The 268,247-nt window shown below is 36.7% G+C and overlaps 4 protein-coding genes and 1 long non-coding RNA gene across 7 annotated transcripts in view; 1 reads left to right on the top strand and 4 right to left on the bottom strand.

The window, feature by feature from the left end:
* pcbp4 (poly(rC) binding protein 4) overlaps positions 1-18,866 on the top strand; it is a 143,806-nt gene extending 124,940 nt beyond the window's left edge. For all 3 annotated transcript variants that reach the window (XM_080792145.1, XM_080792143.1, XM_080792144.1), the window contains 2 exons: positions 6,576-6,745; positions 14,707-18,866. In XM_080792145.1, the coding sequence (XP_080648271.1) occupies positions 6,576-6,745; positions 14,707-15,235 (699 nt within the window). In that variant the 3' untranslated portion in view covers positions 15,236-18,866. The remainder of the gene's footprint in view (positions 1-6,575; positions 6,746-14,706) is intronic.
* Positions 18,867-21,734: 2,868 nt separating this feature from the next.
* LOC308336161 lies at positions 21,735-23,456 on the bottom strand. Its single transcript, XR_013966126.1, has 3 exons — positions 23,336-23,456; positions 22,724-23,079; positions 21,735-22,532 (listed from the first exon to the last, which is right to left on the bottom strand). It is a non-coding gene; the product is annotated as an uncharacterized lncRNA (long non-coding RNA).
* Positions 23,457-23,480: 24 nt separating this feature from the next.
* LOC308333966 (uncharacterized protein) lies at positions 23,481-33,666 on the bottom strand. Its single transcript, XM_080790508.1, has 10 exons — positions 33,351-33,666; positions 30,713-30,845; positions 30,206-30,277; positions 29,746-29,817; positions 29,531-29,650; positions 29,303-29,371; positions 29,107-29,154; positions 28,913-28,984; positions 24,245-28,641; positions 23,481-24,063 (listed from the first exon to the last, which is right to left on the bottom strand). The coding sequence occupies exons 2-10, from the start codon at positions 30,804-30,806 to the stop codon at positions 24,052-24,054; spliced, it is 4,956 nt and encodes a 1,651-aa protein (XP_080646634.1). The 5' UTR covers positions 30,807-30,845; positions 33,351-33,666; the 3' UTR covers positions 23,481-24,051.
* An 18,467-nt stretch (positions 33,667-52,133) lies between these two features.
* Positions 52,134-52,560, bottom strand: LOC308324146 (large ribosomal subunit protein eL28-like; the record flags this gene model as incomplete). Its single annotated transcript, XM_080776098.1, has 1 exon — positions 52,134-52,560. Exon 1 carries the CDS (start codon positions 52,548-52,550, stop codon positions 52,134-52,136), a length of 417 nt encoding a protein of 138 aa, XP_080632224.1. The 5' UTR covers positions 52,551-52,560.
* Positions 52,561-124,673: 72,113 nt separating this feature from the next.
* On the bottom strand, positions 124,674-252,046 carry LOC308333959 (integrin alpha-7-like; the record flags this gene model as incomplete). The annotated part of the gene is made up of 7 exons (XM_080790498.1): positions 124,674-125,267; positions 128,892-129,017; positions 129,519-129,617; positions 132,087-132,200; positions 133,135-133,263; positions 249,457-249,648; positions 251,948-252,046. The coding sequence occupies 7 exons, from the start codon at positions 252,044-252,046 to the stop codon at positions 125,112-125,114; spliced, it is 915 nt and encodes a 304-aa protein (XP_080646624.1). The 3' UTR covers positions 124,674-125,111.
* Between the last annotated feature and the right edge of the window lie 16,201 nt (positions 252,047-268,247).

Below are 268,247 nucleotides of genomic sequence, written 5' to 3'. Positions count from 1 at the left end.
ACATCTACAAGCTCACAATGCGTCGCAGATGGAAAAAGGAGGGAACCTGTACTTGCTTGATACCTGTACTGTATCTTCTGATTAATGGGGACAATATAATACAACAGTGTGTCTGATGGCGGTAAAGGGAACACGCTACATCCTACCGGGGAAACTGCCCCTCGCAGGTGAAAAGAAGTGGCCTACTCGCTCTTCATGGATTGAAGGAAGCATGAGCTCAGTTCGGCACTCTCTCCAGGTCGGCAGAGGGAGCGTATAGCTCAGGCAATTGGTATAAAAATGGGATACAAAATCGTGGGATACAAATTTAAATGTAAAAGTGTGTGTGTGTGCGTGTGTGTGTGACATCAGGGTTTTAGCAGAGCAGCTTAATGATATCCTATAGCTCTTCTCTCTCCCTCTCTCTCTCTCCTCTCAACATTTTACTCTCTATTTCTCCCCTTCACTCGCAAACTCTTTCCTTCTTTTTCATCCTCCTCATTTTCTCTCCTCTCTGACACGCTCCCCCCCCCCCCCCCACTCTGCCTTTTTCATCCTCCTCATTTTCTCTCCTCTCTGACACGCCCCCCCCCCCCCCACCACCCCTTTCACAAACATTCCCTTCTCATCTCTCTACCTCCCCCTCTACTCCCTCTCTACTTTCAATAAGCCTTTTCAAATTACAAGGGCAGCAGGGAGTAACCCAAAAATAGCCCTCGCTCCATCCTCTCCTCTCCTCTATGCCCCTCTCCTCTCTCGCCGCTAATATCCTCCTCTCCGGTGGTGGAAAAAGTACTCACAGGTTTTACTTAAGTAAAAGTGTCAATATAGAAATACTAATAAGTAGAAGTCCGGAATTCAAAATGCACTTGAGTAAAAGTACATATTGGCATCAAAATGTACTCATTAAGTAAAAGTACTCATTATGCATAATGTAACGTTTCACACTTTCCAATCTTTTGGGTCATTTCAAAATTGGTTCAAATGACCAAAATTAATATCTACAAATTAGCTAGTAAAATAAATGTAGAGGAGTGAAAGTACAATACTTGAATACGAGATGTAGTGGAGAAGAAGTAAGTAAGTATTGGAAATTGGAAAAACTCCAATAACGCAAAAGTACTTCGAAATGTTACTTAAGTACAGTACTTATACCTTCCACCACTGCTCCACTCAGCTATATCATCCTCTCCGTTATCCTCCAATTCCTCTCCTCTCTCCTCCTCCATTCTCGTCTCCTCTCCCTATTATTCTCCTCTGTATTATCCTCTCCTCAACCCCGTCCTCTATTCCGGTCGCCTCTCCTTTCCAGCTTCAAACAGATTGTACAGATTGTATAGCCAGCAGTCATTACACAAAGGCTCTCACAGGGGGGACAGTCATTACATAAAGGCTCTCACGGGGGGACAGCACGCTGCATGTTTCCTGCATGATGACCTTGCATCTCAGAAAACTTTTAAGCCAAATGAGAAAAACAAACAGCGTCCCGTCCCGTCTCCATTGACTCTCATGCACCGATACACTCATCAGCCGTTCATCTCCAACGCTCTGCTTCACACCCAGGCCTGCACCGAGCCCTTTGAATCCTGTCAGCCAACGCACCATGACAGTTATGAAGATGAAAAATGCAGCGATATATGGTTTTAAAAGGACACGCAGGCACAATGGGAGAGGGTTATAATTATTTCCTGCGTCTTTTGGGACATGGGACACGAGAGGCCGTTTATGAGACCATAAGTGAGGTCAAACAATGGTTAAAGGTTATTTTTCACACAAATAGCCCTGAGCTGGCTGCTGTCAGCTGGCACTTTGTCTTATGTCTCTACTCTCTACTGTTGTATAGTTACCCAGAACACACACACACACACACACACACACACACCCACACACACACACACGCGCACATGTACACACACAGTCACACATGCATGCACAGCCGTGTGAGCATATGAGGTCATGTACCACTGCCCACTCGACTCACCTCTATCCACAAACATATGCCTAGTGGCATACACACACGCGCACTGCGCACGCACACACAGACACACACACACACAGCTCTTAAATTATCAGTTGCAGCTCCATGAATAGCCGTGAACAGCACTCTGTCTGCATTCACACTGTACTGGTAGATGACATGCATTGACAGGAATGTTTGTGGCGCACTCTCAAATCCTCAGCATTCATTTAACTCTGAGGGCCCTACAGTATGTTGTGCATGTTATTTCCAGGTCTTGGACGGTACGCAATTAAGTAATAAAGCCACCATCTTATGCGCAGTCGTTATTTTGCAATCCGCACTGAACTAAGACTTAAGGCTCACCATCATATTAAGCTCCTGGGGGAGTGTTTATTTGTTAATTAAGGGTGCTATCCGGTATCTGCTGTTTTACACCTTGACACCTAGACTCAGCGCATAGCGCTAAGACGTCCTCAGGACCACGTCTTAAAACTGGCTTATGGCCAGCCTAATTAACAGTGGAGTGTGCCTTCTGCCTCCACTATTCATATGTTTAATTCGTCATTTTAATGCCAATAGATAAATCTGTGATATCCTGACAATCCTATAGTATTAGACACTCAGTCCTGATGGTGGCGGTAACGTCACCATTATGCCGATTTTGACCAAATAGAGCAAATCTGGCGATGTCACTTCCGGTTAAAGGAAAAAAATAACATCCGGTACTAGCTTTGGACTGTGCAGCAATATCAGACCGCGCACGTGCGTGATCGACCGTGCACGCGTGGATTTCGGCCGGTTTTGGGTAGATTGCATCGGCCGTTAGCCAAACAAGCTAAACGTTGCTACATTTTGTTATAATAAGCTCCCGATTACAGGGGATTAAACAATTACATCAATTAGGTCAATGGCCATAAGGGATTTATTGATTCATTACGTCAATTACGTCAATAGCCATAAGGACACTCGAAGTTTAAAGGGATAGCTCACCCCCAAAATGACTTTTTTTCCCCTTTCAATTACTCATCCCATGGAGACTTGAATTCATGGAGATGTGTTTTTTCTTCAAGTTAAACATATCTGATCTACAAGTTCACAACGCATTGCAGCCTGACATATTGTGAAATTGGAGATCAGATATTTTCAGAGAAACTTGCGGCGGTGGCTCAGGGGTAGAGTTGCTGGATGGTAACCGCAAGGTTGCCAGTTCGAACCCTGCAGGCTCCCCCAGAGTTAGTGTCGAAGTGTCCTTGAGCAAGACACTGAACCCCTAATTGCTCCTGGTGTGCTGGTTGGTGCCTTGCAGGGTTTCCACCGCCATCGGTGTATGAATGTGTGTGTGAATGTAATGCACAATCTATGTAAAGCGCCTTGGATAAAGGCGCTATATAAATGCACCATTTACCAAACTCAAGCTCTTGCAGATATGAAATGGGACATGAAGGACCATTTTGTAAATGTGTTTCCAAATATCCACTGTGAAGAATAATTTACTCTCTCTCTCTCTCTAAATTGTACTTTACTTGAGTATTTCCAATGTCCAGTACTTTTACATCTACACCACTACAGCTCAGAGTCAAATATTGTACTTTTACTCCTCAGCCCTGGGCGCCTGCTGGCCTAGTGGTCCAGGCGCATGCCACATATAGGCTTTGGCCTGACAGTGTGTTGCGTGTTCCAGTCCTGTTCGTGACGACCTTTGCTGCATGTTTTTCCCCTTCTCTACCTCGTTCCTGTCTATCTTCAATCGAATCTTAGAAAAAATAACCACTACAGCCCTATATTATACACTCCCTACCACTTTGTCTGTTCCTCTCAGGTTTTTTGCCTGAAAGGTACCTTGATGGGTGGGGTTTAGCCTTAAGGGGTGTGTTTTTTTTCACCCACTGTGTAATACAGTAAATGGACAGTAGGACAGAGGCCAGAGCAACTATACATTCCAGCTTGCAAATTGAAATGTAACCAAGTAATTTGCACTGCATTTTTAGGGATTTATACAGTTTAACTGAGTGGCCATTTGTAGTAGCCGATCTAAGCTCACAATGCATCGCGATGCATTTTGAATTCCCGACTTTTACTTGTTAACAAAGTATTTCTAGTATTCTTGTATTGATACTTTTACATAAGTATAACAGTACTTTTCCCACCAAATATGGACATTGAGACTGAGAGCAATGACGACGAGTATCAGCATTCCCCTGCACTCCTCTGACCCCTGTCTCCAGACCGACACGCACGCACAGTCGCACAAGCACACACACACACACACACACACACACACACACACACACACACACACACACACACACACACACACACACACACACACATCAACACATCTGAGGCCCCATCTGTCAGCCATTTCCTGGCATGGACACCCTCATCCCTGACTGAATCTTTTATAGGAGGAATTGACTCCCATGTTGATGAGTATTGCCCGAGGCAATAAGGTGCAGTTGGATGTGTGAAGATTTTTGATAGATCATTTAGGATAGTCTAAGCCAGCGGTACGTGTGGGGCTTGTCATCTTTTAGACAAGAGGACGATGCCAACCGGATCGGCTTCAGAGGAAAGTTATTCTACAGTCGCCCACGCAAAGAGTTCGCTGTAGAGCAGCAGTTCCCAAACTTTTCAGGTCGAGAGACCTGAAAGAAGAGGTTAGACATTTCCCCAAACTAGTGAAAATAACAGATCTACAAGCGCAGAGTGACGCGGCCCACAGCCGCGAGCTCCAGCCCTGCTAGCCACATCAGAGAAGCACAGACACACACACACGTTCCAAGCCCCGCCCTCGTCTAAAGCCCAGGCGTCTCATTCGCTACGATAAACGACTGTCCACTTGGCCGGAATGCATGCCAGACGTGTCCCGAGGCGGAGGAACCCTCTGAGTCATGTTAACACTCAAATAGATCTGGCCACTGTTCCGCCCACGGCCCCCTCCCCTTTTCACTCTTCACTAAATATCTTCGCCAGAAATAGCGGACCTAAGAGCCAACAATGCACAGCAATGCGGCCCGTTGTGAGCTTGTGGATCTGCTATTTCGAACAAATGTTTGCCACGGAATAGGGTTCATGCGGGTAATGGCCAGCCGGCCAGGTATAGCTGATCACACCCATGCTTACCGGTATACCAATGTTTAATATCATTTTTAAATATTAAAGTACTGAGTAACAACCCTCACTACCATCACACACACACACGCGCGCGCGAGAACGGTGGTGACGCAAGTCCACACATATCCTTACAAATCCTGAGGCATGCACACAAATACACACACAAAGGACACAGACTCACACACAGGTACACATCCATGCACGTACACACACAAGTGCATAATGCATGTACGCACGCGTACACAAATACACACAAAGTCCTTCTAGTCTGTGGAAGGCAGATGAGTCAATAGTTCAGCACCTGTTGCCATTCCACACACACACACACACACACACACACACACACACACACACACACACACACACACACACACACACACACACACACACACACAACATGCTGACATACAGTACAGTCAGTGATTGATAGGCAGATAGGCGTAGGTTGCGTGTCTAAAACGTTTGATTGAAGTTTAATTTATCCAGAAAACATAGCCATGAAAATGTACCCATGAATCAGCCTATAATAATCCTGTACCACATGTTGGCCTTGAATTGTTTCATAGATGCCCCCTGTTCTCCATTGTCCCCATTGTCCCCACATGTCCCACAGCTAAAGCTAGTTGTCCCTAGGCTCCTGATACTCACACATGCACTGTTTGTCACCCTGGAGCTGCCGTTCATACGGAACCCAGCGCTAGTCCCCATCGCTGGGTAGCAGATCATCAGTGGTATAAAATTACTCTGTTACAAGTAAAAGCTCACAATTAGCTTGTAGATCGGCTATTTTGAAATGGCTGAAATTAAGTGGTAGATGTTGGTTATGTTTTGGAAATATAATTAAAATCGACAAAGTAACTAGTAACTAAAGTTTTCAAATAAAAAGATGTAGTGGAGTAGATTTGGATCCGAGATGTGGTGGAGTAGAAGTAAAAGTATTGATAACTGGAAATCCAGCATCAAGTCAAAGTACCTCCAAATGTAACTTAAGTACAGTACTTCAGTAAATACACTTAGTTACTTTGGCGCACGAGTCCCATTCCTAAAGAAGAGGCTAGTGGAGATGGACAGATGATCAGCCGACAAGGGAAACAAACAGTTTTGGCAGAGAGATACTGTAGATGTCGAGGCGGTTGTTATTCCCAACCATGCAGCCAATGTTGGCTTGTAGGTTTATGATCCGTCTGCTGTGATGCACAAAGTTTTTTATACTTGACTTTCCTTGGAAGTGCTTGGAGTTGGAGTTGTCCATTTTTCTTTTTGTTCACTGTCACTGTTGACCTCTCTACTTCTCTCTCTCTCTGTCTCTTTCTCTCTTTCTCTCTCACCCTCTCACCAGTCTCTGCATTTCTATTTCTGTCTTTCTCTTTTGCTCCTCTCTCTCTATGGAGAGAGGAGCAATAGAGAAAGACAGAAATAGAAATTGCATTGAGGGATATCTCTCTGTGCACGCCCATATACATGTATGCTTTATCACTTTCCTTTCTCTCTCTCCTCCTGCTTTTTTTTACTCTCCCCGCAGCTGATCGGATCCATCATTGGACGCCAGGGCACCAAGATAAATGAGATCCGGCAGGTGTCAGGGGCCCAGATAAAGATTGGCAGCCAGATAGACAGCACCAGTGACCGCCACGTTACCATCACTGGCACGCCCATTGCCATCAACCTGGCACAGTACCTAATGACTTCATGGTAAGTATCCAAACAGATTACAAGTGGAAATCAATTCCCTTTGGTTACATGATACATATCTTAACGGATGAACTAATACAGTACAAGTTGTCTAAATTACCCATATTTCACCATCAGTAAGTTACCCATGATTATTATAGCCTTAAAATGTATGCCACGTAACTTATCAAAGCTTAATACAAATGTGCACATGTATGCAGCACAATAGTATACAGCAGGGGTCCTCAACTAGAAATGCTGAAGGTCCACTAATAATTGTTGAAAAAGACAAAGGTCCGATCCCATGAGCGGGCCACGCAGCGGCCAGCGGAGAGCGGGGCTCTATGCCTGTTTAGTACAGTCACACCAAAGCAAGCTTATACTCAACCAACCAATACTGGGGTGCAGAGTATGGAAATAAAATGTTTTACAAATATTCCCCTCCAAACATTCACAGCAAATGAGAGGCACAAAGAACACTTTTTTTATTTTGTCAAGATTTGCCTGCTTAATAATAAGAGAAATAGCCCCATTAAGAGAAATAGCACATTGGTTACCAAGACTAACAGTCTCTAGTTGTCTTTTTTCTTAATTAAAATCAGACCCATCTGAAGTGAGTGGTACTGTACTGTACTGTACTGTACTGTACTGTACTGTACTGTACTGTACTGTACTGTACTGTACTGTACTGTACTGTACTGTACTGTACTGTACTGTACTGTACTGTACTGTACTGTACTGTACTGTACTGTACTGTACTGTACTGTACTGTACTGTACTCTGCTGCCTGTGTGTGCCTGTGCAACAGTGACACTTGTGCTCGGACACAGACACACACACACACACACACACACACACACACACACACACACACACACACACACACACACACACACACACACACAGCTGTCTATAGGAGTGGTTGCACCACTAAAAAACGAAATGAATACTCCATAAACTCCCCCTTTGCCTCATGCCCTCATAATACCTCACAAACACCAACTGACCATTATCGCTGGTATCATCATAATACCTCACAAACACCACCAACTGACCATTATCACTGGTGTCAGTGGACTTGTCCACTGCTGGGGAAATGCATTCTGCATTTTGTATTCCCCACAAAGCTGTTTGGACAAATCACCATCCAGTAATTCAGTACTTCTGGTTGCTGTGGAATCTGAGAGTGGGATTGGCTTTATTTTAGCTGTAATTTCCTCCTTTTCTGAACATTTTCTGGTCTACAGAGAGGTGATTCAACCTCTCTGTGCCCAGGGTCCACAGAGAGGTGATTCAACCTCTCTGTGCCAGGGTCCACAGAGAGGTGATTCAACCTCTCTGTGCCCAGGGTCCACAGAGAGGTGATTCAACCTCTCTGTGCCAGGGTCCACAGAGAGGTGATTCAACCTCTCTGTGCCCAGGGTCCACAGAGAGGTGATTCAACCTCTCTGTGCCCAGGGTCCACAGAGAGGTGATTCAACCTCTCTGTGCCAGGGTCCACAGAGAGGTGATTCAACCTCTCTGTGCCCAGGGTCCACAGAGAGGTGATTCAACCTCTCTGTGCCAGGGTCCACAGAGAGGTGATTCAACCTCTCTGTGCCCAGGGTCCACAGAGAGGTGATTCAACCTCTCTGTGCCCAGGGTCCACAGAGAGGTGATTCAACCTCTCTGTGCCAGGGTCCACAGAGAGGTGATTCAACCTCTCTGTGCCCAGGGTCCACAGAGAGGTGATTCAACCTCTCTGTGCCCAGGGTCCACAGAGAGGTGATTCAACCTCTCTGTGCCCAGGGTCCACAGAGAGGTGATTCAACCTCTCTGTGCCCAGGGTCCACAGAGAGGTGATTCAACCTCTCTGTGCCCAGGGTCCACAGAGAGGTGATTCAACCTCTCTGTGCCCAGGGTCCACAGAGAGGTGATTCAACCTCTCTGTGCCCAGGGTCCACAGAGAGGTGATTCCGGTCGTGGACTGGACTCCGGTCCGCCTTTTGAGGACCCCTGGTATACAGCAATAACTGTGACCATTCTTTCACCATGAAAAGCACACCCATTTAGTAACTATTGGCTCAGTATAGCTTCAAATGTTATGATTGATTAGTGTCCAAAAGGTTTGATATACTCTAAACTACCCAGTTACTCAGCTATATAGCATTAAACTAGTACTATTGAAACCAGCAAGAAGTACTTACATGTCTATTTATTAGATTAAGACATTATTAAATTGACACTCTTTGGCAGAATTGAGCAGCCAATTTGGGGGTTGAAAAGGCCCCTTCGAGCACATTACTGACGTTCACCTGTATGATCTTGGCATATTGTAATACAAATGGAACCACTTTTCAGATGGCCACTTCTACCTTCTGCCAGCCGGAACAAGTACATTCTGATTTATACTCTGATTTATACTTTATACAATAGCCACATAGAACATGCTCACAATGCATTGCATATAAATGAGGGCTTACACATCAAAGAATAAAGCTCACATGACATAACACATTTGATGGTACCTAAATAGAAAAGTAGGCATTTCAAGATAGTTTATTTTCACGGATCTAAATAGATATTCAGCTTTGCATCAATTGTTTAGGCCGGGGATAGCTCTGGTCCATAGCTCTAATGCCGTTGGTCATTTAGAGCTATGTTACCGATGACTTCCGGGGCTCGTATAAATGCAGACCAGCCTCTCACCTCGTAAATTAAAAAAAAGTTTTTGCTTCTCACCAATACAAAGGCGGGTTGTGTCATTAGAAAGCCTACTTTGCTTAGTGGAAGGACTCTGAGCCCCCCACCACACGTATAAAAGGTACTTTTTGGCCAGAAAGGGATTTTTTTTCACCGGAGGAAAAATATTCTGTATGAGGGTTTTCTCTTGGCAATATCGGTAGAGGGCGCAGTGGAGTAACTATAATAATCCCTTTTTCAGGAGCGTGTGCTCCTGAAAACTATTTGGGTGGATGACAGGGTACTAGCAATGACCATTTGAATCAGATTTATATCTCTCAATGATTTTGCAGCGCTTGGTAATGAGAGACGGGCAAGTCTCTCATTACCAAGCGCTGCAAAATCATTTGACGCACTTGAAAGGTCAGTGCAAAAACGAGGTCGAAGTTCAATTTTTTGGACCTGTTAGCTCAGAGGCCTGCTTTGAGAGCTGTACATCAATGGTTCTCAAAGCCGGGTCCGCGGACCCCCATGGGTCCTTGGAGGGGGTGGTTAGGGTCAACTGGGTCCCCAGCGAATTTAGTTAATGTAGCATTGAAATCAGTTGAACCACTTTAATCGTATATACACCAGCTATTTGATGATCTACATACAAGCTCACAACGCGATGCGAGCCCTTGTTAGCTTGTAGATCTGCTAGTATTCATGAATCTAAACATCTTGTAGGCGGGGGTCCCTGGCACAAAATATTTTCAAATGGGGGTCCGTGGCCAAATACATAATTAATTTCGGGGGTCCTTGACATAAAAAAAGGGGAAAAAAAGAAAGAAAAAAAAACATTTGAGAAGCACTTCTGTACATCACTGAGGGGTAGGAGATACAGTGAGACGATCTCCACATACTGTAGGAAAACAGTGGCTCTGGCAGTGCTGAGGGATACTCGTCAAGGGAACTTCAAACTAAACTGTTGTTTTGCTGAAGCAAGAGAGCAGCAGTTACAGTAGTAGTAGTAGTATTCCAATGTGTAGAAAATGCTCCTTGGCTGAAATACAATTACGATTATTAAAATATCAAATATTCAGCTTTTCATTTTAGGTCGATACTCAGGAGTGCAAGTTTATCTCCTCTTGCGCTGCCCTTTTAATCATCTTCTTTATGTGAGTAATAATATGCGAGGTATGGAAGCCTGCCACAGAGTTTTATAACTAAACGGTATGAGCCATGAATATGCAAAGTCACGATTTGACTTGGGATGAAATTGATATTTTACGTACCACGGCGTCTAGCCAATAACAGGCATAGAATCTCTCTCTCACACGCACGCACACACACACACACACACACGCACACACACACACACACACACACACACACACACACACACACACACACACACACACACACACACACACACAAACGTACGCACACGCACACACAGTATACAGCAAGGCTTGTTCACATACAGTACATAAAAAACATACAGTATACATTCAAACAATTACATACATTGGCAGACATACAGGCAAACATACAGTACAGGTAGTCATACACATGAAACACATGAATGTGCGTGCATGCGACGGTGTGTGTGTGTGTGTGTGTGCGCGCGTGTGTGCGTGCGTGCGTGCGTGCGTGCGTGCGTGCGTGCGTGCGTGCGTGCGTGTGTCAGCGTCTGAAAGGAAATGAATGATCCAGTAGGTCAGCTGTATTCATAGGTAAATGTCAGAGCAGAAGGTGAGACCGTGTCACTGACATATCCATGACAAATACCTCTATCCATTACTGTTTTAATCAGCTGACAGACAGAGCAGACAGTTGCGCTGCAAAACCTAGTCCATTTATGTCCCATCCATCCCAACTCTCTTCTTGAGTTGTCTGCAACAGCCACATTTGGTTGAAAGTGAAAAAAAGGGTGTCAGTAATTTAAATGAAATAAAAATGAAGGGCTCCAAGCAGTGCTAGTATCACAAGGCTTTTCACGAAAATAGCTCTATATCTACAAACCCACAATGTGTCGCAACGCTTGTAAATTGGCTGTGTTTAGTGAAGAGATTTTGTGTAGAGGGGAAAAAGGAAGGCCTAGTTTCAATTTCTTGAAAGGCCCGAATTACAAAGCAATAAACTTCTCAAAACATACCAGAGGAGCAAATAATGGGGAATTACATACAGTTCATACAGTATATGTACTGTAATGTGTCAAAGAAACCCCCACGGGTAAATTTCATTCTCCTCCATGTTTGGCATGGAAGCACGCCGTAGATATGAATGATAGTTCTCAAAAGTGTGGCAATATGTCACGTTCACTTTTAGTATACAGTATAATGGTACTGATAGATAGTTGTCTAGGCTGTGTCCAGTATTTATTCATGAACTTGTGGGTCACGTGTAAAGACAATACATTATATTATATACATGGAAATATCACTTCAGCTTGCCTTTGAAGCTGTGTTGCAAGTGAGTGTAAGTAGAGTGCATAAAAAAACACTTTAGTGAAGTAATGAAATGAAAGCACTTCAAAGTGGATGGCCCTGGAACGTTGAACTAATTAGCAGCATAAGCTTCAGTAGCACTGTCAACCAGATACTGGTTCAGCATGAACCAAAAAACTTCAGACGTCATTTGTGCGTGCGTGAGTGCGTGCATAAGTGCATGCATATGTGTGTACATGTGGCTATGCACATGTACAAGTGTGTTTGTGTGAATACATCTGTACAGTATATGCATAATGTGTGTGTGTGCGTGCGTGCGTGTGTTAATGCATGTCTGTGATACTGACACCTGTGTGTGTTACAAACACAGCTGTGCTGTTAGTCATTACCCACAATTCAAGTCAAATTGGCATGTGGCTAGACGGTGGGTTAGGACAGCACAAATGTAATGTTACCTCGTACACAATTGGTACAAACGTTGACATTCGGGTCACGGGTGACACAGGCCTACTGTAATGCTCTGATCAGTGCTTGTAGATGCTACTGCTAGTACGATTGACAGCATCACTAGAACAGTTAGGTTACAGAATAAAGACTGAAAGCATGTACTATACTGTACATATTAGAATCCATTTGTCTCCACAATATATCACTAGAACCTGGTAAAAAACCTGGGGGAAAAATAACTATTACACCCATTTCAAGCCCTTCATCTGCACTTACAGTATAGCAGGACTGCTATTATTGTATGTTTCCATTGGAGAATTATTTTTGTGTTTCAATATTTTTTATTAAACCATTCTGGGCAGGAACCCCCTTCTGTAACAGTGTAGCAGAATTATTTTGGTTTTCATGGTGATACTGTATATAGGTATATATAGATACTGTATATAGGAACTTTAAAGTTAGTTCCATTGATCCAAGCCAGAACACAATCAACAAATTGATCATTTAATTAAAACATGCTCTGATTTTCAAGTGGAACCTCCTTTGCATGCTGTTGCATCTCTGATGTATGACAGATATGAAGGGTGGGAAATCACTCTGAGCTCAAGCTGGTTTACTTTTAAATGCAGCTGATTAATGAATGTCTTGGCACCTGCCGACCTCCTCTCCCCAGTCAGGGAAGCTGTTAGAAGCGCGTGCTTCCCCCAGGGGTCTCACAAAGGTCGGAGCAATCAGAAACGACACATAACGCCACATGAACCCTAGTGTCACTATTCTGGGCATGTCATATAGGTAGGGTTTTCACTATTACAGTTGAAGTTGACGATGAATTGTCACTCAAATAATTGCAATTAGCGATTTAATTGTGTTTTAGCATTGAACATTGGAATGTTTAAATCTGTATTTGCTTGTTAGGCTTCATAATCACAAATTGCACAGGGCAAATATGACAAATAACTTAAATATACAAATACATTACTGACACATTTAATTTTAACAAAAAGGCGTTCCAATAAATGTACAATGTTTTGTAAAAACAGCTTGAATTTTTTTTGAAAATGTATGGAAAAACAAATACAAATAATTGACATTAGGCGATCATGAAATAATTGTGACAGGTCTAGTCATAGGCGAACATTCAGTGGAAATAGGCAAAAACATTTGGCCCAACAAACTGGCCAAACTAGACACTGTGATACGTTGTATATTTTAAATACAGACTATATACAGAGTATATAAGTCAGATTCATGAAATCCCACCTGAACTATACAGTTATATACTTCTATCCTGCTATGTTCGGCAACTAGATTTTGGTGCCGTGACATACAAATAATGTATTTTCTCCTGGAAGTTCTGTGTTTGATTTGAACTATTAAAGGGATATTTCACTTTCCAAAAAACATTTGGTAATTTTTTCGTCTACTCAGGCTTTTGTGAACACCCCAGACAGTTTCTAAGTTGCTTGATTCAGTAATTTAATTAGATATTTGATATTCATTTTAGCTGCAAACCCATTATAACTTCAAACTCAAACAATTTTTTTTAACCATGATAGATTCATCGAAAACACCGACCTTATTTCTGTTGTCCTTCTAATACGCGAGGGGGCCGTGGTTTTTCATTTGCTGTTTTAATTTATTTTTAATAATTATTTTTGATTTTTGGAGTGGCGCTGGAGGAGGTTATTTTCCAAAAGAATTATTAAAAATGAATTAAAACAGTAACTGATGAACAACGGCTCCCTCACGTATTAGGAGGGCAGTATCAGTCAACAGAAAATTCGATTAATCTATCATGGCTAAAATAGAGTTTGAGGTTACAATGGGTTTGTATAGGAAGCCGGGGCAGATACAATGAATATCAAATATCTAAATACTGAATCAAGTAACTTAAACCCAGTCTGGGGTGTTCACATACGCCTGAGTAGACGCTAAAATGACCAAAAGTTTTTGGTAAAGTGAAATATCCCTTTTAAGTCTCATCTCAAAGCGGAGCGTCATCTCCTAACGTCTTCTGTCACGGTTTTGTTCCTTCCTCCCCGAAGCCCCCTCCCGAGCCATCATCCCAACTTATAGCACACCCCCCCCATCTGTACAGCAGATCCCCCGACAATAATCTGTTGCAACCTCCAGCGAAACACACCTCTCTTATGATTTTGTTTTTGAACTCCCCGCTATGATTTATGTTTCTATTATTATTATTATTATTATTATTATTATTATTATTATTTTATTACTCTCCAAATATCCTCCTTTTCATTTGTTTACTTTGGGTTTTTGCCGTTTTGGTTCACGTCTTGATTTCTTTCTTTAACATGTCTTTTATTTAACCTTCTAACCCTTCTCCATCCGAACCTCCCCCTTACCCCTCTCCCTCCACCTCCCCCCTTCCCTGTCCACCTCCCTCCCTCCCTCCGTCCCTCCCTCCGTCCCTCCGTCCTCCAGTCTAGAGACAGCCAAATCCACCGCCCAGTCCACCTCCATGCTGTCTCCCGTTGACCTGACCATGAGCTTCTCCCAGCCCGTCCCCGCTGTCTCCTCCTCCTCCTCCTCCTCTTCCTCCTCCTCCTGCTGCTCCTCCTCCACACCCTCCTCTGTCTCCTCCGCGGCCCTGGCAGCGATGGGCGCGGCCGCGGGGCTGCCCCACTCCCATCATGCCGCCGGGCCCATGCTGGGCGCCCATCCCTCCTACGCCGCCCTGCCCCTGTCGAGCCTGCTGGGAATGAAGTCCTTCCCGTACCTGGCGCTCGCCACCGGCCCCCCCGCCGGCCCGGGCTCCGCGGCGGCCATGGCCGCGGCCGTGGCAGGCATGGGCGGTCCCATGGTGTCGGGGGCCACGCAGCCCACCATGGTTCCTGTGACGTCGCACGCCCACGCAGCGGCCGCCGCCGCCGCCCTGGCGTCCTACACGGCCAAGATCTCCTCGGCCAACGGCATGAAGAAGCCGGAGAGGCAGAAGTTTGCGCCGTACTGAGGAGGAGAGAGGGAGAGAGGAAGAGGAATGACGTGCGGGGTGAAATGAGTGTTGACGTGTGTGTGTGTGTGTGTGTGTGTGTGTGTGTGTGTGTGTGTGTGTGTGTGTGTGTGTGTGTGGCTGTGTGCGTGCGTGCGTGTGTGCGTGTGTGCGTGCGTGCGTGTGTGTGTGTGCGTGCGTGCGTGCGTGTGTTTGTCACTTGTGGTAAAGTTTGATAGGAATTGAGGCTAGTTTTAAGAGATGGACAGGGCAGTGCTTTTTATTCCTTCCACTTTGACTTTATTTCTCACTCTCACTGAAGCCTCCATCGCACACAGCATAGCAACCTAATTGTACGAGCTGTACAATAGGTCTGTACTTACTGTAAAGAGGTAAGAGCTGTACAAACTGTACAGAGCTACAGCGTGTACCTCTGCAAGTTTTGGCACGCTATTGTGTCATGTGACGAGGTATGAATCAGGCATTTTGCTCTGTTATTCAATTTCTCTCTCTCTCTCTCTCTCTCTCTCTCTCTCTCTCTCTCTCTCTCTCTCACTTAGAACACGGCAATGGGATTTCCGCCAGGCCTGTGATATTTAGCTCCACAGTCTTTCAGTGTCGTTTATGTAGCAGCATCACAGAGATGTTAGCATTAGCAACTTATTACTTTGTAGCTCTGCCCTGAAAGAGTGACCACTTGTGAGGCATTGGTAGCAATGACGATACTGTTGTTTAAGGTTATTGGGCCAGAAAAGCCTCTAAAAAGCCATAGAGACTATTCAGCTTTTTCCCCCTCCTTGTGTATTTTATGCTCTCTCTTTTTCTTTCTTGTTCCGTACTCCCAATCCTATAATTGTGTACTGAATATATATGAAATATTCCCTCAGAGAGTTTGTATCACTGATCACTAACACTGAGCTGAATGACTCAGCTTTTATATACAATGTCTAAATCCTGTGTATGACCATTTCCTGTATACAATTTCCTTTCTTCTTCTTAATTTTATTTTTCTTTGTTTTCAGTATGTTGTAAAAAGTTATTTGTTTTCTTTTTTAAGAAAAAAGTAGATTTAGAATGATTTCCTTTTTGTGTTAACAAGTTTTTACTTGCTTTTTGTTCACGGTTCATTTGAAATGTGTTGTTTAAATTATTTTTTAACTTATTATGACAAGTATTACGTACAGTATCAAGTTTTGACAGATTTATTTTCCTCCATCGCTCCGATGGCTGCGGATAAATACAAAAAAAAAACCTACCATATTGTTCTTTTTGTCTCTGTAATGCTGATGTCGACTTTGACTCAGACACAAAACTATTGCGTTCCGTCCGACCACAAACGTGGGAATAATTTCCTAAAAAGAAAAAGAAAAAAAAAATGTATCACTATATCATTGATGATAATACTAATATCCTGATGTTTCTGTTTTCCTTTTAGCTAGAGTACTAGTGTTTTCACTTGTCAGTTCAGCTAGACATCATGCCATACACTTTCTTCCTGGGGACTTGTGTCATTCAAAATGTCTGCCCATGTACTAGAAACCGTCACAAGGTAGTATACATGATAAAGTCCTCAGTGTTAATCTACCTCTCTTAGTGTGTATACGAATGTTACGGGTTAATTTGGTTACATTCGTACACACTCAGAGTTACAAATGGATAGATGAACGCTGATGACTTTACTGTGGGATTGTACTGTGTGATGTAACTCTCTGTGGTAGAGCTCTGCCTCTGTGCATGGAGATGAAGCGAGACGCATTTCTCCCACCCAGCTGGTGCTCAGCAGGCTAAATTGGCCTTCACAGAGTCATAGACTAATGCTGCATGTTTGCTTGGCCTCACTAATGCACACTAATATACACAGAAATACGACATACAAACACACACAGACAGACAGATGTGCCCACACACACACACACACACACACACGCACGCACGCACGCACGCACACACACACACACACACACACACACACACACACACACACAGGGGCCTTGGTCATTGCACTGACTCCACTAGAAGTGTGAAGGAAAAGCAATACAAAAAACGATGAGCATATTGATGAGGAACTACAGTGGCAGGCAGACACGTGTAGGCCTACTTATCAGCTGTAACAAATACATAAATACAGTAATTATTAACTCAATGGGTTGTCAATGCATATAAGTATCTGTTTGTTTCCTTTGTTATTTTTGTTCTTTTTTCGATTTTAACAAAAAAAAATGTGGTACTATATTATACAAGCTCACTTATTTTTATAAACTTTAATCTTGTCAATAATGATGATGATGAACTAAACTAGAACTGTGGACACTCGCTTGGTCACTCATACACTGTCCTCCCCACCACCGTTCCATCGCACCGTTTTGTTTTCACGCACCGTTTTCCTATCCTATTTTTATTTATTTATTCGATTGTAGCACGCCAGACCCCCCCCACCCCCACCCCACTCCGACCATTTGCATGAGTCTGACTTGAATCTTTGTCTATGCAAATACATCTCAGTGTCGTGTGACTTGTGAGGCTGGCTGAAATGAAAAGGGCTACAAGTGACTTAGTTATAGGAGCCCAACTGACATCTCTTTCACCCTGACGATCAATTTTCAATTTGTATCCATGGTTGTCTAGTGCATGTTAGGAGACCCCTGCTTATGGGTCCATTAGGTTGCAATTGTAGGCTCTCAAGAGTTCAATTAACATTAACATTGAGTTTGTAGATTGGCTATTTTCAAAGTACAAATACCTTAAAATTGTACTTAAGTACAGTACTTAAGTAAATGTGTGTTTCTTTCCACATGTGCTCCAGGGTTACTGCCATGCATTATTATGGCAAAAAAACACCCCAACAGATTAAAGCATTGGAGGATAGTAGCATCAGCAGCTATAACTACTCTGAATACAATATTGTACAATATATATTATATACAATGTTGTACAACAACACAAAATTCCTACAAACAACTAGTTTTAAGAATTGTACCTTTAACATGAAGGATATTTGAGCGTGTTATTCATTTCTGCACACTAATCTAGCGTTTAAAAAAAACTTGTGGTGATAACAGAGCGTATGGCATCTGGCTAGGGATATGGTGGGCAGTAAATGAAAGGAAAAGGGAGCTCGTACCCTCGTTAAGTCTGGACATGCACGATTTTGGAGGACGCTATAGTCTGGAGTAGAACAGTATTCACTGCTTGTTTGATGTCGCATATAGAACAGAAAACTCTTCAGGGTGAATTTGTTGTAAAAAGCTGTCTCTTGTTGACTGTGGAGGCAGTGAGATAGTGGTTTTGAGGCACGTTGTGCAAGACTTACACAGTACTATGTCACAAAGCTCTCATTCCGACGCCTACTCAGAAAACACTTGCATGCACACACACACACACACACACACACACACGTGCGCCAAACACTGAATCAACGGTGGAATTGAAATGAGTATGATGATGAATATTGTATTGCACTTGAACATGAAAACTCCATAATGACAAAATATTCTACTGACTATGAAGTACTACCATAATTATCTTTTAGGTTGTCCGTCTTCACGGAGACGGGCTGGTTTGCTCTTTGTATCTCAACCTGATGTGTTTTTGTGATTCTCTCTGTTTTTCTGTCCATACATGCCATTCTAATAAATGAAAGCCACGCTGAAGAATGAAATTCTTGGACTCCTGTTGCTTTATCCTATAGCCCAGTGATACTCAACCTCAGGCCCGCGGGCCACATCAGGCCCGCGGGACCATTATGACTGGCCCACCAATGAAAATCGAAAAAAAAGAAAAAAAATCTGGAAAATGAAATAAAAATAAATAAATCTGAATGAAGTTATCTTTAATTACATTATTATAAGTAATACTATTAGAGTTGTACTATTACTCGAACGAAAATAAAAGCTTGGGGGGGGGGGAGATGCAATGCAAATGAAAGACATATACTGTGTATCCCTATTCCCTGACATAATTTTATAGCTAAACGAACAGAATTCTATTTTATTTTAATGATGAAACCCAGCTGCCATTAATAGTTGGAAATGGAAATTGCGGAAATGGAAATTGCGGAAATTGTGGAAATGGAAATTGCGGAAATTGCGGAAATGCGAAAATGGAAATTGCGGAAATGGTAATTGCGGAAATGGTGGAAATGAAATTGCGGAAATGGAAATTGATGAAATTGCGGAAATGGAAATTGCGGAAATTGCGGAAATGGAAATTGCGGAAATGGTAATTGCTCTTCACTTATAGCTATCTATTTTCAGGTAGATTGTTTTATTTTACTCAGTCAGCCATATCACTACTCATTTTTTTTCATGAAAAAGGTCATAGCTGGGTAATCTATTTTCAGGCAAATTGTGTTTATTGTATTTTATTTTACTCCGCCATAACAATTTATTTTCTGTTAACCAACTTGCTGGCTGGCAGGCAGGCAGACAGCTACTCATAGACAGGCAGACAGACAGACAGCTACTCATGGAGAATTGGACAGGCAGGCAGTCAGACAGCTACTCATAGACAGGCAGACAGACAGCTACTCATGGAGAATTGGACAGGCAGGCAGACAGCTACTCATGGACAATTGGACAGGCAGGAAGGCAGACAGCTACTCATAGACAGACAGACAGCTACTCATAGACAATTGGGCAGGCAGGCAGACAGCTACTCATAGACAGACAGACAGCTACTCATGGACAATTGGACAGGCAGGAAGGCAGACAGCTACTCATAGACAGGCAGACAGACAGCTACTCATGGACAATTAGGCAGGCAGGCAGACAGCTCATAGACAGGCAGACAGACAGCTACTCATGGACAATTAGGCAGGCAGGCAGACAGCTACTCAGACAGGCAGACAGACAGCTACTCATGGACAATTGGACAGGCAGGCAGGCAGACAGACAGCTACTCATAGACAGGCAGGCAGACAGCTACTCATAGACAGGCAGACAGTAAGACAGCTACTCATTGACAGACAGACAAATAACTACTCATGGACAGACAGACAGACAGACAGACAGACAGACAGACAGACAGACAGACAGGCAGGCAGGCAGGCAGGCAGGCAGGCAAAGAGCTACTCATGTTATGTTATTATGTTATTATAACAGCTACTCATGCAATAATTTGTGCAGTTATGGAAACAGCTCTTTGTGTTTATGCAAGAAAATGTAACACATTTATTTATTTACATATTGTGTGCATGCACATTGTACTTTGATACATTTTGCGAAAATAAAGCAATTGAAAGAGAGAAGTTATCAAGTATCATTAATGTCGTAATTTTATCTACTGGCCCCTGGCCCCTTGCCATTTTTGTAATGTGGCCCACAGGTAAATCTATTTGAGTATCCCTGCTATAGCCTACTTATTATGCTTATATTTGTTTTGGAATTTTGGACTACCTCCAAATAGACTCGCATGTATCATTGTTGTAACATTGTATCTACCTGTATATTGATGACTGACTTCTTTCCTCTTCTGTTTTTGAGTGGTGCAACCACTCCAAGGAACAGCAATGTCCGTCCGTCCTCACCTATGTGACTATGAGTACCAGTAGGGGCAAAAGTGACGCTGTTGTGCCAGAAACGGAGAGAGAGAGATAGTGTTGCACTGTTGCCTGCTAATTACAGAGAGAGAGAGAGAGAGAGAGAGAGAGAGAGAGAGAGAGAGAGAGAGAGAGAGAGAGAGAGAGAGAGAGAGAGAGAGTGTGGCAGGGGGAGAGGGGACTAGGGGAGTTGCACCACTCAGTTCACACAGGTGTGATTTTTTGTTTCCTATGACTAATGCTGTTTATGCTGCTGCATGTCCAAGGATCCTTACAAAAAAGTATTACTCTTAAGCCAAATCCACACCAATGCAATTCAGACCGCTGACATTTCTTTCTGCAAAATATTGCAATGTGGTACTCAAGGGCACCAACCAGCACATCAGGAGCAATTACGGGTTCAGTGTCTTGCTCAAGGACACTTTGACACTAACTCTGGGGGAGCCCGGGTTCGAACTGGCGACCTTGCGGTTACCATCTGGCCCCCTGAGCCGGCAAATTGAGAAAGTGAGTTTTAATTGATTGATTGAAATATGTATTAACAGTTTGCAGAATTACAGTACATTTCAAGCACAAACTCAATACAAAGACTGTTAACTGTGAGTGGACGACCCAATTAAGCATTACACTTGTTTACAAGAGGGTCCACCATGTTCAATTCATCAAAACATTTAGAGACTCTCAAAACATTTAGAGACTTACAAATAGACACTTCTAGTCAAAGAACAGAACAGGAATTCATCATAAAGGAGATAAAAAGGGAAAATAAACATATAGGCCTACAGTGAGGGGAAAGGGTGGGGGGGGGGTAACGTCTGTTTAACGTCTGTTTGGATACTAGAATTTCGCGGGCCTTCGGCCCGCTCATCCTAGCGGCGCGCAGCGCAAATTGGAGGAAGGAAATTGTGGGAGGTAGACAAAGTCACAACATTTAAAATGTTGGTCTCAGTGTATTTTTTATGGAGTCTGAGTGTATTTGTAGGAAAGAATTGTCATGGCTGGTTCTTGCCTTGACAAACATTCGGAGCAGGAGACGTGCGAAAGATGAACAATATATGATTTATTAAATAATAGGCCTATATAAGGAACTAAAAAGAACTGCAGTACTTAACATAACAAATTATATGGAATGTGTAGTCAGTGAGTCAGTGGTGTAGGTGTAGTGTATGGATGTGTGATACATGGTGTGGTGCATGTGTGGATGGAAAGAACAATCAAACATAAAGGAACGGAGGCATGGAGGCTAATGAAGGGAGTGGAGGCAGCAGGTCTGGCTCCTCTGGATCTCTCTTCTCAACTGGGATGAGTGTGGTATTTATGGCCTCTGGGAGACACCGGGCCCAGGTGCTCTCCCATCAGCCATCGGGCCAATGCCCTACCCAGGCTCACCTACAGGATGAAAGTTAGGCAATAGGCAGGCACATCCACTACTCAGTATGTGTGTGGGGTATCACACTCCCCCCCCCCCCCCCTTAAAGTCGTGGTCCCAATAGGAACCATGACTGTCCATTTATCCTACATACATTTACTATACATGAAATGAATTAACATGTTACATTTTACAATTAAGTGCACTATATTCATCAAATGTATACCTATGGTTAATTAACGAAAATGTCCCACTAATCAAAAGATTTTACATTTTACAATGAAGTGCACTATATCATTTTTAACATGTTGTTAAAGGAACAATTATATTGGGCAGCTGATCCAGAGGAGGGCGTGGAGGAGTGGGGTGATGTGGAAGGGGTGTTTCTGGTTCCAGAGATTGTCATGGTTGAGCTTGTAGAAAAGGAGACAGAAAAGTTTGTCAGTAGAGCCTGCATAATGGGAGAAACATGTCCACCAGGGCAGACGTGAAACAAAGGATAGTGATTTGTTTGATCATAATCATGTTCAGGTTAGCATCAGTTTTATATTATTCAGAATTGACATGTGTAGAAATGACATATGTAGCAATGCAACAGCCTTACGTGAATGGGGATTGTAGGGCCAGGAAGCACAGCGCGAAGCAAGGCTTGAAAAACCACATTGGTAGTATGATGTTCCGGCTGTCTTTCTTTCTGCTTTATGGCATAGGTGAGAGCTTCTGTGGGAGCAAAGGTTGACAAAGTCAAAACATGTAAAATGTTGGTCTCAGTGTATTTTTAATGGAGTCTGAGTGTATTTGTAGGAAAGAATGTAAATGTTAACAGTGAACGCAGTTGTTGTGGAAAGGCCAACTTAGTAAAGGAACACTTATATTGGCCAGCTGATCCAGAGGAGGGCGTGGAGGAGTGGGGTGATGTGGAAGGGGTGTTTCTGGTTCCAGAGATTGTCATGGTTGAGCCTGTAGAAAAGGAGACACAGATAAGGGATGACTCAAGCACAAAATGTGAGTGTTAATGTTAACAGTGAATAGTAAAAGAAGCTGCAGTTTTGGTCAGTAGAGCCTGCATAATGGGAGAAACATGTCCACCAGGGCAGACGTGAAACAAAGGATAGTGATTTGTTTGATCCTAATGATCTTCAGGTTAGCAGCAGTTTTATATTATTCAGAAATGACATGTGTAGAAATGACATATGTAGCAATGCAACAGCCTTACCTCAATGGGGATTGTAGGGCCAGGAAGCACAGCGCGAAGCAAGGCTTGAAAAACCACATTGGTAGTATGATGTTCTGGCTGTCCTTCTTTCTGCTTTATGGCATACGTGAGAGTTTCTGGGTTAGCCGTCCTTGAGCTGGCAACATAAAGCTGTCCGTGAGTGAAGACAGGGGACGAAAGCCAGACCCCCACTCTTGTAAGTGTGTGTCCTTGGGATTTGTTGATGGTGGTGGCAAAAGCGGTGCGGACTGGAAACTGCCGTCTGGCCCACACAAAGTAGGAATGTTAATGTTGAGGATCAGCAATGAACTTGATTCTAGGGATCAGGACTTCCTTTTGTGTGGCTGCAATTTTGCATAGCAGCAGTTTGTAATCAACATGTTAAATTGTACAATTAAGTGCACTATATTCATCAAATGTATACCTGAGGTTAATTAACGAAACTGTTCTACTAACCAAAATATTTTACATTTTACAATCAAGTGCACTATGTCATTTTTAACATGTTAGATACACTACTACAATACTTCAAAGTGTAAAACACCCTTAGAGCCCTGGCCTTGCAACACCTGGACCCTCCTCCCCCCCCAACAGTGAACACAGTTGTTGTGGAAAGGCCAACTTAGTAAAGGAACAATTATATTGGGCAGCTGATCCAGAGGAGGGCGTGGAGGAGTGGGGTGATGTGGAAGGGGTGTTTCTGGTTCCAGAGATTGTCATGGTTGAGCCTGTAGAAAAGGAGACACAGAAAAGTTTTGGTCAGTAGAGCCTGCATAATGGGAGAAACATGTCCACCAGGGCAGACGTGAAACAAAGGATAGTGATTTGTTTGATCATAATGATCTTCAGGTTAGCAGCAGTTTTATATTATGTGTAGAAATGACATATGTAGCAATGCAACAGCCTTACCTCAATGGGGATTGTAGGGCCAGGAAGCACAGCGCGAAGCAAGGCTTGAAAAACCACATTGGTAGTATGATGTTCTGGCTGTCCTTCTTTTTGCTTTATGGCATAGGTGAGAGCTTCTGGGTTACCCGTCCTTGAGCTGGCAACATAAAGCTGTCCGTGAGTGAAGACAGGGGACGAAAGCCAGACCCCCACTCTTGTAAGTGTCTGTCCTTGGGATTTGTTGATGGTGGTGGCAAAAGCGGTGCGGACTGGAAACTGCCGTCTGGCCCACTCAAAGTAGGAATGTTGAGTATCAGAAATGAACTTGATTCTAGGGATCAGGACTTCCTTTTGTGTGGCTGCAATTTTGCACAGCAGCAGTTTGTTGTTGAGGGTTCTCAGGAAAAACAGTTTGGTGCCATTGCAGAGTCCGTCTTTGGGGCTGATGTTGCGGAGTAGCATCAAGGGCATTCCAGGCTTGAGGGTGATGAGGTGCCTGGGAAATCCACTGGGGCAGAGGGTGTTGAGATATTCCACGTTGAACCGCCGTCTGTCTTGGTCGTTCTCCAGGGTATCGGCACTGCTCAGGTTGGTTGACAGACCTGGTATCCAGGTTTCCATTAGGTCGTTGATGGTGTCCACGTCCTTGTTGGTAGGGGCAAGCACTGATCGGCCATCCAGCCAGCCGGTAGTAGTGAAGTTGTTGGGCATATTGGGAAATATTGTTTGGCAAAACATTTTCATGGAGCGCTCCTCTGCTGTGTGGTCATTCTCTGTGTTGCTTTGAATGTGGAAATACCTGTCATCTGGGATGTGGATGAAGTTGTTTGCATCGTTGGCTGTACCATCACCAATGCTGAGAGTCCATTGGTCAAAGTCCTTCAGGTGTTGGTTTTCACTGGCCCTGACCCGCATGTTCTCTGTGAGGCTGGAGACTTGGAAGTGTTGCCAGAGGCCTGAATTATTGAGGCAGCTGTTGACGATTTGGGCAGGATTAGCCCCTTGAACCACTGGAAGACACTGGCGGAAGTCGCCGGCCAAGATGAGGATTTTCCCACCAAATGGACAGTCTGGCTTGTTCATCAGGTCTCTCAGAGTGTAGTCAAGTCCCTCCAGCAGGAAGCGGTGCAGCATGGTTGCTTCATCAATGAGCAGGAGGCGTGCCCGTCGCACCAGCCTGGCTAGGCTGCTTTGAGCTGTGATGTGGAAGGGTGTGTGTTCTGTTGGGTGGAGAGGTGCTTTCATCCGTGAATGGAATGTTCTGCCTAGGTGTAGGAGTTGTGCAGCAATGCCAGTAGTTGCCATGGCAAGGGCAATACAGCCACCGGGTTCCAGACTGCGCACAGCGTCCAGCAGTGCATTGAGCAGGAAGGTCTTACCACAACCGCCACGTGCTGATATGAAGAGTTGTAAGCTGGCCTGTTGCTGGACTGCCGTCATGACAGTGTTGTAAATCTGTTGTTGAGCAGCAGTGAATTGTGGAATGGTTGCCTGTACGTTGGCTTTCAGCTGGGCCACATCATAGTCCAGCTCCTCACGGATAAGCGTCTCTTCGATATTGACCAGCCCATGGACAGTGGCCTTTTCCTCATCTGTCATTTTATCCAGGTGGAAGTCTTGGAGGTCATGTTGATGTGACTGGAGGCGGACTTGCAGATCCAGTCTCACCATGGTTTTGAGTTGCTGGTCAGTGAAGGTTGTTGCACTCTGCTCTGCTCTCCGCTTGAAGTCATCTGTCCAGTCTGGCCAGAAGTCATTAAACAGGCTTGCAGGGTTGGCTGGTTGGCAGAAGATGAGGATGATGACGAATAGGGCACGAATCTGGGGGCAGAGGTGAGTGGCAGCAGCCTCGGTAAGGACAGTGGACCACTCTTGGTCATCATCCAACAGGCCAAGCTCCCTGCACACTGCCTGGTAGGTGTCAAGGCGGCTGCCGTTGACTGAGTAGAGGTCCTCAAAACTTATTTTCCCTTTGGAGTGGTCATTGTGGAGGAGCAGTCTCAGGTAGAACACATCTCCAGCTAGGGGGCTGATGGTGTGGACACGGCCAATGGAGAAAGCATTGTTTTTTCTGAGTTGCCACGTGTTGTTTTTGTAGGTGTATTTGTGAGGCATGTCAACATAGCGCTGCATGTTTGTGGGGTTGTAATCTGGACCCTTGTCTGCCTTTTGTTGAGCATTCAGTTTGAAGAAAGCAGTCAACTCTGTCTGTCTGCCCTGCTCCACCACATTCTCCTCATCACCCTCGGTGAAAACGACGTATTGCTCGTGTTCCAGATGCAAGCGGAGGACTTGAACAGGAGGCTTGTTGGCGGATATGGGGAATGCGAAGAGTTTCCAGCTGGCCTCACTTGACCCAACAGAACGCATGTCTTCATAGTCACTAATCTCATCACGGGCAGCCTGGGCGCCCTCCAGCCCAACACAAACCATTGCACGGTCCGGCCCCTTGGTCACATATTTGTAGAGATATTTGGCAGCAAGTGCAGAGTTGCATACTTCTACATTGATGTGGCAGTTGTATCGGAGGCTGAGGTAGGGGTTGTAAGGCACTACCCAACTGTTGTTGATGTGGTTCTCTTTTTTTTTTGTAGTTCGGCCACCATCATCTGGAGAGCGACGGCGGTAGATAGGATAGGTTTTTTCGCCACCCACTGATGTTTGGTGCTGGAAGTGTTTGGGGAAGTTTTTCTTGCAGGCTTTGCTGTTGGAGTTGTCTATCTTCTCCATGCAGGGACTGTTGGGATGCTCTTGTCCACAGGGACCGTGGATCATGTTAGTAAGTACAATGTCCCACAGTGGCTGGCGCTTTGCTTTTTCTTGGGCAGAGATCCCATTTTCATGGGGGTCAGGGGGAAGTTCTGCAGAGACAATTTGATCCACTTGGGCTGGTGTGTTGGGTTTGTCCTGCTGTGCAAGAATGAGGAGAATGTGCGTGTGCGGCAAACCTCTTTTCTGAAATTCTGTGACCCAAAGGTTGCCAATGGCTTGGCCAAATATGTGTTTATTGACGAGGTCATCCATGAGCTGATCTTTCTTTAGTTTGAATACCCGGGCCACCAGGTCAGGTCGGTCTTGGGCTGTCTGGCCAGGGGTGAGGCCAGCTACGATCTCTGGCCAGTGAGGATTGCAGGTGACTGTGATGAAAAGGTCTGGCTTTCGCATGTGGCGGACTATGGCCATAGCGTCCTGGAACTTGCTGTGGTACCAGCGTGGACTGCCATGGAAAGAGCTAGCAAGGATGACTCTACCCACAGCATGTCCCTGCTCATTGTGGTGGACAGAGTGAGATGGAGCACTCTGTTCTCGTCTCCGCGCAGCCACAACCTGTTGTAGTTGTTTGTAGCTGTCAGCCCGTAATGTCTTCTGGTTCATGCGTTGCCAAGTCAGCCTCTGGTTCTCGCATGTTATCCAGGCATTGAGGATCCATTCTTGAAACAGTCTGCCTGCCTGGAAAAGGTAGTCGCTCGCAGTGTGACGAATGTTCATGTGATAGGCAAAGAACTCACGGGCTGTGAGCCTTTTTTCATTGTCCACATGCTTGAGAGCACAGTGCCAGCCAGATGTCCCATCAATGAAGAGGAGGGTGAAGTGGAGGGGCATGGCTTTGGGATGGTGGTCTGATATGATTTTCAGACCTCCACCACGTAAGTTGATGACCAGATCATGTGCCTGTTCGTTGGTGACAATTTGAAGTTCTTGGAGATTGGAGGGGGCATTGTAAACACCGGAATGTCCTCCCTGTGGCCTGGCTTCAGCACTTATGACAATAGTGCCTCGCTGTAATTGTTCTTCTGGGGTTTCAAGGATTTGCTTGAAATCTTGGACAAATATATTGTGCAGGTGAATAACTTGCTGCACAGTGTGTAGCAGCTGCTTCATTGTTTCCTTGTCAGCAGTGGATGTTCTGGCGGGGAGAGTCATGTTTGCAAATCTGGTGGTGATTTCCAGACTTGGGTCGAGGACATAAAGTTGGGCAAAGACAGCACCAGCACCAGGTTCTGGTTGGAGTGGCCCGATGCGCTGGAGTACCTTGCCTTGGAAAATGACAGTGGGAGTGAAGCATGTGAATGTTTTCTCTTTGACAGCTATACTGGAGAGGCAGACAGCGTTGTTGATGACACGGCTGTGTTTCCGAAACAGTTTTGCCTGAGGGTTATCGTCAAACCACAGTTTACTGATGGCCTGTGGGGGCGTAGGGAAGGCTGGTAGGTGAATCTTTCCATTCAAGCAGCAGATACTGGAGGTCTCATTTTTGAATGTGAATGCTCCACAGTGGTCACACACGCAGTTGAGTTGGCCAATACTCTGTGGTGTGTCGGAGAGTTGGTTGATAGTTAGTTGGCCGCTGAGAATCTGTGCAGTGCAAGTTGCAATTTTGGTAGCAACTTGTCGTCTTGCTGGCTGATGGGAACTGCCTGTGAAGGTAGATGGAAAGTATGGTGTGAAGTTCAGTTCATGAGTCATGCAATAAGTAGAATGTGGTCAGTAGTTCAATTCATGAGTCATGCAATAAGTAGAATGTGGTCAGTAAGTGAATGTGATGTTTTTGTTGAGGCAGGCAATGGAAATGTGTGGAGGCATTAAATTGAACTGTGTGTATGTGTTGTGTAGTGGGACAATGTGATAGAACTTTGCATTAGATTTATTGAGGTGAAAGTGTAGATGTGAGTGTACTGCGTTGGTTACCTGTGGTTTCTGCTGTGGCCATTGGCTGTGTTGTAGCCATGCGCTGCTGTTGCTTGTCTAGCTTATGCTGAGCTGAGAAATGAAGATGGGAGTGTATGTTACTATATTATACTATCTTCAGTACATGTCGGTATAACATACACACATATGCGTAATGCATTGAGGCAGAGGGCAACATATATCTGAGGCCTTACCTCTGGTCCGTCTCAGTCTGTCACGTGTTTTCTCCCGCCTGCGCTGAGCTGGGTATGGTCAGTAGTGTGTGTGTGGACACAGAGGTACAAAATGTTATCGACATGTTATGCAGAGATATGTAGATAGATGCACATACAGTGTGTCAGGATGCTCGGTACCAAGCAGTAAGGTTATATGAATAACAGAAGTCAGTACCTCTGGCCTCAGCCACGTCCAATGAAGGTGTTGGGGCCATTTGTGGAGGAGTGCTGCCCTGGTGTTGAGCTGTGAAGTGATGTATAGAGATATAGTATGAGTCATGTTGAGCACAGGGTGTGTACCCAATTAATGTAGGTTTATGATGAAGATACTGCAGTATCTGTGGAGAAAAAAATGCAGTGTATAGCATTGTGCTGTGCACAGTGTAGTTTTGAGCAAGTGTACCTGATACATCTTGTGCTGCAGCTGCTGGAACCAAGTGTTGTGTTGGGGCTGTTGGCGTGTGAGTGGCGAGGGAGGGTCCATGTAGTAGTTCAGCTGCTTGATGCATTTGTTTGCGTGTAGCTGTTGGCGATTGTAGTTTGGCACAGTATGTGAGTGTAGTGGACACAATGCATTACGGGTAAATTTGAGTGCAACATATGATGTGAATGCATTACCTCTGGTGTCATGCAGGTGCAAAATAGGGGTGTGGACCAGTTGTGGTGTAGTGGCGTCATCATGGCGTTCTGCTGTGAAGTGAGACAATAATCATCAGCAGTTGTCAACATAGTAACTTGTGCTGCTATGGCATGGTGCTGTGTGATGTGTCCCTGCCACCACACAGTAAATATAAAGGTGTCAGCGTAATGTGATGTGAGAGTGAGGGATGTGATGTGAGAGAGGGATGTGATGTAGTGGAGTGGTAAAAAGAAAGAAGTATGAGCTTTTGGTGGGGGGCGTGTGCAAGGAGGGTGTGTTTGTCATTGTGTTGTGGGCGCCATCACTGCAGTTGTCTGTGTGGTGAAGTCAGGGGGCGGGGACATGAAGAGTAAGTTGCTTTTTTGCACAGTATGTGAGTGTAGTGGACACAATGCATAAGTGTAAATGTGAGTGCAACATATGATGTGAATGCATTACCTCTGGTGTCATGCAGGTGCAAAGTAGGGGTGTGGAGCAGTTGTGGTGTAGTGGCGTCATCATGTTGTTCTGCTGTGAAGTGAGACAATAATCATCAGCAGTTGTCAACATACTAACTTGTGCTGCTATGGCATGGTAGTGTGTGATGTGTCCCTGCCACCACACAGTAAATAGAAAGGTGTCAGCGTAATGTGATGTGAGAGTGAGGGATGTGAGAGAGAGGGATATAATGTAGTGGAGTGGTAAAAATAAAGAAGTATTAAGTTTTGGTGGGGGGCGTGTGCAAGGAGGGTGTGTTTGTCATTGTGTTGTGGGTGCCATCACTGCAGTTGTCTGTGTGGTGAAGTCAGGGGGCGGGGACATAAAGAGTAAGTTGGTTACTTGTGGTGTGATGTTTGTAAATGGTGGTACACACACAGGGAAGGAGTATGTGTGTACAGTATGCACAGACGCACACATGTATTGTTCAGTGTGTGTGTTGATGTAAGGTTGTTAGAGCACATGTACCTTGTGCGTGGCGTTGTGCCGCAGCTGTGAGCAAGCGTTGCCGGGTGGCCTTTGGCGTTCGGTATGCAAGGGATGATCTTCGTTTCTTCGGCATAGTGTTGTAGGTAGCTGTAGTGTTTGAAGGAAGTGTTTTCTGCATTGATGACATAAAATCAGAATTGTTATTATGGTATTAGGCTAATGATGGCATTTGTGGCAACAGCTGAATTGTTAGCAGGCCTTATTTTCAGCATTGACAACATAAATACATGCAAGCAGCTGTTATTTTCAGCATTGACATTGTCAATACAGAATTGTATAGTAATCACTTGGAGACACACACACACACACACACACACACACACACACACACACACACACACACCAGTGGTGTAGGTTGACTCTTGGAAAACACACGCAAGTTGTAGGCTAACACAGACGCACATACACGCATGTACTAATCACGCATGTTGTAGTTGCATTTGTCCAAAACAAACTTCAATTGAAATAAAATGAATGTTTTTTCATTTTCAGGTCATTAACGCATTTGTATAGTTATGATATTAATAATAGCATTAGCAGCTGTTATTTTCAGCATTGAAATTGTAAATCCAGAATGGTGTAGTAATCACTCTGACACACACACACACACACACACACACACACACACACACACACCAGTGGTGTAGGTTGACTCTTGGAAAACACACGCAAGTTGTAGGCTAACACAGACGCACACACACGCATGTGCCAATTACGCATGTTGTAGTTGCATTCGTCCAAAGCAAACTTCAATTGAAATTAAATAAATGGTTTGTCATTGTCAGGTCATTAACGCTTTTCATGAGACAAAAAAAATGAGAAATGCAATTGCATTGACATGTAATCTACCGATAATGACCTATATGTCCAGAGTTCTTAAATTAACATTGTTGGATTTTAACAGAAAGACAATGCCATAAATCAGTGAAAGTAAGTGACAGACTCAACAGTAGCACACAGCATGCAAGGCAGCGATGCATGCATGCAAACATGTTTCTCCAGCTGAGATGTAGGCCCCATTTGGAATGTCCGTTGTACAATGGGGTAATACATGATTTGGCCTATATTGGCCTCGCTCTGCGCACAATGGTATTATAGAAGTGTTATCGTCCCGTGTTGAACGCACACACGTATGGCATACAGCGTTCCTGAATATTTTAGCATTGTGGGAGTGTCCATATGTTATTTATTTTTGCTGTGCGCAATTTGCTATTAAGCCCCTTGACCTGCGCATAACGATTAGACGTGGGTCTATCCAGCTCATAAACGCAAGAAGCAGATAAAGCACTGTTTGATTTTACAGTTGAGCGGCTCTGGGACGCTGCTGGAGGAGTGTTGGCAAGTCTGTTTATTATAAGTGGTTGTTTGATCTGTGAAGTTGCTTGTAAATATTGGTAGTTGTGGTTGCCTTTCTTGTTTGTGAAGGTTTCTCCTAATGTTGTTTAAAGCAGTGATCCTCACACAGCACATTCCCATGTGAAGGATACCCAGATGAATGCATTTGCCCAACTAAGGACGGCTAATAAAATTTTTTACTAAAAAATGTCCAGGATTACTTTTGAAAATAGCAGATGTACCAGCTCACAATGAGTCACATTCATTCATTAAAACTATGAACTGTGACTGCAGGATATGGCAGACTCACTATGTAGAAAATAATAACATGGCACTTCATTTGAAATAGGTTACAGACCCCAGTTATATGCGGGTTTTTTTTGTTTGTTTTGTTATTAGACCTATTTACTTGTTTCTATGAGACATGGCAACAGCGCAGGAAAAAGCATCCACGTCTTTCATTTGTCAACCTTAAAAGAAAATAAAGACATCTCCACAATCCTTGGGAAGTTAGCTTTCATACGCTGTATCACACTTGATCCAAGTGTTGTTCAATAAAATGTCTGGCGTACTTCTGCAAACCATTGCTATTGTTCCACAGGCAGGAAGCCTGAGAGACAGTAGTTCCAAATGTTTGGGTCTGGCGTACTTCTGCAAACCATTTCTATTGTTCCACAGGCAGGAAGCCTGAGAGACATTTTTGGGTCACCACAGTGTGTAAAACTACTCCAGTGTGTTGTCTGTTATTATGAAGAACCCAACTGTCCAAAGCAAATAAATGTTAAATTTTGAAATAGGTTCCAGACCCCTGTTATATGCGGTTATTGTGGGTTTTTTGTATAGACCTATTTACTGGTTTCTATGAGACATGGCAACAGCGCGGCGGAAAAAGCATCCGTTTCTGAAATGTTGAGATTAGAAACGACCATAATTATTTCATTTCTCAACCTTTAAAAAAAATAGAAACATCTCCACAATCCTTGGGAAGTGAGCTTTCATACGCTGTATCACACTCGATCCAAGTCTTCTTAAATAAAATGTCTGGCGTACTTCACAGGCAGGGAGCCTGAGAGACAGTATAGTTCCACATGTTTGGGTCACCACAGTGTGTAAAACTACTCCAGTGTGTTGTCTGTTATTAATATTATTATGAAGAACCCAACTGTCCAAAGCAAATAAATGTTAAATGCAATTGCATTGACATGTAATCTACCGGTTACAGTTCCAGACGAAGCAAACGTTGTAGATACACACAGACGCACAAACACGCATGTTATGTTACCTGCAATGGTGGAAGACGACGTCGTGTCCAAGTGGCAGGTAAAGAGTAAAAGGGCCGTAGTGAGAAGTATCGTGTCCAAATGAGTTGTTCCCCTTGGTACCGCGGCAAAAGTGGCGTCAATGCGATGGTTAAAATATCCAATGCGGTTGTTGTGAAAGTGCGTGCAATGAGCAATGTGTTCCCCTTGGTACCGCGGCAAAAGTGGCGTCAATGCGATCGTTAAAAATTCCAATGCGATTGTTGTGAAAGTTCAGAAGTGTCGTGTCCAAGTGAGTTGTTGTTGGTACATGAATGGAACAGTTGTGTGTGTGTGTGGTTGTTGTGCTTGTTGGGGAGCCAATGGGAAGCCTGGCTCCAGGTTGCCAGGTTAGCGAATTCTAAGCGAGTTGTAGTGTGTGTAATTGCATTGTTCCAAAGCAAACGTCAATTGAAGTGAAATAAATGGTTGTTCATTTTCAGGTCATGTACGCTTTTCATGAGACAGAAATAAAGGTGAAATGCAAGGTATTTTTGCGTCTTCCGCTTTAGATGACCTGAGATTACTTGAGTGATTGACATAAAAAAGGGCCTGTCAGCTCAAACACACAATGCAATACTTGTTGTTGCTTACAATCATCAGTAGCAAAGTCAAATACCAACAAAAATAAAAGCCTACGATTTGCATTTTTCCCCCTCTATTTCCCATGCATGTGCGTTTATATGAAAGGCCCGTCAATTACATTTTGTCACTATTTGCAGCAATGGGATGATAGTTTTATTTGGTGGGTATGTTAAGCAGAATCATGAATAGGCCTATGAAATTGATACAAAAGGAGAAGAGAGAGAGAGAGAGAGCAATGTGTTTGTGTCTCAAACTTTGTCTAATATTGTTTTAGAGCAGTGGTTCTCAAACATTGTCATGGCAAGAGCAAAGGACCCCCAATATTGTTTCAATCTACAAAAAGAATCCCAAAATCGCTGATAAGTTAAATTACATTACTTACTAATCGCTTATTTGGCAACACTGGCCAGCTTTTTGTTGCAGCTCCGTGGCTGGGAGTTGGGAACTTTCTGTTACAGTTAAATCAATATAAAAGTACCACAGAACTGAAAAGTGTCGCGACTGTGACCGCAAGTTAGAGACGTGTGTGGCTATAATGACGCACAGCTGTTATGTAATCGCGCATCTAGAAATTCTAAGCGTGTGTGTGTGTGTGTGTGTGTGTGTGTGTGTATATATATATACATTCCGTCGGTAATTCCCTGTAGGCTTCACGTGAATAATGTTGTGTGCGCGCGTGCGGAGAAATAGTTATTTAATGAATCGCATGTTGGTGTGTGTGTGTGTGTGTGTGTGGGGGGGGGGGGGGCAGTTGGCTGTGTGGCGGAAATAGGCAAAGTGTTCGGTGTAAGGGTGCTATTTTGGCACAGTCCGATTAATGACAATGAACAATGTTGATGTAACTAAGGGAATCGTCGAGTCATTTATTGTGTAAAGAAAGAGATTTAGATGGAATAAGCGAAATAGCGATCGTATAATCTCTCCTGTTCCTTCTTTCTCTCATCAATGTCCTGCGCGAGATCAGATTCTGTGCTGCGCAACCATGCCGTTATCCACGCGTCCATCCGATTGCTTTAATGTAAATGTCCCATCCACTGAGCAAAGGCGATATAAGCGCCTTATTCATTCACACACACACACACACACACACACACACACACACACACACACACACACACACACACACACGCACACACGCACATGCACGCACGCACACACACGGTCGCCTGCAGACCCAGCTCCCAGCGAGTGCTGCTGCTGCAAGCAGTGAGTGTAGAGTAGGCGTGGCGCAGCATTAGAAGGGCGCAGCAAATACGACATTGAGGGGTAGAAACCATCCCGGGCGACGGAGCCCAGGAGGAACAGAGCTGGTGACGTAAGAGGCATGGTGTTGCCAGGTTTGCGAATTGTAAGCGAGTTGTAGTGTATGTAAGTAGCGTGGTTTAAAGGGCTTGTTTGTGGCTGGTTGGGCTTGTTTGTGACCGTGTTGGGGCAGCAGTGATTCCGTGTTCCGTGTAGGAATGTTTCATAAAAGTATTATTTGCAGAGTAAATAAGACACTTGAAGGGCTAAAAAACAGGCTATGTCAGTTCGGGGAGCGTGCCGAATTTATTTTGCATATAGAGATGTGTGGTAAAAGTGTGGTTCGGTCGGAGATAGAGCATGAAGAATGAGCATGGGTACGACTTTTCACTTGTATAGTAGATATGGGCTGGGTAGTTTTGTGCACACAATACAGATTGAGCTATTGATGTCGGTTAATTGTAGCCTGTTTCATTCCTTCATGTTTGTATTTTTATTACAGTTGGTTCACTATATATATATTTTTTGTATTTCAGAATCATTACTTTCATATAGGCAGAGTTCTATGCAGAGATGGCACGGAAAAGTTGTCCCAGTCAAAATTTACATTTATGAGGAGAGTGGACGGGTGCTCGCATATTGTATGTCAACCACGTTGCAGCCTGTCAGAGACCTCTGTTACAATTAATTCCCCTACATGATTATTATTTAATATATAAAACAATAAACAGGGAAAGACCGTTCATACCATCGGAGCCAATCATCAAAAGGTCCCACGAAATGCCCACATTCCGACCGGGTAAATATTGGACTGGACGGGCTGCAGGTTATCCAAGTCAAAACCAAGGACAGCTTATTTTCAAACCATTCCATTGTGTTTGTTGTAGCATTGTAGTCATAGTTATTAGTCAGCCTTGGCAGTTGCTAGCTTTGAAGGGAAGTGATACATGTAATTATGAGCGAGTTGGTCCGCTTATTAAAAGGGGGCCACTTTGATTGTTGTTTAAAATGAGGAGTAGAGCCACTATATCCAAGCCGTGTAATTACTGCCTCTATCTGACTCGCCTGTCTTCATCTGTTTGCTTCATTGGAGAAGGTCGGATGTGTGTGTGTGTGTGTGTGTGTGTGTGTGTGTGTGTGTGTGTGTGTGTATACCCTCTACACACACAGCGTGTGACATCGGAAGTTATGTGGGATTGTATTGTTTTGTAGGTGTTTCCCCAGATTTCAGCAGGCAGCTGTATTAAAGAGTTATAGTGTTTTGAGTGATTTTTTATTAATAATGTATTTCATTTTATATAGAATTGCAATGGTTTTTGATATTTTGGTTTTTAAGTTGTCTATATGGACACTATGGTTTGTTGTCAATAATAATTCCTAGAAGTTTTATGTGAGTTGCTTGTTCTATTTCCTTGTTGTTTATAGTTATTTTGACTTGACGTAATTTGTTTATTATCGAAGACGATGCATTTTGTTTTGCTCTGCTGCCGACGCTATTTCCGGTTACCTTTACGCACGAATTTTAATTTCCCCGGTCAGCCTGTGTGTGTTGTTGTTATCAACATGGCTCAGAAGAGAATGAGTGGTTTCTTTGGTGGGTCCAAGGCCAAATCAACTAATCAAGTCTAGTTCATGCACCAGCAGTGTTCAGCAGGGGACGAGTGCTAACGTTGAAGAGGACATTGTCGTGGAGTTGTCGTCGTCGGACGAGGAGGACAATAATAAAAACAACAGCAGCATGCAGCAGCAGTGTTCAGCCGGGGCCGAGCTCGAGTCTATACCTGCACGCCCGGTGTATCCTGTATCGGGCGGCCACGGCCCCTGCACCTGCAGCCATGAGCCAGGCGACTACCGTTATACCCTCACGTAATGACATTCTTGACACGTAACACACGTTGAATATACAGTAAATGCTAGCCCAAAATTTGGTTTTTGGGCTAAGTAAATGCCATGATGAGGGAATTGACCACCCCGGAGCGCAAGATCACATTTGGGGTTTAAGGTAAAGCATTTACTATTTAACTATATCATTTCTCTAATAGTCACTATTGCAGTGAGAAATAATATAGTAGCCTATGTACTAATTACTATGGCCGCTGTGTCAACTGAACTGCTGAATGCTGCTACAATTTAATGTTGCATGTTTAATTTGATGAAGATACAACACCCGGGTCGCCGAGCCCAAGCGCGCAGCGCTGTCAGCACGTGTAGCCTAATGATGCATTTTGTCAGTTTGTTCATATAACTTGCGTGTGGACTGTGGAGAGGGAAAATGTGTGAAAACGCGCGTTCACGCGGCACATGCACGCGCATTTTTGCACGCTAACGTGCTCGCACCCCCTACCAGACGCTCAGCCCCTGCTAGTGTAAAGTACTTCCCACGGGCCTGCCTCGACTACCTGCATGAGGTGCGCAAGGTCTGGCCGACTGGCCCGCATTACAGACTGGTGTCATCAGCAAATAGTAGGCTACACAGTGGAGGTTTTGTAGGGCCTTACAAATGTCATTTATGTATAAGATAAATAGCTTTGGGCCAAGGACAGAACCTTGGGGAACTCCAAAGGTTACTGGTAGGGTGTTGGAGTCTAAACCATTTAAATGTACACATTGATTTCTTCCCACAAGGTAGCTTTGGAGCCAGGCTAGGGCGACTCCTCTGATTCCATATCTATATCATTTTTTAAGCAGTATCTCATGGTTGAACTTGATAGTATCAAAAGCTTTCTGTGGGTCTATGAAGACACCCACCATGTATTCTTTGCTGTCTATTGCTTAAGTTCTGAGATGTTTTCAACTAGCTCTGTTATTGCCATTGAGGTGGATCTGTTAGTCCTGAACCCTACTACTGATGCTCAATTGCTCACTTAACTGGTGATGTTTATCTATGAAATTGTCAAGCCTTTCCACAAAAGCCTTTTCTATTAATTTGTAAAACTGGGATAGCAGAGAGTAAATGGGCACTGAAGGCATGAAGGGTAGAGCTGCATTTATATATCTTGAATGCTAGTCCCATTTTCAGTTGCTTGACTCTGTCTTCTACACCAACCAATGCTATCAAATTGCATTGCACAGAGGTGGGTCATAGGCCCTTAGGCCTAGCAAAAGTCGGATTAGTTTGTTTTGGGAGGTCTGGAGCTTATTCTTTTTTTGTGACATTGATATGTTGGAGAACCAGGAGGTGCAGGCATAGTCAAATAAGGGCTGAATAAGGGCTCCAGCTAATGTCCTGACCGAGTGCCTTCTTGTTAACTAAGGAGGAGATTCTGCCCAAGAATCTTGTTCTTTGATTTACTCTTTTGATCGCTCTTGTTGCCATGCCTTCACCCGTCAGTTTATTATCCAGGATACAGCCCAGATATGTAACCTCTTCTTTGCTAGAGATTACTATGTAATCAACACTGACCTTGAAATCCTTTACATTTACCCTATTAAGGGAATGGTTGGACCCAAAAAGAATGGATTCTGTTTTACCAAGATGCAATGAGAGTTTATGTGTAAGCCAAGTTCGGATATTGGTTAGTTCTGAGCTGAGTGCCTCCTCAACTTGTGTTTTGTCTTCTCCCAAAATCAGGAATGCTGAGTCGTCTGCAAACAGGAACAATTTACAATTACAGGCAGCACTCATGTCGTTAATGTATAATAGGAATATTAGCGGCCCTAGTATGCTTTCTTGAGGCACCCCACAGTTCACTGAGTGTTATGACTCGGGTGTGGTGTGACCTGCAGCAAGGAGAGGCAAAGCAGAGTTAAGCCCACTGCCCGCCCGGGCAGATTTTATTCACAAACTCGGGGGGAGAGAATAAAGAGAGAATAAAGCACAGTAACGGCGTGACGTTTAACTGTCTAACTGTCTAACTCTAAGCACCGAGGGCCTATGCCTGGCTGTCTAACTTTACCAACCGTAGACTGGGGAAGAACTGGCGCCGAGCTGCAGACAGGCCTGGCTCTTGTAGGCTCACTAGAATTTCGCCGGCCTTCGGCCGGCGAATCCTAGTTACATTGCAGCGCAATATGGGAAGAAGGAAACTGCGGGAGTTGACAGAGTCCACTTCATGTTTCAGCTGTGTTTTTAAACTCAGTAGTGTGCCCTGCACATGTAGTAACGGATGGGTTATAAATTATTATAATAACAGAAAGTGTTTTTTATTTCTCATAAATACGCAAACATGGTGAAACAACTACAGTCACAGAGAGCAGTGCCAAGGTAGCTGCTGCCTGCTAACGATGCAAACAACAGCCTTGCCTGTCGTGTGTGTGTGTGTGTGTGTGTGGGGGGGGGGGGGATAGCACTAATTTTCGACATTTTACTGTGTCATAAATATTTACATCTGTAGCCTATATTGTGATTACATTTGACCGTACATTTGACTCTTGTGTTATATTCTTGTGAAATATTCAGTAAAGTATTGTGGTGAAATATTCACCCCAAGTTGATAAGATATGCAGAGAATATAATACCAAGAACCCCCAGTTTGAAATGCATTAGGCCACAGACCCCCATTTGATACCATTTGCTCTCTGGGAAAATCAGGGTCCATTTGGTTCCATTTGTATGCTCTTGGAGTATGATGACTGTGCTAACAGTATTATGATAAAATATGTCTCAGTTTGAAGATTCAAAAAAACATATTTCATATGTGTGAGCTTGTAAAGTAGAACGTTCAACCTAGAGACAGTGTTGCCAAGTCTGATCATTATAAGCTACTTTGGACTTGTTTATCTATTGCAAATGTAACACTGAAACAGCGTCCACGTTCGGTTTAATAACTCCCGACCTGTTTTATCAGAAAAATAACTTGAAGTGGTTTATGGTAGCTGACATGTGTAGGTCCGTTGCCTGAAAATATCACATGTGTAGCTAAACGGATCTCTGAGTTAAAAAATTAAATGTGCAAAATGTTACATCCTTGGCGGCTCTCCCCTATTAGTTTACTCACAGCACAGCACCGTCACTCCTGTCAGTTATTTCGTCCTAATAACTTGAAGTGGTTTATGGTAGCTGACATGTGTAGGCCCGTTGCCTGAAAATATTACATGTGTAGCTAAACGGATCTCTGAGTAAAAAAATGAAACGTGCAAAATATGTTCTAAATTTGTATTGTATTGTGTAGTGTATTCTAAAATTAGTTTAGGGTTGTATAACATGGTACAACTCAATCAATCAAACGTTTGTTTAATCAATGTATTGCCCCATTGAAGAAAAAGAAATGGCCCAACTGGTACACCCGATACTATTTAATATTTCCCTTATGTTTGATACATTTTCTTGTCACATCCATGGTATGAAAACAATGCTAAGGAGTTGCTTCAATGAAATATAATTGCTTTAAGCTGAAAACGATATGTTTAATGGTGTTTTGTAGCGTTGTTACATTTATCATGCATGCCGTTACAATTAATCCGATATGCGCAGCAAATGTAACACTGAAACAGCGTCCACGTTCGGTTTAATAACTCCCGACCTGTTGTGTGTAAGTCGCGTGGTTAAAAGGCCGTGTGTTTCTGTGGTAAGCAACGAATGTTAGGTCTGCGCACACTGTACGTTGCTATGGCAAGTGGCTGCCTGTCATCAAATGGTGCTAACGTTAGCATGTGTGCTATCAGGCAAAAGCTGAGAGATGTGAAACTACTACTGGGGAAAATGTCATACAAAACGCAACACCTAAATTTGGAATGTTATTGTGACCTATTGAGCACAAACAGACCATCATGATTTGCTTGCTGGACCTATAATTAATTTATTTGCATTAAATGTCCACTCTCCCATGCACACTGTACGTTGCTACGGCAAGTGGCAGCCTGTCATCAAATGCTGCTAACGTTAGCATGTGTGCTATCAGGCAAAAGCTGAGATAGATATGAAACTACTACTGGGGAAAATGTCATTCAAAACACAACACCTAATTTCGGAATGTTATTGTGACCTATTGAGCACAAACAGACCATCATGATTTGCTTGCTGGACCTATAATTAATTTATTTGCATTAAATGTCCACTCGCCCATCAAAAAGATGCGACAGAGTGTGAGCTCGACGGACAGAACAGAGCTGGTGACGTAAGAGGCAGGGTGTTGCCAGGTTAGCGAAATCTAAGCGAGTTGTAGTGTGTGTAATTGCATTGGTCCAAAGCAAACGTCAATTGAAGTAAAATAAAAGGTTTTTAATTTTCAGGTCATGTACGCTTTTCATGAGACAGAAATAAATGTGAAATGCAATGTATAGGCTATTGTAAAATGCCAGGGTGATATAATACCCAGTCCTGTGTGATTGTAAGCGAGTTGCAATGTATGTAAGTGGCGTGGTTTTTTCTGGGCGTGTTGGGCTTGTTTGTGTCCCTGTGTGGCAAACAGCAGTTTCTTGGGGAGCCGGGACTGTGTGTGTGTGTGTGTGTATATATACACTCCGTCGGTAATTCCCTGTAGGCTATACCCACATATTGGTAGGCTATCTCAATATTGGCGTGACGCATTTCACGTGAATAATGTTGTGTGCGCGCGTGCGGAGAAATGGAGTTATTTAATGAGTCGCATGTTGGTGTGTGTGTGTGTGTGTGTGTGTGTGTGTGTGTGCACGTCAGGCGTGCGTGTGCGTGCAGGCGTATGTATACATGTGTACTGGGTCTGGGCAGTTGGCTGTCTGGCGAAAATAGGCAAAGTGCTCGGTGTAATGGGGATATTTCGGCCCAATCCAATGAATGGCAAAGAACAATGTTGATGTAACTAAGGGAATCGTCGAGTCATTTATTTTGTAAATAAAGAGATTTAGATGGAAGAAGCAAAATAGCGATCGTATAATCTGTCCTCTTCCTTCTTTCTCTCATCAATGTCCTGCGCGAGATCAGATTCTGTGCTGCGCGAGATGTGTTTCTCTGTGGGGGCGGGCCTGGGAAGAGAGGGAAGCCTGGCTCCAGGTTGCCAGGTTAGCGAATTGTAAGCGAGTTGTAGTGTGTGTAATTGCATTGGTCCAAAGCAAACGTCAATTGAAGTAAAATAAATGGTTGTTAATTTTCAGGTGATGTACGCTTTTCATGAGACAGAAATAAATGTGGAATGCAATGTATAGGCTATTGTAAAATCCCAGGGTGATATAAGACCCAATCCTGTGTGATTGTAAGCGAGTTGTAATGTATGTAAGTGGCGTGGTTGTTTTCTGGGCGTGTTGGGCTTGTTTGTGTCCCTGTGTTTGGCAACAGCATAGGCAGCATTGATTCCGTGTTGCGTGTAGGAAAGGCTCGGGGATGTGGGTGTTTGGGTGTTTGTCCCGAGAATGTGTGTATTAAAGAAATGCATTGGCGGCGTGAGTGTGGAAGTGAGGCATTATTAGTGCCAATGCCGAGATTATTCTTTGTGGGCTGGTGCTGAGTTTTGTCGAACGACGTTTTTTGAGGAGATAGGCCAGGACCACTGCGAAGGCCTACGAAGGGTAAGTGTGTGACGTCACTGGCGTGTGAGTGTGTGTGGGTGTAGTGTGTAAGATGGTGTTGTGGGTGTTGCAATAGCGACGTAGCGGTTGTGGCTTTGGGTTTTTTTCTTCTGTATGGGTACGACTTCTCACTTGTATAAATAGATAGAGGTGATTGCAGACTGGGGAGGTTGTAACTGGGAGACAGGTGCTGTGGAGTGCTCTAGAGCCCTCTGGTGGCGCTGAAGTGGCCAGAACACCCACAGCATACAGATGTGAAGTCGATGGGGGGCGAGACGTAACAGGCTAACAGCCTATACTATTCGTTTAGGGGGACTTTGGGGCCGTCTGGGGGGGACACTATACTACTAGTATACTACAGTACCAGTATACACTTGGGGGGACACTGGTATTATACTACTAGTATACTACAGTATACTACTAGTATACCAGTATAGTACCAGTATACACTGGGGGATTACTGGGGGACTGCACTTCCTTGGTGATACAACTCCAAGTTGCCCCTCTCTATACCCTCTCCCCTGTTCTCTCCCCCTCTCTCTCACGTCTCTCTACCTCCATTCTCACTTATATAGGCTCATGTGGCATAAACATTATGCAAAACTCAGCCAATCACAATGCAAAGTGACACACTTTCGAAATTGTATACAGTAGAATAGTAGATGGATATTATTGTCCACTTCACATCACCACAACTCCTATAGCCCTGTAGAGGCGCACGCACACACGTACACGCGCAGTCGCACACGCACACCTCAGACAGCTGTAGTATCATTCATCACCAGCTCAGCAGCCGCACCCTTTGCCAGCCGGCGTTACAAATCTTGTGTATTGTTCAGTCGACCCTCCATGCTGCGAGGAAGCCCTCTCCATGAATGCTTCCTCACTCCTCAGACACGTCCTCAAGCCTCAAACGTTCTGCCCTCCCAAGCACCCTAGCGCACATCACATGGAGGGACCTGGTTAGGGAAAACACTGAATGCTTACTTATGCTTAATATATAATGCAACCCAGTATGCCTATTCTGGGGGGAACATTTGCACACACACAAAAAAAGGTTTTGGTAAAGGAATTTGATGTAGACGGAAAAAAAGCGGTCGAAGTACAGTTTCAACTCAGGTATGTTTTAGTGTAAAGTATAGAGACTCGGAGGGAGCATACAAGGGAATGAGACTTATATTGGAACGGAGTCCAGGGAGAGACAGGGCTTTGTGTAGAACAATGGGCCGGCTTTATTCTCTTGACAGGATTGGTGGGGTATTTTTAGGCAAGTGGTGCGAGTTCAAGCGTGCAAAGTCAGGAGGATTCTTTTATAATAGCTTTAAGCCTGCCTATAGTGACGTGCTGTGTTGCGCTGTGTGTGTATTGAGAGTTTGTGTATCAGTGTATGTGTCTGTGTGTGTCCATGCATGTTTTTGTGTGTGATGATTTGTATTTCCCAGTCTGCCTGGCTGCCCTTTTGCTTGTCAGCCTGGGTGCCTATCTGTCTATCTGTACGTGTTTGTGTGTGCGTGCGTGCGTTCGTGAGTGTCTAATTATGTGCCTGACTGTATACCTACTATACCTATAGATGCAAGTCTGTTTGCCTCCCGGAGTCCCGTCCTGTCAGTCAGTCTGTTTACCTATATCTACAGTTATTCCATTGCTACTATGGTGTGTGTGTGTGTGTGTGTGTGTGTGTGTGTGTGTGTGTGTGTGTGTGTGTGTGTGTGTGTGTGTGTGTGTGTGTGTGTGTGTGTGTGTGTGTGTGTGTGTGTGTGTGTGTGTGTGTGTGTGTGTGTGTGTGTGTGTGTGTGTGTGTGTGTGTGTGTGTGTGTGTGTGTGTGTGTGTGTGTGTGTGTTCGTTCTACATACCATCTCAGAGCTGGGTTGTTAGAGACTGGTTGTTAGAGGGTTCCAACAACTTGGGATTCCCAAAAAGGAGGCAAAAGGCTGGCAAAGTATTGTGGCATCTCCGCTATAATTGGCAGCCGTCATATATGGTGGAGACTGGAGACGCTGTTACTTATACCCATAGAGTAGTGAGTGACTATTGTACCATGAAAACACATGCTGTAACCCTACTGCACCTATACTATTTGTGTCCTTGTCTCCTTTGTGTGGACATAAATAAATGGTTAAATTGTGTGTGTGCGCGTGTGCGTGCGTGCGTGTGCTGCTTCAGTCCAGAGATAATGAAGAAAGAACCGTGACACAGAGTTTTTTCTTAATATTCCTACAAACTCCTGACAGTCCTGTCTGACAACGCTTATAATAAAGAGAAGAACCGTTTAAAGGTGCAACAGACATGGAATTCTACTTATTTTTCCTATATTATCATTCTTAGCGTCCGTTCTCATGAAAATGTTGACTATACAACCTTTGAGTAAGATTTAAATTAAATGTTGTGTTTTTTTGCTAGAGTTAATCATTTCTCTATTATGCAGAATTATTTGGTTCTGTGATGGTCAGAATGAATGATGGGTAATGAAGGCTAGATGGAGGAAGAGAGGGATGTTGGAAGGATGCTGTCAGAGCAGGAAAAGAACAAACTCAGTGATTATATTGTGATGGTCAGCATCATGGTTAGTCGTGGTCATTATCACGTCAGTATCATGGTCATTATCATGTCAATATAAGGGTCAGTATAATGTCAGTATTATGGTCAGTATCATGTCAGTATTATGGTCAGTATCACGTCAGTATCATGGTCATTATCATGTCATTATCATGTCAATATAAGGGTCAGTATCATGTCAGTTTCAGGTCAGTTTCAGGTCAGTATAATGGTCAGTATCATGGTCAGTATAATGGTCAGTATAATGTCAGTAGGCTATGGTCAGTATCATGTCAATACCACACCACAGTATCATGTCAGTATTATGGTCAGTATCATGTCAGTATCATGGTCAGTCAGTATCATGGACAGTATCACAGTCACTATCATCGTTGGTATCATGGATAGAGATTGATGACCCGAGAACCACCATAGGCAGCTAATTGTCATTCAAAGAAAAGGTCACGCATAAATGAGTTTTCTGACATACTGTATAAGCCAGCTCCAGATTCTATTTGCCCAAACTGTTAAATTGTCACGCTGTCTCCATAGTTGCAGAACCACCGTGGTCTCACTGTGAGACCAAGCAGACACATCTGGTCAGCTTTACTTGAAGGGTTTTATTAAGTTACAGCCCTGCCAGCTGCTAAACAGACCCCCACGCCATCACCCCAGCTCTCTGCCTACAGCTGATGCTTTGTACAAATCCCAAACCCCACAGATGCAAGTACACACAATAAAATGGACCCGTACAAATGGATAAAGTAGAGTATTCCACTGTATACTATGAAACCAGTAATCCTGGTCTCTAAACTGCCTCCCCCTGGCCAGCCAGGGCGCCTGATGGAGGGGAAAGGAACTGGTTGGAATAACGTGTTCCTTCCACACGCTACGTCCAACCAGGGAAACTCCCCCCTGTCAAGTGGAGGAGCAACTTGGACACTCAGGCATGAAGGAAGCATGAGTTCAAGTCCGTTGCTCTCCCCATGTCCCCCATATATGGGGACTAGGTTGGCGGAGGGTGTGTAGAGCCCAGGATCACATTAGATGATTGACACAGGGGTGAAAAATGGGTTACAAAATCGTGGGATAAAACATAATAAAAAAAAAAAAAAAACTGTGGTTTCTACAAACAAAGCAATTAGGTGGAATGTGTTAGCAACTCAAACATCATAATTATGAACAAACTCAGAACATATATCATACACATACAAGCAGTAGAACATAACAATAGACCATATGGAATGACAATATACATACTGGTATAAACAGCACAGTCAATGCAGATACAAAGAACAAGGGCTTACATTATTCAAGGACGCACGGCTGCAGAGAAGTGTGGTGCTGTAGGGTACTCAATGAGAGCTGCAGAGAAGTGGGGTTCTGTAGGGTACTCAATGAGAGCTGCAGAGAAGTGTGGTTCTGTAGGGTACTCAATGAGAGCTGCAGAGAAGTGTGGTTCTGTAGGGTACTCAATGAGAGCTGCAGAGAAGTGTGGTTCTGTAGGGTACTCAATGAGAGCTGCAGAGAAGTGGGGTTCTGTAGGGTACTCAATGAGAGCTGCAGAGAAGTGTGGTTCTGTAGGGTACTCAATGAGAGCTGCAGAGAAGTGTAGTTCTGTAGGGTACTCAATGAGAGCTGCAGAGAAGTGGGGTTCTGTAGGGTACTCAATGAGAGCTGCACAGAAGTGCGGTTCTGTAGGGTACTCAATGAGAGCTGCAGAGAAGTGTGGTTCTGTAGGGTACTCAATGAGAGCTGCAGAGAAGTGTGGTTCTGTAGGGTACTCAATGAGAGCTGCAGAGAAGTGGGGTTCTGTAGGGTGCTCAATGAGAGCTGCAGAGAAGTGTGGTTCTGTATGGTACTCAATTAGAGCTGCAGAGAAGTGTGGTTCTGTAGGGTACTCAATGAGAGCTGCAGAGAAGTGGGGTTCTGTAGGGTACTCAATGAGAGCTGCACAGAAGTGTGGTTCTGTATGGTACTCAATTAGAGCTGCAGAGAAGTGGGGTTCTGTAGGGTACTCAATGAGAGCTGCAGAGAAGTGTGGTTCTGTAGGGTACTCAATGAGAGCTGCAGAGAAGTGTGGTTCTGTAGGGTACTCAATGAGAGCTGCAGAGAAGTGGGGTTCTGTAGGGTACTCAATGAGAGCTGCAGATAAGTGTGGTTCTGTAGGGTACTCAATGAGAGCTGCAGAGAAGTGGGGTTCTGTAGGGTACTCAATGAGAGCTGCAGAGAAGTGTGGTTCTGTAGGGTACTCAATGAGAGCTGCAGAGAAGTGTGGTTCTGTAGGGTACTCAATGAGAGCTGCAGAGAAGTGGGGTTCTGTAGGGTACTCAATGAGAGCTGCAGGTTCTGCATAGCATGCTGCCTGTGTGAAGGCTGGAGACTGTGAGTTGCTGGTTATATATGGCACCCCTAAACTGTGATTGGCTAGTGAGTTGAGTGGTGTGATGGCAAACAGGTGTCTCATTATGGATGCAGCGAATAGGGAATGTCCACCAGAGACTGCCATTCAGACAGCATGAGATAATTCACAACATACCTGTTTTGGACATAAGCTTTCCACACAACATTGTCAGTACACATCATGTAATCAATTATCAGTGTGTCACAATCTAACGCACATGACTGTGTTACCACCATATGGAGCTGATTAACAAAGAATCGAGATGTAACTCCATTCATCACTGAAGCTAAGAAGAGACGAGAGGCAACCATGTGTCAAGCTAGAGAAGTGCAAATCCCAGGAAGGGAAGAAAGCAAAGCAGCGCAGGATGAAATAATGACAGTGGGAGGATGATGAATGGAGCTATGAGCAAAATGACACGGGAAGAAGTGGGGAAGCAGAAAGAGATGAACCATCTCATGCTAATCTACCGAATAGCACTCTGTGAGGACGTCTATATGCATGAAGGATGAACTGATGGCAGAGATACGTCTGGGAGATACCCGCAGCGGTGGGGGAAAGTACTCAAAGGTTTTACTTAAGTAAAAGTATCAATACAGCCATGTAGACATACTGTACTCTGTTACAAAAGTACAAAGGTATTGGTATCAAAATGTAGTTAAAGTACAAAAGTAAAAGTAATCAGAATCTTTATTGTCACATCACATTACAAGTCACATGGGTGAAATTCTTGTTTGTGCAGGCTCATCATTGCAGTTAAAAGAAGAAAGTGCATAGTATGTATAATCTACATGGTACAATATGTAAAAATAATTAAATAAAGTGATGTAGCCTACTGTATGTGTATATACAGTATATAAAGTAGTCTCTACTAAAAGGAGACCAATGTACAAGTAGCAGAATGTACAAGTTTTTACACAAAGTGTTGCGATGGAACGCATTGTGAGCTTGTACTGTAACGGCTATTTTCAAATGGCCGAAATGTAGGCCTACTATGCCTACATAATGTTTTGTAATAATAATCAAAATCTACATTTATTAACTATACATTATAAAATAATTGTAAGGGGGTAAAAGTATAATATTTGCCTCTGAGCTGTAGTGGAGTAGAAGTACAAGTATAAAAAATGGGAAATACTCCAGTGAAGTAAAAGTACAGTACTTAAGTACTATTACTTAGTTACTTTACACCACTGGAGATACCCCATAGTCCGACCTGCAGACCCGCAGATCTCACTATCCCATGGCACACCACGACATTACAAAATAACTGTTTCTAAAATTTAAAATCTGTCCTTTCCTCTGTCAAGCTACTACATAATAAATTACGTCCAACAGCAAAGGGAGGGAGCAGGGAGAGAGAGAAAGACAGCAGAGAGAGAGAGAGATTAGAGCAGCAAAACATTGCACGGCACTAACATCTCAGTCACATTTCAGTGAAGCGACACTACGTAATTCCTATAGTCGCTATGCGCTATGCTATTCATCTACCCTCTTTTATCTATCTGGTTCATTCAATGGGACCTATAGTGCCTACTCCTCCCATGGTTTTTAGTTCCCTAATGGATTTCATTGGAGCTCCTATGATTCCACATTAATAATTCATCAGGCCTCCGTTTCCTGCATATACCGCTGTACAAGGTGCACCACCAGCTACTGCTGCTGATGTCGGTTTACTGCAAACAGACAGTGTGTCTGGCGCACGCACGCACGCACGCACGCACGCACGCACGCACGCACGCACGCACGCACGCACGCACGCACGCACGCACGCACGCACGCACACACACACACACACACACGCACACACACACCTTCATTGTTACAGCTGTGTGTGTGTGTGTGTGTGTCTGCGCGTGTGTGTGTTTCAGAGCTCCAGCTCAACCTTGACATCCATCGTAGCCCTGTAAGGTTCCAGCAGAGGACACACTTCCTCGGACAGCTGCTGGGGGGCGAAGGTTTTGGGGTCCAGGACGGCATCCAGCTGTCCCAGGATGGGGCTGAAGTAGGGGTCCGCTTGGACCCTGGCCAGGAGGTCGTTATCCCCTCCTTCCCGTTTAACCAGCGCTCCCGCCAGCTGAGACAGCGCCCAGACCTTCTGGGTCTCGGGCTGGGCGGGGTCGGCCAACAGCGCCCCCAGGTGGCGGGCCAAACTACAGCAGCACTCTGCACGCATGGGGTTCCTCTTGTAGGGCATGGCGCTGGATCCAATCTGCTCTTTCTCAAAGGGCTCCTCGATCTCTTTCAGGTTGGCCAGCAGGCGGAAGTCGGTGCAGATCTTATGGACGGTGGCTACCAGGCTGGCCAGAGTGGACAGAGAATCAACGTCCACCTTACGGCTGTACGTCTGTCCCGTCACCAGGTATGATTTCTTGAAGCCGGCCCGAAAATGAAGGCCTGGCCCTCATCAAAGCCTGTACTCTCAAAAGAATGTCCCCGCTACCACCCTTAGATCTCTATATATGGAGCTGACCTGTTCTGACATCTAACCTCATCAAACCCTTATACACTCAAGACATGCTCCTTATATGGCCAGTACAGAATTCATTCCATGTTGATCTGACCACCCCATGCCAAAGCGCCAGCACTCGCCCAGCAGTCTGCAGTCAACGAGGCGGATGTGTGCACCCTGACGTCACGCTGACGTCACGCTGACGTCACGCTGTCTACCGTTTACGTGGCACCAGAAAAAAACGGAAGGTCTACACACACACACACACACACACACACGCACGCTATGAGAACTTATTTCCATTTCCTGGATTGCATTTCTGTTAAAGGGCCACTTCACCCCTTTTGCAACCAGATTTTAAAGATGTTTGGGAGACAAGAAACACTTTCCTGGGGTTTTTATGTGGGTAATATGTGTTTTTAGATATTTTAGTATTTCAAAGTGGCCATGATGTCATGGACACTGGGCTCACTTCCTTCCTTCCATATATAAACATGTAGGCCTATAATAGTAATAATAATAAGCATAATTACCTATCCCCCAAAACAAGAAATGACTATAACTTTGCTTTACTTAACTTAGAAAGGTGATCTAAGAGTCTAAGGGCCGATTCATACTCCTATTTTAGAGCCGAATAAAAGTCGGTTCGGCTCTGTAGAGCCTTCAATGTGACGTCATTTGAGGTTCGGGGGGGCGGGTACCGTCCTAAAGTCGTCTCTTCGGTGCTACTGAAAATTTCTGACGAGCCAAAATCATTTCGGCACGACAGCGCCGAAACAGCGGTAAAATAGGTGTATGAATCGGCCCTAAGTCTATGTTTGTGATGTACTCTACAATGAATGAATTATTTACGTGTCTGACTGCCTTTTGCAGCCCATCCCTTATGGGATTATTCAGGCACAATTTACAGTACAATATATTTCCTGACACCAAAATAATAAACAAAAGTAAATAAGTAACATAAGTAAACACAATCAAGAGTACTGTACATTAAAGTAGTCCATTTTGTCGAGATAGAGACTAAAGTGGAAGGCGAGAGAGAGAGAGAGAGAGAGCAGTGGTGTAAAGTAACAAAGTACAATTACTTCGCTACTGTACTTAAGTACACGTTTTGAGAATTTGTACTTTTATTGAGTATTTCTCTTTTTCTGTACTTTTACTTTGTTACATGTACAAGTAAAAAATCTTTCTTTTAATCCGCTACATTAAAATTGGACACCTTTCGTTACTCGCTACACATATTTCCGATTTCACAATCCCCGCATTTTCCGCATAAAGTTTATAACGGCATCGCTCACTCACATTCACTCTCTCTCTCTCTCTCTCTCTCTCAATCTCTGCTACAAATTCATCTGTTACCATGATACCATCATGCATAATTTGCATAAGCCGTGAAAGAAATGAGGTCAAAATAAGGACATTTCACATTTAGGCACATTTGCAATAAATTATGAAATAATTAGGTTGAAACTCATAAATAGCTATATGTTTTGCTTTACATTTATTGAGAAGGATCTTACAGTCCAAGTCTGTTTAGATGTCCATAAAATAATGTCTTGTTATAATCAACTCAATTCATGTAACCTTGATGACTTTAATCCTGGCGCAAGTCTTGAAGGAATCAAGCATGTCTGGTCTGGCTACTTTCGTGTGCACAACTGAAGCTGAGGGCTTAGCAGTCACTAGGCCTACTTATTTGCGCTCAACACACATGGTAAAAATCCACACAGGTGCAGAATGTCTTTTGTCTTTTTTTTTTCTTTTTGTATTTTCCAAACGAAAAGCTTTTATTCAGTTTAACACAAATCAAATTGCCCATTATGCACTCTTTGTAGGGCATTAAGCAACTAGTCGACTATTCAACTAGTCAACTAGTAAAATCCACTAGTTGACCTTGTTGGCACTAGTTTTTTTTTCTTTTCGATTTTGTAGGCCTCAAGATCAGGTAGATTATAGTTATAGTCACCAATGTACACAGTGTTTAAATGTACAAATATTTATTTCAAAAAAAAAAAATATATATATATATATATATATATATATATATATATATATATATTAATTTTTTTACATAATAGGTAGTTAAACAACTAGTCGACTAGTAAAAATGACTAGAAGTGAATGCCCTAGCTCTTTGTAGCCCTGGTGCGCTTCTTCTTCTTCTTCCCCACAACGGGCTTCTGGCTCTTCAGGATGGCACTGGCCCGACGCAGAGCAGCCATGCGCAGGTCCTCCCTGTACTTGTTGTTGCTGACGACATGCCTGACGCTGCACAGGGCGGCGCGGGGGTTCTTGTTGATCGCGATCTTCTCATATTGCTTTCCCGGTTTGCGCAGACCTGCGCGTTTCTTCAACACGATGACGATGCCCTCGCCATCGGCTGCAGGCTGCACGCCAACGGTCTGCTCGCGCACCAGTCCATTGAAGCGGAAGGAGTTCTTGGACTTCAAGTTGTTGGCCTCAGTGCTGTAGGTCTGTCCGTTCCTCTTGAGCAGGTAGCTGGAGCAGTTCCTGATCACCATCCACTGCAGATGAGCCGACATCTTGGACGAAACCTTTTCCGAAACCACAAACCGAGTGGAGCCAATTCTCGTGGCCCAGTGTCGCCCGGCCGTTATTATGATTTAAAACCGATTGTCAAACCGGTTTGAGTCCCGCGGTTGTGTGAAGAGAAGGCAAGTAGAAGGCAAGTCTTCAAAGTCTATTTAGTCTTGCGAACACTGGCAGAGACGACAAAGAAAGACATTTTTATTTTGAATTCACTTTTATAGTGTTGGCTGATGTCACGCCACTGTCGATCAGGCCCAAATATAGTCTATCATGTTCAGTTCGGTTAGATTCATATAAGGACTGTCTAACATGTGAGAGTCATGTCAGTATCTCCATGTATGGAGTTTCCTAGATTCCAGAAGCTCTCGGAAGCTCCAATACGAATAAAACATGATCATAAAACATGATACAAGACCTAAAAACACTCAATAGACAGGGAAGACACAGGGAAGAATATCAGTCAAGAAATCTCTTGCACTTTTACCTAAATAAGCAATATTTCAAGAGAGGGTATGCTTTACCGTCATTAACACATTTTATCCCTAGGCCGTATATACTTCTCTTAATGGCACAGGGGAGAGACTATAGGAACGTGAGGAGTGTGTCAACGACAACAGTTCCTGCAGCAACGCAGGCGTGCCATTAAGACGCACGTGGGTGAAATCACCCCTCAGCTGCTTCTGACAGACATACTAGGGGTTGGAACATGCATCCAGCAAGACCAACCCAATAGTCACTTTGAGTGGCACCACACAAAGCCAAAACGGAACCCTCACCAACCTTAATCCAGTCGTTTTAACGGACCCCTCACCAACCTTAATCTGGTCGTTTTAACGGACCCCTCACCAACCTTAATCTGGTCGTTTTAACGAACCCCTCACCAACCTTAATCTGGTCGTTTTAACGGACCCCTCACCAACCTTAATCTGGTCGTTTTAACGAACCCCTCACCAACCTTAATCCGGTCGTTTTAACGGACCCCTCACCAACCTTAATCCGGTCGTTTTAACGGACCCCTCACCAACCTTAATCTGGTCGTTTTAACGAACCCCTCACCAACCTTAATCTGGTCGTTTTAACGAACCCCTCACCAACCTTAATCCGGTCGTTTTAACGGACCCCTCACCAACCTTAATCTGGTCGTTTTAACGAACCCCTCACCAACCTTAATCCGGTCGTTTTAACGGACCCCTCACCAACCTTAATCCGGTCGTTTTAACGGACCCCTCACCAACCTTAATCTAGTCGTTTTAACGGACCCCTCACCAACCTTAATCCTGAACATGTCCTGAGAAGAGACATTGTGCTGAAAGTAACCGTGTATTTGGACGTTGTGGCCGGCGGTGTCATCACATCATTGTCCTTTTTTGCAGCTTGAAGTTCAGCCTTCCATTCAGCCAGAGTTGTGGTGGCTGTGGCCTGGCAGTATAGGCCTACCGATAGTTATTGTGGCTTGCAGGGTCCCGCTAGCCTGAGGTAGCCACCGGAAGGAGAGGTTGGGAGATAGCCACCGGAAGGAGAGGTTGGGAGATAGCCACCGGAAGGAGAGTTTGGGAGATAGCCACCGGAAGGAGAGGTTGGGAGATAGGCACAGGAACGGGAGGTTGGGAGATAGGCACAGGAACGGGAGGTTGGGAGATAGGCACAGGAACGGGAGGTTGGGAGGCAGAGAGTAGAGATTGTGGAGCAACTAAGATTGTATGAGGCACATATGTTGTGGAAGCTGCAGCTCTTATTTGGTCCAGCTACCTGAACCAGAAACTGGGTGGGATAGAGGAGAGGTTGAGCTGGCAAGAGAGGTCGCTGCACACGTGGTTGAGGTTGGACAGCTGGTGTGGGTCAGTGGGTGTCGGGATAGTGTCCTCAAGGGCTGCAAGGAAAGGTGGCCTAACACTGGCACATGGTGCCACTGACCCCTTTCTCCTTTTCCCCAGGGCTGTCCCTGTAGTGTCAGGGGGGTCCCTGTAGTGTCAGGGGGGGTCCCTGTAGTCCCTGTAGTGTCAGGGGGGAGAGCAAACGCACGTGGAGTTTCCACAGCACTAGTCGGCATACATGGTCTTTCCTCTGAACTGCAGGAGGCAGGCTCTCTGGTCTCACAACTGGGTTTGTTGCCCTTGTTCCAGCACACTCCTGTCCAGTCTATCTTGTCGTTACTTGTACCTGAAAATATTGATAGTATCATTTTTTTGTGTAATATGTAAGTCGCGTCGCCACCTCCTAAAATCTTTAAATAGCTTCCTTGAGGTATCCCTTTTCACAGGCCTTTTATCATGTCCTTCCCCACACTGCGATTTATATATATTACTACACAGAAAATAGCAAGGAAAGTCATTTGTTGCCTCACTATAGGCCCTGCAAAGGACCTGCGAAGGTATATTGAGCAACATTAGTGCTAGTACAAGAAATGATATAATAGCACGATGCAACATTGTCATTCTTGTTCAACATAACATAGTAGCCTACTGTAACTGTACGCACCGTTTTGTATACCCCACAGAAGGCCTGTAGTCCTGAAACTCCCTTTGAGTTTCTGGGAACTTTGCACCTTTTTTGTCATATTCTGACAAACACTCCCATATAGGCTACAGACTTTGTCCACCTCCTCTCTGGACAGGGCATCGTTGTCTTTTAATTGGAGTATAAAGAACGCTGCAAGTTCTGGACCTCTTGGAAGCCCACAATATGGTCAGGTCCAACACAGTCCTACATCAAACAAAATAGTGTTAATGAAGTTTAAACAAAGAACAAAAAGTAAACCTACATCATGAGCGGTGGAGGCTGATGCTGTTGATGGCTGTCCGCTGGCTGTGTCTTGCTGGGTAGCTGAGAGAGAGAGAGAGAGAGAGAGAGACAAAACATTAATGAAAATATAATGTTAACATTATAATGCTATGGGGAACACAAGACACACCGACACAAGTTTAGTGTGAGTTCTGTGGACCAACACTAGGGGGCAGCAGACCACATGCCTAGGCTGCTGAAGTCAGTATCATGGCCAGTGGTGGAAAAAGTATCAATACTGCAATATAGATGTAATACTTTGTTACAAGTAAAAATCCGGAATTCAAAATGTGCATGAAAGTACATAAATGCTGTATGTCTCATTTAAAGTTTTGACATGTATAATATACAGATCTTTTTTTAAATAGCTGATCTACAAGCCTGCAATGCATCGCAATGCGACTCAGGGGTCAAAACAGGTTGAGCTTGTAGATCGGCTATTTTTGCCACGACAGTATAGGCTATATGCAATGTGGCCCCTCTGGAGTGATTGTGGAAATATAGTGGCCCTCTCCATATAGCATCAAAGTTATAAAATAATAAAATAATACAGACTATACTATAGGCTTTGAAGTAAAATAAATTATGAATCATTGCTAATATAACAGTGTACACTTTCAATGGAAAGAAAAAAGGCATACAGTTTGCTTACGGTGTTTCTAATTCACTGTTACACAGAAGAAGAAAAAAATCACTCTGCAAATGATCATCACAATCAGAAATAAAACGCTCATTTAAAAGTTTCCAAATCCCTACAATAGGCTATTTGTTTTTAAACGTCATAATTTGTCTTAAGGTGGACTGAGAAGCTACTTTAATAGTTTAGTAGTCACAGATTTGATCAATTTACTTTACTATATGTGTGCGCATCTGTACGTGTTAATACAGCAAACATTATGCAAAACATGCAAAAACTACAAACGTGCAAACATCACTCAAAAGTACAAAATGGTACTATAAGTGCGTACATTACTCAAATGTATTAAAAGGTCAAGATGTGCAATGTAAGTGCAAACGTTACTCAAAAGTATAATATGGTACAACATGCAGTAAGTATACCTACCAGTGCTTCTTTTGCCTCTGCAACGCCATGCCTTCACTTGCATGTGAATTATTTTGTTTTGACGGTACTTGTACTGTTCTACATTTTTAATAAAATATGAATTTAATCAATCAATCAAACCCATTAATTATAACACAGATATGCTATTATAACTATTGCTATTCATGTCAACATGCTCTCTGAGTCTCAATAATAAGTATAACTGCTGTTTAATCTAGCAGAAGAGGCAATTAATTGAACACAGTTTGGCACATTTTTAACATCCCAGATCGATTGAAATGTGAATCTACTGTGCTGACTACAGCAAAAACTTGACTTACAGGAAAAAAAAAGTTAGCCTCGTTTCTCATCATTTTGGACCATGGGCTATAGCCCATATCGTACGGCATACTATAGCGCGCCATTTTTCATCATTTTTGAGGATTTGAAAAAAATGACGAAATTACAAAAACGATGGGTTATAGCCCATGTTTTTTTAAATTTTGAAAAAAAAAGTTAGCCCGTTTCTCATCATTTTGGACCATGGGCTATAGCCCATATCGTACGGCATACTATAGCGCGCCATTTTTCATCATTTTTGAGTATTTGAAAAAAATGACGAAATGACAAAAACGATGGGTTATAGCCCATGTTTTTTTAAATTTTGGAAAAAAAAGTTAGCCTCGTTTCTGATCATTTTGGACCGTGGGCTATAGCCCATATCGTACGGCATACTATATCGCGCCGTTTTTCATCATTTTTGAGGATTTGAAAAAAATGACGAAATGACAAAAACGATGGGTTATAGCCCATGTTTTTTGAAATTTTGAAAAAAAAAGTTAGCCTCGTTTCTCATCATTTTGGACCGTGGGCTATAGCCCATATCGTACAGCATACTATAGCGCGCCGTTTTTCATCATTTTCGAAGATTTGAAAAAAATGACGAAATGACAAAAACGATGGGTTATAGCCCATGTTTTTTGAAATTTTGAAAAAAAAAGTTAGCCTCGTTTCTCATCATTTTGGACCGTGGGCTATAGCCCATATCGTACGGCATACTATAGCGCGCCGTTTTTCATCATTTTTGAGGATTTGAAAAAAATGACAAAATGACAAAAACGATGGGTTATATCCCATGTTTTTTGAAATTTTGAAAAAAAAAGTTAGCCTCGTTTCTCATCATTTTGGACCATGGGCTATAGCCCATATCGTACGGCATACTATAGCGCGCCATTTTTCATCATTTTTGAGGATTTGAAAAAAATGACGAAATGACAAAAACGATGGGTTATAGCCCATGTTTTTTGAAATTTTGAAAAAAAAAGTTAGCCTCGTTTCTCATCATTTTGGACCATGGGCTATAGCCCATATCGTACGGCATACTATAGCGCGCCATTTTTCATCATTTTTGAGGATTTGAAAAAAATGACGAAATGACAAAAACGATGGGTTATAGCCCATGTTTTTTGAAATTTTGAAAAAAAAAGTTAGCCTCGTTTCTCATCATTTTGGACCGTGGGCTATAGCCCATATCGTACAGCATACTATAGCGCGCCGTTTTTCATCATTTTTGAAGATTTGAAAAAAATGACGAAAAGACAAAAACGATGGGTTATAGCCCATGTTTTTTGAAATTTTGAAAAAAAAAGTTAGCCTCGTTTCTCATCATTTTGGACCATGGGCTATAGCCCATATCATACGGCATACTATAGCACGCCGTTTCTCATCATTTTGGAGGATTTGAAAAAAAAAAAAAAATTAAAAAACGATGGGTTATAGCCCATGTTTTTTGAAATTTTGAAAAAAAAAGTTAGCCTCGTTTCTCATCATTTTGGACCGTGGGCTATAGCCCATATCGTACGGCATACTATAGCGCGCCGTTTTTCATCATTTTTGAGGATTTGAAAAAAATGACAAAATGACAAAAACGATGGGTTATAGCCCATGTTTTTTGAAATTTTGAAAAAAAAGGTTAGCCTCGTTTCTCATCATTTTGGACCATGGGCTATAGCCCATATCATACGGCATACTATAGCACGCCGTTTCTCATCATTTTGGAGGATTTGAAAAAAAATAAAAAAATAAAAAACGATGGGTTATAGCCCATGTTTTTTGAAATTTTGGAAAAAAAAGTTAGCCTCGTTTCTCATCATTTTGGACAATGGGCTATAGCCCATATCGTACGGCATACTATAGCACGCCGTTTCTCATCATTTTGGAGGATTTGAAAAAAAAAACCAAAAAAAAAAACGATGGGTTATAGCCCATGTTTTTTGAAATTTTGAAAAAAAAAGTTAGCCTCGTTTCTCATCATTTTGGACCATGGGCTATAGCCCATATCGTACGGCATACTATAGCACGCCGTTTTTCATCATTTTGGAGGATTTGAAAAAAATGAAAAAATAAAAAAAACGATGGGTTATAGCCCATGTTTTTTGAAATTTTGAAAGAAAAAGTTAGCCTCGTTTCTCATCATTTTGGACCATGGGCTATAGCCCATATCGTACGGCATACTATAGCACGCCGTTTTTCATCATTTTGGAGGATTTGAAAAAAATTAAAAAAATAAAAAAAACGATGGGTTATAGCCCATGTTTTTTTTTCATTTTGAAAAAAAAAGTTAGCCTCGTTTCTCATCATTTTGGACCATGGGCTATAGCCCATATCGTACGGCATACTATAGCACGCCGTTTTTCATCATTTTGGAGGATTTAAAAAAAATGAAAAAATAAAAAAACGATGGGTTATAGCCCATGTTTTTTGAAATTTTGAAAAAATAAGTTAGCCTCGTTTCTCATCATTTTGGACCCTGGGCTATAGCCCATATCGTACGGCATACTATAGCGCGCCATTTTTCATCATTTTTGAGGATTTGAAAAAAATTACGAAATGACAAAAACGATGGGTTATAGCCCATGTTTTTTGAAATTTTGAAAAAAAAAGTTAGCCTCGTTTCTCATCATTTTGGACCGTGGGCTATAGCCCATATCGTACGGCATACTATAGCGCGCCGTTTTTCATCATTTTTGAGGATTTGAAAAAAATGACAAAATGACAAAAACGATGGGTTATAGCCCATGTTTTTTGAAATTTTGAAAAAAAAAGTTAGCCTCGTTTCTCATCATTTTGGACCATGGGCTATAGCCCATATCACACGGCATACTATAGCACGCCGTTTCTCATCATTTTGGAGGATTTGAAAAAAAAAAAAAACAAAAAAAAACGATGGGTTATAGCCCATGTTTTTTGAAATTTTGAAAAAAAAGTTAGCCTCGTTTCTCATTATTTTGGACCATGGGCTATAGCCCATATCGTACGGCATACTATAGCACGCCGTTTTTCATCATTTTGGAGGATTTGAAAAAAATAAAAAAATAAAAAAAACGATGGGTTATAGCCCATGTTTTTTTTCATTTTGAAAAAAAAAGTTAGCCTCGTTTCTCATCATTTTGGACCATGGGCTATAGCCCATATCGTACGGCATACTATAGCGCGCCGTTTTTCATCATTTTTGAGGATTTGAAAAAAAATACGAAATGACAAAAACGATGGGTTATAGCCCATGTTTTTTGAAATTTTGAAAAAAAACGTTAGCCTCGTTTCTCATCATTTTGGACCATGGGCTATAGCCCATATCGTACGGCATACTATAGCACGCCGTTTTTCATCATTTTGGAGGATTTTAAAAAAATGACGAAATGAAAAAACGATGGGTTATAGCCCATGTTTTTTGAAATTTTGAAAAAAAAAGTTAGCCTCGTTTCTCATCATTTTGGACCGTGGGCTATAGCCCATATCGTACGGCATACTATAGCGCACCGTTTTTCATCATTTTTGAGGATTTGAAAAAAATGACGAAATGACAAAAACGATGGGTTATAGCCCATGTTTTTTTTTCATTTTGAAAAAAAAAGTTAGCCTCGTTTCTCATCATTTTGGACCAGAGGCTATAGCCCATATCGTACGGCATACTATAGCACGCCGTTTTTCATCATTTTGGAGGATTTTAAAAAAATGAAAAAATAAAAAAACGATGGGTTATATCCCATGTTTTTTGAAATTTTGAAAAAATAAGTTAGCCTCGTTTCTCATCATTTTGGACCGTGGGCTATAGCCCATATCGTACGGCATACTATAGCGCGCCGTTTTTCATCATTTTTGAGGATTTGAAAAAAATTACGAAATGACAAAAACGATGGGTTATAGCCCATGTTTTTTGAAATTTTGAAAAAAAAAGTTAGCCTCGTTTCTCATCATTTTGGACCGTGGGCTATAGCCCATATCGTACGGCATACTATAGCGCGCCGTTTTTCATCATTTTTGAGGATTTAAAAAAAATGACAAAATGACAAAAACGATGGGTTATAGCCCATGTTTTTTGAAATTTTGAAAAAAAAAGTTAGCCTCGTTTCTCATCATTTTGGACCGTGGGCTATAGCCCATATCGTACGGCATACTATAGCGCGCCGTTTTTCATCATTTTTGAGGATTTGAAAAAAATGACGAAATGACAAAAACGATGGGTTATAGCCCATGTTTTTTTTCATTTTGAAAAAAAAAGTTAGCCTCGTTTCTTATCATTTTGGACCATGGGCTATAGCCCATATCGTACGGCATACTATAGCACGCCGTTTTTCATAATTTTGGAGGATTTAAAAAAATGAAAAAATAAAAAAACGATGGGTTATAGCCCATGTTTTTTGAAATTTTGAAAAAATAAGTTAGCCTCGTTTCTCATCATTTTGGACCGTGGGCTATAGCCCATATCGTACGGCATACTATAGCGCGCCGTTTTTCATCATTTTTGAGGATTTGAAAAAAATTACGAAATGACAAAAACGATGGGTTATAGCCCATGTTTTTTGAAATTTTGAAAAAAAAAGTTAGCCTCGTTTCTCATCATTTTGGACCGTGGGCTATAGCCCATATCGTACGGCATACTATAGCGCGCCGTTTTTCATCATTTTTGAGGATTTGAAAAAAATGACAAAATGACAAAAACGATGGGTTATAGCCCATGTTTTTTGAAATTTTGAAAAAAAAAGTTAGCCTCGTTTCTCATCATTTTGGACCATGGGCTATAGCCCATATCACACGGCATACTATAGCACGCCGTTTCTCATCATTTTGAAAGATTTGAAAAAAAAAAAAGAAAAAAAAAACGATGGGTTTTAGCCCATGTGTTTTGAAATTTTGAAAAAAAAAGTTAGCCTCGTTTCTCATCATTTTGGACCATGGGCTATAGCCCATATCGTACGGCATACTATAGCACGCCGTTTTTCATCATTTTGGAGGATTTGAAAAAAATGAAAAAATAAAAAAACGATGGGTTATAGCCCATGTTTTTTGAAATTTTGAAAGAAAAAGTTAGCCTCATTTCTCATCATTTTGGACCATGGGCTATAGCCCATATCGTACGGCATACTATAGCACGCCGTTTTTAATCATTTTGGAGGATTTGAAAAAAAAAAAAAAAAAAAAAAAACGATGGGTTATAGCCCATGTTTTTTTTTCATTTTGAAAAAAAAAGTTAGCCTCGTTTCTCATCATTTTGGACCATGGGCTATAGCCCATATCGTACGGCATACTATAGCACGCCGTTTTTCATCATTTTGGAGGATTTAAAAAAAATGAAAAAATAAAAAAACGATGGGTTATAGCCCATGTTTTTTGAAATTTTGAAAAAATAAGTTAGCCTCGTTTCTCATCATTTTGGACCGTGGGCTATAGCCCATATCGTACGGCATACTATAGCGCGCCGTTTTTCATCATTTTTGAGGATTTGAAAAAAATTACGAAATGACAAAAACGATCGGTTATAGCCCATGTTTTTTGAAATTTTGAAAAAAAAAGTTAGCCTCGTTTCTCATCATTTTGGACCGTGGGCTATAGCCCATATCGTACGGCATACTATAGCGCGCCGTTTTTCATCATTTTTGAGGATTTGAAAAAAATGACAAAATGACAAAAACGATGGGTTATAGCCCATGTTTTTTTTCATTTTGAAAAAAAAAGTTAGCCTCGTTTCTCATCATTTTGGACCATGGGCTATAGCCCATATCGTACGGCATACTATAGCACGCCGTTTTTCATCATTTTGGAGGATTTAAAAAAAATGAAAAAAAAAAAAAACGATGGGTTATAGCCCATGTTTTTTGAAATTTTGAAAAAATAAGTTAGCCTCGTTTCTCATCATTTTGGACCGTGGGCTATAGCCCATATCGTACGGCATGCTATAGCGCGCCGTTTTTCATCATTTTTGAGGATTTGAAAAAAATTACGAAATGACAAAAACGATGGGTTATAGCCCATGTTTTTTGAAACTTTGAAAAAAAAAGTTAGCCTCGTTTCTCATCATTTTGGACCGTGGGCTATAGCCCATATCGTACGGCATACTATAGCGCGCCGTTTTTCATCATTTTTGAGGATTTGAAAAAAATGACAAAATGACAAAAACGATGGGTTATAGCCCATGTTTTTTAAAATTTTGAAAGAAAAAGTTAGCCTCGTTTCTCATCATTTTGGACCATGGGCTATAGCCCATATCGTACGGCATACTATAGCACGCCGTTTTTCATCATTTTGGAGGATTTGAAAAAAATAAAAAAATAAAAAAACGATGGGTTATAGCCCATGTTTTTTTTCATTTTGAAAAAAAAAGTTAGCCTCGTTTCTCATCATTTTGGACCATGGGCTATAGCCCATATCGTACGGCATACTATAGCACGCCGTTTTTCATCATTTTGGAGGATTTAAAAAAAATGAAAAAATAAAAAAACGATGGGTTATAGCCCATGTTTTTTGAAATTTTGAAAAAATAAGTTAGCCTCGTTTCTCATCATTTTGGACCGTGGGCTATAGCCCATATCGTACGGCATACTATAGCGCGCCGTTTTTCATCATTTTTGAGGATTTGAAAAAAATTACGAAATGACAAAAACGATGGGTTATAGCCCATGTTTTTTGAAATTTTGAAAAAAAAAGTTAGCCTCGTTTCTCATCATTTTGGACCGTGGGCTATAGCCCATATCGTACGGCATACTATAGCGCGCCGTTTTTCATCATTTTTGAGGATTTGAAAAAAATTACGAAATGACAAAAACGATGGGTTATAGCCCATGTTTTTTGAAATTTTGAAAAAAAAAGTTAGCCTCGTTTCTCATCATTTTGGACCATGGGCTATAGCCCATATCGTACGGCATACTATAGCACGCCGTTTTTCATCATTTTGGAGGATTTAAAAAAAATGAAAAAATGAAAAAACGATGGGTTATAGCCCATGTTTTTTGAAATTTTGAAAAAAAAAGTTAGCCTCGTTTCTCATCATTTTGGACTGTGGGCTATAGCCCATATCGTACGGCATACTATAGCGCGCCGTTTTTCATCATTTTTGAGGATTTGAAAAAAATGACGAAATGACAAAAACGATGGGTTATAGCCCATGTTTTTTTTTCATTTTGAAAAAAAAAGTTAGCCTCGTTTCTCATCATTTTGGACCATGGGCTATAGCCCATATCGTACGGCATACTATAGCACGCCGTTTTTCATCATTTTGGAGGATTTAAAAAAAATGAAAAAATAAAAAAACGATGGGTTATAGCCCATGTTTTTTGAAATTTTGAAAAAATAAGTTAGCCTCGTTTCTCATCATTTTGGACCGTGGGCTATAGCCCATATCGTACGGCATACTATAGCACGCCGTTTTTCATCATTTTGGAGGATTTGAAAAAAATGAAAAAATAAAAAAACGATTGGTTATAGCCCATGTTTTTTGAAATTTTGAAAGAAAAAGTTAGCCTCGTTTCTCATCATTTTGGACCATGGGCTATAGCCCATATCGTACGGCATACTATAGCACGCCGTTTTTCATCATTTTGGAGGATTTGAAAAAAATTAAAAAAACGATGGGTTATAGCCCATGTTTTTTTTCATTTTGAAAAAAAAAGTTAGCCTCGTTTCTCATCATTTTGGACCATGGGCTATAGCCCATATCGTACGGCATACTATAGCACGCCGTTTTTCATCATTTTGGAGGATTTAAAAAAAATGAAAAAATAAAAAAACGAGGGGTTATAGCCCATGTTTTTTGAAATTTTGAAAAAATAAGTTAGCCTCGTTTCTCATCATTTTGGACCGTGGGCTATAGCCCATATCGTACGGCATACTATAGCGCGCCGTTTTTCATCATTTTTGAGGATTTGAAAAAAATTACGAAATGACAAAAACGATGGGTTAAAGCCCATGTTTTTTGAAATTTTGAAAAAAAAAGTTAGTCTCGTTTCTCATCATTTTGGACCGTGGGCTATAGCCCATATCGTACGGCATACTATAGCGCGCCGTTTTTCATCATTTTTGAGGATTTGAAAAAAATGACAAAATGACAAAAACGATGGGTTATAGCCCATGTTTTTTGAAATTTTGAAAAAAAAAGTTAGCCTCGTTTCTCATCATTTTGGACCATGGGCTATAGCCCATATCACACGGCATACTATAGCACGCCGTTTCTCATCATTTTGGAGGATTTGAAAAAAAACGAAAAAAACAAAAAACGATGGGTTATAGCCCATGTTTTTTGAAATTTTGAAAAAAAAAGTTAGCCTCGTTTCTCATTATTTTGGACCATGGGCTATAGCCCATATCGTACGGCATACTATAGCACGCCGTTTTTCATCATTTTGGAGGATTTGAAAAAAATAAAAAAATAAAAAAACGATGGGTTATAGCCCATGTTTTTTTTCATTTTGAAAAAAAAAGTTAGCCTCGTTTCTCATCATTTTGGACCATGGGCTATAGCCCATATCGTACGGCATACTATAGCGCGCCGTTTTTCATCATTTTTGAGGATTTGAAAAAAATTACGAAATGACAAAAACGATGGGTTATAGCCCATGTTTTTTGAAATTTTGAAAAAAAAAGTTAGCCTCGTTTCTCATCATTTTGGACCATGGGCTATAGCCCATATCGTACGGCATACTATAGCACGCCGTTTTTCATCATTTTGGAGGATTTTGAAAAAATGAAAAAACGATGGGTTATAGCCCATGTTTTTTGAAATTTTGAAAAAATAAGTTAGCCTCGTTTCTCATCATTTTGGACCGTGGGCTATAGCCCATATCGTACGGCATACTATAGCGCGCCGTTTTTCATCATTTTTGAGGATTTGAAAAAAATGACGAAATGACAAAAACGATGGGTTATAGCCCATGTTTTTTTTCATTTTGAAAAAAAAAGTTAGCCTCGTTTCTCATCATTTTGGACCATGGGCTATAGCCCATATCGTACGGCATACTATAGCACGCCGTTTTTCATCATTTTGGAGGATTTAAAAAAAATGAAAAAATAAAAAAACGATGGGTTATAGCCCATGTTTTTTGAAATTTTGAAAAAATAAGTTAGCCTCGTTTCTCATCATTTTGGACCGTGGGCTATAGCCCATATCGTACGGCATACTATAGCGCGCCGTTTTTCATCATTTTTGAGGATTTGAAAAAAATTACGAAATGACAAAAACGATGGGTTATAGCCCATGTTTTTTGAAATTTTGAAAAAAAAAGTTAGCCTCGTTTCTCATCATTTTGGACCGTGGGCTATAGCCCATATCGTACGGCATACTATAGCGCGCCGTTTTTCATCATTTTTGAGGATTTGAAAAAAATGACAAAATGACAAAAACGATGGGTTATAGCCCATGTTTTTTTAAATTTTGAAAAAAAAAGTTAGCCTCGTTTCTCATCATTTTGGACCGTGGGCTATAGCCCATATCGTACGGCATACTATAGCGCGCCGTTTTTCATCATTTTTGAGGATTTGAAAAAAATGACGAAATGACAAAAACGATGGGTTATAGCCCATGTTTTTTTTCATTTTGAAAAAAAAAGTTAGCCTCGTTTCTCATCATTTTTGACCATGGGCTATAGCCCATATCGTACGGCATACTATAGCACGCCGTTTTTCATCATTTTGGAGGATTTAAAAAAAATGAAAAAATAAAAAAACGATGGGTTATAGCCCATGTTTTTTAAAATTTTGAAAAAATAAGTTAGCCTCGTTTCTCATCATTTTGGACCGTGGGCTATAGCCCATATCGTACGGCATACTATAGCGCGCCGTTTTTCATCATTTTTGAGGATTTGAAAAAAATTACGAAATGACAAAAACGATGGGTTATAGCCCATGTTTTTTGAAATTTTGAAAAAAAAAGTTAGCCTCGTTTCTCATCATTTTGGACCGTGGGCTATAGCCCATATCGTACGGCATACTATAGCGCGCCGTTTTTCATCATTTTTGAGGATTTGAAAAAAATGACAAAATGACAAAAACGATGGGTTATAGCCCATGTTTTTTGAAACTTTGAAAAAAAAAGTTAGCCTCGTTTCTCATCATTTTGGACCATGGGCTATAGCCCATATCACACGGCATACTATAGCACGCCGTTTCTCATCATTTTGGAGGATTTGAAAAAAAAAAAAAAAAAAAAAAACGATGGGTTTTAGCCCATGTTTTTTGAAATTTTGAAAAAAAAAGTTAGCCTCGTTTCTCATCATTTTGGACCATGGGCTATAGCCCATATCGTACGGCATACTATAGCACGCCGTTTTTCATCATTTTGGAGGATTTGAAAAAAATGAAAAAATAAAAAAACGATGGGTTATAGCCCATGTTTTTTAAAATTTTGAAAGAAAAAGTTAGCCTCGTTTCTCATCATTTTGGACCATGGGCTATAGCCCATATCGTACGGCATACTATAGCACGCCGTTTTTCATCATTTTGGAGGATTTGAAAAAAAAAAAAAAAAAAAAAAAACGATGGGTTATAGCCCATGTTTTTTTTCATTTTGAAAAAAAAAGTTAGCCTCGTTTCTCATCATTTTGGACCATGGGCTATAGCCCATATCGTACGGCATACTATAGCGCGCCGTTTTTCATCATTTTTGAGGATTTGAATTTTTTTTTGAAATGACAAAAACGATGGGTTATAGCCCATGTTTTTTTTCATTTTGAAAAAAAAAGTTAGCCTCGTTTCTCATCATTTTGGACCATGGGCTATAGCCCATATCGTACGGCATACTATAGCGCGCCGTTTTTCATCATTTTTGAGGATTTTAAAAAAATTACGAAATGACAAAAACGATGGGTTATAGCCCATGTTTTTTGAAATTTTGAAAAAAAAAGTTAGCCTCGTTTCTCATCATTTTGGACCATGGGCTATAGCCCATATCGTACGGCATACTATAGCACGCCGTTTTTCATCATTTTGGAGGATTTAAAAAAAATGAAAAAATGAAAAAACGATGGGTTATAGCCCATGTTTTTTGAAATTTTGAAAAAAAAAGTTAGCCTCGTTTCTCATCATTTTGGACCGTGGGCTATAGCCCATATCGTACGGCATACAATAGCACGCTGTTTCTCATCATTTTTGAGGATTTGAAAAAAATTACGAAATGACAAAAACGATGGGTTATAGCCCATGTTTTTTGAAATTTTGAAAAAAAAAGTTAGCCTCGTTTCTCATCATTTTGGACCGTGGGCTATAGCCCATATCGTACGGCATACTATAGCGCGCCGTTTTTCATCATTTTTGAGGATTTGAAAAAAATGACAAAATGACAAAAACGATGGGTTATAGCCCATGTTTTTTGAAACTTTGAAAAAAAAAGTTAGCCTCGTTTCTCATCATTTTGGACCATGGGCTATAGCCCATATCACACGGCATACTATAGCACGCCGTTTCTCATCATTTTGGAGGATTTGAAAAAAAAAAAAAAAAAAAAAAACGATGGGTTTTAGCCCATGTTTTTTGAAATTTTGAAAAAAAAAGTTAGCCTCGTTTCTCATCATTTTGGACCATGGGCTATAGCCCATATCGTACGGCATACTATAGCACGCCGTTTTTCATCATTTTGGAGGATTTGAAAAAAATGAAAAAATAAAAAAACGATGGGTTATAGCCCATGTTTTTTAAAATTTTGAAAGAAAAAGTTAGCCTCGTTTCTCATCATTTTGGACCATGGGCTATAGCCCATATCGTACGGCATACTATAGCACGCCGTTTTTCATCATTTTGGAGGATTTGAAAAAAAAAAAAAAAACGATGGGTTATAGCCCATGTTTTTTTTTCATTTTGAAAAAAAAAGTTAGCCTCGTTTCTCATCATTTTGGACCATGGGCTATAGCCCATATCGTACGGCATACTATAGCGCGCCGTTTTTCATCATTTTTGAGGATTTGATTTTTTTTTTGAAATGACAAAAACGATGGGTTATAGCCCATGTTTTTTTTCATTTTGAAAAAAAAAGTTAGCCTCGTTTCTCATCATTTTGGACCATGGGCTATAGCCCATATCGTACGGCATACTATAGCGCGCCGTTTTTCATCATTTTTGAGGATTTTAAAAAAATTACGAAATGACAAAAACGATGGGTTATAGCCCATGTTTTTTTTCATTTTGAAAAAAAAAGTTAGCCTCGTTTCTCATCATTTTGGACCATGGGCTATAGCCCATATCGTACGGCATACTATAGCACGCCGTTTTTCATCATTTTGGAGGATTTAAAAAAAATGAAAAAATGAAAAAACGATGGGTTATAGCCCATGTTTTTTGAAATTTTGAAAAAAAAAGTTAGCCTCGTTTCTCATCATTTTGGACCATGGGCTATAGCCCATATCGTACGGCATACTATAGCGCGCCGTTTTTCATCATTTTTGAGGATTTGAAAAAAATTACGAAATGACAAAAACGATGGGTTATAGCCCATGTTTTTTGAAATTTTGAAAAAAAAAGTTAGCCTCGTTTCTCATCATTTTGGACCATGGGCTATAGCCCATATCGTACGGCATACTATAGCACGCCGTTTTTCATCATTTTGGAGGATTTTGAAAAAATGAAAAAACGATGGGTTATAGCCCATGTTTTTTGAAATTTTGAAAAAATAAGTTAGCCTCGTTTCTCATCATTTTGGACCGTGGGCTATAGCCCATATCGTACGGCATACTATAGCGCGCCGTTTTTCATCATTTTTGAGGATTTGAAAAAAATGACGAAATGACAAAAACGATGGGTTATAGCCCATGTTTTTTTTCATTTTGAAAAAAAAAGTTAGCCTCGTTTCTCATCATTTTGGACCATGGGCTATAGCCCATATCGTACGGCATACTATAGCACGCCGTTTTTCATCATTTTGGAGGATTTAAAAAAAATGAAAAAATAAAAAAACGATGGGTTATAGCCCATGTTTTTTGAAATTTTGAAAAAATAAGTTAGCCTCGTTTCTCATCATTTTGGACCGTGGGCTATAGCCCATATCGTACGGCATACTATAGCGCGCCGTTTTTCATCATTTTTGAGGATTTGAAAAAAATTACGAAATGACAAAAACGATGGGTTATAGCCCATGTTTTTTGAAATTTTGAAAAAAAAAGTTAGCCTCGTTTCTCATCATTTTGGACCGTGGGCTATAGCCCATATCGTACGGCATACTATAGCGCGCCGTTTTTCATCATTTTTGAGGATTTGAAAAAAATGACAAAATGACAAAAACGATGGGTTATAGCCCATGTTTTTTTAAATTTTGAAAAAAAAAGTTAGCCTCGTTTCTCATCATTTTGGACCGTGGGCTATAGCCCATATCGTACGGCATACTATAGCGCGCCGTTTTTCATCATTTTTGAGGATTTGAAAAAAATGACGAAATGACAAAAACGATGGGTTATAGCCCATGTTTTTTTTCATTTTGAAAAAAAAAGTTAGCCTCGTTTCTCATCATTTTTGACCATGGGCTATAGCCCATATCGTACGGCATACTATAGCACGCCGTTTTTCATCATTTTGGAGGATTTAAAAAAAATGAAAAAATAAAAAAACGATGGGTTATAGCCCATGTTTTTTAAAATTTTGAAAAAATAAGTTAGCCTCGTTTCTCATCATTTTGGACCGTGGGCTATAGCCCATATCGTACGGCATACTATAGCGCGCCGTTTTTCATCATTTTTGAGGATTTGAAAAAAATTACGAAATGACAAAAACGATGGGTTATAGCCCATGTTTTTTGAAATTTTGAAAAAAAAAGTTAGCCTCGTTTCTCATCATTTTGGACCGTGGGCTATAGCCCATATCGTACGGCATACTATAGCGCGCCGTTTTTCATCATTTTTGAGGATTTGAAAAAAATGACAAAATGACAAAAACGATGGGTTATAGCCCATGTTTTTTGAAACTTTGAAAAAAAAAGTTAGCCTCGTTTCTCATCATTTTGGACCATGGGCTATAGCCCATATCACACGGCATACTATAGCACGCCGTTTCTCATCATTTTGGAGGATTTGAAAAAAAAAAAAAAAAAAAAAAACGATGGGTTTTAGCCCATGTTTTTTGAAATTTTGAAAAAAAAAGTTAGCCTCGTTTCTCATCATTTTGGACCATGGGCTATAGCCCATATCGTACGGCATACTATAGCACGCCGTTTTTCATCATTTTGGAGGATTTGAAAAAAATGAAAAAATAAAAAAACGATGGGTTATAGCCCATGTTTTTTAAAATTTTGAAAGAAAAAGTTAGCCTCGTTTCTCATCATTTTGGACCATGGGCTATAGCCCATATCGTACGGCATACTATAGCACGCCGTTTTTCATCATTTTGGAGGATTTGAAAAAAAAAAAAAAAAAAAAAAAACGATGGGTTATAGCCCATGTTTTTTTTCATTTTGAAAAAAAAAGTTAGCCTCGTTTCTCATCATTTTGGACCATGGGCTATAGCCCATATCGTACGGCATACTATAGCGCGCCGTTTTTCATCATTTTTGAGGATTTTAAAAAAATTACGAAATGACAAAAACGATGGGTTATAGCCCATGTTTTTTGAAATTTTGAAAAAAAAAGTTAGCCTCGTTTCTCATCATTTTGGACCATGGGCTATAGCCCATATCGTACGGCATACTATAGCACGCCGTTTTTCATCATTTTGGAGGATTTAAAAAAAATGAAAAAATGAAAAAACGATGGGTTATAGCCCATGTTTTTTGAAATTTTGAAAAAAAAAGTTAGCCTCGTTTCTCATCATTTTGGACCGTGGGCTATAGCCCATATCGTACGGCATACAATAGCACGCTGTTTCTCATCATTTTTGAGGATTTGAAAAAAATTACGAAATGACAAAAACGATGGGTTATAGCCCATGTTTTTTGAAATTTTGAAAAAAAAAGTTAGCCTCGTTTCTCATCATTTTGGACCGTGGGCTATAGCCCATATCGTACGGCATACTATAGCGCGCCGTTTTTCATCATTTTTGAGGATTTGAAAAAAATGACAAAATGACAAAAACGATGGGTTATAGCCCATGTTTTTTGAAACTTTGAAAAAAAAAGTTAGCCTCGTTTCTCATCATTTTGGACCATGGGCTATAGCCCATATCACACGGCATACTATAGCACGCCGTTTCTCATCATTTTGGAGGATTTGAAAAAAAAAAAAAAAAAAAAAAACGATGGGTTTTAGCCCATGTTTTTTGAAATTTTGAAAAAAAAAGTTAGCCTCGTTTCTCATCATTTTGGACCATGGGCTATAGCCCATATCGTACGGCATACTATAGCACGCCGTTTTTCATCATTTTGGAGGATTTGAAAAAAATGAAAAAATAAAAAAACGATGGGTTATAGCCCATGTTTTTTAAAATTTTGAAAGAAAAAGTTAGCCTCGTTTCTCATCATTTTGGACCATGGGCTATAGCCCATATCGTACGGCATACTATAGCACGCCGTTTTTCATCATTTTGGAGGATTTGAAAAAAAAAAAAAAAACGATGGGTTATAGCCCATGTTTTTTTTCATTATGAAAAAAAAAGTTAGCCTCGTTTCTCATCATTTTGGACCATGGGCTATAGCCCATATCGTACGGCATACTATAGCGCGCCGTTTTTCATCATTTTTGAGGATTTGAATTTTTTTTTGAAATGACAAAAACGATGGGTTATAGCCCATGTTTTTTTTCATTTTGAAAAAAAAAGTTAGCCTCGTTTCTCATCATTTTGGACCATGGGCTATAGCCCATATCGTACGGCATACTATAGCGCGCCGTTTTTCATCATTTTTGAGGATTTTAAAAAAATTACGAAATGACAAAAACGATGGGTTATAGCCCATGTTTTTTTTCATTTTGAAAAAAAAAGTTAGCCTCGTTTCTCATCATTTTGGACCATGGGCTATAGCCCATATCGTACGGCATACTATAGCACGCCGTTTTTCATCATTTTGGAGGATTTAAAAAAAATGAAAAAATGAAAAAACGATGGGTTATAGCCCATGTTTTTTGAAATTTTGAAAAAAAAAGTTAGCCTCGTTTCTCATCATTTTGGACCGTGGGCTATAGCCCATATCGTACGGCATACAATAGCACGCTGTTTCTCATCATTTTGGAGGATTTGAAAAAAATTACGAAATGACAAAAACGATGGGTTATAGCCCATGTTTTTTGAAATTTTGAAAAAAAAAAGTTAGCCTCGTTTCTCATCATTTTGGACCGTGGGCTATAGCCCATATCGTACGGCATACTATAGCGCGCCGTTTTTCATCATTTTTGAGGATTTGAAAAAAATGACAAAATGACAAAAACGATGGGTTATAGCCCATGTTTTTTGAAACTTTGAAAAAAAAAGTTAGCCTCGTTTCTCATCATTTTGGACCATGGGCTATAGCCCATATCACACGGCATACTATAGCACGCCGTTTCTCATCATTTTGGAGGATTTGAAAAAAATGACGAAATGACAAAAACGATGGGTTATAGCCCATGTTTTTTGAAATTTTGAAAAAAAAAGTTAGCCTCGTTTCTCATCATTTTGGACCATGGGCTATAGCCCATATCACACGGCATACAATAGCACGCCGTTTCTCATCATTTTGGAGGATTTGAAAAAAATTACGAAATGACAAAAACGATGGGTTATAGCCCATGTTTTTTGAAATTTTGAAAAAAAAAGTTAGCCTCGTTTCTCATCATTTTGGACCATGGGCTATAGCCCATATCGTACGGCATACTATAGCGCGCCGTTTTTCATCATTTTTGAGGATTTGAAAAAAATGACAAAATGACAAAAACGATGGGTTATAGCCCATGTTTTTTGAAACTTTGAAAAAAAAAGTTAGCCTCGTTTCTCATCATTTTGGACCATGGGCTATAGCCCATATCACACGGCATACTATAGCACGCCGTTTCTCATCATTTTGGAGGATTTGAAAAAAAAAAAAAAAAAAAAAAACGATGGGTTTTAGCCCATGTTTTTTGAAATTTTGAAAAAAAAAGTTAGCCTCGTTTCTCATCATTTTGGACCATGGGCTATAGCCCATATCGTACGGCATACTATAGCACGCCGTTTTTCATCATTTTGGAGGATTTGAAAAAAATGAAAAAATAAAAAAAACGATGGGTTATAGCCCATGTTTTTTAAAATTTTGAAAGAAAAAGTTAGCCTCGTTTCTCATCATTTTGGACCATGGGCTATAGCCCATATCGTACGGCATACTATAGCACGCCGTTTTTCATCATTTTGGAGGATTTGAAAAAAATAAAAAAAACGATGGGTTATAGCCCATGTTTTTTTTCATTTTGAAAAAAAAAGTTAGCCTCGTTTCATCATTTTGGACCATGGGCTATAGCCCATATCGTACGGCATACTATAGCACGCCGTTTTTCATCATTTTGGAGGATTTAAAAAAAATGAAAAAATAAAAAAACGATGGGTTATATCCCATGTTTTTTGAAATTTTGAAAAAATAAGTTAGCCTCGTTTCTCATCATTTTGGACCGTGGGCTATAGCCCATATCGTACGGCATACTATAGCGCGCCGTTTTTCATCATTTTTGAGGATTTGAAAAAAATTACGAAATGACAAAAACGATGGGTTATAGCCCATGTTTTTTGAAATTTTGAAAAAAAAAGTTAGCCTCGTTTCTCATCATTTTGGACCGTGGGCTATAGCCCATATCGTACGGCATACTATAGCGCGCCGTTTTTCATCATTTTTGAGGATTTAAAAAAAATGACAAAATGACAAAAACGATGGGTTATAGCCCATGTTTTTTTCATTTTGAAAAAAAAAGTTAGCCTCGTTTCTCATCATTTTGGACCGTGGGCTATAGCCCATATCGTACGGCATACTATAGCACGCCGTTTTTCATAATTTTGGAGGATTTAAAAAAAATGAAAAAATAAAAAAACGATGGGTTATAGCCCATGTTTTTTGAAATTTTGAAAAAATAAGTTAGCCTCGTTTCTCATCATTTTGGACCGTGGGCTATAGCCCATATCGTACGGCATACTATAGCGCGCCGTTTTTCATCATTTTTGAGGATTTGAAAAAAATTACGAAATGACAAAAACGATGGGTTATAGCCCATGTTTTTTGAAATTTTGAAAAAAAAAGTTAGCCTCGTTTCTCATCATTTTGGACCGTGGGCTATAGCCCATATCGTACGGCATACTATAGCGCGCCGTTTTTCATCATTTTTGAGGATTTGAAAAAAATGACAAAATGACAAAAACGATGGGTTATAGCCCATGTTTTTTGAAATTTTGAAAAAAAAAGTTAGCCTCGTTTCTCATCATTTTGGACCATGGGCTATAGCCCATATCACACGGCATACTATAGCACGCCGTTTCTCATCATTTTGAAAGATTTAAAAAAAAAAAAAGAAAAAAAAAACGATGGGTTTTAGCCCATGTGTTTTGAAATTTTGAAAAAAAAAGTTAGCCTCGTTTCTCATCATTTTGGACCATGGGCTATAGCCCATATCGTACGGCATACTATAGCACGCCGTTTTTCATCATTTTGGAGGATTTGAAAAAAATGAAAAAATAAAAAAACGATGGGTTATAGCCCATGTTTTTTGAAATTTTGAAAGAAAAAGTTAGCCTCATTTCTCATCATTTTGGACCATGGGCTATAGCCCATATCGTACGGCATACTATAGCACGCCGTTTTTAATCATTTTGGAGGATTTGAAAAAAAAAAAAAAAAAACGATGGGTTATAGCCCATGTTTTTTTTTCATTTTGAAAAAAAAAGTTAGCCTCGTTTCTCATCATTTTGGACCATGGGCTATAGCCCATATCGTACGGCATACTATAGCACGCCGTTTTTCATCATTTTGGAGGATTTAAAAAAAATGAAAAAATAAAAAAACGATGGGTTATAGCCCATGTTTTTTGAAATTTTGAAAAAATAAGTTAGCCTCGTTTCTCATCATTTTGGACCGTGGGCTATAGCCCATATCGTACGGCATACTATAGCGCGCCGTTTTTCATCATTTTTGAGGATTTGAAAAAAATTACGAAATGACAAAAACGATCGGTTATAGCCCATGTTTTTTGAAATTTTGAAAAAAAAAGTTAGCCTCGTTTCTCATCATTTTGGACCGTGGGCTATAGCCCATATCGTACGGCATACTATAGCGCGCCGTTTTTCATCATTTTTGAGGATTTGAAAAAAATGACAAAATGACAAAAACGATGGGTTATAGCCCATGTTTTTTTTCATTTTGAAAAAAAAAGTTAGCCTCGTTTCTCATCATTTTGGACCATGGGCTATAGCCCATATCGTACGGCATACTATAGCACGCCGTTTTTCATCATTTTGGAGGATTTAAAAAAAATGAAAAAATAAAAAAACGATGGGTTATAGCCCATGTTTTTTGAAATTTTGAAAAAATAAGTTAGCCTCGTTTCTCATCATTTTGGACCGTGGGCTATAGCCCATATCGTACGGCATGCTATAGCGCGCCGTTTTTCATCATTTTTGAGGATTTGAAAAAAATTACGAAATGACAAAAACGATGGGTTATAGCCCATGTTTTTTGAAACTTTGAAAAAAAAAGTTAGCCTCGTTTCTCATCATTTTGGACCGTGGGCTATAGCCCATATCGTACGGCATACTATAGCGCGCCGTTTTTCATCATTTTTGAGGATTTGAAAAAAATGACAAAATGACAAAAACGATGGGTTATAGCCCATGTTTTTTAAAATTTTGAAAGAAAAAGTTAGCCTCGTTTCTCATCATTTTGGACCATGGGCTATAGCCCATATCGTACGGCATACTATAGCACGCCGTTTTTCATCATTTTGGAGGATTTGAAAAAAATAAAAAAATAAAAAAAACGATGGGTTATAGCCCATGTTTTTTTTCATTTTGAAAAAAAAAGTTAGCCTCGTTTCTCATCATTTTGGACCATGGGCTATAGCCCATATCGTACGGCATACTATAGCACGCCGTTTTTCATCATTTTGGAGGATTTAAAAAAAATGAAAAAATAAAAAAACGATGGGTTATAGCCCATGTTTTTTGAAATTTTGAAAAAATAAGTTAGCCTCGTTTCTCATCATTTTGGACCGTGGGCTATAGCCCATATCGTACGGCATACTATAGCGCGCCGTTTTTCATCATTTTTGAGGATTTGAAAAAAATTACGAAATGACAAAAACGATGGGTTATAGCCCATGTTTTTTGAAATTTTGAAAAAAAAAGTTAGCCTCGTTTCTCATCATTTTGGACCGTGGGCTATAGCCCATATCGTACGGCATACTATAGCGCGCCGTTTTTCATCATTTTTGAGGATTTGAAAAAAATTACGAAATGACAAAAACGATGGGTTATAGCCCATGTTTTTTGAAATTTTGAAAAAAAAAGTTAGCCTCGTTTCTCATCATTTTGGACCATGGGCTATAGCCCATATCGTACGGCATACTATAGCACGCCGTTTTTCATCATTTTGGAGGATTTAAAAAAAATGAAAAAATGAAAAAACGATGGGTTATAGCCCATGTTTTTTGAAATTTTGAAAAAAAAAGTTAGCCTCGTTTCTCATCATTTTGGACTGTGGGCTATAGCCCATATCGTACGGCATACTATAGCGCGCCGTTTTTCATCATTTTTGAGGATTTGAAAAAAATGACGAAATGACAAAAACGATGGGTTATAGCCCATGTTTTTTTTTCATTTTGAAAAGAAAAGTTAGCCTCGTTTCTCATCATTTTGGACCATGGGCTATAGCCCATATCGTACGGCATACTATAGCACGCCGTTTTTCATCATTTTGGAGGATTTAAAAAAAATGAAAAAATAAAAAAACGATGGGTTATAGCCCATGTTTTTTGAAATTTTGAAAAAATAAGTTAGCCTCGTTTCTCATCATTTTGGACCGTGGGCTATAGCCCATATCGTACGGCATACTATAGCACGCCGTTTTTCATCATTTTGGAGGATTTGAAAAAAATGAAAAAATAAAAAAACGATTGGTTATAGCCCATGTTTTTTGAAATTTTGAAAGAAAAAGTTAGCCTCGTTTCTCATCATTTTGGACCATGGGCTATAGCCCATATCGTACGGCATACTATAGCACGCCGTTTTTCATCATTTTGGAGGATTTGAAAAAAATTAAAAAAACGATGGGTTATAGCCCATGTTTTTTTTCATTTTGAAAAAAAAAGTTAGCCTCGTTTCTCATCATTTTGGACCATGGGCTATAGCCCATATCGTACGGCATACTATAGCACGCCGTTTTTCATCATTTTGGAGGATTTAAAAAAAATGAAAAAATAAAAAAACGAGGGGTTATAGCCCATGTTTTTTGAAATTTTGAAAAAATAAGTTAGCCTCGTTTCTCATCATTTTGGACCGTGGGCTATAGCCCATATCGTACGGCATACTATAGCGCGCCGTTTTTCATCATTTTTGAGGATTTGAAAAAAATTACGAAATGACAAAAACGATGGGTTATAGCCCATGTTTTTTGAAATTTTGAAAAAAAAAGTTAGTCTCGTTTCTCATCATTTTGGACCGTGGGCTATAGCCCATATCGTACGGCATACTATAGCGCGCCGTTTTTCATCATTTTTGAGGATTTGAAAAAAATGACAAAATGACAAAAACGATGGGTTATAGCCCATGTTTTTTGAAATTTTGAAAAAAAAAGTTAGCCTCGTTTCTCATCATTTTGGACCATGGGCTATAGCCCATATCACACGGCATACTATAGCACGCCGTTTCTCATCATTTTGGAGGATTTGAAAAAAAACGAAAAAAACAAAAAACGATGGGTTATAGCCCATGTTTTTTGAAATTTTGAAAAAAAAAGTTAGCCTCGTTTCTCATTATTTTGGACCATGGGCTATAGCCCATATCGTACGGCATACTATAGCACGCCGTTTTTCATCATTTTGGAGGATTTGAAAAAAATAAAAAAATAAAAAAACGATGGGTTATAGCCCATGTTTTTTTTCATTTTGAAAAAAAAAGTTAGCCTCGTTTCTCATCATTTTGGACCATGGGCTATAGCCCATATCGTACGGCATACTATAGCGCGCCGTTTTTCATCATTTTTGAGGATTTGAAAAAAATTACGAAATGACAAAAACGATGGGTTATAGCCCATGTTTTTTGAAATTTTGAAAAAAAAAGTTAGCCTCGTTTCTCATCATTTTGGACCATGGGCTATAGCCCATATCGTACGGCATACTATAGCACGCCGTTTTTCATCATTTTGGAGGATTTTGAAAAAATGAAAAAACGATGGGTTATAGCCCATGTTTTTTGAAATTTTGAAAAAATAAGTTAGCCTCGTTTCTCATCATTTTGGACCGTGGGCTATAGCCCATATCGTACGGCATACTATAGCGCGCCGTTTTTCATCATTTTTGAGGATTTGAAAAAAATGACGAAATGACAAAAACGATGGGTTATAGCCCATGTTTTTTTTCATTTTGAAAAAAAAAGTTAGCCTCGTTTCTCATCATTTTGGACCATGGGCTATAGCCCATATCGTACGGCATACTATAGCACGCCGTTTTTCATCATTTTGGAGGATTTAAAAAAAATGAAAAAATAAAAAAACGATGGGTTATAGCCCATGTTTTTTGAAATTTTGAAAAAATAAGTTAGCCTCGTTTCTCATCATTTTGGACCGTGGGCTATAGCCCATATCGTACGGCATACTATAGCGCGCCGTTTTTCATCATTTTTGAGGATTTGAAAAAAATTACGAAATGACAAAAACGATGGGTTATAGCCCATGTTTTTTGAAATTTTGAAAAAAAAAGTTAGCCTCGTTTCTCATCATTTTGGACCGTGGGCTATAGCCCATATCGTACGGCATACTATAGCGCGCCGTTTTTCATCATTTTTGAGGATTTGAAAAAAATGACAAAATGACAAAAACGATGGGTTATAGCCCATGTTTTTTTAAATTTTGAAAAAAAAAGTTAGCCTCGTTTCTCATCATTTTGGACCGTGGGCTATAGCCCATATCGTACGGCATACTATAGCGCGCCGTTTTTCATCATTTTTGAGGATTTGAAAAAAATGACGAAATGACAAAAACGATGGGTTATAGCCCATGTTTTTTTTCATTTTGAAAAAAAAAGTTAGCCTCGTTTCTCATCATTTTTGACCATGGGCTATAGCCCATATCGTACGGCATACTATAGCACGCCGTTTTTCATCATTTTGGAGGATTTAAAAAAAATGAAAAAATAAAAAAACGATGGGTTATAGCCCATGTTTTTTAAAATTTTGAAAAAATAAGTTAGCCTCGTTTCTCATCATTTTGGACCGTGGGCTATAGCCCATATCGTACGGCATACTATAGCGCGCCGTTTTTCATCATTTTTGAGGATTTGAAAAAAATTACGAAATGACAAAAACGATGGGTTATAGCCCATGTTTTTTGAAATTTTGAAAAAAAAAGTTAGCCTCGTTTCTCATCATTTTGGACCGTGGGCTATAGCCCATATCGTACGGCATACTATAGCGCGCCGTTTTTCATCATTTTTGAGGATTTGAAAAAAATGACAAAATGACAAAAACGATGGGTTATAGCCCATGTTTTTTGAAACTTTGAAAAAAAAAGTTAGCCTCGTTTCTCATCATTTTGGACCATGGGCTATAGCCCATATCACACGGCATACTATAGCACGCCGTTTCTCATCATTTTGGAGGATTTGAAAAAAAAAAAAAAAAAAAAAAACGATGGGTTTTAGCCCATGTTTTTTGAAATTTTGAAAAAAAAAGTTAGCCTCGTTTCTCATCATTTTGGACCATGGGCTATAGCCCATATCGTACGGCATACTATAGCACGCCGTTTTTCATCATTTTGGAGGATTTGAAAAAAATGAAAAAATAAAAAAACGATGGGTTATAGCCCATGTTTTTTAAAATTTTGAAAGAAAAAGTTAGCCTCGTTTCTCATCATTTTGGACCATGGGCTATAGCCCATATCGTACGGCATACTATAGCACGCCGTTTTTCATCATTTTGGAGGATTTGAAAAAAAAAAAAAAAAAAAAAAAACGATGGGTTATAGCCCATGTTTTTTTTCATTTTGAAAAAAAAAGTTAGCCTCGTTTCTCATCATTTTGGACCATGGGCTATAGCCCATATCGTACGGCATACTATAGCGCGCCGTTTTTCATCATTTTTGAGGATTTGAATTTTTTTTTGAAATGACAAAAACGATGGGTTATAGCCCATGTTTTTTTTCATTTTGAAAAAAAAAGTTAGCCTCGTTTCTCATCATTTTGGACCATGGGCTATAGCCCATATCGTACGGCATACTATAGCGCGCCGTTTTTCATCATTTTTGAGGATTTTAAAAAAATTACGAAATGACAAAAACGATGGGTTATAGCCCATGTTTTTTGAAATTTTGAAAAAAAAAGTTAGCCTCGTTTCTCATCATTTTGGACCATGGGCTATAGCCCATATCGTACGGCATACTATAGCACGCCGTTTTTCATCATTTTGGAGGATTTAAAAAAAATGAAAAAATGAAAAAACGATGGGTTATAGCCCATGTTTTTTGAAATTTTGAAAAAAAAAGTTAGCCTCGTTTCTCATCATTTTGGACCGTGGGCTATAGCCCATATCGTACGGCATACAATAGCACGCTGTTTCTCATCATTTTTGAGGATTTGAAAAAAAATACGAAATGACAAAAACGATGGGTTATAGCCCATGTTTTTTGAAATTTTGAAAAAAAAAGTTAGCCTCGTTTCTCATCATTTTGGACCGTGGGCTATAGCCCATATCGTACGGCATACTATAGCGCGCCGTTTTTCATCATTTTTGAGGATTTGAAAAAAATGACAAAATGACAAAAACGATGGGTTATAGCCCATGTTTTTTGAAACTTTGAAAAAAAAAGTTAGCCTCGTTTCTCATCATTTTGGACCATGGGCTATAGCCCATATCACACGGCATACTATAGCACGCCGTTTCTCATCATTTTGGAGGATTTGAAAAAAAAAAAAAAAAAAAAAAACGATGGGTTTTAGCCCATGTTTTTTGAAATTTTGAAAAAAAAAGTTAGCCTCGTTTCTCATCATTTTGGACCATGGGCTATAGCCCATATCGTACGGCATACTATAGCACGCCGTTTTTCATCATTTTGGAGGATTTGAAAAAAATGAAAAAATAAAAAAACGATGGGTTATAGCCCATGTTTTTTAAAATTTTGAAAGAAAAAGTTAGCCTCGTTTCTCATCATTTTGGACCATGGGCTATAGCCCATATCGTACGGCATACTATAGCACGCCGTTTTTCATCATTTTGGAGGATTTGAAAAAAAAAAAAAAAACGATGGGTTATAGCCCATGTTTTTTTTCATTTTGAAAAAAAAAGTTAGCCTCGTTTCTCATCATTTTGGACCATGGGCTATAGCCCATATCGTACGGCATACTATAGCGCGCCGTTTTTCATCATTTTTGAGGATTTGAATTTTTTTTTTGAAATGACAAAAACGATGGGTTATAGCCCATGTTTTTTGAAATTTTGGAAAAAAAAAGTTAGCCTCGTTTCTCATCATTTTGGACCGTGGGCTATAGCCCATATCGTACGGCATACTATAGCGCGCCGTTTTTCATCATTTTTGAGGATTTGAAAAAAATGACAAAATGACAAAAACGATGGGTTATAGCCCATGTTTTTTGAAACTTTGAAAAAAAAAGTTAGCCTCGTTTCTCATCATTTTGGACCATGGGCTATAGCCCATATCACACGGCATACTATAGCACGCCGTTTCTCATCATTTTGGAGGATTTGAAAAAAAAAAAAAAACGATGGGTTTTAGCCCATGTTTTTTGAAATTTTGAAAAAGAAAGTTAGCCTCGTTTCTCATCATTTTGGACCATGGGCTATAGCCCATATCGTACGGCATACTATAGCACGCCGTTTTTCATCATTTTGGAGGATTTGAAAAAAATGAAAAAATAAAAAAAACGATGGGTTATAGCCCATGTTTTTTAAAATTTTGAAAGAAAAAGTTAGCCTCGTTTCTCATCATTTTGGACCATGGGCTATAGCCCATATCGTACGGCATACTATAACACGCCGTTTTTCATCATTTTGGAGGATTTGAAAAAAATAAAAAAAACGATGGGTTATAGCCCATGTTTTTTTTCATTTTGAAAAAAAAAGTTAGCCTCGTTTCATCATTTTGGACCATGGGCTATAGCCCATATCGTACGGCATACTATAGCACGCCGTTTTTCATCATTTTGGAGGATTTAAAAAAAATGAAAAAATAAAAAAACGATGGGTTATAGCCCATGTTTTTTTTCATTTTGAAAAAATAAGTTAGCCTCGTTTCTCATCATTTTGGACCGTGGGCTATAGCCCATATCGTACGGCATACTATAGCGCGCCGTTTTTCATCATTTTTGAGGATTTGAATTTTTTTTTGAAATGACAAAAACGATGGGTTATAGCCCATGTTTTTTTTTCATTTTGAAAAAAAAAGTTAGCCTCGTTTCTCATCATTTTGGACCATGGGCTATAGCCCATATCGTACGGCATACTATAGCGCGCCGTTTTTCATCATTTTTGAGGATTTGAAAAAAATTACGAAATGACAAAAACGATGGGTTATAGCCCATGTTTTTTGAAATTTTGAAAAAAAAAGTTAGCCTCGTTTCTCATCATTTTGGACCATGGGCTATAGCCCATATCGTACGGCATACTATAGCACGCCGTTTTTCATCATTTTGGAGGATTTGAAAAAAATGAAAAAATAAAAAAACGATGGGTTATAGCCCATGTTTTTTAAAATTTTGAAAGAAAAAGTTAGCCTCGTTTCTCATCATTTTGGACCATGGGCTATAGCCCATATCGTACGGCATACTATAGCACGCCGTTTTTCATCATTTTGGAGGATTTGAAAAAAATAAAAAAATAAAAAAAACGATGGGTTATAGCCCATGTTTTTTTTTCATTTTGAAAAAAAAAGTTAGCCTCGTTTCTCATCATTTTGGACCATGGGCTATAGCCCATATCGTACGGCATACTATAGCACGCCGTTTTTCATCATTTTGGAGGATTTAAAAAAAATGAAAAAATAAAAAAACGATGGGTTATAGCCCATGTTTTTTGAAATTTTGAAAAAATAAGTTAGCCTCGTTTCTCATCATTTTGGACCGTGGGCTATAGCCCATATCGTACGGCATACTATAGCGCGCCGTTTTTCATCATTTTTGAGGATTTGAAAAAAATTACGAAATGACAAAAACGATGGGTTATAGCCCATGTTTTTTGAAATTTTGAAAAAAAAAGTTAGCCTCGTTTCTCATCATTTTGGACCGTGGGCTATAGCCCATATCGTACGGCATACTATAGCGCGCCGTTTTTCATCATTTTTGAGGATTTGAAAAAAATGACAAAATGACAAAAACGATGGGTTATAGCCCATGTTTTTTGAAATTTTGAAAAAAAAAGTTAGCCTCGTTTCTCATCATTTTGGACCATGGGCTATAGCCCATATCGTACGGCATACTATAGCACGCCGTTTTTCATCATTTTGGAGGATTTGAAAAAAATGAAAAAATAAAAAAACGATGGGTTATAGCCCATGTTTTTTAAAATTTTGAAAGAAAAAGTTAGCCTCGTTTCTCATCATTTTGGACCATGGGCTATAGCCCATATCGTACGGCATACTATAGCACGCCGTTTTTCATCATTTTGGAGGATTTGAAAAAAATAAAAAAATAAAAAAACGATGGGTTATAGCCCATGTTTTTTTTCATTTTGAAAAAAAAAGTTAGCCTCGTTTCTCATCATTTTGGACCATGGGCTATAGCCCATATCGTACGGCATACTATAGCACGCCGTTTTTCATCATTTTGGAGGATTTAAAAAAAATGAAAAAATAAAAAAACGATGGGTTATAGCCCATGTTTTTTGAAATTTTGAAAGAAAAAGTTAGCCTCGTTTCTCATCATTTTGGACCATGGGCTATAGCCCATATCGTACGGCATACTATAGCACGCCGTTTTTCATCATTTTGGAGGATTTGAAAAAAATAAAAAAATAAAAAAAACGATGGGTTATAGCCCATGTTTCTTTTCATTTTGAAAAAAAAAGTTAGCCTCGTTTCTCATCATTTTGGACCATGGGCTATAGCCCATATCGTACGGCATACTATAGCACGCCGTTTTTCATCATTTTGGAGGATTTAAAAAAAATGAAAAAATAAAAAAACGATGGGTTATAGCCCATGTTTTTTGAAATTTTGAAAAAATAAGTTAGCCTCGTTTCTCATCATTTTGGACCGTGGGCTATAGCCCATATCGTACGGCATACTATAGCGCGCCGTTTTTCATCATTTTTGAGGATTTGAAAAAAATTACGAAATGACAAAAACGATGGGTTATAGCCCATGTTTTTTGAAATTTTGAAAAAAAAAGTTAGCCTCGTTTCTCATCATTTTGGACCGTGGGCTATAGCCCATATCGTACGGCATACTATAGCGCGCCGTTTTTCATCATTTTTGAGGATTTGAAAAAAATGACAAAATGACAAAAACGATGGGTTATAGCCCATGTTTTTTGAAATTTTGAAAAAAAAAGTTAGCCTCGTTTCTCATCATTTTGGACCATGGGCTATAGCCCATATCACACGGCATACTATAGCACGCCGTTTCTCATCATTTTGGAGGATTTGAAAAAAAAAAAAAAAAAAAAAACGATGGGTTATAGCCCTTGTTTTTTGAAATTTTGAAAAAAAAAGTTAGCCTCGTTTCTCATTATTTTGGACCATGGGCTATAGCCCATATCGTACGGCATACTATAGCGCGCCGTTTTTCATCATTTTTGAGGATTTGAAAAAAATGACAAAATGACAAAAACGATGGGTTATAGCCCATGTTTTTTGAAATTTTGAAAAAAAAAGTTAGCCTCGTTTCTCATCATTTTGGACCATGGGCTATAGCCCATATCACACGGCATACTATAGCACGCCGTTTCTCATCATTTTGGAGGATTTGAAAAAAAAAAAAAAAAAAAAAACGATGGGTTATAGCCCTTGTTTTTTGAAATTTTGAAAAAAAAAGTTAGCCTCGTTTCTCATTATTTTGGACCATGGGCTATAGCCCATATCGTACGGCATACTATAGCGCGCCGTTTTTCATCATTTTTGAGGATTTGAAAAAAATGACAAAATGACAAAAACGATGGGTTATAGCCCATGTTTTTTGAAATTTTGAAAAAAAAAGTTAGCCTCGTTTCTCATCATTTTGGACCATGGGCTATAGCCCATATCACACGGCATACTATAGCACGCCGTTTCTCATCATTTTGGAGGATTTGAAAAAAAAAAAAAAAAAAAAAAAACGATGGGTTATAGCCCATGTTTTTTTTCATTTTGAAAAAAAAAGTTAGCCTCGTTTCTCATCATTTTGGACCATGGGCTATAGCCCAAATCGTACGGCATACTATAGCGCGCCGTTTTTCATCATTTTTGAGGATTTGAATTTTTTTTTGAAATGACAAAAACGATGGGTTATAGCCCATGTTTTTTTTCATTTTGAAAAAAAAAGTTAGCCTCGTTTCTCATCATTTTGGACCATGGGCTATAGCCCATATCGTACGGCATACTATAGCGCGCCGTTTTTCATCATTTTTGAGGATTTGAAAAAAATTACGAAATGACAAAAACGATGGGTTATAGCCCATGTTTTTTGAAATTTTGAAAAAAAAAGTTAGCCTCGTTTCTCATCATTTTGGACCATGGGCTATAGCCCATATCGTACGGCATACTATAGCACGCCGTTTTTCATCATTTTGGAGGATTTAAAAAAAATGAAAAAATGAAAAAACGATGGGTTATAGCCCATGTTTTTTGAAAATTTGAAAAAAAAAGTTAGCCTCGTTTCTCATCATTTTGGACCGTGGGCTATAGCCCATATCGTACGGCATACTATAGCGCGCCGTTTTTCATCATTTTTGAGGATTTGAAAAAAATGACGAAATGACAAAAACGATGGGTTATAGCCCATGTTTTTTGAAATTTTGAAAAAAAAAGTTAGCCTCGTTTCTCATCATTTTGGACCATGGGCTATAGCCCATATCACACGGCATACAATAGCACGCCGTTTCTCATCATTTTGGAGGATTTGAAAAAAATTACGAAATGACAAAAACGATGGGTTATAGCCCATGTTTTTTGAAATTTTGAAAAAAAAAAGTTAGCCTCGTTTCTCATCATTTTGGACCGTGGGCTATAGCCCATATCGTACGGCATACTATAGCGCGCCGTTTTTCATCATTTTTGAGGATTTGAAAAAAATGACAAAATGACAAAAACGATGGGTTATAGCCCATGTTTTTTGAAATTTTGAAAAAAAAAGTTAGCCTCGTTTCTCATCATTTTGGACCATGGGCTATAGCCCATATCACACGGCATACTATAGCACGCCGTTTCTCATCATTTTGGAGGATTTGAAAAAGAAAAAAAAACGATGGGTTATAGCCCATGTTTTTTGAAATTTTGAAAAAAAAAGTTAGCCTCGTTTCTCATTATTTTGGACCATGGGCTATAGCCCATATCGTACGGCATACTATAGCACGCCGTTTTTCATCATTTTGGAGGATTTGAAAAAAATTAAAAAATAAAAAAAACGATGGGTTATAGCCCATGTTTTTTTTCATTTTGAAAAGAAAAGTTAGCCTCGTTTCTCATCATTTTGGACCATGGGCTATAGCCCATATCGTACGGCATACTATAGCGCGCCGTTTTTCATCATTTTTGAGGATTTGAAAAAAATTACGAAATGACAAAAACGATGGGTTATAGCCCATGTTTTTTTTCATTTTGAAAAAAAAGGTTAGCCTCGTTTCTCATCATTTTGGACCATGGGCTATAGCCCATATCGTACGGCATACTATAGCGCGCCGTTTTTCATCATTTTTGAGGATTTGAAAAAAATTACGAAATGACAAAAACGATGGGTTATAGCCCATGTTTTTTGAAATTTTGAAAAAAAAAGTTAGCCTCGTTTCTCATCATTTTGGACCATGGGCTATAGCCCATATCGTACGGCATACTATAGCACGCCGTTTTTCATCATTTTGGAGGATTTTAAAAAAATGAAAAAATGAAAAAACGATGGGTTATAGCCCATGTTTTTTGAAATTTTGAAAAAAAAAAAAAGTTAGCCTCGTTTCTCATCATTTTGGACCGTGGGCTATAGCCCATATCGTACGGCATACTATAGCGCGCCGTTTTTCATCATTTTTGAGGATTTGAAAAAAATGACGAAATGACAAAAACGATGGGTTATAGCCCATGTTTTTTTTCATTTTGAAAAAAAAAGTTAGCCTCGTTTCTCATCATTTTGGACCATGGGCTATAGCCCATATCGTACGGCATACTATAGCACGCCGTTTTTCATCATTTTGGAGGATTTTAAAAAAATGAAAAAATAAAAAAACGATGGGTTATAGCCCATGTTTTTTGAAATTTTGAAAAAATAAGTTAGCCTCGTTTCTCATCATTTTGGACCGTGGGCTATAGCCCATATCGTACGGCATACTATAGCGCGCCGTTTTTCATCATTTTTGAGGATTTGAAAAAAATTACGAAATGACAAAAACGATGGGTTATAGCCCATGTTTTTTGAAATTTTGAAAAAAAAAGTTAGCCTCGTTTCTCATCATTTTGGACCGTGGGCTATAGCCCATATCGTACGGCATACTATAGCGCGCCGTTTTTCATCATTTTTGAGGATTTGAAAAAAATGACAAAATGACAAAAACGATGGGTTATAGCCCATGTTTTTTGAAATTTTGAAAAAAAAAGTTAGCCTCGTTTCTCATCATTTTGGACCATGGGCTATAGCCCATATCACACGGCATACAATAGCACGCCGTTTCTCATCATTTTGAAAGATTTGAAAAAAAAAAACGAAAAAAGAAACGATGAATTGTCCATTTGTCCCATGTTTTTTGAAATTTTGGAAAAAAAAAGTTAGCCTCGTTTCTCATCATTTTGGACCATGGGCTATAGCCCATATCGTACGGCATACTATAGCACGCCGTTTTTCATCATTTTGGAGGATTTGAAAAAAATGAAAAAATAAAAAAACGATGGGTTATAGCCCATGTTTTTTGAAATTTTGAAAGAAAAAGTTAGCCTCGTTTCTCATCATTTTGGACCATGGGCTATAGCCCATATCGTACGGCATACTATAGCACGCCGTTTTTCATCATTTTGGAGGAGTTGAAAAAAATAAAAAAATAAAAAAAACGATGGGTTATAGCCCATGTTTTTTTTCATTTTGAAAAAAAAAGTTAGCCTCGTTTCTCATCATTTTGGACCATGGGCTATAGCCCATATCGTACGGCATACTATAGCACGCCGTTTTTCATCATTTTGGAGGATTAAAAAAAAATAAAAAAACGATGGGTTATAGCCCATGTTTTTTGAAATTTTGAAAAAATAAGTTAGCCTCGTTTCTCATCATTTTGGACCGTGGGCTATAGCCCATATCGTACGGCATACTATAGCGCGCCGTTTTTCATCATTTTTGAGGATTTGAAAAAAATTACGAAATGACAAAAACGATGGGTTATAGCCCATGTTTTTTGAAATTTTGAAAAAAAAAGTTAGCCTCGTTTCTCATCATTTTGGACCGTGGGCTATAGCCCATATCGTACGGCATACTATAGCGCGCCGTTTTTCATCATTTTTGAGGATTTGAAAAAAATGACAAAATGACAAAAACGATGGGTTATAGCCCATGTTTTTTGAAATTTTGAAAAAAAAAGTTAGCCTCGTTTCTCATCATTTTGGACCATGGGCTATAGCCCATATCACACGGCATACTATAGCATGCCGTTTCTCATCATTTTGGAGGATTTGAAAAAAAAAAAAAAAAAAAAAAAACGATAGGTTATAGCCCATGTTTTTTTTCATTTTGAAAAAAAAAGTTAGCCTCGTTTCTCATCATTTTGGACCATGGGCTATAGCCCATATCGTACGGCATACTATAGCGCGCCGTTTTTCATCATTTTTGAGGATTTGAAAAAAATTACGAAATGACAAAAACGATGGGTTATAGCCCATGTTTTTTGAAATTTTGAAAAAAAAAGTTAGCCTCGTTTCTCATCATTTTGGACCATGGGCTATAGCCCATATCGTACGGCATACTATAGCACGCCGTTTTTCATCATTTTGGAGGATTTAAAAAAAATGAAAAAATGAAAAAACGATGGGTTATAGCCCATGTTTTTTGAAATTTTGAAAAAAAAAGTTAGCCTCGTTTCTCATCATTTTGGATCGTGGGCTATAGCCCATATCGTACGGCATACTATAGCGCGCCGTTTTTCATCATTTTTGAGGATTTGAAAAAAATGACGAAATGACAAAAACGATGGGTTATAGCCCATGTTTTTTGAAATTTTGAAAAAAAAAGTTAGCCTCGTTTCTCATCATTTTGGACCGTGGGCTATAGCCCATATCGTACGGCATACTATAGCGCGCCGTTTTTCATCATTTTTGAGGATTTGAAAAAAATTACGAAATGACAAAAACGATGGGTTATAGCCCATGTTTTTTGAAATTTTGAAAAAAAAAGTTAGCCTCGTTTCTCATCATTTTGGACCATGGGCTATAGCCCATATCACACGGCATACTATAGCACGCCGTTATTCATCATTTTGGAGGATTTGAAAAAAAAAAAAAAAAAAAAAAAACGATGGGTTTATAGCCCATGTTTTTTTTCATTTTGAAAAAAAAAGTTAGCCTCGTTTCTCATCATTTTGGACCATGGGCTATAGCCCATATCGTACGGCATACTATAGCGCGCCGTTTTTCATCATTTTTGAGGATTTGAAAAAAATTACGAAATGACAAAAACGATGGGTTATAGCCCATGTTTTTTGAAATTTTGGAAAAAAAAGTTAGCCTCGTTTCTCATCATTTTGGACCATGGGCTATAGCCCATATCGTACGGCATACTATAGCACGCCGTTTTTCATCATTTTGGAGGATTTAAAAAAAATGAAAAAATGTAAAAACGATGGGTTATAGCCCATGTTTTTTGAAATTTTGAAAAAAAAAGTTAGCCTCGTTTCTCATCATTTTGGACCGTGGGCTATAGCCCATATCGTACGGCATACTATAGCGCGCCGTTTTTCATCATTTTTGAGGATTTGAAAAAAATGACGAAATGACAAAAACGATGGGTTATAGCCCATGTTTTTTGAAATTTTGAAAAAAAAAGTTAGCCTCGTTTCTCATCATTTTGGACCATGGGCTATAGCCCATATCGTACGGCATACTATAGCGCGCCATTTTTCATCATTTTTGAGGATTTGAAAAAAATGACGAAATGACAAAAACGATGTGTTATAGCCCATGTTTTTTGAAATTAGAAAAAAAAAAGTTAGCCTCGTTTCTCATCATTTTGGACCGTGGGCTATAGCCCATATCGTACGGCATACTATAGCACGCCGTTTTTCATCATTTTGGAGGATTTGAAAAAAATGAAAAAATAAAAAAACGATGGGTTATAGCCCATGTTTTTTGAAATTTTGAAAGAAAAAGTTAGCCTCGTTTCTCATCATTTTGGACCATGGGCTATAGCCCATATCGTACGGCATACTATAGCACGCCGTTTTTCATCATTTTGGAGGAGTTGAAAAAAATAAAAAAATAAAAAAAACGATGGGTTATAGCCCATGTTTTTTGAAATTTTGAAAAAAAAAGTTAGCCTCGTTTCTCATCATTTTGGACCATGGGCTATAGCCCATATCGTACGGCATACTATAGCACGCCGTTTTTCATCATTTTGGAGGATTTAAAAAAAATGAAAAAATAAAAAAACGATGGGTTATAGCCCATGTTTTTTGAAATTTTGAAAAAATAAGTTAGCCTCGTTTCTCATCATTTTGGACCGTGGGCTATAGCCCATATCGTACGGCATACTATAGCGCGCCGTTTTTCATCATTTTTGAGGATTTGAAAAAAATTACGAAATGACAAAAACGATGGGTTATAGCCCATGTTTTTTGAAATTTTGAAAAAAAAAGTTAGCCTCGTTTCTCATCATTTTGGACCGTGGGCTATAGCCCATATCGTACGGCATACTATAGCGCGCCGTTTTTCATCATTTTTGAGGATTTGAAAAAAATTACGAAATGACAAAAACGATGGGTTATAGCCCATGTTTTTTGAAATTTTGAAAAAAAAAGTTAGCCTCGTTTCTCATCATTTTGGACCATGGGCTATAGCCCATATCACACGGCATACTATAGCACGCCGTTATTCATCATTTTGGAGGATTTGAAAAAAAAAAAAAAAAAAAAAAAAACGATGGGTTTATAGCCCATGTTTTTTTTCATTTTGAAAAAAAAAGTTAGCCTCGTTTCTCATCATTTTGGACCATGGGCTATAGCCCATATCGTACGGCATACTATAGCGCGCCGTTTTTCATCATTTTTGAGGATTTGAAAAAAATTACGAAATGACAAAAACGATGGGTTATAGCCCATGTTTTTTGAAATTTTGGAAAAAAAAGTTAGCCTCGTTTCTCATCATTTTGGACCATGGGCTATAGCCCATATCGTACGGCATACTATAGCACGCCGTTTTTCATCATTTTGGAGGATTTAAAAAAAATGAAAAAATGTAAAAACGATGGGTTATAGCCCATGTTTTTTGAAATTTTGAAAAAAAAAGTTAGCCTCGTTTCTCATCATTTTGGACCGTGGGCTATAGCCCATATCGTACGGCATACTATAGCGCGCCGTTTTTCATCATTTTTGAGGATTTGAAAAAAATGACGAAATGACAAAAACGATGGGTTATAGCCCATGTTTTTTGAAATTTTGAAAAAAAAAGTTAGCCTCGTTTCTCATCATTTTGGACCATGGGCTATAGCCCATATCGTACGGCATACTATAGCGCGCCATTTTTCATCATTTTTGAGGATTTGAAAAAAATGACGAAATGACAAAAACGATGGGTTATAGCCCATGTTTTTTGAAATTAGAAAAAAAAAAGTTAGCCTCGTTTCTCATCATTTTGGACCGTGGGCTATAGCCCATATCGTACGGCATACTATAGCGCGCCGTTTTTCATCATTTTTGAGGATTTGAAAAAAATGACGAAATGACAAAAACGATGGGTTATAGCCCATGTTTTTTGAAATTTTGAAAAAAAAAGTTAGCCTCGTTTCTCATCATTTTGGACCGTGGGCTATAGCCCATATCGTACGGCATACTATAGCGCGCCGTTTTTCATCATTTTTGAGGATTTGAAAAAAATGACGAAATGACAAAAACGATGGGTTATAGCCCATGTTTTTTGAAATTTTGAAAAAAAAAGTTAGCCTCGTTTCTCATCATTTTGGACCATGGGCTATAGCCCATATCGTACGGCATACTATAGCGCGCCATTTTTCATCATTTTTGAGGATTTGAAAAAAATGACGAAATGACAAAAACGATGGGTTATAGCCCATGTTTTTTGAAATTAGAAAAAAAAAAGTTAGCCTCGTTTCTCATCATTTTGGACCGTGGGCTATAGCCCATATCGTACGGCATACTATAGCGCGCCGTTTTTCATCATTTTTGAGGATTTGAAAAAAATGACGAAATGACAAAAACGATGGGTTATAGCCCATGTTTTTTGAAATTTTGGAAAAAAAAGTTAGCCTCGTTTCTCATCATTTTGGACCATGGGCTATAGCCCATATCATACGACATACTATAGCACGCCGTTTCTCATCATTTTGGAGGATTTGAAAAAAATGAAAAAATAAAAAAACGATGGGTTATAGCCCATGTTTTTTGAAATTTTGAAAGAAAAAGTTAGCCTCGTTTCTCATCATTTTGGACCATGGGCTATAGCCCATATCGTACGGCATACTATAGCACGCCGTTTTTCATCATTTTGGAGGATTTGAAAAAAATGAAAAAATAAAAAAACGATGGGTTATAGCCCATGTTTTTTGAAATTTTGAAAGAAAAAGTTAGCCTCGTTTCTCATCATTTTGGACCATGGGCTATAGCCCATATCGTACGGCATACTATAGCACGCCGTTTTTCATCATTTTGGAGGATTTAAAAAAAATGAAAAAATGAAAAAACGATGGGTTATAGCCCATGTTTTTTGAAATTTTGAAAAAAAAAGTTAGCCTCGTTTCTCATCATTTTGGACCGTGGGCTATAGCCCATATCGTACGGCATACTATAGCGCGCCGTTTTTCATCATTTTTGAGGATTTGAAAAAAATGACGAAATGACAAAAACGATGGGTTATAGCCCATGTTTTTTGAAATTTTGAAAAAAAAAGTTAGCCTCGTTTCTCATCATTTTGGACCATGGGCTATAGCCCATATCGTACGGCATACTATAGCGCGCCATTTTTCATCATTTTTGAGGATTTGAAAAAAATGACGAAATGACAAAAACGATGGGTTATAGCCCATGTTTTTTGAAATTAGAAAAAAAAAAGTTAGCCTCGTTTCTCATCATTTTGGACCGTGGGCTATAGCCCATATCGTACGGCATACTATAGCGCGCCGTTTTTCATCATTTTTGAGGATTTGAAAAAAATGACGAAATGACAAAAACGATGGGTTATAGCCCATGTTTTTTGAAATTTTGAAAAAAAAAGTTAGCCTCGTTTCTCATCATTTTGGACCGTGGGCTATAGCCCATATCGTACGGCATACTATAGCGCGCCGTTTTTCATCATTTTTGAGGATTTGAAAAAAATGACGAAATGACAAAAACGATGGGTTATAGCCCATGTTTTTTGAAATTTTGAAAAAAAAAGTTAGCCTCGTTTCTCATCATTTTGGACCATGGGCTATAGCCCATATCGTACGGCATACTATAGCGCGCCATTTTTCATCATTTTTGAGGATTTGAAAAAAATGACGAAATGACAAAAACGATGGGTTATAGCCCATGTTTTTTTAAATTAGAAAAAAGAAAGTTAGCCTCGTTTCTCATCATTTTGGACCGTGGGCTATAGCCCATATCGTACGGCATACTATAGCGCGCCGTTTTTCATCATTTTTGAGGATTTGAAAAAAATGACGAAATGACAAAAACGATGGGTTATAGCCCATGTTTTTTGAAATTTTGAAAAAAAAAGTTAGCCTCGTTTCTCATCATTTTGGACCGTGGGCTATAGCCCATATCGTACGGCATACTATAGCGCGCCGTTTTTCATCATTTTTGAGGATTTGAAAAAAATGACGAAATGACAAAAACGATGGGTTATAGCCCATGTTTTTTGAAATTTTGGAAAAAAAAGTTAGCCTCGTTTCTCATCATTTTGGACCATGGGCTATAGCCCATATCGTACGGCATACTATAGCGCGCCATTTTTCATCATTTTTGAGGATTTGAAAAAAATGACGAAATGACAAAAACGATGGGTTATAGCCCATGTTTTTTTAAATTAGAAAAAAAAAAGTTAGCCTCGTTTCTCATCATTTTGGACCGTGGGCTATAGCCCATATCGTACGGCATACTATAGCGCGCCGTTTTTCATCATTTTTGAGGATTTGAAAAAAATGACGAAATGACAAAAACGATGGGTTATAGCCCATGTTTTTTGAAATTTTGGAAAAAAAAGTTAGCCTCGTTTCTCATCATTTTGGACCATGGGCTATAGCCCATATCATACGGCATACTATAGCACGCCGTTTCTCATCATTTTGGAGGATTTGAAAAAAATGAAAAAATAAAAAAACGATGGGTTATAGCCCATGTTTTTTGAAATTTTGAAAGAAAAAGTTAGCCTCGTTTCTCATCATTTTGGACCATGGGCTATAGCCCATATCGTACGGCATACTATAGCACGCCGTTTTTCATCATTTTGGAGGATTTGAAAAAAATGAAGAAAAAAAAAGAAACGATGGGTTATAGCCCATGTTTTTTGAAATTTTGAAAGAAAAAGTTAGCCTCTTTTCTCATCATTTTGGACCATGGGCTATAGCCCATATCGTACGGCATACTATAGCACGCCGTTTTTCATCATTTGAGGATTTAAAAAAAATGAAAAAATGAAAAAACGATGGGTTATAGCCCATGTTTTTTGAAATTTTGAAAAAGAAAGTTAGCCTCGTTTCTCATCATTTTGGACCGTGGGCTATAGCCCATATCGTACGGCATACTATAGCGCGCCGTTTTTCATCATTTTTGAGGATTTGAAAAAAATGACGAAATGACAAAAACGATGGGTTATAGCCCATGTTTTTTGAAATTTTGAAAAAAAAAGTTAGCCTCGTTTCTCATCATTTTGGACCATGGGCTATAGCCCATATCGTACGGCATACTATAGCGCGCCGTTTTTCATCATTTTTGAGGATTTGAAAAAAATGACGAAATGACAAAAACGATGGGTTATAGCCCATGTTTTTTGAAATTTTGAAAAAAAAAATTAGCCTCGTTTCTCATCATTTTGGACCATGGGCTATAGCCCATATCGTACGGCATACTATAGCGCGCCATTTTTCATCATTTTTGAGGATTTGAAAAAAATGACGAAATGACAAAAACGATGGGTTATAGCCCATGTTTTTTGAAATTAGAAAAAAAAAGTTAGCCTCGTTTCTCATCATTTTGGACCGTGGGCTATAGCCCATATCGTACGGCATACTATAGCGCGCCGTTTTTCATCATTTTTGAGGATTTGAAAAAAATGACGAAATGACAAAAACGATGGGTTATAGCCCATGTTTTTTGAAATTTTGAAAAAAAAAGTTAGCCTCGTTTCTCATCATTTTGGACCGTGGGCTATAGCCCATATCGTACGGCATACTATAGCGCGCCGTTTTTCATCATTTTTGAGGATTTGAAAAAAATGACGAAATGACAAAAACGATGGGTTATAGCCCATGTTTTTTGAAATTTTGGAAAAAAAAGTTAGCCTCGTTTCTCATCATTTTGGACCATGGGCTATAGCCCATATCGTACGGCATACTATAGCGCGCCATTTTTCATCATTTTTGAGGATTTGAAAAAAATGACGAAATGACAAAAACGATGGGTTATAGCCCATGTTTTTTGAAATTAGAAAAAAAAAAGTTAGCCTCGTTTCTCATCATTTTGGACCGTGGGCTATAGCCCATATCGTACGGCATACTATAGCGCGCCGTTTTTCATCATGTTTGAGGATTTGAAAAAAATGACGAAATGACAAAAACGATGGGTTATAGCCCATGTTTTTTGAAATTTTGAAAAAAAAAGTTAGCCTCGTTTCTCATCATTTTGGACCATGGGCTATAGCCCATATCGTACGGCATACTATAGCACGCCGTTTTTCATCATTTTGGAGGATTTGAAAAAAATGAAAAAATTAAAAAACGATGGGTTATTGCCCATGTTTTTTGAAATTTTGAAAGAAAAAGTTAGCCTCGTTTCTCATCATTTTGGACCATGGGCTATAGCCCATATCGTACGGCATACTATAGCACGCCGTTTTTCATCATTTTGGAGGATTTGAAAAAAATAAAAAAAATAAAAAAACGATGGGTTATAGCCCATGTTTTTTTAAATTTTGAAAAAAAAAGTTAGCCTCGTTTCTCATCATTTTGGACCATGGGCTATAGCCCATATCGTACGGCATACTATAGCACGCCGTTTTTCATCATTTTGGAGGATTTTAAAAAAAATGAAAAAATAAAAAAACGATGGGTTATAGCTAGGGTTGGGATTCGTTAGGATTTTAACGGTTCCGAATCCTTCCCGGATCCCTCTTAACGGTTCCGGTTCCTAACGGTTCCCTTAACGGATCCCAATATCATTTTTTCCCCTTTTTTTCTGACATAGATTATGCTTATATTATAACTAACCTAACCAAGTACATAATAAACACAAATTCATTAATTCAATTATTGAAAATGCTCTTTACAATTATGAGGTGGCACTATTATTTTAATTTCACCACCACCAGCTAGCCACCACAACAATATCATTGTTGCAATTTGTACTGTATATTGCAATTTGTACTGTATAGTAAATATACAGTACATACACATTGCAATAATGATATTGTTTTGGTGACAAATGTTGTCTTTAATTTAATAATTTAATATGAAGGACCCCTTACCCTAATGGAAACAAATAGTGCTTTCTTGGATTATAAAATCCTCTTAGCAGACCTTGTATTGAACTGTAGGCTACGTTCCTGTGCTTTTTTCTGCAAACTCTTTATAAAGTAATCAATCTATGGAGGTATATGCACCTAAAACTGGGCTCAACAGTCACGCGATTAATTTAGAGACAAATCAAAAGCATTGATAGTGATATTTAACGTGATTCATATAATATCAGACAGAAGGACGTAGAGTCATTGGCGGTCTAAATTAACACCATTAACAACAGTTGTAGGCTACAACACGCCTAATGAAAAGCTCTGTAGAAGTTTAGTAGTTTTTATTTTCTATTGCGTTACTAGCCTGGGGAAAGTGAACGAGCCTTGCATCATCCTCGTCCCCCGCCGGCTGTGGTGGAGCTGCGGGGAGTGCAGGCACGGCTTTCCGCATGGCTCTCAAACGCGATGTGCCTACTGTAGATTATTCTCGTGAGTTGTGGACTCGTGTAGACATATTGATTTTGAGAACTCGTGGACGTGGTGCAACTGGTAGCCTACAAGTTGCAACAACCTTTGCAGGGAACTATAGCATATAGCATTTATTGCACGTTGCGTGCTCAGCCTCAGTCGTTTCCCTCTCTGTTAACCACACTATGGAGATCTCTTCGACAATCGACATACTGTCCACTCGCTCCGCGGCGGTCGCTGAATGCACAGAACAGTGGGCGTATCCTCCCCGACCCCACTCTCTCATGTAGGTGGGGTCACCACAGGCTCTGCTTGCATGCATGCACAGCGGAGCTAAATGACGACTGATGAGAACCGTTTGGGGAACCGTTAATACGAAAACGATGGAACCGGCTCCGGATCCGCAATGTCGGAACCGGGTCTGAAATGGACCCGGTTCCGAATCCCAACCCTAGTTATAGCCCATGTTTTTTTTAATTTTGAAAAAAAAAGTTAGCCTCGTTTCTCATCATTTTGGACCGTGGGCTATAGCCCATATCGTACGGCATACTATAGCACGCCGTTTTTCATCATTTTGGAGGATTTTAAAAAAATGAAAAAATAAAAAAACGATGGGTTATAGCCCATGTTTTTTGAAATTTTGGAAAAAAAGGTTAGCCTCGTTTCTCATCATTTTGGACCATGGGCTATAGCCTATATCGTACGGCATACTATAGCGCGCCGTTTTTCATCATTTTTGATGATTTGACAATATTGAAAAAATGAAAAAAAACGATGGGTTATATTGAAGCGTGCACCTACACACGCACAGGCGCACATGCGTATGCACACCTGGACCTGTAAATGAACAACACAAAAACTAAGGCACTGGTGTCGGACTTCTGGTTTACCGGAACGGGGTTCAACTCCCTGCAGTGCCCTGCTCAATGTGTTTTATTTACCGGAAAGTATGGGAAACATTAGCAAATTGCGGAGGATGGGAAACATTAGGAAATTGCGGAGTGTCCATCGTTTTTTGAATTTTTTTGAAAAATTGCGGAAATTGCGGAAAGTTCATGAGGAATTGTGGAAAATTGCGGAAAAAACGATCGCTTATAGGAAATCGTTTTTTGAATTTATTGAAAAACGGCGCGCTATAGTATGCCGTACGATATGGGCTATAGCCCACGGTCCAAAATGATGAGAAACGAGGCTAACTTTTTTTTTCAAAATTTCAAAAAACATGGGCTATAACCCATCGTTTTTGTCATTTCGTCATTTTTTTCAAATCTTCAAAAATGATGAAAAACGGCGCGCTATAGTATGCCGTACGATATGGGCTATAGCCCATGGTCCAGAATGATGAGAAACGAGGCTAACTTTTTTTTTCAAAATTTCAAAAAACATGGGCTATAACCCATCGTTTTTTCTCATTTCGTCATTTTTTTCAAATCCTCAAAAATGATGAAAAACGGCTCGCTATAGTATGCCGTACGATATGGGCTATAGTCCATGGTCCAAAATGATGAGAAACGAGGCTAACTTCTTTTTTCAAATTTCAAAAAACATGGGCTATAACCCATCGTTTTTGTCATTTCGTCATTTTTTTCAAATCCTCAAAAATGATGAAAAACGGCGCGCTATAGTATGCCGTACGATTTGGGCTATAGCCCATGGTCCAAAATGATGAGAAACGAGGCTAACTTTTTTTTTCAAAATTTCAAAAAACATGGGCTATAACCCATCGTTTTTGTCATTTCGTCATTTTTTTCAAATCCTCAAAAATGATGAAAAACGGCGCGCTATAGTATGCCGTACGATATGGGCTATAGCCCACGGTCCAAAATGATGAGAAACGAGGCTAACTTTTTTTTTCAAAATTTCAAAAAACATGGGCTATAACCCATCGTTTTTGTCATTTCGTCATTTTTTTCAAATCCTCAAAAATGATGAAAAACGGCTCGCTATAGTATGCCGTACGATATGGGCTATAGTCCATGGTCCAAAATGATGAGAAACGAGGCTAACTTATTTTTTCAAATTTCAAAAAACATGGGCTATAACCCATCGTTTTTGTCATTTCGTCATTTTTTTCAAATCCTCAAAAATGATGAAAAACGGCGCGCTATAGTATGCCGTACGATATGGGCTATAGCCCATGGTCCAAAATGATGAGAAACGAGGCTAACTTTTTTTTTCAAAATTTCAAAAAACATGGGCTATAACCCATCGTTTTTGTCATTTCGTAATTTTTTTCAAATCCTCAAAAATGATGAAAAACGGCGCGCTATAGTATGCCGTACGATTTGGGCTATAGCCCATGGTCCAAAATGATGAGAAACGAGGCTAACTTTTTTTTTCAAAATTTCAAAAAACATGGGCTATAACCCATCGTTTTTGTCATTTCGTAATTTTTTTCAAATCCTCAAAAATGATGAAAAACGGCGCGCTATAGTATGCCGTACGATATGGGCTATAGCCCACGGTCCAAAATGATGAGAAACGAGGCTAACTTTTTTTTTCAAAATTTCAAAAAACATGGGCTATAACCCATCGTTTTTGTCATTTCGTCATTTTTTTCAAATCCTCAAAAATGATGAAAAACGGCTACCTATAGTATGCCGTACGATATGGGCTATAGTCCATGGTCCAAAATGATGAGAAACGAGGCTAACTTCTTTTTTCAAATTTCAAAAAACATGGGCTATAACCCATCGTTTTTGTCATTTCGTCATTTTTTTCAAATCCTCAAAAATGATGAAAAACGGCGCGCTATAGTATGCCGTACGATATGGGCTATAGCCCATGGTCCAAAATGATGAGAAACGAGGCTAACTTTTTTTTTCAAAATTTCAAAAAACATGGGCTATAACCCATCGTTTTTGTCATTTCGTAATTTTTTAAAAATCCTCAAAAATGATGAAAAACGGCGCGCTATAGTATGCCGTACGATATGGGCTATAGCCCACGGTCCTAAATGATGAGAAACGAGGCTAACTTTTTTTTTCAAAATTTCAAAAAACATGGGCTATAACCCATCGTTTTTGTCATTTCGTCATTTTTTTCAAATCCTCAAAAATGATGAAAAATGGCGCGCTATAGTATGCCGTACGATATGGGCTATAGCCCATGGTCCAAAATGATGAGAAACGAGGCTAACTTTTTTTTTCAAAAATTTCAAAAAACATGGGCTATAACCCATCGTTTTTGTCATTTCGTAATTTTTTTCAAATCCTCAAAAATGATGAAAAACGGCGCGCTATAGTATGCCGTACGATATGGGCTATAGCCCACGGTCCAAAATGATGAGAAACGAGGCTAACTTTTTTTTTCAAAATTTCAAAAAACATGGGCTATAACCCATCGTTTTTGTCATTTCGTCATTTTTTTCAAATCCTCAAAAATGATGAAAAACGGCTACCTATAGTATGCCGTACGATATGGGCTATAGTCCATGGTCCAAAATGATGAGAAACGAGGCTAACTTCTTTTTTCAAATTTCAAAAAACATGGGCTATAACCCATCGTTTTTGTCATTTCGTCATTTTTTTCAAATCCTCAAAAATGATGAAAAACGGCGTGCTATAGTATGCCGTACGATATGGGCTATAGCCCATGGTCCAAAATGATGAGAAACGAGGCTAACTTTTTTTTTCAAAATTTCAAAAAACATGGGCTATAACCCATCGTTTTTGTCATTTCGTAATTTTTTTCAAATCCTCAAAAATGATGAAAAACGGCGCGCTATAGTATGCCGTACGATATGGGCTATAGCCCATGGTCCAAAATGATGAGAAACGAGGCTAACTTTATTTTTCAAAATTTCAAAAAACATGGGCTATAACCCATCGTTTTTGTCATTTCGTCATTTTTTTCAAATCCTCAAAAATGATGAAAAACGGCGCGCTATAGTATGCCGTACGATATGGGCTATAGCCCACGGTCCAAAATGATGAGAAACGAGGCTAACTTTTTTTTTCAAAATTTCCAAAAACATGGGCTATAACCCATCGTTTTTGTCATTTCGTCATTTTTTTCAAATCCTCAAAAATGATGAAAAACGGCTACCTATAGTATGCCGTACGATATGGGCTATAGTCCATGGTCCAAAATGATGAGAAACGAGGCTAACTTCTTTTTTCAAATTTCAAAAAACATGGGCTATAACCCATCGTTTTTGTCATTTCGTCATTTTTTTCAAATCCTCAAAAATGATGAAAAACGGCGCGCTATAGTATGCCGTACGATATGGGCTATAGCCCATGGTCCAAAATGATGAGAAACGAGGCTAACTTTTGTTTTCAAAATTTCAAAAAACATGGGCTATAACCCATCGTTTTTGTCATTTCGTAATTTTTTTAAAATCCTCAAAAATGATGAAAAACGGCGCGCTATAGTATGCCGTACGATATGGGCTATAGCCCACGGTCCTAAATGATGAGAAACGAGGCTAACTTTTTTTTTCAAAATTTCAAAAAACATGGGCTATAACCCATCGTTTTTGTCATTTTGTCATTTTTTTCAAATCCTCAAAAATGATGAAAAATGGCGCGCTATAGTATGCCGTACGATATGGGCTATAGCCCACGGTCCAAAATGATGAGAAACGAGGCTAACTTTTTATTTCAAAATTTCAAAAAACATGGGCTATAACCCATCGTTTTTGTCATTTCGTCATTTTTTTCAAATCCTCAAAAATGATGAAAAACGGCGCGCTATAGTATGCCGTACGATATGGGCTATAGCCCACGGTCCAAAATGATGAGAAACGAGGCTAACTTTTTATTTCAAAATTTCAAAAAACATGGGCTATAACCCATCGTTTTTGTCATTTTGAAAAACGGCGCGCTATAGTATGCCGTACGATATGAGCTATAGCCCATGGTCCAAAATGATGAGAAACGAGGATAACTTTTTTTTTCAAAATTTCAAAAAACATGGGCTATAACCCACCGTTTTTGTCATTTCGTCATTTTTTTCAAATCTTCAAAAATGATGAAAAACGGCGCGCTATAGTATGCCGTACGATATGGGCTATAGCCCACGGTCCAAAATGATGAGAAACGAGGCTAACTTTTTTTTCCAAAATTTCAAAAAACATGGGCTATAACCCATCGTTTTTGTCATTTTGTCATTTTTTTCAAATCCTCAAAAATGATGAAAAACGGCGCGCTATAGTATGCCGTACGATATGGGCTATAGCCCACGGTCCAAAATGATGAGAAACGAGGCTAACCTTTTATTTCAAAATTTCAAAAAACATGGGCTATAACCCATCGTTTTTGTCATTTCGTCATTTTTTTCAAATCCTCAAAAATGATGAAAAACGGCGCGCTATAGTATGCCGTACGATATGGGCTATAGCCCACGGTCCAAAATGATGAGAAACGAGGCTAACTTTTTATTTCAAAATTTCAAAAAACATGGGCTATAACCCATCGTTTTTGTCATTTCGTCATTTTTTTCAAATCCTCAAAAATGATGAAAAACGGCGCGCTATAGTATGCCGTACGATATGGGCTATAGCCCACGGTCCAAAATGATGAGAAACGAGGCTAACTTTTTATTTCAAAATTTCAAAAAACATGGGCTATAACCCATCGTTTTTGTCATTTCGTCATTTTTTTCAAATCCTCAAAAATGATGAAAAACGGCGCGCTATAGTATGCCGTACGATATGGGCTATAGCCCACGGTCCAAAATGATGAGAAACGAGGCTAACTTTTTATTTCAAAATTTCAAAAAACATGGGCTATAACCCATCGTTTTTGTCATTTCGTCATTTTTTTCAAATCCTCAAAAATGATGAAAAACGGCGCGCTATAGTATGCCGTACGATATGGGCTATAGCCCATGGTCCAAAATGATGAGAAACGAGGCTAACTTTTTTTTTCAAAATTTCAAAAAACATGGGCTATAACCCATCGTTTTTGTCATTTCGTCATTTTTTTCAAATCCTCAAAAATGATGAAAAACGGCGCGCTATAGTATGCCGTACGATATGGGCTATAGCCCATGGTCCAAAATGATGAGAAACGAGGCTAACTTTTTTTTTCAAAATTTCAAAAAACATGGGCTATAACCCATCGTTTTTGTCATTTCGTCATTTTTTTCAAATCCTCAAAAATGATGAAAAACGGCGCGCTATAGTATGCCGTACGATATGGGCTATAGCCCATGGTCCAAAATGATGAGAAACGAGGCTAACTTTTTTTTTCAAAATTTCAAAAAACATGGGCTATAACCCATCGTTTTTGTCATTTCGTCATTTTTTTCAAATCCTCAAAAATGATGAAATAGGCGCGCTATAGTATGCCGTACGATATGGGCTATAGCCCACGGTCCAAAAGGATGAGAAACGAGGCTAACATTTTTTTTCAAAATTTCAAAAAACATGGGCTATAACCCATCGTTTTTGTCATTTCGTCATTTTTTTCAAATCTTCAAAAATGATGAAAAACGGCGCGCTATAGTATGCCGTACGATATGGGCTATAGCCCACGGTCCAAAATGATGAGAAACGAGGCTAACTTTTTTTTCCAAAATTTCAAAAAACATGGGCTATAACCCATCGTTTTTGTCATTTTGTCATTTTTTTCAAATCCTCAAAAATGATGAAAAACGGCGCGCTATAGTATACCGTACGATATGGGCTATAGCCCACGGTCCAAAATGATGAGAAACGAGGCTAACTTTTTTTTTCAAAATTTCAAAAAACATGGGCTATAACCCATCGTTTTTGTCATTTCGTCATTTTTTTCAAATCCTCAAAAATGATGAAAAACGGCGCGCTATAGTATGCCGTACGATATGAGCTATAGCCCATAGTCCAAAATGATGAGAAACGAGGATAACTTTTTTTTTCAAAATTTCAAAAAACATGGGCTATAACCCATCGTTTTTGTCATTTCGTCATTTTTTTCAAATCTTCAAAAATGATGAAAAATGGCGCGCTATAGTATGCCGTACGATATGGGCTATAGCCCACGGTCCAAAATGATGAGAAACGAGGCTAACTTTTTATTTCAAAATTTCAAAAAACATGGGCTATAACCCATCGTTTTTGTCATTTCGTCATTTTTTTCAAATCCTCAAAAATGATGAAAAACGGCGCGCTATAGTATGCCGTACGATATGGGCTATAGCCCATGGTCCAAAATGATGAGAAACGAGGCTAACTTTTTTTTTCAAAATTTCAAAAAACATGGGCTATAACCCATCGTTTTTGTCATTTTGTCATTTTTTTCAAATCCTCAAAAATGATGAAAAACGGCGCGCTATAGTATGCCGTACGATATGGGCTATAGCCCACGGTCCAAAATGATGAGAAACGAGGCTAACTTTTTATTTCAAAATTTCAAAAAACATGGGCTATAACCCATCGTTTTTGTCATTTCGTCATTTTTTCAAATCTTCAAAAATGATGAAAAATGGCGTGCTATAGTATGCCGTACGATATGGGCTATAGCCCACGGTCCAAAATGATGAGAAACGAGGCTAACTTTTTATTTCAAAATTTCAAAAAACATGGGCTATAACCCATCGTTTTTGTCATTTCGTCATTTTTTTCAAATCCTCAAAAATGATGAAAAACGGCGCGCTATAGTATGCCGTACGATATGGGCTATAGCCCACGGTCCAAAATGATGAGAAACGAGGCTAACTTTTTATTTCAAAATTTCAAAAAACATGGGCTATAACCCATCGTTTTTGTCATTTCGTCATTTTTTTCAAATCCTCAAAAATGATGAAAAACGGCGCGCTATAGTATGCCGTACGATATGGGCTATAGCCCACGGTCCAAAATGATGAGAAACGAGGCTAACTTTTTATTTCAAAATTTCAAAAAACATGGGCTATAACCCATCGTTTTTGTCATTTCGTCATTTTTTTCAAATCCTCAAAAATGATGAAAAACGGCGCGCTATAGTATGCCGTACGATATGGGCTATAGCCCATGGTCCAAAATGATGAGAAACGAGGCTAACTTTTTTTTTCAAAATTTCAAAAAACATGGGCTATAACCCATCGTTTTTGTCATTTCGTCATTTTTTTCAAATCCTCAAAAATGATGAAATAGGCGCGCTATAGTATGCCGTACGATATGGGCTATAGCCCACGGTCCAAAAGGATGAGAAACGAGGCTAACATTTTTTTTCAAAATTTCAAAAAACATGGGCTATAACCCATCGTTTTTGTCATTTCGTCATTTTTTTCAAATCTTCAAAAATGATGAAAAACGGCGCGCTATAGTATGCCGTACGATATGGGCTATAGCCCACGGTCCAAAATGATGAGAAACGAGGCTAACTTTTTTTTCCAAAATTTCAAAAAACATGGGCTATAACCCATCGTTTTTGTCATTTTGTCATTTTTTTCAAATCCTCAAAAATGATGAAAAACGGCGCGCTATAGTATGCCGTACGATATGGGCTATAGCCCACGGTCCAAAATGATGAGAAACGAGGCTAACTTTTTTTTTCAAAATTTCAAAAAACATGGGCTATAACCCATCGTTTTTGTCATTTCGTCATTTTTTTCAAATCCTCAAAAATGATGAAAAACGGCGCCCTATAGTATGCCGTACGATATGAGCTATAGCCCATAGTCCAAAATGATGAGAAACGAGGATAACTTTTTTTTTCAAAATTTCAAAAAACATGGGCTATAACCCATCGTTTTTGTCATTTCGTCATTTTTTTCAAATCTTCAAAAATGATGAAAAACGGCGCGCTATAGTATGCCGTACGATATGGGCTATAGCCCATGGTCCAAAATGATGAGAAACGAGGCTAACTTTTTTTTTCAAAATTTCAAAAAACATGGGCTATAACCCATCGTTTTTGTCATTTCGTCATTTTTTTCAAATCCTCAAAAATGATGAAATAGGCGCGCTATAGTATGCCGTACGATATGGGCTATAGCCCACGGTCCAAAAGGATGAGAAACGAGGCTAACATTTTTTTTCAAAATTTCAAAAAACATGGGCTATAACCCATCGTTTTTGTCATTTCGTCATTTTTTTCAAATCTTCAAAAATGATGAAAAACGGCGCGCTATAGTATGCCGTACGATATGGGCTATAGCCCACGGTCCAAAATGATGAGAAACGAGGCTAACTTTTTTTTCCAAAATTTCAAAAAACATGGGCTATAACCCATCGTTTTTGTCATTTTGTCATTTTTTTCAAATCCTCAAAAATGATGAAAAACGGCGCGCTATAGTATGCCGTACGATATGGGCTATAGCCCACGGTCCAAAATGATGAGAAACGAGGCTAACTTTTTTTTTCAAAATTTCAAAAAACATGGGCTATAACCCATCGTTTTTGTCATTTCGTCATTTTTTTCAAATCCTCAAAAATGATGAAAAACGGCGCCCTATAGTATGCCGTACGATATGAGCTATAGCCCATAGTCCAAAATGATGAGAAACGAGGATAACTTTTTTTTTCAAAATTTCAAAAAACATGGGCTATAACCCATCGTTTTTGTCATTTCGTCATTTTTTTCAAATCTTCAAAAATGATGAAAAATGGCGCGCTATAGTATGCCGTACGATATGGGCTATAGCCCACGGTCCAAAATGATGAGAAACGAGGCTAACTTTTTATTTCAAAATTTCAAAAAACATGGGCTATAACCCATCGTTTTTGTCATTTCGTCATTTTTTTCAAATCCTCAAAAATGATGAAAAACGGCGCGCTATAGTATGCCGTACGATATGGGCTATAGCCCATGGTCCAAAATGATGAGAAACGAGGCTAACTTTTTTTTTCAAAATTTCAAAAAACATGGGCTATAACCAATCGTTTTTGTCATTTTGTCATTTTTTTCAAATCCTCAAAAATGATGAAAAACGGCGCGCTATAGTATGCCGTACGATATGGGCTATAGCCCACGGTCCAAAATGATGAGAAACGAGGCTAACTTTTTATTTCAAAATTTCAAAAAACATGGGCTATAACCCATCGTTTTTGTCATTTCGTCATTTTTTCAAATCTTCAAAAATGATGAAAAATGGCGCGCTATAGTATGCCGTACGATATGGGCTATAGCCCACGGTCCAAAATGATGAGAAACGAGGCTAACTTTTTATTTCAAAATTTCAAAAAACATGGGCTATAACCCATCGTTTTTGTCATTTCGTCATTTTTTTCAAATCCTCAAAAATGATGAAAAACGGCGCGCTATAGTATGCCGTACGATATGGGCTATAGCCCATGGTCCAAAATGATGAGAAACGAGGCTAACTTTTTTTTTCAAAATTTCAAAAAACATGGGCTATAACCCATCGTTTTTGTCATTTTGTCATTTTTTTCAAATCCTCAAAAATGATGAAAAACGGCGCGCTATAGTATGCCGTACGATATGGGCTATAGCCCACGGTCCAAAATGATGAGAAACGAGGCTAACTTTTTATTTCAAAATTTCAAAAAACATGGGCTATAACCCATCGTTTTTGTCATTTCGTAATTTTTTTAAAATCCCCAAAAATGATGAAAAACGGCGCGCTATAGTATGCCGTACGATATGGGCTATAGCCCATGGTCCAAAATGATGAGAAACGAGGCTAACTTTTTTTTTCAAAATTTAAAAAAACATGGGCTATAACCCATCGTTTTTGTCATTTCGTCATTTTTTTCAAATCCTCAAAAATGATGATAAACGGCGCGCTATAGTATGCCGTACGATATGGGCTATAGCCCATGGTCCAGAATGATGAGAAACGAGGCTATTTTTTTTTTCAAAATTGCAAAAAACATGGGCTATAACTTATCGTTTTTGTCATTTCGTCATTTTTTTCAAATCCTCAAAAATGATGAAAAACGGCGCGCTATAGTATGCCGTACGATATGGGCTATAGCCCATGGTCCAAAATGATGAGAAACGAGGCTAACTTTTTTTTTCAAAATTTCAAAAAACATGGGATATAACCCATCGTTTTTGTCATTTCGTCATTTTTTTCAAATCCTCAAAAATGATGAAAAACGGCGCGCTATAGTATGCCGTACGATATGGGCTATAGCCCACGGTCCAAAATGATGAGAAACGAGGCTAACTTTTTTTTTCAAAATTTCAAAAAACATCGGCTATAACCCATCGTTTTTGTCATTTCGTCATTTTTTTCAAATCCTCAAAAATGATGAAAAACGGCGCGCTATAGTATGCCGTACGATATGAGCTATAGCCCATGGTCCAAAATGATGAGAAACGAGGATAACTTTTTTTTTCAAAATTTCAAAAAACATGGGCTATAACCCATCGTTTTTGTCATTTCGTCATTTTTTTCAAATCTTCAAAAATGATGAAAAACGGCGCGCTATAGTATGCCGTACGATATGGGCTATAGCCCACGGTCCAAAATGATGAGAAACGAGGCTAACTTTTTTTTCCAAAATTTCAAAAAACATGGGCTATAACCCATCGTTTTTGTCATTTTGTCATTTTTTTCAAATCCTCAAAAATGATGAAAAACGGCGCGCTATAGTATGCCGTACGATATGGGCTATAGCCCACGGTCCAAAATGATGAGAAACGAGGCTAACTTTTTATTTCAAAATTTCAAAAAACATGGGCTATAACCCATCGTTTTTGTCATTTCGTCATTTTTTTCAAATCCTCAAAAATGATGAAAAACCGCGCGCTATAGTATGCCGTACGATATGGGCTATAGCCCACGGTCCAAAATGATGAGAAACGAGGCTAACTTTTTTTTCTCCAAAATTTCAAAAAACATGGGCTATAACCCATCGTTTGTCATTTTGTCATTTTTTTCAAATCCTCAAAAATGATGAAAAACGGCGCGCTATAGTATGCCGTACGATATGGGCTATAGCCCACGGTCCAAAATGATGAGAAACGAGGCTAACTTTTTATTTCAAATTTTCAAAAAACATGGGCTATAACCCATCGTTTTTGTCATTTCGTCATTTTTTTCAAATCCTCAAAAATGATGAAAAACGGCGCGCTATAGTATGCCGTACGATATGGGCTATAGCCCACGGTCCAAAATGATGAGAAACGAGGCTAACTTTTTATTTCAAAATTTCAAAAAACATGGGCTATAACCCATCGTTTTTGTCATTTCGTCATTTTTTTCAAATCCTCAAAAATGATGAAAAACGGCGCGCTATAGTATGCCGTACGATATGGGCTATAGCCCATGGTCCAAAATGATGAGAAACGAGGCTAACTTTTTTTTTCAAAATTTCAAAAAACATGGGCTATAACCCATCGTTTGTCATTTCGTCATTTTTTTCAAATCCTCAAAAATGATGAAAAACGGCGCGCTATAGTATGCCGTACGATATGGGCTATAGCCCATGGTCCAAAATGATGAGAAACGAGGCTAACTTTTTTTTTCAAAATTTCAAAAAACATGGGCTATAACCCATCGTTTTTGTCATTTCGTCATTTTTTTCAAATCCTCAAAAATGATGAAAAACGGCGCGCTATAGTATGCCGTACGATATGGGCTATAGCCCACGGTCCAAAAGGATGAGAAACGAGGCTAACTTTTTATTTCAAAATTTCAAAAAACATGGGCTATAACCCATCGTTTTTGTCATTTCATCATTTTTTTCAAATCCTCAAAAATGATGAAAAACGGCGCTCTATAGTATGCCGTACGATATGGGCTATAGCCCATGGTCCAAAATGATGACAAACGACGATAACTTTTTTTTTCAAAATTTCAAAAAACATGGGCTATAACCCATCGTTTTTGTCATTTCGTCATTTTTTTCAAATCTTCAAAAATGATGAAAAACGGCGCGCTATAGTATGCCGTACGATATGGGCTATAGCCCACGGTCCAAAATGATGAGAAACGAGGCTAACTTTTTTTTCCAAAATTTCAAAAAACATGGGCTATAACCCATCGTTTTTGTCATTTCGTCATTTTTTTCAAATCCTCAAAAATGATGAAAAACGGCGCGCTATAGTATGCCGTACGATATGAGCTATAGCCCATGGTCCAAAATGATGAGAAACGAGGATAACTTTTTTTTCCAAAATTTCAAAAAACATGGGCTATAACCCATCGTTTTTGTCATTTTGTCATTTTTTTCAAATCCTCAAAAATGATGAAAAACGGCGCGCTATAGTATGCCGTACGATATGGGCTATAGCCCACGGTCCAAAATGATGAGAAACGAGGCTAACTTTTTATTTCAAAATTTCTAAAAACATGGGCTATAACCCATCGTTTTTGTCATTTCGTCATTTTTTTCAAATCCTCAAAAATGATGAAAAACGGCGCGCTATAGTATGCCGTACGATATGGGCTATAGCCCACGGTCCAAAATGATGAGAAACGAGGCTAACTTTTTTTTCCAAAATTTCAAAAAACATGGGCTATAACCCATCGTTTGTCATTTTGTCATTTTTTTCAAATCCTCAAAAATGATGAAAAACGGCGCGCTATAGTATGCCGTACGATATGGGCTATAGCCCACGGTCCAAAATGATGAGAAACGAGGCTAACTTTTTATTTCAAATTTTCAAAAAACATGGGCTATAACCCATCGTTTTTGTCATTTCGTCATTTTTTTCAAATCCTCAAAAATGATGAAAAACGGCGCGCTATAGTATGCCGTACGATATGGGCTATAGCCCACGGTCCAAAATGATGAGAAACGAGGCTAACTTTTTATTTCAAAATTTCAAAAAACATGGGCTATAACCCATCGTTTTTGTCATTTCGTCATTTTTTTCAAATCCTCAAAAATGATGAAAAACGGCGCGCTATAGTATGCCGTACGATATGGGCTATAGCCCATGGTCCAAAATGATGAGAAACGAGGCTAACTTTTTTTTTCAAAATTTCAAAAAACATGGGCTATAACCCATCGTTTTTGTCATTTCGTCATTTTTTTCAAATCCTCAAAAATGATGAAAAACGGCGCGCTATAGTATGCCGTACGATATGGGCTATAGCCCACGGTCCAAAAGGATGAGAAACGAGGCTAACTTTTTATTTCAAAATTTCAAAAAACATGGGCTATAACCCATCGTTTTTGTCATTTCATCATTTTTTTCAAATCCTCAAAAATGATGAAAAACGGCGCGCTATAGTATGCCGTACGATATGGGCTATAGCCCATGGTCCAAAATGATGACAAACGACGATAACTTTTTTTTTCAAAATTTCAAAAAACATGGGCTATAACCCATCGTTTTTGTCATTTCGTCATTTTTTTCAAATCTTCAAAAATGATGAAAAACGGCGCGCTATAGTATGCCGTACGATATGGGCTATAGCCCACGGTCCAAAATGATGAGAAACGAGGCTAACTTTTTTTTCCAAAATTTCAAAAAACATGGGCTATAACCCATCGTTTTTGTCATTTCGTCATTTTTTTCAAATCCTCAAAAATGATGAAAAACGGCGCGCTATAGTATGCCGTACGATATGAGCTATAGCCCATGGTCCAAAATGATGAGAAACGAGGATAACTTTTTTTTCCAAAATTTCAAAAAACATGGGCTATAACCCATCGTTTGTCATTTCGTCATTTTTTTTCAAATCTTCAAAAATGATGAAAAACGGCGCGCTATAGTATGCCGTACGATATGGGCTATAGCCCACGGTCCAAAAAGATGAGAAACGAGGCTAACTTTTTTTTTCAAAATTTCAAAAACATGGGCTATAACCCATCGTTTTTGTCATTTCGTCATTTTTTTCAAATCCTCAAAAATGATGAAAAACGGCGCGCTATAGTATGCCGTACGATATGGGCTATAGCCCACGGTCCAAAATGATGAGAAACGAGGCTAACTTTTTTTTTCAAAATTTCGAAAAACATGGGCTATAACCCATCGTTTTTGTCATTTCGTCATTTTTTTCAAATCTTCAAAAATGATGAAAAACTGCGCGCTATAGTATGCCGTACGATATGGGCTATAGCCCACGGGTTAGGGTTAGGGTTACCCTAACCCACGCACACACGACAGACGGACGGACAGACAGACAGATATTGTATACATTATATAATTTGTGGGTCCTTGACAAGGACTCACAAATTATATAATATGAAAAGGTTTGTCAAGAACTGCTGCATCCATAAGATAGATAGATAGAGATAGATTTCCTTATTTTTGTGTCATGCACCAAAGGCGCCCAGCCCACATGGACTTACAGGACGCACCATATCATTGCTTCAATATTGCATTGTGTACAAGAAACAGATTTGTTTTGTTGTCATTCCCTTTTTTTTTTTTTTTTTTACCCAAACAACATTCTGCCTTATTTCCCTCGCCCTGCATAAAAAGTCTGCCAAAGCAAAAATACCTTTCCTAAAACAAGCCGTCTACTTCCTGACTGAATTACATCTGAATAGCAACGCTAACAATGATGATGGCTACTGCATGCGGGTTGCTTAGATGCATGCAGAAGACGCCAACACTGAGGAGCTAAAGTAAACGTGACGTTGTTGTGATGAAACATAATGTGCCAGCATGCAAGCATAACACTTGTACGACGAAGAATAAATCAGACATCACTACTCTACTTCCTGACTGAATTACATCTGAATAGCAACGCTAACAATGATGATGATCAACAATTGATTATTCTAAATTATATTGATGTAAATACTATTATCTGAACTGTGCTGGCTTCCAACACTTTGTTGTTTTTCTTCTTTGTTTGGGCCAAGATATTGTGTTTGTTGTCATGATTCGTCACCACTCTGCTTTGTACGACACTTGGGTCTTTAAATAAATACTTTGAAATGTCTATGGGAAAAATGCATTGGGATTAATTTCCTGGGCCTGGCATAGACATGAAAGCTTTTTTTCCAATCCTCTTAAATCATGAGCTTGTAGCATCAGATCTTTTTGCCAATGTTCCCCTCAGAATAGTGATTCTAGGGTGATTTATTACATTAATGATATGAACGAATGAATGGATATTAAATGAAAAAAGTAGCAATCAAAGATTTGGCACTCCTCTGTAACGAGGAAACCCTATACTAGGGGTCCGAGAACCATGTGATCAGAACCATCACTGGCCTCTACACTGGCTCCCGGTTAAATACATATAGTTCAAAATCCTCACAATGGTCAGGCACCACAATATTTCAAAGAACTCATCGATCCCTACAATCTTAACAGAACAGTGTTCATAGTTTACAAAAATGTTTAGTCCTGAATATCAAAAGTTACAATAGGAGGCAGAGCGTTTAAGTTCTCCCGGCATCTGTCCTCGGGGGTGACACGCTCTGCACAGTCAAGACTAGATTAAAAACCTATGACAAAAGGTCACCCGACAAAGTAAAGAGGGTGAGACGAGAACCCCTCCACCCAACCCCTCGGCGTGGTCACGCCACCAGGGCGAGTTAATTGCACAACCAAACACTGTTGTATATATATATATCAGTATATTATGTACACGTAATAGAGGCTAGTATTTTATAGAGAAAGGCTTTATTATGTGATGGGAGTTTAATTGTGTTTAAGTGCTTTGCATTATATGAAATGTCTTGTCGTAGTTTACCGTTTTGCCTCATTCTAGTGTTGTTCTATAACCCACTGAGTATTTACTTTAATAAAGATTGTTATACATTTAAAACCCTCGTCTGTGGTACTTCCAGGTTCGGACAGGACTACAGTTTGTAGTAAACTCAGTCTTTTACTTAATTTCCATATATAAATGTTTAGGCATTTTGAGCAAAGATCCCAGGAGGAGAGCGATACAAAAGTCAGAATACGAAAGTGAGGCAAGAGGACACACATGGGTAGGGATGGAGCTCATTAATTTATATCGATAACGATCAGGCTTAGAGCAATTTATATTATTTTGACACAGTAAAGAACCTGGGGGTTATCATCTATGAAAAGGAAACAATGAGCAGAAAATGAACCATGTAAATACAACAAATTGAGGGCACCGCAGGGAGTTGAACCCCGTTCTGGTAAACCAGGAGTACCACACCAGTGCCTTAGTTTTTGTTTATAATTTACAGGTCCAAATCAGTCATTAGTTTAAATTTTGCAATATAATTAAAAAAAAGAGAGAGCCTACACACTCAATTTGAATCTTGACTATAATGATAGCCATGCTTATATCTTTATACAATTGAAAGCCGGAAGACTCACTCCACAAATACCTTAAGGAAAACTCCTCAGACATAAACTAAGAAAATATTTTGTCATGCTCATAAAGTGCTGCAAAGTGCTAAAAGTGAAAAGTGCAGCAGAAAACGTTTGGGTCATAGGCCCAATGCCAAAGTTTTAGCTGCAAATGGCAGCATAAATAAATCACATCAATACACACCACATAATGTGATGTTAACTGACACGATGAAGCTTGCACATTATAAGACATACATCACATCAACCAACATCACATACCTAGCCCTACCCTAACCCTAAGTTAATTATGTGATGTTGGGATGACATGATGAAGCCTTACTCACAAATGTGAAATGAGACAAGACATAAACACACATCACATACCGGGCCTGTGTTCATAGGTGATGTGGGCTTACGTAATGAAGCTTTACTCACAAATTAGATCTGATAATATAGCACGAACAATGGTCTTATGACCTAGATGTTTGCTGCTGCACTTTTCACTTCAAGCACTTTGAGCGCTTTATGAACATGAACAAAATAGATTTTCTTGGTCTCTGCCCAAGCAGTTGGCCTTTAGGTTTCCGTGGCGCAAGTATTTTTCTATCTAGTTGTCCCATGTAGGAAACATGGGGCAAGACTGTACAATTTATGCCATTTGTGGACGATTGACATAAATTATACGAGGTAGCAGCATTCTTTGCGCCCCAGTATTTGTCAGCAATATTATGAACATTAGTACACAACATAAACACAATTCATATGGCGCAATGCCAACAGACGTGAATGGCGAGCTAGCCGCAATTGCTGTGAAAAATCACCTTTAAAAAAACCACATAAATGCACATCACATATCGGCCTGTGTTCATATCTGATGTGAACTGACGTGATGACGCTTTACTGGTAAATTACATGAAACAGCTCCAAATGAGAAACTGTACGCGAGACATGACCCGACTCACACATACACTAGTGAAAAACTAGTGTCATAGATAGGAAAGAAAGAAATAAGAAATTACAATACAATAAAGCAAAATGCGATTAAAAACTCTGAGACCAAAAACAAATAACTTTATTAAAGCAAAGAGAGAAAAGATGAAGGTTGGGTAAAAACCTTGTACGTCCAAAATGGTTACTTTTATGGACCAAAACAACTGATCCAATATTATTAATATAATAATCTGTGTTCCAATGTTATTATTTAGTCACAAGCTCTTGCTGATACTTCACTGGTTTGAAAAACAGAATACTACATGTTAAATATTCAATAATGGATTATCTTTGCCTCATGAGATTGGCCATTTGCTACTTGTGTGTGACACTGTAGCATGACCAAGTAAGGAAATTAATTTACAAAAGGTTGAACTATGGAGATACAAGGTTTCTGCCCAACAGTCAAGGATAATAAACTACACTCACTTACCTTCAATATCAGCACTAAACAAAATACACACACCAACGAAGGAAGCAAATGACACAGCGGCCATCATTTGCTTCCTCTTGTTAGTTTACACAGACCTACAGCATAGTAAGCTGTAAACAGTGTTAAGGGGCTACATGCTACCATAATGACACAAGACATAAAGCACACACCTCCACATCACATAAAACACTAGTGAAGAACTAGGGAAAGATAGGCAAGAAGAAAGAAATTACCCAAATAAAATAAAGCAAAATGCGATTAAAAACTATGACAACAAAAAATAAACAACTTTATTAAAGAATAGAGAGGAGACACAAGAGAACATACATTATGTGATGTGGATGTGGACAGACTTTACCCGTAAATTATGTTAAACGATAAATAAATCACATGCCTCCACAAACATCACATAACTGTGATGTGGACTGGCATTATACACACAAATTAAGTGAAATTATACATGGCGCGAAAGACAACCTATGGTATGGTAGCATGTAGCCCACTTAAACAAGCAGCAGGAATCAGACGGTTAACTAACCTTCACTGATAACAGCACCCAGCAGTGGCAACAGCATAGAGTTCACCCAGCAGTGGCAACAGCATAGAGTTCACACCTCCAGTCCGCTTCACTTTCTGAAATGGCAGGGGAAAAGAAAATTAGTTGTCGGCCTACAGGATGACATTTTGGAAGTCATAACAGTCACTGACAGAGCTGTGTCACCATTATTACACACATTCTAGGGCTATAATCTGCCTTGTGCAACCATTTCTTTTATGAAGCCTAAAAGCTAAAAAGTTCTGTATGTAATTACCATGGGGGGCCTTCCGTCGCTCGGTTGAAGATAGCCGGTATTAATAGAGCCGCGTAGGTTGTATGGCACAATACGTCCCGAGCACCGTACGCCTCGTAATCTCAGGGAGCGTTCGTTGACACCGTTATTCGTTTCAGCTCAGCCGAGTAGACACTCTATTATCAATACCAGCCATCTCCTGAAGACTGCAGCCAAGGTCACCGCATGACACCAAGGTCACATGATCAACCTGTAAGACACAAACATACACCAACATTACTCTTTATCCAGATATTATACATTGTAGAAAACACATCTTTAGGAAATTCTTGCATTTTTCTTTTACAACCAGATCTTATTTTAATGATGTTTGAGACAAAAAACACTTTCCTGGGGTTTTTATGCGTTTAGATATTTCAGTATTTCAAAGAGTCCATGATGTCATCATGGACACTGGGCTCACTTCCTTCCTGGACTAAATGTTGTCTCAGTAAAGGCCTATTCATAGTCTGGATTTTCGGTGGTAAGGTGACCACCGCTCCGGTGGTGAGCTGACCACCGGAACTGAAATAACGTTGAGCGGTGGTGAGTAAAAACAGAGAGAAGGGCTGGAGCGGTGGCGGTGGTTTGCTCTTCACCGCGGCTCGTGACGTCATGTTGTAGTTCGGTGGTCACCCCACCGCCGTAAATCCAGACTATGTATGAGCCTTAAGACAGCCCTCCCCCTATCCACAAGGAGGAGCAGTGGCCCAAAGCATTGTGGGAATTGTAGTTCAGGAAGGAAGTGAGCCCGGTGTCCATGACATCATGGAGTCCATGGACACTTTGAAATACTAAAATATCTAAAAACACATAAAAACCCCAGGAAAGTGAGTCTCAAAAATCATTCAAATAAGATCTGGTTGTGTCTGAGCCACAGTTACAACTTGTTTTACCATTATGTACTAAAGTAAAAGGGTATGGCATCAAAATGCACTTAAACAATGACCAAATGTAGCTCATTACGCAGAAATGTCCCATATCAAATGTTTGAAAGAAAAATTAATCTGAAAATAGCAGAACTACAATCTCACAATGCATTGCATCACAATGCATTGTGAGATTGTAGATCAGCTACTTCCAAATGGCCAAAATGTGGTTGTAGCTAGCCCAGTGGTAAATTGTGTAGCCAATGTAGCCAAAGGGATATTTTTTTTAAATAATCCAAATCTACAAAACAACTAGTAGTGTCCAAATAAAATATAAAAGTACAATATATTGTCCACAGTACTTCAGTAGATGTAATTATTTACTTTCCACCTGTTTGTTTGTTTGTTTATTTGTTTGTGTCTCAAAAAGTACCAACACATTCCTCATATTGTTGTCCTTTTAGAGTCACAATAAACAACCAACAGTCCTTCTAACAACACTAATATTAAAAAAACAGAGTTAATGTTGGCTAACAACCATGCGGTTCTAAAACAAACCTTACCGTGTTGCAGCTACGCCCCAAACACACTGCTACGGAACGCGTGCGGTTCCATTTTAAATCATAAGCCCCGCCTACTGTATCCGGGTCTAGACCGTCGATCATTGGTCCGTCAGAGTGTATGGATCACAGCTGTGTGGAAGGAAGCCGCACGCACGCATGCGCGCGCACACACGCACGCACACACGATTGACAGACAGACAGACAGACAGACAGACAGACAGACAGACAGACAGACAGACAGACAGACAGACAGACAGACAGACAGACAGTTGATGGACAGTTCAACATAATTAATCGGTTCACATTGCTGTCGGTCGGAGGAGGAGGAGGAGGAGGATTTGCTGTGGTGAACGGAATGTTAGTCAAGTCAGTTACAGTTCCCACTGGGATTTCCTGACAGTGTGGGAGGGTGCCCCACTCCTGGGGAGGGAGTTGGCTGAGATCCAGGAAGGTGTTGCTGGCTGCAATGAATAAAGGTTGGGTTTTTTTTGGTTGGTATGTCTATCTATTAGTAAAGTAAATGAGGTGGTTGAATGGAGTGATAATAGTAGTCTTCAGGTTTTTTCATGATTTTTCTATTTTTTTTTATCGTTGAAAATCATGAAAAACAACATAAGTATGTAGGCTATATTAAAAAAATGATGAAAATCTGTTTTTTCGGCGACATATACGTCGAACCAATCATGATCGACTTAATACTACTCATGTAGGCCTATAGCTTAATCGAGAAGCACATCTTTGGAGGTTATACATCAACGAAAAACAGTGGGAAGTGGGAATTCATTGGTATAGAAGGAATAACCTGGGAGAGAAACGGAGCAGAGGACAAACCTAATGAAATGTTGTCCAGCAGGGGGCGTGGGTTTTCCCAGGCTAGGACAAACCGTCACTAAAGAATTTCACGGTGTGCAGTTTTTGGTTTGCCATAAATGAGCAGTTGGACGATGGGCGGCACTATATCTGTATCTAAACATGACATTATAAATATGAGTCATCTTTGTGCTGCAATTATTTCCCCCAGAGTAGGGACACACTAGGGTCAACATCGCCTACCATTTCCCCCCAGAGTAGGGACACACTATAGGGTCAACATCAACAACTCACCCGGTGGTTTGGGTTGAGCAGACGGTTCAACAGACTGCAGACAGCTTGGAAGCCGAGGCTGCCACTGGCCCGCAGGACCACATGTGACCCGCGGGGGTCCGTCCAGCCAGAAACCCCGTTTGCAGGTGAAGGTCAAGGCCTCTCCCATCCCGTACGAAGCTCCTGCTCTGCCAGTGGACACGCTGTTGTCCACAGCAGGGCCAGGACATGTCTTCTCCACCGCTTTAGCATCTGACAGAGGGAAATAAACAGAATAAACATCCGCTGGCATACATACAAATTCATTCATTCATAGATTCATAGATAGGGCCACATTACAAAAATGGCAAGGGGCCAGGGGCCAGTAGATAAAATTACGACATTAATGATACTTGATAACTTCTCTCTTTCAATTGCTTTATTTTCGCAAAATGTATCAAAGTACAATGTGCATGCACACAATATGTAAATAAATAAATGTGTTACATTTTCTTGCATAAACACAAAGAGCTGTTTCCATAACTGCACAAATTATTGCACATAACATGAGTAGCTGTTATAATAACATAATAACATAACATGAGTAGCTCTTTGCCTGCCTGCCTGCCTGTCTGTCTGTCTGTCCATGAGTAGTTATTTGTCTGTCTGTCAATGAGTAGCTGTCTTACTGTCTGCCTGTCTATGAGTAGCTGTCTGCCTGCCTGTCTATGAGTAGCTGTCTGTCTGCCTGCCTGCCTGTCCAATTGTCCATGAGTAGCTGTCTGTCTGCCTGTCTGAGTAGCTGTCTGCCTAATTGTCCATGAGTAGCTGTCTGTCTGCCTGTCTATGAGTAGCTGTCTGCCTGCCTGCCTAATTGTCCATGAGTAGCTGTCTGTCTGCCTGTCTATGAGTAGCTGTCTGCCTTCCTGCCTGTCCAATTGTCCATGAGTAGCTGTCTGTCTGTCTGTCTGTCTATGAGTAGCTGTCTGCCTTCCTGCCTGTCCAATTGTCCATGAGTAGCTGTCTGCCTGCCTGTCCAATTCTCCATGAGTAGCTGTCTGTCTGCCTGTCTATGAGTAGCTGTCTGCCTGTCCAATTCTCCATGAGTAGCTGTCTGTCTGTCTGCCTGTCTATGAGTAGCTGTCTGCCTGCCTGCCAGCCAGCAAGTTGGTTAACAGAAAATAAATTGTTATGGCTGAGTAAAATAAAATACAATAAACACAATTTGCCTGAAAATAGATTACCCAGCTATGACCTTTTTCATGAAAAAAAATGAGTAGTGATATGGCTGACTGAGTAAAATAAAACAATCTACCTGAAAATAGATAGCTATAAGTGAAGAGCAATTTCCGCAATTTCTGCAATTACCATTTCCGCAATTTCCGCAATTTCCATTTCCGCAATTTCCTCAATTTCCATTTCCGCAATTTCCGCAATTTCCGCAATTTCCATTTCCACCATTTCCGCAATTTCCGCAATTACCATTTCCGCAATTTCCACAATTTCCACAATTTCCATTTCCACCATTTCCGCAATTTCCGCAATTACAATTTCCGCAATTTCCATTTCCGCAATTTCCATTTCCATTTCCAACTATTAATGGCAGCTGGGTTTCATCATTCAAATAAAATAGAATTCTGTCCGTTTAGCTATAAAATTATGTCAGGGAATAGGGATACACAGTATATGTCTTTCATTTGCATTGCATCTCCCCCCCCCCCCCAAGCTTTTATTTTCGTTCGAGTAATAGTACAACTCTAATAGTATTACTTATAATAATGTAATTAAAGATAACTTCATTCAGATTTATTTATTTGTGGTGAATATGATTGCATTTTGTATCCAGAAATCATGACAAGAGCTTTATAGTGTCACCCAAAAGTGCTTTTTGTGCAAAAGTAATGCTTTTAATGGATTCAGAGTCATGAAAAACCCCTATTTGGCATGAGTCTTCTGTATCAAACAGTTATGTTAGATTACAGTGATACTTTTACACATCAGATGTTCCATTAGTTTTTGTTTATAACATGTCAGAGTAGTTTGACGTCTTTGTTCAGTACTAGATCAGATAATAGCCAGAATAGAAGGTTGGCACCACCATCTTGTGGATCTTATAGTGAACTGCAGGTTTTACATAACATCACACGTCTATCAGTGTACTGTCAATCACTTTGTCGTCCCGAGTCCTGACTCGTCCATGATCCTGGAACAAATTATTTTCAACATGCCATTAACACATTTATCCTAATGGTTTTAAAATTTCTCCATTTATTTTTATTTACAGTGTTAAAACAGTGCAGCCAATCCAAAAAATAAATAAAACATTGAATCACAGACACAAAAAAAAGAAGGGAGAAGGGGGGGGGGGTTATCAGAACAGCAATATGAGCTTCATGCAGCTAATAGTTAGGTAAAGTTAGCTCAAGTTGTGGCAAATCTGCAAAAGAAATGCTTACCACTAGCTTTCTTCACAGATGTGTTCATAAAGGTGTCTACAATCACATCCCTTGGGAAACTTTGTGACAGCTGCTGAAAGTTGGGGCATGTGACATGTCAAACTAGGGGGGTTTCATGATGCTCAATCCATTCCAAGCATGAGTTTTGCACGAAAATACTCCTTGGGCTAAATTCGTGCGCAAATGTGCTGACCTCATCACATTTGTGATGACGACTATCGGCATTTTTAGACAAAGGCGTGTTTTTAGTGCAAATTTGCAATGGATTCAGAATCTTGAAAACCCCCTATTTTGACATGTCACATGCTACTTAAAGTATAATGAAATTTGAATTTGAATTCTTTGCCTTATATTGGTTGATAATGGTACCCCAACTTTCAGCAGCTGTCACAAAGTTTCCCAAGGGAGTTGGGTTGGAACTAATTTATATGTGAGTGTAGACACCTTCATGAACACATCTGTGAAGAAAGCTAGTGGTAAGCTTTTCTTTTGCAGATTTTCCACAACTTAAGCTAACTTTACCTAACTATAATACAAGATTGTCCAGCAATACCTAAACAAGCCGACCCTTCATATCATGCTTTAACAGATCTAAAGCAATGCGACAGTGTGATTCCAGCCCGAGGGATCACATTTCTCTCCACAGAATCTTCTCTCGCATTGCTTGAATCTTGGTGAAATCCTTATTATTCCATCGAGTGACCATCCGATCCCAACTAATGTAGCATATACTTTTTCTTTTTTTTTGCTATTTAACTAGAACAAATGATGCCAGTTTTAACATAAGGCACTTGTATACAGTTAGGCCTATAGGCTACATTAGAGTATCGACACAACAGTAATGTACAAAGTTATCCTGGCCAGTTGAAATAATGTTGCCGCCGCTGGGGCCGTGCTGCACACAGATTAGTCCAATCCACTTTACAGCTTGAAAACTATTTGTACAAATAGAAAGGAAGGAAAAGTAAATTAAAAGGGGCTATTGGTGCTGCTGTCCAATGAAAGCATTATAACTTGGTTCATTAATTCAAATAGTTATATGTTTGCACTGAACAAGTACACAATGACCCTTCAGAGTAATTCACAGAAAACCCACTGTATAGTTTACAAACAGTAGTCCCTAAACTGCCTCCCCCTGGCCAGCCGGGGCGCCTGATGTAGGGGAAAGGAACTGGTCGGAATAACATGTTCCTTCCGCGCTATACGTCCGGCCGGGGAAACTCTCCCGTCAGGTGAAAAGAAGCAGCTTGGACCCCCCCCCCCCCCCAGGTTGGCAGAGGAAGTGTAGCGCCCAGGATTACATTAGATAATCGACAATGGTGAAAAAATGAGTTACAAAATTGTGGGATAAAACATAAAAAAAGGTTCCAAACAGTAAGCCTAGTGATTTGGACATTTGTTTTTCTTTGTCTTTTTCCCCGTCCACCTTTGAGTTACATGTGTGTGGGTTTCATCTGAAAACAGCACTAACGTCACGGCGGCAGTACAGTATCTGTTAGGCTATATGGTTCTCCTGTTCTTATTCAAGTTCACTCAGGCAGTGGATAGAGGATATGCGCGTGACATCATCATCAAACACGGAAATTAAGTGGGAACGCAACTGAGTGGCAAAAATCTACTTGCTGGCCGTGACAGCCCAAAACATCCAAACAAAAAAGTCTTATGCGATTGCATTAAACATTAAACGATGCTAAAATCACTTTGCCACTCACGTTGCACTCGATTTGCCATTCACTTTATGCATGCGCATACCCTCTATTGTTGGCATACAGCACATCCCACTCACGTCTTGAAGTGGAACGTGGAGGGAGAAAAAGGGGGAAATAAAAAAAGAAAAACCACATCCTCTTTGAGATGACATTCCATGTCCTTAAATGGGTGTTTGTGGTAGGTGCATGACCAGGTCAACATATCGTTATAACTTTGACAGCATATCAGAGAGCCCAGATGAAAAGACATTAGTTAATAACCTCTAAGATTATCTGATATTTTATATCACCACTTCCTAATGTTAACCAGCTCTATGTAAAAGGAAATCCCCAAACATTATCAACAAAAGAAAAAAAAAAGTATGTCTTTTTTTTGTTTTGCCCATCTCAGTCTTACAGTAGTTAAGGCAAGAAGCCCTTCATGGCTTCTTGTTCAAGGGGATCAACATGCTCCTGTGTGTGCACGCGTGTGTGTGCACGCGCGTGTGTGTGTGTGCGCGTATGCATGCGTGAGTGCGTGAGGTGCGAGCTTTTGTTTGTGTGCGCTTCTGTTGTCCTCTGGTGTGTCTGTCATTATTGATGCCAGTCGTTGAGGTCCATTTGAGCATCAGTGCTCCATTTGCGGGCTATAAAACATTATCGAGCAGCTATAGCTAGACTGGGAAGTATTGACGTCGTCGAAGCGCCGGCATTTACTGTAAAACACCAACGCAGATGCACAGTACAAATATAGACCATCCGATAGATCCAGTCGACGTGTAACGCGGCACCGACACACACAAGTTACTGACGCATCACGACGTGCACCCGCATTTAAGGGTGTCATCAGTTCTAGGTGCACCTTTTTTTCCAGCCAGTTAATTGTGCTGCAAAGGGAGATAGTGACATAGTGTTTTTAAATTGATTGACTCAGTGGGGGGGGGTCCGAGCATTCTAAGAGGTCCCGTCGCTCCAGTGCGTGGCCCACTCCTTTTTATGGACCACTCCTGACTTCTCGGTCTGGAACTGTGGCCGGTCCTCACGAGGAATCTTCACCGCGTGGTACTGAGGCACTTTCTCTTGGTACTGGCGCCGCCGGAAAAAGCCACACTGTTGTTGCGTGGAAAGGAAGAAAAGAAAGACAAAAAGAAGAGAAGAGAATCACTGAGTGCAACAGCTTAATTTCCATTAAATGTTGCTGAGCCAGAGGCAAGGTGATCAGTGATCATTCAGTAACACACGAATAAAACCCAAACAGAACATCCACATGCGTTGTCATTTTAATAAATTCAGCTTCGGTCCAGAAGTGTATACTCGCGTGCTAAACGTGCTAAAACACCCATTAGGAGAAAACAAAACACACACTATTAACGTGGACAAAAACTTGAGACCTTTTGACAAGTTCATTCTGCCATCATTATGACAAGAGCCAGTTTGGTGTGAGACGTGCACACTGCACAGACTGAAAACACACAGAAAGGAGGGGGGGAAGTGAATTAAGCAATATTACACTCGAGGGGGTGGTTTAATGTCATTAATGCACGCCTGCGATTCTGCAGCAACACAGAAGTGCATTAATGACGTTAAACCACCCCCTCAAGTGTAATATTGCAATTATACAACAGTTACCCTTAAAACTAAGAGAATCGCTGAAAAAACTTTTTTTTAATGCAGCTGAATTATTTGTTTTGATTAGCCATTCCATGATGCTGGTTTGAAGCACAGCTAGAAGAAGGCTGTTTCAATGGTAAACGGCTCATAGAGGAATTGCCAGAATGAACCAGTGTCAAGTCACGGGAGACACTCTTTGGCGGAGCCTGGGAGTCGATGGTTGCTGAGGGGGCGCTGGTTTTACAGGTTAGGGTCATGGTTAGGTTTAACCATAGTTTCACTGAGGTTAGGGTTAGTTTTCTGGTTTAATTAAGGACTTCAGTGTTTTGTACCATACAATTGTATGTATAAGTACAGAACAAAGAATGTTTGCTTTCGCCATCTTTGTTGAAGAAGATTCTGGGCAATTATGTTTTAGTTCCTTTTATGCCAGTGTAAATTTTTAGTTGGCTAACACTGGACTAAAGCTAAATAGTTTAAGTAGCCTTGGTAGGCCTAAAGTTCAATTGCGTTCAACTGGTCTCACTTCCTTCCTGGACTACGTGTTGTCTCCGTAAGGGTCGGAGCACACTTCAGATTCCATGCGGACAGAAGAAGCTGTGTTTTGTGTAATTTCCGAGTTTTTAGACAGCTGGTGGCAAGGAAGCTCTGAGAAGGAAGGGAAGTGGTCACGTGACTGGGCTGCGCCATGACACTTTCATGGACACTTTCATGGGAGTCAAACTCACACAGGAAGTGCAATGAATACATGGCAGTGAATGGAGCCGACTGGACCAGCTCATAACAAACATTATTCATGAACAATTGAGACCTTTTGTAAAGTAATCACTTCTGGAAAATAACAGAAGACATATCACAGGTTGTTTTCTAATCACTTACTTTTCGATGTGCACAGAGTGCACAGTATATAATTTTATCCGAGGATCTAAACAGCAGCAGGTATCGTTTCTGGCTCCGAAGTATCGCGATATTTGGCTGCCAGACAGGAAACGGTGGGAAGTCTCGCAATACTTGGTGCGTTCAGAAATGTACTTTATGGTATCTTTTTATAGAGATACCATACCTCTATAAAAATTAAACAGTGTACACATCGAATAACAACACAGCAGACAATAATGTGTTACATGTCTTATTGTTATTGTCCAGAAGTGATTACTTTACAAAAGGTCTCAATTGTTCATAAATAATGTTTGTTCATGAGCTGGTCACTGAGCTCTCATCCAGTGCATTCTGCCAAACCTCCGGGTAGTTTGGCTCCCATGAAAGTGTCCATGAAAGTGTCATGGCGCAGCCCAGTCACGTGACCACTTCACTTCCTTCTCAGAGCTTCCTTGGCTGGTGGATGGAAATGAAGCTCCAGTGGGAGCCAGATTCCCGGAAAAGCTTGCCCCAGTGTCATTCTGCCGCGTGGGTGGAGCTTCATTTCCATACACCAGCTGTCTAAAATCCCGGAAATGATGCAAAACACAGCTTCCTTTGGCCGCGCATGGGAGTTCAAGTGTGCCCAGGCTGTGTGACAGCCCTCTCCCTCTCCACAAGGTGGGGAGAGTGCAGCAAAGCATTATGGTAATTGTAGTAATCGACATTTAAAAAATTATTTTATTCTGAAAAACCTCATGTTTCTATATCAGTGGTTCACAATACGGTATTTCATGTCAAGGACCCCAAAAATAATATATAATATGCCGCCGACCCCCATCTGAAAATATGTTGTTCCAGGGACCTCCCGGAAGCAAAGCTTTGAGTTAAAAATGAAACTCTGAAAGAATATATATTCAAAGATTTGAGGCACAATTTCACAATATTTAAAAAACAGCAGACCTACAAGTTCAAAGCTTGTGCTTCTGCTATTTTTCAATAGCTAAAGTATTACGCTTAAAACACCAAAAGGGGTTCCCGCCTAAAATGGGTTAATCACCAACACACGTCAGGCACGTCAGGGCGAGGGTGAGGCTGGTATGCTGTGGGTATAGGCGGGGTGAGGATGTTTACCGCTTGGGGGGGAGAGGGTTGGAGGGGAGAGCAGGCAGGCCAGAGTACAGGGTTTGTTTTGGTGGGTGGTGGTCCGGGAGGGAGGGAGAGAGGGAGGGAGGGGTGGTTGAGACCCTATAGCTCTGACACCTGCTTCTCCGCCTCCGAAGGCTGCACCCCGAGGTGGGCGCGGTAGTATTCTGTGTCATAGTGGCGGCGAGGCTCAGTGCGCTTGAAGAACCCACACTAGGATGATCCATCCCAGATGGCCACGGAGAGGTGAGGTGAACGGGAAGGGAAGAGTACAGGAGGAAAGATGGGTGGGTGGAGTGATGGGTGGGTGGGTGGATGGGTGGAGTGATGGGTGGGTGGAGTGATGGGTGGGTGGGTGGATGGGTGGAGTGATGGGTGGGTGGAGTGATGGGTGGGTGGAGTGATGGGTGGTTGGAGTGATGGGTGGAGTGATGGGTGGGTGGAGTGATGGGTGGGTGGAGTGATGGGTGGAGTGATGGGTGGGTGGATGGATGGATGGATGGACGGACGGACGGACGGGAATTATTGATGGAGCAATGGAGGAGGGAAAGTAGGAAGGTCGGAATATCGGGTCCCCAGATGAAGTTGAGAAGGAGAAATACAGAGAGAGGAAGGAAAAATATATGAATACTAAATAGTAAATTCAAGGAAATGAGACAGAGAAGACGTACATGAATACAAGCAAAAGGGAGAAACAAACCAGAGTGAGCTGGAAAATATAAACCGTTTAAATGACAGAAGAGGAATCAAGGAGAAATAATTGTCCTATCAAAGAGTGCTGAAATGGCCTGGGGGAAATGAAAGGAAAGGAAGGACGTGCACACATACAGGTCCATCTCAATGAATTAGAATATTTTGTAAAAGTTCATTTTCTTCCGTAATATAATTCAACCTAAAACATCAACCTTGGTTGAAAAAAGCTAAAGTTGTCCTTTAACTGTCCTCTCTGCACTTTAGGGGGGGGGGTTCTCATTATCTTTAAAGATAAAAAAAATAATCATTGTTGCAGAATACACATCAGAAGTCACCTTCACTGAAGTCTTTACAGATTACGTGTGCACGCCGTGTGTGTGTGTGTGTGTGTGTGTGTGTGTGTGTGTGTGTGTGTGTGTGTGTTACCTTCCACAGTGCTGCGACCAGCAGGGTCAGGAGCAGGATTCCTAGCAGCACAGCGATGAGAATGACCCACCAGGGGATCTGGTACTGGTCAGCCAGTCCTGGCTCTGGGTAGATCATCACCGAAACCTGGTGGGATGAGGGAAACAACACTGGTGGCTTGAGCAATTGCACTAACCTAATGGTCGGAATAGGGCCAATATCACTCGCACGCAAGCCTCCACGCCACGGTCGTAACTGACCAGGGTTGTCGCACTCACACACATAGCGCGCAGTCGCGAGCACGTGCACACGCACAAGCCTGCATATCATTTGGATGCAGCACAATCCCCGGGTATGGACTATAATTGAAGATTAATTCATGAATGGTGCATCAACAAAACATAGTCAGTATACCAGTGTTGTTTTTGCCAGTTTTTCTCCTCTGGTGAAAAGGTCCACTAGTCCCTTCCTAACATTTTAGTCTAGTTTTTCTTTGTTAATGAAATTGTCAATATATTATAGTCTTAGTCTTATAGTCATCACACCTTAGTTTTCATTCAGTTTCCATTTAGTTTTCGTCAGTGAAAACTAGGTAGTCGACGAACATTTTTCGGCACAGTTGACAAATCAACACTGCATGGTCAGTACCTGCGACGCAGCGTCCTTGAGGATCAGATGTTTGACGGTGGACTTGACGGTGATGTTGGCTCTGACAATCAGCTCCAGAGCACTGACGGCTGGAAACTCCTGGAAGAGGCAGACAGAGATAAAGAAACCATACAACATACATACACCAGTGTTGTTTTTGGCAGCAAATTTTGATTGTAGATTTAGTCATAGACAGTCTCTTGAATAGTTTTCATTTAGTTTCAGTCACATTTTAGTCACCTGGAATGTTTTAGTGTTAGTCTAGTTTTAGTCGACTAAATCTAGAGTTGATTTAGTCGAACAAAATGTATTTGGGCGCGCCTTGGTGCCGTCGTAATGACTTGCTGAAAATAGCTGATCTACAAGCTCACGCTGCGACGTGTTGTGAGCTTGTAGATCGGCTATTTTCAGCATGCAACTAATTGTCTAGTTTTTATTTGTTGACGAAATTGTCAATATATTTAGTCTTAGTTTTAGTCGTCATAGCTTAGTTTTCATTTAAGTGGAAAAATGTAGTCGACAAACATTTTTTGTCAGTCGACGAAAACAACACTGACATACACCCATTATGCAATAAGGGTAGTCTAGTCCCTGCATTGTTGTGTTGCATAGGCAGCGCAGTGTTGGGGAGTATTAAGCTACATGTAGCTGAGCTACGTAGCTTAGCTACATTTTGCTGTAGCTTGTGGTAGCTTAGCTACATTCATATTGGTGTACCTCGTCAAGTAGCTCAGCTACTTTTTGGGTCATTTTTGGTAGCTTAGCTACTCAAGTTACAAGCTACAATTTTGGGCAATAACATGAAATAAATATATTCATTTTGACCATTAGTTGCTGTGTTAATTATTGTACTAGAACCCCCTTTGAAAAATCAAGTTCCTTTTTCTGATTGCTTTGAGGGCATGTCAGCGCTTGACAAGCCAACAGCTGCCTCTAATTGTTTATCCTTTCTTTAATGGGGGAAAATCTGTCTAGAACAGGGGTCTCAAATGTTGACGATCAAATGTCATCATGTAACAGTTGTTTAGTTATAATGTAGGTGTAGTTATCTCATTATACAAGGGTCTCTTTTTTTTTTACAGTTAAGATGTGTTAACATTGACGATCAAATGCCATGTATAACACACAGTATCCTCAACAGATCCTCTTTTATTTGTGTAAGTCTCTAAGTCTTTTTTTAAAATAAAACCGTTGAGAGGCATATTTCAGCTGGCATCGTGGCATGTGACTTTTTTGTAGGATATTATATTTTGTTTCATATGCACCGCATGTACATTCTCAATTTAACGCTGAAAAATAAAAAGTAGCTGAGCTACTTTTTCCATGTAGCTGTAGCTTTACAAGCTACATTTCTCCAGGGGTAGCTATGTAGCTTGATCAAGCTACTGCCATGGTGAGCTACTTGTAGCTTTACAAGCTACGCTTTCAAAGTAACTTCCCCAACACTAGCGGTCACTATTCCATTTAATGCTTCCTTCCCTCAGTTACATTCCTTAATTTCTCCTCTAGGTGTCACCTTGGCTTCAGTTTATGAGTTGAGTGTTCTTCTGGTCATATAAGCAGCATGTCGTGAGTGTAAATGAGGTTTGATGAGGTCAGATCGACATATGGAATGTCATGCAGAACCTCTAAGGGTGATAGTGGGGACATTCTCTTCAGTGTACACTGTACAGGGTTTGATGAGGGCCCAGGTAGGGCCGCGGGCCTTCATTTTCAAGCCTGACGAGAACTCTAGTTTTCGCCGGCTGCCGGGCGCAGCTACACTAATAACGTTCAGAGTTTGAAATTTGAATGGACAGGTATAAGTCAAATGGGTTTGAGGTCAGATGTAGAGTTGCTGGCCGATATTGATGACACCAGGGATCTCCATATATGGGCTTAACTGTGACAGCAGGTGGCATTTACTATGACATCAGGGTCTCCACATCTTTATCCCTGATGATGTCACTTGATGTCACGAGACCTGGGCACCATATATGGGGGCCCAGGTCGGGGTGACCAACAAACGAACCAACAAATTGACGAAGAATGCACGATTCCATAGCAAATGCAACCTGCAGTCGCAATTAAATACGTATACATTCTCTCAAAGAAGATGGGATGTTATTGCAAGGTAAACCATTTCAAACCAGTTTCTCTCCTGAATTGAAATAAAATGGATTACAGTAGATATTCTAATTTCCCTTTTGGTGTTTTAAACATTATGTTCTACTTTAGCTATTGAAAAATAGCAGATCTACAAGCTCATAGCGCGGCACTGGTAGGTCTACTATTTTTTTTAAATCGTGAAAATGTGGTGCAAATCTTTGAATATATATTCTTTCAGCGCGAACGTTTTGAAATTTTTGCTTCTGGGGGGTCCCTGGAACAACATATTTTTTAGATGGGGGTCGGCAGCCAATTACATATATTTTTGGGGCTCCTTGACATGAAATAGTTTGAGAACCACTGATATAGAAACATGAGTTTCCCAGAAAACTGATTTAGTAGACATTTGTAGAATCATCCTCAGGTCTCAACTAAATGGGTTAATTAGAATGGACAGACAGCCGTGTAATCATCTCTCACCTCAATGAAGGTGCTGTTCCACAGCCTGGCGTGGATGTTGAGGACAGCCTTGCCAGAGAAGCTCTGCAGGGGACACTGGATGAGGACACAGCGAGCTGACCCCAACAGACAGTCCTGGTAGGAGACACAAAACACAGGATGAGGACACAGCGAGCTGACCCCAAGAGACAGTCTCTTCTTTCCATGGCGGTCCTGTGTATTCAATTCATCACAGACTTGAGAGAGACTTGATCCTCATTTATTTGCTTCCTCATCTCTCATTATTTTGTGCACATGGGCTGGGACTCAGATCCCCCCCCCCCCCCCCCCCCCCCCCCCCCCTCTCTCTCTCTCTCTCTCTCTTTGTGTCTCAGGGAGCGCACAGGGAGCATAATGGAGTCATCAAATGGGGTGAGTCATCATTTTGGGGGGCATCAAACTATCCCTTTAAAAACAGGGTTGGTGCAACTTGTGTGCCGATGGATGGCGCAAGTGAACATTTGATGTAATAACCTCATCCTCATTGCGTCTTGTCTTGGTTTTAATGATGTCCGTGGTCTTACCAGTGTGAGAGACTTGTCTTGGTTTTAATGATGTCCATGGTCTTACCAGTGTGAGAGACTTGTCTTGGTTTTAATGATGTCCATGGTCTTACCAGTGTGAGAGACTTGTCTTGGTTTTAATGATGTCTGTGGTCTTACCAGTGTGAGAGACTTGTCTTGGTTTTAATGATGTCCATGGTCTTACCAGTGTGAGAGACTTGTCTTGGTCTTAATGATGTCCATGGTCTTACCAGTGTGAGAGACTTGTCTTGGTTTTAATGATGTCTGTGGTCTTACCAGTGTGAGAGACTTGTCTTGGTTTTAATGATGTCCATGGTCTTACCAGTGTGAGAGACTTGTCTTGGTTTTAATGATGTCCATGGTCTTACCAGTGTGAGAGACTTGTCTTGGTTTTAATGATGTCCGTGGTCTTACCAGTGTGAGAGACTTGTCTTGGTTTTAATGATGTCTGTGGTCTTACCAGTGTGAGAGACTTGTCTTGGTTTGAATGATGGCCGTGGTCTTACCAGTGTGAGAGACTTGCGTCTCTCTGAAGCAGCGACCGATGGCGTGGTTCTTCTTCCCGCGCTGCCTTTGGTGATGACCTGACTGGCTGGCTCCTCCTCCTCAGGGTGGGAACGGCCCTTCCTGCCCGCCTGGTGGGGACACACACAAGAGCCACGTTTTTTATTTCAAGTAGCCCCGTGTTTACTTTGCATTTACCATACGCTGACGAGAAACAGCTCATAAAACATTATTTTACACTTTTGGTTGTTGAGAAACAGCTCCTAAAACATTATTTGACACTTTTGGTTGTTGAAAAACAGCTTCTAACCATTATTTGACACTTTGGTTGTTGAGAAACAGCTCCTAAAACATTATTTTACACTTTTGGTTGTTGAGAAACAGCTCCTAAAACATTATTTGACACTTTTGGTTGTTGAAAAACAGCTTCTAACCATTATTTGACACTTTGGTTGTTGAGAAACAGCTCCTAAAACATTATTTTACACTTTTGGTTGTTGAGAAACAGCTCCTAAAACATTATTTGACACTTTTGGTTGTTGAAAAACAGCTTCTAACCATTATTTGACACTTTGGTTGTTGAGAAACAGCTCCTAAAACATTATTTTACACTTTTGGTTGTTGAGAAACAGCTCCTAAAACATTATTTGACACTTTTGGTTGTTGAAAAACAGCTTCTAACCATTATTTGACACTTTGGTTGTTGAGAAACAGCTCATAAAACATTATTCTACACTTTTGGTTGTTGAGAAACAGCTCCTAAAACATTATTTGACACTTTTGGTTGTTGAAAAACAGCTTCTAACCATTATTTGACACTTTGGTTGTTGAGAAACAGCTCCTAAAACATTATTTTACACTTTTGGTTGTTGAGAAACAGCTCCTAAAACATTATTTTACACTTTTGGTTATTGAGAAACAGCTCCTAAAACATTATTTGACACTTTTGGTTGTTGAAAAACAGCTTCTAACCATTATTTGACACTTTGGTTGTTGAGAAACAGCTCATAAAACATTATTTTACACTTTTGGTTGTTGAGGAACAGCTCCTAAAACATTATTTGACACTTTTGGTTGTTGAAAAACAGCTTCTAACCATTATTTGACACTTTGGTTGTTGAGAAACAGCTCCTAAAACATTATTTGACACTTTTGGTTGTTGAGAAACAGCTCCTAAAACATTATTTGACACTTTTGGTTGTTGAAAAACAGCTTCTAACCATTATTTGACACTTTGGTTGTTGAGAAACAGCTCCTAAAACATTATTTGACACTTTTGGTTGTTGAAAAACATCTTATTGATGAATTTTGCATTCGTGCGTGCGTGCTACCTGTGTGTTGAAGGCGTCTCCCAGACTGGTGAACAGGTATTCATATCCGTACGCAGCCTTACAGTTGAGCCAGACCACATGGTACACACTCTGACCAATCCACGCAGAGATCACCTCCTTGATGCCGCGGAGACACGCCTCCTACACACACACACACACACACACACAGAGAACTAATGTTTAAACCATAGACTGTAAAAAATATGGACAAAGCGTGGGAGGCAAATTATTTTGGCAAATTATTTTGGGAGGCAAATTATTTTGGCAGGCAAATTATTTTGGCAAATTATTTTGGGAGGCAATTTATTTTGGCAAATTATTTTGGGAGGCAAATTATTTTGGCAAATTATTTTGGGAGGCAAATTATTTTGGGAGGCAAATTATTTTGGCAAATTATTTTGGGAGGCAAATTATTTTGGCAAATTATTTTGGGAGGCAAATTATTTTGGCAAATTATTTTGGCAGGCAAATTATTTTGGGAGGCAAATTATTTTGGCAAATTATTTTGGGAGGCATATTATTTTGGGAGGCAAATTATTTTGGCAAATTATTTTGGGAGTCAAATTATTTTGGCAAATTATTTTGGCAAATTATTTTGGGAGGAAAATTATTTTGGCAAATTATTTTGGGAGGCAAATTATTTTGGCAAATTATTTTGGGAGGCAAATTATTTTGGCAAATTATTTTGGGAGGCAAATTATTTTGGCAAATTATTTTTATTTTGGGAGGCAAATTATTTTGGGAGGCAAATTATTTTGGCAAATTATTTTGGGAGGCAAATTATTTGGGCAAATTATTTTGGGAGTCAAATTATTTTGGGAGGCAAATTATTTTGGCAAATTATTTTGGGAGGCAAATTATTTTGGGGGGCAAATTATTTTGGCAAATTATTTTGGGAAGCAAATTATTTTGGCAAATTAATAATAATCCCAAAATAATTTGCCTCCCAAAATAATTTGCCCCCCAAAATAATTTGCCAAAATAATTTGCCTCCCAAAATAATTTGCCTCCCAAAATGATTTGCCTCCCAAAATGATTTGCCAAAATAATTTGCCTGCCAAAATAATTTGCCTCCCAAAATAATTTGCCAAAATAATTTGCCTCCCAAAATGATTTGCCAAAATAATTTGCCTGCCAAAATAATTTGCCTCCCAAAATAATTTGCCAAAATAATTTGCCTCCCAAAATAATTTGCCAAAATAATTTGCCTCCCAAAATAATTTGCCAAAATAATTTGCCTCCCAAAATAATTTGCCTCCCAAAATAATTTGCCAAAATAATTTGCCTCCCAAAATAATTTGCCAAAATAATTTGCCTGCCAAAATAATTTGCCTCCCAAAATAATTTGCCTCCCAAAATAATTTGCCTCCCAATATAATTTGCCAAAATAATTTGCCTCCCAAAATAATTTGCCTCTCAAAATAATTTGCCAAAATAATTTGCCTCCCAAAATAATTTGCCAAAATAATTTGCCTCCCAAAATAATTTGCCTGCCAAAATAATTTGCCTGCCAAAATAATTTGCCTCCCAAAATAATTTGCCAAAGAAACGGCTCCTAAAACATTATTTTACACTTTTGGTTGTTGAGAAACAGCTCCTAAAACATTATTTGACACTTTTGGTTGTTGAAAAACAGCTTCTAACCATTATTTGACACTTTGGTTGTTGAGAAACAGCTCCTAAAACATTATTTTACACTTTTGGTTGTTGAGAAACAGCTCCTAAAACATTATTTGACACTTTTGGTTGTTGAAAAACAGCTTCTAACCATTATTTGACACTTTGGTTGTTGAGAAACAGCTCCTAAAACATTATTTTACACTTTTGGTTGTTGAGAAACAGCTCCTAAAACATTATTTGACACTTTTGGTTGTTGAAAAACAGCTTCTAACCATTATTTGACACTTTGGTTGTTGAGAAACAGCTCCTAAAACATTATTTTACACTTTTGGTTGTTGAGAAACAGCTCCTAAAACATTATTTGACACTTTTGGTTGTTGAAAAACAGCTCCTAAAACATTATTTGACACTTTTGGTTGTTGAAAAACAGCTTCTAACCATTATTTGACACTTTGGTTGTTGAGAAACAGCTCCTAAAACATTATTTTACACTTTTGGTTGTTGAGAAACAGCTCCTAAAACATTATTTGACACTTTTGGTTGTTGAAAAACAGCTTCTAACCATTATTTGACACTTTGGTTGTTGAGAAACAGCTCCTAAAACATTATTTTACACTTTTGGTTGTTGAGAAACAGCTCCTAAAACATTATTTGACACTTTTGGTTGTTGAAAAACAGCTTCTAACCATTATTTGACACTTTGGTTGTTGAGAAACAGCTCCTAAAACATTATTTTACACTTTTGGTTGTTGAGAAACAGCTCCTAAAACATTATTTGACACTTTTGGTTGTTGAAAAACAGCTTCTAACCATTATTTGACACTTTGGTTGTTGAGAAACAGCTCATAAAACATTATTTTACACTTTTGGTTGTTGAGAAACAGCTCCTAAAACATTATTTGACACTTTTGGTTGTTGAAAAACAGCTTCTAACCATTATTTGACACTTTGGTTGTTGAGAAACAGCTCCTAAAACATTATTTTACACTTTTGGTTGTTGAGAAACAGCTCCTAAAACATTATTTGACACTTTTGGTTGTTGAAAAACAGCTTCTAACCATTATTTGACACTTTGGTTGTTGAGAAACAGCTCCTAAAACATTATTTTACACTTTTGGTTGTTGAGAAACAGCTCCTAAAACATTATTTGACACTTTTGGTTGTTGAAAAACAGCTTCTAACCATTATTTGACACTTTGGTTGTTGAGAAACAGCTCCTAAAACATTATTTTACACTTTTGGTTGTTGAGAAACAGCTCCTAAAACATTATTTGACACTTTTGGTTGTTGAAAAACAGCTTCTAACCATTATTTGACACTTTGGTTGTTGAGAAACAGCTCATAAAACATTATTCTACACTTTTGGTTGTTGAGAAACAGCTCCTAAAACATTATTTGACACTTTTGGTTGTTGAAAAACAGCTTCTAACCAGTATTTGACACTTTGGTTGTTGAGAAACAGCTCATAAAACATTATTTTACACTTTTGGTTGTTGAGGAACAGCTCCTAAAACATTATTTGACACTTTTGGTTGTTGAAAAACAGCTTCTAACCATTATTTGACACTTTGGTTGTTGAGAAACAGCTCCTAAAACATTATTTGACACTTTTGGTTGTTGAGAAACAGCTCCTAAAACATTATTTGACACTTTTGGTTGTTGAAAAACAGCTTCTAACCATTATTTGACACTTTGGTTGTTGAGAAACAGCTCCTAAAACATTATTTTACACTTTTGGTTGTTGAGAAACAGCTCCTAAAACATTATTTGACACTTTTGGTTGTTGAAAAACAGCTTCTAACCATTATTTGACACTTTGGTTGTTGAGAAACAGCTCCTAAAACATTATTTTACACTTTTGGTTGTTGAGAAACAGCTCCTAAAACATTATTTGACACTTTTGGTTGTTGAAAAACAGCTTCTAACCATTATTTGACACTTTGGTTGTTGAGAAACAGCTCATAAAACATTATTTTACACTTTTGGTTGTTGAGAAACAGCTCCTAAAACATTATTTGACACTTTTGGTTGTTGAAAAACAGCTTCTAACCATTATTTGACACTTTGGTTGTTGAGAAACAGCTCCTAAAACATTATTTTACACTTTTGGTTGTTGAGAAACAGCTCCTAAAACATTATTTGACACTTTTGGTTGTTGAAAAACAGCTTCTAACCATTATTTGACACTTTGGTTGTTGAGAAACAGCTCCTAAAACATTATTTGACACTTTTGGTTGTTGAAAAACAGCTTCTAACCATTATTTGACACTTTGGTTGTTGAGAAACAGCTCCTAAAACATTATTTTACACTTTTGGTTGTTGAGAAACAGCTCCTAAAACATTATTTGACACTTTTGGTTGTTGAAAAACAGCTTCTAACCATTATTTGACACTTTGGTTGTTGAGAAACAGCTCATAAAACATTATTCTACACTTTTGGTTGTTGAGAAACAGCTCCTAAAACATTATTTGACACTTTTGGTTGTTGAAAAACAGCTTCTAACCAGTATTTGACACTTTGGTTGTTGAGAAACAGCTCATAAAACATTATTTTACACTTTTGGTTGTTGAGGAACAGCTCCTAAAACATTATTTGACACTTTTGGTTGTTGAAAAACAGCTTCTAACCATTATTTGACACTTTGGTTGTTGAGAAACAGCTCCTAAAACATTATTTGACACTTTTGGTTGTTGAGAAACAGCTCCTAAAACATTATTTGACACTTTTGGTTGTTGAAAAACAGCTTCTAACCATTATTTGACACTTTGGTTGTTGAGAAACAGCTCCTAAAACATTATTTGACACTTTTGGTTGTTGAGGAACAGCTCCTAAAACATTATTTGACACTTTTGGTTGTTGAAAAACAGCTTCTAACCATTATTTGACACTTTGGTTGTTGAGAAACAGCTCCTAAAACATTATTTGACACTTTTGGTTGTTGAGAAACAGCTCCTAAAACATTATTTGACACTTTTGGTTGTTGAAAAACAGCTTCTAACCATTATTTGACACTTTGGTTGTTGAGAAACAGCTCCTAAAACATTATTTTACACTTTTGGTTGTTGAGAAACAGCTCCTAAAACATTATTTGACACTTTTGGTTGTTGAAAAACAGCTTCTAACCATTATTTGACACTTTGGTTGTTGAGAAACAGCTCCTAAAACATTATTTTACACTTTTGGTTGTTGAGAAACAGCTCCTAAAACATTATTTGACACTTTTGGTTGTTGAAAAACAGCTTCTAACCATTATTTGACACTTTGGTTGTTGAGAAACAGCTCATAAAACATTATTTTACACTTTTGGTTGTTGAGAAACAGCTCCTAAAACATTATTTGACACTTTTGGTTGTTGAAAAACAGCTTCTAACCATTATTTGACACTTTGGTTGTTGAGAAACAGCTCCTAAAACATTATTTTACACTTTTGGTTGTTGAGAAACAGCTCCTAAAACATTATTTGACACTTTTGGTTGTTGAAAAACAGCTTCTAACCATTATTTGACACTTTGGTTGTTGAGAAACAGCTCCTAAAACATTATTTGACACTTTTGGTTGTTGAAAAACAGCTTCTAACCATTATTTGACACTTTGGTTGTTGAGAAACAGCTCCTAAAACATTATTTTACACTTTTGGTTGTTGAGAAACAGCTCCTAAAACATTATTTGACACTTTTGGTTGTTGAAAAACAGCTTCTAACCATTATTTGACACTTTGGTTGTTGAGAAACAGCTCATAAAACATTATTCTACACTTTTGGTTGTTGAGAAACAGCTCCTAAAACATTATTTGACACTTTTGGTTGTTGAAAAACAGCTTCTAACCAGTATTTGACACTTTGGTTGTTGAGAAACAGCTCATAAAACATTATTTTACACTTTTGGTTGTTGAGGAACAGCTCCTAAAACATTATTTGACACTTTTGGTTGTTGAAAAACAGCTTCTAACCATTATTTGACACTTTGGTTGTTGAGAAACAGCTCCTAAAACATTATTTGACACTTTTGGTTGTTGAGAAACAGCTCCTAAAACATTATTTGACACTTTTGGTTGTTGAAAAACAGCTTCTAACCATTATTTGACACTTTGGTTGTTGAGAAACAGCTCCTAAAACATTATTTGACACTTTTGGTTGTTGAAAAACATCTTATTGATGAATTTTGCATTCGTGCGTGCGTGCTACCTGTGTGTTGAAGGCGTCTCCCAGACTGGTGAACAGGTATTCATATCCGTACGCAGCCTTACAGTTGAGCCAGACCACATGGTACACACTCTGACCAATCCACGCAGAGATCACCTCCTTGATGCCGCGGAGACACGCCTCCTACACACACACACACACACACACACACACACACACACACACACACACAGAGAACTAATGTTTAAACCATAGACTGTAAAAAATATGGACAAAGCGTGGGAGGCAAATTATTTTGGGAGGCAAATTATTTTGGCAGGCAAATTATTTTGGCAAATTATTTTGGGAGGCAAATTATTTTGGCAAATTATTTTGGCAAATTATTTTGGGAGGCAAATTATTTTGGCAAATTATTTTGGGAGGCAAATTATTTTGGGAGGCAAATTATTTTGGCAAATTATTTTGGGAGGCAAATTATTTTGGCAAATTATTTTGGCAGGCAAATTATTTTGGGAGGCAAATTATTTTGGCAAATTATTTTGGGAGGCAAATTATTTTGGGAGGCATATTATTTTGGGAGGCAAATTATTTTGGCAAATTATTTTGGGAGTCAAATTATTTTGGCAAATTATTTTGGGAGGCAAATTATTTTGGCAAATTATTTTGGGAGGCAAATTATTTTGGGAGGCAAATTATTTTGGCAAATTATTTTTATTTTGGGAGGCAAATTATTTTGGGAGGCAAATTATTTTGGCAAATTATTTTGGGAGGCAAATTATTTGGGCAAATTATTTTGGGAGTCAAATTATTTTGGCAAATTATTTTGGGAGGCAAATTATTTTGGCAAATTATTTTGGGAGGCAAATTATTTTGGGGGGCAAATTATTTTGGCAAATTATTTTGGGAAGCAAATTATTTTGGGAGTCAAATTATTTTGGCAAATTATTTTGGCAAATTATTTTGGGAGGCAAATTATTTTGGCAAATTATTTTGGGAGGCAAATTATTTTGGGAGGCAAATTATTTTGGCAAATTATTTTTATTTTGGGAGGCAAATTATTTTGGCAAATTATTTTGGGAGGCAAATTATTTGGGCAAATTATTTTGGGAGTCAAATTATTTTGGCAAATTATTTTGGGAGGCAAATTATTTTGGGAGGCAAATTATTTTGGCAAATTATTTTGGGAGGCAAATTATTTTGGGGGGCAAATTATTTTGGCAAATTATTTTGGGAAGCAAATTATTTTGGCAAATTAATAATAATCCCAAAATAATTTGCCAAAATAATTTGCCTCCCAAAATAATTTGCCTCCCAAAATAATTTGCCCCCCAAAATAATTTGCCTCCCAAAATAATTTGCCAAAATAATTTTCCTCCCAAAATAATTTGCCTCCCAAAATGATTTGCCAAAATAATTTGCCTGCCAAAATAATTTGCCTCCCAAAATAATTCGCCAAAATAATTTGCCTCCCAAAATAATTTGCCTCCCAAAATAATTTGCCAAAATAATTTGCCTCCCAAAATAATTTGACTCCCAAAATAATTTGCCTCCCAAAATAATTTGCCAAAATAATTTGCCTCCCAAAATAATTTGCCTCCCAAAATAATTTGCCTCCCAAAATAATTTGCCAAAATAATTTGCCTGCCAAAATAATTTGCCTCCCAAAATAATTTGCCTCCCAATATAATTTGCCAAAATAATTTGCCTCCCAAAATAATTTGCCTCCCAAAATAATTTGCCTCTCAAAATAATTTGCCAAAATAATTTGCCTCCCAAAATAATTTGCCTCCCAAAATAATTTGCCAAAATAATTTGCCTCCCAAAATAATTTGCCTCCCAAAATAATTTGCCTGCCAAAATAATTTGCCTCCCAAAATAATTTGCCAAAGAAACGGCTCCTAAAACATTATTTTACACTTTTGGTTGTTGAGAAACAGCTCCTAAAACATTATTTGACACTTTTGGTTGTTGAAAAACAGCTTCTAACCATTATTTGACACTTTGGTTGTTGAGAAACAGCTCCTAAAACATTATTTTACACTTTTGGTTGTTGAGAAACAGCTCCTAAAACATTATTTGACACTTTTGGTTGTTGAAAAACAGCTTCTAACCATTATTTGACACTTTGGTTGTTGAGAAACAGCTCATAAAACATTATTTTACACTTTTGGTTGTTGAGAAACAGCTCCTAAAACATTATTTGACACTTTTGGTTGTTGAAAAACAGCTTCTAACCATTATTTGACACTTTGGTTGTTGAGAAACAGCTCATAAAACATTATTTTACACTTTTGGTTGTTGAGAAACAGCTCCTAAAACATTATTTGACACTTTTGGTTGTTGAAAAACAGCTTCTAACCATTATTTGACACTTTGGTTGTTGAGAAACAGCTCCTAAAACATTATTTGACACTTTTGGTTGTTGAAAAACAGCTTCTAACCATTATTTGACACTTTGGTTGTTGAGAAACAGCTCCTAAAACATTATTTTACACTTTTGGTTGTTGAGAAACAGCTCCTAAAACATTATTTGACACTTTTGGTTGTTGAAAAACAGCTTCTAACCATTATTTGACACTTTGGTTGTTGAGAAACAGCTCATAAAACATTATTTTACACTTTTGGTTGTTGAGAAACAGCTCCTAAAACATTATTTGACACTTTTGGTTGTTGAAAAACAGCTTCTAACCATTATTTGACACTTTGGTTGTTGAGAAACAGCTCCTAAAACATTATTTTACACTTTTGGTTGTTGAGAAACAGCTCCTAAAACATCATTTGACACTTTTGGTTGTTGAAAAACAGCTTCTAACCATTATTTGACATTTTGGTTGTTGAGAAACAGCTCATAAAACATTATTTTACACTTTTGGTTGTTGAGAAACAGCTCCTAAAACATTATTTGACACTTTTGGTTGTTGAAAAACAGCTTCTAACCATTATTTGACACTTTGGTTGTTGAGAAACAGCTCCTAAAACATTATTTGACAATTTTGGTTGTTGAAAAACAGCTTCTAACCATTATTTGACACTTTGGTTGTTGAGAAACAGCTCATAAAACATTATTTTACACTTTTGGTTGTTGAGAAACAGCTCCTAAAACATTATTTGACACTTTTGGTTGTTGAAAAACAGCTTCTAACCATTATTTGACACTTTGGTTGTTGAGAAACAGCTCCTAAAACATTATTTTACACTTTTGGTTGTTGAGAAACAGCTCCTAAAACAATATTTGACACTTTTGGTTGTTGAAAAACAGCTTCTAACCATTATTTGACACTTTGGTTGTTGAGAAACTGCTCCTAAAACATTATTTTACACTTTTGGTTTTTGAGAAACAGCTCCTAAAACATTATTTGACACTTTTGGTTGTTGAAAAACAGCTTCTAACCATTATTTGACACTTTGGTTGTTGAGAAACAGCTCCTAAAACATTATTTTACACTTTTGGTTGTTGAGAAACAGCTCCTAAAACATTATTTGACACTTTTGGTTGTTGAAAAACAGCTTCTAACCATTATTTTACACTTTGGTTGTTGAGAAACAGCTCATAAAACATTATTTTACACTTTTGGTTATTGAGAAACAGCTCCTAAAAACATTATTTGACACTTTTGGTTGTTGAAAAACAGCTTCTAACCATTATTTGACACTTTGGTTGTTAAGAAACAGCTCCTAAAACATTATTTTACACTTTTGGTTATTGAGAAACAGCTCCTAAAACATTATTTGACACTTTTGGTTGTTGAAAAACAGCTTCTAACCATTATTTGACACTTTGGTTGTTGAGAAACAGCTCATAAAACATTATTTTACACTTTTGGTTGTTGAGAAACAGCTCCTAAAACATTATTTGACACTTTTGGTTGTTGAAAAACAGCTTCTAACCATTATTTGACACTTTGGTTTTTGAGAAACAGCTCCTAAAACATTATTTGACACTTTTGGTTGTTGAGAAACAGCTCCTAAAACATTATTTGACACTTTTGGTTGTTGAAAAACAGCTTCTAACCATTATTTGACACTTTGGTTGTTGAGAAACAGCTCCTAAAACATTATTTGACACTTTTGGTTGTTGAAAAACATCTTATTGATGAATTTTGCATTCGTGCGTGCGTGCTACCTGTGTGTTGAAGGCGTCTCCCAGACTGGTGAACAGGTATTCATATCCGTACGCAGCCTTACAGTTGAGCCAGACCACATGGTACACACTCTGACCAATCCACGCAGAGATCACCTCCTTGATGCCGCGGAGACACGCCTCCTACACACACACACACACACACACACACAGAGAACTAATGTTTAAACCATAGACTGTAAAAAATATGGACAAAGCGTGGGAGGCAAATTATTTTGGGAGGCAAATTATTTTGGCAGGCAAATTATTTTGGCAAATTATATTGGGAGGCAATTTATTTTGGCAAATTATTTTGGGAGGCAAATTATTTTGGCAAATTATTTTGGGAGGCAAATTATTTTGGGAGGCAAATTATTTTGGGAGGCAAATTATTTTGGCAAATTATTTTGGCAGGCAAATTATTTTGGGAGGCAAATTATTTTGGCAAATTATTTTGGGAGGCAAATTATTTTGGGAGGCATATTATTTTGGGAGGCAAATTATTTTGGCAAATTATTTTGGGAGTCAAATTATTTTGGCAAATTATTTTGGGAGGCAAATTATTTTGGGAGGCAAATTATTTTGGCAAATTATTTTGGGAGGCAAATTATTTTGGCAAATTATTTTGGGAGGCAAATTATTTTGGGAGGCAAATTATTTTGGCAAATTATTTTTATTTTGGGAGGCAAATTATTTTGGGAGGCAAATTATTTTGGCAAATTATTTTGGGAGGCAAATTATTTGGGCAAATTATTTTGGGAGTCAAATTATTTTGGCAAATTATTTTGGGAGGCAAATTATTTTGGCAAATTATTTTGGGAGGCAAATTATTTTGGGGGGCAAATTATTTTGGCAAATTATTTTGGGAGGCAAATTATTTTGGGGGGCAAATTATTTTGGGAAGCAAATTATTTTGGGAGTCAAATTATTTTGGCAAATTATTTTGGGAGGCAAATTATTTTGGCAAATTATTTTGGGAGGCAAATTATTTTGGCAAATTATTTTGGGAGGCAAATTATTTTGGCAAATTATTTTGGGAGGCAAATTATTTTGGCAAATTATTTTGGCAGGCAAATTATTTTGGGAGGCAAATTATTTTGGCAAATTATTTTGGGAGGCAAATTATTTTGGGAGGCATATTATTTTGGGAGGCAAATTATTTTGGGAAGCAAATTATTTTGGGAAATTATTTTGGGAGTCAAATTATTTTGGCAAATTATTTTGGGAGGCAAATTATTTTGGGAGGCAAATTATTTTGGCAAATTATTTTGGGAGGCAAATTATTTTGGCAAATTATTTTGGGAGGCAAATTATTTTGGGAGGCAAATTATTTTGGGAGGCATATTATTTTGGGAGGCATATTATTTTGGGAGGCAAATTATTTTGGCAAATTATTTTGGGAGTCAAATTATTTTGGCAAATTATTTTGGGAGGCAAATTATTTTGGGAGGCAAATTATTTTGGCAGGCAAATTATTTTGGCAAATTATTTTGGGAGGCAAATTATTTTGGGAGGCAAATTATTTTGGCAAATTATTTTTATTTTGGGAGGCAAATTATTTTGGGAGGCAAATTATTTTGGCAAATTATTTTGGGAGGCAAATTATTTGGGCAAATTATTTTGGGAGTCAAATTATTTTGGCAAATTATTTTGGGAGGCAAATTATTTTGGCAAATTATTTTGGGAGGCAAATTATTTTGGGGGGCAAATTATTTTGGGAAGCAAATTATTTTGGGAGTCAAATTATTTTGGCAAATTATTTTGGGAGGCAAATTATTTTGGCAAATTATTTTGGGAGGCAAATTATTTTGGCAAATTATTTTGGGAGGCAAATTATTTTGGCAAATTATTTTGGGAGGCAAATTATTTTGGCAAATTATTTTGGCAGGCAAATTATTTTGGGAGGCAAATTATTTTGGCAAATTATTTTGGGAGGCAAATTATTTTGGGAGGCATATTATTTTGGGAGGCAAATTATTTTGGGAAGCAAATTATTTTGGGAGTCAAATTATTTTGGCAAATTATTTTGGGAGGCAAATTATTTTGGCAAATTATTTTGGGAGGCAAATTATTTTGGCAAATTATTTTGGGAGGCAAATTATTTTGGCAAATTATTTTGGGAGGCAAATTATTTTGGCAAATTATTTTGGCAGGCAAATTATTTTGGGAGGCAAATTATTTTGGCAAATTATTTTGGGAGGCAAATTATTTTGGCAAATTATTTTGGGAGGCAAATTATTTTGGCAAATTATTTTGGGAGGCAAATTATTTTGGCAAATTATTTTGGGAGGCAAATTATTTTGGGAGGCAAATTATTTTGGCAAATTATTTTGGGAGGCAAATTATTTTGGCAAATTATTTTGGCAGGCAAATTATTTTGGGAGGCAAATTATTTTGGCAAATTATTTTGGGAGGCAAATTATTTTGGGAGGCATATTATTTTGGGAGGCAAATTATTTTGGCAAATTATTTTGAGAGTCAAATTATTTTGGCAAATTATTTTGGGAGGCAAATTATTTTGGGAGGCAAATTATTTTGGCAAATTATTTTGGGAGGCAAATTATTTTGGCAAATTATTTTGGCAGGCAAATTATTTTGGGAGGCAAATTATTTTGGCAAATTATTTTGGGAGGCAAATTATTTTGGGAGGCATATTATTTTGGGAGGCAAATTATTTTGGCAAATTATTTTGGGAGTCAAATTATTTTGGCAAATTATTTTGGGAGGCAAATTATTTTGGGAGGCAAATTATTTTGGCAAATTATTTTGGGAGGCAAATTATTTTGGCAAATTATTTTGGGAGGCAAATTATTTTGGGAGGCAAATTATTTTGGCAAATTATTTTTATTTTGGGAGGCAAATTATTTTGGGAGGCAAATTATTTGGGCAAATTATTTTGGGAGTCAAATTATTTTGGCAAATTATTTTGGGAGGCAAATTATTTTGGCAAATTATTTTGGGAGGCAAATTATTTTGGGGGGCAAATTATTTTGGCAAATTATTTTGGGAAGCAAATTATTTTGGGAGTCAAATTATTTTGGCAAATTATTTTGGGAGGCAAATTATTTTGGCAAATTATTTTGGGAGGCAAATTATTTTGGCAAATTATTTTGGGAGGCAAATTATTTTGGCAAATTATTTTGGGAGGCAAATTATTTTGGGAGGCAAATTATTTTGGCAAATTATTTTTATTTTGGGAGGCAAATTATTTTGGCAAATTATTTTGGGAGGCAAATTATTTGGGCAAATTATTTTGGGAGTCAAATTATTTTGGCAAATTATTTTGGGAGGCAAATTATTTTGGCAAATTATTTTGGGAGGCAAATTATTTTGGGGGGCAAATTATTTTGGCAAATTATTTTGGGAAGCAAATTATTTTGGCAAATTAATAATAATCCCAAAATAATTTGCCAAAATAATTTGCCTCCCAAAATAATTTGCCTCCCAAAATAATTTGCCCCCCAAAATAATTTGCCTCTCAAAATAATTTGCCAAAATAATTTGCCTCCCAAAATAATTTGCCTCCCAAAATGATTTGCCAAAATAATTTGCCTGCCAAAATAATTTGCCTCCCAAAATAATTTGCCAAAATAATTTGCCTCCCAAAATAATTTGCCTCCCAAAATAATTTGCCAAAATAATTTGCCTCCCAAAATAATTTGCCAAAATAATTTGCCTCCCAAAATAATTTGACTCCCAAAATAATTTGCCTCCCAAAATAATTTGCCAAAATAATTTGCCTCCCAAAATAATTTGCCTCCCAAAATAATTTGCCAAAATAATTTGCCTGCCAAAATAATTTGCCTCCCAAAATAATTTGCCTCCCAATATAATTTGCCAAAATAATTTGCCTCCCAAAATAATTTGCCTCCCAAAATAATTTGCCTCTCAAAATAATTTGCCAAAATAATTTGCCTCCCAAAATAATTTGCCTCCCAAAATAATTTGCCAAAATAATTTGCCTCCCAAAATAATTTGCCTCCCAAAATAATTTGCCTGCCAAAATAATTTGCCTGCCAAAATAATTTGCCTCCCAAAATAATTTGCCTCCCAAAATAATTTGCCAAAGAAACGGCTCCTAAAACATTATTTTACACTTTTGGTTGTTGAGAAACAGCTCCTAAAACATTATTTGACACTTTTGGTTGTTGAAAAACAGCTTCTAACCATTATTTGACACTTTGGTTGTTGAGAAACAGCTCCTAAAACATTATTTTACACTTTTGGTTGTTGAGAAACAGCTCCTAAAACATTATTTGACACTTTTGGTTGTTGAAAAACAGCTTCTAACCATTATTTGACACTTTGGTTGTTGAGAAACAGCTCATAAAACATTATTTTACACTTTTGGTTGTTGAGAAACAGCTCCTAAAACATTATTTGACACTTTTGGTTGTTGAAAAACAGCTTCTAACCATTATTTGACACTTTGGTTGTTGAGAAACAGCTCCTAAAACATTATTTTACACTTTTGGTTGTTGAGAAACAGCTCCTAAAACATTATTTGACACTTTTGGTTGTTGAAAAACAGCTTCTAACCATTATTTGACACTTTGGTTGTTGAGAAACAGCTCATAAAACATTATTTTACACTTTTGGTTGTTGAGAAACAGCTCCTAAAACATTATTTGACACTTTTGGTTGTTGAAAAACAGCTTCTAACCATTATTTGACACTTTGGTTGTTGAGAAACAGCTCCTAAAACATTATTTGACACTTTTGGTTGTTGAAAAACAGCTTCTAACCATTATTTGACACTTTGGTTGTTGAGAAACAGCTCCTAAAACATTATTTTACACTTTTGGTTGTTGAGAAACAGCTCCTAAAACATTATTTGACACTTTTGGTTGTTGAAAAACAGCTTCTAACCATTATTTGACACTTTGGTTGTTGAGAAACAGCTCCTAAAACATTATTTTACACTTTTGGTTGTTGAGAAACAGCTCCTAAAACATTATTTGACACTTTTGGTTGTTGAAAAACAGCTTCTAACCATTATTTGACACTTTGGTTGTTGAGAAACAGCTCCTAAAACATTATTTTACACTTTTGGTTGTTGAGAAACAGCTCCTAAAACATTATTTGACACTTTTGGTTGTTGAAAAACAGCTTCTAACCATTATTTGACACTTTGGTTGTTGAGAAACAGCTCCTAAAACATTATTTTACACTTTTGGTTGTTGAGAAACAGCTCCTAAAACATTATTTGACACTTTTGGTTGTTGAAAAACAGCTTCTAACCATTATTTGACACTTTGGTTGTTGAGAAACAGCTCCTAAAACATTATTTTACACTTTTGGTTGTTGAGAAACAGCTCCTAAAACATTATTTGACACTTTTGGTTGTTGAAAAACAGCTTCTAACCATTATTTGACACTTTGGTTGTTGAGAAACAGCTCATAAAACATTATTCTACACTTTTGGTTGTTGAGAAACAGCTCCTAAAACATTATTTGACACTTTTGGTTGTTGAAAAACAGCTTCTAACCAGTATTTGACACTTTGGTTGTTGAGAAACAGCTCATAAAACATTATTTTACACTTTTGGTTGTTGAGGAACAGCTCCTAAAACATTATTTGACACTTTTGGTTGTTGAAAAACAGCTTCTAACCATTATTTGACACTTTGGTTGTTGAGAAACAGCTCCTAAAACATTATTTGACACTTTTGGTTGTTGAGAAACAGCTCCTAAAACATTATTTGACACTTTTGGTTGTTGAAAAACAGCTTCTAACCATTATTTGACACTTTGGTTGTTGAGAAACAGCTCCTAAAACATTATTTTACACTTTTGGTTGTTGAGAAACAGCTCCTAAAACATTATTTGACACTTTTGGTTGTTGAAAAACAGCTTCTAACCATTATTTGACACTTTGGTTGTTGAGAAACAGCTCCTAAAACATTATTTTACACTTTTGGTTGTTGAGAAACAGCTCCTAAAACATTATTTGACACTTTTGGTTGTTGAAAAACAGCTTCTAACCATTATTTGACACTTTGGTTGTTGAGAAACAGCTCATAAAACATTATTTTACACTTTTGGTTGTTGAGAAACAGCTCCTAAAACATTATTTGACACTTTTGGTTGTTGAAAAACAGCTTCTAACCATTATTTGACACTTTGGTTGTTGAGAAACAGCTCCTAAAACATTATTTTACACTTTTGGTTGTTGAGAAACAGCTCCTAAAACATTATTTGACACTTTTGGTTGTTGAAAAACAGCTTCTAACCATTATTTGACACTTTGGTTGTTGAGAAACAGCTCCTAAAACATTATTTGACACTTTTGGTTGTTGAAAAACAGCTTCTAACCATTATTTGACACTTTGGTTGTTGAGAAACAGCTCCTAAAACATTATTTTACACTTTTGGTTGTTGAGAAACAGCTCCTAAAACATTATTTGACACTTTTGGTTGTTGAAAAACAGCTTCTAACCATTATTTGACACTTTGGTTGTTGAGAAACAGCTCATAAAACATTATTCTACACTTTTGGTTGTTGAGAAACAGCTCCTAAAACATTATTTGACACTTTTGGTTGTTGAAAAACAGCTTCTAACCAGTATTTGACACTTTGGTTGTTGAGAAACAGCTCATAAAACATTATTTTACACTTTTGGTTGTTGAGGAACAGCTCCTAAAACATTATTTGACACTTTTGGTTGTTGAAAAACAGCTTCTAACCATTATTTGACACTTTGGTTGTTGAGAAACAGCTCCTAAAACATTATTTGACACTTTTGGTTGTTGAGAAACAGCTCCTAAAACATTATTTGACACTTTTGGTTGTTGAAAAACAGCTTCTAACCATTATTTGACACTTTGGTTGTTGAGAAACAGCTCCTAAAACATTATTTGACACTTTTGGTTGTTGAGGAACAGCTCCTAAAACATTATTTGACACTTTTGGTTGTTGAAAAACAGCTTCTAACCATTATTTGACACTTTGGTTGTTGAGAAACAGCTCCTAAAACATTATTTGACACTTTTGGTTGTTGAGAAACAGCTCCTAAAACATTATTTGACACTTTTGGTTGTTGAAAAACAGCTTCTAACCATTATTTGACACTTTGGTTGTTGAGAAACAGCTCCTAAAACATTATTTTACACTTTTGGTTGTTGAGAAACAGCTCCTAAAACATTATTTGACACTTTTGGTTGTTGAAAAACAGCTTCTAACCATTATTTGACACTTTGGTTGTTGAGAAACAGCTCCTAAAACATTATTTTACACTTTTGGTTGTTGAGAAACAGCTCCTAAAACATTATTTGACACTTTTGGTTGTTGAAAAACAGCTTCTAACCATTATTTGACACTTTGGTTGTTGAGAAACAGCTCATAAAACATTATTTTACACTTTTGGTTGTTGAGAAACAGCTCCTAAAACATTATTTGACACTTTTGGTTGTTGAAAAACAGCTTCTAACCATTATTTGACACTTTGGTTGTTGAGAAACAGCTCCTAAAACATTATTTTACACTTTTGGTTGTTGAGAAACAGCTCCTAAAACATTATTTGACACTTTTGGTTGTTGAAAAACAGCTTCTAACCATTATTTGACACTTTGGTTGTTGAGAAACAGCTCCTAAAACATTATTTGACACTTTTGGTTGTTGAAAAACAGCTTCTAACCATTATTTGACACTTTGGTTGTTGAGAAACAGCTCCTAAAACATTATTTTACACTTTTGGTTGTTGAGAAACAGCTCCTAAAACATTATTTGACACTTTTGGTTGTTGAAAAACAGCTTCTAACCATTATTTGACACTTTGGTTGTTGAGAAACAGCTCCTAAAACATTATTTGACACTTTTGGTTGTTGAAAAACAGCTTCTAACCATTATTTGACACTTTGGTTGTTGAGAAACAGCTCCTAAAACATTATTTTACACTTTTGGTTGTTGAGAAACAGCTCCTAAAACATTATTTGACACTTTTGGTTGTTGAAAAACAGCTTCTAACCATTATTTGACACTTTGGTTGTTGAGAAACAGCTCATAAAACATTATTCTACACTTTTGGTTGTTGAGAAACAGCTCCTAAAACATTATTTGACACTTTTGGTTGTTGAAAAACAGCTTCTAACCAGTATTTGACACTTTGGTTGTTGAGAAACAGCTCATAAAACATTATTTTACACTTTTGGTTGTTGAGGAACAGCTCCTAAAACATTATTTGACACTTTTGGTTGTTGAAAAACAGCTTCTAACCATTATTTGACACTTTGGTTGTTGAGAAACAGCTCCTAAAACATTATTTGACACTTTTGGTTGTTGAGAAACAGCTCCTAAAACATTATTTGACACTTTTGGTTGTTGAAAAACAGCTTCTAACCATTATTTGACACTTTGGTTGTTGAGAAACAGCTCCTAAAACATTATTTGACACTTTTGGTTGTTGAAAAACATCTTATTGATGAATTTTGCATTCGTGCGTGCGTGCTACCTGTGTGTTGAAGGCGTCTCCCAGACTGGTGAACAGGTATTCATATCCGTACGCAGCCTTACAGTTGAGCCAGACCACATGGTACACACTCTGACCAATCCACGCAGAGATCACCTCCTTGATGCCGCGGAGACACGCCTCCTACACACACACACACACACACACACACACACACACACAGAGAACTAATGTTTAAACCATAGACTGTAAAAAATATGGACAAAGCGTGGGAGGCAAATTATTTTGGGAGGCAAATTATTTTGGCAAATTATTTTGGGAGGCAAATTATTTTGGGGGGCAAATTATTTTGGGAAGCAAATTATTTTGGGAGTCAAATTATTTTGGCAAATTATTTTGGGAGGCAAATTATTTTGGCAAATTATTTTGGGAGGCAAATTATTTTGGCAAATTATTTTGGGAGGCAAATTATTTTGGCAAATTATTTTGGGAGGCAAATTATTTTGGCAAATTATTTTGGCAGGCAAATTATTTTGGGAGGCAAATTATTTTGGCAAATTATTTTGGGAGGCAAATTATTTTGGGAGGCATATTATTTTGGGAGGCAAATTATTTTGGGAAGCAAATTATTTTGGGAGTCAAATTATTTTGGCAAATTATTTTGGGAGGCAAATTATTTTGGCAAATTATTTTGGGAGGCAAATTATTTTGGCAAATTATTTTGGGAGGCAAATTATTTTGGCAAATTATTTTGGGAGGCAAATTATTTTGGCAAATTATTTTGGCAGGCAAATTATTTTGGGAGGCAAATTATTTTGGCAAATTATTTTGGGAGGCAAATTATTTTGGCAAATTATTTTGGGAGGCAAATTATTTTGGCAAATTATTTTGGGAGGCAAATTATTTTGGCAAATTATTTTGGGAGGCAAATTATTTTGGGAGGCAAATTATTTTGGCAAATTATTTTGGGAGGCAAATTATTTTGGCAAATTATTTTGGCAGGCAAATTATTTTGGGAGGCAAATTATTTTGGCAAATTATTTTGGGAGGCAAATTATTTTGGGAGGCATATTATTTTGGGAGGCAAATTATTTTGGCAAATTATTTTGGGAGTCAAATTATTTTGGCAAATTATTTTGGGAGGCAAATTATTTTGGGAGGCAAATTATTTTGGCAAATTATTTTGGGAGGCAAATTATTTTGGCAAATTATTTTGGCAGGCAAATTATTTTGGGAGGCAAATTATTTTGGCAAATTATTTTGGGAGGCAAATTATTTTGGGAGGCATATTATTTTGGGAGGCAAATTATTTTGGCAAATTATTTTGGGAGTCAAATTATTTTGGCAAATTATTTTGGGAGGCAAATTATTTTGGGAGGCAAATTATTTTGGCAAATTATTTTGGGAGGCAAATTATTTTGGCAAATTATTTTGGGAGGCAAATTATTTTGGGAGGCAAATTATTTTGGCAAATTATTTTTATTTTGGGAGGCAAATTATTTTGGGAGGCAAATTATTTGGGCAAATTATTTTGGGAGTCAAATTATTTTGGCAAATTATTTTGGGAGGCAAATTATTTTGGCAAATTATTTTGGGAGGCAAATTATTTTGGGGGGCAAATTATTTTGGCAAATTATTTTGGGAAGCAAATTATTTTGGGAGTCAAATTATTTTGGCAAATTATTTTGGGAGGCAAATTATTTTGGCAAATTATTTTGGGAGGCAAATTATTTTGGCAAATTATTTTGGGAGGCAAATTATTTTGGCAAATTATTTTGGGAGGCAAATTATTTTGGGAGGCAAATTATTTTGGCAAATTATTTTTATTTTGGGAGGCAAATTATTTTGGCAAATTATTTTGGGAGGCAAATTATTTGGGCAAATTATTTTGGGAGTCAAATTATTTTGGCAAATTATTTTGGGAGGCAAATTATTTTGGCAAATTATTTTGGGAGGCAAATTATTTTGGGGGGCAAATTATTTTGGCAAATTATTTTGGGAAGCAAATTATTTTGGCAAATTAATAATAATCCCAAAATAATTTGCCAAAATAATTTGCCTCCCAAAATAATTTGCCTCCCAAAATAATTTGCCCCCCAAAATAATTTGCCTCTCAAAATAATTTGCCAAAATAATTTGCCTCCCAAAATAATTTGCCTCCCAAAATGATTTGCCAAAATAATTTGCCTGCCAAAATAATTTGCCTCCCAAAATAATTTGCCAAAATAATTTGCCTCCCAAAATAATTTGCCTCCCAAAATAATTTGCCAAAATAATTTGCCTCCCAAAATAATTTGCCAAAATAATTTGCCTCCCAAAATAATTTGACTCCCAAAATAATTTGCCTCCCAAAATAATTTGCCAAAATAATTTGCCTCCCAAAATAATTTGCCTCCCAAAATAATTTGCCAAAATAATTTGCCTGCCAAAATAATTTGCCTCCCAAAATAATTTGCCTCCCAATATAATTTGCCAAAATAATTTGCCTCCCAAAATAATTTGCCTCCCAAAATAATTTGCCTCTCAAAATAATTTGCCAAAATAATTTGCCTCCCAAAATAATTTGCCTCCCAAAATAATTTGCCAAAATAATTTGCCTCCCAAAATAATTTGCCTCCCAAAATAATTTGCCTGCCAAAATAATTTGCCTGCCAAAATAATTTGCCTCCCAAAATAATTTGCCTCCCAAAATAATTTGCCAAAGAAACGGCTCCTAAAACATTATTTTACACTTTTGGTTGTTGAGAAACAGCTCCTAAAACATTATTTGACACTTTTGGTTGTTGAAAAACAGCTTCTAACCATTATTTGACACTTTGGTTGTTGAGAAACAGCTCCTAAAACATTATTTTACACTTTTGGTTGTTGAGAAACAGCTCCTAAAACATTATTTGACACTTTTGGTTGTTGAAAAACAGCTTCTAACCATTATTTGACACTTTGGTTGTTGAGAAACAGCTCATAAAACATTATTTTACACTTTTGGTTGTTGAGAAACAGCTCCTAAAACATTATTTGACACTTTTGGTTGTTGAAAAACAGCTTCTAACCATTATTTGACACTTTGGTTGTTGAGAAACAGCTCCTAAAACATTATTTTACACTTTTGGTTGTTGAGAAACAGCTCCTAAAACATTATTTGACACTTTTGGTTGTTGAAAAACAGCTTCTAACCATTATTTGACACTTTGGTTGTTGAGAAACAGCTCATAAAACATTATTTTACACTTTTGGTTGTTGAGAAACAGCTCCTAAAACATTATTTGACACTTTTGGTTGTTGAAAAACAGCTTCTAACCATTATTTGACACTTTGGTTGTTGAGAAACAGCTCCTAAAACATTATTTGACACTTTTGGTTGTTGAAAAACAGCTTCTAACCATTATTTGACACTTTGGTTGTTGAGAAACAGCTCCTAAAACATTATTTTACACTTTTGGTTGTTGAGAAACAGCTCCTAAAACATTATTTGACACTTTTGGTTGTTGAAAAACAGCTTCTAACCATTATTTGACACTTTGGTTGTTGAGAAACAGCTCCTAAAACATTATTTTACACTTTTGGTTGTTGAGAAACAGCTCCTAAAACATTATTTGACACTTTTGGTTGTTGAAAAACAGCTTCTAACCATTATTTGACACTTTGGTTGTTGAGAAACAGCTCCTAAAACATTATTTTACACTTTTGGTTGTTGAGAAACAGCTCCTAAAACATTATTTGACACTTTTGGTTGTTGAAAAACAGCTTCTAACCATTATTTGACACTTTGGTTGTTGAGAAACAGCTCCTAAAACATTATTTTACACTTTTGGTTGTTGAGAAACAGCTCCTAAAACATTATTTGACACTTTTGGTTGTTGAAAAACAGCTTCTAACCATTATTTGACACTTTGGTTGTTGAGAAACAGCTCCTAAAACATTATTTTACACTTTTGGTTGTTGAGAAACAGCTCCTAAAACATTATTTGACACTTTTGGTTGTTGAAAAACAGCTTCTAACCATTATTTGACACTTTGGTTGTTGAGAAACAGCTCATAAAACATTATTCTACACTTTTGGTTGTTGAGAAACAGCTCCTAAAACATTATTTGACACTTTTGGTTGTTGAAAAACAGCTTCTAACCAGTATTTGACACTTTGGTTGTTGAGAAACAGCTCATAAAACATTATTTTACACTTTTGGTTGTTGAGGAACAGCTCCTAAAACATTATTTGACACTTTTGGTTGTTGAAAAACAGCTTCTAACCATTATTTGACACTTTGGTTGTTGAGAAACAGCTCCTAAAACATTATTTGACACTTTTGGTTGTTGAGAAACAGCTCCTAAAACATTATTTGACACTTTTGGTTGTTGAAAAACAGCTTCTAACCATTATTTGACACTTTGGTTGTTGAGAAACAGCTCCTAAAACATTATTTTACACTTTTGGTTGTTGAGAAACAGCTCCTAAAACATTATTTGACACTTTTGGTTGTTGAAAAACAGCTTCTAACCATTATTTGACACTTTGGTTGTTGAGAAACAGCTCCTAAAACATTATTTTACACTTTTGGTTGTTGAGAAACAGCTCCTAAAACATTATTTGACACTTTTGGTTGTTGAAAAACAGCTTCTAACCATTATTTGACACTTTGGTTGTTGAGAAACAGCTCATAAAACATTATTTTACACTTTTGGTTGTTGAGAAACAGCTCCTAAAACATTATTTGACACTTTTGGTTGTTGAAAAACAGCTTCTAACCATTATTTGACACTTTGGTTGTTGAGAAACAGCTCCTAAAACATTATTTTACACTTTTGGTTGTTGAGAAACAGCTCCTAAAACATTATTTGACACTTTTGGTTGTTGAAAAACAGCTTCTAACCATTATTTGACACTTTGGTTGTTGAGAAACAGCTCCTAAAACATTATTTGACACTTTTGGTTGTTGAAAAACAGCTTCTAACCATTATTTGACACTTTGGTTGTTGAGAAACAGCTCCTAAAACATTATTTTACACTTTTGGTTGTTGAGAAACAGCTCCTAAAACATTATTTGACACTTTTGGTTGTTGAAAAACAGCTTCTAACCATTATTTGACACTTTGGTTGTTGAGAAACAGCTCATAAAACATTATTCTACACTTTTGGTTGTTGAGAAACAGCTCCTAAAACATTATTTGACACTTTTGGTTGTTGAAAAACAGCTTCTAACCAGTATTTGACACTTTGGTTGTTGAGAAACAGCTCATAAAACATTATTTTACACTTTTGGTTGTTGAGGAACAGCTCCTAAAACATTATTTGACACTTTTGGTTGTTGAAAAACAGCTTCTAACCATTATTTGACACTTTGGTTGTTGAGAAACAGCTCCTAAAACATTATTTGACACTTTTGGTTGTTGAGAAACAGCTCCTAAAACATTATTTGACACTTTTGGTTGTTGAAAAACAGCTTCTAACCATTATTTGACACTTTGGTTGTTGAGAAACAGCTCCTAAAACATTATTTGACACTTTTGGTTGTTGAGGAACAGCTCCTAAAACATTATTTGACACTTTTGGTTGTTGAAAAACAGCTTCTAACCATTATTTGACACTTTGGTTGTTGAGAAACAGCTCCTAAAACATTATTTGACACTTTTGGTTGTTGAGAAACAGCTCCTAAAACATTATTTGACACTTTTGGTTGTTGAAAAACAGCTTCTAACCATTATTTGACACTTTGGTTGTTGAGAAACAGCTCCTAAAACATTATTTTACACTTTTGGTTGTTGAGAAACAGCTCCTAAAACATTATTTGACACTTTTGGTTGTTGAAAAACAGCTTCTAACCATTATTTGACACTTTGGTTGTTGAGAAACAGCTCCTAAAACATTATTTTACACTTTTGGTTGTTGAGAAACAGCTCCTAAAACATTATTTGACACTTTTGGTTGTTGAAAAACAGCTTCTAACCATTATTTGACACTTTGGTTGTTGAGAAACAGCTCATAAAACATTATTTTACACTTTTGGTTGTTGAGAAACAGCTCCTAAAACATTATTTGACACTTTTGGTTGTTGAAAAACAGCTTCTAACCATTATTTGACACTTTGGTTGTTGAGAAACAGCTCCTAAAACATTATTTTACACTTTTGGTTGTTGAGAAACAGCTCCTAAAACATTATTTGACACTTTTGGTTGTTGAAAAACAGCTTCTAACCATTATTTGACACTTTGGTTGTTGAGAAACAGCTCCTAAAACATTATTTGACACTTTTGGTTGTTGAAAAACAGCTTCTAACCATTATTTGACACTTTGGTTGTTGAGAAACAGCTCCTAAAACATTATTTTACACTTTTGGTTGTTGAGAAACAGCTCCTAAAACATTATTTGACACTTTTGGTTGTTGAAAAACAGCTTCTAACCATTATTTGACACTTTGGTTGTTGAGAAACAGCTCCTAAAACATTATTTGACACTTTTGGTTGTTGAAAAACAGCTTCTAACCATTATTTGACACTTTGGTTGTTGAGAAACAGCTCCTAAAACATTATTTTACACTTTTGGTTGTTGAGAAACAGCTCCTAAAACATTATTTGACACTTTTGGTTGTTGAAAAACAGCTTCTAACCATTATTTGACACTTTGGTTGTTGAGAAACAGCTCATAAAACATTATTCTACACTTTTGGTTGTTGAGAAACAGCTCCTAAAACATTATTTGACACTTTTGGTTGTTGAAAAACAGCTTCTAACCAGTATTTGACACTTTGGTTGTTGAGAAACAGCTCATAAAACATTATTTTACACTTTTGGTTGTTGAGGAACAGCTCCTAAAACATTATTTGACACTTTTGGTTGTTGAAAAACAGCTTCTAACCATTATTTGACACTTTGGTTGTTGAGAAACAGCTCCTAAAACATTATTTGACACTTTTGGTTGTTGAGAAACAGCTCCTAAAACATTATTTGACACTTTTGGTTGTTGAAAAACAGCTTCTAACCATTATTTGACACTTTGGTTGTTGAGAAACAGCTCCTAAAACATTATTTGACACTTTTGGTTGTTGAAAAACATCTTATTGATGAATTTTGCATTCGTGCGTGCGTGCTACCTGTGTGTTGAAGGCGTCTCCCAGACTGGTGAACAGGTATTCATATCCGTACGCAGCCTTACAGTTGAGCCAGACCACATGGTACACACTCTGACCAATCCACGCAGAGATCACCTCCTTGATGCCGCGGAGACACGCCTCCTACACACACACACACACACACACACACACACACACACACACACACACAGAGAACTAATGTTTAAACCATAGACTGTAAAAAATATGGACAAAGCGTGGGAGGCAAATTATTTTGGGAGGCAAATTATTTTGGCAGGCAAATTATTTTGGCAAATTATTTTGGGAGGCAAATTATTTTGGCAAATTATTTTGGCAAATTATTTTGGGAGGCAAATTATTTTGGCAAATTATTTTGGGAGGCAAATTATTTTGGGAGGCAAATTATTTTGGCAAATTATTTTGGGAGGCAAATTATTTTGGCAAATTATTTTGGCAGGCAAATTATTTTGGGAGGCAAATTATTTTGGCAAATTATTTTGGGAGGCAAATTATTTTGGGAGGCATATTATTTTGGGAGGCAAATTATTTTGGCAAATTATTTTGGGAGTCAAATTATTTTGGCAAATTATTTTGGGAGGCAAATTATTTTGGCAAATTATTTTGGGAGGCAAATTATTTTGGCAAATTATTTTGGGAGGCAAATTATTTTGGGAGGCAAATTATTTTTATTTTGGGAGGCAAATTATTTTGGGAGGCAAATTATTTTGGCAAATTATTTTGGGAGGCAAATTATTTTGGGAGTCAAATTATTTTGGCAAATTATTTTGGGAGGCAAATTATTTTGGCAAATTATTTTGGGAGGCAAATTATTTTGGGGGGCAAATTATTTTGGCAAATTATTTTGGGAAGCAAATTATTTTGGGAGTCAAATTATTTTGGCAAATTATTTTGGCAAATTATTTTGGGAGGCAAATTATTTTGGGAGGCAAATTATTTTGGGAGGCAAATTATTTTGGGAGGCAAATTATTTTGGCAAATTATTTTTATTTTGGGAGGCAAATTATTTTGGCAAATTATTTTGGGAGGCAAATTATTTGGGCAAATTATTTTGGGAGTCAAATTATTTTGGCAAATTATTTTGGGAGGCAAATTATTTTGGGAGGCAAATTATTTTGGCAAATTATTTTGGGAGGCAAATTATTTTGGGGGGCAAATTATTTTGGCAAATTATTTTGGGAAGCAAATTATTTTGGCAAATTAATAATAATCCCAAAATAATTTGCCAAAATAATTTGCCTCCCAAAATAATTTGCCTCCCAAAATAATTTGCCCCCCAAAATAATTTGCCTCCCAAAATAATTTGCCAAAATAATTTTCCTCCCAAAATAATTTGCCTCCCAAAATGATTTGCCAAAATAATTTGCCTGCCAAAATAATTTGCCTCCCAAAATAATTCGCCAAAATAATTTGCCTCCCAAAATAATTTGCCTCCCAAAATAATTTGCCAAAATAATTTGCCTCCCAAAATAATTTGACTCCCAAAATAATTTGCCTCCCAAAATAATTTGCCAAAATAATTTGCCTCCCAAAATAATTTGCCTCCCAAAATAATTTGCCTCCCAAAATAATTTGCCAAAATAATTTGCCTGCCAAAATAATTTGCCTCCCAAAATAATTTGCCTCCCAATATAATTTGCCAAAATAATTTGCCTCCCAAAATAATTTGCCTCCCAAAATAATTTGCCTCTCAAAATAATTTGCCAAAATAATTTGCCTCCCAAAATAATTTGCCTCCCAAAATAATTTGCCAAAATAATTTGCCTCCCAAAATAATTTGCCTCCCAAAATAATTTGCCTGCCAAAATAATTTGCCTGCCAAAATAATTTGCCTCCCAAAATAATTTGCCAAAGAAACGGCTCCTAAAACATTATTTTACACTTTTGGTTGTTGAGAAACAGCTCCTAAAACATTATTTGACACTTTTGGTTGTTGAAAAACAGCTTCTAACCATTATTTGACACTTTGGTTGTTGAGAAACAGCTCCTAAAACATTATTTTACACTTTTGGTTGTTGAGAAACAGCTCCTAAAACATTATTTGACACTTTTGGTTGTTGAAAAACAGCTTCTAACCATTATTTGACACTTTGGTTGTTGAGAAACAGCTCATAAAACATTATTTTACACTTTTGGTTGTTGAGAAACAGCTCCTAAAACATTATTTGACACTTTTGGTTGTTGAAAAACAGCTTCTAACCATTATTTGACACTTTGGTTGTTGAGAAACAGCTCATAAAACATTATTTTACACTTTTGGTTGTTGAGAAACAGCTCCTAAAACATTATTTGACACTTTTGGTTGTTGAAAAACAGCTTCTAACCATTATTTGACACTTTGGTTGTTGAGAAACAGCTCCTAAAACATTATTTGACACTTTTGGTTGTTGAAAAACAGCTTCTAACCATTATTTGACACTTTGGTTGTTGAGAAACAGCTCCTAAAACATTATTTTACACTTTTGGTTGTTGAGAAACAGCTCCTAAAACATTATTTGACACTTTTGGTTGTTGAAAAACAGCTTCTAACCATTATTTGACACTTTGGTTGTTGAGAAACAGCTCATAAAACATTATTTTACACTTTTGGTTGTTGAGAAACAGCTCCTAAAACATTATTTGACACTTTTGGTTGTTGAAAAACAGCTTCTAACCATTATTTGACACTTTGGTTGTTGAGAAACAGCTCCTAAAACATTATTTTACACTTTTGGTTGTTGAGAAACAGCTCCTAAAACATCATTTGACACTTTTGGTTGTTGAAAAACAGCTTCTAACCATTATTTGACATTTTGGTTGTTGAGAAACAGCTCATAAAACATTATTTTACACTTTTGGTTGTTGAGAAACAGCTCCTAAAACATTATTTGACACTTTTGGTTGTTGAAAAACAGCTTCTAACCATTATTTGACACTTTGGTTGTTGAGAAACAGCTCCTAAAACATTATTTGACAATTTTGGTTGTTGAAAAACAGCTTCTAACCATTATTTGACACTTTGGTTGTTGAGAAACAGCTCATAAAACATTATTTTACACTTTTGGTTGTTGAGAAACAGCTCCTAAAACATTATTTGACACTTTTGGTTGTTGAAAAACAGCTTCTAACCATTATTTGACACTTTGGTTGTTGAGAAACAGCTCCTAAAACATTATTTTACACTTTTGGTTGTTGAGAAACAGCTCCTAAAACAATATTTGACACTTTTGGTTGTTGAAAAACAGCTTCTAACCATTATTTGACACTTTGGTTGTTGAGAAACTGCTCCTAAAACATTATTTTACACTTTTGGTTTTTGAGAAACAGCTCCTAAAACATTATTTGACACTTTTGGTTGTTGAAAAACAGCTTCTAACCATTATTTGACACTTTGGTTGTTGAGAAACAGCTCCTAAAACATTATTTTACACTTTTGGTTGTTGAGAAACAGCTCCTAAAACATTATTTGACACTTTTGGTTGTTGAAAAACAGCTTCTAACCATTATTTTACACTTTGGTTGTTGAGAAACAGCTCATAAAACATTATTTTACACTTTTGGTTATTGAGAAACAGCTCCTAAAAACATTATTTGACACTTTTGGTTGTTGAAAAACAGCTTCTAACCATTATTTGACACTTTGGTTGTTAAGAAACAGCTCCTAAAACATTATTTTACACTTTTGGTTATTGAGAAACAGCTCCTAAAACATTATTTGACACTTTTGGTTGTTGAAAAACAGCTTCTAACCATTATTTGACACTTTGGTTGTTGAGAAACAGCTCATAAAACATTATTTTACACTTTTGGTTGTTGAGAAACAGCTCCTAAAACATTATTTGACACTTTTGGTTGTTGAAAAACAGCTTCTAACCATTATTTGACACTTTGGTTTTTGAGAAACAGCTCCTAAAACATTATTTGACACTTTTGGTTGTTGAGAAACAGCTCCTAAAAATTTATTTGACACTTTTGGTTGTTGAAAAACAGCTTCTAACCATTATTTGACACTTTGGTTGTTGAGAAACAGCTCCTAAAACATTATTTGACACTTTTGGTTGTTGAAAAACATCTTATTGATGAATTTTGCATTCGTGCGTGCGTGCTACCTGTGTGTTGAAGGCGTCTCCCAGACTGGTGAACAGGTATTCATATCCGTACGCAGCCTTACAGTTGAGCCAGACCACATGGTACACACTCTGACCAATCCACGCAGAGATCACCTCCTTGATGCCGCGGAGACACGCCTCCTACACACACACACACACACACACACACAGAGAACTAATGTTTAAACCATAGACTGTAAAAAATATGGACAAAGCGTGGGAGGCAAATTATTTTGGGAGGCAAATTATTTTGGCAGGCAAATTATTTTGGCAAATTATATTGGGAGGCAATTTATTTTGGCAAATTATTTTGGGAGGCAAATTATTTTGGCAAATTATTTTGGGAGGCAAATTATTTTGGGAGGCAAATTATTTTGGGAGGCAAATTATTTTGGCAAATTATTTTGGCAGGCAAATTATTTTGGGAGGCAAATTATTTTGGCAAATTATTTTGGGAGGCAAATTATTTTGGGAGGCATATTATTTTGGGAGGCAAATTATTTTGGCAAATTATTTTGGGAGTCAAATTATTTTGGCAAATTATTTTGGGAGGCAAATTATTTTGGGAGGCAAATTATTTTGGCAAATTATTTTGGGAGGCAAATTATTTTGGCAAATTATTTTGGGAGGCAAATTATTTTGGGAGGCAAATTATTTTGGCAAATTATTTTTATTTTGGGAGGCAAATTATTTTGGGAGGCAAATTATTTTGGCAAATTATTTTGGGAGGCAAATTATTTGGGCAAATTATTTTGGGAGTCAAATTATTTTGGCAAATTATTTTGGGAGGCAAATTATTTTGGCAAATTATTTTGGGAGGCAAATTATTTTGGGGGGCAAATTATTTTGGGAAGCAAATTATTTTGGGAGTCAAATTATTTTGGCAAATTATTTTGGGAGGCAAATTATTTTGGCAAATTATTTTGGGAGGCAAATTATTTTGGGAGGCAAATTATTTTGGCAAATTATTTTGGGAGGCAAATTATTTTGGCAAATTATTTTGGCAGGCAAATTATTTTGGGAGGCAAATTATTTTGGCAAATTATTTTGGGAGGCAAATTATTTTGGGAGGCATATTATTTTGGGAGGCAAATTATTTTGGGAAGCAAATTATTTTGGGAAATTATTTTGGGAGTCAAATTATTTTGGCAAATTATTTTGGGAGGCAAATTATTTTGGGAGGCAAATTATTTTGGCAAATTATTTTGGGAGGCAAATTATTTTGGCAAATTATTTTGGGAGGCAAATTATTTTGGGAGGCAAATTATTTTGGGAGGCATATTATTTTGGGAGGCATATTATTTTGGGAGGCAAATTATTTTGGCAAATTATTTTGGGAGTCAAATTATTTTGGCAAATTATTTTGGGAGGCAAATTATTTTGGGAGGCAAATTATTTTGGCAAATTATTTTGGGAGGCAAATTATTTTGGCAAATTATTTTGGGAGGCAAATTATTTTGGGAGGCAAATTATTTTGGCAAATTATTTTTATTTTGGGAGGCAAATTATTTTGGGAGGCAAATTATTTTGGCAAATTATTTTGGGAGGCAAATTATTTGGGCAAATTATTTTGGGAGTCAAATTATTTTGGCAAATTATTTTGGGAGGCAAATTATTTTGGCAAATTATTTTGGGAGGCAAATTATTTTGGGGGGCAAATTATTTTGGGAAGCAAATTATTTTGGGAGTCAAATTATTTTGGCAAATTATTTTGGGAGGCAAATTATTTTGGCAAATTATTTTGGGAGGCAAATTATTTTGGCAAATTATTTTGGGAGGCAAATTATTTTGGCAAATTATTTTGGGAGGCAAATTATTTTGGCAAATTATTTTGGCAGGCAAATTATTTTGGGAGGCAAATTATTTTGGCAAATTATTTTGGGAGGCAAATTATTTTGGGAGGCATATTATTTTGGGAGGCAAATTATTTTGGGAAGCAAATTATTTTGGGAGTCAAATTATTTTGGCAAATTATTTTGGGAGGCAAATTATTTTGGCAAATTATTTTGGGAGGCAAATTATTTTGGCAAATTATTTTGGGAGGCAAATTATTTTGGCAAATTATTTTGGGAGGCAAATTATTTTGGCAAATTATTTTGGCAGGCAAATTATTTTGGGAGGCAAATTATTTTGGCAAATTATTTTGGGAGGCAAATTATTTTGGCAAATTATTTTGGGAGGCAAATTATTTTGGCAAATTATTTTGGGAGGCAAATTATTTTGGCAAATTATTTTGGGAGGCAAATTATTTTGGGAGGCAAATTATTTTGGCAAATTATTTTGGGAGGCAAATTATTTTGGCAAATTATTTTGGCAGGCAAATTATTTTGGGAGGCAAATTATTTTGGCAAATTATTTTGGGAGGCAAATTATTTTGGGAGGCATATTATTTTGGGAGGCAAATTATTTTGGCAAATTATTTTGGGAGTCAAATTATTTTGGCAAATTATTTTGGGAGGCAAATTATTTTGGCAAATTATTTTGGGAGGCAAATTATTTTGGCAAATTATTTTGGCAGGCAAATTATTTTGGGAGGCAAATTATTTTGGCAAATTATTTTGGGAGGCAAATTATTTTGGGAGGCATATTATTTTGGGAGGCAAATTATTTTGGCAAATTATTTTGGGAGTCAAATTATTTTGGCAAATTATTTTGGGAGGCAAATTATTTTGGGAGGCAAATTATTTTGGCAAATTATTTTGGGAGGCAAATTATTTTGGCAAATTATTTTGGGAGGCAAATTATTTTGGGAGGCAAATTATTTTGGCAAATTATTTTTATTTTGGGAGGCAAATTATTTTGGGAGGCAAATTATTTTGGGAGGCAAATTATTTGGGCAAATTATTTTGGGAGTCAAATTATTTTGGCAAATTATTTTGGGAGGCAAATTATTTTGGCAAATTATTTTGGGAGGCAAATTATTTTGGGGGGCAAATTATTTTGGCAAATTATTTTGGGAAGCAAATTATTTTGGGAGTCAAATTATTTTGGCAAATTATTTTGGGAGGCAAATTATTTTGGCAAATTATTTTGGGAGGCAAATTATTTTGGCAAATTATTTTGGGAGGCAAATTATTTTGGCAAATTATTTTGGGAGGCAAATTATTTTGGGAGGCAAATTATTTTGGCAAATTATTTTTATTTTGGCAAATTATTTTGGGAGGCAAATTATTTGGGCAAATTATTTTGGGAGTCAAATTATTTTGGCAAATTATTTTGGGAGGCAAATTATTTTGGGAGGCAAATTATTTTGGCAAATTATTTTGGGAGGCAAATTATTTTGGGGGGCAAATTATTTTGGCAAATTATTTTGGGAAGCAAATTATTTTGGCAAATTAATAATAATCCCAAAATAATTTGCCAAAATAATTTGCCTCCCAAAATAATTTGCCTCCCAAAATAATTTGCCCCCCAAAATAATTTGCCTCTCAAAATAATTTGCCAAAATAATTTGCCTCCCAAAATAATTTGCCTCCCAAAATGATTTGCCAAAATAATTTGCCTGCCAAAATAATTTGCCTCCCAAAATAATTTGCCAAAATAATTTGCCTCCCAAAATAATTTGCCTCCCAAAATAATTTGCCAAAATAATTTGCCTCCCAAAATAATTTGCCAAAATAATTTGCCTCCCAAAATAATTTGACTCCCAAAATAATTTGCCTCCCAAAATAATTTGCCAAAATAATTTGCCTCCCAAAATAATTTGCCTCCCAAAATAATTTGCCAAAATAATTTGCCTGCCAAAATAATTTGCCTCCCAAAATAATTTGCCTCCCAATATAATTTGCCAAAATAATTTGCCTCCCAAAATAATTTGCCTCCCAAAATAATTTGCCTCTCAAAATAATTTGCCAAAATAATTTGCCTCCCAAAATAATTTGCCTCCCAAAATAATTTGCCAAAATAATTTGCCTCCCAAAATAATTTGCCTCCCAAAATAATTTGCCTGCCAAAATAATTTGCCTGCCAAAATAATTTGCCTCCCAAAATAATTTGCCTCCCAAAATAATTTGCCAAAGAAACGGCTCCTAAAACATTATTTTACACTTTTGGTTGTTGAGAAACAGCTCCTAAAACATTATTTGACACTTTTGGTTGTTGAAAAACAGCTTCTAACCATTATTTGACACTTTGGTTGTTGAGAAACAGCTCCTAAAACATTATTTTACACTTTTGGTTGTTGAGAAACAGCTCCTAAAACATTATTTGACACTTTTGGTTGTTGAAAAACAGCTTCTAACCATTATTTGACACTTTGGTTGTTGAGAAACAGCTCATAAAACATTATTTTACACTTTTGGTTGTTGAGAAACAGCTCCTAAAACATTATTTGACACTTTTGGTTGTTGAAAAACAGCTTCTAACCATTATTTGACACTTTGGTTGTTGAGAAACAGCTCCTAAAACATTATTTTACACTTTTGGTTGTTGAGAAACAGCTCCTAAAACATTATTTGACACTTTTGGTTGTTGAAAAACAGCTTCTAACCATTATTTGACACTTTGGTTGTTGAGAAACAGCTCATAAAACATTATTTTACACTTTTGGTTGTTGAGAAACAGCTCCTAAAACATTATTTGACACTTTTGGTTGTTGAAAAACAGCTTCTAACCATTATTTGACACTTTGGTTGTTGAGAAACAGCTCCTAAAACATTATTTGACACTTTTGGTTGTTGAAAAACAGCTTCTAACCATTATTTGACACTTTGGTTGTTGAGAAACAGCTCCTAAAACATTATTTTACACTTTTGGTTGTTGAGAAACAGCTCCTAAAACATTATTTGACACTTTTGGTTGTTGAAAAACAGCTTCTAACCATTATTTGACACTTTGGTTGTTGAGAAACAGCTCATAAAACATTATTTTACACTTTTGGTTGTTGAGAAACAGCTCCTAAAACATTATTTGACACTTTTGGTTGTTGAAAAACAGCTTCTAACCATTATTTGACACTTTGGTTGTTGAGAAACAGCTCCTAAAACATTATTTTACACTTTTGGTTGTTGAGAAACAGCTCCTAAAACATTATTTGACACTTTTGGTTGTTGAAAAACAGCTTCTAACCATTATTTGACATTTTGGTTGTTGAGAAACAGCTCATAAAACATTATTTTACACTTTTGGTTGTTGAGAAACAGCTCCTAAAACATTATTTGACACTTTTGGTTGTTGAAAAACAGCTTCTAACCATTATTTGACACTTTGGTTGTTGAGAAACAGCTCCTAAAACATTATTTGACAATTTTGGTTGTTGAAAAACAGCTTCTAACCATTATTTGACACTTTGGTTGTTGAGAAACAGCTCATAAAACATTATTTTACACTTTTGGTTGTTGAGAAACAGCTCCTAAAACATTATTTGACACTTTTGGTTGTTGAAAAACAGCTTCTAACCATTATTTGACACTTTGGTTGTTGAGAAACAGCTCCTAAAACATTATTTTACACTTTTGGTTGTTGAGAAACAGCTCCTAAAACAATATTTGACACTTTTGGTTGTTGAAAAACAGCTTCTAACCATTATTTGACACTTTGGTTGTTGAGAAACTGCTCCTAAAACATTATTTTACACTTTTGGTTTTTGAGAAACAGCTCCTAAAACATTATTTGACACTTTTGGTTGTTGAAAAACAGCTTCTAACCATTATTTGACACTTTGGTTGTTGAGAAACAGCTCCTAAAACATTATTTTACACTTTTGGTTGTTGAGAAACAGCTCCTAAAACATTATTTGACACTTTTGGTTGTTGAAAAACAGCTTCTAACCATTATTTTACACTTTGGTTGTTGAGAAACAGCTCCTAAAACATTATTTTACACTTTTGGTTATTGAGAAACAGCTCCTAAAAACATTATTTGACACTTTTGGTTGTTGAAAAACAGCTTCTAACCATTATTTGACACTTTGGTTGTTAAGAAACAGCTCCTAAAACATTATTTTACACTTTTGGTTATTGAGAAACAGCTCCTAAAACATTATTTGACACTTTTGGTTGTTGAAAAACAGCTTCTAACCATTATTTGACACTTTGGTTGTTGAGAAACAGCTCATAAAACATTATTTTACACTTTTGGTTGTTGAGAAACAGCTCCTAAAACATTATTTGACACTTTTGGTTGTTGAAAAACAGCTTCTAACCATTATTTGACACTTTGGTTTTTGAGAAACAGCTCCTAAAACATTATTTGACACTTTGGTTGTTGAGAAACAGCTCCTAAAACATTATTTGACACTTTTGGTTGTTGAAAAACATCTTATTGATGAATTTTGCATTCGTGCGTGCGTGCTACCTGTGTGTTGAAGGCGTCTCCCAGACTGGTGAACAGGTATTCATATCCGTACGCAGCCTTACAGTTGAGCCAGACCACATGGTACACACTCTGACCAATCCACGCAGAGATCACCTCCTTGATGCCGCGGAGACACGCCTCCTACACACACACACACACACACACACACACACACACACACACACAGAGAACTAATGTTTAAACCATAGACTGTAAAAAATATGGACAAAGCGTGGGAGGCAAATTATTTTGGGAGGCAAATTATTTTGGCAGGCAAATTATTTTGGCAAATTATATTGGGAGGCAATTTATTTTGGCAAATTATTTTGGGAGGCAAATTATTTTGGCAAATTATTTTGGGAGGCAAATTATTTTGGCAAATTATTTTGGGAGGCAAATTATTTTGGGAGGCAAATTATTTTGGGAGGCAAATTATTTTGGCAAATTATTTTGGGAGGCAAATTATTTTGGCAAATTATTTTGGCAGGCAAATTATTTTGGGAGGCAAATTATTTTGGCAAATTATTTTGGGAGGCAAATTATTTTGGGAGGCATATTATTTTGGGAGGCAAATTATTTTGGCAAATTATTTTGGGAGTCAAATTATTTTGGCAAATTATTTTGGGAGGCAAATTATTTTGGGAGGCAAATTATTTTGGCAAATTATTTTGGGAGGCAAATTATTTTGGCAAATTATTTTGGGAGGCAAATTATTTTGGCAAATTATTTTTATTTTGGGAGGCAAATTATTTTGGGAGGCAAATTATTTTGGGAGGCAAATTATTTGGGCAAATTATTTTGGGAGTCAAATTATTTTGGCAAATTATTTTGGGAGGCAAATTATTTTGGCAAATTATTTTGGGAGGCAAATTATTTTGGGGGGCAAATTATTTTGGGAAGCAAATTATTTTGGGAGTCAAATTATTTTGGCAAATTATTTTGGGAGGCAAATTATTTTGGCAAATTATTTTGGGAGGCAAATTATTTTGGCAAATTATTTTGGGAGGCAAATTATTTTGGCAAATTATTTTGGGAGGCAAATTATTTTGGCAGGCAAATTATTTTGGGAGGCAAATTATTTTGGGAGGCAAATTATTTTGGGAGGCATATTATTTTGGGAGGCAAATTATTTTGGGAGTCAAATTATTTTGGCAAATTATTTTGGGAGGCAAATTATTTTGGCAAATTATTTTGGGAGGCAAATTATTTTGGCAAATTATTTTGGGAGGCAAATTATTTTGGCAAATTATTTTGGCAGGCAAATTATTTTGGGAGGCAAATTATTTTGGCAAATTATTTTGGGAGGCAAATTATTTTGGCAAATTATTTTGGGAGGCAAATTATTTTGGCAAATTATTTTGGGAGGCAAATTATTTTGGGAGGCAAATTATTTTGGCAAATTATTTTGGGAGGCAAATTATTTTGGCAAATTATTTTGGCAGGCAAATTATTTTGGGAGGCAAATTATTTTGGGAGGCAAATTATTTTGGGAGGCATATTATTTTGGGAGGCAAATTATTTTGGGAGTCAAATTATTTTGGGAGTCAAATTATTTTGGCAAATTATTTTGGGAGGCAAATTATTTTGGGAGGCAAATTATTTTGGCAAATTATTTTGGGAGGCAAATTATTTTGGCAAATTATTTTGGGAGGCAAATTATTTTGGGAGGCAAATTATTTTGGCAAATTATTTTTATTTTGGGAGGCAAATTATTTTGGGAGGCAAATTATTTTGGCAAATTATTTTGGGAGGCAAATTATTTGGGCAAATTATTTTGGGAGTCAAATTATTTTGGCAAATTATTTTGGGAGGCAAATTATTTTGGCAAATTATTTTGGGAGGCAAATTATTTTGGGGGGCAAATTATTTTGGCAAATTATTTTGGGAAGCAAATTATTTTGGGAGTCAAATTATTTTGGCAAATTATTTTGGGAGGCAAATTATTTTGGCAAATTATTTTGGGAGGCAAATTATTTTGGCAAATTATTTTGGGAGGCAAATTATTTTGGCAAATTATTTTGGGAGGCAAATTATTTTGGGAGGCAAATTATTTTGGCAAATTATTTTTATTTTGGGAGGCAAATTATTTTGGCAAATTATTTTGGGAGGCAAATTATTTGGGCAAATTATTTTGGGAGTCAAATTATTTTGGCAAATTATTTTGGGAGGCAAATTATTTTGGGAGGCAAATTATTTTGGCAAATTATTTTGGGAGGCAAATTATTTTGGGGGGCAAATTATTTTGGCAAATTATTTTGGGAAGCAAATTATTTTGGCAAATTAATAATAATCCCAAAATAATTTGCCTCCCAAAATAATTTGCCCCCCAAAATAATTTGCCTCCCAAAATAATTTGCCAAAATAATTTGCCTCCCAAAATAATTTGCCTCCCAAAATGATTTGCCAAAATAATTTGCCTGCCAAAATAATTTGCCTCCCAAAATAATTTGCCAAAATAATTTGCCTCCCAAAATAATTTGCCTCCCAAAATAATTTGCCAAAATAATTTGCCTCCCAAAATAATTTGACTCCCAAAATAATTTGCCAAAATAATTTGCCAAAATAATTTGCCTCCCAAAATAATTTGCCTCCCAAAATAATTTGCCTGCCAAAATAATTTGCCTCCCAAAATAATTTGCCTCCCAATATAATTTGCCAAAATAATTTGCCTCCCAAAATAATTTGCCTCCCAAAATAATTTGCCTCTCAAAATAATTTGCCAAAATAATTTGCCTCCCAAAATAATTTGCCTCCCAAAATAATTTGCCTCCCAAAATAATTTGCCTCCCAAAATAATTTGCCTGCCAAAATAATTTGCCTGCCAAAATAATTTGCCTCCCAAAATAATTTGCCTCCCAAAATAATTTGCCAAAGAAACGGCTCCTAAAACATTATTTTACACTTTTGGTTGTTGAGAAACAGCTCCTAAAACATTATTTGACACTTTTGGTTGTTGAAAAACAGCTTCTAACCATTATTTGACACTTTGGTTGTTGAGAAACAGCTCCTAAAACATTATTTTACACTTTTGGTTGTTGAGAAACAGCTCCTAAAACATTATTTGACACTTTTGGTTGTTGAAAAACAGCTTCTAACCATTATTTGACACTTTGGTTGTTGAGAAACAGCTCATAAAACATTATTTTACACTTTTGGTTGTTGAGAAACAGCTCCTAAAACATTATTTGACACTTTTGGTTGTTGAAAAACAGCTTCTAACCATTATTTGACACTTTGGTTGTTGAGAAACAGCTCCTAAAACATTATTTTACACTTTTGGTTGTTGAGAAACAGCTCCTAAAACATTATTTGACACTTTTGGTTGTTGAAAAACAGCTTCTAACCATTATTTGACACTTTGGTTGTTGAGAAACAGCTCATAAAACATTATTTTACACTTTTGGTTGTTGAGAAACAGCTCCTAAAACATTATTTGACACTTTTGGTTGTTGAAAAACAGCTTCTAACCATTATTTGACACTTTGGTTGTTGAGAAACAGCTCCTAAAACATTATTTGACACTTTTGGTTGTTGAAAAACAGCTTCTAACCATTATTTGACACTTTGGTTGTTGAGAAACAGCTCCTAAAACATTATTTTACACTTTTGGTTGTTGAGAAACAGCTCCTAAAACATTATTTGACACTTTTGGTTGTTGAAAAACAGCTTCTAACCATTATTTGACACTTTGGTTGTTGAGAAACAGCTCATAAAACATTATTTTACACTTTTGGTTGTTGAGAAACAGCTCCTAAAACATTATTTGACACTTTTGGTTGTTGAAAAACAGCTTCTAACCATTATTTGACACTTTGGTTGTTGAGAAACAGCTCCTAAAACATTAATTTACACTTTTGGTTGTTGAGAAACAGCTCCTAAAACATTATTTGACACTTTTGGTTGTTGAAAAACAGCTTCTAACCATTATTTGACATTTTGGTTGTTGAGAAACAGCTCATAAAACATTATTTTACACTTTTGGTTGTTGAGAAACAGCTCCTAAAACATTATTTGACACTTTTGGTTGTTGAAAAACAGCTTCTAACCATTATTTGACACTTTGGTTGTTGAGAAACAGCTCCTAAAACATTATTTGACAATTTTGGTTGTTGAAAAACAGCTTCTAACCATTATTTGACACTTTGGTTGTTGAGAAACAGCTCATAAAACATTATTTTACACTTTTGGTTGTTGAGAAACAGCTCCTAAAACATTATTTGACACTTTTGGTTGTTGAAAAACAGCTTCTAACCATTATTTGACACTTTGGTTGTTGAGAAACAGCTCCTAAAACATTATTTTACACTTTTGGTTGTTGAGAAACAGCTCCTAAAACAATATTTGACACTTTTGGTTGTTGAAAAACAGCTTCTAAACATTATTTGACACTTTGGTTGTTGAGAAACTGCTCCTAAAACATTATTTTACACTTTTGGTTTTTGAGAAACAGCTCCTAAAACATTATTTGACACTTTTGGTTGTTGAAAAACAGCTTCTAACCAGACTGGTGAACAGGTATTCATATCCGTACGCAGCCTTACAGTTGAGCCAGACCACATGGTACACACTCTGACCAATCCACGCAGAGATCACCTCCTTGATGCCGCGGAGACACGCCTCCTACACACACACACACACACACACACACACACACACACACACACACACACAGAGAACTAATGTTTAAACCATAGACTGTAAAAAATATGGACAAAGCGTGGGAGGCAAATTATTTTGGGAGGCAAATTATTTTGGCAGGCAAATTATTTTGGCAAATTATATTGGGAGGCAATTTATTTTGGCAAATTATTTTGGGAGGCAAATTATTTTGGCAAATTATTTTGGGAGGCAAATTATTTTGGCAAATTATTTTGGGAGGCAAATTATTTTGGGAGGCAAATTATTTTGGGAGGCAAATTATTTTGGCAAATTATTTTGGGAGGCAAATTATTTTGGCAAATTATTTTGGCAGGCAAATTATTTTGGGAGGCAAATTATTTTGGCAAATTATTTTGGGAGGCAAATTATTTTGGGAGGCATATTATTTTGGGAGGCAAATTATTTTGGCAAATTATTTTGGGAGTCAAATTATTTTGGCAAATTATTTTGGGAGGCAAATTATTTTGGGAGGCAAATTATTTTGGCAAATTATTTTGGGAGGCAAATTATTTTGGCAAATTATTTTGGGAGGCAAATTATTTTGGCAAATTATTTTTATTTTGGGAGGCAAATTATTTTGGGAGGCAAATTATTTTGGGAGGCAAATTATTTGGGCAAATTATTTTGGGAGTCAAATTATTTTGGCAAATTATTTTGGGAGGCAAATTATTTTGGCAAATTATTTTGGGAGGCAAATTATTTTGGGGGGCAAATTATTTTGGGAAGCAAATTATTTTGGGAGTCAAATTATTTTGGCAAATTATTTTGGGAGGCAAATTATTTTGGCAAATTATTTTGGGAGGCAAATTATTTTGGCAAATTATTTTGGGAGGCAAATTATTTTGGCAAATTATTTTGGGAGGCAAATTATTTTGGCAGGCAAATTATTTTGGGAGGCAAATTATTTTGGCAAATTATTTTGGGAGGCAAATTATTTTGGGAGGCATATTATTTTGGGAGGCAAATTATTTTGGGAGTCAAATTATTTTGGCAAATTATTTTGGGAGGCAAATTATTTTGGCAAATTATTTTGGGAGGCAAATTATTTTGGCAAATTATTTTGGGAGGCAAATTATTTTGGCAAATTATTTTGGCAGGCAAATTATTTTGGGAGGCAAATTATTTTGGCAAATTATTTTGGGAGGCAAATTATTTTGGCAAATTATTTTGGGAGGCAAATTATTTTGGCAAATTATTTTGGGAGGCAAATTATTTTGGGAGGCAAATTATTTTGGCAAATTATTTTGGGAGGCAAATTATTTTGGCAAATTATTTTGGCAGGCAAATTATTTTGGGAGGCAAATTATTTTGGGAGGCAAATTATTTTGGGAGGCATATTATTTTGGGAGGCAAATTATTTTGGCAAATTATTTTGGGAGTCAAATTATTTTGGCAAATTATTTTGGGAGGCAAATTATTTTGGGAGGCAAATTATTTTGGCAAATTATTTTGGGAGGCAAATTATTTTGGCAAATTATTTTGGGAGGCAAATTATTTTGGGAGGCAAATTATTTTGGCAAATTATTTTTATTTTGGGAGGCAAATTATTTTGGGAGGCAAATTATTTTGGCAAATTATTTTGGGAGGCAAATTATTTGGGCAAATTATTTTGGGAGTCAAATTATTTTGGCAAATTATTTTGGGAGGCAAATTATTTTGGCAAATTATTTTGGGAGGCAAATTATTTTGGGGGGCAAATTATTTTGGCAAATTATTTTGGGAAGCAAATTATTTTGGGAGTCAAATTATTTTGGCAAATTATTTTGGGAGGCAAATTATTTTGGCAAATTATTTTGGGAGGCAAATTATTTTGGCAAATTATTTTGGGAGGCAAATTATTTTGGCAAATTATTTTGGGAGGCAAATTATTTTGGGAGGCAAATTATTTTGGCAAATTATTTTTATTTTGGGAGGCAAATTATTTTGGCAAATTATTTTGGGAGGCAAATTATTTGGGCAAATTATTTTGGGAGTCAAATTATTTTGGCAAATTATTTTGGGAGGCAAATTATTTTGGGAGGCAAATTATTTTGGCAAATTATTTTGGGAGGCAAATTATTTTGGGGGGCAAATTATTTTGGCAAATTATTTTGGGAAGCAAATTATTTTGGCAAATTAATAATAATCCCAAAATAATTTGCCTCCCAAAATAATTTGCCCCCCAAAATAATTTGCCTCCCAAAATAATTTGCCAAAATAATTTGCCTCCCAAAATAATTTGCCTCCCAAAATGATTTGCCAAAATAATTTGCCTGCCAAAATAATTTGCCTCCCAAAATAATTTGCCAAAATAATTTGCCTCCCAAAATAATTTGCCTCCCAAAATAATTTGCCAAAATAATTTGCCTCCCAAAATAATTTGACTCCCAAAATAATTTGCCAAAATAATTTGCCAAAATAATTTGCCTCCCAAAATAATTTGCCTCCCAAAATAATTTGCCTGCCAAAATAATTTGCCTCCCAAAATAATTTGCCTCCCAATATAATTTGCCAAAATAATTTGCCTCCCAAAATAATTTGCCTCTCAAAATAATTTGCCAAAATAATTTGCCTCCCAAAATAATTTGCCTCCCAAAATAATTTGCCTCCCAAAATAATTTGCCTCCCAAAATAATTTGCCTGCCAAAATAATTTGCCTGCCAAAATAATTTGCCTCCCAAAATAATTTGCCTCCCAAAATAATTTGCCAAAGAAACGGCTCCTAAAACATTATTTTACACTTTTGGTTGTTGAGAAACAGCTCCTAAAACATTATTTGACACTTTTGGTTGTTGAAAAACAGCTTCTAACCATTATTTGACACTTTGGTTGTTGAGAAACAGCTCCTAAAACATTATTTTACACTTTTGGTTGTTGAGAAACAGCTCCTAAAACATTATTTGACACTTTTGGTTGTTGAAAAACAGCTTCTAACCATTATTTGACACTTTGGTTGTTGAGAAACAGCTCATAAAACATTATTTTACACTTTTGGTTGTTGAGAAACAGCTCCTAAAACATTATTTGACACTTTTGGTTGTTGAAAAACAGCTTCTAACCATTATTTGACACTTTGGTTGTTGAGAAACAGCTCCTAAAACATTATTTTACACTTTTGGTTGTTGAGAAACAGCTCCTAAAACATTATTTGACACTTTTGGTTGTTGAAAAACAGCTTCTAACCATTATTTGACACTTTGGTTGTTGAGAAACAGCTCATAAAACATTATTTTACACTTTTGGTTGTTGAGAAACAGCTCCTAAAACATTATTTGACACTTTTGGTTGTTGAAAAACAGCTTCTAACCATTATTTGACACTTTGGTTGTTGAGAAACAGCTCCTAAAACATTATTTGACACTTTTGGTTGTTGAAAAACAGCTTCTAACCATTATTTGACACTTTGGTTGTTGAGAAACAGCTCCTAAAACATTATTTTACACTTTTGGTTGTTGAGAAACAGCTCCTAAAACATTATTTGACACTTTTGGTTGTTGAAAAACAGCTTCTAACCATTATTTGACACTTTGGTTGTTGAGAAACAGCTCATAAAACATTATTTTACACTTTTGGTTGTTGAGAAACAGCTCCTAAAACATTATTTGACACTTTTGGTTGTTGAAAAACAGCTTCTAACCATTATTTGACACTTTGGTTGTTGAGAAACAGCTCCTAAAACATTATTTTACACTTTTGGTTGTTGAGAAACAGCTCCTAAAACATTATTTGACACTTTTGGTTGTTGAAAAACAGCTTCTAACCATTATTTGACATTTTGGTTGTTGAGAAACAGCTCATAAAACATTATTTTACACTTTTGGTTGTTGAGAAACAGCTCCTAAAACATTATTTGACACTTTTGGTTGTTGAAAAACAGCTTCTAACCATTATTTGACACTTTGGTTGTTGAGAAACAGCTCCTAAAACATTATTTGACAATTTTGGTTGTTGAAAAACAGCTTCTAACCATTATTTGACACTTTGGTTGTTGAGAAACAGCTCATAAAACATTATTTTACACTTTTGGTTGTTGAGAAACAGCTCCTAAAACATTATTTGACACTTTTGGTTGTTGAAAAACAGCTTCTAACCATTATTTGACACTTTGGTTGTTGAGAAACAGCTCCTAAAACATTATTTTACACTTTTGGTTGTTGAGAAACAGCTCCTAAAACAATATTTGACACTTTTGGTTGTTGAAAAACAGCTTCTAAACATTATTTGACACTTTGGTTGTTGAGAAACTGCTCCTAAAACATTATTTTACACTTTTGGTTTTTGAGAAACAGCTCCTAAAACATTATTTGACACTTTTGGTTGTTGAAAAACAGCTTCTAACCATTATTTGACACTTTGGTTGTTGAGAAACAGCTCCTAAAACATTATTTTACACTTTTGGTTGTTGAGAAACAGCTCCTAAAACATTATTTGACACTTTTGGTTGTTGAAAAACAGCTTCTAACCATTATTTGACACTTTGGTTGTTGAGAAACAGCTCCTAAAACATTATTTGACACTTTTGGTTGTTGAAAAACAGCTTCTAACCATTATTTGACACTTTGGTTGTTGAGAAACAGCTCCTAAAACATTATTTTACACTTTTGGTTGTTGAGAAACAGCTCCTAAAACATTATTTGACACTTTTGGTTGTTGAAAAACAGCTTCTAACCATTATTTGACACTTTGGTTGTTGAGAAACAGCTCATAAAACATTATTTTACACTTTTGGTTGTTGAGAAACAGCTCCTAAAACATTATTTGACACTTTTGGTTGTTGAAAAACAGCTTCTAACCATTATTTGACACTTTGGTTGTTGAGAAACAGCTCCTAAAACATTATTTTACACTTTTGGTTGTTGAGAAACAGCTCCTAAAACATTATTTGACACTTTTGGTTGTTGAAAAACAGCTTCTAACCATTATTTGACATTTTGGTTGTTGAGAAACAGCTCATAAAACATTATTTTACACTTTTGGTTGTTGAGAAACAGCTCCTAAAACATTATTTGACACTTTTGGTTGTTGAAAAACAGCTTCTAACCATTATTTGACACTTTGGTTGTTGAGAAACAGCTCCTAAAACATTATTTGACAATTTTGGTTGTTGAAAAACAGCTTCTAACCATTATTTGACACTTTGGTTGTTGAGAAACAGCTCATAAAACATTATTTTACACTTTTGGTTGTTGAGAAACAGCTCCTAAAACATTATTTGACACTTTTGGTTGTTGAAAAACAGCTTCTAACCATTATTTGACACTTTGGTTGTTGAGAAACAGCTCCTAAAACATTATTTTACACTTTTGGTTGTTGAGAAACAGCTCCTAAAACAATATTTGACACTTTTGGTTGTTGAAAAACAGCTTCTAACCATTATTTGACACTTTGGTTGTTGAGAAACTGCTCCTAAAACATTATTTTACACTTTTGGTTTTTGAGAAACAGCTCCTAAAACATTATTTGACACTTTTGGTTGTTGAAAAACAGCTTCTAACCATTATTTGACACTTTGGTTGTTGAGAAACAGCTCCTAAAACATTATTTTACACTTTTGGTTGTTGAGAAACAGCTCCTAAAACATTATTTGACACTTTTGGTTGTTGAAAAACAGCTTCTAACCATTATTTTACACTTTGGTTGTTGAGAAACAGCTCCTAAAACATTATTTTACACTTTTGGTTATTGAGAAACAGCTCCTAAAAACATTATTTGACACTTTTGGTTGTTGAAAAACAGCTTCTAACCATTATTTGACACTTTGGTTGTTAAGAAACAGCTCCTAAAACATTATTTTACACTTTTGGTTATTGAGAAACAGCTCCTAAAACATTATTTGACACTTTTGGTTGTTGAAAAACAGCTTCTAACCATTATTTGACACTTTGGTTGTTGAGAAACAGCTCATAAAACATTATTTTACACTTTTGGTTGTTGAGAAACAGCTCCTAAAACATTATTTGACACTTTTGGTTGTTGAAAAACAGCTTCTAACCATTATTTGACACTTTGGTTTTTGAGAAACAGCTCCTAAAACATTATTTGACACTTTTGGTTGTTGAGAAACAGCTCCTAAAACATTATTTGACACTTTTGGTTGTTGAAAAACAGCTTCTAACCATTATTTGACACTTTGGTTGTTGAGAAACAGCTCCTAAAACATTATTTGACACTTTTGGTTGTTGAAAAACATCTTATTGATGAATTTTGCATTCGTGCGTGCGTGCTACCTGTGTGTTGAAGGCGTCTCCCAGACTGGTGAACAGGTATTCATATCCGTACGCAGCCTTACAGTTGAGCCAGACCACATGGTACACACTCTGACCAATCCACGCAGAGATCACCTCCTTGATGCCGCGGAGACACGCCTCCTACACACACACACACACACACACACACACACACACACACACACACAGAGAGAACTAATGTTTAAACCATAGACTGTAAAAAATATGGACAAAGCGTGGGAGGCAAATTATTTTGGGAGGCAAATTATTTTGGCAGGCAAATTATTTTGGCAAATTATATTGGGAGGCAATTTATTTTGGCAAATTATTTTGGGAGGCAAATTATTTTGGCAAATTATTTTGGGAGGCAAATTATTTTGGCAAATTATTTTGGGAGGCAAATTATTTTGGGAGGCAAATTATTTTGGGAGGCAAATTATTTTGGGAGGCAAATTATTTTGGCAAATTATTTTGGGAGGCAAATTATTTTGGCAAATTATTTTGGCAGGCAAATTATTTTGGCAAATTATTTTGGCAGGCAAATTATTTTGGGAGGCAAATTATTTTGGCAAATTATTTTGGGAGGCAAATTATTTTGGCAAATTATTTTGGGAGTCAAATTATTTTGGCAAATTATTTTGGGAGGCAAATTATTTTGGGAGGCAAATTATTTTGGCAAATTATTTTGGGAGGCAAATTATTTTGGCAAATTATTTTGGGAGGCAAATTATTTTGGGAGGCAAATTATTTTGGCAAATTATTTTTATTTTGGGAGGCAAATTATTTTGGGAGGCAAATTATTTTGGCAAATTATTTTGGGAGGCAAATTATTTGGGCAAATTATTTTGGGAGTCAAATTATTTTGGCAAATTATTTTGGGAGGCAAATTATTTTGGCAAATTATTTTGGGAGGCAAATTATTTTGGGGGGCAAATTATTTTGGGAAGCAAATTATTTTGGGAGTCAAATTATTTTGGCAAATTATTTTGGGAGGCAAATTATTTTGGCAAATTATTTTGGGAGGCAAATTATTTTGGCAAATTATTTTGGGAGGCAAATTATTTTGGCAAATTATTTTGGGAGGCAAATTATTTTGGCAAATTATTTTGGCAGGCAAATTATTTTGGGAGGCAAATTATTTTGGCAAATTATTTTGGGAGGCAAATTATTTTGGGAGGCATATTATTTTGGGAGGCAAATTATTTTGGCAAATTATTTTGGGAGTCAAATTATTTTGGCAAATTATTTTGGGAGGCAAATTATTTTGGCAAATTATTTTGGGAGGCAAATTATTTTGGCAAATTATTTTGGGAGGCAAATTATTTTGGCAAATTATTTTTATTTTGGGAGGCAAATTATTTTGGGAGGCAAATTATTTTGGCAAATTATTTTGGGAGGCAAATTATTTGGGCAAATTATTTTGGGAGTCAAATTATTTGGGCAAATTATTTTGGGAGGCAAATTATTTTGGCAAATTATTTTGGGAGGCAAATTATTTTGGGGGGCAAATTATTTTGGCAAATTATTTTGGGAAGCAAATTATTTTGGGAGTCAAATTATTTTGGCAAATTATTTTGGGAGGCAAATTATTTTGGCAAATTATTTTGGGAGGCAAATTATTTTGGCAAATTATTTTGGGAGGCAAATTATTTTGGCAAATTATTTTGGGAGGCAAATTATTTTGGCAAATTATTTTGGGAGGCAAATTATTTTGGGAGGCAAATTATTTTGGCAAATTATTTTTATTTTGGGAGGCAAATTATTTTGGCAAATTATTTTGGGAGGCAAATTATTTGGGCAAATTATTTTGGGAGGCAAATTATTTTGGCAAATTATTTTGGGAGGCAAATTATTTTGGGGGGCAAATTATTTTGGCAAATTAATAATAATCCCAAAATAATTTGCCAAAATAATTTGCCTCCCAAAATAATTTGCCTCCCAAAATAATTTGCCCCCCAAAATAATTTGCCTCCCAAAATAATTTGCCAAAATAATTTGCCTCCCAAAATAATTTGCCTCCCAAAATAATTTGCCTCCCAAAATGATTTGCCAAAATAATTTGCCTGCCAAAATAATTTGCCTCCCAAAATAATTTGCCAAAATAATTTGCCTCCCAAAATAATTTGCCTCCCAAAATAATTTGCCAAAATAATTTGCCTCCCAAAATAATTTGCCAAAATAATTTGCCTCCCAAAATAATTTGACTCCCAAAATAATTTGCCTCCCAAAATAATTTGCCAAAATAATTTGCCTCCCAAAATAATTTGCCTCCCAAAATAATTTGCCTCCGAAAATAATTTGCCAAAATAATTTGCCTGCCAAAATAATTTGCCTCCCAAAATAATTTGCCTCCCAAAATAATTTGCCTCCCAATATAATTTGCCAAAATAATTTGCCTCCCAAAATAATTTGCCTCCCAAAATAATTTGCCTCTCAAAATAATTTGCCAAAATAATTTGCCTCCCAAAATAATTTGCCTCCCAAAATAATTTGCCAAAATAATTTGCCTCCCAAAATAATTTGCCTCCCAAAATAATTTGCCTGCCAAAATAATTTGCCTGCCAAAATAATTTGCCTCCCAAAATAATTTGCCTCCCAAAATAATTTGCCAAAGAAACGGCTCCTAAAACATTATTTTACACTTTTGGTTGTTGAGAAACAGCTCCTAAAACATTATTTGACACTTTTGGTTGTTGAAAAACAGCTTCTAACCATTATTTGACACTTTGGTTTTTGAGAAACAGCTCCTAAAACATTATTTGACACTTTTGGTTGTTGAAAAACAGCTTCTAACCATTATTTGACACTTTGGTTGTTGAGAAACAGCTCCTAAAACATTATTTTACACTTTTGGTTGTTGAGAAACAGCTCCTAAAACATTATTTGACACTTTTGGTTGTTGAAAAACAGCTTCTAACCATTATTTGACACTTTGGTTGTTGAGAAACAGCTCCTAAAACATTATTTGACACTTTTGGTTGTTGAAAAACAGCTTCTAACCATTATTTGACACTTTGGTTGTTGAGAAACAGCTCCTAAAACATTATTTTACACTTTTGGTTGTTGAGAAACAGCTCCTAAAACATTATTTGACACTTTTGGTTGTTGAAAAACAGCTTCTAACCATTATTTGACACTTTGGTTGTTGAGAAACAGCTCATAAAACATTATTTTACACTTTTGGTTGTTGAGAAACAGCTCCTAAAACATTATTTGACACTTTTGGTTGTTGAAAAACAGCTTCTAACCATTATTTGACACTTTGGTTGTTGAGAAACAGCTCCTAAAACATTATTTTACACTTTTGGTTGTTGAGAAACAGCTCCTAAAACATTATTTGACACTTTTGGTTGTTGAAAAACAGCTTCTAACCATTATTTGACATTTTGGTTGTTGAGAAACAGCTCATAAAACATTATTTTACACTTTTGGTTGTTGAGAAACAGCTCCTAAAACATTATTTGACACTTTTGGTTGTTGAAAAACAGCTTCTAACCATTATTTGACATTTTGGTTGTTGAGAAACAGCTCATAAAACATTATTTTACACTTTTGGTTGTTGAGAAACAGCTCCTAAAACATTATTTGACACTTTTGGTTGTTGAAAAACAGCTTCTAACCATTATTTGACACTTTGGTTGTTGAGAAACAGCTCCTAAAACATTATTTGACAATTTTGGTTGTTGAAAAACAGCTTCTAACCATTATTTGACACTTTGGTTGTTGAGAAACAGCTCATAAAACATTATTTTACACTTTTGGTTGTTGAGAAACAGCTCCTAAAACATTATTTGACACTTTTGGTTGTTGAAAAACAGCTTCTAACCATTATTTGACACTTTGGTTGTTGAGAAACAGCTCCTAAAACATTATTTTACACTTTTGGTTGTTGAGAAACAGCTCCTAAAACAATATTTGACACTTTTGGTTGTTGAAAAACAGCTTCTAACCATTATTTGACACTTTGGTTGTTGAGAAACTGCTCCTAAAACATTATTTTACACTTTTGGTTTTTGAGAAACAGCTCCTAAAACATTATTTGACACTTTTGGTTGTTGAAAAACAGCTTCTAACCATTATTTGACACTTTGGTTGTTGAGAAACAGCTCCTAAAACATTATTTTACACTTTTGGTTGTTGAGAAACAGCTCCTAAAACATTATTTGACACTTTTGGTTGTTGAAAAACAGCTTCTAACCATTATTTTACACTTTGGTTGTTGAGAAACAGCTCCTAAAACATTATTTTACACTTTTGGTTATTGAGAAACAGCTCCTAAAAACATTATTTGACACTTTTGGTTGTTGAAAAACAGCTTCTAACCATTATTTGACACTTTGGTTGTTAAGAAACAGCTCCTAAAACATTATTTTACACTTTTGGTTATTGAGAAACAGCTCCTAAAACATTATTTGACACTTTTGGTTGTTGAAAAACAGCTTCTAACCATTATTTGACACTTTGGTTGTTGAGAAACAGCTCATAAAACATTATTTTACACTTTTGGTTGTTGAGAAACAGCTCCTAAAACATTATTTGACACTTTTGGTTGTTGAAAAACAGCTTCTAACCATTATTTGACACTTTGGTTTTTGAGAAACAGCTCCTAAAACATTATTTGACACTTTTGGTTGTTGAGAAACAGCTCCTAAAACATTATTTGACACTTTTGGTTGTTGAAAAACAGCTTCTAACCATTATTTGACACTTTGGTTGTTGAGAAACAGCTCCTAAAACATTATTTGACACTTTTGGTTGTTGAAAAACATCTTATTGATGAATTTTGCATTCGTGCGTGCGTGCTACCTGTGTGTTGAAGGCGTCTCCCAGACTGGTGAACAGGTATTCATATCCGTACGCAGCCTTACAGTTGAGCCAGACCACATGGTACACACTCTGACCAATCCACGCAGAGATCACCTCCTTGATGCCGCGGAGACACGCCTCCTACACACACACACACACACACACACACACACACACACACACAGAGAGAACTAATGTTTAAACCATAGACTGTAAAAAATATGGACAAAGCGTGGGAGGCAAATTATTTTGGGAGGCAAATTATTTTGGCAGGCAAATTATTTTGGCAAATTATATTGGGAGGCAATTTATTTTGGCAAATTATTTTGGGAGGCAAATTATTTTGGCAAATTATTTTGGGAGGCAAATTATTTTGGCAAATTATTTTGGGAGGCAAATTATTTTGGGAGGCAAATTATTTTGGGAGGCAAATTATTTTGGGAGGCAAATTATTTTGGCAAATTATTTTGGGAGGCAAATTATTTTGGCAAATTATTTTGGCAGGCAAATTATTTTGGCAAATTATTTTGGCAGGCAAATTATTTTGGGAGGCAAATTATTTTGGCAAATTATTTTGGGAGGCAAATTATTTTGGCAAATTATTTTGGGAGTCAAATTATTTTGGCAAATTATTTTGGGAGGCAAATTATTTTGGGAGGCAAATTATTTTGGCAAATTATTTTGGGAGGCAAATTATTTTGGCAAATTATTTTGGGAGGCAAATTATTTTGGGAGGCAAATTATTTTGGCAAATTATTTTTATTTTGGGAGGCAAATTATTTTGGGAGGCAAATTATTTTGGCAAATTATTTTGGGAGGCAAATTATTTGGGCAAATTATTTTGGGAGTCAAATTATTTTGGCAAATTATTTTGGGAGGCAAATTATTTTGGCAAATTATTTTGGGAGGCAAATTATTTTGGGGGGCAAATTATTTTGGGAAGCAAATTATTTTGGGAGTCAAATTATTTTGGCAAATTATTTTGGGAGGCAAATTATTTTGGCAAATTATTTTGGGAGGCAAATTATTTTGGCAAATTATTTTGGGAGGCAAATTATTTTGGCAAATTATTTTGGGAGGCAAATTATTTTGGCAAATTATTTTGGCAGGCAAATTATTTTGGGAGGCAAATTATTTTGGCAAATTATTTTGGGAGGCAAATTATTTTGGGAGGCATATTATTTTGGGAGGCAAATTATTTTGGCAAATTATTTTGGGAGTCAAATTATTTTGGCAAATTATTTTGGGAGGCAAATTATTTTGGCAAATTATTTTGGGAGGCAAATTATTTTGGCAAATTATTTTGGGAGGCAAATTATTTTGGCAAATTATTTTTATTTTGGGAGGCAAATTATTTTGGGAGGCAAATTATTTTGGCAAATTATTTTGGGAGGCAAATTATTTGGGCAAATTATTTTGGGAGTCAAATTATTTGGGCAAATTATTTTGGGAGGCAAATTATTTTGGCAAATTATTTTGGGAGGCAAATTATTTTGGGGGGCAAATTATTTTGGCAAATTATTTTGGGAAGCAAATTATTTTGGGAGTCAAATTATTTTGGCAAATTATTTTGGGAGGCAAATTATTTTGGCAAATTATTTTGGGAGGCAAATTATTTTGGCAAATTATTTTGGGAGGCAAATTATTTTGGCAAATTATTTTGGGAGGCAAATTATTTTGGCAAATTATTTTGGGAGGCAAATTATTTTGGGAGGCAAATTATTTTGGCAAATTATTTTTATTTTGGGAGGCAAATTATTTTGGCAAATTATTTTGGGAGGCAAATTATTTGGGCAAATTATTTTGGGAGGCAAATTATTTTGGCAAATTATTTTGGGAGGCAAATTATTTTGGGGGGCAAATTATTTTGGCAAATTAATAATAATCCCAAAATAATTTGCCAAAATAATTTGCCTCCCAAAATAATTTGCCTCCCAAAATAATTTGCCCCCCAAAATAATTTGCCTCCCAAAATAATTTGCCAAAATAATTTGCCTCCCAAAATAATTTGCCTCCCAAAATAATTTGCCTCCCAAAATGATTTGCCAAAATAATTTGCCTGCCAAAATAATTTGCCTCCCAAAATAATTTGCCAAAATAATTTGCCTCCCAAAATAATTTGCCTCCCAAAATAATTTGCCAAAATAATTTGCCTCCCAAAATAATTTGCCAAAATAATTTGCCTCCCAAAATAATTTGACTCCCAAAATAATTTGCCTCCCAAAATAATTTGCCAAAATAATTTGCCTCCCAAAATAATTTGCCTCCCAAAATAATTTGCCTCCGAAAATAATTTGCCAAAATAATTTGCCTGCCAAAATAATTTGCCTCCCAAAATAATTTGCCTCCCAAAATAATTTGCCTCCCAATATAATTTGCCAAAATAATTTGCCTCCCAAAATAATTTGCCTCCCAAAATAATTTGCCTCTCAAAATAATTTGCCAAAATAATTTGCCTCCCAAAATAATTTGCCTCCCAAAATAATTTGCCAAAATAATTTGCCAAAATAATTTGCCTCCCAAAATAATTTGCCTGCCAAAATAATTTGCCTGCCAAAATAATTTGCCTCCCAAAATAATTTGCCTCCCAAAATAATTTGCCAAAGAAACGGCTCCTAAAACATTATTTTACACTTTTGGTTGTTGAGAAACAGCTCCTAAAACATTATTTGACACTTTTGGTTGTTGAAAAACAGCTTCTAACCATTATTTGACACTTTGGTTTTTGAGAAACAGCTCCTAAAACATTATTTGACACTTTTGGTTGTTGAAAAACAGCTTCTAACCATTATTTGACACTTTGGTTGTTGAGAAACAGCTCCTAAAACATTATTTTACACTTTTGGTTGTTGAGAAACAGCTCCTAAAACATTATTTGACACTTTTGGTTGTTGAAAAACAGCTTCTAACCATTATTTGACACTTTGGTTGTTGAGAAACAGCTCCTAAAACATTATTTGACACTTTTGGTTGTTGAAAAACAGCTTCTAACCATTATTTGACACTTTGGTTGTTGAGAAACAGCTCCTAAAACATTATTTTACACTTTTGGTTGTTGAGAAACAGCTCCTAAAACATTATTTGACACTTTTGGTTGTTGAAAAACAGCTTCTAACCATTATTTGACACTTTGGTTGTTGAGAAACAGCTCATAAAACATTATTTTACACTTTTGGTTGTTGAGAAACAGCTCCTAAAACATTATTTGACACTTTTGGTTGTTGAAAAACAGCTTCTAACCATTATTTGACACTTTGGTTGTTGAGAAACAGCTCCTAAAACATTATTTTACACTTTTGGTTGTTGAGAAACAGCTCCTAAAACATTATTTGACACTTTTGGTTGTTGAAAAACAGCTTCTAACCATTATTTGACATTTTGGTTGTTGAGAAACAGCTCATAAAACATTATTTTACACTTTTGGTTGTTGAGAAACAGCTCCTAAAACATTATTTGACACTTTTGGTTGTTGAAAAACAGCTTCTAACCATTATTTGACATTTTGGTTGTTGAGAAACAGCTCATAAAACATTATTTTACACTTTTGGTTGTTGAGAAACAGCTCCTAAAACATTATTTGACACTTTTGGTTGTTGAAAAACAGCTTCTAACCATTATTTGACACTTTGGTTGTTGAGAAACAGCTCCTAAAACATTATTTGACAATTTTGGTTGTTGAAAAACAGCTTCTAACCATTATTTGACACTTTGGTTGTTGAGAAACAGCTCATAAAACATTATTTTACACTTTTGGTTGTTGAGAAACAGCTCCTAAAACATTATTTGACACTTTTGGTTGTTGAAAAACAGCTTCTAACCATTATTTGACACTTTGGTTGTTGAGAAACAGCTCCTAAAACATTATTTTACACTTTTGGTTGTTGAGAAACAGCTCCTAAAACAATATTTGACACTTTTGGTTGTTGAAAAACAGCTTCTAACCATTATTTGACACTTTGGTTGTTGAGAAACTGCTCCTAAAACATTATTTTACACTTTTGGTTTTTGAGAAACAGCTCCTAAAACATTATTTGACACTTTTGGTTGTTGAAAAACAGCTTCTAACCATTATTTGACACTTTGGTTGTTGAGAAACAGCTCCTAAAACATTATTTTACACTTTTGGTTGTTGAGAAACAGCTCCTAAAACATTATTTGACACTTTTGGTTGTTGAAAAACAGCTTCTAACCATTATTTTACACTTTGGTTGTTGAGAAACAGCTCCTAAAACATTATTTTACACTTTTGGTTATTGAGAAACAGCTCCTAAAAACATTATTTGACACTTTTGGTTGTTGAAAAACAGCTTCTAACCATTATTTGACACTTTGGTTGTTAAGAAACAGCTCCTAAAACATTATTTTACACTTTTGGTTATTGAGAAACAGCTCCTAAAACATTATTTGACACTTTTGGTTGTTGAAAAACAGCTTCTAACCATTATTTGACACTTTGGTTGTTGAGAAACAGCTCATAAAACATTATTTTACACTTTTGGTTGTTGAGAAACAGCTCCTAAAACATTATTTGACACTTTTGGTTGTTGAAAAACAGCTTCTAACCATTATTTGACACTTTGGTTTTTGAGAAACAGCTCCTAAAACATTATTTGACACTTTTGGTTGTTGAGAAACAGCTCCTAAAACATTATTTGACACTTTTGGTTGTTGAAAAACAGCTTCTAACCATTATTTGACACTTTGGTTGTTGAGAAACAGCTCCTAAAACATTATTTGACACTTTTGGTTGTTGAAAAACATCTTATTGATGAATTTTGCATTCGTGCGTGCGTGCTACCTGTGTGTTGAAGGCGTCTCCCAGACTGGTGAACAGGTATTCATATCCGTACGCAGCCTTACAGTTGAGCCAGACCACATGGTACACACTCTGACCAATCCACGCAGAGATCACCTCCTTGATGCCGCGGAGACACGCCTCCTACACACACACACACACACACACACACACACACACACACAGAGAGAACTAATGTTTAAACCATAGACTGTAAAAAATATGGACAAAGCGTGGGAGGCAAATTATTTTGGGAGGCAAATTATTTTGGCAGGCAAATTATTTTGGCAAATTATATTGGGAGGCAATTTATTTTGGCAAATTATTTTGGGAGGCAAATTATTTTGGCAAATTATTTTGGGAGGCAAATTATTTTGGCAAATTATTTTGGGAGGCAAATTATTTTGGGAGGCAAATTATTTTGGGAGGCAAATTATTTTGGGAGGCAAATTATTTTGGCAAATTATTTTGGGAGGCAAATTATTTTGGCAAATTATTTTGGCAAATTATTTTGGCAGGCAAATTATTTTGGCAAATTATTTTGGCAGGCAAATTATTTTGGGAGGCAAATTATTTTGGCAAATTATTTTGGGAGGCAAATTATTTTGGCAAATTATTTTGGGAGTCAAATTATTTTGGCAAATTATTTTGGGAGGCAAATTATTTTGGGAGGCAAATTATTTTGGCAAATTATTTTGGGAGGCAAATTATTTTGGCAAATTATTTTGGGAGGCAAATTATTTTGGGAGGCAAATTATTTTGGCAAATTATTTTTATTTTGGGAGGCAAATTATTTTGGGAGGCAAATTATTTTGGCAAATTATTTTGGGAGGCAAATTATTTGGGCAAATTATTTTGGGAGTCAAATTATTTTGGCAAATTATTTTGGGAGGCAAATTATTTTGGCAAATTATTTTGGGAGGCAAATTATTTTGGGGGGCAAATTATTTTGGGAAGCAAATTATTTTGGGAGTCAAATTATTTTGGCAAATTATTTTGGGAGGCAAATTATTTTGGCAAATTATTTTGGGAGGCAAATTATTTTGGCAAATTATTTTGGGAGGCAAATTATTTTGGCAAATTATTTTGGGAGGCAAATTATTTTGGCAAATTATTTTGGCAGGCAAATTATTTTGGGAGGCAAATTATTTTGGCAAATTATTTTGGGAGGCAAATTATTTTGGGAGGCATATTATTTTGGGAGGCAAATTATTTTGGCAAATTATTTTGGGAGTCAAATTATTTTGGCAAATTATTTTGGGAGGCAAATTATTTTGGCAAATTATTTTGGGAGGCAAATTATTTTGGCAAATTATTTTGGGAGGCAAATTATTTTGGCAAATTATTTTTATTTTGGGAGGCAAATTATTTTGGGAGGCAAATTATTTTGGCAAATTATTTTGGGAGGCAAATTATTTGGGCAAATTATTTTGGGAGTCAAATTATTTGGGCAAATTATTTTGGGAGGCAAATTATTTTGGCAAATTATTTTGGGAGGCAAATTATTTTGGGGGGCAAATTATTTTGGCAAATTATTTTGGGAAGCAAATTATTTTGGGAGTCAAATTATTTTGGCAAATTATTTTGGGAGGCAAATTATTTTGGCAAATTATTTTGGGAGGCAAATTATTTTGGCAAATTATTTTGGGAGGCAAATTATTTTGGCAAATTATTTTGGGAGGCAAATTATTTTGGCAAATTATTTTGGGAGGCAAATTATTTTGGGAGGCAAATTATTTTGGCAAATTATTTTTATTTTGGGAGGCAAATTATTTTGGCAAATTATTTTGGGAGGCAAATTATTTGGGCAAATTATTTTGGGAGGCAAATTATTTTGGCAAATTATTTTGGGAGGCAAATTATTTTGGGGGGCAAATTATTTTGGCAAATTAATAATAATCCCAAAATAATTTGCCAAAATAATTTGCCTCCCAAAATAATTTGCCTCCCAAAATAATTTGCCCCCCAAAATAATTTGCCTCCCAAAATAATTTGCCAAAATAATTTGCCTCCCAAAATAATTTGCCTCCCAAAATAATTTGCCTCCCAAAATGATTTGCCAAAATAATTTGCCTGCCAAAATAATTTGCCTCCCAAAATAATTTGCCAAAATAATTTGCCTCCCAAAATAATTTGCCTCCCAAAATAATTTGCCAAAATAATTTGCCTCCCAAAATAATTTGCCAAAATAATTTGCCTCCCAAAATAATTTGACTCCCAAAATAATTTGCCTCCCAAAATAATTTGCCAAAATAATTTGCCTCCCAAAATAATTTGCCTCCCAAAATAATTTGCCTCCGAAAATAATTTGCCAAAATAATTTGCCTGCCAAAATAATTTGCCTCCCAAAATAATTTGCCTCCCAAAATAATTTGCCTCCCAATATAATTTGCCAAAATAATTTGCCTCCCAAAATAATTTGCCTCCCAAAATAATTTGCCTCTCAAAATAATTTGCCAAAATAATTTGCCTCCCAAAATAATTTGCCTCCCAAAATAATTTGCCAAAATAATTTGCCTCCCAAAATAATTTGCCTCCCAAAATAATTTGCCTGCCAAAATAATTTGCCTGCCAAAATAATTTGCCTCCCAAAATAATTTGCCTCCCAAAATAATTTGCCAAAGAAACGGCTCCTAAAACATTATTTTACACTTTTGGTTGTTGAGAAACAGCTCCTAAAACATTATTTGACACTTTTGGTTGTTGAAAAACAGCTTCTAACCATTATTTGACACTTTGGTTGTTGAGAAACAGCTCCTAAAACATTATTTTACACTTTTGGTTGTTGAGAAACAGCTCCTAAAACATTATTTGACACTTTTGGTTGTTGAAAAACAGCTTCTAACCATTATTTGACACTTTGGTTGTTGAGAAACAGCTCATAAAACATTATTTTACACTTTTGGTTGTTGAGAAACAGCTCCTAAAACATTATTTGACACTTTTGGTTGTTGAAAAACAGCTTCTAACCATTATTTGACACTTTGGTTGTTGAGAAACAGCTCCTAAAACATTATTTTACACTTTTGGTTGTTGAGAAACAGCTCCTAAAACATTATTTGACACTTTTGGTTGTTGAAAAACAGCTTCTAACAATTATTTGACACTTTGGTTGTTGAGAAACAGCTCATAAAACATTATTTTACACTTTTGGTTGTTGAGAAACAGCTCCTAAAACATTATTTGACACTTTTGGTTGTTGAAAAACAGCTTCTAACCATTATTTGACACTTTGGTTGTTGAGAAACAGCTCCTAAAACATTATTTGACACTTTTGGTTGTTGAAAAACAGCTTCTAACCATTATTTGACACTTTGGTTGTTGAGAAACAGCTCCTAAAACATTATTTTACACTTTTGGTTGTTGAGAAACAGCTCCTAAAACATTATTTGACACTTTTGGTTGTTGAAAAACAGCTTCTAACCATTATTTGACACTTTGGTTGTTGAGAAACAGCTCATAAAACATTATTTTACACTTTTGGTTGTTGAGAAACAGCTCCTAAAACATTATTTGACACTTTTGGTTGTTGAAAAACAGCTTCTAACCATTATTTGACACTTTGGTTGTTGAGAAACAGCTCCTAAAACATTATTTTACACTTTTGGTTGTTGAGAAACAGCTCCTAAAACATTATTTGACACTTTTGGTTGTTGAAAAACAGCTTCTAACCATTATTTGACATTTTGGTTGTTGAGAAACAGCTCATAAAACATTATTTTACACTTTTGGTTGTTGAGAAACAGCTCCTAAAAGATTATTTGACACTTTTGGTTGTTGAAAAACAGCTTCTAACCATTATTTGACACTTTGGTTGTTGAGAAACAGCTCCTAAAACATTATTTTACACTTTTGGTTGTTGAGAAACAGCTCCTAAAACATTATTTGACACTTTTGGTTGTTGAAAAACAGCTTCTAACCATTATTTGACACTTTGGTTGTTGAGAAACAGCTCCTAAAACATTATTTTACACTTTTGGTTGTTGAGAAACAGCTCCTAAAACATTATTTGACACTTTTGGTTGTTGAAAAACAGCTTCTAACCATTATTTGACACTTTGGTTGTTGAGAAACAGCTCATAAAACATTATTTTACACTTTTGGTTGTTGAGAAACAGCTCCTAAAACATTATTTGACACTTTTGGTTGTTGAAAAACAGCTTCTAACCATTATTTGACACTTTGGTTGTTGAGAAACAGCTCCTAAAACATTATTTGACACTTTTGGTTGTTGAAAAACAGCTTCTAACCATTATTTGACACTTTGGTTGTTGAGAAACAGCTCCTAAAACATTATTTTACACTTTTGGTTGTTGAGAAACAGCTCCTAAAACATTATTTGACACTTTTGGTTGTTGAAAAACAGCTTCTAACCATTATTTGACACTTTGGTTGTTGAGAAACAGCTCCTAAAACATTATTTTACACTTTTGGTTGTTGAGAAACAGCTCCTAAAACATTATTTGACACTTTTGGTTGTTGAAAAACAGCTTCTAACCATTATTTGACATTTTGGTTGTTGAGAAACAGCTCATAAAACATTATTTTACACTTTTGGTTGTTGAGAAACAGCTCCTAAAACATTATTTGACACTTTTGGTTGTTGAAAAACAGCTTCTAACCATTATTTGACACTTTGGTTGTTGAGAAACAGCTCCTAAAACATTATTTGACAATTTTGGTTGTTGAAAAACAGCTTCTAACCATTATTTGACACTTTGGTTGTTGAGAAACAGCTCATAAAACATTATTTTACACTTTTGGTTGTTGAGAAACAGCTCCTAAAACATTATTTGACACTTTTGGTTGTTGAAAAACAGCTTCTAACCATTATTTGACACTTTGGTTGTTGAGAAACAGCTCCTAAAACATTATTTTACACTTTTGGTTGTTGAGAAACAGCTCCTAAAACAATATTTGACACTTTTGGTTGTTGAAAAACAGCTTCTAACCATTATTTGACACTTTGGTTGTTGAGAAACTGCTCCTAAAACATTATTTTACACTTTTGGTTTTTGAGAAACAGCTCCTAAAACATTATTTGACACTTTTGGTTGTTGAAAAACAGCTTCTAACCATTATTTGACACTTTGGTTGTTGAGAAACAGCTCCTAAAACATTATTTTACACTTTTGGTTGTTGAGAAACAGCTTCTAACCATTATTTGACACTTTGGTTGTTGAGAAACAGCTCCTAAAACATTATTTTACACTTTTGGTTGTTGAGAAACAGCTCCTAAAACATTATTTGACACTTTTGGTTGTTGAAAAACAGCTTCTAACCATTATTTTACACTTTGGTTGTTGAGAAACAGCTCCTAAAACATTATTTTACACTTTTGGTTATTGAGAAACAGCTCCTAAAACATTATTTGACACTTTTGGTTGTTGAAAAACAGCTTCTAACCATTATTTGACACTTTGGTTGTTGAGAAACAGCTCATAAAACATTATTTTACACTTTTGGTTGTTGAGAAACAGCTCCTAAAACATTATTTGACACTTTTGGTTGTTGAAAAACAGCTTCTAACCATTATTTGACACTTTGGTTGTTGAGAAACAGCTCCTAAAACATTATTTTACACTTTTGGTTGTTGAGAAACAGCTCCTAAAACATTATTTGACACTTTTGGTTGTTGAAAAACAGCTTCTAACCATTATTTGACACTTTGGTTGTTGAGAAACAGCTCCTAAAACATTATTTTACACTTTTGGTTGTTGAGAAACAGCTCCTAAAACATTATTTTACACTTTTGGTTGTTGAGAAACAGCTCCTAAAACATTATTTGACACTTTTGGTTGTTGAAAAACAGCTTCTAACCATTATTTTACACTTTGGTTGTTGAGAAACAGCTCCTAAAACATTATTTTACACTTTTGGTTATTGAGAAACAGCTCCTAAAACATTATTTGACACTTTTGGTTGTTGAAAAACAGCTTCTAACCATTATTTGACACTTTGGTTGTTGAGAAACAGCTCATAAAACATTATTTTACACTTTTGGTTGTTGAGGAACAGCTCCTAAAACATTATTTGACACTTTTGGTTGTTGAAAAACAGCTTCTAACCATTATTTGACACTTTGGTTGTTGAGAAACAGCTCCTAAAACATTATTTGACACTTTTGGTTGTTGAGAAACAGCTCCTAAAACATTATTTGACACTTTTGGTTGTTGAAAAACAGCTTCTAACCATTATTTGACACTTTGGTTGTTGAGAAACAGCTCCTAAAACATTATTTGACACTTTTGGTTGTTGAAAAACATCTTATTGATGAATTTTGCATTCGTGCGTGCGTGCTACCTGTGTGTTGAAGGCGTCTCCCAGACTGGTGAACAGGTATTCATATCCGTACGCAGCCTTACAGTTGAGCCAGACCACATGGTACACACTCTGACCAATCCACGCAGAGATCACCTCCTTGATGCCGCGGAGACACGCCTCCTACACACACACACACACACACACACACACACACACAGAGAACTAATGTTTAAACCATAGACTGTAAAAAATATGGACAAAGCGTGGGAGGCAAATTATTTTGGCAAATTATTTTGGGAGGCAAATTATTTTGGCAGGCAAATTATTTTGGCAAATTATTTTGGGAGGCAATTTATTTTGGCAAATTATTTTGGGAGGCAAATTATTTTGGCAAATTATTTTGGGAGGCAAATTATTTTGGCAAATTATTTTGGGAGGCAAATTATTTTGGCAAATTATTTTGGCAAATTATTTTGGGAGGCAAATTATTTTGGCAGGCAAATTATTTTGGGAGGCAAATTATTTTGGCAAATTATTTTGGGAGGCAAATTATTTTGGGAGGCATATTATTTTGGGAGGCAAATTATTTTGGCAAATTATTTTGGGAGTCAAATTATTTTGGCAAATTATTTTGGGAGTCAAATTATTTTGGCAAATTATTTTGGGAGGCAAATTATTTTGGCAAATTATTTTGGGAGGCAAATTATTTTGGCAAATTATTTTGGGAGGCAAATTATTTTGGCAAATTATTTTGGGAGGCAAATTATTTTGGGAGGCAAATTATTTTGGCAAATTAATTTTATTTTGGGAGGCAAATTATTTTGGCAAATTATTTTGGGAGGCAAATTATTTGGGCAAATTATTTTGGGAGTCAAATTATTTTGGCAAATTATTTTGGGAGGCAAATTATTTTGGCAAATTATTTTGGGAGGCAAATTATTTTGGGGGGCAAATTATTTTGGCAAATTATTTTGGCAAATTAATAATAATCCCAAAATAATTTGCCAAAATAATTTGCCTCCCAAAATAATTTGCCTCCCAAAATAATTTGCCCCCCAAAATAATTTGCCTCCCAAAATAATTTGCCAAAATAATTTGCCTCCAAAAATAATTTGCCTCCCAAAATAATTTGCCTCCCAAAATGATTTGCCTCCCAAAATGATTTGCCAAAATAATTTGCCAAAATAATTTGCCTCCCAAAATAATTTGCCTCCCAAAATAATTTGCCAAAATAATTTGCCTCCCAAAATAATTTGCCTCCCAATATAATTTGCCAAAATAATTTGCCTCCCAAAATAATTTGCCTCCCAAAATAATTTGCCTCTCAAAATAATTTGCCAAAATAATTTGCCTCCCAAAATAATTTGCCTCCCAAAATAATTTGCCAAAATAATTTGCCTCCCAAAATAATTTGCCTCCCAAAATAATTTGCCTCCCAAAATAATTTGCCTGCCAAAATAATTTGCCTGCCAAAATAATTTGCCTCCCAAAATAATTTGCCTCCCAAAATAATTTGCCAAAGAAACGGCTCCTAAAACATTATTTTACACTTTTGGTTGTTGAGAAACAGCTCCTAAAACATTATTTGACACTTTTGGTTGTTGAAAAACAGCTTCTAACCATTATTTGACACTTTGGTTGTTGAGAAACAGCTCCTAAAACATTATTTTACACTTTTGGTTGTTGAGAAACAGCTCCTAAAACATTATTTGACACTTTTGGTTGTTGAAAAACAGCTTCTAACCATTATTTGACACTTTGGTTGTTGAGAAACAGCTCCTAAAACATTATTTTACACTTTTGGTAGAAACAGCTCCTAAAACATTATTTGACACTTTTGGTTGTTGAAAAACAGCTTCTAACCATTATTTGACACTTTGGTTGTTGAGAAACAGCTCCTAAAACATTATTTTACACTTTTGGTTGTTGAGAAACAGCTCCTAAAACATTATTTGACACTTTTGGTTGTTGAAAAACAGCTCCTAAAACATTATTTGACACTTTTGGTTGTTGAAAAACAGCTTCTAACCATTATTTGACACTTTGGTTGTTGAGAAACAGCTCCTAAAACATTATTTTACACTTTTGGTTGTTGAGAAACAGCTCCTAAAACATTATTTGACACTTTTGGTTGTTGAAAAACAGCTTCCAACCATTATTTGACACTTTGGTTGTTGAGAAACAGCTCCTAAAACATTATTTTACACTTTTGGTTGTTGAGAAACAGCTCCTAAAACATTATTTGACACTTTTGGTTGTTGAAAAACAGCTTCTAACCATTATTTGACACTTTGGTTGTTGAGAAACAGCTCCTAAAACATTATTTTACACTTTTGGTTGTTGAGAAACAGCTCCTAAAACATTATTTGACACTTTTGGTTGTTGAAAAACAGCTTCTAACCATTATTTGACACTTTGGTTGTTGAGAAACAGCTCATAAAACATTATTTTACACTTTTGGTTGTTGAGAAACAGCTCCTAAAACATTATTTTACACTTTTGGTTGTTGAGAAACAGCTCCTAAAACATTATTTGACACTTTTGGTTGTTGAAAAACAGCTTCTAACCATTATTTGACACTTTGGTTGTTGAGAAACAGCTCCTAAAACATTATTTTACACTTTTGGTTGTTGAGAAACAGCTCCTAAAACATTATTTGACACTTTTGGTTGTTGAAAAACAGCTTCTAACCATTATTTGACACTTTGGTTGTTGAGAAACAGCTCCTAAAACATTATTTTACACTTTTGGTTGTTGAGAAACAGCTCCTAAAACATTATTTGACACTTTTGGTTGTTGAAAAACAGCTTCTAACCATTATTTGACACTTTGGTTGTTGAGAAACAGCTCATAAAACATTATTTTACACTTTTGGTTGTTGAGAAACAGCTCCTAAAACATTATTTGACACTTTTGGTTGTTGAAAAACAGCTTCTAACCATTATTTGACACTTTGGTTGTTGAGAAACAGCTCATAAAACATTATTTTACACTTTTGGGAGGCAAATTATTTTGGCAAATTATTTTGGGAGGCAAATTATTTGGGCAAATTATTTTGGGAGTCAAATTATTTTGGCAAATTATTTTGGGAGGCAAATTATTTTGGCAAATTATTTTGGGAGGCAAATTATTTTGGGGGGCAAATTATTTTGGCAAATTATTTTGGCAAATTAATAATAATCCCAAAATAATTTGCCAAAATAATTTGCCTCCCAAAATAATTTGCCTCCCAAAATAATTTGCCCCCCAAAATAATTTGCCTCCCAAAATAATTTGCCAAAATAATTTGCCTCCAAAAATAATTTGCCTCCCAAAATAATTTGCCTCCCAAAATGATTTGCCTCCCAAAATGATTTGCCAAAATAATTTGCCAAAATAATTTGCCTCCCAAAATAATTTGCCTCCCAAAATAATTTGCCAAAATAATTTGCCTCCCAAAATAATTTGCCTCCCAATATAATTTGCCAAAATAATTTGCCTCCCAAAATAATTTGCCTCCCAAAATAATTTGCCTCTCAAAATAATTTGCCAAAATAATTTGCCTCCCAAAATAATTTGCCTCCCAAAATAATTTGCCTCCCAAAATAATTTGCCAAAATAATTTGCCTCCCAAAATAATTTGCCTCCCAAAATAATTTGCCTCCCAAAATAATTTGCCTGCCAAAATAATTTGCCTGCCAAAATAATTTGCCTCCCAAAATAATTTGCCTCCCAAAATAATTTGCCAAAGAAACGGCTCCTAAAACATTATTTTACACTTTTGGTTGTTGAGAAACAGCTCCTAAAACATTATTTGACACTTTTGGTTGTTGAAAAACAGCTTCTAACCATTATTTGACACTTTGGTTGTTGAGAAACAGCTCCTAAAACATTATTTTACACTTTTGGTTGTTGAGAAACAGCTCCTAAAACATTATTTGACACTTTTGGTTGTTGAAAAACAGCTTCTAACCATTATTTGACACTTTGGTTGTTGAGAAACAGCTCCTAAAACATTATTTTACACTTTTGGTAGAAACAGCTCCTAAAACATTATTTGACACTTTTGGTTGTTGAAAAACAGCTTCTAACCATTATTTGACACTTTGGTTGTTGAGAAACAGCTCCTAAAACATTATTTTACACTTTTGGTTGTTGAGAAACAGCTCCTAAAACATTATTTGACACTTTTGGTTGTTGAAAAACAGCTCCTAAAACATTATTTGACACTTTTGGTTGTTGAAAAACAGCTTCTAACCATTATTTGACACTTTGGTTGTTGAGAAACAGCTCCTAAAACATTATTTTACACTTTTGGTTGTTGAGAAACAGCTCCAAAAACATTATTTGACACTTTTGGTTGTTGAAAAACAGCTTCTAACCATTATTTGACACTTTGGTTGTTGAGAAACAGCTCCTAAAACATTATTTTACACTTTTGGTTGTTGAGAAACAGCTCCTAAAACATTATTTGACACTTTTGGTTGTTGAAAAACAGCTTCCAACCATTATTTGACACTTTGGTTGTTGAGAAACAGCTCCTAAAACATTATTTTACACTTTTGGTTGTTGAGAAACAGCTCCTAAAACATTATTTGACACTTTTGGTTGTTGAAAAACAGCTTCTAACCATTATTTGACACTTTGGTTGTTGAGAAACAGCTCCTAAAACATTATTTTACACTTTTGGTTGTTGAGAAACAGCTCCTAAAACATTATTTGACACTTTTGGTTGTTGAAAAACAGCTTCTAACCATTATTTGACACTTTGGTTGTTGAGAAACAGCTCATAAAACATTATTTTACACTTTTGGTTGTTGAGAAACAGCTCCTAAAACATTATTTTACACTTTTGGTTGTTGAGAAACAGCTCCTAAAACATTATTTGACACTTTTGGTTGTTGAAAAACAGCTTCTAACCATTATTTGACACTTTGGTTGTTGAGAAACAGCTCCTAAAACATTATTTTACACTTTTGGTTGTTGAGAAACAGCTCCTAAAACATTATTTGACACTTTTGGTTGTTGAAAAACAGCTTCTAACCATTATTTGACACTTTGGTTGTTGAGAAACAGCTCCTAAAACATTATTTTACACTTTTGGTTGTTGAGAAACAGCTCCTAAAACATTATTTGACACTTTTGGTTGTTGAAAAACAGCTTCTAACCATTATTTGACACTTTGGTTGTTGAGAAACAGCTCATAAAACATTATTTTACACTTTTGGTTGTTGAGAAACAGCTCCTAAAACATTATTTGACACTTTTGGTTGTTGAAAAACAGCTTCTAACCATTATTTGACACTTTGGTTGTTGAGAAACAGCTCATAAAACATTATTTTACACTTTTGGTTGTTGAGAAACAGCTCCTAAAACATTATTTGACACTTTTGGTTGTTGAAAAACAGCTTCTAACCATTATTTGACACTTTGGTTGTTGAGAAACAGCTCCTAAAACATTATTTTACACTTTTGGTTGTTGAGAAACAGCTCCTAAAACAATATTTGACACTTTTGGTTGTTGAAAAACAGCTTCTAACCATTATTTGACACTTTGGTTGTTGAGAAACTGCTCCTAAAACATTATTTTACACTTTTGGTTGTTGAGAAACAGCTCCTAAAACATTATTTGACACTTTTGGTTGTTGAAAAACAGCTTCTAACCATTATTTGACACTTTGGTTGTTGAGAAACAGCTCCTAAAACATTATTTTACACTTTTGGTTGTTGAGAAACAGCTTCTAACCATTATTTGACACTTTGGTTGTTGAGAAACAGCTCCTAAAACATTATTTTACACTTTTGGTTGTTGAGAAACAGCTCCTAAAACATTATTTGACACTTTTGGTTGTTGAAAAACAGCTTCTAACCATTATTTGACACTTTGGTTGTTGAGAAACAGCTCCTAAAACATTATTTTACACTTTTGGTTGTTGAGAAACAGCTCCTAAAACATTATTTGACACTTTTGGTTGTTGAAAAACAGCTTCTAACCATTATTTGACACTTTGGTTGTTGAGAAACAGCTCATAAAACATTATTTTACACTTTTGGTTGTTGAGAAACAGCTCCTAAAACATTATTTTACACTTTTGGTTGTTGAGAAACAGCTCCTAAAACATTATTTTACACTTTTGGTTGTTGAAAAACAGCTTCTAACCATTATTTGACACTTTGGTTGTTGAGAAACAGCTCCTAAAACATTATTTTACACTTTTGGTTGTTGAGAAACAGCTCCTAAAACATTATTTGACACTTTTGGTTGTTGAAAAACAGCTTCTAACCATTATTTGACACTTTGGTTGTTAAGAAACAGCTCCTAAAACATTATTTTACACTTTTGGTTATTGAGAAACAGCTCCTAAAACATTATTTGACACTTTTGGTTGTTGAAAAACAGCTTCTAACCATTATTTGACACTTTGGTTGTTGAGAAACAGCTCATAAAACATTATTTTACACTTTTGGTTGTTGAGAAACAGCTCCTAAAACATTATTTGACACTTTTGGTTGTTGAAAAACAGCTTCTAACCATTATTTGACACTTTGGTTGTTGAGAAACAGCTCCTAAAACATTATTTTACACTTTTGGTTGTTGAGAAACAGCTCCTAAAACATTATTTGACACTTTTGGTTGTTGAAAAACAGCTTCTAACCATTATTTGACACTTTGGTTGTTGAGAAACAGCTCCTAAAACATTATTTTACACTTTTGGTTGTTGAGAAACAGCTCCTAAAACATTATTTTACACTTTTGGTTATTGAGAAACGGCTCCTAAAACATTATTTGACACTTTTGGTTGTTGAAAAACAGCTTCTAACCATTATTTGACACTTTGGTTGTTGAGAAACAGCTCATAAAACATTATTTTACACTTTTGGTTGTTGAGGAACAGCTCCTAAAACATTATTTGACACTTTTGGTTGTTGAAAAACAGCTTCTAACCATTATTTGACACTTTGGTTGTTGAGAAACAGCTCCTAAAACATTATTTGACACTTTTGGTTGTTGAGAAACAGCTCCTAAAACATTATTTGACACTTTTGGTTGTTGAAAAACAGCTTCTAACCATTATTTGACACTTTGGTTGTTGAGAAACAGCTCCTAAAACATTATTTGACACTTTTGGTTGTTGAAAAACATCTTATTGATGAATTTTGCATTCGTGCGTGCGTGCTACCTGTGTGTTGAAGGCGTCTCCCAGACTGGTGAACAGGTATTCATATCCGTACGCAGCCTTACAGTTGAGCCAGACCACATGGTACACACTCTGACCAATCCACGCAGAGATCACCTCCTTGATGCCGCGGAGACACGCCTCCTACACACACACACACACACACACACACACACACACAGAGAACTAATGTTTAAACCATAGACTGTAAAAAATATGGACAAAGCGTGGGAGGCAAATTATTTTGGCAAATTATTTTGGGAGGCAAATTATTTTGGCAGGCAAATTATTTTGGCAAATTATTTTGGGAGGCAATTTATTTTGGCAAATTATTTTGGGAGGCAAATTATTTTGGGAGGCAAATTATTTTGGCAAATTATTTTGGGAGGCAAATTATTTTGGCAAATTATTTTGGGAGGCAAATTATTTTGGCAAATTATTTTGGGAGGCAAATTATTTTGGCAAATTATTTTGGCAGGCAAATTATTTTGGGAGGCAAATTATTTTGGGAGGCAAATTATTTTGGGAGGCATATTATTTTGGGAGTCAAATTATTTTGGCAAATTATTTTGGGAGTCAAATTATTTTGGCAAATTATTTTGGGAGTCAAATTATTTTGGCAAATTATTTTGGGAGGCAAATTATTTTGGGAGGCAAATTATTTTGGGAGGCAAATTATTTTGGCAAATTATTTTTATTTTGGGAGGCAAATTATTTTGGCAAATTATTTTGGGAGGCAAATTATTTTGGCAAATTATTTTGGGAGGCAAATTATTTTGGCAAATTATTTTGGGAGGCAAATTATTTTGGCAAATTATTTTGGGAGGCAAATTATTTTGGGGGGCAAATTATTTTGGCAAATTATTTTGGGAAGCAAATTATTTTTGCAAATTAATAATAATCCCAAAATAATTTGCCAAAATAATTTGCCTCCCAAAATAATTTGCCCCCCAAAATAATTTGCCTTCCAAAATAATTTGCCAAAATAATTTGCCTCCCAAAATAATTTGCCAAAATAATTTGCCTCCCAAAATAATTTGCCTCCCAAAATAATTTGCCTCCCAAAATGATTTGCCTCCCAAAATGATTTGCCAAAATAATTTGCCTGCCAAAATAATTTGCCTCCCAAAATAATTTGCCAAAATAATTTGCCTCCCAAAATAATTTGCCAAAATAATTTGCCTCCCAAAATAATTTGACTCCCAAAATAATTTGCCTCCCAAAATAATTTGCCTCCCAAAATAATTTGCCAAAATAATTTGCCTGCCAAAATAATTTGCCTCCCAAAATAATTTGCCTCCCAAAATAATTTGCCTCCCAATATAATTTGCCAAAATAATTTGCCTCCCAAAATAATTTGCCTCCCAAAATAATTTGCCTCCCAAAATAATTTGCCTCTCAAAATAATTTGCCAAAATAATTTGCCTCCCAAAATAATTTGCCTCCCAAAATAATTTGCCTCCCAAAATAATTTGCCAAAATAATTTGCCAAAATAATTTGCCAAAATAATTTGCCTCCCAAAATAATTTGCCTCCCAAAATAATTTGCCTCCCAAAATAATTTGCCTGCCAAAATAATTTGCCTGCCAAAATAATTTGCCTCCCAAAATAATTTGCCAAAGAAACGGCTCCTAAAACATTATTTTACACTTTCTGTTGTTGAGAAACAGCTCCTAAAACATTATTTGACACTTTTGGTTGTTGAAAAACAGCTTCTAACCATTATTTGACACTTTGGTTGTTGAGAAACAGCTCCTAAAACATTATTTTACACTTTTGGTTGTTGAGAAACAGCTCCTAAAACATTATTTGACACTTTTGGTTGTTGAAAAACAGCTTCTAACCATTATTTGACACTTTGGTTGTTAAGAAACAGCTCCTAAAACATTATTTTACACTTTTGGTTATTGAGAAACAGCTCCTAAAACATTATTTGACACTTTTGGTTGTTGAAAAACAGCTTCTAACCATTATTTGACACTTTGGTTGTTGAGAAACAGCTCATAAAACATTATTTTACACTTTTGGTTGTTGAGAAACAGCTCCTAAAACATTATTTGACACTTTTGGTTGTTGAAAAACAGCTTCTAACCATTATTTGACACTTTGGTTGTTGAGAAACAGCTCCTAAAACATTATTTTACACTTTTGGTTGTTGAGAAACAGCTCCTAAAACATTATTTGACACTTTTGGTTGTTGAAAAACAGCTTCTAACCATTATTTGACACTTTGGTTGTTGAGAAACAGCTCCTAAAACATTATTTGACACTTTTGGTTGTTGAGAAACAGCTCCTAAAACATTATTTGACACTTTTGGTTGTTGAAAAACAGCTTCTAACCATTATTTGACACTTTGGTTGTTGAGAAACAGCTCCTAAAACATTATTTGACACTTTTGGTTGTTGAAAAACATCTTATTGATGAATTTTGCATTCGTGCGTGCGTGCTACCTGTGTGTTGAAGGCGTCTCCCAGACTGGTGAACAGGTATTCATATCCGTACGCAGCCTTACAGTTGAGCCAGACCACATGGTACACACTCTGACCAATCCACGCAGAGATCACCTCCTTGATGCCGCGGAGACACGCCTCCTACACACACACACACACACACACACAGAGAACTAATGTTTAAACCATAGACTGTAAAAAATATGGACAAAGCGTGGGAGGCAAATTATTTTGGCAAATTATTTTGGGAGGCAAATTATTTTGGCAGGCAAATTATTTTGGCAAATTATTTTGGGAGGCAATTTATTTTGGCAAATTATTTTGGGAGGCAAATTATTTTGGCAAATTATTTTGGGAGGCAAATTATTTTGGGAGGCAAATTATTTTGGGAGGCAAATTATTTTGGCAAATTATTTTGTCAGGCAAATTATTTTGGGAGGCAAATTATTTTGGCAAATTATTTTGGGAGGCAAATTATTTTGGCAAATTATTTTGGGAGTCAAATTATTTTGGCAAATTATTTTGGCAAATTATTTTGGGAGGCAAATTATTTTGGGAGGCAAATTATTTTGTGAGGCAAATTATTTTGGCAAATTATTTTGGGAGGCAAATTATTTTGGCAAATTACTTTGGGAGGCAAATTATTTTGGGAGGCAAATTATTTTGGCAAATTATTTTTATTTTGGGAGGCAAATTATTTTGGGAGGCAAATTATTTTGGCAAATTATTTTGGGAGGCAAATTATTTGGGCAAATTATTTTGGGAGTCAAATTATTTTGGCAAATTATTTTGGGAGGCAAATTATTTTGGCAAATTATTTTGGGAGGCAAATTATTTTGGCAAATTATTTTGGGAGGCAAATTATTTTGGGGGGCAAATTATTTTGGGAAGCAAATTATTTTGGCAAATTAATAATAATCCCAAAATAATTTGCCAAAATAATTTGCCTCCCAAAATAATTTGCCTCCCAAAATAATTTGCCCCCCAAAATAATTTGCCTCCCAAAATAATTTGCCAAAATAATTTGCCTCCCAAAATAATTTGCCAAAATAATTTGCCTCCCAAAATAATTTGCCTCCCAAAATAATTTGCCTCCCAAAATGATTTGCCTCCCAAAATGATTTGCCAAAATAATTTGCCTGCCAAAATAATTTGCCTCCCAAAATAATTTGCCAAAATAATTTGCCTCCCAAAATAATTTGCCAAAATAATTTGCCTCCCAAAATAATTTGCCAAAATAATTTGCCAAAATAATTTGCCTCCCAAAATAATTTGCCTCCCAAAATAATTTGCCAAAATAATTTGCCTCCCAAAATAATTTGCCTCCCAAAATAATTTGCCAAAATAATTTGCCTGCCAAAATAATTTGCCTCCCAAAATAATTTGCCTCCCAAAATAATTTGCCTCCCAAAATAATTTGCCTCCCAAAATAATTTGCCTGCCAAAATAATTTGCCTCCCAAAATAATTTGCCTCTCAAAATAATTTGCCAAAATAATTTGCCTCCCAAAATAATTTGCCTCCCAAAATAATTTGCCTCCCAAAATAATTTGCCTCCCAAAATAATTTGCCTCCCAAAATAATTTGCCTGCCAAAATAATTTGCCTCCCAATATAATTTGCCAAAATAATTTGCCTCCCAAAATAATTTGCCTCCCAAAATAATTTGCCTCTCAAAATAATTTGCCAAAATAATTTGCCTCCCAAAATAATTTGCCAAAATAATTTGCCAAAATAATTTGCCAAAATAATTTGCCTCCCAAAATAATTTGCCTCCCAAAATAATTTGCCTCCCAAAATAATTTGCCTGCCAAAATAATTTGCCTGCCAAAATAATTTGCCTCCCAAAATAATTTGCCAAAGAAACGGCTCCTAAAACATTATTTTACACTTTTGGTTGTTGAGAAACAGCTCCTAAAACATTATTTGACACTTTTGGTTGTTGAAAAACAGCTTCTAACCATTATTTGACACTTTGGTTGTTGAGAAACAGCTCCTAAAACATTATTTTACACTTTTGGTTGTTGAGAAACAGCTCCTAAAACATTATTTGACACTTTTGGTTGTTGAAAAACAGCTTCTAACCATTATTTGACACTTTGGTTGTTGAGAAACAGCTCCTAAAACATTATTTTACACTTTTGGTAGAAACAGCTCCTAAAACATTATTTGACACTTTTGGTTGTTGAAAAACAGCTTCTAACCATTATTTGACACTTTGGTTGTTGAGAAACAGCTCCTAAAACATTATTTTACACTTTTGGTTGTTGAGAAACAGCTCCTAAAACATTATTTGACACTTTTGGTTGTTGAAAAACAGCTCCTAAAACATTATTTGACACTTTTGGTTGTTGAAAAACAGCTTCTAACCATTATTTGACACTTTGGTTGTTGAGAAACAGCTCCTAAAACATTATTTTACACTTTTGGTTGTTGAGAAACAGCTCCTAAAACATTATTTGACACTTTTGGTTGTTGAAAAACAGCTTCTAACCATTATTTGACACTTTGGTTGTTGAGAAACAGCTCATAAAACATTATTTTACACTTTTGGTTGTTGAGAAACAGCTCCTAAAACATTATTTGACACTTTTGGTTGTTGAAAAACAGCTTCTAACCATTATTTGACACTTTGGTTGTTGAGAAACAGCTCCTAAAACATTATTTTACACTTTTGGTTGTTGAGAAACAGCTCCTAAAACATTATTTGACACTTTTGGTTGTTGAAAAACAGCTTCTAACCATTATTTGACACTTTGGTTGTTAAGAAACAGCTCCTAAAACATTATTTTACACTTTTGGTTGTTGAGAAACAGCTCCTAAAACATTATTTGACACTTTTGGTTGTTGAAAAACAGCTTCTAACCATTATTTGACACTTTGGTTGTTAAGAAACAGCTCCTAAAACATTATTTTACACTTTTGGTTATTGAGAAACAGCTCCTAAAACATTATTTGACACTTTTGGTTGTTGAAAAACAGCTTCTAACCATTATTTGACACTTTGGTTGTTGAGAAACAGCTCATAAAACATTATTTTACACTTTTGGTTGTTGAGAAACAGCTCCTAAAACATTATTTGACACTTTTGGTTGTTGAAAAACAGCTTCTAACCATTATTTGACACTTTGGTTGTTGAGAAACAGCTCCTAAAACATTATTTTACACTTTTGGTTGTTGAGAAACAGCTCCTAAAACATTATTTGACACTTTTGGTTGTTGAAAAACAGCTTCTAACCATTATTTGACACTTTGGTTGTTGAGAAACAGCTCCTAAAACATTATTTGACACTTTTGGTTGTTGAGAAACAGCTCCTAAAACATTATTTGACACTTTTGGTTGTTGAAAAACAGCTTCTAACCATTATTTGACACTTTGGTTGTTGAGAAACAGCTCCTAAAACATTATTTGACACTTTTGGTTGTTGAAAAACATCTTATTGATGAATTTTGCATTCGTGCGTGCGTGCTACCTGTGTGTTGAAGGCGTCTCCCAGACTGGTGAACAGGTATTCATATCCGTACGCAGCCTTACAGTTGAGCCAGACCACATGGTACACACTCTGACCAATCCACGCAGAGATCACCTCCTTGATGCCGCGGAGACACGCCTCCTACACACACACACACACACACACACAGAGAACTAATGTTTAAACCATAGACTGTAAAAAATATGGACAAAGCGTGGGAGGCAAATTATTTTGGCAAATTATTTTGGGAGGCAAATTATTTTGGCAGGCAAATTATTTTGGCAAATTATTTTGGGAGGCAATTTATTTTGGCAAATTATTTTGGGAGGCAAATTATTTTGGCAAATTATTTTGGGAGGCAAATTATTTTGGGAGGCAAATTATTTTGGGAGGCAAATTATTTTGGCAAATTATTTTGTCAGGCAAATTATTTTGGGAGGCAAATTATTTTGGCAAATTATTTTGGGAGGCAAATTATTTTGGGAGGCAAATTATTTTGGCAAATTATTTTGGGAGTCAAATTATTTTGGCAAATTATTTTGGCAAATTATTTTGGGAGGCAAATTATTTTGGGAGGCAAATTATTTTGGGAGGCAAATTATTTTGGCAAATTATTTTGGGAGGCAAATTATTTTGGCAAATTACTTTGGGAGGCAAATTATTTTGGGAGGCAAATTATTTTGGCAAATTATTTTTATTTTGGGAGGCAAATTATTTTGGGAGGCAAATTATTTTGGCAAATTATTTTGGGAGGCAAATTATTTGGGCAAATTATTTTGGGAGTCAAATTATTTTGGCAAATTATTTTGGGAGGCAAATTATTTTGGCAAATTATTTTGGGAGGCAAATTATTTTGGCAAATTATTTTGGGAGGCAAATTATTTTGGGGGGCAAATTATTTTGGGAAGCAAATTATTTTGGCAAATTAATAATAATCCCAAAATAATTTGCCAAAATAATTTGCCTCCCAAAATAATTTGCCTCCCAAAATAATTTGCCCCCCAAAATAATTTGCCTCCCAAAATAATTTGCCAAAATAATTTGCCTCCCAAAATAATTTGCCAAAATAATTTGCCTCCCAAAATAATTTGCCTCCCAAAATAATTTGCCTCCCAAAATGATTTGCCTCCCAAAATGATTTGCCAAAATAATTTGCCTGCCAAAATAATTTGCCTCCCAAAATAATTTGCCAAAATAATTTGCCTCCCAAAATAATTTGCCAAAATAATTTGCCTCCCAAAATAATTTGCCTCCCAAAATAATTTGCCTCCCAAAATAATTTGCCTGCCAAAATAATTTGCCTCCCAATATAATTTGCCAAAATAATTTGCCTCCCAAAATAATTTGCCTCCCAAAATAATTTGCCTCTCAAAATAATTTGCCAAAATAATTTGCCTCCCAAAATAATTTGCCAAAATAATTTGCCAAAATAATTTGCCTCCCAAAATAATTTGCCTCCCAAAATAATTTGCCTCCCAAAATAATTTGCCTCCCAAAATAATTTGCCTGCCAAAATAATTTGCCTGCCAAAATAATTTGCCTCCCAAAATAATTTGCCAAAGAAACGGCTCCTAAAACATTATTTTACACTTTTGGTTGTTGAGAAACAGCTCCTAAAACATTATTTGACACTTTTGGTTGTTGAAAAACAGCTTCTAACCATTATTTGACACTTTGGTTGTTGAGAAACAGCTCCTAAAACATTATTTTACACTTTTGGTTGTTGAGAAACAGCTCCTAAAACATTATTTGACACTTTTGGTTGTTGAAAAACAGCTTCTAACCATTATTTGACACTTTGGTTGTTGAGAAACAGCTCCTAAAACATTATTTTACACTTTTGGTAGAAACAGCTCCTAAAACATTATTTGACACTTTTGGTTGTTGAAAAACAGCTTCTAACCATTATTTGACACTTTGGTTGTTGAGAAACAGCTCCTAAAACATTATTTTACACTTTTGGTTGTTGAGAAACAGCTCCTAAAACATTATTTGACACTTTTGGTTGTTGAAAAACAGCTCCTAAAACATTATTTGACACTTTTGGTTGTTGAAAAACAGCTTCTAACCATTATTTGACACTTTGGTTGTTGAGAAACAGCTCCTAAAACATTATTTTACACTTTTGGTTGTTGAGAAACAGCTCCTAAAACATTATTTGACACTTTTGGTTGTTGAAAAACAGCTTCTAACCATTATTTGACACTTTGGTTGTTGAGAAACAGCTCATAAAACATTATTTTACACTTTTGGTTGTTGAGAAACAGCTCCTAAAACATTATTTGACACTTTTGGTTGTTGAAAAACAGCTTCTAACCATTATTTGACACTTTGGTTGTTGAGAAACAGCTCCTAAAACATTATTTTACACTTTTGGTTGTTGAGAAACAGCTCCTGAAACATTATTTGACACTTTTGGTTGTTGAAAAACAGCTTCTAACCATTATTTGACACTTTGGTTGTTGAGAAACAGCTCATAAAACATTATTTTACACTTTTGGTTGTTGAGAAACAGCTCCTAAAACATTATTTGACACTTTTGGTTGTTGAAAAACAGCTTCTAACCATTATTTGACACTTTGGTTGTTGAGAAACAGCTCCTAAAACATTATTTTACACTTTTGGTTGTTGAGAAACAGCTCCTAAAACATTATTTGACACTTTTGGTTGTTGAAAAACAGCTTCTAACCATTATTTGACACTTTGGTTGTTGAGAAACAGCTCCTAAAACATTATTTTACACTTTTGGTTGTTGAGAAACAGCTCCTAAAACATTATTTGACACTTTTGGTTGTTGAAAAACAGCTTCTAACCATTATTTGACACTTTGGTTGTTGAGAAACAGCTCATAAAACATTATTTTACACTTTTGGTTGTTGAGAAACAGCTCCTAAAACATTATCTTACACTTTTGGTTGTTGAGAAACAGCTCCTAAAACATTATTTGACACTTTTGGTTGTTGAAAAACAGCTTCTAACCATTATTTGACACTTTGGTTGTTGAGAAACAGCTCCTAAAACATTATTTTACACTTTTGGTTGTTGAGAAACAGCTCCTAAAACATTATTTGACACTTTTGGTTGTTGAAAAACAGCTTCTAACCATTATTTGACACTTTGGTTGTTGAGAAACAGCTCCTAAAACATTATTTTACACTTTTGGTTGTTGAGAAACAGCTCCTAAAACATTATTTGACACTTTTGGTTGTTGAAAAACAGCTTCTAACCATTATTTGACACTTTGGTTGTTGAGAAACAGCTCCTAAAACATTATTTTACACTTTTGGTTGTTGAGAAACAGCTCCTAAAACATTATTTGACACTTTTGGTTGTTGAAAAACAGCTTCTAACCATTATTTGACACTTTGGTTGTTGAGAAACAGCTCATAAAACATTATTTTACACTTTTGGTTGTTGAGAAACAGCTCCTAAAACATTATTTGACACTTTTGGTTGTTGAAAAACAGCTTCTAACCATTATTTGACACTTTGGTTGTTGAGAAACAGCTCCTAAAACATTATTTTACACTTTTGGTTGTTGAGAAACAGCTCCTAAAACATTATTTGACACTTTTGGTTGTTGAAAAACAGCTTCTAACCATTATTTGACATTTTGGTTGTTGAGAAACAGCTCATAAAACATTATTTTACACTTTTGGTTGTTGAGAAACAGCTCCTAAAACATTATTTGACACTTTTGGTTGTTGAAAAACAGCTTCTAACCATTATTTGACACTTTGGTTGTTGAGAAACAGCTCCTAAAACATTATTTTACACTTTTGGTTGTTGAGAAACAGCTCCTAAAACATTATTTGACACTTTTGGTTGTTGAAAAACAGCTTCTAACCATTATTTGACACTTTGGTTGTTGAGAAACAGCTCCTAAAACATTATTTTACACTTTTGGTTGTTGAGAAACAGCTCCTAAAACATTATTTGACACTTTTGGTTGTTGAAAAACAGCTTCTAACCATTATTTGACACTTTGGTTGTTGAGAAACAGCTCATAAAACATTATTTTACACTTTTGGTTGTTGAGAAACAGCTCCTAAAACATTATTTGACACTTTTGGTTGTTGAAAAACAGCTTCTAACCATTATTTGACACTTTGGTTGTTGAGAAACAGCTCATAAAACATTATTTTACACTTTTGGTTGTTGAGAAACAGCTCCTAAAACATTATTTGACACTTTTGGTTGTTGAAAAACAGCTTCTAACCATTATTTGACACTTTGGTTGTTGAGAAACAGCTCATAAAACATTATTTTACACTTTTGGTTGTTGAGAAACAGCTCCTAAAACATTATTTGACACTTTTGGTTGTTGAAAAACAGCTTCTAACCATTATTTGACACTTTGGTTGTTGAGAAACAGCTCCTAAAACATTATTTTACACTTTTGGTTGTTGAGAAACAGCTCCTAAAACATTATTTGACACTTTTGGTTGTTGAAAAACAGATTCTAACCATTATTTGACACTTTGGTTGTTGAGAAACAGCTCCTAAAACATTATTTTACACTTTTGGTTGTTGAGAAACAGCTCCTAAAACATTATTTGACACTTTTGGTTGTTGAAAAACAGCTTCAAACCATTATTTGACACTTTGGTTGTTGAGAAACAGCTCATAAAACATTATTTTACACTTTTGGTTGTTGAGAAACAGCTCCTAAAACATTATTTGACACTTTTGGTTGTTGAAAAACAGCTTCTAACCATTATTTGACACTTTGGTTGTTGAGAAACAGCTCCTAAAACATTATTTTACACTTTTGGTTGTTGAGAAACAGCTCCTGAAACATTATTTGACACTTTTGGTTGTTGAAAAACAGCTTCTAACCATTATTTGACACTTTGGTTGTTGAGAAACAGCTCATAAAACATTATTTTACACTTTTGGTTGTTGAGAAACAGCTCCTAAAACATTATTTGACACTTTTGGTTGTTGAAAAACAGCTTCTAACCATTATTTGACACTTTGGTTGTTGAGAAACAGCTCCTAAAACATTATTTTACACTTTTGGTTGTTGAGAAACAGCTCCTAAAACATTATTTGACACTTTTGGTTGTTGAAAAACAGCTTCTAACCATTATTTGACACTTTGGTTGTTGAGAAACAGCTCCTAAAACATTATTTTACACTTTTGGTTGTTGAGAAACAGCTCCTAAAACATTATTTGACACTTTTGGTTGTTGAAAAACAGCTTCTAACCATTATTTGACACTTTGGTTGTTGAGAAACAGCTCATAAAACATTATTTTACACTTTTGGTTGTTGAGAAACAGCTCCTAAAACATTATCTTACACTTTTGGTTGTTGAGAAACAGCTCCTAAAACATTATTTGACACTTTTGGTTGTTGAAAAACAGCTTCTAACCATTATTTGACACTTTGGTTGTTGAGAAACAGCTCCTAAAACATTATTTTACACTTTTGGTTGTTGAGAAACAGCTCCTAAAACATTATTTGACACTTTTGGTTGTTGAAAAACAGCTTCTAACCATTATTTGACACTTTGGTTGTTGAGAAACAGCTCCTAAAACATTATTTTACACTTTTGGTTGTTGAGAAACAGCTCCTAAAACATTATTTGACACTTTTGGTTGTTGAAAAACAGCTTCTAACCATTATTTGACACTTTGGTTGTTGAGAAACAGCTCCTAAAACATTATTTTACACTTTTGGTTGTTGAGAAACAGCTCCTAAAACATTATTTGACACTTTTGGTTGTTGAAAAACAGCTTCTAACCATTATTTGACACTTTGGTTGTTGAGAAACAGCTCATAAAACATTATTTTACACTTTTGGTTGTTGAGAAACAGCTCCTAAAACATTATTTGACACTTTTGGTTGTTGAAAAACAGCTTCTAACCATTATTTGACACTTTGGTTGTTGAGAAACAGCTCCTAAAACATTATTTTACACTTTTGGTTGTTGAGAAACAGCTCCTAAAACATTATTTGACACTTTTGGTTGTTGAAAAACAGCTTCTAACCATTATTTGACATTTTGGTTGTTGAGAAACAGCTCATAAAACATTATTTTACACTTTTGGTTGTTGAGAAACAGCTCCTAAAACATTATTTGACACTTTTGGTTGTTGAAAAACAGCTTCTAACCATTATTTGACACTTTGGTTGTTGAGAAACAGCTCCTAAAACATTATTTTACACTTTTGGTTGTTGAGAAACAGCTCCTAAAACATTATTTGACACTTTTGGTTGTTGAAAAACAGCTTCTAACCATTATTTGACACTTTGGTTGTTGAGAAACAGCTCCTAAAACATTATTTTACACTTTTGGTTGTTGAGAAACAGCTCCTAAAACATTATTTGACACTTTTGGTTGTTGAAAAACAGCTTCTAACCATTATTTGACACTTTGGTTGTTGAGAAACAGCTCATAAAACATTATTTTACACTTTTGGTTGTTGAGAAACAGCTCCTAAAACATTATTTGACACTTTTGGTTGTTGAAAAACAGCTTCTAACCATTATTTGACACTTTGGTTGTTGAGAAACAGCTCCTAAAACATTATTTGACACTTTTGGTTGTTGAAAAACAGCTTCTAACCATTATTTGACACTTTGGTTGTTGAGAAACAGCTCCTAAAACATTATTTTACACTTTTGGTTGTTGAGAAACAGCTCCTAAAACATTATTTGACACTTTTGGTTGTTGAAAAACAGCTTCTAACCATTATTTGACACTTTGGTTGTTGAGAAACAGCTCCTAAAACATTATTTTACACTTTTGGTTGTTGAGAAACAGCTCCTAAAACATTATTTGACACTTTTGGTTGTTGAAAAACAGCTTCTAACCATTATTTGACATTTTGGTTGTTGAGAAACAGCTCATAAAACATTATTTTACACTTTTGGTTGTTGAGAAACAGCTCCTAAAACATTATTTGACACTTTTGGTTGTTGAAAAACAGCTTCTAACCATTATTTGACACTTTGGTTGTTGAGAAACAGCTCCTAAAACATTATTTGACAATTTTGGTTGTTGAAAAACAGCTTCTAACCATTATTTGACACTTTGGTTGTTGAGAAAAAGCTCATAAAACATTATTTTACACTTTTGGTTGTTGAGAAACAGCTCCTAAAACATTATTTGACACTTTTGGTTGTTGAAAAACAGCTTCTAACCATTATTTGACACTTTGGTTGTTGAGAAACAGCTCCTAAAACATTATTTTACACTTTTGGTTGTTGAGAAACAGCTCCTAAAACAATATTTGACACTTTTGGTTGTTGAAAAACAGCTTCTAACCATTATTTGACACTTTGGTTGTTGAGAAACTGCTCCTAAAACATTATTTTACACTTTTGGTTGTTGAGAAACAGCTCCTAAAACATTATTTGACACTTTTGGTTGTTGAAAAACAGCTTCTAACCATTATTTGACACTTTGGTTGTTGAGAAACAGCTCCTAAAACATTATTTTACACTTTTGGTTGTTGAGAAACAGCTTCTAACCATTATTTGACACTTTGGTTGTTGAGAAACAGCTCCTAAAACATTATTTTACACTTTTGGTTGTTGAGAAACAGCTCCTAAAACATTATTTGACACTTTTGGTTGTTGAAAAACAGCTTCTAACCATTATTTTACACTTTGGTTGTTGAGAAACAGCTCCTAAAACATTATTTTACACTTTTGGTTATTGAGAAACAGCTCCTAAAAACATTATTTGACACTTTTGGTTGTTGAAAAACAGCTTCTAACCATTATTTGACACTTTGGTTGTTAAGAAACAGCTCCTAAAACATTATTTTACACTTTTGGTTATTGAGAAACAGCTCCTAAAACATTATTTGACACTTTTGGTTGTTGAAAAACAGCTTCTAACCATTATTTGACACTTTGGTTGTTGAGAAACAGCTCATAAAACATTATTTTACACTTTTGGTTGTTGAGAAACAGCTCCTAAAACATTATTTGACACTTTTGGTTGTTGAAAAACAGCTTCTAACCATTATTTGACACTTTGGTTGTTGAGAAACAGCTCCTAAAACATTATTTTACACTTTTGGTTGTTGAGAAACAGCTCCTAAAACATTATTTGACACTTTTGGTTGTTGAAAAACAGCTTCTAACCATTATTTGACACTTTGGTTGTTGAGAAACAGCTCCTAAAACATTATTTTACACTTTTGGTTGTTGAGAAACAGCTCCTAAAACATTATTTGACACTTTTGGTTGTTGAAAAACAGCTTCTAACCATTATTTGACACTTTGGTTGTTGAGAAACAGCTCCTAAAACATTATTTTACACTTTTGGTAGAAACAGCTCCTAAAACATTATTTGACACTTTTGGTTGTTGAAAAACAGCTTCTAACCATTATTTGACACTTTGGTTGTTGAGAAACAGCTCCTAAAACATTATTTTACACTTTTGGTTGTTGAGAAACGGCTCCTAAAACATTATTTGACACTTTTGGTTGTTGAAAAACAGCTTCTAACCATTATTTGACACTTTGGTTGTTGAGAAACAGCTCCTAAAACATTATTTTACACTTTTGGTTGTTGAGAAACAGCTCCAAAAACATTATTTGACACTTTTGGTTGTTGAAAAACAGCTTCTAACCATTATTTGACACTTTGGTTGTTGAGAAACAGCTCCTAAAACATTATTTTACACTTTTGGTTGTTGAGAAACAGCTCCTAAAACATTATTTGACACTTTTGGTTGTTGAAAAACAGCTTTCAACCATTATTTGACACTTTGGTTGTTGAGAAAAAGCTCCTAAAACATTATTTTACACTTTTGGTTGTTGAGAAACAGCTCCTAAAACATTATTTGACACTTTTGGTTGTTGAAAAACAGCTTCTAACCATTATTTGACACTTTGGTTGTTGAGAAACAGCTCATAAAACATTATTTTACACTTTTGGTTGTTGAGAAACAGCTCCTAAAACATTATTTGACACTTTTGGTTGTTGAAAAACAGCTTCTAACCATTATTTGACACTTTGGTTGTTGAGAAACAGCTCCTAAAACATTATTTTACACTTTTGGTTGTTGAGAAACAGCTCCTGAAACATTATTTGACACTTTTGGTTGTTGAAAAACAGCTTCTAACCATTATTTGACACTTTGGTTGTTGAGAAACAGCTCATAAAACATTATTTTACACTTTTGGTTGTTGAGAAACAGCTCCTAAAACATTATTTGACACTTTTGGTTGTTGAAAAACAGCTTCTAACCATTATTTGACACTTTGGTTGTTGAGAAACAGCTCCTAAAACATTATTTTACACTTTTGGTTGTTGAGAAACAGCTCCTAAAACATTATTTGACACTTTTGGTTGTTGAAAAACAGCTTCTAACCATTATTTGACACTTTGGTTGTTGAGAAACAGCTCCTAAAACATTATTTTACACTTTTGGTTGTTGAGAAACAGCTCCTAAAACATTATTTGACACTTTTGGTTGTTGAAAAACAGCTTCTAACCATTATTTGACACTTTGGTTGTTGAGAAACAGCTCATAAAACATTATTTTACACTTTTGGTTGTTGAGAAACAGCTCCTAAAACATTATCTTACACTTTTGGTTGTTGAGAAACAGCTCCTAAAACATTATTTGACACTTTTGGTTGTTGAAAAACAGCTTCTAACCATTATTTGACACTTTGGTTGTTGAGAAACAGCTCCTAAAACATTATTTTACACTTTTGGTTGTTGAGAAACAGCTCCTAAAACATTATTTGACACTTTTGGTTGTTGAAAAACAGCTTCTAACCATTATTTGACACTTTGGTTGTTGAGAAACAGCTCCTAAAACATTATTTTACACTTTTGGTTGTTGAGAAACAGCTCCTAAAACATTATTTGACACTTTTGGTTGTTGAAAAACAGCTTCTAACCATTATTTGACACTTTGGTTGTTGAGAAACAGCTCCTAAAACATTATTTTACACTTTTGGTTGTTGAGAAACAGCTCCTAAAACATTATTTGACACTTTTGGTTGTTGAAAAACAGCTTCTAACCATTATTTGACACTTTGGTTGTTGAGAAACAGCTCATAAAACATTATTTTACACTTTTGGTTGTTGAGAAACAGCTCCTAAAACATTATTTGACACTTTTGGTTGTTGAAAAACAGCTTCTAACCATTATTTGACACTTTGGTTGTTGAGAAACAGCTCCTAAAACATTATTTTACACTTTTGGTTGTTGAGAAACAGCTCCTAAAACATTATTTGACACTTTTGGTTGTTGAAAAACAGCTTCTAACCATTATTTGACATTTTGGTTGTTGAGAAACAGCTCATAAAACATTATTTTACACTTTTGGTTGTTGAGAAACAGCTCCTAAAACATTATTTGACACTTTTGGTTGTTGAAAAACAGCTTCTAACCATTATTTGACACTTTGGTTGTTGAGAAACAGCTCCTAAAACATTATTTTACACTTTTGGTTGTTGAGAAACAGCTCCTAAAACATTATTTGACACTTTTGGTTGTTGAAAAACAGCTTCTAACCATTATTTGACACTTTGGTTGTTGAGAAACAGCTCCTAAAACATTATTTTACACTTTTGGTTGTTGAGAAACAGCTCCTAAAACATTATTTGACACTTTTGGTTGTTGAAAAACAGCTTCTAACCATTATTTGACACTTTGGTTGTTGAGAAACAGCTCATAAAACATTATTTTACACTTTTGGTTGTTGAGAAACAGCTCCTAAAACATTATTTGACACTTTTGGTTGTTGAAAAACAGCTTCTAACCATTATTTGACACTTTGGTTGTTGAGAAACAGCTCCTAAAACATTATTTGACACTTTTGGTTGTTGAAAAACAGCTTCTAACCATTATTTGACACTTTGGTTGTTGAGAAACAGCTCCTAAAACATTATTTTACACTTTTGGTTGTTGAGAAACAGCTCCTAAAACATTATTTGACACTTTTGGTTGTTGAAAAACAGCTTCTAACCATTATTTGACACTTTGGTTGTTGAGAAACAGCTCCTAAAACATTATTTTACACTTTTGGTTGTTGAGAAACAGCTCCTAAAACATTATTTGACACTTTTGGTTGTTGAAAAACAGCTTCTAACCATTATTTGACATTTTGGTTGTTGAGAAACAGCTCATAAAACATTATTTTACACTTTTGGTTGTTGAGAAACAGCTCCTAAAACATTATTTGACACTTTTGGTTGTTGAAAAACAGCTTCTAACCATTATTTGACACTTTGGTTGTTGAGAAACAGCTCCTAAAACATTATTTGACAATTTTGGTTGTTGAAAAACAGCTTCTAACCATTATTTGACACTTTGGTTGTTGAGAAAAAGCTCATAAAACATTATTTTACACTTTTGGTTGTTGAGAAACAGCTCCTAAAACATTATTTGACACTTTTGGTTGTTGAAAAACAGCTTCTAACCATTATTTGACACTTTGGTTGTTGAGAAACAGCTCCTAAAACATTATTTTACACTTTTGGTTGTTGAGAAACAGCTCCTAAAACAATATTTGACACTTTTGGTTGTTGAAAAACAGCTTCTAACCATTATTTGACACTTTGGTTGTTGAGAAACTGCTCCTAAAACATTATTTTACACTTTTGGTTGTTGAGAAACAGCTCCTAAAACATTATTTGACACTTTTGGTTGTTGAAAAACAGCTTCTAACCATTATTTGACACTTTGGTTGTTGAGAAACAGCTCCTAAAACATTATTTTACACTTTTGGTTGTTGAGAAACAGCTTCTAACCATTATTTGACACTTTGGTTGTTGAGAAACAGCTCCTAAAACATTATTTTACACTTTTGGTTGTTGAGAAACAGCTCCTAAAACATTATTTGACACTTTTGGTTGTTGAAAAACAGCTTCTAACCATTATTTTACACTTTGGTTGTTGAGAAACAGCTCCTAAAACATTATTTTACACTTTTGGTTATTGAGAAACAGCTCCTAAAAACATTATTTGACACTTTTGGTTGTTGAAAAACAGCTTCTAACCATTATTTGACACTTTGGTTGTTAAGAAACAGCTCCTAAAACATTATTTTACACTTTTGGTTATTGAGAAACAGCTCCTAAAACATTATTTGACACTTTTGGTTGTTGAAAAACAGCTTCTAACCATTATTTGACACTTTGGTTGTTGAGAAACAGCTCATAAAACATTATTTTACACTTTTGGTTGTTGAGAAACAGCTCCTAAAACATTATTTGACACTTTTGGTTGTTGAAAAACAGCTTCTAACCATTATTTGACACTTTGGTTGTTGAGAAACAGCTCCTAAAACATTATTTTACACTTTTGGTTGTTGAGAAACAGCTCCTAAAACATTATTTGACACTTTTGGTTGTTGAAAAACAGCTTCTAACCATTATTTGACACTTTGGTTGTTGAGAAACAGCTCCTAAAACATTATTTTACACTTTTGGTTGTTGAGAAACAGCTCCTAAAACATTATTTGACACTTTTGGTTGTTGAAAAACAGCTTCTAACCATTATTTGACACTTTGGTTGTTGAGAAACAGCTCCTAAAACATTATTTTACACTTTTGGTAGAAACAGCTCCTAAAACATTATTTGACACTTTTGGTTGTTGAAAAACAGCTTCTAACCATTATTTGACACTTTGGTTGTTGAGAAACAGCTCCTAAAACATTATTTTACACTTTTGGTTGTTGAGAAACGGCTCCTAAAACATTATTTGACACTTTTGGTTGTTGAAAAACAGCTTCTAACCATTATTTGACACTTTGGTTGTTGAGAAACAGCTCCTAAAACATTATTTTACACTTTTGGTTGTTGAGAAACAGCTCCAAAAACATTATTTGACACTTTTGGTTGTTGAAAAACAGCTTCTAACCATTATTTGACACTTTGGTTGTTGAGAAACAGCTCCTAAAACATTATTTTACACTTTTGGTTGTTGAGAAACAGCTCCTAAAACATTATTTGACACTTTTGGTTGTTGAAAAACAGCTTTCAACCATTATTTGACACTTTGGTTGTTGAGAAAAAGCTCCTAAAACATTATTTTACACTTTTGGTTGTTGAGAAACAGCTCCTAAAACATTATTTGACACTTTTGGTTGTTGAAAAACAGCTTCTAACCATTATTTGACACTTTGGTTGTTGAGAAACAGCTCCTAAAACATTATTTTACACTTTTGGTTGTTGAGAAACAGCTCCTAAAACATTATTTGACACTTTTGGTTGTTGAAAAACAGCTTCTAACCATTATTTGACACTTTGGTTGTTGAGAAACAGCTCATAAAACATTATTTTACACTTTTGGTTGTTGAGAAACAGCTCCTAAAACATTATTTTACACTTTTGGTTGTTGAGAAACAGCTCCTAAAACATTATTTGACACTTTTGGTTGTTGAAAAACAGCTTCTAACCATTATTTGACACTTTGGTTGTTGAGAAACAGCTCCTAAAACATTATTTTACACTTTTGGTTGTTGAGAAACAGCTCCTAAAACATTATTTGACACTTTTGGTTGTTGAAAAACAGCTTCTAACCATTATTTGACACTTTGGTTGTTGAGAAACAGCTCCTAAAACATTATTTTACACTTTTGGTTGTTGAGAAACAGCTCCTAAAACATTATTTGACACTTTTGGTTGTTGAAAAACAGCTTCTAACCATTATTTGACACTTTGGTTGTTGAGAAACAGCTCATAAAACATTATTTTACACTTTTGGTTGTTGAGAAACAGCTCCTAAAACATTATTTGACACTTTTGGTTGTTGAAAAACAGCTTCTAACCATTATTTGACACTTTGGTTGTTGAGAAACAGCTCATAAAACATTATTTTACACTTTTGGTTGTTGAGAAACAGCTCCTAAAACATTATTTGACACTTTTGGTTGTTGAAAAACAGCTTCTAACCATTATTTGACACTTTGGTTGTTGAGAAACAGCTCCTAAAACATTATTTTACACTTTTGGTTGTTGAGAAACAGCTCCTAAAACAATATTTGACACTTTTGGTTGTTGAAAAACAGCTTCTAACCATTATTTGACACTTTGGTTGTTGAGAAACTGCTCCTAAAACATTATTTTACACTTTTGGTTGTTGAGAAACAGCTCCTAAAACATTATTTGACACTTTTGGTTGTTGAAAAACAGCTTCTAACCATTATTTGACACTTTGGTTGTTGAGAAACAGCTCCTAAAACATTATTTTACACTTTTGGTTGTTGAGAAACAGCTTCTAACCATTATTTGACACTTTGGTTGTTGAGAAACAGCTCCTAAAACATTATTTTACACTTTTGGTTGTTGAGAAACAGCTCCTAAAACATTATTTGACACTTTTGGTTGTTGAAAAACAGCTTCTAACCATTATTTGACACTTTGGTTGTTGAGAAACAGCTCATAAAACATTATTTTACACTTTTGGTTGTTGAGAAACAGCTCCTAAAACATTATTTTACACTTTTGGTTGTTGAGAAACAGCTCCTAAAACATTATTTTACACTTTTGGTTGTTGAAAAACAGCTTCTAACCATTATTTGACACTTTGGTTGTTGAGAAACAGCTCCTAAAACATTATTTTACACTTTTGGTTGTTGAGAAACAGCTCCTAAAACATTATTTGACACTTTTGGTTGTTGAAAAACAGCTTCTAACCATTATTTGACACTTTGGTTGTTAAGAAACAGCTCCTAAAACATTATTTTACACTTTTGGTTATTGAGAAACAGCTCCTAAAACATTATTTGACACTTTTGGTTGTTGAAAAACAGCTTCTAACCATTATTTGACACTTTGGTTGTTGAGAAACAGCTCATAAAACATTATTTTACACTTTTGGTTGTTGAGAAACAGCTCCTAAAACATTATTTGACACTTTTGGTTGTTGAAAAACAGCTTCTAACCATTATTTGACACTTTGGTTGTTGAGAAACAGCTCCTAAAACATTATTTTACACTTTTGGTTGTTGAGAAACAGCTCCTAAAACATTATTTGACACTTTTGGTTGTTGAAAAACAGCTTCTAACCATTATTTGACACTTTGGTTGTTGAGAAACAGCTCCTAAAACATTATTTTACACTTTTGGTTGTTGAGAAACAGCTCCTAAAACATTATTTTACACTTTTGGTTATTGAGAAACGGCTCCTAAAACATTATTTGACACTTTTGGTTGTTGAAAAACAGCTTCTAACCATTATTTGACACTTTGGTTGTTGAGAAACAGCTCATAAAACATTATTTTACACTTTTGGTTGTTGAGGAACAGCTCCTAAAACATTATTTGACACTTTTGGTTGTTGAAAAACAGCTTCTAACCATTATTTGACACTTTGGTTGTTGAGAAACAGCTCCTAAAACATTATTTGACACTTTTGGTTGTTGAGAAACAGCTCCTAAAACATTATTTGACACTTTTGGTTGTTGAAAAACAGCTTCTAACCATTATTTGACACTTTGGTTGTTGAGAAACAGCTCCTAAAACATTATTTGACACTTTTGGTTGTTGAAAAACATCTTATTGATGAATTTTGCATTCGTGCGTGCGTGCTACCTGTGTGTTGAAGGCGTCTCCCAGACTGGTGAACAGGTATTCATATCCGTACGCAGCCTTACAGTTGAGCCAGACCACATGGTACACACTCTGACCAATCCACGCAGAGATCACCTCCTTGATGCCGCGGAGACACGCCTCCTACACACACACACACACACACACACACACACAGAGAACTAATGTTTAAACCATAGACTGTAAAAAATATGGACAAAGCGTGGGAGGCAAATTATTTTGGCAAATTATTTTGGGAGGCAAATTATTTTGGCAGGCAAATTATTTTGGCAAATTATTTTGGGAGGCAATTTATTTTGGCAAATTATTTTGGGAGGCAAATTATTTTGGGAGGCAAATTATTTTGGGAGGCAAATTATTTTGGCAAATTATTTTGGGAGGCAAATTATTTTGGCAAATTATTTTGGGAGGCAAATTATTTTGGCAAATTATTTTGGGAGGCAAATTATTTTGGCAAATTATTTTGGCAGGCAAATTATTTTGGGAGGCAAATTATTTTGGGAGGCAAATTATTTTGGGAGGCATATTATTTTGGGAGGCAAATTATTTTGGCAAATTATTTTGGGAGTCAAATTATTTTGGCAAATTATTTTGGGAGTCAAATTATTTTGGCAAATTATTTTGGGAGGCAAATTATTTTGGGAGGCAAATTATTTTGGGAGGCAAATTATTTTGGCAAATTATTTTTATTTTGGGAGGCAAATTATTTTGGCAAATTATTTTGGGAGGCAAATTATTTTGGCAAATTATTTTGGGAGGCAAATTATTTTGGCAAATTATTTTGGGAGGCAAATTATTTTGGCAAATTATTTTGGGAGGCAAATTATTTTGGGGGGCAAATTATTTTGGCAAATTATTTTGGGAAGCAAATTATTTTTGCAAATTAATAATAATCCCAAAATAATTTGCCAAAATAATTTGCCTCCCAAAATAATTTGCCCCCCAAAATAATTTGCCTTCCAAAATAATTTGCCAAAATAATTTGCCTCCCAAAATAATTTGCCAAAATAATTTGCCTCCCAAAATAATTTGCCTCCCAAAATAATTTGCCTCCCAAAATGATTTGCCAAAATAATTTGCCTGCCAAAATAATTTGCCTCCCAAAATAATTTGCCAAAATAATTTGCCTCCCAAAATAATTTGCCAAAATAATTTGCCTCCCAAAATAATTTGACTCCCAAAATAATTTGCCTCCCAAAATAATTTGCCTCCCAAAATAATTTGCCAAAATAATTTGCCTGCCAAAATAATTTGCCTCCCAAAATAATTTGCCTCCCAAAATAATTTGCCTCCCAATATAATTTGCCAAAATAATTTGCCTCCCAAAATAATTTGCCTCCCAAAATAATTTGCCTCCCAAAATAATTTGCCTCTCAAAATAATTTGCCAAAATAATTTGCCTCCCAAAATAATTTGCCTCCCAAAATAATTTGCCTCCCAAAATAATTTGCCTCCCAAAATAATTTGCCAAAATAATTTGCCAAAATAATTTGCCTCCCAAAATAATTTGCCTCCCAAAATAATTTGCCTCCCAAAATAATTTGCCTGCCAAAATAATTTGCCTGCCAAAATAATTTGCCTCCCAAAATAATTTGCCTCCCAAAATAATTTGCCAAAGAAACGGCTCCTTAAACATTATTTTACACTTTCTGTTGTTGAGAAACAGCTCCTAAAACATTATTTGACACTTTTGGTTGTTGAAAAACAGCTTCTAACCATTATTTGACACTTTGGTTGTTGAGAAACAGCTCCTAAAACATTATTTTACACTTTTGGTTGTTGAGAAACAGCTCCTAAAACATTATTTGACACTTTTGGTTGTTGAAAAACAGCTTCTAACCATTATTTGACACTTTGGTTGTTAAGAAACAGCTCCTAAAACATTATTTTACACTTTTGGTTATTGAGAAACAGCTCCTAAAACATTATTTGACACTTTTGGTTGTTGAAAAACAGCTTCTAACCATTATTTGACACTTTGGTTGTTGAGAAACAGCTCATAAAACATTATTTTACACTTTTGGTTGTTGAGAAACAGCTCCTAAAACATTATTTGACACTTTTGGTTGTTGAAAAACAGCTTCTAACCATTATTTGACACTTTGGTTGTTGAGAAACAGCTCCTAAAACATTATTTTACACTTTTGGTTGTTGAGAAACAGCTCCTAAAACATTATTTGACACTTTTGGTTGTTGAAAAACAGCTTCTAACCATTATTTGACACTTTGGTTGTTGAGAAACAGCTCCTAAAACATTATTTTACACTTTTGGTTGTTGAGAAACAGCTCCTAAAACATTATTTTACACTTTTGGTTATTGAGAAACAGCTCCTAAAACATTATTTGACACTTTTGGTTGTTGAAAAACAGCTTCTAACCATTATTTGACACTTTGGTTGTTGAGAAACAGCTCCTAAAACATTATTTTACACTTTTGGTTGTTGAGGAACAGCTCCTAAAACATTATTTGACACTTTTGGTTGTTGAAAAACAGCTTCTAACCATTATTTGACACTTTGGTTGTTGAGAAACAGCTCCTAAAACATTATTTGACACTTTTGGTTGTTGAGAAACAGCTCCTAAAACATTATTTGACACTTTTGGTTGTTGAAAAACAGCTTCTAACCATTATTTGACACTTTGGTTGTTGAGAAACAGCTCCTAAAACATTATTTGACACTTTTGGTTGTTGAAAAACATCTTATTGATGAATTTTGCATTCGTGCGTGCGTGCTACCTGTGTGTTGAAGGCGTCTCCCAGACTGGTGAACAGGTATTCATATCCGTACGCAGCCTTACAGTTGAGCCAGACCACATGGTACACACTCTGACCAATCCACGCAGAGATCACCTCCTTGATGCCGCGGAGACACGCCTCCTACACACACACACACACACACACACAGAGAACTAATGTTTAAACCATAGACTGTAAAAAATATGGACAAAGCGTGGGAGGCAAATTATTTTGGCAAATTATTTTGGGAGGCAAATTATTTTGGCAGGCAAATTATTTTGGCAAATTATTTTGGGAGGCAATTTATTTTGGCAAATTATTTTGGGAGGCAAATTATTTTGGCAAATTATTTTGGGAGGCAAATTATTTTGGGAGGCAAATTATTTTGGGAGGCAAATTATTTTGGCAAATTATTTTGTCAGGCAAATTATTTTGGGAGGCAAATTATTTTGGCAAATTATTTTGGGAGGCAAATTATTTTGGGAGGCAAATTATTTTGGGAGGCAAATTATTTTGGCAAATTATTTTGGGAGTCAAATTATTTTGGCAAATTATTTTGGCAAATTATTTTGGGAGGCAAATTATTTTGGGAGGCAAATTATTTTGGCAAATTATTTTGGGAGGCAAATTATTTTGGCAAATTACTTTGGGAGGCAAATTATTTTGGGAGGCAAATTATTTTGGCAAATTATTTTTATTTTGGGAGGCAAATTATTTTGGGAGGCAAATTATTTTGGCAAATTATTTTGGGAGGCAAATTATTTGGGCAAATTATTTTGGGAGTCAAATTATTTTGGCAAATTATTTTGGGAGGCAAATTATTTTGGCAAATTATTTTGGGAGGCAAATTATTTTGGCAAATTATTTTGGGAGGCAAATTATTTTGGGGGGCAAATTATTTTGGGAAGCAAATTATTTTGGCAAATTAATAATAATCCCAAAATAATTTGCCAAAATAATTTGCCTCCCAAAATAATTTGCCTCCCAAAATAATTTGCCCCCCAAAATAATTTGCCTCCCAAAATAATTTGCCAAAATAATTTGCCTCCCAAAATAATTTGCCAAAATAATTTGCCTCCCAAAATAATTTGCCTCCCAAAATGATTTGCCTCCCAAAATGATTTGCCAAAATAATTTGCCTGCCAAAATAATTTGCCTCCCAAAATAATTTGCCAAAATAATTTGCCTCCCAAAATAATTTGCCTCCCAAAATAATTTGCCTCCCAAAATAATTTGCCAAAATAATTTGCCTCCCAAAATAATTTGCCTCCCAAAATAATTTGCCTCCCAAAATAATTTGCCAAAATAATTTGCCTGCCAAAATAATTTGCCTCCCAAAATAATTTGCCTCCCAAAATAATTTGCCTCCCAAAATAATTTGCCTCCCAATATAATTTGCCAAAATAATTTGCCTCCCAAAATAATTTGCCTCTCAAAATAATTTGCCAAAATAATTTGCCTCCCAAAATAATTTGCCAAAATAATTTGCCTCCCAAAATAATTTGCCTCCCAAAATAATTTGCCTGCCAAAATAATTTGCCTCCCAATATAATTTGCCAAAATAATTTGCCTCCCAAAATAATTTGCCTCCCAAAATAATTTGCCTCTCAAAATAATTTGCCAAAATAATTTGCCTCCCAAAATAATTTGCCAAAATAATTTGCCAAAATAATTTGCCAAAATAATTTGCCAAAATAATTTGCCTCCCAAAATAATTTGCCTCCCAAAATAATTTGCCTGCCAAAATAATTTGCCTGCCAAAATAATTTGCCTCCCAAAATAATTTGCCAAAGAAACGGCTCCTAAAACATTATTTTACACTTTTGGTTGTTGAGAAACAGCTCCTAAAACATTATTTGACACTTTTGGTTGTTGAAAAACAGCTTCTAACCATTATTTGACACTTTGGTTGTTGAGAAACAGCTCCTAAAACATTATTTTACACTTTTGGTAGAAACAGCTCCTAAAACATTATTTGACACTTTTGGTTGTTGAAAAACAGCTTCTAACCATTATTTGACACTTTGGTTGTTGAGAAACAGCTCCTAAAACATTATTTTACACTTTTGGTTGTTGAGAAACAGCTCCTAAAACATTATTTGACACTTTTGGTTGTTGAAAAACAGCTCCTAAAACATTATTTGACACTTTTGGTTGTTGAAAAACAGCTTCTAACCATTATTTGACACTTTGGTTGTTGAGAAACAGCTCCTAAAACATTATTTTACACTTTTGGTTGTTGAGAAACAGCTCCTAAAACATTATTTGACACTTTTGGTTGTTGAAAAACAGCTTCTAACCATTATTTGACACTTTGGTTGTTGAGAAACAGCTCATAAAACATTATTTTACACTTTTGGTTGTTGAGAAACAGCTCCTAAAACATTATTTGACACTTTTGGTTGTTGAAAAACAGCTTCTAACCATTATTTGACACTTTGGTTGTTGAGAAACAGCTCCTAAAACATTATTTTACACTTTTGGTTGTTGAGAAACAGCTCCTGAAACATTATTTGACACTTTTGGTTGTTGAAAAACAGCTTCTAACCATTATTTGACACTTTGGTTGTTGAGAAACAGCTCATAAAACATTATTTTACACTTTTGGTTGTTGAGAAACAGCTCCTAAAACATTATTTGACACTTTTGGTTGTTGAAAAACAGCTTCTAACCATTATTTGACACTTTGGTTGTTGAGAAACAGCTCCTAAAACATTATTTTACACTTTTGGTTGTTGAGAAACAGCTCCTAAAACATTATTTGACACTTTTGGTTGTTGAAAAACAGCTTCTAACCATTATTTGACACTTTGGTTGTTGAGAAACAGCTCCTAAAACATTATTTTACACTTTTGGTTGTTGAGAAACAGCTCCTAAAACATTATTTGACACTTTTGGTTGTTGAAAAACAGCTTCTAACCATTATTTGACACTTTGGTTGTTGAGAAACAGCTCATAAAACATTATTTTACACTTTTGGTTGTTGAGAAACAGCTCCTAAAACATTATCTTACACTTTTGGTTGTTGAGAAACAGCTCCTAAAACATTATTTGACACTTTTGGTTGTTGAAAAACAGCTTCTAACCATTATTTGACACTTTGGTTGTTGAGAAACAGCTCCTAAAACATTATTTTACACTTTTGGTTGTTGAGAAACAGCTCCTAAAACATTATTTGACACTTTTGGTTGTTGAAAAACAGCTTCTAACCATTATTTGACACTTTGGTTGTTGAGAAACAGCTCCTAAAACATTATTTTACACTTTTGGTTGTTGAGAAACAGCTCCTAAAACATTATTTGACACTTTTGGTTTGTCAAAAACAGCTTCTAACCATTATTTGACACTTTGGTTGTTGAGAAACAGCTCATAAAACATTATTTTACACTTTTGGTTGTTGAGAAACAGCTCCTAAAACATTATTTGACACTTTTGGTTGTTGAAAAACAGCTTCTAACCATTATTTGACACTTTGGTTGTTGAGAAACAGCTCATAAAACATTATTTTACACTTTTGGTTGTTGAGAAACAGCTCCTAAAACATTTGACACTTTTGGTTGTTGAAAAACAGCTTCTAACCATTATTTGACACTTTGGTTGTTGAGAAACAGCTCCTAAAACATTATTTTACACTTTTGGTTGTTGAGAAACAGCTCCTAAAACAATATTTGACACTTTTGGTTGTTGAAAAACAGCTTCTAACCATTATTTGACACTTTGGTTGTTGAGAAACTGCTCCTAAAACATTATTTTACACTTTTGGTTGTTGAGAAACAGCTCCTAAAACATTATTTGAGACTTTTGGTTGTTGAAAAACAGCTTCTAACCATTATTTGACACTTTGGTTGTTGAGAAACAGCTCCTAAAACATTATTTTACACTTTTGGTTGTTGAGAAACAGCTTCTAACCATTATTTGACACTTTGGTTGTTGAGAAACAGCTCCTAAAACATTATTTTACACTTTTGGTTGTTGAGAAACAGCTCCTAAAACATTATTTGACACTTTTGGTTGTTGAAAAACAGCTTCTAACCATTATTTGACACTTTGGTTGTTGAGAAACAGCTCCTAAAACATTATTTTACACTTTTGGTTGTTGAGAAACAGCTCCTAAAACATTATTTGACACTTTTGGTTGTTGAAAAACAGCTTCTAACCATTATTTGACACTTTGGTTGTTAAGAAACAGCTCCTAAAACATTATTTTACACTTTTGGTTATTGAGAAACAGCTCCTAAAACATTATTTGACACTTTTGGTTGTTGAAAAACAGCTTCTAACCATTATTTGACACTTTGGTTGTTGAGAAACAGCTCATAAAACATTATTTTACACTTTTGGTTGTTGGGAAACAGCTCCTAAAACATTATTTGACACTTTTGGTTGTTGAAAAACAGCTTCTAACCATTATTTGACACTTTGGTTGTTGAGAAACAGCTCCTAAAACATTATTTTACACTTTTGGTTGTTGAGAAACAGCTCCTAAAACATTATTTGACACTTTTGGTTGTTGAAAAACAGCTTCTAACCATTATTTGACACTTTGGTTGTTGAGAAACAGCTCCTAAAACATTATTTTACACTTTTGGTTGTTGAGAAACAGCTCCTAAAACATTATTTTACACTTTTGGTTATTGAGAAACAGCTCCTAAAACATTATTTGACACTTTTGGTTGTTGAAAAACAGCTTCTAACCATTATTTGACACTTTGGTTGTTGAGAAACAGCTCATAAAACATTATTTTACACTTTTGGTTGTTGAGGAACAGCTCCTAAAACATTATTTGACACTTTTGGTTGTTGAAAAACAGCTTCTAACCATTATTTGACACTTTGGTTGTTGAGAAACAGCTCCTAAAACATTATTTGACACTTTTGGTTGTTGAGAAACAGCTCCTAAAACATTATTTGACACTTTTGGTTGTTGAAAAACAGCTTCTAACCATTATTTGACACTTTGGTTGTTGAGAAACAGCTCCTAAAACATTATTTGACACTTTTGGTTGTTGAAAAACATCTTATTGATGAATTTTGCATTCGTGCGTGCGTGCTACCTGTGTGTTGAAGGCGTCTCCCAGACTGGTGAACAGGTATTCATATCCGTACGCAGCCTTACAGTTGAGCCAGACCACATGGTACACACTCTGACCAATCCACGCAGAGATCACCTCCTTGATGCCGCGGAGACACGCCTCCTACACGCACACACACACACACACACACACACACACAGAGAACTAATGTTTAAACCATAGACTGTAAAAAATATGGACAAAGCGTGGGAGGCAAATTATTTTGGCAAATTATTTTGGGAGGCAAATTATTTTGGCAGGCAAATTATTTTGGCAAATTATTTTGGGAGGCAATTTATTTTGGCAAATTATTTTGGGAGGCAAATTATTTTGGCAAATTATTTTGGGAGGCAAATTATTTTGGGAGGCAAATTATTTTGGGAGGCAAATTATTTTGGGAGGCAAATTATTTTGGCAAATTATTTTGGGAGGCAAATTATTTTGGCAGGCAAATTATTTTGGGAGGCAAATTATTTTGGCAAATTATTTTGGGAGGCAAATTATTTTGGGAGGCATATTATTTTGGGAGGCAAATTATTTTGGCAAATTATTTTGGGAGTCAAATTATTTTGGCAAATTATTTTGGGAGTCAAATTATTTTGGGAGGCAAATTATTTTGGCAAATTATTTTGGGAGGCAAATTATTTTGGCAAATTATTTTGGGAGGCAAATTATTTTGGCAAATTATTTTGGGAGGCAAATTATTTTGGGAGGCAAATTATTTTTATTTTGGGAGGCAAATTATTTTGGGAGGCAAATTATTTTGGCAAATTATTTTGGGAGGCAAATTATTTGGGCAAATTATTTTGGGAGTCAAATTATTTTGGCAAATTATTTTGGGAGGCAAATTATTTTGGCAAATTATTTTGGGAGGCAAATTATTTTGGCAAATTATTTTGGGAGGCAAATTATTTTGGGGGGCAAATTATTTTGGCAAATTATTTTGGGAAGCAAATTATTTTGGCAAATTAATAATAATCCCAAAATAATTTGCCAAAATAATTTGCCTCCCAAAATAATTTGCCTCCCAAAATAATTTGCCCCCCAAAATAAATTGCCTCCCAAAATAATTTGCCTCCCAAAATAATTTGCCAAAATAATTTGCCTCCCAAAATAATTTGCCTCCCAAAATAATTTGCCTCCCAAAATGATTTGCCTCCCAAAATGATTTGCCAAAATAATTTGCCTGCCAAAATAATTTGCCTCCCAAAATAATTTGCCAAAATAATTTGCCTCCCAAAATAATTTGCCTCCCAAAATAATTTGCCAAAATAATTTGCCTCCCAAAATAATTTGACTCCCAAAATAATTTGCCTCCCAAAATAATTTGCCTCCCAATATAATTTGCCAAAATAATTTGCCTCCCAATATAATTTGCCAAAATAATTTGCCTCCCAAAATAATTTGCCTCCCAAAATAATTTGCCTCTCAAAATAATTTGCCAAAATAATTTGCCTCCCAAAATAATTTGCCTCCCAAAATAATTTGCCTCCCAAAATAATTTGCCAAAATAATTTGCCAAAATAATTTGCCTCCCAAAATAATTTGCCTCCCAAAATAATTTGCCTGCCAAAATAATTTGCCTGCCAAAATAATTTGCCTCCCAAAATAATTTGCCTCCCAAAATAATTTGCCAAAGAAACGGCTCCTAAAACATTATTTTACACTTTTGGTTGTTGAGAAACAGCTCCTAAAACATTATTTGACACTTTTGGTTGTTGAAAAACAGCTTCTAACCATTATTTGACACTTTGGTTGTTGAGAAACAGCTCCTAAAACATTATTTTACACTTTTGGTTGTTGAGAAACAGCTCCTAAAACATTATTTGACACTTTTGGTTGTTGAAAAACAGCTTCTAACCATTATTTGACACTTTGGTTGTTGAGAAACAGCTCCTAAAACATTATTTTACACTTTTGGTTGTTGAGAAACAGCTCCTAAAACATTATTTGACACTTTTGGTTGTTGAAAAACAGCTTCTAACCATTATTTGACACTTTGGTTGTTGAGAAACAGCTCCTAAAACATTATTTTACACTTTTGGTTGTTGAGAAACAGCTCCTAAAACATTATTTGACACTTTTGGTTGTTGAAAAACAGCTTCTAACCATTATTTGACACTTTGGTTGTTGAGAAACAGCTCATAAAACATTATTTTACACTTTTGGTTGTTGAGAAACAGCTCCTAAAACATTATTTGACACTTTTGGTTGTTGAAAAACAGCTTCTAACCATTATTTGACACTTTGGTTGTTGAGAAACAGCTCCTAAAACATTATTTTACACTTTTGGTTGTTGAGAAACAGCTCCTAAAACATTATTTGACACTTTTGGTTGTTGAAAAACAGCTTCTAACCATTATTTGACACTTTGGTTGTTGAGAAACAGCTCCTAAAACATTATTTTACACTTTTGGTTGTTGAGAAACAGCTCCTAAAACATTATTTGACACTTTTGGTTGTTGAAAAACAGCTTCTAACCATTATTTGACACTTTGGTAGTTGAGAAACAGCTCCTAAAACATTATTTTACACTTTTGGTTGTTGAGAAACAGCTCCTAAAACATTATTTGACACTTTTGGTTGTTGAAAAACAGCTTCTAACCATTATTTGACACTTTGGTTGTTGAGAAACAGCTCATAAAACATTATTTTACACTTTTGGTTGTTGAGAAACAGCTCCTAAAACATTATTTGACACTTTTGGTTGTTGAAAAACAGCTTCTAACCATTATTTGACACTTTGGTTGTTGAGAAACAGCTCCTAAAACATTATTTTACACTTTTGGTTGTTGAGAAACAGCTCCTAAAACATTATTTGACACTTTTGGTTGTTGAAAAACAGATTCTAACCATTATTTGACACTTTGGTTGTTGAGAAACAGCTCCTAAAACATTATTTTACACTTTTGGTTGTTGAGAAACAGCTCCTAAAACATTATTTTACACTTTTGGTTGTTGAGAAACAGCTTCTAACCATTATTTGACACTTTGGTTGTTGAGAAACAGCTCCTAAAACATTATTTGACACTTTTGGTTGTTGAAAAACAGCTTCTAACCATTATTTGACACTTTGGTTGTTGAGAAACAGCTCCTAAAACATTATTTTACACTTTTGGTTGTTGAGAAACAGCTCCTAAAACATTATTTGACACTTTTGGTTGTTGAAAAACAGCTTCTAACCATTATTTGACACTTTGGTTGTTGAGAAACAGCTCATAAAACATTATTTTACACTTTTGGTTGTTGAGAAACAGCTCCTAAAACATTATTTGACACTTTTGGTTGTTGAAAAACAGCTTCTAACCATTATTTGACACTTTGGTTGTTGAGAAACAGCTCCTAAAACATTATTTTACACTTTTGGTTGTTGAGAAACAGCTCCTAAAACATTATTTGACACTTTTGGTTGTTGAAAAACAGCTTCTAACCATTATTTGACACTTTGGTTGTTGAGAAACAGCTCCTAAAACATTATTTTACACTTTTGGTTGTTGAGAAACAGCTCCTAAAACATTATTTTACACTTTTGGTTGTTGAGAAACAGCTTCTAACCATTATTTGACACTTTGGTTGTTGAGAAACAGCTCCTAAAACATTATTTTACACTTTTGGTTGTTGAGAAACAGCTCCTAAAACATTATTTGACACTTTTGGTTGTTGAAAAACAGCTTCTAACCATTATTTGACACTTTGGTTGTTGAGAAACAGCTCCTAAAACATTATTTTACACTTTTGGTTGTTGAGAAACAGCTCCTAAAACATTATTTGACACTTTTGGTTGTTGAAAAACAGCTTCTAACCATTATTTGACACTTTGGTTGTTGAGAAACAGCTCCTAAAACATTATTTTACACTTTTGGTTATTGAGAAACAGCTCCTAAAACATTATTTGACACTTTTGGTTGTTGAAAAACAGCTTCTAACCATTATTTGACACTTTGGTTGTTGAGAAACAGCTCATAAAACATTATTTTACACTTTTGGTTGTTGAGAAACAGCTCCTAAAACATTATTTGACACTTTTGGTTGTTGAAAAACAGCTTCTAACCATTATTTGACACTTTGGTTGTTGAGAAACAGCTCATAAAACATTATTTTACACTTTTGGTTGTTGAGAAACAGCTCCTAAAACATTATTTGACACTTTTGGTTGTTGAAAAACAGCTTCTAACCATTATTTGACACTTTGGTTGTTGAGAAACAGCTCCTAAAACATTATTTTACACTTTTGGTTGTTGAGAAACAGCTCCTAAAACATTATTTTACACTTTTGGTTGTTGAAAAACAGCTTCTAACCATTATTTGACACTTTGGTTGTTGAGAAACAGCTCCTAAAACATTATTTGACACTTTTGGTTGTTGAAAAACAGCTTCTAACCATTATTTGACACTTTGGTTGTTGAGAAACAGCTCCTAAAACATTATTTTAAACTTCTGGTTGTTGAGAAACAGCTCCTAAAACATTATTTTACACTTTTGGTTGTTGAAAAACAGCTTCTAACCATTATTTGACACTTTGGTTGTTGAGAGACAGCTCATAAAACATTATTTTACACTTTTGGTTGTTGAGAAACAACTCCTAAAACATTATTTGACACTTTTGGTTGTTGAAAAACAGCTTCTAACCATTATTTGACACTTTGGTTGTTGAGAAACAGCTCCTAAAACATTATTTGACACTTTTGGTTGTTGAAAAACAGCTTATTGATGAATTTTGCATTCGTGCGTGCGTGCTACCTGTGTGTTGAAGGCGTCTCCCAGACTGGTGAACAGGTATTCATATCCGTACGCAGCCTTACAGTTGAGCCAGACCACATGGTACACACTCTGACCAATCCACGCAGAGATCACCTCCTTGATGCCGCGGAGACACGCCTCCTACACACACACACACACACACACAGAGAACTAATGTTTAAACCATAGACTGTAAAAAATATGGACAAAGCGTGGGAGGCAAATTATTTTGGCAAATTATTTTGGGAGGCAAATTATTTTGGGAGGCAAATTATTTTGGCAGGCAAATTATTTTGGCAAATTATTTTGGGAGGCAATTTATTTTGGCAAATTATTTTGGGAGGCAAATTATTTTGGCAAATTATTTTGGGAGGCAAATTATTTTGGCAAATTATTTTGGGAGGCAAATTATTTTGGCAAATTATTTTGGGAGGCAAATTATTTTGGGAGGCAAATTATTTTGGCAAATTATTTTGGGAGGCAAATTATTTTGGGAGGCATATTATTTTGGGAGGCAAATTATTTTGGCAAATTATTTTGGGAGTCAAATTATTTTGGCAAATTATTTTGGGAGGCAAATTATTTTGGGAGGCAAATTATTTTGGGAGGCAAATTATTTTGGCAAATTATTTTGGGAGGCAAATTATTTTGGCAAATTATTTTGGGAGGCAAATTATTTTGGCAAATTATTTTGGGAGGCAAATTATTTGGGCAAATTATTTTGGGAGTCAAATTATTTTGGCAAATCATTTTGGGAGGCAAGTTATTTTGGGAAATTATTTTGGGAGGCAAATTATTTTGGCAAATTATTTTGGGAGGCAAATTATTTTGGCAAATTATTTTGGGAAGCAAATTATTTTGGCAAATTATTTTGGCAAATTAATAATAATCCCAAAATAATTTGCCTCCCAAAATAATTTGCCCCCCAAAATATTTGCCTCCCAAAATAATTTGCCTCCCAAAATAATTTGCCTCCCAAAATAATTTGCCAAAATAATTTGCCTCCCAAAATAATTTGCCTCCCAAAATAATTTGCAAATTAATTGGCAAATTATTTTGGCAGGCAAATTATTTTGGCAAATTATTTTGGGAGGCAAATTATTTTGGGAGGCAAATTATTTTGGCAAATTATTTTGGCAAATTATTTTGGGAGGCAAATTATTTTGGGAGGCAAATTATTTTGGCAAATTATTTTGGGAGGCAAATTATTTTGGGAGGCAAATTATTTTGGCAAATTATTTTGGGAGGCAAATTATTTTGGGAGGCATATTATTTTGGGAGGCAAATTATTTTGGCAAATTATTTTGGGAGTCAAATTATTTTGGCAAATTATTTTGGGAGGCAAATTATTTTGGCAAATTATTTTGGGAGGCAAATTATTTTGGGAGGCAAATTATTTTGGCAAATTATTTTGGGAGGCAAATTATTTTGGCAAATTATTTTGGGAGGCAAATTATTTTGGGAGGCAAATTATTTTGGCAAATTATTTTGGGAGGCAAATTATTTGGGCAAATTATTTTGGGAGTCAAATTATTTTGGCAAATCATTTTGGGAGGCAAGTTATTTTGGGAAATTATTTTGGGAGGCAAATTATTTTGGGAGGCAAATTATTTTGGCAAATTATTTTGGGAGGCAAATTATTTTGGGAGGCAAATTATTTGGGCAAATTATTTTGGGAGGCAAATTATTTTGGGAGGCATATTATTTTGGGAGGCAAATTATTTTGGCAAATTATTTTGGGAGTCAAATTATTTTGGCAAATTATTTTGGGAGGCAAATTATTTTGGGAGGCAAATTATTTTGGGAGGCAAATTATTTTGGCAAATTATTTTGGGAGGCAAATTATTTTGGCAAATTATTTTGGGAGGCAAATTATTTTGGCAAATAATTTTGGGAGGCAAATTATTTGGGCAAATTATTTTGGGAGTCAAATTATTTTGGCAAATCATTTTGGGAGGCAAGTTATTTTGGGAAATTATTTTGGGAGGCAAATTATTTTGGGAGGCAAATTATTTTGGCAAATTATTTTGGGAGTCAAATTATTTTGTCAAATTATTTTGGCAAATTATTTTGGGAGGCAAATTATTTTGGCAAATTATTTTGGGAGGCAAATTATTTTGGCAAATAATTTTGGGAGGCAAATTATTTGGGCAAATTATTTTGGGAGTCAAATTATTTTGGCAAATCATTTTGGGAGGCAAGTTATTTTGGGAAATTATTTTGGGAGGCAAATTATTTTGGCAAATTATTTTGGGAGGCAAATTATTTTGGGAGGCAAATTATTTTGGCAAGCAAATTATTTTGGCAAATTATTTTGGCAAATTAATAATAATCCCAAAATAATTTGCCTCCCAAAATAATTTGCCTCCCAAAATAATTTGCCAAAATAATTTGCCCCCCAAAATAATTTGCCTCCCAAAATAATTTGCCAAAATAATTTGCCTCCCAAAATAATTTGCCTCCCAAAATAATTTGCAAATTAATTGGCAAATTATTTTGGCAGGCAAATTATTTTGGCAAATTATTTTGGGAGGCAATTTATTTTGGCAAATTATTTTGGGAGGCAAATTATTTTGGCAAATTATTTTGGGAGGCAAATTATTTTGGCAAATTATTTTGGGAGGCAAATTATTTTGGGAGGCAAATTATTTTGGCAAATTATTTTGGCAAATTATTTTGGGAGGCAAATTATTTTGGGAGGCAAATTATTTTGGCAAATTATTTTGGGAGGCAAATTATTTTGGGAGGCATATTATTTTGGGAGGCAAATTATTTTGGCAAATTATTTTGGTAGTCAAATTATTTTGGCAAATTATTTTGGGAGGCAAATTATTTTGGCAAATTATTTTGGGAGGCAAATTATTTTGGGAGGCAAATTATTTTGGCAAATTATTTTGGGAGGCAAATTATTTTGGCAAATTATTTTGGGAGGCAAATTATTTTGGGAGGCAAATTATTTTGGCAAATTATTTTGGCAAATTATTTTGGGAGGCAAATTATTTGGGCAAATTATTTTGGGAGTCAAATTATTTTGGCAAATCATTTTGGGAGGCAAGTTATTTTGGGAAATTATTTTGGGAGGCAAATTATTTTGGCAAATTATTTTGGGAGGCAAATTATTTTGGCAAATTATTTTGGGAGGCAAATTATTTTGGGAGGCAAATTATTTTGGCAAATTATTTTGGGAGGCAAATTATTTTGGGAGGCAAATTATTTTGGCAAATTATTTTGGGAGGCAAATTATTTTGGGAGGCATATTATTTTGGGAGGCAAATTATTTTGGCAAATTATTTTGGGAGTCAAATTATTTTGGCAAATTAATAATAATCCCAAAATAATTTGCCTCCCAAAATAATTTGCCCCCCAAAATAATTTGCCTCCCAAAATAATTTGCCTCCCAAAATAATTTGCCTCCCAAAATAATTTGCCTCCCAAAATAATTTGCAAATTAATTGGCAAATTATTTTGGCAGGCAAATTATTTTGGCAAATTATTTTGGGAGGCAATTTATTTTGGCAAATTATTTTGGGAGGCAAATTATTTTGGCAAATTATTTTGGGAGGCAACTTATTTTGGCAAATTATTTTGGCAAATTATTTTGGGAGGCAAATTATTTTGGGAGGCAAATTATTTTGGCAAATTATTTTGGGAGGCAAATTATTTTGGGAGGCAAATTATTTTGGCAAATTATTTTGGGAGGCAAATTATTTTGGGAGGCATATTATTTTGGGAGGCAAATTATTTTGGCAAATTATTTTGGGAGTCAAATTATTTTGGCAAATTATTTTGGGAGGCAAATTATTTTGGCAAATTATTTTGGGAGGCAAATTATTTTGGGAGGCAAATTATTTTGGCAAATTATTTTGGGAGGCAAATTATTTTGGCAAATTATTTTGGGAGGCAAATTATTTTGGGAGGCAAATTATTTTGGCAAATTATTTTGGGAGGCAAATTATTTGGGCAAATTATTTTGGGAGTCAAATTATTTTGGCAAATCATTTTGGGAGGCAAGTTATTTTGGGAAATTATTTTGGGAGGCAAATTATTTTGGCAAATTATTTTGGGAGGCAAATTATTTTGGGAGGCAAATTATTTTGGCAAATTATTTTGGGAGGCAAATTATTTTGGGAGGCATATTATTTTGGGAGGCAAATTATTTTGGCAAATTATTTTGGGAGTCAAATTATTTTGGCAAATTATTTTGGGAGGCAAATTATTTTGGGAGGCAAATTATTTTGGGAGGCAAATTATTTTGGCAAATTATTTTGGGAGGCAAATTATTTTGGCAAATTATTTTGGGAGGCAAATTATTTTGGCAAATAATTTTGGGAGGCAAATTATTTGGGCAAATTATTTTGGGAGTCAAATTATTTGGGAGGCAAATTATTTGGGAGGCAAATTATTTTGGGAGGCAAATTATTTTGGGAGGCAAATTATTTTGGCAAATTATTTTGGGAAGCAAATTATTTTGGCAAATTATTTTGGCAAATTAATAATAATCCCAAAATAATTTGCCTCCCAAAATAATTTGCCTCCCAAAATAATTTGCCAAAATAATTTGCCCCCCAAAATAATTTGCCTCCCAAAATAATTTGCCAAAATAATTTGCCTCCCAAAATAATTTGCCTCCCAAAATAATTTGCAAATTAATTGGCAAATTATTTTGGCAGGCAAATTATTTTGGCAAATTATTTTGGGAGGCAATTTATTTTGGCAAATTATTTTGGGAGGCAAATTATTTTGGGAGGCATATTATTTTGGGAGGCAAATTATTTTGGCAAATTATTTTGGCAAATTATTTTGGGAGGCAAATTATTTTGGCAAATTATTTTGGCAAATTATTTTGGCAAATTATTTTGGGAGGCAAATTATTTTGGGAGGCAAATTATTTTGGCAAATTATTTTGGGAGGCAAATTATTTTGGGAGGCATATTATTTTGGGAGGCAAATTATTTTGGCAAATTATTTTGGGAGTCAAATTATTTTGGCAAATTATTTTGGGAGGCAAATTATTTTGGCAAATTATTTTGGGAGGCAAATTATTTTGGGAGGCAAATTATTTTGGCAAATTATTTTGGGAGGCAAATTATTTTGGCAAATTATTTTGGGAGGCAAATTATTTTGGGAGGCAAATTATTTTGGCAAATTATTTTGGCAAATTATTTTGGGAGGCAAATTATTTGGGCAAATTATTTTGGGAGTCAAATTATTTTGGCAAATCATTTTGGGAGGCAAGTTATTTTGGGAAATTATTTTGGGAGGCAAATTATTTTGGCAAATTATTTTGGGAGGCAAATTATTTTGGCAAATTATTTTGGGAGGCAAATTATTTTGGGAGGCAAATTATTTTGGCAAATTATTTTGGGAGGCAAATTATTTTGGGAGGCAAATTATTTTGGCAAATTATTTTGGGAGTCAAATTATTTTGGCAAATTATTTTGGGAGGCAAATTATTTTGGGAGGCAAATTATTTTGGCAAATTATTTTGGGAGGCAAATTATTTTGGCAAATTATTTTGGGAGGCAAATTATTTTGGGAGGCAAATTATTTTGGCAAATTATTTTGGGAGGCAAATTATTTGGGCAAATTATTTTGGGAGTCAAATTATTTTGGCAAATCATTTTGGGAGGCAAGTTATTTTGGGAAATTATTTTGGGAGGCAAATTATTTTGGGAGGCAAATTATTTTGGCAAATTATTTTGGGAGGCAAATTATTTTGGGAGGCAAATTATTTTGGCAAATTATTTTGGGAGGCAAATTATTTTGGGAGGCATATTATTTTGGGAGGCAAATTATTTTGGCAAATTATTTTGGGAGTCAAATTATTTTGGCAAATTATTTTGGGAGGCAAATTATTTTGGGAGGCAAATTATTTTGGGAGGCAAATTATTTTGGCAAATTATTTTGGGAGGCAAATTATTTTGGCAAATTATTTTGGGAGGCAAATTATTTTGGCAAATAATTTTGGGAGGCAAATTATTTGGGCAAATTATTTTGGGAGTCAAATTATTTGGGAGGCAAATTATTTGGGAGGCAAATTATTTTGGGAGGCAAATTATTTTGGGAGGCAAATTATTTTGGGAGGCAAATTATTTTGGGAGGCAAATTATTTTGGCAAATTATTTTGGGAAGCAAATTATTTTGGCAAATTATTTTGGCAAATTAATAATAATCCCAAAATAATTTGCCTCCCAAAATAATTTGCCTCCCAAAATAATTTGCCAAAATAATTTGCCCCCCAAAATAATTTGCCTCCCAAAATAATTTGCCAAAATAATTTGCCTCCCAAAATAATTTGCCTCCCAAAATAATTTGCAAATTAATTGGCAAATTATTTTGGCAGGCAAATTATTTTGGCAAATTATTTTGGGAGGCAATTTATTTTGGCAAATTATTTTGGGAGGCAAATTATTTTGGGAGGCATATTATTTTGGGAGGCAAATTATTTTGGCAAATTATTTTGGGAGGCAACTTATTTTGGCAAATTATTTTGGCAAATTATTTTGGGAGGCAAATTATTTTGGGAGGCAAATTATTTTGGCAAATTATTTTGGGAGGCAAATTATTTTGGGAGGCAAATTATTTTGGCAAATTATTTTGGGAGGCAAATTATTTTGGGAGGCATATTATTTTGGGAGGCAAATTATTTTGGCAAATTATTTTGGGAGTCAAATTATTTTGGCAAATTATTTTGGGAGGCAAATTATTTTGGCAAATTATTTTGGGAGGCAAATTATTTTGGGAGGCAAATTATTTTGGGAGGCAAATTATTTTGGCAAATTATTTTGGGAGGCAAATTATTTTGGCAAATTATTTTGGGAGGCAAATTATTTTGGGAGGCAAATTATTTTGGCAAATTATTTTGGGAGGCAAATTATTTGGGCAAATTATTTTGGGAGTCAAATTATTTTGGCAAATCATTTTGGGAGGCAAGTTATTTTGGGAAATTATTTTGGGAGGCAAATTATTTTGGGAGGCAAATTATTTTGGCAAATTATTTTGGGAGGCAAATTATTTTGGGAGGCAAATTATTTTGGGAGGCAAATTATTTTGGGAGGCAAATTATTTTGGGAGGCATATTATTTTGGGAGGCAAATTATTTTGGCAAATTATTTTGGGAGTCAAATTATTTTGGCAAATTATTTTGGGAGGCAAATTATTTTGGGAGGCAAATTATTTTGGGAGGCAAATTATTTTGGCAAATTATTTTGGGAGGCAAATTATTTTGGCAAATTATTTTGGGAGGCAAATTATTTTGGCAAATAATTTTGGGAGGCAAATTATTTGGGCAAATTATTTTGGGAGTCAAATTATTTGGGAGGCAAATTATTTGGGAGGCAAATTATTTTGGGAGGCAAATTATTTTGGGAGGCAAATTATTTTGGGAGGCAAATTATTTTGGGAGGCAAATTATTTTGGCAAATTATTTTGGGAAGCAAATTATTTTGGCAAATTAATAATAATCCCAAAATAATTTGCCTCCCAAAATAATTTGCCTCCCAAAATAATTTGCCAAAATAATTTGCCCCCCAAAATAATTTGCCTCCCAAAATAATTTGCCAAAATAATTTGCCTCCCAAAATAATTTGCCTCCCAAAATAATTTGCAAATTAATTGGCAAATTATTTTGGCAGGCAAATTATTTTGGCAAATTATTTTGGGAGGCAATTTATTTTGGCAAATTATTTTGGGAGGCAAATTATTTTGGGAGGCATATTATTTTGGGAGGCAAATTATTTTGGCAAATTATTTTGGGAGTCAAATTATTTTGGCAAATTATTTTGGGAGGCAAATTATTTTGGGAGGCATATTATTTTGGGAGGCAAATTATTTTGGCAAATTATTTTGGGAGTCAAATTATTTTGGCAAATTATTTTGGGAGGCAAATTATTTTGGGAGTCAAATTATTTTGGGAGGCAAATTATTTTGGCAAATTATTTTGGGAGGCAAATTATTTTGGCAAATTATTTTGGGAGGCAAATTATTTTGGGAGGCAAATTATTTTGGCAAATTATTTTGGGAGGCAAATTATTTGGGCAAATTATTTTGGGAGTCAAATTATTTTGGCAAATCATTTTGGGAGGCAAGTTATTTTGGGAAATTATTTTGGGAGGCAAATTATTTTGGCAAATTATTTTGGGAGGCAAATTATTTTGGCAAATTATTTTGGGAAGCAAATTATTTTGGCAAATTATTTTGGCAAATTATTTTGGCAAATTATTTTGGCAAATTAATAATAATCCCAAAATAATTTGCCTCCCAAAATAATTTGCCTCCCAAAATAATTTGCCAAAATAATTTGCCCCCCAAAATAATTTGCCTCACAAAATAATTTGCCAAAATAATTTGCCTCCCAAAATAATTTGCCTCCCAAAATAATTTGCCTCCCAAAATAATTTGCCAAAATAATTTGCCTCCCAAAATAATTTGCCTCCCAAAATAATTTGCCTCCCAAAAAAATTTGCCTGCCAAAATAATTTGCCTCCCAAAATAATTTGCCTCCCAAAATAATTTCCCTCCCAAAATAATTTGCCTCCCAAAATAATTTGCCTCCCAAAATAATTTGCCTCCCAAAATAATTTCCCTCCCAAAATAATTTGCCTCCCAAAATAATTTCCCTCCCAAAATAATTTGCCAAAATAATTTGCCTCCCAAAATAATTTGCCAAAATAATTTGCCTGCCAAAATAATTTGCCTCCCAAAATAATTTGCCTCCCAAAATAATTTGCCAAAATAATTTGCCTCCCAAAATAATTTGCCTCCCAATATAATTTGCCAAAATAATTTGCCTCCCAAAATAATTTGCCAAAAGAATTTGCCTGCCAAAATAATTTGCCTCCCAAAATAATTTGCCTCCCAAAATAATTTGCCTCTCAAAATAATTTGCCAAAAAAATTTGCCTCCCAAAATAATTTGCCTCCCAAAATAATTTGCCAAAATAATTTGCCAAAATAATTTGCCTCCCAAAATAATTTGCCTCCCAAAATAATTTGCCTCCCAAAATAATTTGCCTCCCAAAATAATTTGCCTCCCAAAATAATTTGCCTCCCAAAATAATTTGCCTGCCAAAATAATTTGCCTCCCAAAATAATTTGCCAAAATAATTTGCCTCCCAAAATAATTTGCCTCCCAAAATAATTTGCCAAAGAAACGGCTCCTAAAACATTATTTTACACTTTTGGTTGTTGAGAAACAGCTCCTAAAACATTATTTGACACTTTTGGTTGTTGAAAAACAGCTTCTAACCATTATTTGACACTTTGGTTGTTGAGAAACAGCTCCTAAAACATTATTTTACACTTTTGGTTGTTGAGAAACAGCTCCTAAAACATTATTTTACACTTTTGGTTGTTGAGAAACAGCTCCTAAAACATTATTTGACACTTTTGGTTGTTGAAAAACAGCTTCTAACCATTATTTGACACTTTGGTTTTTGAGAAACAGCTCCTAAAACATTATTTTACACTTTTGGTTGTTGAGAAACAGCTCCTAAAACATTATTTGACACTTTTGGTTGTTGAAAAACAGCTCCTAAAACATTATTTGACACTTTTGGTTGTTGAAAAACAGCTTCTAACCATTATTTGACACTTTGGTTGTTGAGAAACAGCTCCTAAAACATTATTTTACACTTTTGGTTGTTGAGAAACAGCTCCTAAAACATTATTTGACACTTTTGGTTGTTGAAAAACAGCTTCTAACCATTATTTGACACTTTGGTTGTTGAGAAACAGCTCCTAAAACATTATTTTACACTTTTGGTTGTTGAGAAACAGCTCCTAAAACATTATTTGACACTTTTGGTTGTTGAAAAACAGCTTCTAACCATTATTTGACACTTTGGTTGTTGAGAAACAGCTCCTAAAACATTATTTTACACTTTTGGTTGTTGAGAAACAGCTCCTAAAACATTATTTGACACTTTTGGTTGTTGAAAAACAGCTTCTAACCATTATTTGACACTTTGGTTGTTGAGAAACAGCTCCTAAAACATTATTTTACACTTTTGGTTGTTGAGAAACAGCTCCTAAAACATTATTTGACACTTTTGGTTGTTGAAAAACAGCTTCTAACCATTATTTGACACTTTGGTTGTTGAGAAACAGCTCCTAAAACATTATTTTACACCTTTGGTTGTTGAGAAACAGCTCCTAAAACATTATTTGACACTTTTGGTTGTTGAAAAACAGCTTCTAACCATTATTTGACACTTTGGTTGTTGAGAAACTGCTCCTAAAACATTATTTTACACTTTTGGTTGTTGAGAAACAGCTCCTAAAACATTATTTGACACTTTTGGTTGTTGAAAAACAGCTTCTAACCATTATTTGACACTTTGGTTGTTGAGAAACAGCTCCTAAAACATTATTTTACACTTTTGGTTGTTGAGAAACAGCTCCTAAAACATTATTTGACACTTTTGGTTGTTGAAAAACAGCTTCTAACCATTATTTGACACTTTGGTTGTTGAGAAACAGCTCCTAAAACATTATTTTACACTTTTGGTTATTGAGAAACAGCTCTTAAAACATTATTTGACACTTTTGGTTGTTGAAAAACAGCTTCTAACCATTATTTGACACTTTGGTTGTTGAGAAACAGCTCATAAAACATTATTTTACACTTTTGGTTGTTGAGAAACAGCTCCTAAAACATTATTTTACACTTTTGGTTGTTGAAAAACAGCTTCTAACCATTATTTGACACTTTGGTTGTTGAGAAACAGCTCCTAAAACATTATTTTACACTTTGGGAGGCAAATTATTTTGGCAAATTATTTTGGGAGGCAAATTATTTTGGGAGGCAAATTAATTTGGCAAATTATTTTGGGAGGCAAATTATTTTGGGAGGCAAATTATTTTGGGAGGCAAATTATTTTGGGAGGCAAATTATTTTGGCAAATTATTTTGGGAGGCAAATTATTTTGGGAGGCAAATTATTTTGGGAGGCAAATTATTTTGGGAGGCAAATTATTTTGGCAAATTATTTTGGGAGGCAAATTATTTTGGGAGGCAAATTATTTTGGCAAATTATTTTGGGAGGCAAATTATTTTGGCAGGCAAATTATTTTGGCAAATTATTTTGGGAGGCAAATTATTTTGGGAGGCAAATTATTTTGGGAGGCAAATTATTTTGGCAAATTATTTTGGGAGGCAAATTATTTTGGCAAATTATTTTGGGAGGCAAATTATTTTGGCAAATTATTTTGGCAAATTATTTTGGGAGGCAAATTATTTTGGCAAATTATTTTGGGAGGCAAATTATTTTGGGAGGCAAAGCGGGGGGACAGAAGTGACAGAACGAGACAGACTAGTGTACTGAGCGCAGTGAGCTGTGACTGTCAGCTGTGACTGTGAGCGCAGCTCCTTCAAGGCTCAGGAGGGAGGGGGCTGAGGGAGGGGGCTGTTTGACTGTGCGCTGGGCGCTGGGAGCATGTCTCAAGTTCCAACGGGAGAACGGAGCGGCATCTGGATCGGATAATGGATCGGCCCATTGCCACCGATACCCGATCTAGAATTTTAGGTCGGATCGGCGCACCACTAATCTTCATATAATAGGTCCTCACCAATAATCATGATAAAATGGCACGATTCATTTCTACTTTTCTAGAAACTGCAGGCTTTCTAGTCCTGAAAAGTTGCAATGCGAAAATGGAAGCCATCATTCTCACGATAATGAAAATCTAAACATTTTTGTAAAAAGATCTTGTTTAAAAAAAATCTGCCTAATGATGATGTCACTGGAAGACGGTTTTTAAACTGCCCACAGCCCTCCTATGAGACACAGACTGAGTAGAAGAAAATCTTGCCATTTTATCATGATTATTATTGAGGACCTATTATATTAAGATAGGTTGAAAAGTGGTGAAGTGGTCCTTTAAGGTTTTACGTCATATTTGGTACTTTTGATTTATATTGATGAATTTTGCATTCGTGCGTGCTTGCGTCCTACCTGTGTGTTGAAGGCGTCTCCCAGACTGGTGAACAGGTATTCATATCCGTACGCAGCCTTACAGTTGAGCCAGACCACATGGTACACACTCTGACCAATCCACGCAGAGATCACCTCCTTGATGCCGCGGAGACACGCCTCCTACACACACACACACACACACACACACACACACACACACACACACACACACACACACACACACACACACAGAGAACTAATGTTTAAACCATAGACTGTAAAAAATATGGACAAAGCGTTCCGCGGGTCTAACGTGAACGTAAAATGAAGCCTGTCAGTCCTTGCAATGGAAGTCGCCATCTTTCTAGATCCGTTTTGGCCCAGTTCAGGCCAGCTGGCCCATTGGCTGGCCCAGACAACGAGGCGGGACTTCCCCCTTCTTCTTCGTTGGTTTTTATTTTGACTCGAGTGGGTGGGGGATCCCGTTCATAGACTGTAACGGTAGCCACGCCCCTCAGAACATGCGCAACTTTATGGTCATTTTTTTAATAAATGGGACCATCATTTTCCAAAAAGAATATTATGACATTAGAAATTAGACTTTAAACTAGTGACTGGAAGCAAAAAGTATTCATGACCATGTTTATTAAGGTAATACAGTCTAGGTGAAGTTGGGCCTAAATACATGGACTTCTATGGGGCTATGGGTTTTTAGTGGCTTCACAAAATATCCGTCTGACTGCCCCCCTGGTTTAAACCAGTGGCTCTCAAACATTTTCATGTCAAGAACCCCCAAAAGAATATATATTTTATATATATTTATATCTGACCTGTTTTCTGAAAAAGCTATGTTTCTATATGTCAGTCGTTCTTCGATTTAAAGAAAATAGCAGACCTACAAGCTCGTATTGCGCCACTCGGTGGCGCGCTTTGAGCTTGTAGATCTGCTATTTTTCACTAGCTAACACCAAAACACAAGCCATGCGTTTTTAACATAAGAGAGTTGTTACTTCATATTTTAACGGGAGGCCCTCATATGAATGACATTGGACCCGAAGGGAAATTATGTCAATAACATGCTAAGGTTAGGTATATCCTACCTCATATGTTTATTCTGAATTTGAGCCACAGACACTGATGAGATTTAGCCTGTCAGACCCCAAACGTCTACGTAGATCCCTATCTATCTTGGTACTTTAGCATGGATAAAATTGTACGTTTGGGGTCTGAGAGGCTAAATGTCATCAAATGGTGGTTCCGTGGCTCAAATTCTGGGCTACCTAGCTTGTTATTTAAATATTTCCATTGGGGTCCAATGCAATAAATCACGTTAAAATACGAAATATTAAAACTAAAACGGAAGCTTGTCTATTATTATACTTGCCCTCTACGACTAAAAATTTAAATTAAAATAGAGAATCTTTCACTCAATAGGAACTGCTCCGGTCGCAAGTTGATGATGTCATATGTCTAGCCCTATGGAATATGTCTCTGCTGTCGGGAGGAAAGCTCTTAACTCCAAAATCTTCATTTTTCAGGAAATGTTAAAACTAATTTTACATTTTTCAGAAATTGAAGAAAACCTTATATTTTTTAAACAAAGCAATACTGCCTCATAAAAGTTGGTATTGTGACGTTGTATATTATCAGATACTTGCATGTGTCATTATATTATCACCACTTTACCCGAATACAGCTCAAGTGGAGTTAGGTGGTTTTCTCTGTCAAGATAGTTCTTATCATTATCAATGACAGAGAAACCTCTTACACACACACACACACAGCCTCTTTTAGTATCTGTTTGTCTGTCTCTCTCTCTCACTCACATGTACGTACGCACGCACGCACGCACACATGCACGCACGCACACACACACGTGCGCGCACTTCCGACTCACCCGACTAGGTATTTGGTAGAAGCGTGGGTCATAGAATGTGGAGTCCAGATAAATGCTCTGAATATCTTTCACCCTGTAATGAACACAGAACACACCCATAGTTTCTATATTAAACACTGTAATGAACACAGAACACACCCATAGTTTCTATATTAACACTTCTACTGCTTTAAATCATCATTCAGATCATAATTATTACTCACCTTGTATGGAGTTACTGTAAACACAGACTGCTGCAGAATCTTGTTTCCAGCTCTGTTCCTCTCAGCCTGCTTCCCTCCAGCCAACACCACCCTGACATCTGATAGACTGATGTTCTCCTGACTGACACACACACACACACACACACACACACACACACACACACACACACGGTGACTATTTATGACTAACCAACGTATAAAATATGGAACATCTTGCAGTGGGACCTCCTGGAAACCCCTCAAGGACCCCTGGGGTCCCCGGACCACACTTTGAGAACCACTGGTGTAAAGTAATTTTAATCTGATCTCAGGTCAGAATGGGTTAACAGACTCAATATCCCCTTTTAGCTATAATGGGATGTGATTTATTAAAGAAAACGTACTGTCAAATTCTATTTCAAATGCAGTATATGCTAAAGGACTACGGTACTGTATACATTACCTACCGTTTTGCATGTTTGCCTTGCAGTGGGGGCAGGTCCTGCAGTTAGATGGCATTTCTACAATTATTATTTTAAGGGAAAGCAGCACTAATTAAACATTGTAAGGATTATAATGTACATTTCTCCAATCTGTATAGTAGACTACGTTATAATATAACCTACTCTTTCAATGTGCTTCTCTACAGAGAGAGAGAGGAAATTAACATACATAACTACACTATATTATACTGTATTCCTAAATAACTATGTACCGGTAATGTATATTTATACAAAAAATATATGTATTTTGGCTCTGACAATCTTGATAAGATTTGAATTACAATGAATTACAATGAACGAATGACTCAATTTTCAATTTAGGAATTGTAAATGGTTTCCAGAGCAATTTACCGTAAGCAAGTTCAACATGAGGTAATATATACCTCTATCTAACCTAGTGGTTCCAAAAGTAGGGTCCAGGGACCCCAGGGGTACCTGAGGGAGTTCCAGGGGGTCCCCAGCTAAATTATAGTTTGGACCCAAATGGACCATTATGGGTCTGTAACTCAGAGTCTACACAAATGGAACGAAATGGACCCGTCAGGGTCCATTTGGTTCCGTAGACTAATGCATGTCAAACTGGGGGTCCTTGAAATTAAACAGGTTGAGAATCACTACTAGAGCCGTAAAAACTTCTCTTATGGGGGTCCCTGGCATGTTATTTCAAATGGGGGTCCACGGGCTAATTAGTGTCGATTTGGGGGTCCTTTACATGAAAAGGTTTGGGAACCACTGCTCTAACCTCTTTTGCATAACTTTGTAAATTGTATTTCTACTGACGATTGTGAGCAATAACACTCTTGAAAACAAAGTATTGCATTGTGGTAATTGGGTTTGAGCAAAAAAAAATTAGGTGATCGAGACGAGAGGCCCTTGATGTCAATCAATAAAGTCACCTTAATTCAAGTGGCAGATGCCAAAATAGTTATTTAAATTATATTTTTAGGGTCACAAACACAAAGTCTCCGCCATCTTCATTCACTTTTTGACGACCCTGACACTGACATTCTTATTGAAGGTAGTAGCATTCAGGTAGTATCAGAATTTAAATATCTTGTAATAATTACACTAGACTCAAACTTGACATTTAAAAAGCATGTTAAAAATGTAGCCAATAAAATCAAATTAAATTTATCCAATTTCAGACACACAAGACCATATCTAACAACAGATGCAGCCAAACTCTTCATGCATGCCATTTTCACACACAACCTACTGTTTCACAACCTGGTCACAGACAAATCAGACAACTTTAAAACCCATAGAATCACTTTACAAACAGACATGAAAAACACTGGATCAAAAGCCCAACCGTTACCACCATTGCCAAATTTGCCATATAGTTCAAAAGTACAACTTATTTAATTTTGACGGCTTTAAACACTTTGCAGATGCCTGCCTCATTTTTAAGATCTTAAATGGACTTGCACCTCCACCACTGAAACAGTTCATAGATCGAACGGAGAGTGGTGACAGAACAACAAGGGCAACTAGCCAACTACCAGAGGGGACTGTAAAGTGCCAATCAGACGTAGTGTGTTTGGTAAAACAGTCTTCTCTGTTAGAGCCTCCCATCACTGGAACAGTCTCCCTACAGAATTAAGAGAGACCTCCGGTCCTCCAACTATCTGACCTTCAAATTCAACCTGAAAAGGTGGCTAAAAACAACTCAAATCTGTAATCATGAGTAACTAACTATCAGCACTATTTAGGTATTTATCACCGGTGTCATTTCTCACTTCACTTGCCGTTGTTCTGTCCCCTGTACCATGTCGATCTGTTCCTGTATTGTATTGTGTTTTTGTATGGACGTAGTGTTTGGGTGCTTGCTTGCACATAATGCATACATGGTATCAACGCATGTCTCTACGTCTCTGCCTCCGGTTCCTGGGATCGCTACAATAACAACATCAACAATGGCACGTTCACACGGGCAGATAAAATGATGCAATAACGCGTTTTGAGTTGATTTGGCTAGCTACATGCTAGCCCTGGTCCAATGCTTACAGCGAGTGTCTCTGTCAGAGAGAGAGACACTCGCTGTAAGCATTGGACCAGGGCTAGCTACATGCCTATACATCATGCATTGTTCCGTCTATCAACGTGATTTCGCTGGCTTCCATTGACAACGAATGGTAGACCGCATCGTTTAATCTACCCGTGTGAACGGGCATGATTAGATTAATAAAAAAGCAATACATAATAAAAACTCACCTTAAACAGTAAACATACACCTGAAAACAACTTTTCCTTCTTCTTCTTCTTCTTCTTCTTCTTCAACGCATGGGTGTAACGTCACTTCCCCTTCCCAGTCCCGGAAGTCCCATGTGGAGCGAGCATAGAGTAGGGAGCGAGCCAATAAATAATAATAATAATATAGAAGCAGTAAATATGTAGGCATACAGATTTTTGGGCTTTCTATTAATTTATCATTAATATAATAATAATAATATAGAAGCAGTAAATATGTAGGCATACAGATTTTTGGGCTTTCTATTAATTTATCATTAATATAATAATAATAATATAGAAGCAGTAAATATGTAGACCTACAGATGTTTTGGGCTTTCTATTAATTTATCATCAATATAATAATAATAATAATAATAATATAGAAGCAGTAAATATGTAGGCATACAGATTGTTGGGCTTTCTATTAATTTATCATTAATATAATAAGTATTATTATTATTTTAAGTAGGCCTAAGGGACCCTAAGGGAGGAAAGAACTTTAAAGGGGAAAAAAATAAAACTGTTATCATTAAAAGCACAATGGCTGAACTATTATAGCGTAGCTTCCAGAGCGATTTACACATAGGCTACATACATAGAAATAGTCGTCAAACATCATCAGTAGTGATATATATTTTATTGAGTGTTGTTAATATTGCAAACCTATCGATAGAAGACAGATAGATAGATAGATAGACAGATAGATAGATAGATAGATAGATAGATAGATAGATAGATAGATAGATAGATAGATAGATAGATAGATAGATAGATAGATAGATAATTACTTTAGAAATACATTTAGTTTGTTGTTTGTTTTTGTTATGTGTGGTCTTTCTAGGGGTTTAATACAAGTTGTTTTTTATACTATTCTTGTGTAGGCTACACTATGTATTTCTCTCTCATATCTCATGCATTTTGTACACTCATGTCTGCCACCTTCATTGACCGATGTGATGTCTGATGTGTACGTGAGAATATGTATAAGAAAGATGGTGATCTGTTTTTATTGCAATAAAAACACATTTGTGCTGTTCGAACGTTTTCAGAATGTACTAACAATCAAGTTGAGACATAACTGGATGCAGGGAAAGGCGGATAAGAAACAGTCCTGGTTGTTTTGAATCCCATAATTTAGTTTATTTATAAGACTGCATGGTCTTGCGGGTTGCCCACCTCCAATACACCTATACTGAACAACCCTTAAGACAACGTTGAACCGTGACCTCGTTCAAGCCCAGTTGCAGCAGTTGCAGCTGGTGTCGAACACGAGGCCGGCAGCGCAGTGCTGCTGGTAGGTACGTCCCTGGGAGCACTGGTAGTAGGCGTTCTTGTTGGTGGGGTTTGGGTAGAGTCCTCCAGCCTTGCCGGCGCAGAATCCAGATCCCCCATTAGGATGGGGCTGGGGCTGAGGTTTGGGCTGAGGGTTGGGCTGGGGCTGGGGCTGTGGCTGGGGTTTGGGCTGAGGCTGTGGCTGAGGCTGAGGCTGAGGCTGAGGCTTGGGGAATGGTGGCAGAGGTTGCTGGCGAGATGTGCAACCTGCATTAAAGTTATAGGGGACAAAATGGATATATACGTATGTCAGGAGATGCATCTCCGATGGAGTCTTTTATTTGTAGAAACGTTAACCCATTCTGACCTGAGATCAGATTCATACGAAGTTTCCACTGGACACACACTGGTCTGATTAACCCATTCTGACCTGAGATCAGATTCTAAAAATGTCAGTCGCTCTTCGATTTTTCAAAAATAGCAGACCTACAAGCTCATATCGCGCCACTCGGTGGCGCGATATGAGCTTCTAGATCTGCTATTTTTCAATAGCTAAAGCATAACGTGATGCTAAACACCAAAATGGGTTCCCGTTCAGAATGGGTTAAAGCATGCATTTGGTTCATTTGTACGATGTGTGCGTGAGGGTGAGAGAGTGCATGTTTACCAGCTCCGGCTCCCAGGCCAGTCTTGAGGGCACTGATCAGAGGGAACTTTCCAGCGTGACAGAAGGTGCCGGTGAAGTCGTCCATGTCCAGACTCCAGACAAAACCTCCGCCGAAACCATTCTTCTTCAGCCAGTCAGCCTGTAGAGTGTAGACGGACCGAGTGGTTAAAAACAAGTGCTGAAACAGTAGACGGTATAGATGAGTCTGGCTACAAATGTCAGAAAAAATGTACCTTGATGGCGTAATGGCGTGATGAGAAACGAGGCTAACTTTTTTTTTCAAAATTTCAAAAAACATGGGCTATAACCCATCGTTTTTGTCATTTCGTCATTTTTTTCAAATCTTCAAAAATGACGAAAAACTGCACGCTATAGTATGCCGTACGATATGGGCTATAGCCCACGGTCCAAAATGATGAGAAACGAGGCTAACTTTTTTTTTCAAAATTTCAAAAAACATGGGCTATAACCCATCGTTTTTGTCATTTCGTCATTTTTTTCAAATCCTCAAAAATGATGAAAAACGGCGCGCTATAGTATGCCGTACGATATGGGCTATAGCCCACGGTCCAAAATGATGAGAAACGAGGCTAACTTTTTTTTTCAAAATTTCAAAAAACATGGGCTATAACCCATCGTTTTTGTCATTTCGTCATTTTTTTCAAATCTTCAAAAATGATGAAAAACGGCGCGCTATAGTATGCCGTACGATATGGGCTATAGCCCACGGTCCAAAATGATGAGAAACGAGGCTAACTTTTTTTTCCAAAATTTTAAAAAACATGGGCTATAACCCATCGTTTTTGTCATTTTTTTCAAATCCTCAAAAATGATGAAAAACGGCGCGCTATAGTATGCCGTACGATATGGGCTATAGCCCACGGTCCAAAATGATGAGAAACGAGGCTAACTTTTATTTTCAAATTTTCAAAAAACATGGGCTATAACCCATCGTTTTTGTCATTTCGTCATTTTTTTCAAATCCTCAAAAATGATGAAAAACGGCGCGCTATAGTATGCCGTACGATATGAGCTATAGCCCATGGTCCAAAATGATGAGAAACGAGGATAACTTTTTTTTTCAAAATTTCAAAAAACATGGGCTATAACCGATCGTTTTTGTCATTTCGTCATTTTTTTCAAATCTTCAAAAATGATGAAAAACGGCGCGCTATAGTATGCCGTACGATATGGGCTATAGCCCACGGTCCAAAAGGATGAGAAACGAGGCTAACTTTTTTTTTCAAAATTTCAAAAAACATGGGCTATAACCCATCGTTTTTGTCATTTCGTCATTTTTTTCAAATCCTCAAAAATGATGAAAAACGGCGCGCTATAGTATGCCGTACGATATGGGCTATAGCCCACGGTCCAAAATGATGAGAAACGAGGCTAACTTTTTTTTCCAAAATTTTAAAAAACATGGGCTATAACCCATCGTTTTTGTCATTTTTTTCAAATCCTCAAAAATGATGAAAAATGGCGCGCTATAGTATGCCGTACGATATGGGCTATAGCCCACGGTCCAAAATGATGAGAAACGAGGCTAACTTTTATTTTCAAATTTTCAAAAAACATGGGCTATAACCCATCGTTTTTGTCATTTCGTCATTTTTTTCAAATCCTCAAAAATGATGAAAAACGGCGCGCTATAGTATGCCGTACGATATGAGCTATAGCCCATGGTCCAAAATGATGAGAAACGAGGATAACTTTTTTTTTCAAAATTTCAAAAAACATGGGCTATAACCGATCGTTTTTGTCATTTCGTCATTTTTTTCAAATCTTCAAAAATGATGAAAAACGGCGCGCTATAGTATGCCGTACGATATGGGCTATAGCCCACGGTCCAAAAGGATGAGAAACGAGGCTAACTTTTTTTTTCAAAATTTCAAAAAACATGGGCTATAACCGATCGTTTTTGTCATTTCGTCATTTTTTTCAAATCTTCAAAAATGATGAAAAACGGCGCGCTATAGTATGCCGTACGATATGGGCTATAGCCCACGGTCCAAAATGATGAGAAACGAGGCTAACTTTTTTTTTCAAAATTTCAAAAAACATGGGCTATAACCCATCGTTTTTGTCATTTTTTTCGAATCCTCAAAAATGATGAAAAACGGCGCGCTATAGTATGCCGTACGATATGGGCTATAGCCCACGGTCCAAAATGATGAGAAACGAGGCTAACTTTTTATTTCAAAATTTCAAAAAACATGGGCTATAACCCATCGTTTTTGTCATTTTGTCATTTTTTTCAAATCCTCAAAAATGATGAAAAATGGCGCGTTTTAGTATGCCGTACGATATGAGCTATAGCCCATGGTCCAAAATGATGAGAAACGAGGATAACTTTTTTTTTTCAAAATTTCAAAAAACATGGGCTATAACCCATCGTTTTTGTCATTTCGTCATTTTTTTCAAATCTTCAAAAATGATGAAAAACGGCGCGCTATAGTATGCCGTACGATATGGGCTATAGCCCACGGTCCAAAATGATGAGAAACGAGGCTAACTTTTTTTTCCAAAATTTCAAAAAACATGGGCTATAACCCATCGTTTTTGTCATTTTGTCCTTTTTTTTAAATCCTCAAAAATGATGAAAAACGGCGCGCTATAGTATGCCGTACGATATGGGCTATAGCCCATGGTCCAAAATGATGAGAAACGAGGCTAACTTTTTTTTTCAAATTTTCAAAAAACATGGGCTATAACCCATCGTTTTTGTCATTTCGTCATTTTTTTCAAATCCTCAAAAATGATGAAAAACGGCGCGCTATAGTATGCCGTACGATATGAGCTATAGCCCATGGTCCAAAATGATGAGAAACGAGGATAACTTTTTTTTTCAAAATTTCAAAAAACATGGGCTATAACCGATCGTTTTTGTCATTTCGTCATTTTTTTCAAATCTTCAAAAATGATGAAAAACGGCGCGCTATAGTATGCCGTACGATATGGGCTATAGCCCACGGTCCAAAAGGATGAGAAACGAGGCTAACTTTTTTTTTCAAAATTTCAAAAAACATGGGCTATAACCGATCGTTTTTGTCATTTCGTCATTTTTTTCAAATCTTCAAAAATGATGAAAAACGGCGCGCTATAGTATGCCGTACGATATGGGCTATAGCCCACGGTCCAAAATGATGAGAAACGAGGCTAACTTTTTTTTCCAAAATTTCAAAAAACATGGGCTATAACCCATCGTTTTTGTCATTTTTTTCAAATCCTCAAAAATGATGAAAAACGGCGCGCTATAGTATGCCGTACGATATGGGCTATAGCCCACGGTCCAAAATGATGAGAAACGAGGCTAACTTTTTATTTCAAAATTTCAAAAAACATGGGCTATAACCCATCGTTTTTGTCATTTTGTCATTTTTTTCAAATCCTCAAAAATGATGAAAAATGGCGCGTTTTAGTATGCCGTACGATATGAGCTATAGCCCATGGTCCAAAATGATGAGAAACGAGGATAACTTTTTTTTTTCAAAATTTCAAAAAACATGGGCTATAACCCATCGTTTTTGTCATTTCGTCATTTTTTTCAAATCTTCAAAAATGATGAAAAACGGCGCGCTATAGTATGCCGTACGATATGGGCTATAGCCCACGGTCCAAAATGATGAGAAACGAGGCTAACTTTTTTTTCCAAAATTTCAAAAAACATGGGCTATAACCCATCGTTTTTGTCATTTTGTCCTTTTTTTTAAATCCTCAAAAATGATGAAAAACGGCGCGCTATAGTATGCCGTACGATATGGGCTATAGCCCATGGTCCAAAATGATGAGAAACGAGGCTAACTTTTTTTTTCAAAATTTCAAAAAACATGGGCTATAACCCATCGTTTTTGTCATTTCGTCATTTTTTTCAAATCCTCAAAAATGATGAAAAACGGCGCGCTATAGTATGCCGTACGATATGGGCTATAGCCCACGGTCCAAAAGGATGAGAAACGAGGCTAACTTTTTTTTTCAAAATTTAAAAAAACATGGGCTATAACCCATCGTTTTTGTCATTTCGTCATTTTTTTCAAATCTTCTAAAATGATGAAAAACGGCGCGCTATAGTATGCCGTACGATATGGGCTATAGCCCACGGTCCAAAATGATGAGAAACGAGGCTAACTTTTTTTTCCAAAATTTCAAAAAACATGGGCTATAACCCATCGTTTTTGTCATTTTTTTCAAATCCTCAAAAATGATGAAAAACGGCGCGCTATAGTATGCCGTACGATATGGGCTATAGCCCACGGTCCAAAATGATGAGAAACGAGGCTAACTTTTTATTTCAAAATTTCAAAAAACATGGGCTATAACCCATCGTTTTTGTCATTTCGTCATTTTTTTCAAATCCTCAAAAATGATGAAAAACGGCGCGCTATAGTATGCCGTACGATATGGGCTATAGCCCACGGTCCAAAATGATGAGAAACGAGGCTAACTTTTTATTTCAAAATTTCAAAAAACATGGGCTATAACCCATCGTTTTTGTCATTTCGTCATTTTTTTCAAATCCTCAGAAATGATGAAAAACGGCGCGCTATAGTATGCCGTACGATATGGGCTATAGCCCACGGTCCAAAATGATGAGAAACGAGGCTAACTTTTTATTTCAAAATTTCAAAAAACATGGGCTATAACCCATCGTTTTTGTCATTTCGTCATTTTTTTCAAATCCTCAAAAATGATGAAAAACGGCGCGCTATAGTATGCCGTACGATATGGGCTATAGCCCACGGTCCAAAATGATGAGAAACGAGGCTAACTTTTTTTTTCAAAATTTCAAAAAACATAACCCATCGTTTTTGTCATTTCGTCATTTTTTTCAAATCCTCAAAAATGATGAAAAACGGCGCGCTATAGTATGCCGTACGATATGGGCTATAGCCCACAGTCCAAAATGATGAGAAACGAGGCTAACTTTTTTTTCCAAAATTTCAAAAAACATGGGCTATAACCCATCGTTTTTGTCATTTTGTCATTTTTTTCAAATCCTCAAAAATGATGAAAAACGGCGCGCTATAGTATGCCGTACGATATGGGCTATAGCCCACGGTCCAAAATGATGAGAAACGAGGCTAACTTTTTATTTCAAAATTTCAAAAAACATGGGCTATAACCCATCGTTTTTGTCATTTCGTCATTTTTTTCAAATCCTCAAAAATGATGAAAAACGGCGCGCTATAGTATGCCGTACGATATGGGCTATAGCCCACGGTCCAAAATGATGAGAAACGAGGCTAACTTTATATTTCAAAATTTCAAAAAACATGGGCTATAACCCATCGTTTTTGTCATTTCGTCATTTTTTTCAAATCCTCAAAAATGATGAAAAACGGCGCGCTATAGTATGCCGTACGATATGGGCTATAGCCCATGGTCCAAAATGATGAGAAACGAGGCTAACTTTTTTTTTCAAAATTTCAAAAAACATGGGCTATAACCCATCGTTTTTGTCATTTCGTCATTTTTTCAAATCCTCAAAAATGATGAAAAACGGCGCGCTATAGTATGCCGTACGATATGGGCTATAGCCCATGGTCCAAAATGATGAGAAACGAGGCTAACTTTTTTTTTCAAAATTTCAAAAAACATGGGCTATAACCCATCGTTTTTGTCATTTTGTCATTTTTTTAAAATCCTCAAAAATGATGAAAAACGGCGCGCTATAGTATGCCGTACGATATGGGCTATAGCCCACGGTCCAAAAGGATGAGAAACGAGGCTAACTTTTTTTTTTTTAATTTAAAAAAACATGGGCTATAACCCATCGTTTTTGTCATTTCGTCATTTTTTTCAAATCTTCAAAAATGATGAAAAAGGGCGCGCTATAGTATGCCGTACGATATGGGCTATAGCCCACGGTCCAAAATGATGAGAAACGAGGCTAACTTTTTATTTCAAAATTTCAAAAAACATGGGCTATAACCCATCGTTTTTGTCATTTCGTCATTTTTTTCAAATCCTCAAAAATGATGAAAAACGGCGCGCTATAGTATGCCGTACGATATGGGCTATAGCCCATGGTCCAAAATGATGAGAAACGAGGCTAACTTTTTTTTTCAAAATTTCAAAAAACATGGGCTATAACCCATCGTTTTTGTCATTTCGTCATTTTTTTCAAATCCTCAAAAATGATGAAAAACGGCGCGCTATAGTATGCCGTACGATATGGGCTATAGCCCACGGTCCAAAATGATGAGAAACGAGGCTAACTTTTTGTTCCAAAATTTCAAAAAACATGGGCTATAACCCATCGTTTTTGTAATTTTGTCATTTTTTTAAAATCCTCAAAAATGATGAAAAACGGCGCGCTATAGTATGCCGTACGATATGGGCTATAGCCCACGGTCCAAAAGGATGAGAAACGAGGCTAACTTTTTTTTTTTTAATTTCAAAAAACATGGGCTATAACCCATCGTTTTTGTCATTTCGTCATTTTTTTCAAATCTTCAAAAATGATGAAAAACGGCGCGCTATAGTATGCCGTACGATATGGGCTATAGCCCACGGTCCAAAATGATGAGAAACGAGGCTAACTTTTTTTTTTTTTTTTTCAAAAAACATGGGCTATAACCCATCGTTTTTGTCATTTCGTCATTTTTTTCAAATCCTCAAAAATGATGAAAAACGGCGCGCTATAGTATGCCGTACGATATGGGCTATAGCCCACGGTCCAAAATGATGAGAAACGAGGCTAACTTTTTTTTTCAAAATTTCAAAAAACATAACCCATCGTTTTTGTCATTTCGTCATTTTTTTCAAATCCTCAAAAATGATGAAAAACGGCACGCTATAGTATGCCGTACGATATGAGCTATAGCCCATGGTCCAAAATGATGAGAAACGAGGATAACTTTTTTTTTCAAAATTTCAAAAAACATGGGCTATAACCCATCGTTTTTGTCATTTCGTCATTTTTTTCAAATCTTCAAAAATGATGAAAAACGGCGCGCTATAGTATGCCGTACGATATGGGCTATAGCCCACGGTCCAAAATGATGAGAAACGAGGCTAACTTTTTTTTCCAAAATTTCAAAAAACATGGGCTATAACCCATCGTTTTTGTCATTTTGTCATTTTTTTTAAATCCTCAAAAATGATGAAAAACGGCGCGCTATAGTATGCCGTACGATATGGGCTATAGCCCACGGTCCAAAATGATGAGAAACGAGGCTAACTTTTTATTTCAAAATTTCAAAAAACATGGGCTATAACCCATCGTTTTTGTCATTTCGTCATTTTTTTCAAATCCTCAAAAATGATGAAAAACGGCGCGCTATAGTATGCCGTACGATATGGGCTATAGCCCACAGTCCAAAATGATGAGAAACGAGGCTAACTCTTTTTTCCAAAATTTCAAAAAACATGGGCTATAACCCATCGTTTTTGTCATTTTGTCATTTTTTTCAAATCCTCAAAAATGATGAAAAACGGCGCGCTATAGTATGCCGTACGATATGGGCTATAGCCCACGGTCCAAAATGATGAGAAACGAGGCTAACTTTTTATTTCAAAATTTCAAAAAACATGGGCTATAACCCATCGTTTTTGTCATTTCGTCATTTTTTTCAAATCCTCAAAAATGATGAAAAACGGCGCGCTATAGTATGCCGTACGATATGGGCTATAGCCCACGGTCCAAAATGATGAGAAACGAGGCTAACTTTATATTTCAAAATTTCAAAAAACATGGGCTATAACCCATCGTTTTTGTCATTTCGTCATTTTTTTCAAATCCTCAAAAATGATGAAAAACGGCGCGCTATAGTATGCCGTACGATATGGGCTATAGCCCATGGTCCAAAATGATGAGAAACGAGGCTAACTTTTTTTTTCAAAATTTCAAAAAACATGGGCTATAACCCATCGTTTTTGTCATTTCGTCATTTTTTCAAATCCTCAAAAATGATGAAAAACGGCGCGCTATAGTATGCCGTACGATATGGGCTATAGCCCACGGTCCAAAATGATGAGAAACGAGGCTAACTTTTTTTTCCAAAATTTCAAAAAACATGGGCTATAACCCATCGTTTTTGTCATTTTGTCATTTTTTTCAAATCCTCAAAAATGATGAAAAAGGGCGCGCTATAGTATGCCGTACGATATGGGCTATAGCCCACGGTCCAAAATGATGAGAAACGAGGCTAACTTTTTATTTCAAAATTTCAAAAAACATGGGCTATAACCCATCGTTTTTGTCATTTCGTCATTTTTTTCAAATCCTCAAAAATGATGAAAAACGGCGCGCTATAGTATGCCGTACGATATGGGCTATAGCCCATGGTCCAAAATGATGAGAAACGAGGCTAACTTTTTTTTTCAAAATTTCAAAAAACATGAGCTATAACCCATCGTTTTTGTCATTTCGTCATTTTTTCAAATCCTCAAAAATGATGAAAAACGGCGCGCTATAGTATGCCGTACGATATGGGCTATAGCCCACGGTCCAAAATGATGAGAAACGAGGCTAACTTTTTGTTCCAAAATTTCAAAAAACATGGGCTATAACCCATCGTTTTTGTCATTTCGTCATTTTTTTCAAATCCTCAAAAATGATGAAAAACGGCGCGCTATAGTATGCCGTACGATATGGGCTATAGCCCATGGTCCAAAATGATGAGAAACGAGGCTAACTTTTTTTTTCAAAATTTCAAAAAACATGGGCTATAACCCATCGTTTTTGTCATTTCGTCATTTTTTTCAAATCCTCAAAAATGATGAAAAACGGCGCGCTATAGTATGCCGTACGATATGGGCTATAGCCCACGGTCCAAAATGATGAGAAACGAGGCTAACTTTTTGTTCCAAAATTTCAAAAAACATGGGCTATAACCCATCGTTTTTGTAATTTTGTCATTTTTTTAAAATCCTCAAAAATGATGAAAAACGGCGCGCTATAGTATGCCGTACGATATGGGCTATAGCCCACGGTCCAAAAGGATGAGAAACGAGGCTAACTTTTTTTTTTTTAATTTCAAAAAACATGGGCTATAACCCATCGTTTTTGTCATTTCGTCATTTTTTTCAAATCTTCAAAAATGATGAAAAACGGCGCGCTATAGTATGCCGTACGATATGGGCTATAGCCCACGGTCCAAAATGATGAGAAACGAGGCTAACTTTTTTTTTTTTTTTTTCAAAAAACATGGGCTATAACCCATCGTTTTTGTCATTTCGTCATTTTTTTCAAATCCTCAAAAATGATGAAAAACGGCGCGCTATAGTATGCCGTACGATATGGGCTATAGCCCACGGTCCAAAATGATGAGAAACGAGGCTAACTTTTTTTTTCAAAATTTCAAAAAACATAACCCATCGTTTTTGTCATTTCGTCATTTTTTTCAAATCCTCAAAAATGATGAAAAACGGCACGCTATAGTATGCCGTACGATATGAGCTATAGCCCATGGTCCAAAATGATGAGAAACGAGGATAACTTTTTTTTTCAAAATTTCAAAAAACATGGGCTATAACCCATCGTTTTTGTCATTTCGTCATTTTTTTCAAATCTTCAAAAATGATGAAAAACGGCGCGCTATAGTATGCCGTACGATATGGGCTATAGCCCACGGTCCAAAATGATGAGAAACGAGGCTAACTTTTTTTTCCAAAATTTCAAAAAACATGGGCTATAACCCATCGTTTTTGTCATTTTGTCATTTTTTTTAAATCCTCAAAAATGATGAAAAACGGCGCGCTATAGTATGCCGTACGATATGGGCTATAGCCCACGGTCCAAAATGATGAGAAACGAGGCTAACTTTTTATTTCAAAATTTCAAAAAACATGGGCTATAACCCATCGTTTTTGTCATTTCGTCATTTTTTTCAAATCCTCAAAAATGATGAAAAACGGCGCGCTATAGTATGCCGTACGATATGGGCTATAGCCCACAGTCCAAAATGATGAGAAACGAGGCTAACTCTTTTTTCCAAAATTTCAAAAAACATGGGCTATAACCCATCGTTTTTGTCATTTTGTCATTTTTTTCAAATCCTCAAAAATGATGAAAAACGGCGCGCTATAGTATGCCGTACGATATGGGCTATAGCCCACGGTCCAAAATGATGAGAAACGAGGCTAACTTTTTATTTCAAAATTTCAAAAAACATGGGCTATAACCCATCGTTTTTGTCATTTCGTCATTTTTTTCAAATCCTCAAAAATGATGAAAAACGGCGCGCTATAGTATGCCGTACGATATGGGCTATAGCCCACGGTCCAAAATGATGAGAAACGAGGCTAACTTTATATTTCAAAATTTCAAAAAACATGGGCTATAACCCATCGTTTTTGTCATTTCGTCATTTTTTTCAAATCCTCAAAAATGATGAAAAACGGCGCGCTATAGTATGCCGTACGATATGGGCTATAGCCCATGGTCCAAAATGATGAGAAACGAGGCTAACTTTTTTTTTCAAAATTTCAAAAAACATGGGCTATAACCCATCGTTTTTGTCATTTCGTCATTTTTTCAAATCCTCAAAAATGATGAAAAACGGCGCGCTATAGTATGCCGTACGATATGGGCTATAGCCCACGGTCCAAAATGATGAGAAACGAGGCTAACTTTTTTTTCCAAAATTTCAAAAAACATGGGCTATAACCCATCGTTTTTGTCATTTTGTCATTTTTTTCAAATCCTCAAAAATGATGAAAAAGGGCGCGCTATAGTATGCCGTACGATATGGGCTATAGCCCACGGTCCAAAATGATGAGAAACGAGGCTAACTTTTTATTTCAAAATTTCAAAAAACATGGGCTATAACCCATCGTTTTTGTCATTTCGTCATTTTTTTCAAATCCTCAAAAATGATGAAAAACGGCGCGCTATAGTATGCCGTACGATATGGGCTATAGCCCATGGTCCAAAATGATGAGAAACGAGGCTAACTTTTTTTTTCAAAATTTCAAAAAACATGAGCTATAACCCATCGTTTTTGTCATTTCGTCATTTTTTCAAATCCTCAAAAATGATGAAAAACGGCGCGCTATAGTATGCCGTACGATATGGGCTATAGCCCACGGTCCAAAATGATGAGAAACGAGGCTAACTTTTTGTTCCAAAATTTCAAAAACCATGGGCTATAACCCATTCTTTTTGTAATTTTGTCATTTTTTAAAAATCCTCAAAAATGATGAAAAACGGCGCGCTATAGTATGCCGTACGATATGGGCTATAGCCCACGGTCCAAAAGGATGAGAAACGAGGCTAACTTTTTTTTTTTAAATTTCAAAAAACATGGGCTATAACCCATCGTTTTTGTCATTTCGTCATTTTTTTCAAATCTTCAAAAATGATGAAAAACGGCGCGCTATAGTATGCCGTACGATATGGGCTATAGCCCACGGTCCAAAATGATGAGAAACGAGGCTAACTTTTTTTTTTTAATTTCAAAAAACATGGGCTATAACCCATCGTTTTTGTCATTTCGTCA

Source organism: Protomyctophum bolini (assembly GCF_963924005.1).
Source record: "Protomyctophum bolini genome assembly, chromosome: 2".
NCBI classification, from domain to species: Eukaryota; Metazoa; Chordata; class Actinopteri; order Myctophiformes; family Myctophidae; genus Protomyctophum; species Protomyctophum bolini.
Note: the sequence above shows the minus strand (reverse complement) of the source record. Positions and strands in the feature narration are given on the sequence as shown.

Excerpts from the sequence above, each read along its gene's own strand:
- LOC308333966 (XM_080790508.1), bottom strand. The coding sequence starts at position 30,806 with ATGCCGAAGAAACGAAGATCATCCCTTGCATACCGAACGCCAAAGGCC. Across the intron at positions 29,372-29,530 it reads TGCAGCACAAGATGTATCAG|CTCAACACCAGGGCAGCACT; the intron begins GTACACTTGCTC and ends ATCACTTCACAG. Across the intron at positions 28,642-28,912 it reads GGCCACAGCAGAAACCACAG|GCAGTTCCCATCAGCCAGCA; the intron begins GTAACCAACGCA and ends CTACCTTCACAG.